General features: G+C 46.8%; 4 protein-coding genes and 1 long non-coding RNA gene across 6 annotated transcripts; 3 read left to right on the forward strand and 2 right to left on the reverse strand.

The window, feature by feature from the left end:
- Positions 1-1,362: 1,362 nt before the first annotated feature.
- Positions 1,363-197,011, forward strand: LOC126952843 (uncharacterized). Its single transcript, XR_007725042.1, has 2 exons — positions 1,363-1,429; positions 196,775-197,011. It is a non-coding gene; the product is annotated as an uncharacterized LOC126952843 (long non-coding RNA).
- LOC126952830 (60S ribosomal protein L12-like) lies at positions 50,507-51,019 on the forward strand. Its single transcript, XM_050787904.1, has one exon. It carries the CDS (start codon positions 50,522-50,524, stop codon positions 51,017-51,019), a length of 498 nt encoding a protein of 165 aa, XP_050643861.1. The 5' UTR covers positions 50,507-50,521.
- Positions 131,530-136,788, forward strand: PIM1 (Pim-1 proto-oncogene, serine/threonine kinase). Its single transcript, XM_050787803.1, has 6 exons — positions 131,530-132,026; positions 132,145-132,251; positions 132,354-132,404; positions 132,498-132,864; positions 134,356-134,532; positions 135,294-136,788. Exons 1-6 carry the CDS (start codon positions 131,945-131,947, stop codon positions 135,449-135,451), a joined length of 942 nt encoding a protein of 313 aa, XP_050643760.1. The 5' UTR covers positions 131,530-131,944; the 3' UTR covers positions 135,452-136,788.
- Positions 185,739-186,520, reverse strand: TMEM217B (transmembrane protein 217B). Its single transcript, XM_050787849.1, has one exon. It carries the CDS (start codon positions 186,518-186,520, stop codon positions 186,008-186,010), a length of 513 nt encoding a protein of 170 aa, XP_050643806.1. The 3' UTR covers positions 185,739-186,007.
- On the reverse strand, positions 185,739-215,124 carry TMEM217 (transmembrane protein 217). Of its 2 annotated transcripts, none has more exons than XM_050787832.1 (3): positions 215,047-215,124; positions 192,222-192,601; positions 185,739-186,547 (listed from the first exon to the last, which is right to left on the reverse strand). In XM_050787832.1, exons 1-3 carry the CDS (start codon positions 215,048-215,050, stop codon positions 186,533-186,535), a joined length of 399 nt encoding a protein of 132 aa, XP_050643789.1. In that variant the 5' UTR covers positions 215,051-215,124; the 3' UTR covers positions 185,739-186,532. The 2 variants fall into 2 exon arrangements, with proteins under 2 accessions (XP_050643789.1, XP_050643788.1); XM_050787831.1 differs by having other exon boundaries at positions 191,986-192,601.
- Positions 215,125-217,402: the final 2,278 nt, after the last annotated feature.

A 217,402-nucleotide genomic window follows, 5' to 3' on the forward strand; every position in this document is an offset into this window, starting at 1 on the left:
ATCGCCTGAGGTCAGGAGTTTGTGACCAGCTAGTCAACATGGTGAAACCCTGTCTCTACTAAAAATACAAAAATTAGCCAGGTGTGGCGGCGGGCGCCTGTAATCCCAGCTACTGGGGAGGCTGAGGCAGGAGAATCACTTGAACCCAGGAAGTGGAGGTTGTAGTGAGCTGAGATCGCGCCACTGCACTCCAGCCTGGGCAACAAGAGTGAAACTCCATGTTAAAAAAAAAAAAAGAAGAAAAGAAAAGGAAGAGACATCAGGGATGTGTGTGCAGAGGAAAGGCGGCAGTGAGAAGGCAGCCGTCTGCAAGTCAAGGAAAGAGGCCTCAGGAGAAAACAACCTGTGACACTTTGATCTTAGACTTGCAGCCTCCAGAATTATGAGACAATAAATTTCTGTTGTTTAAACGACCCAGTTTGTGGTATTTTCTTATGGCAGAAACTAATATAGCAACTAAACTAGCAAACTAATATAGATACTGCTACTCAAATTTAGCTCTTATGCTTTCTTAGAAGGAATTTTCTTAAAACAATGACATACCATTTCTTGCATATCAAATTGGCAGAGATTTTTAATTAAAAGATAAACTTAGTGCTAGTAAGGACATGGAGAAATTGACTTTCTCAATCACAAGGGGTTGGAATCTAAATTAGTACAACTTTCTAAAGGAGATTTGGCAATACGTATAGAAAGTCTTTAAAATCTACTTACTAACATATGGTAATAGCAAAATATTGGAAATAACCTACGGCAGATTGTATTTTCTAAAGATGGAAGCACTGGTATATCCCATTTCCCATGCTCTTCATATAATGTGATGTTAGCTTCCTCCTTTGAGAGGTAGGGTCAATTCCCTCTGCTTGAACCTGGGCAAACCTTTGTAGTTGCCATAACCAATAGAATGTGGTGGAAGCAAAGGTGTGTGGCTTCCAAGGATAGGTTATAAAAGGCATCACAGCTTCCGCCTCAGCTTCCTGGACTGCTTCCAGAGGACACTCCAGCAGCTCTGTGGCGAGATCCACGTAGAGAGGAACTGAGTCCCTCTACCTATAGCCAGCACCAGCTTTCCAGCTGTATGAGTAACTCTAGACATAGATTTTCTTGAGTCGGGTATGGTGGCTCATGCCTGTAATTCCAGCACTTTGAGAGACTGAGGTAGGGGACTGCTTGAGCCCGGGAGTTTGAGACCAGCCTGAGAAAAACGGTGAGACTCCCATTGCTACAAAAAAATGAAAAATTAGCCAGGCCTGGTGGCACACACCTGTGGTCCCAGATACTAAGGAGGCTGAGGTGGGAGAATTGCTTGAGCCCAGCCTGAGCAACATACTGAGACCTCATCTCCAAAAACAGTAATAATAAGGCCGGGCGCAGTGGCTCAAGCCTGTAATCCCAGCACTTTGGGAGGCCGAGGCGGGCGGATCACGAGGTCAGGAGATCGAGACCATCCTGGCTGACACGGTGAAACCCCGTCTCTACTAAAAAATACAAAAAACTAGCCGGGCGAGGTGGCGGGCGCCTGTAGTCCCAGCTACTGGGGAGGCTGAGGCAGGAGAATGGCGTGAACCCGGGAGGCGGAGCTTGCAGTGAGCTGAGATCCGGCCACTGCACTCCAGCCTGGGCGGCAGAGCAAAAACAGTAATAATAAATATTTTTTTAGAAAGAAAGAAATAGATCTTCTAGTCCCGGTGGAGCCTTCAGATACCTTCAGCCTCAATCAGCATCTTACTACAGCCACATTAAAGACCCCAAGTGAGCACTGCCCAGATGTATCCTTCTCAAATTTCTGATCAGCAAAAACTGTATGAGAAAATAATTTTATTGTATTTCTTTTTTTTTTTTTTTTTTTTTTTTTTTTTTGAGATGGAGTCTTGCTCTGTCGCCCAGGCTGGAGCGCAGTGGCATGATCTCTGCTCACTGCAAGCTCCGCCTCCCAGGTTCACACAATTCTCCTGCCTCAGCCTCCGAGTAGCTGGGACTACAGGCGCCCGCCATCGTGCCTGGCTAATTTTTTGTAATTTTAGTAGAGACGGGGTTTCACTGTGTTAGCCAGGATGGTCTTGATCTCCTGACCTCGTGATCCACCCGACTTGGCCTCCCAAAGTGCTGGGATTACAGGTGTGAGCCACCGCGCCCAGCCCATTTTATTGTATTTCTAAGCCACTGAGCTTCTGGATAATATGTTATACAGTCATATATAACTAATACATAACCATCAATAAGGGACTGTGTCTAGCCAATAGGGGACTACTTAAATATATTATGATAGATGCATATAATAAAATATTATGCAGTACTGACTTGGAAAGCTCTACAAGATAATTTCTTAAGTGAAAAATGCAAAGTGCAAAATAGTATAAAGGATACTGCTGTCTTAGTTCATTTTGTGTTGCTATAACAGAATACCACAGGCTGGGTAATTTATAAAGAAAATACATGTATTTGGCTCATAATTCTGGAGGCTGGGAAATCCAAGAGCATGATGGTGGCATCTGGTGACGGCCTTTGTGCTGCATCATCCCATGGCAGAAGGTGGAAGGGCAAGAGAGGGCAAGAGCAAGAGAGCAGAAGGGGGCCAGACTCACTTTTTTTTTTTTTTTTTTTTCAGACGGAGTCTTGCTCTGTCACCCAGGCTGGAGGGCAGTGGTGCGATCTCAGCTCACTGCAACCTCCACCTCCCAGGTTCAAGCAATTCTCCTGCCTCAGCCTCCAGAGTAGCTGGGATTACAGGCACATGCCAGCACGCCTGGCTGATTTTTTTGTATTTTTTAGTAGAGGTGGTTTCACTGTGTTAGCCAGGATGGTCTCACTCTCTTGACCTCGTGATCTGCCCACCTGAGCCTCCCAAAGTGCTCAGATTACAGGCATGAGCCACTGTGCCTGGCCCCAGACTCACTTTTATAATAAGCCCATTCTTAAAATAACTAACCCACTCCCACAATAATTGCATTATCGTGGCTCTGCCCTCATAACCTAATCACCTCTTATTAGACCTCACTTCCCAACACTGTCGCATTGGAGATTAAGTTTCCAACGCATAAACTTTGGGGGACACATTCAAACCACAGCAACTACCATTTGTGGAAAAAAAAATAGTGGGGTACAGTGGCTTACGCCTCTAATCCCAGCATTTGGGGAGGCTGAAGCGGGAGGATCACCTGAGGCCAAGAGTTTGAAACCAGCCTGAGAAACATAGCAAGACCTTGTCTCTATAAAAAATACAAAAATTAACTGGATATTGTGGCATGTGTGCCTGTAGTCACAGCTGCTGGGGAGGCTGAGGCAGGAGGATCACTGGAGCCCAGGAGTTCAAGGTTGCAGCGAGCTATGATCACATCACTGCACTCCAGCCTGGGCAACATAGAGAGACCTCATTTCTACTAAAAATTAAAACAAAACAAAGCAAAGCAGCCTGTCATAGTGGCATATGCCTATAGTCCCAGCTATTTGGGAGGCTGAGGCGGGGGATCACTGAAGCCCAGGAGTTCGAATTGCAGTGAGCTACAATTGCACCACTGAACTCCAGTCTGGGCGACAGAACAAGATCCTGCCTCTGAAGATACATATATATATATTCTGTGTGTAGTATATGTATATTCTACATATATATATACACACACTATATATATACACACACACACATAGAGAGAGGTATATATGTACATATGCATAGAGATAATACACATATATTTTGTAATGTATATATATACACTATATATTATCTATTCAAAAGTAAATAAAGTTGAACATTTTAAAATAATGCTTTGTCTTTAACTCAGAAGTTTCACTTCTACAAATTTATCCTTAGTAAATGATCATGGCAAAGATTTAGCTTAAAGGATGTTATCACAGTTTCATTTGATACTGTGAAAAAGGTAAAACAACCCCGTTATTCAACAATAGGAAATTTGTTAAATAACTTCTGCCATTCTCGTACTCGGCCACCGTCTTAAATGGCCTCTTAGAAAATGATTCCATGCCCTGTGAAGGGATCATGATACACTAATTGATAAGAAGTTATGACATGCCACCATGTAATCTTATCTTTCAAGTCAATTTAATTATATAAGTGTAGATTGAGATGTAGATTAAGACACAGAGAGAGATGAAGATACATACAGAAATCAAAATGTTAACACTGATCTCTGGGAGGTCCAATTACTGCTGATTTTGTTTTCTTCTTTCTCACCTGTGTTTTTCAACAATAAATGTGCTACTTAGTAAAAACACAAATGCCACAAATTTATCTCCTTTTTTTTGTTAAGGGCTCATAGATGATTCTATAAATAGCAGCTCCAGATAGAGAATTTGAAACTTTGTTTTTAAAGAGAACAGAGTTTTCAAAGTCAAAGATGACCAGACATACTTCGTTGGTTAGAGAGAGCTGCCGGGCCTGTTCTAAAAAGTCCTACCATGTCGGTGACAACACTGACCCCCTCCCAGTCCAGCTGACCAGTGGTGGCCATGTCCAGAGGGGACATCCTGAGTGCAGACTGTGTCCCTAAACTACCTCTAATCAAAACTAGTAGGCATGGGAGGCGCCAGAATTTCCATAAGATGGTGTTGGGACCAGTATCCAATCTGCACTTCCAAAGCCAGCCCACTGTTCGTACTTACATCATAACTTAAAAAGTGGGCTGGGGCCAGCTGGGTGCAGTGGCTCACACCTGTAATCTCAGCACTTTGGAAGGCTGAGGTAGGAGGATCACTTAAGGGCAGGAGGATCACTTGAGGTCAGGAATTCGAGATCAGCCTGGGCAACAGAGTGAGACCCCATCTCTAAAACATTGTTTTTAAGCCAGCCAGGTGTGGTGGCTTGCGCCTGTACTCTCAACTACCCCGGAGGCTGAGGTGGGAGGATGGCTTGAGCCCAGGAGTTTGAGGCTGCAATGAGCTATGATGGTGCCACTGCACTCCAGCCTGGGAGCAAGACCCTGTCTCAAAAAAAATAAAAAATAAAAAAATAAGTGTTACAAGTTGAATTGTATGCCCCCAAAACTCCTATGTTGAAGTCCTAACCCCAAGTACCTCAGAATGTGATTGTATTTAAAGACAGGCTCTTTACAGAGGTAATTAAGGTAAAATAAGGTCATGAGGATGGGCCCTGATCCAATCAGAAGAGGAAATGAGGAGAGACATGTGCAGAGGAAAGACCACGTGAAGAGAAAGAGAGAAGACGGCTCCCGGCCAGAAAGACAGGCTTCAGAAGCCAGCCCTGATGACACTGTGCTCTTGGACTTCCAGCTTTCGGAACTGTGAGAAAATAAACTTCTGTGTTTAAGCCGCCCAGTCTATGATACTTTGTTATGGCAGCCTCAGTAAATGAAGACATCATGTTTCCTAAAGACACTTTCTTTTTTTTTTTTTTTTGAGATGGAGTCTCACTCTGTTGCCCGGGCTGGAGTGCAGTGGCGCGATCTCGGCTCACTGCAACCTCCATCTCCCAGGTTCAAGCAATTCTCCTGCCTCAGCCTCCAGAGTAGCTGGGACTACAGGGCGCACGCTTCCACACCCAGCTAATTTTTTGTATTTTAGTAGAGTCAAGGTTTCACCGTGTTTCCCAGGCTGGTCTTAAACTCCTGAGCTCGGGCAATCTGCCCGCCTTGGCCTCCCAAAGTGCTAGGATTACAGGGGTGAGCCACCATGCCTGGCCCTGAAGACACTTTTTAATGTATACTTTATAGAAGACTGAGAAAATGTCCATTGTCCAAAACAAAGGGTATTATCTTCTGGTGGTGCCTCTGAGATATAGAGCTGATGGCCATTATGGGGACTTTGGGCACCTCCAGCCCCCAGGCACCTCCACTGCAGGCTGCAGGTTTGCACCCCGGCCTTCCCAGCAGGCAGAGGTCTAGAAGCAATCCTACCACACCACGAGCCTGGAGATCCCGGGTCTCAGCTCCCGGTGGGGCCCAGGTCCCTGTGCAGAACTGCAGCCTGGCCCTGAGGCCCTGTCTGGTCTCACCAGTAACCTCTGCAGGGACCTTCTGGGACGTGCTTTCGTCTGTCTGACATTCCTATCAGATGGGTCTTCCTGCCTCCCAGACCAGACCCCATCTCTATCCCCAGAGGTTCTAGCTCATTCCCTCACCACCACCCTGCTGCTATTAGACCCAGGGTTGTGGTTTCTGGGCTGGAGGAAATTCACTGTCTCCATATCCCCAGCCTGTCTTCCAAGGGCCCTAGAGGCCCAGGCATTCTTATTCTCGAGGCCACATGCTTCTGTGTGTCAAATATATTCAAATGCACCCACATGCATTACATATAATTTACATAAACCATAGGTGTTAAGTTGCAATTGTCTAGTTAACATTTTGTAGTCATTTAATAATTTCACCATTAATAGTTTACTTCTCTACTTTTGAAGTTAATGATGGTCCCCTCCCTGCTGTGGCTCAGGTGTTGCCATGGGCCTTTGCCACTGCTCATGGCTGGGGCACCTCAGTTATGGACCCAGCTGTGGGCCATGCTCAGGGTCCCTTCTAAGGAACTCCAGGCATGCACTGGTATGCCTGACCCAGGGGAGCCCTCCAAACCACCCAGTATCCAGGTACAATGGCCCAGTCTCCGTGCAGTGCTGTAGGGCAAGAGGGGCGGCCCATTTCCAAGCTGAGATGGCCTCCTCCTCCTCTCTACACTTGCTCCTTGGCTAGCTCACTCACACCTTCGCTTGCTTCCAGCAGATTTTCCACTACGCAAGAAAAGTTAAGGGCTAAGAGGGTCACTCGCCATCACAGAATCCAAAAGTTCTTCCCATTACAGAGATAAGAAAACTGAGGCCCAATCGGGCACGGTGGTTCACGCCTGTGATCCCAGCAGTTTGGGAGGCCGAGGCAGGCGGATCACGAGGTCAGGAGATGGAGACCATCTGGCTAACACGGTGAAACCCCGTCTCTACTAAAAATACAAAAAAATATTAGCCGGGTGTGGTGCGGGTGCCTATAGTTCCAGCTACTCAGGAGGCTGGAGCTTGCAGCGAGCCGAGATCACGCTACTGCACTCCAGCCTGGGCGACAGAGCGAGACTCCGTCTCAAAAAAAAAAAAAAAAGAAAAAAGAAAACTGAGGCCCTGAGAATGAAGGGTGACCTTCAGGTGCATCCTGGCATTTTGTGGAATTTGAACGTGGAACTCAGCCCTGGGCTGAGGATGAGATTTTGCGATTGTTCGGGGGCACCTGGGAAGCAAAGTGTCTCCACCTTCCTCAGACCGCTGAGACCCTCAGATCCGTCTTCACCCCAGGCCAGTGGACTTCTCCCAGCTTTGGTTGTTGTGTTGCCTTCTCTCAGCAGCACCCTGCTGAAGCCGGCGGGGGCGGGTGGGGGGGTGGGGGGGGGAAGGCTGGAGCTTTGTCCCAGGTGCTGAGTATCTAGGGTTATCGGATTACAATTGAATTTCAGATAAATAACAAATAAGTTGTTTAGCACGAAGGTGTCCCAAATGTTGCTGTTTATCTGAAATTCAAATGTAACTGGGCATCCTGCATTTATATTTACTAAACCTGGCCACCTTGTAAGTATCCCTAACCCTCCCCCCTGCAGCTGTGAGTTTTTCTGCCACCAAACAGCATGAGTCACACAGCTGTGGACCTCCAGGCAAATGTTTTTGAACAGAATAGCATCACGGTTTAGGGGAATCCCCTCACTGTCCCCATAATAACATGCTTCAGCAAAGCAAAAACCTTAAAACAACATCTCTGGGAGGAAAATAAAGAAGGCACCAAGAGTTCCTAATGACTTGGGGAAGGCCCCAGCCACGGCCACATTAGTGCAGCCAAGATGGCCACGACTGGATGGCTGGATCTTCACCTCTGGGAGAGGCACAGCTGGCTTTGACAATCGTGGGAAATTGGAGACCAGACCTTCCCAGCCAACTCCTGTCAAGGTCTGATACTCGTCCTTCCCCACCTTTCTGAGAAGAGGCCTACGAGGAAGAATGGGCTCATGGGCTGTGTGAGCCGAGCAGGTTGCTTGATTGTGGGATCATGATTGTATCTTTATCATGGCACTACTGTGGGGATTATAGGAGGAAATTAATATAAAATGCTTGGCCCAGTACCTGGTTCACAATAAGCACTTAGAATCAATGGTGACTATTGTTATAAGAATGTCAGGACATGCACTTGGCCATCAAGCCAGTGAGTCTTCTGAAGAGGGTGTGCTTGGAATTATCTGGGCGCCTGTGGTTTGCTGCCCCTCAGAAAGCTGTGAGCCTCCAATATAGGCATATCCCCTGGACTGGAATCTGCATTAAGCCAGTGTCATCTGTCAGCTCTTTGTTTGGGTTAGTTGTTTTTTTGTTTTGTTTTGAGACAGAGTCTCGCTCTGTTGCCCAGGCTGCAGTGCAGTGGTGCGATCACAGCTCACTGCAGCGTCGACTTGCCGGGCTCTAGCTATTCTCCCACCACACCCTAGTATCTGGGACTACAGGCGCACACCACCACGCCCAGCTAATTTTTTAATTTTTTAATTTTTTTTTTTTAAGAGACAAGGTCTCACTATGTTGTCCAAGCTGGTCTTGAACTCCCGGGCTCAAGCGATCCTCCCGCCTTGGCTTCTCAAAGAGCTGGGATTATAGATGTGAGCCGCCGTGGCCAGCCCTGGGTTAGATTTTTAGTCACTCATCAGGGTCTTGAGGAATCTGGACTCAGAAGAGTTCAGCTTTGAAGGTGTAAGAAGTAAGTTTTCCACCTGGGATGCCCCCAAGGGTAGCAGGCCATACTTCCTAAGTGTGTGTGTTGGTGGGGGGGGCGGGCATCAAGGAGTGTGTCCCTGGAGGAGGGAGAAAGGAGGGGGCTTGGGAAGGGGCCTGTGGAATGCACGTGTCTCATTTCCTCTTTCGGCATGTCCACTATGAGCCCCAAAAAAGGAGCTTCGGTTAGAACTGGGGTGAGGAAAGCCCCCAAAGGTCAATCTCTCTTCCTTTAACACTTGGCTCTACTGAGGGCCCGGGGGTTGGAACACCCACCTTCTTAGAAAGAAACTGAAAGGCCTTAGGAGAAACTCCGCCACTTCCCCTTCCTTGATAAGAGGAACTTGGCGTTGCCCTGACAGGAAAGTCTTGGTGGGGCTTCTCGGAAGCCGCCACCGCTGCACTGCTGAGCAAAACCACAGGCCAGGGGCCAGGCCAGGGGCCAGGTAGTGAGGACTGGCCATTGATAAAAGTCGCAGGCTCCATCTAAGCCCACGGGCAGAACTGGGGAGCTGCCAACATTTCCTCTTCCAGCACCACCTGCCAGCTCCTGTTTGGGAGCCACCAACCCCTCAGCTCTGCCAATGGGTCCCTCCCCACTCTCACCAGCCCTCCAACCAGGGTCGTCCTGTGTCTGCGTTCTGACCCGCAGCTATGCCCACCATCCAGCAAAGCTCATCCATCCAGCCCCCAGCCCCCAGAGAGGCACTGAGTCTCCCGTGGGGTCCTGGGGGACCTCACAGGCACGCGGAGCTGTGTTTTGGAATAGGTCACACCATGTGAGCTGCTTTGGATGGCTAGTAGGTTAAGAAAAAAGGTCTTCTGCTGGGCATGCAGGAATACTTGACTTAACGGTGACTGCCGTCTGCTGCGTCCATTGAGATCAGAAACAGGTTTTTCTCTGGACTGGGGATGCCTCTCCCCATCCCTGATACATCCCAGGGCAGCTGCTGTGGCAAGGGGGACAGTGCACAGGGACAAATCACATCCCAGGCCAGCCCCAAAGGGGCCGAGAGACCCTTGGGTCCTAAAGGGTCCCTAAGCTTATTTCTACTAAGCTTTAGTATAAACATGTCAGGATGGTGTGGCACCGTAGTCCGGCCACCACTGTGAGGACAGGGTCCAGCCTGCATGGCCTTGAACAAGACCTGTGCCAGGGACCCCTGTGCTCCATTCCAGCTCCTCTTCCAGACTTTGCTGTGATGAGCCTCTGCCCCCTTTTCCCAGCCCTCTCCTGCTCACCCTGTGAGACGGAGCCCCAGTCCAGATGGGTAGGGGCTGCCTGCATGACCTCACTGAGTATATCCCCCAGGGACCCTTGTCCGCATCACTTGGTGGTTGCTCTGACCATCACCAGGCCTGTAGGCTCCTGGGTAACAGCAACAGTGGGTTTGGCAGCTCTGGATGAACATTTGATGAGGTAATAAGTAAATGGGTGAATTTAGTGCTATCTACCAGGCCTTGTGGCTGAGAGCCCCACGTGCCCACATGCTCAGACATCCACGTGTGGGCAAGTGCACCCGCGTGCGGCAGGAGAAGACACGTGCACGCCTGCCATGGTGTCCCTGAGACGTGTGTCTGTGGATCTCTGCGTTTGTCCCCAGCATCACCCATGACGCCAGCCAGCAGGTGGCGCTGCGCCCCTCCTCTGCGGGTTCGTTGGTCCAAACCGCCGGCGGCTGTCAAGACTGAAGGGGCCTCAGCAGGCACAGGGAGCCCAGCTCCCTCCTCCCACCGGGGGTCAGGGCTGCCTGGGTCTTGTGGGGAATCAGCCTGGTCTTCTGACCCAGCAGCCAAAACCCTAGTCCAACCCATGTGTAGGGCCATCTGTGTGCCCAGCGCGGAACTGGACCCCGACCCCGCAGGAGGTACTGGCGTCCATGCAGCTGCAGAGCTGCAGAGCGTGGAAGTAAAGGCATGGGCTCGCACTCGCAGCCCTGCCTCTGCTGGCTGTGTGACCTCGGGCAAGTTCCTTAACCTCTCTGAGCTCGTTTCCTTGTCTGTTAAGTAGGAATCATGGCAATCTGTAAAATGAAATAATCAGTGTAAAACATTGGCCACAGTGGGGCCCTACCAAAAGGCAGCAGTTCTCACACTTTAGGTCTGGAGGGCTTTTGAAAACACAGAGGCCCCGCCTCCAGAGGAGTGGCAGATTCAGTAGGTCTGGGGAGAGGCCTGTGACTCTGCATTTCTAAAGAGTTTCCAGGTGGTGCTGATGCTTCGGGCCTGGGGACTACACCGTGAGGACCAGTGCATACAGGATGCTTGGTGGCAGTCAGGAGAGACCCACAGGGTTATACACAAGGCAGGAAGCATCAGCCTCGAAGACATAGAGGGGCAAACTCCAAGGGCTGCAGGGGGCCCAAGGGGGGACATACTCCCATGATGGGGGTGGCTGGAGGGGGAGAAGGAGGGGCCTCTGGACCTGGCTCTCCCCACCACAGCTATCAACGTAATCCCCATCCTGACTGCACCTGCCGGCCCTGCCTGGAGGAGGTGGACCCTGGAGCTCTGGAAAGGATGGGTTAGTTGGCTCTCAGTTCCTGGCTTGGCAAACACTGTGCTCCAGCTTCTAGGAACTCACATTTTCTCTCTTTTTTTTTTTTTTTTTTTTTTTTGAAACAGGATCTCACTTTGTTACCCAGGCTGGAGGGCAGTGGCTCCATCATAACTCATTGCAGGCCCAACCTCCCTGGCTCAAGCAATTCTCCCGCCTCAGCCTCCCGAGTGGCTGGAACCACAGGTGTGCACCAATGCAACCAGCTAATTCTTTAATTTTTTGCAGAGACAGGGGTGTCACTCTGTTGCCCAGGCTGGTCTCGAAGTCCTGGACTCAATCGATCCTCCCACCTTGGCCTCCCAAAGTACTGGGATTACAGGTGTGAGCCACCATGCCTGGCCCCTTTTTTACATACTAGTTTCAAGTCAGAAAGGTAATGCATGTCCATCTTAGAACATTAGTACAATGTAGAAAACTGTAAAGAAGAAAATGAAAATAGTAATCCAAATTTCAGTCAGTCAGAGCTAATCAGCATGTCCATCTTAGAACTTTAGTACAATGTAGAAAACTGTAAAGAAGAAAAATGAAAATAGTAATCCAAACTTGAGTCAATCAGAGCTAATCAGTATGAGTCTATTTCTTTTTCTTGTCTATGTGTCTACCTCATGCATACCATGGTATCCACTTGACATCGTAGCATAAGTGTTGTCCTTTGATGTTAAAACTCTCAGAAATGTGAATTTAAGCACAGCACAACAATCCAGTACAAGGTGCCAGACTATATCTGCTTGACTTAAACACTCCCTACTGTTGGACATGCAGGCTGTGTATTTATTTATTTGGTGATGATAAACAACTCCCTGTGAAGGGCTTGATGCGTCAGCACTGCCTGCATTTCAGATGGCTTCCCCAGAGGAACTTCCTTGCAAGGGATTCACTGGGTCAAAGGGCATCAAAGTTTAAAACTCCTGATACATATGGACAAAATGCTTTCCAAAAATGTGCCGGCTGACGGTTCCACCCAGGGTGGGAGGGAGATGACAGCCTGCTCAGCCCAACTCACATGAAACCCTGTTTAGCCCAATTCATGACATCTGAGATTAAACGAGGAGGCCCAAGCACCCAGGCAGGGAAGAAGGGCCCAACACTGTCCAAACTCCACATTGGTCAACCTGCAGAGTGCCATGTCCCATGCCACACTCCAGTTAGATGTGGCACCTCAGGCCAAGCATGACCTGGGCAGAGCTGCCCTCCTGCTCTTGGAGCCAGGATTATTCTTCAGCCCTCACTTTCTTTCATACCTCATGTCCAGGATGTCTGCCAGTACCGTTGGGGCTACCTTCAAAACATCCCCAGTTGGGGATGGTGGTGCACACCTGTGGTCCCAGCTACTCAGGAGGCTGAGGGAGGATCGCTTGAACCCAGGAGTTCAATGCTGCAGTGAGCTATGGTCGTGCCACTGCACTCCAGCCTGGGCAACAGAGTGAGACTTCACCTGTAACAAATTAATTAATTTTAAAAACTCCACATCCTGAATGTCACCACAGCTCCCCACTCCACTACTACCCTGGCCCACCTCTCACCTGGTTATCTCAGTAGCCACCTCTTGGATTCTCTGCCTCTCCGTCACTTGCCCCCTTAGAGTCTGTTCTCCATAGAGTGTGTTCTCCATAGCAGCCAGAGAGATCCTTTCAAAACCTAGGGTACATCAGGTCAGTCCTGAGCTCACAACCGTCCAGTGGCTCTTTCATGCGGGGTAAAAGCAAAGCCCTTACTATGACCCACCAAGCCTTTAGGACCTGTGCCTCCCATACTCCCATCACCTCCCTTACCTAATGTCCTGCCACTCCCCTGCACCCACTCAGCTCCCTGGTGCTCCTCAGAACACCTCCAAGTGCATTCCTGCCTCAGGGCCTTTGCACTTGACATTACTCCTGCCTGGCATATTTCCTCAGGTATCCACAGGGCTCCTCTGCTCGACTGTCATCTCAAAACAACTACAAGCAAATAGGACCTGCTCTGGGAAGGCCCTCACTGATCAGCCCGTCTGAAGGAGCGCCCGGGCCCCTCTCTCTTCCATCATCCTGCATCGTGCTTCCTCACTCTGCGATTATTCTCTGCCCTCTCCAGTAGAAGAAAGCCTCCACAGGGCCGCACTCTGTCTGTCTCGTTCACTGCTGCATCCCCGGCACCTGCCGTGCCGCCTGGCTCCCAGTCGGTGCTCCACCATACATCTGCTGAATGTTGACTTGAATGGGAGATTGCACTGTCTGGGTATGTGCATGTGGCTTCCCCTGCCTGGGTGATACCTTACTGTCTCTAAGGTCCCCAGCTTGCAGATACTGCCTGGCACTTAGTAAGTAGCCAGGTTGGATTCGCTGTACAAATGGACACATGAAGAGGGAAAGGAACTCACAGCAGAGCAGGAGAGACCACGGCATGGGGGTCAGGAAACTGGAATTCCAGATAAACCCCTGCCACTCACCATCAGTGAGGCCTTGGGCAAGTCACTTCACCTCTTCGAACCTTGGTTTTTCACCCATAACATGGGCATGGTGACCCCTGTGCTGTTGGCCTCACAGGGCTGTTGTGAGGATTACATGACAAAGGCAGGTCAGCCAGGCACAGGGACAGCCCTGCTCAAGCTGCAGCTCTCCCACGAGGCTCCACCTGACACCTCACCTTGCCAGGCCAACCACTCCTTTCTCTGAGCCCCCGGGGAGCCCGTCATAGATTGTGTGTGTGTGTGTGTGTGTGTGTATGTGTGTGTGCGCGCGCGCCCTGCTGGTGTTTTTATGAAAGCTATATTTGTGTGACTACCCTCCCCAAACTGTGTCCCCCTTGAGATGGGGCCTGCCCCACCGCCTTTGCGTCGTTGGTCCCACCCCGTGCCCGGCAGCCAGGAGTGCTCCTGGGACGCCTGATGACTGACCACATACATTTGTTGAACGCTATCGACGTATGAGTATGATGTGAGTAACTACAGGTGGCGGCTTTAGGCCTGCACAGATGGCTGGGGTGAGGCAATTCAGCAAGGGGCTATTTGGGTTCTGGGGCAGGAGGGCCTGGTGGGGCCTCAAGTGCCCCCCCCCCCGGAGGAAGGGAGGGAGGTGGTGCTGGACTGGCCAAGTTCACTGTGGGCTAAGGGCTGGACAGCTTCCTCCCCAGACCCGGGCCACATCGGCCACATCTTCTGAGCTGTGGGGTGGAGGCCTGGCTGCCCACCTGCATTCCTCACTGTGTGTACCCATGATCTCATCCCAGCCCTCAGCCACCCACAGGGCAGGAGGCTTTGCCCATTGTGCCGATGAGACAGCCATGCCCTGCCCTGGGATGGTCATTTGGCCTGGGCTCAGGGCACTCTAGTGGGTCCCAGGCTCCGGCGGGGTGAGTGGAATGTGGTCACGGCGGCCACCCCACGCTGTCCTATTGGGTTTAATGAGCCCCATTGGTCTGTCCATACCCTGAATAAGTTCTGGTCTACCGACCCTCCTATGGGCTGCTGGGGCCGGGGAGGTCCCAGGGTTTTCCAGATTCAGCTGTCCTCCCTGTGTAGTCTCAGGGACCCAGACAGGGCTGGCTGACAAACAGGTCCTGCCCGGGAGGGGCGTGGGGCTGAGCGAGCGAAACTCCTTTTAGGAAGGAAATCTCGGGCCAGGTTGAGAAACCAGCGTCTTGCCAAGGCCTGGGGGGTGGGGGAGCCCAGGTGAGCCGACTCAGTCCTCAGGAATGGGTGGGGTCTCCAGGAGAGGCGGGCACTTCCTCCACCCCAGCCCAGGGTCCTGTTCAATCCTTATTGAGGAGTTTCCTGGCGACAGGCAGTGACCTGTCGGCTGCCTGTGTGGGAAGCCGCTTGGCGTGGCCCTCCCCATCTCATTAGTGGTGATTCACCCGGACTCACCTGGCTGTCAGGGACCTGTCCCACTGCCCGCTGGAACCAGCTCAGCCAGCACCCTCGGAGGGGGAGAGACCTCATTCCCTCAGCTCCCCGTCCTCCATGGTGTCCAGGGCAGAGCGTGCCAGGCACACAGTCAGAGCTCAGAATTCATTCATTTGACTAACAAATATTTACTGAGCACCTACTGTATGCCAGGCACTGGGTGAGGTGCTGGGGCTACAGAGTGAACCAGGCAGACCCAAATCCCTGCCCTCTTGGAACTCACATTCTTGTGGGAAAAGTCAGACAGTAAACAAATAAATAAGTGAATCACATAAGCTGTAGAAGCTGGTGAGTGCTGTGGAGAAAAATAAAGCCAGGAAGAGTGTGAGATGGGGGCCATGCCTTTAAATAGGGTGTTCAGGGCGGGCCTTTCTGAGAATGTGGTATTTGAGCAAAATCTGATGAAGGTGGAGGTAAAGAAGGGAGCTGTGCAGATGAGGGAGAAATAAGCTGTACCAGCAATCAGCGAGGACAAAGGCCCTGAGGTGGGAGTGGAAGTCGGGGTGGTTTCAGGAACAGCCAGGAGACGCGTAGCTGAAGCAAGCTGGCAACAAGGCAGGTGGCAGAAGATGGGGTCAGAGAGGTGGAGGCGGTGCAGACTTGTGGGGTCTTACAGGCCTTTGTAAGAACTTTGGCTTTTTCTCAGTTGGTTTCTGTCAAAATGCTCCCAAATCCCCCAGTTGAACCTGAGAGCAGCCCCTCAGTCTTCTTCTGCCCAGCGTGGAGCTCGGAGCCATAACTCAAGGGTCAGGGGGTTTTCTCTGGGAGGCTACCTTCTAGCAGGGTCTGGGTGCATGAGTTTGCTGGGCACGGGTGAGGTGCCTGTGGAGCACATGTGAAGAGGAGGAAGACTGTTCAGGACACAAGTACCTGCTGCAGGGGGATTTGGTGGGAAGAGAAGCAGAAAGGAGCTGAGGCTGAAAGAGAAAGGTGAGGCCCATACCGTAAGAGCCAGCCTCACTCAACCCACCTCAGCCTGTCCTCTTCCAGGCTCAGCCGGGATGGTGCCCCAGCTGACACTCCATGCTCCGACCTCTCTCTTTACTCTGGACCTTTGCACTGCTCTTCCTTCTGCCTGGAAATCCTCACTGTCCTTTGCCTGGTAAATTCCCATGCATCCTGGCAGTCTTGGCTTAGACATTATGAAGCGGTCCCTGAGGTCCCAGAGCAGGGGCTCCTCCCATGGGCCCAGCATGCCCCCCGCTGAAGCGTGTTTCACATTGTATCATAACTGCCCACTGTGGGGTCTTGCTTCTCTGTGAGACCATGGCCTCCACAAGGGCTTTTGGACCATGTTGGGGTTTGCCTAGAACAGAGGCTGCCACGGGTGCAAGCAAATGTGCAGTAGGATTTGGATCCCTCAGACGCTTCCAAGCAGAATAACAAGATCAGACTCACATTTTAGGAAGATGACTGTCACTCCAGCGTCTATGTTGGGGGAGTGGGCGGGGCTGGAGGTGGGCAGCAGCTTAGAGGCTACTGCAATAGTCCAAGCAGATGCAAGGAAGGATAGAACCAGCGAGTCAGCTGCTGGGAGCAAGAGGAGGAGCACGATCTGGGAGAAGCTTTTGGAAGAGACATCAACAGGACCTGGTGACCACTGGCCCTGGAGATAGTGAGAAGGGAGTGGAGGGTGGGTCCAGCTTTCCCTCTGTTATTTTGTGTCCTTCCTCCTGTCTTGCCGGTGATATGACTTCCTTAGGCACAATGTAGTACAGTGGTTATGAGCACAGGCTTTGGAGCCCAACTCTGGGTTCAGCTGTCATCTCCACTACATACTTGCTGGGTAACATTGGGACAGATTTACTCAACCTCTCTGTCCCTCAGTTTACCATCCGTAAGGCAAGGATGGTAACTGAGATTTAATTACTGCATTTCATGGATTCTAAGATGATTAAAATTGATCTCCATTTTAACATTTCTGAAATCAGCGTGAGTCTGAAAATCAATGGCATGTCAAGGATTAATCGGCTGCATCGTTTAGAGGTACACAAATAACACTACGTCTAATGATTGATGGAACTGTAGATTTGATGAAACACTTTTCTGGAGAATCGTTTGTCATACAAGGTAACAAATGCCCAATAAGAATAAGAGACAAATATAATTAGGAGCTAAAAGAGAAAAGAAAGCCGGGTGCGGTGGCTCATGCCTATAATCCCAGCACTTTGGGAAGCCAAGGTGGGTTGATCACTTGAGGCCAGGAGTTCGAGACCAGCCTGGGCAACATGGTGAAACCGTGTCTCCACCAAAAATAAAAAAATTAGCCAGTCTCATGACCTGGTCTCAAAATAAATAAACAAATAAATAAATAAAAATAAATAGATTAAAAATTTTAAAAAGAGAGAGAAAAGAAGCTAATTCATAAATAGATACAAAGCCTTAAATTTTTTAGTAATTTCCCCCCCAAAAATTCTCAAAGCTTAATGCTTCCCCTGAAAGGTTCTGTAGAATTCTGCCAAAGTTCCAGAGAAAACTTTAGAAATTCCTCCTTCACAAAGGGGACCAGAACTTCTGGCTCCCTGACCGGCAGGGGGAACCAGGGCATGTCCCTGGATGACTTTGGGGGTGTTCCCTGTGTCCTTGTGAATTTCCCTGAGTCACCATTACTCACTGCCCACAATCAGGGCTCTGCTACCTTCCAACCAGGAGAGCAACACCCGGGGATCAAGGGCCATCCTCAGACAAAAGTGTGATTATAAAGCGTTCCGCACAGGCTATAAACCGTCCCCAGCTACGGACAGCAGGGTGACCCTCACCAGCGTCTTATTTCTGGCCTCCTGGGTTGTGTTCCTGCCTACTGACTTGGCAAATCCCAGGCGACTCGCCTTGTTTTCTCTCCTCACTTAAATACATGTCTGGAAAAAGCCTCCACCCCCACAGACCCTGCTGTGTGTGGAGAGGGTGGCAGGCCCGGAGGAGGAGGAGAGACAGGGCGGCTGGCTTGCAGAGCCTCCTGCTCCCTGTGGAGAAGACTTAGCCCAGGCAGGTGCCCCTAGGCCCTGCTACTGGGGGAAGCAACACTTCCCGAGTCCTGTGCTCCTTCGGGCTCAGCCAGGACCATTTGCATAGCTCATTCTCTCCTGCTGTTGTCTGCATTGACAGGGGACCGTCTTGGTGCGTCCGGCTCACACACCAGGGCCTGGTGACAGGGGCAGCCTCCACCTCCCAGGCTCAAGTGACCCTCCCACCTTGGCCTCTCGAGTAGCTGGGACCAGAGGCGCACATGGCCACACCCGGTAAATTTTTGTATTTTTTTGTAGAGACAGGATTTCACCACGTGGGCCAGGCTGATCTCAAACTTCTGGGCTCAAACAATCCTCTTGCCTCGGCCTCCCCAGATACTGGGATTATAGGCAGGCATCGCCATTTCCTTTTCACAGCTGAAACTAGGCCCAGTGATAGAAACTGATTTACAAGAGTCTGAGTGCTCCCTCTCATTGACAGAAAGGAAATGGGCTTTCAACATGAGTGCTCCATTTCCTCCAATTGAGCATAAGTTCCTTGGCAACAAGCCATACTCATCTTGTATTTCTTGACTTGCTGGAAGAATTAAGCACAATGCTGGGCACATGCAGTTAGTGGGTATCAAACACTTTAAATCAAACTAGTTGATTTAAAGTAAATACATAGGCCCACAAGGCGGCTCAAGCCTGTAATCCCAGCACTTTGGGAGGCCAAGGCAGGCGGACCTCCTGAGGTCAGGAGTTCAAGACCAGCCTGGCCAACATGGTGAAATCCTGTCTCTACTAAAAATACAAAAAATTAGCCGGGAGAGGTGACGGGTGCCTGTAATCCCAGCTACTTGGGTGAATTGCTTGAACCTGGGAGGCGGAGGTTGCGGTGAGCCGAGATCACGCCATTGCACTCCAGCCTGGGCAACAAGAGCAAAACTCTGATCCCAGCTACTCAGGAGGCTGAGGCAGGAGAATCGCTTGAACCCAGGAAGTGGAGTCTGCAGCAAGCCGATTGTACTCCAGCCTGGGCAACAAGAACGAAACTCCGTCTCAGAAAAAAAAAGATCATCATCATCTCTATCGGAGGGATGTGTTTAAGATCATGCAACTGGGATTACAATTCCCGGAGGCAGGACTTAACAGGTGTCTCAGGACACCAAAGTCTGTGTTGCCTTTGCAGGTGGCCTGGTAAACTGGGGCTGGGCACCCTATCTCGCTCATGGTTCTCTGTTGGTCTTGTGCTGTGTTCACCTGCTGCTGAGAGGGCAAGCCTCGATCATCGCAGCCAAATAAACTCCAGACAGTCCTGAAGGCTGCAGGCGCCTTTCTTGAGATTGCAGTTGCTGCGATGAATACTCAACCAAACACCATGTGCCAGTGAGTGTCACGTGGGGGTATTTCTAGCCTCTGGAAAGGGCTGGTCAGGAGGGTCAGGCCAGAGTCCAGCTAAGCAGAACGACCTGGCAGCTGGCACCATGCAGGGAGGCACAGACAGGGTCAGGCTGGGGGACACAGGGCCATGCCGTCTACAGGAGCCGAGCAGGTCTGCTGTCCAGGGGGTTAGAGATGCATTAGGCCAGAGGGGCTGGAGTGGGCCAGGCAGGGGACCAAGGCTGCTTGCTCTCTGCCCTGTTACTCACTCTTGCCCAAGTGGGCCTGAGGATTCTGGCCTAGAGTGAAGGCGGTCAGTGGCCTGCAGACAGAGCAGCAGGATGGCCCAACCACATCTGTTTGGCCCTTTCATTATGACATTTTTACCCCTGATTACAAAAGTATCTTGTATTCATAACAGACAAACTGAGGACTACCAAAAAACCCCACATATGCATGAAATAAAAATCACCCAATCTTTGCCGGGGCGGTAGCTCAAGGCTGTAATCCCAGCACTCTGGGAGGCCGAGACGGGCGGATCACGAGGTCAGGAGATCGAGACCATCCTGGCTAACACGGTGAAACCCCGTCTCTACTAAAAAATACAAAAAACTAGCCAGGCAAGGTGGTGGGTGCCTGTAGTCCCAGCTACTCGGGAGGCTGAGGCAGGAAAATGGCGTGAACCCGGGAGGCAGAGCTTGCAGTGAGCTGAGATCCGGCCACTGCACTCCAGCCTGGGAGACAGAGCGAGACTCCGTCTCAAAAAAATAAATAAAAATAAAAATAAAAAAATAAAAAATAAAAAAATAAAAATCACCCATAGTGCTGTCTTTTTTTATTTCCTCCCCCCCACCCCTGAAATGATGTATCGCACTGTCGCCTGGGCTGGAGTGCAATAGCGTGATCTTGGCTCACTGCAACCTCTGCCTCCTGGGTTCAAGCAATTCTCCTGCCTCAGCCTCCTGAGTAGCTGAGATTACAGATGCACACCACCACGCCTCACTAATTTTTCTGTTTTTAGTAGAGATGGGGGTTTCACCATGTTGGCCAGGCTGGTCTCAAACTCCTGACCTCGTGATCCTCCCGCCTTGGCCTCCCAAAGTGCTGGGATTACAGGCGTGAGCCACCGCACCTGACCTAGTGCTGTCTCTTTTTAACTGTATAAAGTACAAAAGTTGATAAGCAAATGCTCCTGTCTTCTCCTTGTCATCTCTTCCCTCCCCATCCAAGGTCATAACAGTAGCAGTTACTAAGATGCCTTCTCTCTTCTTCTCCTTCCTTTAGAAGGAGTGGTGCAGGGTTTTCCCAAGAGGGGAAACAAAAACTCCGTCACTGTTTTGATTGAAAACATAAATGTCCATTTCACTCTCATTCTTTTTAAGTATGAAATATGTTGGTGACAAGGCACTCTGGGGAGTTTCCCGGCTCCACCCACTCGGGACACTTTTACTGGCTCCACCTCTGGTCACCCTTACAATCTCGCTCCAGCCAGACCAGAGAAGGCGGCCTCTGGGGTTTGATTTCAAAGCAACCAGGAGGCTTTGCCACCCTTCAGACACCTTTTCATCAGATCACTGATACCCAAAATTCCACCATTCGACATCATTCCTTCAACAGAAAATTTCATTTTCCCTGAAAATACATGGAAATTGTGAATCCTTTAAGATTATAGGAAGTCAGGTGCAGTGGCTCATGCCTGTAATCCCAGCACTTTGGGAGGCTGAGGTGGGCAGAACACCTGAGGTCAGGAGTTGGAGACCAGCCTGGCCAACATGGCGAAACCCCATCTCTGCTAAAAATACAAAAATTAGTTGAGCCTGGTGGCGTGCACCTATAATCCCAGCTACTCAAGAGGCTGAGGCAGTAGAATCCCTTGAAGCTAGGAGGCAGAGGTTGCAGTGAGCCAAGATCATGCCATTGTACTCCAGCCTGGGCGACAAGAACGAAACCCCGTCTCAAAAAAAAAAGGAAAAAAGTATGGGATAGTAAAAAAAATAAGTTAGCCGGGCGCGGTGGCTCACGCCTGTAATCCCAGCACTTTGGGAGGCCGAGGCGGGCGGATCACAAGGTCAGGAGATCGAGACCACGGTGAAACCCCATCTCTACTAAAAATACAAAAAATTAGCCGGGCGCGGTTGTGGGCGCCTGTAGTCCCAGCTACTCGGGAGGCTGAGGCAGGAGAATGGCGTGAACCCGGGAGGCGGAGCTTGCAGTGAGCCGAGATGGCGCCACTGCACTCCAGCCTGGGCGACAGAGCGAGACTCCGTCTCAAAAAGGAAAAAAAAAAAAAAAAAAAAAAAAAAAAAAAAAAAAAGTTGTAATTTTCTTTTGTGAGGACGTGGTTTGGCTTTTTTAAAAGTTGATAATATTTATGGGTATGGTTTTCCTGATTATAAAAGTAACACATTTCTTGTAGAAAATGTGGAAAAAAGAGAAAAGCATAAATAAAAAAACAAAAATAATACTTACTTATAAAGTATCACCCAGAAGACAGGTATGGTGGTACACACCTATAGTCCCAACTACTCAGGACGCTGAAGCAGGAGGATCACTTGAGCCCAAGAGTTCGAGGCCAGCCTGGGCAATATAGCAAGACATTATCTCTACAAAAAAAAAAAAAGTGTTAAAAATATACTCATTAGTTTTCAGTAGAGACGAGGTCTCACTATGTTGCCCAGGCTGGTCTCAAACTCCTAGCCTCAAACAATCCTCCCACCTCAGCCTCCCAAAGTGCTGGTATTATAGGGGTGTGCCACCACACCTAGCCAAAAGAATGTTTTGTTTTATTTTATTTTATTTATTTATTTATTTATTTATTTTGAGACGAAGTTTTGCTCTTGTTGCCCAGGCTGGAGTGCAATGGTGCGATCTCGGGTCACCTCAACCTCTGACTCCCAGGTTCAAGTGATTCTCCTGCCTCAGCCTCCCGAATAGCTGGGATTACAGGTCCATGCCACCATGCCCGGCTAATTTAGTATTTTTAGTAGAGATGGGGTTTCTCCATGTTGGTCAGGCTGGTTTCGAACTCCCAACCTCAGGTGATCCACCCACCTCAGCCTCCCAAAAAGCTGGGATCATCGGCCCCCCAAAATTTTTTAATTAAAAAAAATCATCCAGAGATAACCACAACTATCATATTGATATAAAATTTTCCAGTCTTTTTCTATGTAAATTATGTACAGTGTATAAATGTATATACACAGGCACCTTCTTATATACACATATTAATGATGCCAAAATGAGAACTTTCCTTTATTATTGTACCATGTCATTAAATGTTCTTGTGCATATAGTTTTAATGTATATAAAAGGTCTTCAAAAAGTTCATAAAGGCCGGGCGCGGTGGCTCAAGCCTGTAATCCCAGTACTTTGGGAGGCCGAGGCGGGTGGATCACGAAGTCAGGAGATCGAGACCATCCTGGCTAACATGGTGAAACCCCGTCTCTACTAAAAATACAAAAAACTAGCCAGGCGTGGTGGCGGGCGCCTGTAGTCCCAGCTACTCCGGAGGCTGAGGCAGGAGAATGGCGTAAACCCGGGAGGCGGAGCTTGCAGTGAGCCGAGATGGTGCCACTGCATTCCAGCCTGGGCGACAGAGTGAGACTCTGCCTCAAAAAAAAAAAAAAAAAAAAAAAAAAAAAAATGTGTATTATGAAAATACCTGCATGAATTTCAATTTTTCTTTTGCATCAAAATAGGGTCATACTAAAGTTATAACATGGCCAAAGAAGATCTAGTTTTAGGCAGCGGGGCACAGTGGCTCACGCCCATAATCCCAACACTTTGGGAGGCCAAGGAGGATAAGTCACTTAAGCCCAGGAGGTCGAGACCAGTCTGGGCAATATAAGGAGATCCCCTTTCTACATAAAATTTAAAAATTAGTCAAGCATGGTGGTGTTTACCTGGGGTCCCAGACACTTGGAAGGCTGAGGTGGGAGGATCACTTGAGCCCAGGAGGTCGAGGCTGCAGTGAGCCATGATCGTGCCACTGCACTACAGCCTGGGTGACAGAGTGAGACCCTGTCTCAAAAACAAAAACAGAAGTAAAAACAAAAAACTAGTTTTAGGCACTAAGAAAGATAAGATCTCAGTTTGAAAAGAGCTCCTTTCAGAGAAACATGAATTCCGCTAAAACTGAAGCAAGAACACATGTCACATTTATGGTAAAACTTGGGTGGAAGAATGGTGAAATCACTGATGCTTTACAAGAAGTGTATGGGGAAAATGCCCCCCCAAAATCAGCAGTTTATTATACAAGTGGATAATTTCTTTTTCTTTTTCTCTCTTTTTTTTTTTTTTTCGAGATGGAGTCTCGCTCTGTCACCCAGGCTGGAGTGCAGTGGCGCGATCTCGGCTCACTGCAACCTCCACCTTCCAGGTTCAAGTGATTCTCCTGCCTCAGCCTCCCATGTAGCTGGGATTACAGGCACCCACCACCACGCCCAGTTAATTTTTGTATTTTTAATAGAGACGGGATTTCTTTTCTTCTTCTTCTTCTTCTTTTTTATTTTTTTTTTTGAGACAGAGTCTCGCTCTGTCTCCCAGGCTAGAGTGCAATGGTGCGATCTCGGCTCACTGCAACCTCCACCTCTCGGATTCAAGCGATTCTCCTGCCTCAGCCTCCCAAGTAGCTGGGGCTACAGGAATGCGCCACCACGTCTGGCTAATTTTTGTATTTTTAGTAGAGACGGGGTTTCACTCAGCCTCCTAAGTAGCTGGGGCTACAGGAACCCGCCACCGCGCCTGGCTAATTTTCATATTTTTACTAGAGATGGGGTTTCACCATGTTGACCAGGCTGGTCTTGAATTTTTGACCTCAAGATCCACCCACCTCAACCTCCCAAAGTGCTGGGATTACAAGTGTAAGCCACAGCCACCTCACCCAGCCTAGAGATGGGGTTTCACCAGGTTGGCCAAGCTGGTCTCAAACTCCTGACCTCAGGTGATCCACCTGTCTCGGCCTCCCAAAGTGCTGGGATTACAGGCATGAGCCACCGCGCCCGGCCGACTCATTTTAAGAAGGGACAAAACAAGGTTGATGGAACCTGCAGCAGCAGCCCATCCACAGCAATTTGTGAAGAATTAATCTTGTACACACCCTAATTGAAAAGAACCAATGATTTGCAGCAGCAACAACAACCAACACCACTGACATCTCAACTGGTTCACCTTAAATAGTTCTGACTGAAACACCTTAAATAGTTCTGACTGAAAAATTAGAGGTGAGCAAACTTTCTACTCCAAAGTTTGTGCCCAGAAGCCACTGTGCCCAGATCAGCTGCAGACAACAGCAGGGCTTTCAATGGAAATTTCAAACAAGTGGGATCAAGACGCTGAAGCAGCCGGGCCGATGGCTCATGCCTGTAATCTCAGCACTTTGGGAGGCAGAGGCGGGCGGATCACTTCAGGTCAGGAGTTTGAGACCAATCTGGCCAACATGGTGAAACCCCGTCTTTACTAAAGGTACAAAAATTAGCCGGGCGTGGTGGTGCATGCCTGTAATCCCAGCTACCTGGGAAGCTGAGGCAAGAGAATCACTTGAACCCAGGAGGCGGAGGTTGCAGTGAGCCGAGATCATGCTACTGCATTCCAACCTGGGTGATACAGTGAGACTCCATCTCAAAAAAAAAAAAAAAAGATCCTGAAGCATTTCTTCAAATAACTGTAACAGGAACGAGAGATGAAACAGGGCTTTTACCAGTGCGATCCTGAAGACAAAGCACAATTAAAGCAATGGCTACCAAGAGGTGAAAAAGCAAACGTGGACCATCAAGAGTGAAGATCAGCTGGGGGCGGTGGCTCAGGCCTGTAATCCCACACTCCGGGAGGCCAAGGTGGGTGGATGGCTTGAGCTCAGGGGTTCGAGACCAGCCTGGGTAACATGGCGAAACTCCATCTCTACAAAGAATACAAAAATTAGCCAGGCATGCTGGCATGTGCCTGTAGTCCCAGCTACTTGGGAGGCTGAGGTGGGAGGATCACTTGAGCCTGGGAAGTCAAGGCTGCAGTGAACCATGTTCATGCCACTGTACTCCAGCCTGGGTGACAAAGTGAGACACTGTCTCAAAAAATAAAAATAAAAGAGCGGCCACGCGCGGTGGCTCATGCCTGTACTCCCAAAGACCTGTAATCCCAGCATTTTGGGAGGCCGAGGCAGGTGGATCACCTGAGGTCAGGAGTTCGAGACTACCCTGGCCAACATATTGAAACCCCCATCTCTACTAAAAATACAAAAATTAGCCGGGCGTGGTGGCAGGTGCCTGTAATCCCAGCTACTCAGGAGGTGGAAGCTGGAGAATCACTTGAACCTGGGAGATGGAGGTTGCAGTGAGCCGAGATCGCACCATTGCACTCCAGCCTGGGTGAAAAGAACAAGACTTTGTCTCAAAAAACAAATAAATAAAAAAATAAAAGCGCAAAGATCATGACAACTGTTTTCTGAGATGCTCCAGCCATTTTGCCTGTTGACTTTCTGGAAGGCCAAATCACAATAACATCTGTTAATTATGAGAGTGTTTTGAAAAAGTTCACCAAAGCTTTTGCAGACAAACACCTGGGAAAGCTTCACCAGGGAGTCCTTCTCCACCACAACAATGCTCCTGCTCCTTCCTCTCATCACACAAGGGCAAGTTTTCAAGAGTTTCCATGGGAAATCATCAGACATCCCAGTGTGGCTCCTTATAACTTCTTTTTGTTTCTTTTTTTGGAGACAGTTTCGCCCTGTCTCCCAGGTTGGAGTATAACGGCACAATCTCAGCTCACTGCAACCTCCGCCTCCCAGGTTCAAACGATTCTCCTGCCTCAGTCTCCTGAGTAGCTGGGATTACAGGTGCCCTCCACTACGCCCAGCTAATTTTTTGTATTTTTAGTAGAGACTGGGTTTCATGTTGGCCAGGCTGGTCTCGAACTCCTGGCCTCAGGTGATCTGCCGGCCTCGGCCTCCCAAAGTGCTCACGCCTGTAATCCCAGCACTTTGGGATTTTGAGTTTGAGACCAGCCTGACCAACATGATGAAACTCCATCTCCACTAAAAATACAAAAATTAGCTGGGCATGGTGGCAGGTTCCTGTAATCCCAGCTACTCGGGAGGCTGAGGCACGAGAATTGCTTGACCCTGGGAGGTGGAGGTTGCAGTGAGCCGAGATTACTCCACTTAACTCTAGCCTGGGCAATAGAGTGAGAATCTGTCTCAAATAAATAAATAAAATAAATTTTAAAATATGTAAAAGGGAACCATTTTTCTTCAGTTAATAGTATTCAAAAGACTGCATTGACACACTGAAAGTCCCAGGACGCTCAGTTCTTTAGGGATGGACTACATGGCTGGCATTATCACTTACAGAAGTATTTTGTACTTGATGGAGCTTATGTTAAGAAATAAGTTTATATTTTTTATTTGTATCTTTTAATCCCATTTTCTCACAAACTTTATGAAGTCCCCTCATACAGGCACAGTCATAGAAAGATACATAATCATAGGTAACCACTCCCCTCACTCTGGACATGTAAGCTGGTCCTAATCTTTCTCTACTGCGTCCAATGCTGCAGTGAACAACCTCTATAGAAATGCTGAGGGCAGGTTTTAGTCACGGGATTGGGGAGCACACACAGGAATGTCAGTGCCTGGGGGCAGATGGGCAGTGAGAAGAGAGTGTCATCCACCAGGGAAACCCGAATAATGTGGAGACTGAGGGCACCACAACCTTCCAGGATCGTACAACGTGGCCTGCAGTTGGCCCTCACTGAGTGGCATGTGAGACGTGACGGGCAGGTGCTGTTTGCTGGACAAATTAACTGTGTTAGTGCCATCTTCCCTCTATGAAAACCGCTCACATTCTGCGACGGATCGACAGCCCGCCCTGCTGTCTCTGAGCGTGAGCTATGCCCACAGCCCCCACAGGCACTCCCGTGCACTGCTGGGGCATAGGAGCCCACACCCTGGCCACAACTGCCCAGGCAAAGGTTTGGCCTGACACAAAGGCGGCCATTTATAGACTGGATATGTGGGAGGGGCAGCCCAGCAAAAAGACTGCCCAGTGGAGACCTTCTACACTGGACAGTGACTTATCAAGCCCATCAGACTATCTCTCACGGGACTGCCTGAAAACCAGAGGGCCACAAAGTGGGCTGTAGGTGAGGGCTTCGCAGGAGAACGTAGTAGGCAGGGACCAGAAGGTGGAAGCCAAGAGGTAGCAGAAGGCATCAGGCAGAAAGGATCCATAGTTGGCCGTGGCCTGAGCCTCCAAGGACTCCAGAAAGAGGTTCTTCTCTTCCAGGAGGGCTGCTCTTTGTCTGCCGAGGCCCTCCCCGGCTTCCCACCCTGCTGCTTAGCTTTACAATAAAGCCTCATCACTGGAGGTAACCAGAGTGGGTCTGTGCTCCCTGCAGCCTGCAGGACCCTCACTGCACATGTGCAGACAGCACTTTACAGTTTACATGGTGCTTTCCCAGGCATTCTCTCATCACAACCAACACGAGACGGAGAACACCTTATCCCCACGTCATAGATGAAGAAACTGATGTTCAGAGAGGATATGAGTCCATTGGCAGGTAGATTAGGGAGGAGAAACTCAGAACCAGGTTTGCTGACCTCATGTCCAGGCTGTTTTCATCACACCGAGTGGTCTTCCTTCCCTCCCAGAAGACGCCTTCAGCGTGCTGTGCTACCACTGCCGCTAGCCTTCTCTGTTTGAAGGTGAACTGGCCTTAGTTGCTTCCTGTGTTTCAAATTGTCTACTGCAACTCAAATGTTGTAATGCACGAGGGCTGCGTAGTAACATAATGCATGACGACTGCATAGGTTTTCTGTCCATAGTGTCCAGCACTTGTGAGCATACAGTAGGTGCTCAATAAGTGCTGGTGGTTCCAAATGCAGTTTTGCAAAATGTAGAGGTCCAAATCCCACCCTCCAAGTATGGATTAGGATTCTCTGCAGATTTGAAAAGCTCTCCTAGGAGTCTGATCACATTCCGGTTCGAAAATTACAGATAGAGGCCGGGCGCGGTGGCTCAAGCCTGTAATCCCAGCACTTTGGGAGGCCGAGACGGGTGGATCACGAGGTCAGGAGATCGAGACCATCCTGGTGAACATGGTGAAACCCCGTCTCTACTAAAAAATACAAAAAACTAGCCGGGCGAGGTGGCGGTGCCTGTAGTCCCAGCTACTCGGGAGGCTGAGGCAGGAGAATGGCGTGAACCCGGGAGGCGGAGCTTGCAGTGAGCTGAGATCCGGCCACTGCAACTCCAGCCCGGGAGACAGAGCGAGACTCCGTCTCAAAAAAAAAAAAAAAAAAAAAAAAAAAAAAAAGAAAATTACAGATAGAAAGGATGCTCATCCAGCCTCCTCAACTCTCAAAAACATAGCCATGAACCAGGAAATTAGCAAATATATGTAAATAAGCAACCAAACTGAATCTCATAAATTCCATGCAAAACAGCTGAAGCATGCTCATCTTCAAAAAACTGCTGTTCCCTCTCTCAGTACCTATAAACCTTTTCTTTATATGTAATTCTAAGGAGCTTGGTCAGTTGCTTTCTCAGTCCACAGTTCACTGGAAGCATGCTTAGGAACAGCTATGAGAAACTGCGAGCTGAGGCCGGGCACGGTGGCTCACACCTGTAATCCCAGCACTTTGGGAGGCCGAGGTGGGTGGATTACCTGAGTTTAGGAGTTCAAGACCAGCCTGGCCAACATGGTAAAACCCTGTCTCTACTAAAAATACAAAAATTAGCAGAGCGTAGTGGCGCACGCCTATGGTCCCAGCTACTTGGGAGGCCAAGGCACAAGAATCACTTGAACCTGGGAGGCAGAGGTTGCAGTGAGCTGAGATGGCACCACTGCACTCCAACCTGGGCAACAGAGCAAGGCTCCATGTCAAAAAGAAAAAAGAAAAAAAAGAAAATTAACTGTGTTGCAAAAAGGAGCCCAGCCTTCCCCTCAGTGCTCTGGCATTGCCAGCTGTGCTTGCAGTGATTGCTTCATTACACTTCATAGACAGGGTCCAGCCCTCCAACTTGTGTGCTGCATAGTAGTTAACAGCACAGATTTTGGAGCCAGGCTTGCTGGGTTCAAATCCTGCCTCTGCCACCGCTGAGTTGTGTTTATTATTCAATTCTGTATGCTATCAGGGGGTGGTGGCTCACATCTGTAATCCCAGCACTTTGGGAGGCTGAGGTGGGAGGATTGTTGGAGGCCAGCAATGTGAGACTACCCTAGGCAGCATAATGAGACCCCATCTCTACAAAAAAAATAAAAATTAGCTAGCCATGATGACGCGTGCCTGTAGTCCCAGCTTCTCAGGAGGCTGAGGTGGGAGGATCACTTGAGCCTGGGAGGTCAAGGCTGCAGTGAGCCATAACTGCACCACTGCCCTCCAGCCTGGGCAACAGAGTGAGACCCTGACTCAAAACAAAAACAAGGCCAGGCACAGTGGCTCATGCCTGTAATCCCAGCACTTTGGGAGGCCGAGGCGGGCGGATCACGAGGTCAGAAGTTTGAGACCAACCTGACCAACATGGTGAAACCCTGTCTCTACTAAAAATGCAAAAATTATACAGGCGTGGAGGTGCGCGCCAGTAATCCCAGCTACTCAGGAGGCTGAGGCAGGAGAATCGCTTGAACCCGGAAGGCGGAGGTTGCAGTGAGTGGAGATCGTGCTACTGCACAACAGCCTGGGCGACAGGGAGAGACTCCGTCTCAAAAAACAAAAACAAAAACAGAAACAAACTCTGTATGCTTACCTGTTCCCTTGCCCCTTATTCCCCAAAGTGGGGTCCAACAGGACCTGGAAGCTTGTTAGGGAGGCAGAATGTCAGACCCAGAGCTGGTGAATTAGGATCAGTATTGTAAGATGTTTATGTGCACATGGAGTGTGAGAAGCCCGTAATAAATAATGTTAAATGAATGAAATTGGGCATTTTAATATGAAAGTCCCAGGAGCATCAACAGGATGGAGAAGGGGGCGGGGGAGCAGAGGGCTGGCCCCTGAGGGAAGGAGAGGAGCTTGATATAAAGAAAAGAGAAAGTGGGGGAGGCTGGGCACTCAGAAGGGCTTGGCTCAGCTACTTTCCCAGCTGGATTCCTTGGGATTCAGTGTCCTCATTGGTGCAATGGAGTGACTGATGCCCACCTAACAGAGCTGTGAATAGCAGGGGAGATAAGTCCAGAAGGCGCAGCACAGAAAGGGCCCTCAGGCTGTCACTGTGGCAGGCTCACGCCCTCACTCGAAGCCCTGGGGCCAGAGCTTTGCGGTTTCAGAAAGGTCACTCGGATGCATGTGCTGACACTACATAATACTCCAGCAGGGTCTGGGCAGTGCCCTTAATTACACCCAGCAAATTTTTGCAGGACAATGTCTGAGCAGTGAGAGACAACGTAAAGATTTTTAAATAACCTCACACCAGGTCAGGTCAGGTTTGTGGCCAAATGAGTTTATACCAAACTTGTGGGGGGTGGGGGGAAGAGTGCTTTTTTGGAGTTTTTGGTTTTTAGAATTGCAGATCAGGGAGTGTGAAGCTGGATAACAAAGGAGGAGGGGCAGCCTTCGATGGGGATGGTGAGGAGACCCCACCAAGCTTGGCATGGGATGTAGGAAGGGCTGAATGGTTTGCCCTTAGGGGCGAGTTCACATTCGGAAGGAGGGGGCAGAAAGCATGCCATCAGCAGGCCAGGCGCGGTGGCTCATGCCTGTAATCCCAGCACTTTGGGAGGCCAAGGCGGGCAGATCACCTGAGGTCGGGAGTTCGAGACCAGCCTGACCAACATGGAGAAACCCCGTCTCTACTAAAAATACAAAATTAGCCAGGCGTGGTGACACATGCCTGTAATCCCACCTACTTGGGAGGCTGAGGCAGGAGAATCGCTTGAACCCGGGAGGCAGAGGTTGCAGTGACCAGGATCACGCCATTGTACTCCAGCCTGGGCAACAAGAGTGACACTTGGTCTGAAAAAAAAGGAAAGAAAAGAAAGAAAGAGAGAGAGAGGAAGGAAGGAAGGAAGGAAGAAAGGAAGGAAGGAAGGCAGGCAGGCACACAAACAGTAGGAAGTCGCCAAGGCTAGGGTCCGAACAGGAGTATGATCTAATCAAAGACAGAGAGCAACAGATTTGTCAGGTTTGCAAACAAACAGGAAGAGGGCATCCTAGAGTTACCCCATCCTCCTGGCCCTACTTGAATTTCCTGGGAGGAAGAGTGGATGCACCTTATATACACACAGCCCTCACCAAAAACACACATGAAAAAGGCTCTCATATTCTATCAGACTGTCAGGGGCAACCTGTAGGGCCTTATCTACTACATAGGCACATGTAAAATTACAATACATTATAGCAAAAAATTAACATAATTCAAATTTTGTGTGCCAGATGCCATGAACATGTTCTTTTTTTTTTTTCTGGTTCTAATTCTTACAGCAGCCCTGTGAGGTATGAATCTTTGTTCTATTTTACAGAGGAGGACATGAAGGCTCAGGTTGCCTAAGAAAGTCCAGGGTCGGCCGGGCGCGGTGGCTCAAGCCTGTAATCCCAGCACTTTGGGAGGCTGAGATGGGCGGATCATGAGGTCAGGAGATCGAGATCATCCTGGCTAACACGGTGAAACCCCGTCTCTACTAAAAAATAAAAAAAAACTAGCCTGGCGTGGTGGCGGCACCTGTAGTCCCAGCTACTTCGGAGGCTGAGGCAGGAGAATGGCTGAACCCGGGAGGTGGAGCTTGCAGTGAGCCGAGATCGCGCCCCTGCGCTCCAGCCTGGGCCATAGAGTGAGACTCCGTCTCCAAAAAAAAAAAAAAAGAAGAAAGTCCAGGGTCACGTGGTTGATTCACCGAATGCCAGTGCCTGAGTGCCCTCCATTGAACCACACTGCGAGGCCAGAAGTCACTGAGGATGACTGAGGCCAAGCCAGGAAAGGGACAAGTCAGAGGGCTGAGATCTGGAACAGAGAGTGTGTCCTGCAGCCTGAAAAGCCCCTGGTTCACACTTCGGCTCTCCCCTCAACCTTCCTGTACCCTTATGCTTTTGGTGTATCTCCTGTAAACCCCAGAGATGGGATTTGTTCTTTATCCATTCTGACAATCTTTATCTTTTTTTTTCTTTTTGAGATGGAGTCTCACTCTGTCGCCCAGACTGGAGTGCAGTGGCATGATCTCGGCTCACTGCAACCTCTGCCCCTCCAGGTTTAAGCAATTCTCTGCCTCTGCCTCCCGAGCAGCTGGGATTACAGGTATGCACCACCACACCCAGCTCATTTTTTGCATTTTTAGTAGAGACAGGGTTTCACCATCTTGGTCAGGCTGGTCTTGAACTCCTGACCTCATGATCCACACACCTTGACCTTCCAAACTGCTGGGATTACAGGCATGAGCCACTGCGCCCGGGCTGACAATCTTTATCTTTTAATAGGAGCATTTAGTCCATTTAGATTTAATGTAATTACAGATATATAGACATATGGGATTAAATCTACTCTGTGCTTGCTATTGGTTTCATCTGTTCTACATTCCTTTTTCTCTCCTTTTTCCCCCTTCTTTTGGTATTGGGTTTTTTTTGTTGTTGTTGTTTTTTAGGTTTTTCTTTTTGCTGTTGAATTTTTCCATTAGTTGGGAGGTTATATGTCCTTTTCTGTTTGACTTTGCCCTCAACTCAATTTTTTGATAATTAAGTGAGTGTGTGTGTGTAAAGTGTTTTGTACCACTAGTCCTATAGCTTGGGATGGTGTTAGGCAGGCCTGGGTTAGAACCCTGGCTCTGGCACGTTCTAGCTGTGTATTCCTTTTAGCTGCTTTCCCCTAAGCCTCAGTTTCCGTATCTGTTAAACATGGATGATAGAACCCACTACACAGCTTATTGTGACACTTTAGTGAGTTTACAGGATGCCAAGTGTTCTGCCTAAGAGCACAGAAAAGGAGCTCAACAAATGCTTGTCCCCTTCCCCTCTCTAGACTTTGCCTTTCTATGTCCGGGAAGAATTGGCCCTGGATGGAAGCTGCCCAAGAGCCTAGCTGCGTAGCTTGGCTTGACCGTAGGAAACCTTCCCAGAAGAAATCTCTCTGGAATGAGATGTTCCCAGGGTACAAATGGTCTGTAGCATCATCAGTGGACAGCACAGCCTCAGTCTGGGAAGTGGGAGGTTGCTGGGAAATTCTGCTGAAATGGAGGAGGGATGGGGTGTAATGATTGGTGTCCCAGGGGAGACTAAAGAAGTGGAGAGGATTGCCCAATAGTGTGTGTGTCTCCAGCCCTGCCCGGGAAGAGGGGCCTGACTGGAGAGTGACGGCCTCCTCTTCTCGGAGGCAGGTGTGTCCTCTTGGAGAGCAGAGCAGTGACTCACCAGACTGCCACAGCTTGTTATAAATATCCCCTGAGACACCTAACTCCCTCGGCCCTGATTCTATATTAGCACAAGCTGCGCTCCATTATTCCATAATTAATTAGGTTTCCTAGGCACCTCAAGACTGGAAGAGGGTGTCCCAGCCTGCTGTGGACACAAATATTGCAAACTACATGGCAGCCCCCACCCCCAACTGTGAACTGAAAAACCAGTGCATGTGCGCTGTCTCTCTCTCTCACTCTCACTTTCTCTCTCTCTCTCGCTCTCATCTATTTACCTATTTACAACTCAGCATTGGGCGAATTTTGCAAGGTGAGGGCCAGCCAAATGTCCCCTATTTAAATAATCCTAAAATTTCAGGGACCGTTCCAGTAATCCAAACCAACCTCACTCTCATTTACTTAACCCCTTTGGGGAAACTGAGGCCCCAAGAGGGGATGAGGATCCATACCTCAGAACGAGACCAGGAGTGGTTGGGTAGGAACTGAAGGCTCCCTGCCTTCCCGCTGCTTCAACTCTCAGAGCCCGGGTTTTCTATCTGCGCACGGGGGTAAGTAACAGTGCCTGCCCCGAAGAAAGACCGTCAGGAGCATTGAATGGAGGAGAGTGAAGGTGCTCCTGAGTGGGAGCCCAGCCCATGAAAGGGCTACAGAAGTACCAGGTGTCTTCATCTCATCCCTCCTCCATTTTTTCTCTTCCCTGACCAAGATCTTTCTCTGTATCCTTCCATTATACCTGGCAGTGGATACGCATGAAAGGTTATGTTAGAATTTGGATTTCGTCAGAAGCAACTCTAGGCTTCAGGAACAACAATAGATACCATCTATTGAACACCTACCATGTGCTAGTCACTGTTCCCATACATCATCTCATTTAATCCTCTACACCTGGGCTGCCTAATATGGCAGCCACTAGCCATATGTGACTATCAAGCACTAGTACGACTGAGGAAATGCATTTTTTTTTTTTTTGAGACAGTTTCGCTCTTGTTGCCCAGGCTGGAGAACAATCGCATGATCTCGGCTCACCGCAACCTCTGCCTCCCGGGTTCAAATGATTCTCCTGCCTCAGCCTCCCGAGTAGCTGGGATTACAGGCATGTGCCACCACGCCCGGCCAATTTTTGTATTTTTAGTAGAGACGGGGTTTCTCCATGTTGGTCAGGCTGGTCTTGAACTCCCGACCTCAGGTGATCTGCCCGCCTTGGCCTCCCACAGTGCTGGGATTACAGGCATGAGCCACCACGCCCAGCCAGAAATGCATTTTTTAAATTTTATTTTAAATTTAAAAACTGATAATTCCATTATCAGAAAACTTTTAAGTACGTTTAACAACTTGGGTATGCGAATCTACTGTTTCCACTCTACATTTTGTGAATACCTAACTGCAGATCAAGTATGTCCAGGGGAAATTTAGCGTCCAAACTGGGAGGTGCTGTAAGCTTAAAATCCACACTGGTTTAGAAGACTTGCCATTAAAAAAGAGAATGTGGGCTGGGCATGGTGGCTCATGCCTGTAATGCCAGCACTTTGGGAGGCTGAGACGGGTGTATCACCTGAGGTCAGGCATTTGAGACCAGCCTGGCCAACATGGTGAAACCCCATCTCTACTAAAAATACAAAAATTAGCTGGGCGTGGTGGAAGGCACCTGTAATCCCAGCTACTTGGGAGGCTAAGGCAGGAGAATCACTTGAATCCAGGAGGTGGAGGTCGCAGTGAGCCGAGACCGCACCATTGCACTCCAGCCTGGGCAACAGATTGAGACACCATCTCAAAAAAGCAACAAAAAAAAAGAGAGCGAATGTGAAATATCTCATTCATTATGTTTTTCATATTGATTAATGCTGATTGACAATTGTTTGGATATTTTTGGTTAAATAAAATATATTATTAAAATTAATATTATTTGTTTCTCTTTACTTTTTTAAATGTGCCTAATAGAAAAATTTAAATCACATATGTGTTGGAAAATCTGGTGAAGTCTGAAAAAAGTCTGTAGTTTAATTAATAGTATTGTGCCAATGTTAATTTCTCAGTTTTGGCAAATGTGCCTTGGTTATGCAAGATGTCAACCTTAGGAGAAGCGGGTGAAGGGTTTACTGGAACCCACTGTACTATCTTTGTAGCTTTTCTCTAAATCTAAAATCATTCCAGAATGAAAAGTGTAAAATACCTCCTCCAAATTACAAATATAATTACATTACATTTCTATTGGAGAAACATGTAACTCTATTATATTTCTTTTTCTTTTTTTTTTTTTTTTTTTTTTTTTGAGATGGAGTCTCACTCTGTCACCCAGGCTGGCATGATCTCAGCACACTGCAACCTCTGCCTCCAGAGTTCAAGCGATTCTCCTGCCTCAGCCTCCTGAGTAGCTGTGATTACAGGCGCCCACAACCCCGCTTGACTAATTTTTGTGTTTTTAGTAGAGCTGGGGTTTCGCCATGTTGGCCAGGCTGGTCTCAAACTCCTGACCTTAGGTGATCTGCCCACCTCGGCGTCCCAAAGTGCTGGGATTACAGGTGTGAGCTACTATGCCCAGCCGAACTCTATTATATTTCTATTACAGAACCTAACATAGTTACTTCTGTAAGAGGTATTATCCTCATCTTATTGATGAGGAAACTGGTGCTCAAAGAGGTTAAGTAGCTGGGTTTTGGACCCGTCTGTTTACTGTGAAGCCCTTTTACTTTCTGCAGCAGTCCCTTCGCTTCTACCTTAGCGGCTGGCACCCACTAGATCTGAGAATTTTCTTGCTGTGGCCTCTTCAGAGGGCACTAGTGTGGGTACGTGGACCCCCTTGCTGTAGTGGGCAGGAGCTAAAGATGGAGAGCAGAGGCAGGAGAATCTGGAGGGTACCATTAATGCGGGACCAATTTGAGGTCTAAGGTTGTAGGATAAAGGGGAAGGACTGGTAGATTCTTACATTCGATTGACTGGTTGGTTTCTTTGATCTCTGCCTGACTTTGGAAAGGATCTTAGGAGCAGCTGCTGCTGTCGCAAAGAAAGAATTGGCAGGGCTGACAAAGCTTTAGATTCACAGGCACCAAAGGGAAAAATAATGGCGCCACAGGGGTAGAGCCAGGGACCTGTGCATGTCCCCGTGTAGGGAAAAGGCAGCAGGCAGCAGGCAGGCTCTGTTTCCAAGGTGCCTCATTTGACTTCCTCCTCTCTAACTTCAGACAAGGGAATTCTCCTTCCTGATGTAGAAAACCTGCCTTCCGACCTGCAGCCACAAAGCTCGGCCACCACAAAGCTAGGCAACCCCATTCCTGTCTAATCCTTCTTTTCAACATGTCCTGAGACTGCCCCCAGCCCCAGCCCTCCCCACGAGCAAGAGCACTGTGCTTGGAGTCCTGAGTACCTGTCTCTCTGCCAGACCTGCCCCTTTCAGCCTAAAAGGCCTCTGCCAGCCAGGGCACGACTCTGCTGCACCCAGAGGGGCCAGAGCCAGGCCCGCCAGCAAGCAGCGCACCGTCTGCGGCCAGCCGCCCACCACCTTCCCACTTCCAAATGTCTCAGAGGAGCCCTGGCTGCCTTGAAGCCCGCATGGGCAGCCCTGTCCTGACATGCCCCTGCCCCTTTGCTGCCCTGCCGTGCACTCTGTCTCGCGGCGGCCAGATGTGCCGGCTTTGGTGCTGGCGGCTCTTAATGAGGTCCAGATGTGCAGCCTGGCCTGGGCCAGCAGCGGCTGCTACCAAAGGAGAGGGAGGCCCTGTGAGGGAGCAGCCAGGCTGCAGCTGGTCGCGGCGGTGCTGGAGGAGGAATGCTCTGGGAAGGATTCCCACTGGAATGTGAGCTCTTGGGACGTCTCTGACTAAATAAGGACCTGGCTTCTTCTTGGAGCTGGAGGCCCCAGCTCCTCTAGGTGCAGAGCACTATGAAAGTGTCTTCAGCTGTCCTTGGCTCCTTTTCTTGACAACTGTTTTTTTTTTTTTTTTCTTTTTTTTTTTTACTACTTATAAAAGTGACATAGATCCGGGCATGGTGGCACGTGCCTGTAATCCTAGCTACTTGGGAGGCTAGGGCAGGAAGGTTGCTTGAGTCCAGGAGTTCCAGGCTGTAATGATGCTATGATTGTTCCTGTGAATAGCCACTGAACTCCAGCATGGGCAACAGAGTGAGACCCCATCTCTTAAAAAAATAAAATAAAATGTTATATACAGTGATGAAAGGCAATTTAGAAAACCCAAATAACCTAAAAGTTGAAAACAAAGAAGAAAATAAAAATCACCTATGATCCCGTGGCCTCAACTACTATTAAAGTTCTGGCGTACATCCTGCTAGACGTTTTTCAAATACAAATATACATAAGTTTGTTTGTTTAAATCATGCTGCAAAGACTCTCAAAATCTGCATTTTTCACTCAACTCTTTCCACTTGCGTCTGCTACACAGGTATTTCCCAAATTGGCTCCATAGAACACTAGGGCCATTTTGCTATTAATTGGGAGTCTTCCACCAACTATTTGAGATGCATAGGCTTGCGCCAACTTAAATGGGCTGATTTGCTGAAGGACTTCTTGGAGTCTCTAATTTACTAATGTGTGTTCTGAATCATCAAGCAGAGACTGGCACTTCTTAAACACATTTCACCATGAAATCTCTTGAGGGATCCTCTTGGGACTTGAGTCTGTGGAACATCATGTAGGAAATGCATTATTCATCAGGCTGCAGAGAAGCCAATTGCATGTGTATGCCACGGTTTATTCCAGCATCCCTCAATGGATGAACATTATTATGGTTGTTTTCAATGTACTGCTATTATAAATAACCCTGTTATTTGTATGTATGTGTGTGTATATATATATAAAACCCTGTTATATGATGGGCATTCTCATACTTCCATCTTTTTTTTTTTTTGAGACGGAGCTCGCTCTGTCACCAGGTTGGAGTGCAGTGACGCACTCTCGGCTCACTGCAATCTCCGCCTCCAGGGTTCAAGCAATTCTCCTGCCTCAGCCTCCCAAGTAGCTGGGACTACAGGTGTATGCCACCATGCCCAGCTAATTTTTTGTATTTTTAGTAGGGACGAGGTTTCACCATGTTGGCCAGGAGGGTCTCAATCTCTTGACCTTGTGATCTGCCCGCCTTGGCCTCCCAAAGTGCTGGGATTACAGGCGTGAGACATCGTGCCCGGCCACATACTTCCATCTTTGTTGTACAGAAACATTCCAAGAAATAGGACTGTTGCTCATGTTGAAGACCATTTTAAACTCTCAGGTTCTAGGCTACACATGGCTCTTGCCCCAGCTCCTTATTTAATCCTTACATGCTAGGGAAGGGGTCTACCTCATTACCACAAAAGGAGACATTGAGGAGGATGGAAAGTGGGGTCTGTGAGTCTTTATCCATTTCTTGAGCACTTGTACTACAGTGGGCTTGGGGATTATAGTGAAAAATAACTTTTCTTGGCCTATCAGAAACAACACTGTAATGAACATCCATGAACAACTATTATTTCCCAAAGAACCATTGCAACCGGAGAGTGAAACCACATTTGGGGTGCAGAGAATCTGTTCCTGAGTCACCTATGAGGCCATACAGCCCTATAGCACCCCTGGGTGCCTAGCAGGGGCTGGAAGCTGTACAATCCCTGAGGCGTTAAAGTGCAGAATGAAATCTCCCTGTTTGATGGGAATACAGTAAGCACATCACAAGCACAGCTCAGACCTCAGCAAGACTTACCACTTATGTCTTCCTCCATATTCTCCCCTTTGATCTTCACAACACCCTTGTGAGGCAGGGAGTATAGACTTAAGTTCATTCTACAGATGAGGAAACTAAGGCTCAAGGCAGGAGACTTGCCCAAGGTCACACAACTAAGTAGTAGGGAGGAACTAGACTCCAGTGACACCACTCCATGCCTCTAATCAACCTATCACCTGATGAACTGCACATTGCTGTCAGCAAAGAATGCATTCCTTCCTTTACACAGGGCTTTCTCAACACGGGACGTAGGACCCAGGCTTTTTAATTTTTTTTTTTTTAAAGAGACAGGGTCGGCTGGGCACAGTGGCTCACGCCTGTAATCCCAGCACTTTGGGAGGCCGAGGTGAGCGAATCACCTGAGATCGGGAGTTTGAGGCCTGCCTGGTCAACATGGTGAAACCCTGTCTCTACTAAAAACACAAAACTTAGCTGGGTGTGGTGTCCCGTGCCTGTAATCCTAGCTACTCAGGAGGCTGAGGCAGGAGAATTGCTTGAACCCTGGAGGCAGAGGTTGTGGTGGGCCAAGGTTGCACCTCTGCATTCCAGCCTGGGCGACAGAGCAAAAATCTGTCTGAAACAAACAAACAAACAAACAAACAGGGTCTTGCTCTACCCATGCTGGAATGCAGTGGCATAATCACAGCTCACTGCAGTCTCAACCTCTTGGGCTCAAGCCATCCTCCTGCCTCAGCCTCCTGAGTAGGAGTAAGCGTGTTACCTCCACACCCAGCTAACTTTTAAATTTTGTGCTGTGTGAGGTGGCTCACACCTGTAATTCCAGCACTTTGGGAGGCCAAGGCAGGCGGATCACTGGAGGTCGGGAGTTGGAGACCAGCCTGACCAACATGGAGAAACCCCATCTCTACTAAAAATACAAAATTAGCCAGGCGCGATGGTGCATGCCTGTAATCCCAGCTGCTCGGGAGGCTGAGGCAGGAGAATCACTTGAACCTGGGAGGCGGAGGTTGCGGTGAGCCGAGATCACGCCATTGTTCTCCAGCCTGGGCAACAAGAGCGAAACTCTGTCTCCAAAAAAAAAAAAAAAGAAAAAGAAAAAAAGAAACAATTTTTTGTAGAGACAGGGTCTCGCAATGTTGCCCAGGCTGGTCTCAAACTCCTGGCCTCCGTGATCCCCTTGGACCCAGGCACTTTGATTGGGAGCGGAGGAAAGAGTCCAAAAGGTCTGGAGCCTGTGGCCTGAACCTCAAGGCCACTCCTGGCTGCGTGTGTGTTTTCTTTGGTGGGGAGGTGGGGTGGAGGAGGGGGGAGAAAATGAAAAGAGAGCTCTTCAGAGAGGAGCAATACAGCCATAAATAGGTACCACTGTCAGGGAGCAGCTCTTATTCATCTTTGCATCCCGAGCGCCTTGCACCTAGTAGACGCTCCGTGCAGGCTCCTAAACTGAAGACATAACCCCCAACCCCCAACCCCCAACCCCTGGGATGATCTCTCCCGTGCTCAGTCCTGCATGGAGACCTGTGTGTATTCTCTTCTTGGCTCCCCTCACACTCATCCCAACTTCTCTTGCCCCATCTTTCTCCACACTCTCAATCTCCAGTGTCTGCCCCTTCTCTCTCCCCTCCCCTGCCAATCACTGAAACGTCATTCATTTGAGACTCACGTCCCTCAGAAACAAACTCAGGTCTATAACTGAGGGCTCTAGCTAAGCAATTCTTTGATCTCAAGGATGCTTTCTAGCTGGGGCTCTTGACCATATTTAAGCATTAGGTTTCTTTTGAAAATCTAAGCAAAGGTAGAGATCCCAGGAAAATACCCGCACAGCAAAGATGTGCCTTCGGTGTCAGGAGTTCACGTCTGGACCTTCTGAGAGCCGTGGTTGGGAGAGGCTGTCCTGGTGGACAGTGCAGTCCATATTCCTATGAGGCAGCCGGTTTCTGCAACCTTCCCTCTGCCTGGGAGACTACTCGGGATTTGTCTACCACACAGCCAAAGGCTAGTCCAGAACTAACAGGTCCACCATCCCTTATTCTCAATTTCAAAATCCCTGAACTTCTGAAAACCATATGATAAAACAAGTCTTATCATAACACATTTGACTGCAGAACTTAACCTGACGTGAACTTATTTGGCAACAAAATGGCCCCCAACTGACGCAAGGCTATTTACAGCCTTTATTTACACCATTTAGTGTGTGAATATTCATGGACTTTGCTTAAAAATATTTATGTGTTTACCAGGTGCTGCCCCAGATCCTGCGGTGGGTATTTCATAATATACAGTGTGCGCACCGTGGCTTTTTCCTAAACTGTGAAAAAATCTGAATTCAGAAACCTATCTGGCCCCAGGGGTTTCAGGTAAAGGACTATGAATCTGTAGCTATAAACATTTATCCTAAAAAAGTTCACAGGCTGGCTGGGCGTGGTGGGAGGCCGAGGCAGAAGGATCACTTGAGCCCAGGATTTCAAGATTGGCCTGGGTAACATAGTAAGACCCTGCCTCTACAAAAAAAAAAAAAAAAAATTAGCTGGGTGTGGTGGTGCGCACCTATAGTCCCAGTTGCTCGGGAGGTTGAGGTGAGATCGCTTGAGCCTGGGAGGCTGAGGCTGCAGTGAGCCGTGATCATGCCACTGCACTCCAACCTGGGTGAAAAAGTGAGACCCTGTCAAAAAAAACAAGAAAAGAAAGAAAGAGAACAAAAGAAGGAAGGAAGGAAGGAAGGAAGGAAGGAAGGAAGGAAGGAAGGAAGGAAGGAAGGAAGGAAGGAAGGAAGAAAGAAAGAAAGAAAGAAAGAAAGAAAGAAAGAAAGAAAGAAAGAAAGAAAGAAAGAAAGAAAGAAAGAAAGAAAGAAAGAAAGAGAAAGAAAGAAAATCATTCACAGGCTTATGAGCAAAAGAAGTCAGGGAACAAATGGGCACCCACCATACGATTCCATTTATATGAAGTTCAAGAACAGGCAAAGCTGATTGTTGGTGGTAGATCAGAACAGCAGTTACCTCTGGGGGGTGAGACTGATGGACGGGAGGGAGGTGAGGGAACCTTTTAGGGTAATGGAAATGTTCCGTATTCTGATCTGGGTGGAGATTGCATGGGTACATACATATGTAAAAATTTATCAAGCTGTACAGTAAAGATGAGTGTGCTTTGCTGTGAGTCTGTTATACCTCAAAATAAAAGTAAAAATAAAACTTACGGGAATACATTATCTCAAATTAAGCAATAAGAAGCTGCTCCCTTGGCACTCCAACCCACCCTGCGATATCTTCGAACTTCCCAACAAAGCTTAAATTAAAATGATCTTAATATAAGTTTGGCTTTTCTTTAATCCCCAGAAATGAGTTTAACACGAAGTCACTTTTAATGAATATTTTTTAAACTCTGATTTGCCCTCAAGAAGAATCCATCCCTGGAGCAGATCTTTGCTCTGAAAGTGCTGCAGGATACCACCCAGGCCTGGCTCCCTTCACCCTCTCCACTCTCAGCACCGCCACCAGGAAGGATGTCTCCTGGCCCCACCGCCTCCAGGACGGCTGCTGAAAACATACCAGCCAGGCGGTGTGCAGGGACCCAGGCCTGGCATCCTACCCGAGGTGCTGCAAGTCAGAACTTGCACCCAACAATATCCTGTAATTGCATCTGATTAGCTGGAATTTGGAATCTGTACTTGAGAACAGCAGGGCACAGGAGACTCCTTGATTAAACAGGTCAGAGAACCATACGCTGCTAAGAGGAATGGGGGAGCCTCTTCCCGCAGCAGACTCATTGCTCAACATTTGATTGCACACGGCCTTGTCCTTTGACACTCACTCCCACAACAACCCCACCCCCACCTTCCTCCCATTTCCTATCTGGGTCCTGGAGCTCAGCCAACTGGGACCTTGCTTCTCTCTGTGGCTCCACTCCTGACTGGGTTCAGCCCACACGCCAACCTTCCCCCACTCCAGCCACAGGGCTCTGGTCTGATGGCCTCAGGCTGTCCTCAGCTGCCTCAGATCCTTTGAGGAACAAATCAGGGTATAAACAAACCGACCTACTTGGCTTTTTCCTCATCTTTCTAGCACAGTGCTGTCCAACAGAACCTTCCATGCTGATGGAAAGATTCCGTATCTGCCTTGTCCAATATGGTGGCCACTATTAACATGCTGCTATTGCCAGGCGCGGTGGCTCACACCTGTAATCCCAGCACTTTGGGAGGCCGAGGCGGGCGGATCGCAAGGTCAGGAGATTGAGACCGTCCTGGCTAACACAGTGAAACCCCGTCTCTACTAAAAATACAAAAAATTAGCCTGGCATGGCGGTGGGCGCCTGTAGTCCCAGCTACTCGGGAGGCCAAGGCAGGAGAATGGCGTGAACCTGGGAGGCAGAGGTTGCAGTGAGCCGAGATCGCCTCACTGCACTCCAGCTTGGGTGACAGAGCGAGACTCCGTCTGAAAACACACACACACACACACACACCCCCCAAAACAAAACAAAAAACCAAAAAAACAGGTGGCTATTGGGCACTTGATGTACGGCTAAGTGTGAATGAGAACCATCGTTTTTATTTTTATTTTCCATTTTTAATTAAAAAGCAAATACTGGCTGGGCATGGTGGCTCACACCTATAATCCTAGCACTTTACGAGGCCGAGGAGGGGAGATGACCTGAGGTCAGGAGTTCGAGACCAGCCTGACCAACATGGCAAAATCCCATCTCTACTAAGAAATACAAAAATTAGCCAGGCGTGGTGGTGCGCACCTATAATCCCAGCTACTCAAGCGGCTGAGGCATAGGAATTGCTTGAATTCAGGAGGCAGAGGTCACAGTGAGCTGAGATCGTGCCACTGCATTCCAGCCTGGGTTGTCTCAAAAAAATAAAATAAAATAAAATAATAAAATGCAAATATTTGTGGCTATTGGCTACCATACTGAACAGTGCAGCTCTAGAGAGAGGAAAGGCATGGGGACCTAACACTCCTTTAAAAACACTCCTTTAACCTAACCTAGTGGCCTGATATCTCAGGAAGGTGTTCTGTCTGCTCTTTGAAGATACCCAGCCCTCATCTCTCCAGCTCCCAGATCTGTTTTCTTGTAGAATAACTGAGCATTTTGTTAAGCTCCTAAAATGTGTCAGACACTCTGCAAATGGAACCCAGATGTACTGAACCACCTGGAGGCCCGTCCCAGCATTCAAAAACAGCTGAGATTCCAACACTGCTTAGAAAGCACCATAGTAGGTCTCTTCTAAGAGTCTCTTGGGGAAGCACAGAGAGGAAACTATTTCACAAAACACAAGGGGCTTCTATCCCTGCCCAAGTCCCAGTCCTCAGCACAGCAGCTCAGCTTCTCTCCTCCCACACCCCGGACCTAGTTCTGCTGCTCTCTTCTTGCTCTGTCACCCAGGCTGGAGCGCAGTGGTGCGATCTTGGCTCACCACAACCTCCGCCTCCTGGGTTCAAGCAATTTCTCCTGCCTCAGCCTCCCAAATAGCTGGGACTGCCAGTGTGCACCACCATGCCTGGCTCATTTTTGTATTTTTAGTAGAGATGAGATTTCACCATGTTGGCCAGGCTGGTCGTGAACTCCTGACCTCAATTGATCCGCCCGCCTCCGCCTCCCAAACTGCTGGGATTACAGGTGTGAGCCACCACGCCCTGCCTTCATCTTTTCTTGTTCAAAGAAATTTGATCTACTCTGGATTTTGCTCTGCCTCACCTCTCTTGAAACAGCATCTGAACAGGCCAGCTGCCATCCTTCCTCCTTGGCAGGAGAAAGAAGACAGAAGTGGCAAATACTTAGCATATAACTCTTTTTCCTTTTAACCCTGTTACGCAAAGTCACTATTATCCCCGGTTTACAGATGAGGAAACGGTGGCACTCACTAGTTTAGGGCACACTGCCAGGGAATGGAGAAATCACAACACAAGCCCAGAGCTATCAGACCCTTGGACAATGTCCTATGCCACCTGCCCCCACTCTCTGATGATAAACCCCCTACCGACGGCTGATGACTAAACCAATCTGCATTAATTTAACCTGCTACCTTTAGAGCTCCTGGATTACTCCACCCCAAGGAAATTGTTTTTTAACCAGGAGACAAAGACTTGACCCAAGAAGTGACTCAGATCTCAAACCCAAATTTCTCAATCTGGACTTCAAGGCTCAGCAGAGCATGCTCAGCCTCCTCTCCTGTCACCTCCCAGTTCTGACAAGGTGAGCCTGTTCTCCAACTCATCCCAACTCAGCTGTCCACCCAGCCCATAGCCAGGTCCTCCCTACTGCTAAGCAGGCTGCTTCTCCCCTCCCCCTTTTAAAATCATGATAAGCCAGGTGTGGTGGCTCACTCCTGTAATCCTTTGCACTTTGGGAGATCGAGGAGGGGTGGATAACCTGAGGTCAGGAGTTCGAGACCAGCCTAGTCAACGTAGTGAAACTCCATCTCTAGTAAAAATACAAAAAAAATTAGCTGGGTGTGGTGGTGGGTGCCTGTAATCCCAGCTACTCAGGAGGCTGAGGCAGAAGAATCACTTGAACTCCAGAGGCAGAGGTTGCAGTGAGCTGGGATCGCGCCATTGCACTCCAGCCTGGGCAACAAGAGCAAAACTGCATCTCAAAAAAAAAAAAAAAAAAAAAAAAAAAGAAAGAAAAAAATCGTGATAAAATATACATAATATAAAATATACTGTTGATATCACTTTTTGGTGTACAGTTCAGCAGCATCTACATTGTTATGCAACCAGTGCCACCATTCATCTCCAGAACATTTAAGTTTCCCAAACTGAAAATTCTACACCCATTAAACTGTAACTCCCTATTCCCTGTTTCCTCCGGCCCAGCCCCTGGCAACCACCATTCTACTTTCTGCTTCTATAGGTAGGCACCTCATATAAGTGGAAACATACAGTATGTTTTTGTCCTTTTGTGTCTGACTTATTTCACTTAACGTAATGTCTTCAAAGCTCAAACGTTCTGTTTCTGTTTTGCTGGATGTGGTGGCTCACGCCTGTAATCCTAACACTTTGGGAGGCCAACACAGGCAGATCACTTGAGGTCAGGAGTTTGAGACCAGCCTGGCCAACATGGTGAAATCCTGTCTTCACTAAAAATACAAAAATTAGCTGCGCGTGGTGGTGGGCGTCCCACCTAGTAGTCCCAGCTACTCGGGAGGCTGAGGCATGAGAATCGCTTGAACCCAGGAGGTGGAAGGTGCAGTGAACATCACACCACTGCACTCCGGCCTGGGCAACAGAGCAAGACTCCATCTCAAAACAAACAGACAAAAAACATACCAAGATTCTATTTTAAGCTGAATAATATTCCATTATGCAAATTCCTACTTTAAGCTAAATAATATTCCATTATGTGTATATGCCATATTTTGTTGATCCATTCATCTGTTGATGGACACTTGAGTTACTTCTACTGTTTGATTATTTTGAATGATGCTGCTATTAACATGAGCATATGAATATCTGTTTGTGTCCCTGCTTTCAATTCTTTGAGGTATACAACCAGAAACTGAATTGTTGGATCATATGGTGATTCTGTTTAATTTTTTGAGGAACCACCATGCTGTTTACTACAGCTGCTGCTCCCCTTTCAAGCTCATCCCACACTACACTCCTCTGACATCTTCTACATTAGCTGGCATATTAGCTGTCGCACTTTAAAATGTGACACTGAACTCATTTCTCCTAACCCAAGGAGCTGGAGGAGACTCAATGGTGACGTGCCATGGGGCAGGTTTTGACCTGGTCCATTTCAGCATTTGTGCTAGAAATTCTAATAAAAGCATGTAGGTCTGCTCATCAAATATAAAGATGTTACAAGATGAAAGGTCTGCCATATGCAGAATGAAGATTTTAAAATACTATGACAGGCCAGAGTGACGAAGCTATAAAAGTAGCTTTTTTTCATTGAGTGTCATGATGGACCAGTTGCAATGTTAAGTTTATTTCCTTTATATACCATTCATTGAAAGGTCATAACTCTGTAAGATCAGATTTTTTTTTTCTTTTTTTTTGACAGGAACTCATTCTGTTGTCCAGGCTGGAATACAGTGGTGTAATCACAGCTCACTGCAGCTGCAATTCATGGGCTCCAGTGATCCTCCCACTTCAGCCTCCTGAGTAGCTGGGACTACAGGTGCACACCATGACGCCTGGCTTTTTTTTTTTTTAAAGAAATTTTTTTTTTTTTTTTAAGTCTTGGTTGGGCATGGTGGCTCATACCTGAAATCCCAGCACACCAGGAGGCCGAGGCGGGTAGATCACCTGAGGTCAGAAGTTCGAGACCAGCCTGGCCAACATGGCAAAACCCCATCTCTAGTAAAAATACAAAAAGTAGGCCGGGCGCGGTGGCTCAAGCCTGTAATCCCAGCACTTTGGGAGGCCGAGACGGGCGGATCATGAGGTCAGGAGATCGAGACCATCCTGGCAAACACGGTGAAACCCCGTCTCTACTAAAAGATACAAAAAACTAGCTGGGCGTGGTGGCAGGCGCCTGTAGTCCCAGCTACTCGGGAGGCTGAGGCAGGAGAATGGTGTAAACCCGGAAGGCGGAGCTTGCAGTGAGCTGAGATCCGGCCACTACACTCCAGCCTGGGCGACAGAGCGAGACTCCGTCTCAAAAAAAAAAAAAAATACAAAAAGTAGCTGGGCGTGGTGGTGCATGCCTGTAATCCCAGCTACTCAGCAGGCTGAAGCACGAGAATCACTTAAACCTGGGAGGTGGAGTTGCAGTGAGCCAAGGTCACACCACTGCACTCCAGCCTGGGCAACACAGAGTGAGACTCTATCTCAAAAAAAAAAAAAAAAAAAAAAAAACAAGAGCGAGAGAGAGAGACAAGGTCTCACTATGTTGCCCAGGCTGCTGGTGTTGAACTCCTGGGCTCAAGCAGTCCTCCCACATCGACCTCCCAAGGTGCTGGGATTACAGACGTGAGGCCTAGTTTACATTTTTTATAATTTCATATAAATGAAATCATAGAGTATGGACTCGTTAATTTTCATCTGGCTTCTTTACTCAGCATAATTATTTTGAGATTCATCAATGTTGTTCACTATCATTGTATCAATACCTGTTCAAGCAGGTTTTGTTTTGCTCAGTCAAATTGTATGGCATGGATATATTCACTGCCAATGGACATTGGCTATTTCAAATAAAGCTGCTAGGAGCATATGCCTTAGAATGGACATATGCTTTCATTTATCTTGAGTAAACATTTTGGAGTGGAATGGCTAGGTCACATGAAAGCTGTATCTTTAACTACTTTTTAGGAAACTGCCAACTGTTTTCCAAAGTGCCTGTTCCATTTCATACTCCCACCAGCAGTGCTGGAGAGTTTTAATGCTCCACATCCTGGTGAACACTTGGTATGGTCAGTTTTTTTTTTAATTTCAGCTATTTTTTTTTTTTGAGACAGAGTCTTACTCCATCACCCAGGCTAGAGTGCAGTGGAATGATCTCCGCTCAGTGCAACCTCCGTCTCTTGGGTTAAAGTGATTCTCATGCCTCAGCCTCCCAAGTAGCTGAAATGACAGCATGTACCACCACATCTGGCTAATTTTTGTATTTTTAGTAGACAGGGTTTCACCATGTTGGCCAGGCTGGTCTCAAACTCCTGACTTCAAGTGATCTGCCCACCTCAGCTTCCCAAAGTGCTGGGATTACACGCATGAGCCACCATGCCCGGACAGAGATCACTTTTAAATGAATCATATTACAAATCAAAAAGTGTCTGCAGGAAAATGCTAGAAGGCCTAGGATCTGCAACCAGAGTCCAAAGGAAATGGGGGAGGGGAGGTTAGGGGGATGGGTATCTGGCTTAGAGAAATGAGGTTATCTTAAATATCTGGAAGAGGGATTACATTTGTGTTTAGAAGATGCACTAGAACCCAGAGGGAAAAGCCAACGGGAAACAGACTTTGCTCCATCAAAGGACTGTCTGATACCGCCTTTCACAGGCAGAATGAGCTTTTCAGGAAGTGAGATCCCTGTTACTGGAAGTGTCCAGGCAGCAGAATTTGGAGGCGTCCCCTCTCAAGGACTGTCAATTCACATTGGTTCTGTACCTACTGTGCTCTGCAATAGGGTCAGAGCTGAGAAGATACAAAAGCAAAGTTATCACGCTTTTGCCTAAATCATATCATGTGATTAGGGCTCTGGCTAAGGTATGCGCAAAGGCGATGAGAGGGAGAGGAAGGTGGAGCTTCCCAGAAGAGGTGACATTGCAGCTGGGTCTCAGGCATGCAGTCAGATACCATGAAAGAACTCCTTGGCAGGGCTGGGCGCGTCCCAGCACTTTGGGAAGGAGGCTGAGGCGGGGGGATAGCTTGAAGCCAGGAGTTCAAGATCAGCCTGGGCAACAAAGCAAGACCTCATTTCTACCAAAAAAAAAAAAACAAAAAACCTAGGCAGGGTGGTAGGAGTTGGGGTTAAATGACCTTCCATTTTCTAAGATTCTAAAATTCGGCTACATTTATTAAACAACCTAAAAGTCCATCAGTAGGGTCCTGGCTATATAAATTGAGGTCTATCTTTAGAGTAGAATAATATTCATCTGAAATATGTATCTAGGATGTTCTTTACATACTGATATAGAATGATCTACAAGACATACTAAGTGAGAAAAGTAAGGTTCATACATGTGCCATGGGCCAACCTTTGAATTTTTTTTTTTTTTTTTTTTTGAGACAGAGTCTCACTCTGTCGCCCAGGCTGGAGGGCAGTGGCGTGATCTTGGCTCACTGCAACCTCTGCCTCCCGGGTTCAAGCAATTCTCCTGCCTCAGTCTCTTGAGTAGCTGGATACAGGCATGTGCCACCACGCCCTGCTAATTTTTTTTGTATATTTAGTAGACATGGGGTTTCACCATATTGGCCAGGCTGGTCTCGAACTCCGGACCTTGTGATCCGCCTGCCTCTGCCTCCCAAAGTGCTGGGATAACAGGCATGAGCCACCCCACCCAGCCAACCTTTGAATTTTTTAAGAGGGGTCTAGTGGGCTTTTCGGCTCTCAGCTCAGAGGAGGCCAAGGTGCAACTTTCTTTGGCCGTCCAGAATCTGGGTTCATCCGACAACAGCCGCCTCCACCATGCGGCCAAAGTGTGACCCCAACGAGATCAAAGTCGTATACCTGAGGTGCACTATGGGTGAAGTTGGCGCCACGTCTGCACTGGCCCCCAAGATCGGCCCCCTGGGCCTGTCTCCAAAAAAGGCTGGTGATGACATTGCCAAGGCAACGGGTGACTGGAATGGCCTGAGGATTACGGTGAAACTGACCATTCAGAACAGACAGGCCCAGATTGAGGTGGTGCCTTCTGCCTCCACCCTGATCATCAAAGCCCTCAAGGAACCACCAAGAGACAGAAAGAAACAGGAAAACATTCAACATAGTGGGCATGTCACTTTTGATGAGATCATCAACATTCCTCGACAGATGCGGCACCGACCTTTAGCCAGAGAACTCACTGGAACCATTAAAGAAATCCTGGGGACTGCCCAGTCTGTGGGCTGTAATGTTGATGGCTGCCACCCTCATGACATCATAGATGACATCAACAGTGGTGCTGTGGAATGCCCAGTTAGTTAAGAAGCACAAAGGAAAATATTTCAATAAAGGATCATTTGACAAACAAAAAAAAGAGGTCTAGTGAGTATGAATACACACACACACGCACACACACACACATGCATGTTTTTACTGGCATAATCTAATGTCCCTGGGCCACATGGGTTGCCTTTGAGAGGGGAAGCAGCTAGGAAACAAGTCTGCAAAAGAAATTGTATCTTACATACCCTCCTGTGCCCTTAGAATTTTAACTGTGTGAGTGGATTGCCTATTCAAAATAAAATGAAAATAAAACTAAAAGAAACTGTTTTGAAAGAAATTAAGGCTGGGGGTGGTAGCTCACCCCTGTAATCCCAGCACTTTGGGAGGTTGAGATGGGTGGATCACCTGAGGTCAGGAGTTTGAGACCAGCCTGGGCAACATGGTGAAACCCCGTCTCTACTAAAAATACAAAAGTAGCCGGGCGTGGTGGCGGGCGCCTGTAATCCCAGGTAGTTGGGAGGCTGAGGCAGGAGAATTGCTTGAACCCAGGAGGCGGAGGTTGCAATGAGCTGAGATCGCGTCATTGCACTCCAGTCTGGGCAACAAGAGGGAAACTCCATCTCAAAAAAAAAAAGAAAGAAAGAAAACAAAGAAAGGAAAGGAAAAGAAAAGAAAAGACACCTCCCTAGTTCAGCACGTGGCCCCGTCATGCATTTCTTTCCCAGTACCCACCTCTCTCCATTGAATCAGGCCTGTGATGAGTCTCCACCTCAGAGGGGCCTCCCCAGAGAGCTTCTATGGCATTCCCACCTCCCTAAGGCCTGCAGCATAACCGGCTCCCAGGTGAGGCGGATGAGGCTGGTCATGGACCACCCTTTGCATAGGGAGGGTCTAGAGCTCTGAATGCTCTGTGATGAGGCTCATGGGTTAAGCATCATCAGGTCTGGAGAAGCTGCCCTGGTCCAGGAAGGAGGAGGAGTTGCAACAGTGGAGGTTCTGCCAGAAAGCGAAGCACGTCTCTCCCTGATCTGACCTGGGCCCCTCAGCCCCAGGTGTCCATCCCCACCCACCACTGTCCTGGGGGCAGCACAGACTGGCTTCCCCAGCCGCCTCCACTGAAGAAAGGCCCAGACAGTAGTGGGACAAAACGGCGCCCCATGAGGGCCCAGTGGGTTAGTGGGGATTGCGGGCTGGGATGCGGTGGCCTGCACTGCACAAGAGCAGCCGGCCTAGACTTCACAGCTAAAGAAACTCCTTTCCTCTTTCTCACAGGCTAACGGTGGCTCGTGGCTGCGGGCCATCAGCCCTCCCTGAAAATTCAGAAGCCAAACCAAACCTCCTTCAGCCAACAAAACCAGACAGCGTCTGACACAGCCTCTTTCTCTCTGTAAAAAGCAGACGTCTTGGATCCAGGTATGGCAGGACCACCTGCTCTGGAGGAAGGCCAGTGGCCCTCCAGTGGGGGTCTCCTCACCCACCCAGGACGAGAACTGATCTGAGAACCTGGAAATCAGGTTGCTAACACCTCCACCGCACCCCTCGGCCCAGGGGACAAGGTAGTTTTCCAGGCCACACACGTAGGTTTCCCTGATGAGGCATTTTTCTGTATGACAAAACTCTGCTCTTGGCCACTGCCAGAGAGAAATGAATGCGGAGTGTGGTGTGAGAGAAGCCAGCAGCTTTGCTCCCCTCAGGGCTGCCACCACCCCTGGCTGGAGCAGGTGGGGGCCTACAGTGACCACTGGAGGGGTGCCAGGAAAGGGACCCCTCCCCCTACATCGTCGCCACATACCTGTGACCATACCTGAAATTGCACCACGCACACTCATTCTTGGAGGATGAGAAATTGCATCTCTTAAAATGTTTCCACCCACAGGAGAGGTAATACATTAAGCTGTTATCAGTCATCTACACCTTAATGTGAATTAGTTGATCAGTCTTGGAATGCTACACCTGGAATGAGGCCTAGTCCAGCCCCCTTTTTACAAGTCAGGAAGCCCAGAGTGGGAGGTGACTGACTTAAGGTAAGGCAGCAAGGTGGTGACCAGGCCAAGGGCAGGAAGAGCCCAGAGGGATGTATGGTAAACAGGTGACTGGGGGATGAGGGAAACCTCAATGTGATTGAGACGAGTGGGGGCACCGTCCAGCATTCATTCCACAGACTAACACACAGCCGTACCAAGGTATCCCCCAAGAGAAGGGCCGCTCCACGCCCTGCCCCACCCTTGAGCATAAAATGCCTTTGAAGTCTCCTGTTTTATCTTAAAGTTCATTCACATGCAACATTCTACTCCCTAATATATAGTAATTTGTTTTCACATCAACGTGATTGTGAGATTGATTGAGTGAGATACCACTTTCCGTTTACCAGAAAGGCTGAGATCAAAGTTTGTGGTTCTGGGGCCGGGACTGGGATGGCTGCGACGGGAACGTAGAGACCTCTCACTGCATGCCCTTCCCTATCTCTTTAAATTTTCTGCCACCTGCAAACATTACCTAGTCAAAAAATTAATAAAATACTTAAAAATATGAGTTGGTTAGGGCATGGGAAAATAGGCATTCTTGTTCTGACGGGAGGTGGTGCAGACAGAAACTTCGTATGTCCGACAATAGTGATATTTATCCAAATATTAAACAGGCACACCTTTTACCCAATGATATCTGGTCTGGTCTAGGATCTTCGCCCACAGCTGGGGGAAATGACACTCAAGCCTGAATTTCACCGCTGCATGATCTGTGCTGATCCTGAGAGGCTGCCTGAGCATCTAACCGTCTTTGAAGACCTTACTGACGCTGAACAAAGACCAGAAGCTAGACTTCCTGTCTGACGATTTTCTCCGACCACCTTTTTTTTTTTTTTTTGAGACAGAGTCTTGCTCTGTCTCCCAGGCTGGAGTACAGTGACACAATTTTGGCTCACTGCAACCTCCGCCTCCAAGGTTCAAGCAATTCTCGTGCCTCAGCCTCCCGAGTAGGTGGGACTACAGGCACGTGCCACCACACCCAACTAATTTTTATGTTTTTAGTATAAACAGGGTTTTGCCATGTTGGCCAGGCTTGTCTTGAACTCCTGACCTCAGGTGATCCGCCCACCTCGGCCTTTCAAAGTGCTGGGATTACAGGCCTGAGCCACCACGCCCAGTCACTGACCAGCTTTTGAAGAATCGTTTGGCATATAATAGCTAAATAACAACTGTGTGTGGCTCCCCTGTAATCCCAGCACTTTGGGAGACTGAGATGGGAGGATTGCTTGAGGCCAGGAGTTCCAGACCAGCCTCGGCAACATAGCAAGACCCCGTCTCTACAAAAAAAAATTTAAAACTTAGCTGGGCGTGGTGGCATGCACCTGTAGTCCCAGCTATTCAGGAAGCTGAGGTGAGAGGATCACTTGAGCCCAGGAGGTCGAGGCTGCAGTGAGCCATGATTGCGCCACTGCACTCACCCTAGGCGACAGATTGAGATCTTGTAGCAAAAAAAGACAAAAACAACCGATGCCTACAGAGTGCTCGATTCGTGCCCGGCTCTGTTACATAGACTAAACCCTTTCAGTTTTCACAACTTCATGAATTAACTACTATTATCATCAGCCATGTGTGATAGATGAGAATATTAGGGCCTATTAGTGCTAACCTTGCCCAAGGTCACATGTGCTAACCCAGCAAGTGGCAGAGAGTGGATTAATACCAGGGCCCGTGCTCTAAACCGCTGCACTACACTGCTTCTCTGCACAGTGGATGGCACAGGCATGCATATTAACTACCATTTATTAAATACCTCTTATTTGCTAAGCCACTGTGCAAGTTATTTTGCAGTGTTTCATACAAGGCCATCTCTATAGCCAGTCCCGTGTTGATTGCAGAATGGGGGTGGGGAGTGCCACTGAGGAAACTGAAGAAAACAGAAGACACCATTCCCACCTTTAAGAAGCTGACAATAGGCCGGGCGCGGTGGCTCAAGCCTGTAATCCCAGCACTTTGGGAGGCCGAGACGGGTGGATCACAAGGTCAGGAGATCGAGACCATCCTGGCTAACACGGTGAAACCCCATCTCTACTAAAAAATGCAAAAAAACTAGCCGGGCGGGTTGGCGGGCGCCTGTAGTCCCAGCTACTCGGGAGGCTGAGGTAGGAGAATGGCGTAAACCTGGGAGGCGGAGCTTGCAGTGAGCTGAGATCCGGCCACTGCACCCCAGCCTGGGCGACAGAGCAAGACTCCGTCTCAAAAAAAAAAAAAAAAAAAAAAAAGAGGCTGACAATATGTGGCCAAACGCGGTGGCTCACGCCTCTAATCCCAGCACTTTGGGAGACCGAGGCGGGCTGATCACCTGAGATCAGGAGTTCAAGACAAGCCTGGCCAACATGGTGAAACCCCATCTCTACTAAAAATCCAAGAATTAGCCGGGCATGGTGGTGCTACTTGGAAGGCTGAAGCAGGAGAATCATTTGAACCTGGGAGGCAGAGGTTGCAGTGAGCCGAGATCGCGCCACTGCAGTCCAGCCTGGGTAACGGAGCAAGACTCCATCCAGAAGAAAAAAAAAAAAGTTGACAATATGTGTAAGACAACAACAAGCTTTCCATTTGTGCAACACTTCACAGTTTTCAAAGTCCTTTCATTATCTCATTTAATCTTCTTCACAATCCTGCCAAATAATTTTCATGATCTCTGCTCCAGAATGAGGAAACCAAAGCCTTCCAAGTCACAAGGGTCTGCCTCCAAGATCATCTAACCAGCCAGGGAAGAGCTGGAACTTGACCTCAGGTCTCATGATTCCCCCGCACCAAGGACGTATGGCACACTGCCAAGACAGCCCAGCTCAGTGGTTTGCAACCTGCCCCAGCCTAAAGACCCCTTGTTCCCTTTGGAAGTGACCGCAGCCTTGCAAATGAGAGAAGCTGTTATTTTGGGCTTTGGTCAACGGGGAAAATTCATTGTGACAAAAAACAATCAGGCCTTCAGCACAGCTGAAAAGGAGTAGCACAGTTACGCATCAGACATTACTTACACAGTTGGCAGATAGTATTTGGCGTTCAAATAGACATAGAGTTTCTTGGAATAATTCTGCAGCCCACAGGCAGGTAACAACTGGCTGGGCCTGTACTACCAGAGTAATTCAGAGAAGGCGCCATGTCTAAAATCTGTTTTCTTGACCAGGGCATGGGAGTAGAGGGGTATGGGGGGAATTTAAATTCAATGAGGTTGGCAAAAATCAGGACTGAAGAAATAGTGGGAGCAAAGGAGCTTGGATGAGGGAGACAATTGTGTGGGGGAGACCCAAAGGGTATATGGGTGTATGTGTATTCCTTTTGCAGAGAAGGATTGATTCTAGATGCCCAATGGCCATTTGAACAGTTAGAGTAAGAGGGGGACTGGGAGTGGAGAGAGTGGTCTAAAGATGAGATAATGCTAGTTAAAATCCCTTATTTGATGCCTTTGGGTCAGATGTGTTTTGTAATATAAGTCTTTTGGATTTTAGAAAAGCAACACAGTGCCACACCACATATTTTGCAATGCCCATAGCAGAATCTGGGATGGCACTTTTTTTTTTTTTTGAGACGGAGTCTATTTTGCAATGCCATTCTCCAGCAGCCTCCGGAGTAGCTGGGACTCTGGGATGGTATTTCAATAAGCCAGGATACTTTAAACCACCGCGCCCGGCAAAATACTTTAAACAAATACTTTAATATTCCTTCAAAAAAGTACATGGAAAATTTTGGGTGCTGTGGCTCAAGCCTGTAATCCCAGCACTTTGGGAGGCCGAGGCAGGCAGATCACCTGAGGTCAGAGGTTCAAGACCAGCCTAGCCAACATGGTGAAACCCCATCTCTACAAAAATACAAAAATTAGCCAGGCATGATGGCGAGTGCCTATAATCCCAGCTACTCAGGAGGCTGAGGCAGGAGAATCACTTAAACCCAGGAGGCGAAGGTTGCAGTGAGCCGAGATTATGCCATTGCACTCCAGCCTGGGTGACAGAGTAAGACTCTGTCTCAAAACAAACAAACAAACAAAACTCAGGTTTTGTTGCCAAATGTGTTTTGTTTTGTTTTCAGAGCTTTTAGGTGTTTGGAGTTGTAGATAAGATATTGTGAACTTAAAACTTAAATAAATGTTACTTTTGGCTTGTTTGCATTCTAAGCTGATCGACATGCATTATCTCATTTAATCCTATGTCAACACTATGAGATTATTATTCTCAATTACCAGTGGAGAGAACTGAGGATAAGAGATGTTGAGTGACTTGCCCAAAGTCACTCAGCTGGTCAAGGGAAGAGTGGGGACTAGATCCCAAGTCCCTGAGATTCCAAAGTAAATTATATCTGCTTAGGGAGAAGCCCATTCTGCCAACCTTACAATTTTGTCTAGGTCAACCACTCTTACGGAGTAAAATTATCCATCAAGGAACAAAGAGAGCAACTGAAGTCCAAGCTTGTGGTAGTGAGTTCTCACCTATCACTTTTAAGTATTTTGGATGGCCGCCCTCTGCACCATACCGTTTTCCAGTGCACCATGTCCCAGCTGAACAAAACAGGCAGCCACTCCATGCCCTGAGCCTGTAAAGATGCCTGGTGGTCGCTAAGCTTTCACTTCCCAGAATCTGCTCAAGGCAGTGTAGTGCAGCAGTTAAGCACATGGATGTTAAAGTATAAAGGACACATCCCAGCTCTGCAACTCACCAGCTGTGCAACCGTGCGAGACATTACACGTCTCAGGGCTTTGGTTCCCTTACCTCTAAAATAGGGTATTGGCTGGGCATGGTGACTCATGCCTGTACCCCCAGCACTTTGGGAGGCTGAGGCAGGTGGATCACGAGGTCAAGAGTTTGAGACCAGCCTGGTCAAGATGGTGAGACTCTGTCTCTACTAAAAAGACAAAAATTAGCCAGGCATGGTGGTGGGTGCCTATAATCCCAGCTACTCAGGAAGCTGAGAAAGAGAATCACTTGAACCCGGGAGGCAGAGGTTGCCGTGAGCTGAGACAGCGCCGCTGCACTCCAGCCTGGGCAACAGAGTGAGACTTTGTCTCAAAAAAAAATAGGGTATTAATAACACCTGCTTTATTGCTGTTGTGAAGATTAAGTGAATGAATATACATTAAGTCCTGAGAAAAAAGCTGTCCTAGAATAAGCACTTGATGTTGTTCCTATGAAAAAGTCTTTTCTGCGCCCAACAAACCACTCCCTTCTCTACTCTGCACATTGGCCTTCAGAGCTCTTGTACCACCTTTCCCCCACTTACATGTCTGCTTCGACACCCAGGATAGAGTGCAGTGGCGTGATCATGCTCACTGCAGTCTCAACCTCTTGGGCTAAAGTGATCCTCTCACCTTAGCCTCCTGAGTAGCTGAGACTACAGGTGCACACCACTCCACCTGGCTAATTTTTTTTTATTTTTTGCAGAGACAAGGTCTCCCTGTATTGTCCAGGCTGCTCTCTAACTCCTGGGCTCAAGCAATCCTCAGGCCTCAGCCTCCCAAAGTGTTGGGATTACAGGCCTAAACCATGACACCCAGCCTGTTACCTGTTTCTTGCTAATAAACTAACATCTTGTGAGGAGGAGTTGTGCTGTACTCAGTTCTGTCCCAGCACTCAACACAATGCCCGGCACATCATAGGCACTCATTAAATGCTGAATGAATGAATGAATGAATGGGTTATGCCTGCAAATGTTATAATTTTATTATGGAGAAAGTCATCAATTTGAAAATAAACAATATGATTCTCATTTTCCACAAGCATATCATAAAATCCTATTTCTTGTAAAGCTGTAGGAAAGGGGGTTGGCAAAAATCACATAAGTTGCAATCCCAAGACACCGTGGAGTTGACGGTATGCTGGGTGATGGGTTGTGCCCATGTGAAAAATAGCTGCAGTGCACATGCCAGCCACGGGACAGTCAGTGCCTCTGGGAGTCTGGAGATGGGAGAGGGCAGAACAATATGAAATGAGTCACAAATGTGCATGTCATCCTTGCTCAAGGTAAAATAGGACTCTTGGGTAATAATAGGAACCATATCACAAGGCAACACGAGCCAACTGCATGCCTTTGAGTAATGGGCACAGCCATGGGTGTGGGGTTCAGAGGATGGAAAGCCCCCTTCCCCAGGATGCTTTCTTCCTCAATTGCTTTCTTCCAAATCAAAATCTCATGTGAAGCCAGTGGTTCACACCTGTAAACCCAGCATTTTGGGAGGCCAATTTGGGCACAATCGCTTGAGCTCAGGAGTTCGAGACCAGCCTGGGCAACATGGTGAAACTCCATCTCTACGAAAAATACAAAAAATTAGCTGGGAGTGGTGGTGCGTGCCTGTGGTCCCAGCTACTCAGGAAGCTGAGGTGGATCGCTTGAGCCTGGGAGGCGGAGGTTGCGGTGAGCCAAAATTGTGCCACTTCACGCCAGCCTGGGTGACAGAGTGAGACCCCATCTCAAAAAACAAAAAACAACTCATGTGGTTGGTGGTACACAACTGTAGAACTGTAGTCCTAACTACTTGGGAGGCTCAGGAGGGAGAACTGCTTGAGACCAGTTCAAGCAAAACCTTGTCTAAAAAAGGAAAAACAGGCTGGGTGTGGTGGCTCACACCTGTAATCCCAGCACTCTGGGAGGCTGAGGTGGGCAGATCACCTGAGTCAGGAGTTCGAGACCAGCCTGGCCAACATGGTGAAACTCTGTCTCTACTAAAAATACAAAAATAGCCAGGGATGGTGCACAACTGTTATCCCAGCTACTTGGGAGGCTGAGGCAGGAGAATTGCTTGAACCCAGGAGGCGGAGACTGTGGTAAGCCGAGATTGCGCCATTGTACTCTAGTCTGGGTGACAGAGCAAGACTCTGTCTCAAAATAAAAAAAAGAAAGAAAAGAAAGACTGGGCACAGTGGCTCATGCCTTGTAATCCCAACACTTTGGGAGGCCGAGGCAGGCAGATCACGATGTCAGGAGATCAAGACCATCCCGGTCAACATGGGGAAACCCTATCTTTACTAAAAATACAAAAACTAGCTGGGCTTGGTAGCATGTGCCTGTAGTCCCAGCTATTCGGGGGATTGAGGCAGGAGAATTGCTTGAACCCAGGAGGCAGAGGCAGAGGCTGCAGTGAGTCGAGATCAGGCCACTGCACTCCAGCCTGGGCGACGCAGCAAGACTCGGCCTCAAAAAGAAAAAGAAAAAGAAAAAAAAAAAATCTCATGTGGGTGCATCTGATCAGTGGAACTTAGGTCACCTGCTTACATGTTAGTTGCAAGGACATCTGGGAAGGTCAATTTCTGGCCTTTATTTTGGGGAAGTGGGATTTATGATGTGGGAAAAACCCAAAATAGGAAAGTTGATCAAAAAATGCTGGTGACTATAGGCACGGCAAATGCCCCCTACATATGGTTTAGGATTTTTTCTCATAAATACAGAATGATACTAATTTAATCATTCTCTGAACCTCCAGAGCCTAGCTCAGTGCCTGGCAAACAGCAGGAACTCAAAGGAAAGGAAGAGGGAGGAGAGAGAGATTGCACATTTACATGCTGCGTTACCAAGGCAGGTTGAATGAAGACTTGCTGTTTGGGTACCTAAGACTTCCAAGGCCCCTTAGGAATTTAAAGGAAGGGGACTCCCTTGCACACACATGCTTAAGTCACACCTGTAAGCGCTGGTGTGCAGCGTCCGGACCACATGAAGCATTCGGTGTGTCCTGAGTAGTCGTCCACTTTCTCTGTAGCCCACCTGTTGGCTTACTGTCACTCAGGCTGTCACTGAATCTCCTCCCCTCCCCAGTCCCAGAAGAGGTTTTACTAGTCTCTGAAGGCCAATCTAAAACAGTTGTTGCAAAGGCAATGCCAGAGGCCTCCCAGGGTGATGACTATGTTGACAAAGATCACTGGCACCTAAATTCAAGCAGGTCTGTGAAACTCTGTCTTGTTTTTTTTTTTTTTTTTTTTTTTTTTGAGGCAGTGCCTTGCTCTGTTGCCCAGGCTATAGTGCAGTGGTGCAATCTCGGCTCACTGCAAGCTCCGCCTCCCAGGTTCACGCCATTCTCCTGCCTCAGCCTCCCGAATAACTGGGACTACAGGCACCCACCACCATGCCTGGCTAATTTTTTTGTATTTTTAGTAGAGACAGGGTTTCACTGTGTTAGCCAAGATGTTCTCAATCTCCCGACCTCGTGATCCACCCACCTCGGCCTCCCAAAGTACTGGGATTACAGGCGTGAGCCACTGGACCCGGCCTGATTCGTTCTTCATGGTCAAGGTGGGCCATGACAATGATTACATGGGTCCTGCTTCTTTAAAGTTTATATTGTAGTTTAATTGGTGAGCACACACACGCTTAAATGATGAGGCAGCTCTCTGGGTGCCAAATGAAGTAGGAAAAAGTAAATGCTCCCAAGGTTTAGGGAAGACCAGGCTGGCAAAGGTGAGCTGATGAGAAAAGGTGCTGGAAAGACGGGGGCTGTTAAGGGAAGAAGTAACTAGAGTATTGACATGGGGGCTGTGGCAAACCTGCATTCTTCCCTAACCCTTCCAAACCAGGTCAGATCCCAGTAGCATCACTACGGTACCCTTCATATCAAGGCTGAATTTCATTTTGGTGGTTATCTGATCCGGTATCTGCCTCCTCCATTTTACAAAGATCTTGCCATTGTGCCCCAGGACAGCCATAGGTGGGCAGAGGCCGGTGAGGACCAGGTCAGGGCGAGGCTGCAGGGAGGGAGAGGCTGAGCCGATCACAAAGACAGTCTGCCGCTTTCTTTCTCCCCCTCCCCCAGGGAGGAGCAGCTGATGCGTTTCAGGAGTGTTCCAATCCAATTAGTGCCCTCCCTCCCCTCCACGGTGGGCCAAGCCACCACTCCCTTCCCCGAGGTGGAGACTGGGTGGGGAGGGGGTGCTGAGGAGGTCTGAACATCCTGACCCAGCTCCTCGTGGCAGCACAGCTGGCTCGCTGCTACTGAGCTCAAGGCTGCTATGACAGCGCTCGTTTCCAGGCGACTGTTCTGGGGAATGCTCTGTTTTGGCAACCAGAGGGCCCCCGGGTAAGGGGGGCCCGCAGGACGCCGCGTCATTTGCATGGCAACCTCCTCCCTCCCCGAGCTGCGCGCTGCTCTGCGGCAGGCGGGCAGCCTGGCCCGGCCGCCCCTGCCCCTCGCCCTCCGCCCAGGCCAGCCCTGCGGCTCCTGCGCGGCGCTGTCACCGCCTTCTCCACACCGGGAGGCGGAGGCTGCACGCAGAGCTAGGGCATTTCCGGAAAGGCTGGTGCCCTAGGGAAGTGGGGAAATGATGCTTGGGGACAAAACACTGAAATGGGGGGAGGGGAAATGAAATAAAATCTTTTCCAAGCCAGAGTCAAAGTCACATGGCTTGGTAGCATCAAAATGCATTCTGGATAGCAGGGTTGGCTAAGAAATGTTTATTTAGGTGAACCCACAGCTAAGCCCTAGGAGATACTCAGAAAATTTCTTTTGGATCATTACATTGCATGTGTGTGTGAATTTGGGAATGGGAAAAAATATTTCTTACCTAGGGAAATAAGGCAGTGATATTCTTAGGAAATATTTTCAAATACTTGCAAGGGGGACTTGGTGACATTGTATTTTCTGAATTTGTTGGAAGAAACCGAAAGAGAAAATAGACTCCTGGGAGCCTCCCTTCTCTCCTGCATATATCCACCCCACCCAAACCACACACACCAGCACAAGTCCGTAATGCCAACTGGGATACCAGGGCTGTGACATGTGGACCGACATTAACTGCCCAAGGACACATGCCCTGGGCTGGAACCTGAGAGGGGGTTGGGCTGGGGCAGGTCACCCCAGCTGAGCGATCACATTTCCCTGGCAGCTGTCCAAGGGGCAGCTCCCAGCTGCACCTGTTTGTGGGGTGATTTGCTTTTATCAGGATTGACACAGCAGCAGGGCCAAGGAATAGCAAAGTAATAAATAAATGAGAGAGAGAGGGGAAAAACAATTTAAAAAGGCCGGAGCCACCGAGGCGAGGCAAAAATGCTGAGGTCTTTTTTTGCTTGTATGTCAGCGCATTCAATCCAGTTTCCCCACCCCTGAAATCTCTGAGGATCACAGAGCAGGCTTGGCATGGGAACTCTGGGTCTTAAAGAGATAGAATTGCAGAATCAGAAGCACCTTAAGATCCTTTTGTGCCAGGCGTCCCTAACCAGCAGATCTCAAGGTTACTTGCTACCCTCACCTGCCCCTACTGTTTGTCAGGAACCTCAGCAGGAAGGGAGTTTCTTCCTCTCTCTGCCAACTTTAGCATCAGGGAAATAGAATGATTAAAGTGGAGGGTCTGGAGTTTGTCAAACCTAGGATCAAATCCTGGCTCTGTCTAGCTGTGTGATTTGGGGTATATTAACTAACTACTCTGAGCCTCAATTCCTCTCCAGAAAAATGGAGAAAATATTTTTCCTTTTTTGTTTTGTTTTGTTTTTGAGACAGTCTCATTCTGTCGGCCAGGCTGGCATGCAGTGGTGTGATCTCAGCTCACCGCAACCTCTGCCTCCCAAGTTCAAGCAATCCTTGTGCCTCAGCCTCCAGAATAGCTGGGATTACAGGCGTTCACCACCACACCTGGCTAATTTTTTTGTATTTCTAGCTGAGACAGGGTTTCACTAAGTGGCGTAATCTCGGCTCAGTGCAACCTCTGCCTCCCGAGTTCAAGAAATTCTCCTGCCTCAGCCTCCTGAGTTGCTGGGATTATAGGTGCCTGCCACCACACCCAGCTAATTGTTGTATTTTTAGTAGAGGCGGTGTTTTACCACGTTGGCCAGTCTGGTCTCAAACTCCTGACCTCAAGTAATCCGCCCACCTCAGCTTCCCAAAGTGCTAGGCTCCAAGGCATGAGCCACCTCACCCAGCCTCCTTTGGCTTTCTTTCCAAGATTTGAAAAAAATGTAATACAAAACAAAAAACAAAACAAAACAAATCTGTGGAATCTTATCTATTCCAGAAATGAGAGAGGGGAAGCAAGAGCCTGACGCTGTCTTTGTTCCGCAAACAGGGCCAAAGGTTGCCTCTTGGTTTTTCCAGCCTTGTTGTCACTCTTCAGGGGGCCGCAAGCTGACTCACCTCTGCTCTAACACAATATGATACAGTAAGTCGGATGTAAACAAACCTGTTCACCAGAAGCCACCTGACCAAGCCCAGAGATAAAATGCACTTGTAAAAATTACTAGCAATAAAGTCACTGCCATGTTTCAAACATGGAGGCAGGTCTCCAGGGGCAGGCTAGTGTATCAGCTATAAATATGGTTTCTGCTCAGACCACTCAGTTCTAACCCCAGCCATGACACCTACCAGTCATAAGCCTGCATCAGGTTATTTTACCTTCAGGAGCTTTGCTTTTCTTATCAGTAAGATGGGGGCAAGAATACCCCATCAGCTTGTTGTGAGGACCAAATGCATGAAAAGCATGTAGTAAGAGCCTCACAGGGAGAAAATGCTTGATCATGTTAGCACATGGGATCATTACTGTTAGATGAATGAGGCTAGGGACTGTCATATTCATCTCTATATCCCCAGATCCTCAAAGCCTGGGATTTGGTAGAGTACAGTAATGTTTGATGAATGAATGAATGAATGAATGCCAAGGCCCCTGCCCAAAAGAAGTTAAAAATCTACTAGGGAAATGTAAGACGTCGACTGTGCATGCCACTCACATGTGGGAGACAGCAGAGGGTTAAAAGCCATTCTGCCAGTCCCCAGGCCCCAGAGGAGGCAGTCCCTTTGATCCTTCAGTTTCATCTATCCAGGATGCTTTCAAGAGAGGAAAACAGGAAGTATCCCTGATAGCCCCGGCTTGCTCTTTTTTTTTTTTTTTTTTTTTTTTTTTAAATGATGGAGAGTAGGAGGAGGATGGTCCTTTGGGTCACATTTTGTCAGGAAATCAGCCTCCTTCCTTTCAAATGCTGGTGCTTCCAAGAGGGCAGATAAATAGCTTCTTGCTCAATGCAAAGAGAAAGATGTGGTCCAGGGTAACGGGTTAGGGTTCCTTAGTTGACCACATTACTGTAACCAGATTGCAGATGGTTCCAGAGTATGTCATCCTTTGCTTTCATTCATTCACTCACTCACTGTTGACTAAGTGCCTGGCCCCGGGCTGGACCCTGGGGTTATGGCTCAGTGTCTAATGTCCAGCATATAAACAGACCAAAAGATAAAGGACAGTGAGATCAGAGAAGGTGGAGTGAACACAGAAAAGTAAGAACTCTAAAGGAGAAAACAGCAACAGGTATGAGAAAGAGGTTATAGAAGACCGAAACAAAAAAAGAAAACAAGAAAAAACCCGGAGAAGGATAAATGTATAGGAAAGAAAAAAAGCAAGTTTATAAGAATTTGTAGCCAAGGCAATAAAAGCCTCATAATAGAGGTCCATGCAGGAGAAAGCCATAAGCTCCAGGGACACACAAGGATGACAGCGTGGATAGAGGCAGGAAGGAAAATAATGACTTAAGACTGCAGATCTGATGCTAACCTAGCCAGTCCCAAAAAGAGAGCATTTGCTAATCCCTAGTGTGCTAAAGTCATATTTAAATGTTTAATTTGTTAATAAATTCAGTTATAGTGATACATTTGCCAATGATGGACATTGGTTACATGGGTGGATCCTTTTGTCAACATTACACAGTTAAGATTTCTGCATTTCAAGGTACGTAAATTTCACTAGAAGGGGAAAAAAAAGACTATAAGAAATAACCAGGTTGTCCAGGCATGATGGCTTATGCCTGTAATTCCAGCACTTTGGGAGGCCAAGACAGGAGGATCACTTGAGGCCAAGAGTTTGAGACCAGCCGGGCCAACATGGCGAAACCCCATGTCTATTAAAAATACAAAAATTAGCTGAGTGCGGTGGCACGCGCTTGCAGTCCCAACTACTCAGAAGGCTGAGGCACAAGAATCACTGGAACCTGGGAGTTGGAGGAGGCAGTGAGCCGAGATCGCGCCACTGCATTCCAACCTGGGTGACAGAGTGAGATTCTGTCTCAAAAATAATAATAATAATAAAATAACCAGGCTGGGTGTGGTGGCAGGTGCCTATAATTCCAACACTTTGAGAAGCCAAGGTGGGAGGATCACTGGAGGCCAAGAGGTTGAGACCAGCCTGGTCAACAAAGCAAGCCCTTCCCACCGCATATAGAAGAAAAGAAATAACCATTGAGTGGGTGAGGTGGTGGAGGTAGAGATGAAACAAGAAAGAATGTTGATGATGGCTGAATTTGAGGGATCTATACATGGGGGTTCATTATATTGTTCTGTTGACTTTGAATTTATTTGAAATTTTCCGTAATAAAAGTTTCTCAAGTGCGTAATGTGTCACTGTTATCCTCAAGCAAATCTCTTTCATGTTATGAGGAAGTCAGCTGAGACATTATCTAATCCAGTGTTCCTGTTAGAGATGAGGAAGCTGAGGTGCACCTTGCCTTGTTCAAGGTGTTCTCAGATATCAAGTAGCAGAGCTGACGCTGGACTCTGAGGAAGAGCACCACCCTTTGACCTTTCCACCCTCCCCTGCTCATGGGAAGCCAGCTCAGAGCTGGTCTTTGACCGCAGATGGAATTTACCCCTTACCTTGGATTACCTTTCCAATCCCCAGGCCTAGGTCTTGATGTGCGGGGAAATTGAGTGGGATCGGGGAGTCTCATGGAGGCAAATCACTTTTCTCCTCACCATTTGGGTTCTCAAAGATAATCCTGAGTCTGAAGAAAGTCCATGAGGGGGTCCCCTAGCTCCCAATTCCAAAGGTAGGAAAGGAAACCCATACAATTCCACAAATATTTCCAGCAAGGAATCAAAACCGAAAGAAGAGTCCCAGCTCCTCAGCTAACAGAGGTGTTGCCTTAGCACAGTCAATTCACCTCTCTCACCTTGGTTTTCTCACTTGTAGTAAGGGAACGAAGATTTTGGTTCTATTTATCTTACAGGGTTGACGGGAGGATCCCAAGAGGTGCTGAGTGGGGAAGCACTTTGAAAAGTAAAAAGAGGGCTGGGCATGGTGGCTCACACCTGTAATCCCAGCACTTTGGGAGGCCAAGGCGGGTGGATCACCTGAGGTCAGGAGTTCAAGACCAGCCTGACCAACATGGAGAAACCCCGTCTCTACTAAAAATACAAAACTATCCAGGTGTGGAGGCACATGCCTGTAATCCCAGCCACTCAGGAGGCTGAGGCAGGAGAATTGCTTGAATCCAGGAGGCGGAGATTGCAGTGAGCCGAGATTGCACCATTGCACTCCAGCCTGGGCAACAAGAGCAAAACTCTGTCTAAAAAAAAAAAAAGAAAAGAAAAGTAAAAAGAGGCTGGGCGCAGTGGCTCACGCCTGTAATCTCAGCACTTTGGAAGGCTGAGGCGGGAGGATCACCTGAGGTCAGGAGTTCCAGATCAGCCCCTGGCCAACATGGTGAAACCCCGTCTCTACTAAAAAAAATACAAAAATTAACTGGATGTGGTGGCAGACACCTGTAATCCCAGCTACTCAGGAGGCTTAGGCAGGAGAGTCGCTTGAACCTGGGAGGTGGAGGTTGCAGTGAGCAGTGATCACACCACTGCACTCCAGCCTGGGCAACAAGAGTGAAACTCCATCTCAAAAAAAAAAAAGGAAGGAAAGAAAAATAAAGTAAAAAGGGATGTACAAATTATTACTATTATTATTATTATTTTGTTTTTCACCCAGGCTGGAATGCAGTGGCGTGATCTCGACTCACTGCAACCTCTGCCTCCTGGGTTTAAGCAATTTTCATGCCTCAGCCTCTAAAGTAGCTGGAATTACAGGCGTGCACCACTATGCCCATCTAATTTTTGTATTTTTAGTAGAGATGGGGTTTTGCTATGTTGGCCAGGCTGGTCTCAAACTCCTGACTTCAAGTGATCTGCCCGCCTCAGCCTCCCAAAGTGCTGGGATTACAGGTATGAGCCACTGTGCCCATCAGCCACTGTGCCTGGCCCATACAAATTTCAGGTAGCATTATCACAAAGTGAGAGGGGGGAAAGGCAAGAAATGATGAGGAAGGAAATCAGGGAGCCTTCTGCAAGACTTTTTTTTTTTTTTTTTTTTTTTGAGGCAGGGTCTCACTGTGGCAGCCAGGCTACAGTGCAGTGGCACAGTCGGCTCACCGTAGCCTCGAACTCCAGGGTCAGGGTGTATGCTATCACACCCGGCTAAGTTCTGTGTTTTGTTTTTTGTTTTTTGTTTGAGATGGAGTTTCACTCTTGTTGCCCAGGCTGGAGTGCAGTGGCATAATCTCAGCTCACTGCAACCTCTGCCTCCCGGGTTCAAGTGATTCTCCTGCCTCAGCCTCCCAAGTATCTGGGATTACAGGCATGCATCACCATGCCCGGCTAATTTTGTATTTTTAGTAGAGATGGGGTTTCTCCATGTTGGTCAGGCTGGTCTCAAACTCCCGATCTAGGTGATCTGCCCACCTCAGCCTCCCAAAGTGCTGGAATTACAGGTGTGAGCCACCGCGCCCTGACCATTTTGTAGTTTTTGTAGAGATGAGGTTTTGCCTTGTTGCCCAGGCTGGTCTCAAACTCCTGAACTCAGGCAATCCTCCTGCCTCAGTCTCCCAAAGTGCTAGTGCTGGGATTACAGGCATGAGCCACGGTGCCTGGCCTGCAAGATTCTTGAGTACTCTCTTCTGGGTTGCATCTTCGAGGAAAACAGACTTTGGTGAGGGAGTAATATAGCATTTATTGATGCCTCGAACTATGCCAGACATTGTGTTTTGTTCTGTCTCTAATATCTCATTTACTCCTCCAAATCACCTGATGGGGAGGTACTATTATTTTGCTCATTTTGCAGACAAGGAAACAGAGGCACAGAGATGGTTTGGCAACTTGCCCGAGGTCAGACAGCTAGTTAGGGCAGAGGTGGGACTCAAACCCAGGTCATCCTGGGAGTGAAGCCCACGCTCTCACCCCAGGCCTCTCATCTGAGAGCCAAGGGGGCTGAGGAGGCAGCTGAGCCGCCGAGGAATGGCTGGCTGACACCTGGGCATTCGACTCACAGTCAGGAGACCTGGACTCGAGCTCCAGCTCAACTGCTTATTAGCCATGTGACCTGGGCCAAGTCATGCCACCTCTTGGGGCCTCAGTCTCTTCAGCTGCAAAACAGTGATAATAAAACCTGCTCCACCTACTTCGTGGGGCGATGTGAGGATTCCATGAAATCAGTGATACTGCAAATGCTTTGAAAACAACTGCAAAGGGCTGCAGAAATGAAGAGATCGTGGTAATTTCTTCAGAGAAGCGTTTCCTGGATTATCTCTTGATGACATTCCAGCTCATCTCCTCCACCTATCCTCAACAGCCTGAGTGTTGGAAGTCAGAACCCTGACCTTGTGGGTCTCTTCCAATACTGCTTTGGTGCAGAGGTAGAAGACAGCTGTAACAGACTGTACCCACTTAAGAATTCTCCAGGCCAGGCACGGTGGCTCAAGCCTGTAATCCCAGCACTTTGGGAGGCCGAGACGGGTGGATCACGAGGTCAGGAGATTAAGACCATCCTGGCTAACATGGTGAAACCCCGTCTCTACTAAAAAAAAAAAATTTTAAACTAGCCGGGCGAGGTGGCGGGCGCCTGTAGTCTCAGCTACTCGGGAGGCTGAGGCAGGAGAATGGCGTGAACCCAGGAGGCAGAGCTTGCAGTGAGCCGAGACTGTGCCACTGCACTCCAGCCTGGGCGACAGAGCGAGACTCCATCTCAAAAAAAAAAAAAGAATTCTCCAAACATATTAGAGCATTGAGCCGGGCGCGGTGGCTCAAGCCTGTAATCCCAGCACTTTGGGAGGCCGAGACGGGTGGATCACGAGGTCAGGAGATCGAGACCATCCTGGCTAACACGTGAAACCCCGCTCTAGCTAGCCGGGCGAAGTGGCGGGTGCCCGTAGTCGCAGCTACTCGGGAGGCTGAGGCAGGAGAATGGCGTGAAACCGAGAGGAGGAGCTTGCAGTGAGCTGAGATCCAGCCACTGCACTCCAGCCTGGGTGACAGAGCAAGACTCCATTTCAAAAAATATATATATATATTAGAGCATTGGCTTAAGGTTCAATCTTACACCCGAATTTCAACAGGGCCTCTGTCTCCTGTTTGTCGTAAAACAAACAGGCTTTCAGCTACTTGGGCAGGATTTAACTAGCGATCAGCCCTAGAGATAAGTGGATCACGCTCAACAAGCTCACATGGGAATAATTTGTACCCAATAGCAGTTTATAATTTATATCTTTGAATCCACAGTCAGGGGGTTATCTTTGCAGTGACTAGAGACACAGACTCCCCCCATGTTACACGCCCTCTCCTGTCCAGCACAGAGCTGAGAAGCAGAATGAGTAATCAGGAGATTGAGTAGTGGGCATGAAATCACAGTCCAATGTGTGAATCACTCATTCTTACTAGAAGGCTATAAAAATTGGAAGGTGGGACCTCCTTCAGTTTATCTGTTCTGTACACCACCCTCCACCACTCCCTTACCAGCCATACCTATAGCACTAAGCACAGTGCCTCGCACAACAGCTCAGAGAATGTTTTGAAATGAGTGGAATTAGGGGAAAGAGAATGCAGTGGTTTCACAAGTTTCCTGGAGGTCAAGGTGAAATCTGGTGTTTGGCTCCTTCATGGGACCAGCTTGTTTGTGCCTCTTTTGTTGCGGCCTCTCCCTTCTGGAAACTCATCATCCAGTACTGAATGGAGTTGCAGCATTCAACTCCATCTAAGCTTAAAGGGACTATGTTTCCAAACCCCACATCAGGAAACAAAGCTTGATAGAACATTTGAAACCAGGAATCTATATTCCGGAAGGATCCATGCCCTTCTGTTTGCACTTGGATTTACACTATCCTCTTTCTGCATTTTGACAGATTTTCCTGAGTCCAGTTTGCCAGTTTATAGCTTTCCTTACAATGATTCGGTTACTCCTAAATACATCTAGGGAGATCCCTTAGACTCATCAGTAGACTTTCAAATCACCTAACCCCATGGCTTATTGATCTTATTCTGAAGTTTGTTCAGTTCTCCACTTTCTTCTTCCAGTGTCTTCTTGGAGGCCCCCACACTATGCATCTACTACCCAGAGCACAGGTGGGGCAGGTAGAACATCCGACCACAGAGAACCCGAATGTGCTGGGTGGTGCAAGAAAGGTCTTGGGTTCTGATTCCAGCTCTGCCTCTAATAATCACTGGTGCAGACTAGGTGCAGTGGCTCATGCCTGTAATCCCAGCACTTTGGGATGAAACCCCATCTCTACTAAAAATACAAAAAATTAGCCAGGCATGGCTGGGCGCGGTGGCTCATGCCTGTAATCCCAGCACTTTGGGAGGCCAAGGCAGGCGAATCATGAGGTCAGGAGTTTGAGACCAGTCTGGCCAACATGGTGAAACCCCGTCTATACTAAAAAATACAAAAAGTCAGCCAGGCGTGGTGGCAGGCGCCTGTAATCCCAGCTCAGGAGAATCGCTTGAACCCGGGAAGCTGAGGTTGCAGTGAGCTGAGGTCGTACCACTGCACTCCAGCCTGGGTGACAGTGCAAGACTCCATCTCAAAAAAAAAGAAAGGAAAAAAAAATTAGCCAGGCATGCTGGTGGGTGCCTGTAATCCCAGCTACTTGGGAGGCTGAGGCAGGAGAATCACTTGAACCCAGGAGGCGGAGGTTGCAGTGAGCCGAGGTCGCATCATTGCACTCCAGCAGGGACAACAAGAGCGAAACTCTGTCTCAAAAACAAACAAAACAAATAATCATTGGTGCACACATAATAATCACTGGTGTGTCCTTTGGTAAGTCCAGTTCCCTCTATGTCTCATCTGCAAAATGGAGAGGAAGGATAGGCAGCACAGACTCAAAGTCTTAATGATCTCTTGCAAGTCAAGCACTCAGTAAGTCACGAGATGGGAGAATTTGCCCACATGCTCGGCTTTCCTTTCTGTAGTTTAGGGATAAATGGTCTATGCCCCTATCTAAGGCATACACCTTCACTGAGCACGAGTTCCCATCCCCTCACTCCAGTCATTCTCCATCCTCTCTCGTGTCATGTTTTCTCCTTTGATGAATCATTTTCATCAGCACATAAATATGCTGTAATTTCACTCATCTTTTTTTAAAAAGTTGCTCTTGACCCTATGTGTTAGTCTGCTTTGTGCTGCTATGACAGAATACCAGAGACTGGGTAATTTATAAAGAAAAAACATTCATTTGGTTCACAGTTCTAGATGCTGGGAAGTCCAAGGTCAAGGGGCTGGCATCTGGTGAGGGCCTTTTTGCCACATCATAACATGGCAAAAGGCATCCCAGGGGCAAGAGAGAGGGGAATGCAATGGGAGAAGGAAGGGGGCCAAGCTCAAGCTCATCTTTTAATGAGAAAACCACCCCCGAAACAATGGCATTAATCTATCTGTGAGGACACAGCCTTCGCGGCCTAGTCACCTCTTTTTTTTTTTTTTTTTTTGGGATGAAGTCTTTCTCTGTCGCCCAGGCTGGAGTGCAGTGGCGCGATTTTGGTTCACTGCAAGCTGGGCCTCCCAGGTTCATGCCATTCTCCCACCTCAGCCTCCCCAGTAGCTGGGATTATAGGCATGCACCACCACACCCGGCTAATTTTTTGTATTTTTAGTAGATAGAGGCAGGGTTTCACCGTGTTAGCCAGGATGGTCTCAATCTCCTGACCTCGTGCTGGTCTGCCCGTCTTGGCCTCCCAAAGTGCTGGGATTACAGGCGTGAGCCACGGTGCCTGGCCGGCCTAGTGACCTCTTAAAGGTTCCACCACACAACACTGTTGTATTGGGGATTACGTTTCTAACACATTAACTCTGGGGGACACATTCAAACCATAGCATCCTCTCCAGCTTGCATCCCCTTTCTCCACTCACCTTCATAGGAAAGCTCCATAAAATAATTTTTTTTTTTTTTTTTTTTTTTTGAGACGGAGTCTCGCGCTGTCACCCAGGCTGGAGTGCAGTGGCCGGATCTCAGCTCACTGCAAGCTCCGCCTCCCGGGTTCACGCCATTCTCCTGCCTCCGCCTCCCGAGTAGCTGGGACTACAGGCGTCCGCCACCTCACCCGGCTAGTTTTTTGTATTTTTTAGTAGAGACGGGGTTTCACCGTGTTAACCAGGATGGTCTCGATCTCCTGACCTATCCATGGGCCTCCCAAAGTGCTGGGATTACAGGCTTGAGCCATGGGCCCATAAAATAATTATTTATGTAGTCGGCCCTCCATATCCATGGGTTCTGCATCCATGGCTTCCACCAACCAAAGGTCAAAACTATTTGAAAAAGGTCGGGCACGGTGGCTCACACCTGTAATCCCAACACTTTGGTAGGCTGAAGCAGGTGGATCACCTGAGATCAGGAGTTCAAGACCAGCCTGGCCAACACAGTGAAACCTCATCTCTACTAATAATACAAAAATTAGCCAGGCATGGTGGTGTGTGCCTGTAGTCCTAGCTACTGGGAGGCTGAGGCAGGAGACTCGCTGGAACTGGGAGGTAGAGGCTGCAGTGAGCTGAGATTGCGCCACTGCACTCCAGCCTGGGTGACAGAGCAAGATTCCATCTCAAAACAAACAAATTAAAAAATTTAAAAAAAAGAAAAAAAAAAAAGAAGCCAACAATTTAAAAAAAAAAAGTACAAATAGGGCCGGGTGTGGTGGCTCACACCTGTAATCCCAACACTTTGGGAGTCGGAAGCTGTCAAATCATCTGAGATCAGGAGTTTGAGACCAGACTAGCCAACATGGTGAAACCCCGTCTCTACTAAAAATACAAAACTTAGCCGGGTGTGGTGGCACATGCCTGTAATCCCAGTTACTCGGGAGGCTGAGGCAGGAGAATCACTTGAACCCGGGGGGCGGAGGCTGCAGTGAGCTGAGATCATGCCACTGAACTCCAGCCTGGGTGACAGAGTGAGACTCCATCACAAACAAAACAAAAAAACCAACAGAAAGCATTGTGCAGGAGGAGTTGGCAAATTGAAGCCCACAGATCAAATCCTGCTACTTTAAATAATAAATGATAATAATAATACAAATAGGCTGGGCATGGTGGCTCAAGCCTGTAATCCCAGTACTTCAGGAGGCCAGCGTGGGCAGACAGCTTGCACCCAGGAGCTCAAGACCAGCCCGGGCAACGTGGTGGAATCCCACCTCTACAAAAAGACAAAAATTAGCCAGGCATGGTGGCATATGCCTGTGGTCTCAGCTACTTGGAAGGCTGAGGCAGGAGGATCACCTGAGCCCAGGGAGGTCAAGGCTGCAGTGAGCCGTGATTGTGCCATTGCACTCCCATCTCGGTGACAAAGAGAGGCCCTGTCTCAAAAAATAATAATAATACAAATAAAAACATACAGTATAACACTATTTACACTATTTACAGAGCATTTACATTCTGTTAGGTATTAAATTAATCTAGAGAATATTTAAAGTATATGGGGGGATGTGTAGGTTATATGCAAAGATTACACCATTTTATTTTATTTATTTATTTTTGAGATGGCATCTCACTCTGTCACCTAGGCTGGAGTTCAGTGGCACAATCTTGGCTCACTGCAACCTCCATCTCCTAGGTTCAAGAGATTCTCCTGCCTCAGCCTCCTGAGTAGCTGGGACTACATGTGCCCACCACCACACCCAGCTAATTTTTGTATTTTTTTAGTAGAGATGGGTTTCATCAAGTTGGTCAGGCTGGTCTGGAACTCCTGACCTCAAGTGATCCATCTGCTTCGGCCTCCCAAAGTGCTGGGATTACAGGTGTGAGCCACTGCACCCAGCTATTACACCCTTTTATATAAGAGACTTGCACACCCAAGGATTTAGGGGCCAGGAACCTTGGCTCACTCCTGTAAATGTAGTGATTTGAGAGGTGGGAGGATTTTTGAGGTGGGAGGATTGCTTGAGCCCAGGAGTTTAAGAACAGCCTGGGCAACATAGTGAGACCCCATCTCTAAAAAAAAATGGATTTTAGAATCTTCAGGGGCCTCCTGAAACCAATCCCCAGCAGCTACTGAAGGATAGATAAGGGACAATAGTACTTTCTCCCCTTCCATTCTCTGTTGAACCCATTTGTATCACTCTGTAATTCCACCCAAGCTGCTCTTCGTTAAGATTGCCAGTCCCCTCTAGTGTGCTTAAACCTAAAGGTTATCACTTAATCTTCACCTTCCTTGACTGTTCAGCAAGGATCAGCTGAGCATTCCTCCTTCCTTGGGACATTTTTTGTTTTTCCTCTTGGCTTCCAAGACACTATATTCTCTTGATTATTTCATCAAGGTCTCCTTTGCTAGGTTCTCCTCATCTCCTTCATCTCTAAATGTTAGAGAGAGCCAGACATGGTGGCACGTGCCCATAGTCCCAGCTATTCAGAAGGCTGAAACAGGGAGGAGCCCAGGAGGTCGAGGCTGCAGTGAGCTATGATCACACCATTGCACTCCAGCCTGGGCAACAGCACAAGACCCTATCTCTAAAAACAACAAACGTTGGAGGGTCGTAGGATTCAGTCCTGGGATCTGTTCCCTATCTTAATCTGTTGCTGATCTCATTTAGTCTCATAGCATTGAATGTCACATAGCATAGCCCACATTCCCCTAGGAGGGCAACCTTAATAAACAGATGGCATGTAGGTAGCTTATATGGGAATGAAATTCCAAAGAGCAGAAAAGAGGGACAGGAGAAGTTAAACAGCAAAAAAAAAAAAAAAAAAAGGAACACAATTCAAGAGAGCATTATTGAGCTGCCCACCACTATGGGAGACAGATGCCTGACCCCAAAGGACCAGCTAAGGAGATTCCAAACTGTTTGTCAAGGGATGAAAAGGGGAAGACGTTTGTCTCTCAGCTTTCATTCACTGCTGGAGGAGGAAGTGAATATTTTGGCCGGGTGTGGTGGCTCACGCCTGGAATCCCAACACTTTGGGAGGCCGAGGTGGGTGGATCATAAGGTCAGGGGTTCGAGTCCAGCCTGGCCAATATGATGAAACCCCATCTCTACTAAAAATACAAAAATTTGCTGGGCGTGGTGGCACATGCCTATAGTTCCAGCTACTCGGGAGGCAGAGGTGGCAGTGAACTAAGATTGTGCCACTGTACCCCAACAACCTGGATGACAGAGTGAGACTCCATCGAGAAAGAGAGAGAGAAAGAAAGAAAGAAAGAAAGAGAAAGAAAGAAGAGAGAGAGAGAGAGAGAGAGAGAGAAAGAAAGAAAAGAATCCCAGCACTTTGGGAGGCCGAGACGGGCGGATCACAAGGTCAAATCGAGACCATCCTGGCTAACACGAAGGAGGCTGAGGCAGGAGAATGGCGTGAACCCGTTGCAGTGAGCAGAGATCTGGCCACTGCACTCCAGCCTGGGCGACAGAGTGAGTCAAAAAAAAAAAAAAAAAACAAAAGAAAGAAAGAAAGAAGAAAGAAAAGAAGGAGTAGTTCAGGAGTGGGAGCAGCAACAATGAAGGGAGAAAGAAAGAAAGAAAGAAAGAAAGAAAGAAAGAAAGAAAGAAAGAAAGAAAGAAAGAAAGAAAGAGAGAGAGAAAGAAAGAGAAAGAAAGAAAGAAAGAAAGAAGAAAGAAAGAAGAAAGAAAAGAAGGAGTAGTTCAGGTGTGGGAGCAGCAACAATGAAGGCAGAAAGAAAGAAAGAAAGAAGGAAGGAAAGGAAAGGAAGGAAGGAAGGAAGGAAGGAAGGAAGGAAGGAAAGGAAGGAAGGAAGGAAGGAAGGAAAGAAAGAAAAAAGAAAGAAAGAAAGAGAAAGAAAGGAAGGAAGAAAGGAAGGAAGGAAGGAAGGAAAGAAAGAAAAAAGAAAGAAAGAAAGAAAGAAAAAGAAAGGAAGGAAGGAAGGAAGGAAGGAAGGAAGGAAGGAAGGAAGGAAGTAGTTCCGGTGTGGGAGCAGCAAGAATGAAGGGAGAAAATCACCAACCCCTAACCTCTGCTCTTTCCTTCCTATCATTACAGTGGAAGGGGAATAGTAGGATGACTTTGGGCTTGACCGGGGGGCCGAGTTCTACTCAGCCTTACTCCAGCTGTACGATTTAGGCAAATTATTTGAACTTTCTGAACCTTGGTGTCTTCATCTACAAAATGAGGAAGATGACCCCTACCATAATGAGTTGTGAAGATTACATAAAATAACACAACAAAGTCCTTAGCAGAGGGCCATAGACAGGCAATGAGTAGTACTGTGGTTACTACTGTGATTCTTTGACTATATGATAGGAAGCTGTGTGAAAAATACCTGCACCAATTGGGAGGCAGTTGCAAATGGCACAGAAGGTCGTCCTGGGGAACAGTGAGATGCAGGGGCCAGATAGTGGAGAACACTGAATCCCAAGCTGAAGTCTTGGCGCTGTAACATCACCAAAGGATCTTGACCAGTGGACACACAGAACATTGAGTGCGTGTCACAGGAGAGAACCTGAAGGCCTGAAGACCAACGGGAAGAACAGCCTGCCGTCATCTGGCCCTCTTCAGGCCCCTGCACATCTCCCCATCAATGCCCTTTCCGTGTCCTGTTATAGCGACCTGTTTCAGACCTCTATATGGCCATTTCCCTGGAAAGCCCTTGAGGGCAGGGCCAAAGATATAGTCAGCCCGATCCTCAAGCTTGGCACAGGCCTGACACGTAGTAAGGCTCCATGAGTGTTTGCTGAAGTCTTAATAACCTGAGTGACTGCCATGCAATAATTCACGTGTGAGGATGAACACCTGAGTGAGGATGATGGCAGCGAGAATGCGCATGGTCAAAATCGCAGAACATCTGGAGGAAGAGGCACAAAACTGTTACAGTGATAATTTTTACATGGAAAGTCAAGAAGATATGCAACCCTTGGCTAGGTGTGGTGGCTCACACCTGTAATCCCAACACTTTGGGAGGCCAAGGCAGGCAGATCATTTGAGGTCAGGAGTTTGAGACCAGCCTGACAAACATGATGAAACTTCATCTCTACCCAGCACTTTGGGACAATCACGAAAAGACTATCCTGGCTTAGCCGGGCGATGGTGGCACCTGTGCCTACTCGGGAGGCTGAGGCAGGAGAATGGCGTGAACCCGGGAGGCGGAGCTACAGTTGGCTGAGATCTGACTGATTCCAGCCTGGGCGACAGAGCGAGACTCACTTGAGACCAAAAATGGGGTGGTGGCAGTGCCTTGCAGTGAGCCGAGACTGGGGTGGAGGTTGCAGTGCCACTGCACTCCAGCCTGGGCGACAGAGTGAGACCCTGTTTTAAAAAAAAGAAGACATGAGACCCAGTCTAAGAGGGAAAATACAGGTCGCAGTACCAAGTCTGCTCCCAACTCTGGGTCCTTGGGTAAGTTTTAATAACATGTGGGCAAATGTGGTGTGCATGTCAGGGACAGCGACAGATAGCACATGAGGCAAAAGATGTGGAGGCAAAAAGCTTTGATGTGGACTCATCCCAGCATTTGGGAGGCCGAGGCGGGCATTTCTACTAAAGCTTTACTCGGGAGGCTGAGGCAGGAGAATGGCGTGAACCCGGGAGGCGGAGCTTGCAGTGAGCCGAGATGCGCCATTGCACTCCAGGTGCGCTCATGTCCAAAAAAAAAAAAAAAAAAAAAAAAAAAAAAGCTTTGAGATGGGCACGGTGGCTCATGCCTGTAATCCCAGCACTTTGGGAGGCCGAGGCAGGGCGGATTACCTGAGGTCAGGAGTTCAAGACCAGACTGACCAACATGGTGAAATCCTGTCTCTACTAAAAATACAAAAATTAGCCAGGTGTGGTGGCGGGCGCCTGTAATCCCAGCTACTCGGGAGGCTGAAGCAGGAGAATTGCTTGAACCCAGGAGGCGGAGGTTGTGGTGAGCCAAGATCTCACCATTGCACTCCAGCCTGAGCGAGAAAGCAAGACTCCGTCTTTAAAATAAATAAATAAATAAATAAATAAAAGCTTTGAGCCAGGCCAGGCACAGTGGCTCACACCTGTAATCCCAGCACTTTGGGAGGCTGAGGCAGGTGGATCACCTGAGGCCAGGAGTTCGAGACCAGCCTGACCAACATAGTGAAACCCTGTCTCCACTAAAAATAGGAAAATTAGCCAGGTGTGGTGACGCACGCACCCATAGTCCCAGCTACTTGGAAGGCAAGGCAGGACAATCGCTTGAACCCAGGAGGCGGAGGTTGCAGTAAGCCAAGATCAAGTCACTGCACTCCAGCCTGGGTGACAGAGAAAGATTCTGTCTGAAAATAAGTAAGTAAATAAGTAAATAAATAAATAAATAAATAAAATCTTTGAACCGGTCAGGCGTGGTGGCTCACGCCTGTAATCCCAACACTTTAGGAGGCTGAGGTGGGCAGAGGTCCACCTGGTCAGAAGTTCAAGACCATCCTGGTCAACATGGTAAAACTCTGTCTCTATTAAAAATACAAAAATTGGGCAGAGTGCAGTGATTCACACCTGTAATCCCAGGACTTTGAGAGGCTGAGGTGGGCGGATCACCTGAGGTGAGGAGTTCGAGACCAGCCTGGCCAACATAATGAAACCTCATCTTTACTAAAAATACAAAAATTAGCTGGGCATGGTGGTGCATGCCTGTAGTCCCAGCTACTGGGGAGGCTGAGGTGGGAGAATAACATGAACCTGGTAGGTGGAGGTTGCAGTGAGCTGAGATCACACCACTGCACTCCAGCCTGGGCAACAGAGTGAGACTCCGTCTCAGAAAAATATATATATATATTATTTTGGGGGGGCATGGTGGTGCACACCTGTAATCCCAGCTACTGGGGAGGCTGAGGTGGGAGAATAACATGAACCTGGTAGGTGGAGGTTGCAGTGAGCTGAGATCACACCACTGCACTCCAGCCTGGGCAACAGAGTGAGACTCCGTCTCAGAAAAAAATATATATATATATTATTTTGGGGGGGCATGGTGGTGCACACCTGTAATCCCAGCTACTCGGGAGGCTGAGGCAGGAGAATTGCTTGAGCCCGGGAGGCAAAGGTTGCATTGAGCTGAGATCACACCACTGCACTCCAGCCTGGCGACAGAGTCTCAAAAAAAAGAAAAAATAAAAACCACTTTGAACCAAACTTTACCGCTCAGTAGCTAGTTGAACCTGGATATGTCATTTGCCCTCTCTCTGAGGCTCAGTTTTATGTAGCGAATGGAGATCATAAGGGGATCATAACGACTGCTCTGCCTTCTGGGGTTGTTGAAAAGATCTAAAAGATTGTAGATATTCAGATGCTCTGAAAACTGTCAAGCATTCTTAAAATGTAAGGCAACTATAGTAATATGGTGGTGAATAATTCTCCATCTATAGTCTACTCAATTATTCATTTAAAGTTAAATAACCCCAGCACTTTGAGAGGCTGAGACCGGCGGATCACCTGAGGTGAGGAGATTCGAGACGATCCTGGCCAACACGGTGAAACCTCATCTTTACTAAAAAATACAAAAAAAATAGCTGGGCATGGTGGTGCATGCCTGTAGTCCCAGCTACTGGGAGGCTGAGGTGGAGAATAACATGAAACCTGGGAGGTGGAGGTTGCAGTGAGCTGAGATCCGGCACCACTGCACTCCAGCCTGGGCAACAGAGAGACTCCGTCTCAGAAAAAAAAAAAAAAAAAAAAGAAAAAACTGTAAGTATTCTTAAAATGTAAGGGCAACTATAGTAATATGGTGGTGAATAATTCCTCCATCTATAGTCCACTCAATTATTCATTTAAAGTTATGAAGGGGCTGGCTTTGAAGGCTCAAGCTAAATCATTTTACAAACACTTATATGGGTTTTGTTTTTCTTCCTCTGTAGAAAGAGGAAACAGGCCGGGCGCGGTGGCTCAAACCTGTAATCCCAGCACTTTGGGAGGCCGAGGCGGGCAGATCACAAGGTCAGGAGATCGAGACCGTCCTGGCTAACATGGTGAAACCCCGTCTCTACTAAAAATTAAAAAAAAAAAAAAAAAAAAATTAGCCGGGTGTGGTGGCGGGCGCCTGTAGTCCCAACTACTCTGGAGACTGAGGCAGGAGAATGGCGTGAACCTGGGAGGCGGAGCTTGCAGTGAGCTGAGATTGTGCCACTGCACTCCAGCCTGGGCGACAGAGCGAGACTTCATCTCAAAACAAACAAACAAGAGAGGAAACAAAGATTTCAGGTGGGCTGAGTTTTCCAGTTTTAGGTAAAAGTGCAGGGTGAGGCAGGGTGCGGTGGCTCACACCTGTAATCCCAACACTTTGGGAGGCCGAGGCGGGCGCATCACCTGAGGTCAGGAGATTGAGACCAGCCTGGCTAACATGGTGAAACCCCGTCTCTACTAAAAATACAAAAATTAGCTGGGTGTGGTGGTGCGTGCCTGTAACCCCAACTACTCGGGTCGCTGAGTCAGGAGAATTGCTTGAACCTGGGAGGCAGAGGTTGCAGTGAGCTAAGATCACCCCACTACATTTCAGCCTGGGCAACAGAGCGAGACTCTGTCTCAAAAAAAAAAAAAAATAGTGCAGGGTGAGTGGTTGGTCTGTAGTTCCTGGGCATGGGGAGATAGCATCAAAGTGGGACCCTCAGGCCTTCAGCTCCAGGTGAAGCGCCCACCTCCTCAGGGATCTCTTCCTGCTGCATCAGGGAACTACCGCAAAGGTCCCCTCTCACCCAGGTGACTCCTCAACCAGCAACTAAAACAGAAAATTTCCCACCTGAGTATTATTGCATTGGTGCAAAAGTAAAGGGGGTAGAAAAACCACCATTACTTTTGCACCACCCTAATAAATTGTAAAGCAACCACCTCATGGAGATTAGAACAGAGATAAACATGGTTTTAAAGAGACTCAGCAGTTCTAGAAGACTCCATTGCATATTGCTTGAACACATTTTGGCATCTGCTGAGGCATATTTAGAATGCAGGCTCCTGCTGGGTGCAGTGGCTCACACCTGTAATCCCAGCACTTTGGGAGGCCAAGGTAGGCAGATCACCTGAGATTGAGAGTTTGAGACCAGCCTGACCAAGATGGAGAGACCCCGTCTCTACTGAAAATAAAAATTAGCCAGGTGTGGTGGCACATGCCTGTAATCCCAGCTACTTGGGAGGCTGAGGCAGGGGAATCGCTTGAATCCGGGAGGCAGAGGTTGCAGTGGGCCGAGATCATGGCATTGCACTTTAGCCTGGGCAACAAGAGCGAAACTCTGTCTCAAAAAGAAAAAAAAAGAAAGAAAGAAAGAAAAAAGCCAGGTATGGTGGCATGCACCTGTAGTCCTAGTTACTCGAGAGGCTGAGGCAAGAGGATCACTTAAGCAAGCACAGGCTTAAGTTCAAGGCTGCAGTAAGCTGATTGTGCTACTGCACTCCAGCATGGGTAAAAGAGTGAGACCCTGTCTCTAAAAATAAAAATAAAATAGGATCTCAGGCCCTCCTCAGATCCATAGTATCAGAATCTGCATTTAGCAAGATCCCCAGGTGATTCCCATGCAGATAAAAGTTGCAAGGCATCCTTTAAATGCAGGGTCAAAGGCTGGGAAAAGGTGGAGTCACTCCAGGTGACAGTGCTTATAGAGCACTATCCAGAGCGTAGAGAAGGGAGTTTTGGCCAACAGGCTTGGAATATTTATTAGCGTCCCATATGATGGGCAAGGCAGTCCCTACTGTGGGAATGGCTGAGTCTGCCTGTAGAGCTTGATGTCGTTAAAGCTTTCAAGTCATCTGCCCATTCCTTGCAATGTACCTGAGCTTCCCCAAACAATGTTCCTATTATCACTTGGCTTCTACTTGATACAAAGATTCAGTCCACATGACATTAGAATAGACATTTTTTTTTTTCTACTCGTAAATTAAACAATTGGCATTCTTATTTTATATACTAATCAAACAAAACCAGACAAAAATCAGACAAAATCAGGTGAGGGTCCAATTCCTGGACTCTGGTAAATAAATTAGCCACAGTGATAAATGCCACTTTAGACGGCCCTGTCCTGAGACAGTGCAGACAGCCAGCAAGGCTCTTTCCAACAATCATTTCTCATCTATCTTATCTTTGAATTAATTTCTTTCTTTTTCTCTCTCGTTCTTTTTTTTTTTTTTTCTTTTCTTTTTGAGGCGGAGTCTCGCTCTGTCGCCCAGACTGGAGTACAGTGGCGCAATCTTGGCTCACTGCAGCCTCCACCCACCAGGTTCAAGCGATTCTTCTGCCTCAGCCTCCCGAGTAGCTGGGACTACAGGTGGGCGTCACCATGCCCGGCTAATTTTTTTGCAGTTTTAGTAGAGACAAGGTTTCACCATGTTGACCAGGATGGTCTTGATCTCTTAGTCTCGCGATCCACCCATCTCAGCCTCCTAAAGTGCTGGGATTACAGGCATGAGTCACAGTGCCCTACCTCTTTCTTTTTGACGGAGTCTTGCTCTGTTGTCCAGGTTGGAGTACAGTGGCGCAATCACAGCTCACTGCAACCTCCACCTACCAGGTTCAAGCAATTCTCCTGCCTCAGCCTCCCAAGCAGCTGGGACTACAGGTGTGTGCCACCATGCCCTGCTAATTTTCATATTTTTAATGGAGACGGGGTTTCACCATGTTGGCCAGGCTGGTCTTGAACTCCTGACCTCAAGTGATCTGCCTGCCTCAGCCTCCCAAAGTGCTGGGATTACAGGCGTGAGCCACCGTGTCTGGCCTATCTTTGAATTTCTAATCATCTCACGTAGTTGTATTCCATTGTTGCTCTAACAATGTTTCTCGATTTTGTCCTGTCAACTGGTAAGTTTCGTGAGGGCAGCAAAGGACCACAGCTGAAAACATACCTGTAGAAAGGACCAATCATCTGCTGTGAGCCTAAACCCAGACAGGAAAGAAAGTTCGGGCAAGGAGCCAGGCGCGGTGGCTCACGCCTGTAATCCCAGCACTTTAGGAGGCCAAGGCGGGCAGATCACGAGGTCGGGAGATCAAGACCATCCTGGCTAACACGGTGAAACCGTCTCCACTAAAAAATACAAAAAAAAAAAAAAAAAATTAGCCGGGGTGGTGGTGGGCGCCTGTAGTTCCAGCTACTCGGGAGGCTGAGGCAGGAGAATGGCGTGAACCTGGGAGGCAGAACTTGCAGTGAGCTGAGTTCGCGCCACTGCACTCCAGCCTGGGGGACACAGCGGGACTCCGTTTCAAAAAAAAAAAAAGTTCAGGCAAGGAGTATTTCACTGAGGTTTTGAAACAGAAAAAATGAGGCCAATTGAATGTGAACCCATAAGGGAATGGTTAACTGAATTATGGTATATATGCTCAACACAATGCTATGCAGCTATGGTCCACACAGATTACACGTGGTAATGTGGAAAATACCAATGATATATATCCCGTGACAGTCAGAGTCCCTGCAGGAAACAGATGGCACGCTCAAAATTGGGAAAATTGAAAAGGGTCTAATAAAGTGACTATTTACAAAGGTGTGGGTGGCTCTGGAAAAGTGACGGAACAGAGGGGCGCTGTTTCCATGGCTAGGCCAGGTGTCAAGGGGGAAGGGGGGCCCTGCTGGAACATGAGGGGAGAGCTACCTGGAGAGGGTCCAAGGGCCCCCAGACAGGAGTCGCAGGCTTTGATGGAGGGACTTTGTTAGTCTTCGGTGATCTGGAAGGGAGGAAGAAGGGGAAGGAATATCCCTTAAACCCAACCAGAAGCCAGAGGAGGGCAGGGGAGCAGCACACAGCAGCCTCCTGGAGCACCCAGCAGGGTGCAGGCAGATGGAGGGCAATCTGGAGGGGCAGACAGGAGATGTTGCTGGTGCTCAGAAACAACACCCCAAAGTATGGCACTTTGGCATGAACTAAAGGAGGCTGGAAGGCCTCCAAAGCAGCCTCAGAAGTCAGTTCTCTCTGACCTCCTGCCCTCCTGTTTTTCACCCTTCTTTCTTCCACCTGAAGTCCTAGAAAACAAAATTCCTCTTCCCCAAGGCGGGTTATAGAAACTAGAATCCTGGTGGGGCACGGTGGCTCACGCCTGTAATCCTAGCACTTTGGGAGGCCGAGGTGGGCGGATCACGAGGTCAGGAGTTTGAGACCAGCCTGACCAACATGGTGAAACACCGTCTCTACTAAAAATACAAAAATTGCCGGGCGCGGTGGCTCAAGCCTGTAATCCCAGCACTTTGGGAGGCCGAGGCGGGTGGATCACGAGGTCAGGAGATCGAGACTATCCTGGCTAACATGGTGAAACCCCGTCTCTACTAAAAATACAAAAAACTAGCCGGGCGTGGTGGCGGGCGCCTGTAGTCTCAGCTACTTGGGAGGCTGAGGCGGGAGAATGGCGTGAACCCAGGAGGCGGAGCTTGTAGTGAGCCGAGATCACGCCACTGCACTCCAGCCTGGGAGACACAGCGAGACTCCGTCTCAAAAAAAAAAAAAAAAAAAAAACAAAAATTAACCGGGCGTACGGCCAGGCACAGTGGCTCACACCTGTAATCCCGGCACTTTGGGAGGCCGAGGAGGGCGTATCACGAGGTCAGGAGATCGAGACCATCCTGGCTAACACGGTGAAACACCGTCTCTACTGAAAATACAAAAAAATTACCCGGGCGTGGTGGTGGGCCCCTGTAGTCCCAGCTACTCGGAAGGCTGAGGCAGGAGAATGGAGTGAACCCAGAAGGCGGAGCTTGCAGTAAGCCAAGATCGCACCACTGCACTCCAGCCTGGGCAACACAGTGAGACTCCATCTCAATTAAAAAAAAAAAAATTAACTGGGCGTGGTGGCGCGTGCCAGTAATCCCAGCTACTTGGGAGCCTGAGGCAGGAGAACTGCTTGAACCTAGGAGGTGGATGTAGAAGTGAGCCGAAATTACGCCACTGCACTCCAGCCTGGGCAATAGAGAGAGACTCCATCTCAAAAAAAAAAAGGAACTAGAATCCCAAGGCCGGGCACAGTGGCTCAGGCCTGTAATCCCAGCATTTCTGGAAGGCCGAGCCGGGTGGATCATTTGAGGCCAGGAGCTTGAGACCAGCCTGGCCAACAGGGCAACATAGTGAAACCCCGTCTCTACTAAAAATACAAAAATTAGCCGAGCGTGGTGGCAGGTGTCTGTAATCCCAGCTACTTGGGAGCCCAAGGCAGGAGAATTGCTTGAACCCAGCAGGCGGAGGTTGCAGTGAGCTGAAATTGTGCCACTGCACTGCAGGCTGGGTGACAGAGTAAGATTCGACCTATTATATAAGAAAAAAAGAAAAAGAAAGAAAGAGAGAGAGAGAAAGAGAAAGAAAGAAAGAAAGAAAGAAAGAAAGAAAGAAAGAAAGAAAGAAAGAAAGAAAGAAAGAAAAAGAGAAAGAAGGAAGGAAGGAAGGAAGGAAGGAAGGAAGGAAGGAAGGAAGGAAGGAAGGAAGGAAAGAAAGAAAGAAAGAAAGAAAAAGAAAAAGAAAGAAAGAAAGAAAGAAAGAAAGAAAGAAAGAAAGAAAGAAAGAAAGAAGAAAGAAAGAAAGAAAGAAAAGGAGGGGAGGAGGGGAGGGGAAAGAAAGGAAACTAGAATCCCTCTCCCCCATAGCAAGCCCTAAAACCCCAAAAGGTCACTCTCTCTCCCTTCTTTTATTTTTCTTGAGACGGAGTCTCGTTCTGTCACCCAGGCTGGAGTGCAGCATCGCGATCTCGGCTCACTTCAACCTGTGCTTCCTGGGTTCAAGTGATTCTCCTGCCTCAACCTCCAAGTCGCTGGGATTACGGGTGCACACCATCAAACCCGACTAATTTTTATATTTTTAGTAGAGACAGGGTTTTACCATGTTGGCTAGGCTAGTCTCAAACTCCTGACCTCAAGTGATCCACCCGCCTCAGCCTCCCAAAGTTCTAGGATTACCGGTAAGAGCCACCGCGCCCAGCCTCCATTCTCCCTTGAAGACCCTCATTCCAGAAGGTCCTGCCCCAGGCCCTGGAGGAAGGAATGCTACACAGGGAGACCAAGACGAGTCTGCACGAAGGCCTTGCTGAGCCTTCCTCTAGGTCTGTTACCACTAGATCATCCCATTTTGTCCAATCACATTTCTACACAGCTGTCCATTCTTCACCCAACCTAAGCAAAAAAACCAGACCATTTTCCCTGGGTTTTTGGGTCTTCATTTCTGAAGGCTCCTACATCAAGAAAAACTTGGATTAAATGAATTTGTTGGGCTGGGTGCAGTGACTCACGCCTGTAATCCAAGCACTTTGGGAGGCCAAGGCGGGAGGATTGCTTGAGCCCAGACATTCGAGACCAGCCGGGGCAAAAGAGCGAGACCCTGTCTCCACAAAAAAATTTAAAAATTAGTCGGCCATGGTGGCATGTGCGTGCCTGTAGTCCCAGCTACTACGCAGGCTGAGGCAGGAGGATTCCTTCAGCCCAGGAAATCGAGGCAGCAGTGAGCTATGATGGTGCCACTGCACTCCAGCCTGGGGCAGAGCAAGACCCCAGTATCTAGAAAAAATAAATAAATAAGTTTGTTGCCAGGTCCAGCTCTCCAGGAGGCTGAGGCAGGAAGATCAATTGAGCCCAAGAGTTCGAGGCTGTAGAAAGCTGTCATTGAGCCTGTGAATTTCCATTGTACTCCAGCCTGCGCAACATAGCAAGACCCCCATCTCTATAAATAAATAAACAAACAAAAAAATGTGTTAGGCTTTTTGCTTGTCAACCTGTCTTTTGTTATAAGAGTGTGGGCTATGACCCTTAGGATGTGTGAGAAAAGGGATCCAGCACTGTACATTTATTGGAAAGAACAATTTATTGGAAAAAGCAAAAGCGCGACACAAAATTGCATGTGTACAACAGAGATGTCAATATATAGAGAGACATTTGAGAAAAAGACAGAAAGGAATCCGCCCATCCTGAAGGCTATCATTATTGTATGAAGGTACTGGGGAAGGATTTTGGTGAGATGGCGAGTTCTTGACTTTCAGTGATTGATAATGTGGCTGTGTTTTGTTTTTGTTTTTGTTTTTGTTTGAGACAGTCTCGCTCTGTCACTCAGGCTGGAGTGCAGTGGCCCGATCTCGGCTCACTGCAAGTTCTGCCTTTTGGGGTCATGCTGTTCTCCTGCCTCAGCCTCCCTAGTAGCTGGGACTACAGGCGCCCACCACCACACCTGGCTAATTTTTTGTATTTTTAGTAGAGACGGGGTTTCACCGTGTTAGCCAGGATGGTCTCGATCTCCTGACCTCGTGATTGCCGCCTTGGCCTCCCAAAGTGCTGGGAATACAGGCGTGAGCCACCGCGCCTGGCCGACAGCTGTGTTGCTTTTCTAATAAAACAGTCAATGAGGCAAGTTAGGGGAAAGTGTATGGGGGAGGAGGTGGAGCAGCACAAGCCTTCCCTCCCCTTACTCTAAGGCAGCCCCTTGAGGCACCTTCTGGTATCCTTCCAATCCCTTCATTTTACAAAAGGGAGAAATGACACGCTCAAAGTGTAAAGCAGGTTAGCGGCAAGACGGGAGGAAATCCGGATCTCCCCCTCCCCCACAGATTTCCAAATTGTCCTTGCCTGCCGTCCATCTCCACACCACCCCGGCCTCCCTTCCCCCGCCACTTTCCCCCTTCCCTTTCTCTCTATGGCGGCAAATGCAAGAGCTACCCTGATTTGAAGCAGCTAAACAGTCTCACACCCTTAATCTCACTGTCTGAATGATAAATCCTGCAGGGCAGCTCGTTCCATTCAAGCCCTTCACACCCTCCTCTGAGTAGCTGGGTGGTCTCTTCCGCCCAAGTGGGGGCTGCTGGCCCTTCCTTCCACTTAGCATTCCCGCAGGAGTCGAGGACTTCCCGGGAGCCCGGCATTCGCCTCCAAAACAATATCCAGATAAGACACGGCCCTCCCAGCCCCCTTTCAGGGCCAGACCATAAAATAAAGCCGCGTGGGCTTTGCACCCCTGGACAGAATCCTTTGTCTGGGTTGGAAACAGCCTGAAAAGATGAAAGGGGCTCCCACTCTGACCTCTTCACCTCTTGTTATCTTGGGCCCACTCCCCTTAGACTCTCTGAAGCAGACAGCGGCGTTTTCCCATGGTCACTGGGGTTAACGACGTCTTAGCAGCTAACAGGGAGAGGAATGTGAGGAATGTACCTGCCTAAGGGGCGATTATTTTCATCAAGGACAGGCTGAAATGGATAATGAGGTCAAAAACAAACGCCATCTCTTTCTCAAAGGACTCTCTAAAGAGAGGCTATTAGATATAGTTCATTAGTTGGGGGTGGGGGCTAGGGGAGCTACTTTTTAGACCGTTGCCTGAAGAGAGATGGAGGCATTTTGCCAAGTTTAGATTCTTCTCCAAGTCAGTAGGGGGCTAAGTTTAGGCTCCAATTCAAGCTTTCAGATATCTGAATTTCATTCAGGTACAGGCAACAAGTGGCATTCTGGGCTCAAAATATTTGCAAGAGAATGTATTATGACTGTTCAAGTGGGGTCCATAGTAAAAAAAAAAACAAAACAACTAATATCCAAAAATCAAATGTGGAAAACTGATGAACCAGAATTTATGTTTAAAAAGATATTTTGTCGGTTCAGTTCACTACAACTACATTGATTTTATGAAAATCACATATACTTTATATAGTTAAAGCCTTTATACATTTTCTCTCCAAAAACCTTAAGAATAATTTCACTGTAAAAAGACATTTATCACATATTCGCATATTTATATAAAATGTCCCAGGGCCAGGGCTGGCCATGGTGGCTCATGCCTGTGATCCCAGTGCTTTGGGAGGCTGAGGTGGGAGGACTGCTTGAGGCCAGGAGTTTGAGACTAGCCTGGGCAACATACTGAAATCTTGTCTCTAAAAGACAAAACAAAACAAAAATAGACAAAATTAAATATTCTCTTTTTATCCCATTGTCATCACTGTAATTTAGGCTCTAACTCTCTACTCTTCACCAGTGGATTTTGACGTAATTTACAAACTGGAACCCCACTTGTAAACTCCTTCACTTCCATTCATCCTGCATCCCATACAGTTCATCATCTTCAAATGTATCTGTGCTGTGTTCAAAACCTTCATTGCTCACCAAGGCTGAATGTGATAAGGTGTGTGCTAGTTCAGTGCTCAGGCAGAACAGACATTCCTTTCCCCTCCATCTTTCTTTATACCATTACAAAATGAAGTTCAAACTCTCCAGCCTGGCATTTATAGCCCTCCAAATCTAAACCTGATTAATTTTCAATCCTAACATCCCCACTGCATGTCCTCCCCATATTTAAAAGACCACCCTCTGGCCAGGCACGGTGGCTCACGCCTGTAATCCCAGCACTTTGGGAGGCTGAGGCAGGTGAAGCATTTGAGGTCAGGAGTTCAAGACCAGCCTGGCCAACATGGCAAAACGCTGTCTCCACTAAAAATACAAAACTTAACTTGGTGTGGTGGGTCACCTCTAATCCCAGCTACTCGGGAGGCTGAGGCAGGAGAATCGCTTGACCCAGGAGGTGGAGGTTGCAGTGAGTTGAGATCGCACTCCATTGCACTCCAGCCCAGGTGATAGTGTGAGACTCCATCTCAAAAAATAAATAAATAAATAAATAAATAATAAAAATAAAAGGAGATGTGAGTAAAGTACTTTGCAGAGTGTCTGGCACAGAATCAGGTCTATAAATGTAAGCTTTGACGATAATGATGATATAGACTGATACCCGCAAAAGTTCTTTGCATAAAAAGACAAGCCGGCTCTCTGTAGAACATGCTGGACTCCAAGTTCCCTGATCAGGCTGTGGTCATGCAGGCCTTTGTACCTTTGCTCTAGCTCGTGTCTGGGTTTGGAATGTACTCTCCCCTCCTTCTCTTATCTCCATATTCAGCTCAAAGGACACCTTCCCAGGGAGGCCTTCCCAGACCAGCACTTCACCCCTGGCCCAGCAAAACTAATTGCTCCCTCCACCAAGGGCTCATAGCTCTAAGACAGCATGTCTCACATTGTATAATAATAGTTTGCTTATATGTTGGTCTCCAGAGGTGACATATAAACATAGTTTCAGAATTTTCAGGGTCCAATACAGTCTTGGGTCTAACCTGCCTATATGGGTGCTCAGTAAGAGTATGTGGAAGGAATGAACAAAGCAATGGCTTGTCCCTGAGGGTACCTGCATGTCCTCACACCAAGTCCCACCCACCTGGCCTCTTAACCCTCAAACGTTTGATGGCACCTCTTCGAGAATTGTCTTTCCTGGCAGATCCCTGGAATCTACAAAAACAGGGTATGATTGCATTTTCAGCGACTATCTCCACGCCACTTCGTGTGACTTGCTGACCAGCTGGAGGTGCCACAAGAGCATGACTCAGGGTAGCCGAAAGATACTTTAGCGCCAAAACTACAGAGTTCAGTTACAGGATAGTATTCAAACTGCTACGCTAGGAAGTGTCTGCAAACAGATCTGTATAATGTAGTATGTCAATGTTAACAACTTGGTGGGTTTGTGTCCTCTTTAGCTACTAGGAAACTCAGCATAACAAAATGATACCTGATCATTTCAAATTTTTGTCCAGTAGTCATGAAAGACACAAACGATCCTCCTTCTTTTCTCTGTGCCGAGCCCCAATCCTGAGTATTCATTATGAGATGAGGGTCAAATTCAAGGGTGCAGTCTCTGGCCTCGAGTTAGGACAAATATACTGGGCCCTCACAGTCTCATTAGCACCTACTACATCCAACCCAACTAATAGACCGCAGCCAGAGCTTCAGGGCTGCCAGAGAGGTAATCCAGGGCAGTGGTTAAGAACTAGAGCTAGGCTGGGCGCAGGAGCTCACACCTGTAATCCCAGCAGTTTGGGAGGCCAAGGTGGGTGGATCCCCTGAGGTCAGAAGTTCAAGACCAGCCTGGCCAACATGGTGAAACCCCTCTCTACTAAAAATACAAAAAAAAAAAAAGTGGGGCGTGGTGGCAGATGCGCCTGTAGTCCCAGCTATTCAGGAAGCTGAGGCAGGGAAAATCACTTGAACCCGGGAGGCAGAGGTTGCAGTGAGCCGAGATCATGCCATTGCACTCCAGCCTAGGGAACAGAGCAGGACTCCGTCTCAAAAAAAAAAAAAGAACTAAGTGTATGGTGGCTCACACCTGTAATCCCAGCATTTTGGGAGACTGAGGCAGGATGATCTCTTGAGCTCAGGAGTTCAAGTCTGGGCAATATGGCAAGTCCTCATTTCTACAAAAAATCAAAAAATTAGCCTGGGGTGGTGGTGCGTTCCTGTAGTCCCAGCTACTCTGGAGGCTAAGGCAGGAAGATTGCTTGAGCCCAGGAGGTTGAGACTGCGGTGAGCTGAGATCACTCCCCTGCGCTCCAGCCTGGGCAACAGAGTGAGACTGTCTCACACACACACAAAAAGGAACTAGAGCTCAGTGCCAGGAGTGATGGCATCACGAGGAGGCTGAGGAGGGAGGATCGCTTGAGTTCAGGAGTTCGAGCCTGGGCAAAATAGCAAGACTCCATCTTAAAATAAGGATGAATAAATAAATAAACTAGTCCTTAGTCTCCAGCCAAATATGGGTCACTTTAGGGATTCCCCACTTATTAACTATAGGAATATGCAAAGATGTAAGTCTCTGAGCCTGAGTTTCTTTTCTTTCTTTCTTTTTTACAGAGACAAGTTTTCACTATGTTGCTCAGGCTGACCTCGAACTCCTAGGTTCAAGCGATCCTCTGGCTTTGGCCTCCTACAGTGTTGGGATTACTGGTGTAAGCCACAGCACTCAACGTAGCCTGGGTTTCTTTATCTACATACTGAGGATAATATAGCCTAACTCAGAGGGTGGAGGTAGGAGGATTAAATGTGATAATATAAAGTACTTAGTACCTGACACCCTGAGTGATTCCTAGATGAGTGTTACCGGAAAGCTATAAATATATAAGCTAGAGTAATAGTGGCCCAGCAAATAATCATAAATTAGGGAATACGTACATCTGTGGGTTGGGAAGAAAGGAAAAGAGGGAAGATGGCTGTTCTGGGAGGAATGCTTTTCTGCAAGGGCAAGGGCAGGGGAGAGACTGAGGTGAAGAGGCAGCTAGCCGAGGTAATGAATCATCTGTCCCAAGATCCTGGAGTTACTTGTTCATCAAACAGTCCCCACCTTCTTTACCATATATCCTGCCTTCTCCAGGGCTCTGCTCCCCTGGATCCTCTAGGATCCCCCAGGGAGCCTGAGAGGGTCACTCAATTATGGTTCTATATTTTGAGATCTGGAGATAAATCTTGTGCATCATCAAACTCCACCATGTTACTTTATCAATGGAGGAACGAAGCTCAGAGAGAAAAGCTAAGCTGCCCAAGGTAATCAGTTCTGGTCCTTCCTCTGCCACTAACTTGTGGTGAGACCTTGGGCAAGTCACTTCCCTTCTCTGAGCTGGAAGTTTCCTCCTGTGTAAAATGAGGAGCTTGGAGTATTTAGAGATCTAATTTCCCTTTCAACTCTGCCTTTTGCTGTAATAAAATAATGGTTCCTTCTGCCACCGTCAAGTTTAGGGAAAAGTGTGTGTGTGTGTGTGTGTGTGCGCGCGCGCGCGCGTGTGTGTGTGATGGAGTCTTGCTCTGTCACCCGGGCTGGAGTCCAGTGACACAATCTTGACTCACTGCAGCCTCTCTTCCCTCCACCTGCCCCACATACAAAAGTCAAGACAAACATGTTTGGATAACTTTTGAGCTCACTTAATTTTAAACTGAGTGCTGGTTTTCACCAGGGGTAAAGACAAGAAGGGAGAGAGGGGCCAGGCAGAGGAAACTGCTGGAGGAAGCTGGTGACTCCCAGGCGCCAGCTGATGGGACCTGCCCCACCCCCCCATGATCCCTTCCCTGCAGGGCTTCTAAGAGCTGGCAGCGCCACAGGGATAAATAAGGCCAACAACCACACCTTACATGGCCATCCCAGCGGCCGCCCGGAATCCCGGGGATTACGCAGACTTCTGGAGGACTTGGAGCAAGTGCACATCACCTGCTGCCACCACAAGTGCTGCCCGGGCTGCTGCAGCCTCGGTCTTGTGACTGAGGAATTTTTAAATGGAAGCTCTGAGCTCACAAAGAAGAAAATGTCTCCCTGATGTCATGCAGTTGCTGCCAATTCATCAGCTCCAGCTAAAGGTCAGCGAGGGGGAAGCCACTGCCCGAGGGTCTGGCTGCCCCTCCCTGAGATGGGGCTTCCCTCCTGCAGGCTTGCTGCCAGCCATCCAGGCCAGCCACAGAAGCTGAGGGCTGCTTGCATTTCCAGGGCACGCACAGAGCAGTCCGAACACGGCTTAGCTGCTTCTGCCCTCCTCTGTGCAGATATTAACCAATTCAGAATCCCAGCCCTATCCTCCCCAGCTCTCCCTTCTGTAGACAGTCAGGGCAAACCCTGGAGTCTCGATCTCACATGTCCTGAGGGTCCTTCCCTGGGATCATCTCAGGAGTAACACTAAATTATAGAGAGGCTGTCTTGGGTTTTTAACGACTAAATGCAGTGGTCAAAAGCTGGGAATCCCACTGCCTGGGGTCACAACCTGTTTCTGCCACTTTCTAGTAGTGTGATATTTGCAAGTTAGGCCTCTCTGAGCCTGCTTCTTGACCTGAAAAATGAGGATAATAAGAATAGTTATCTCACATAGTGTGGTCCTAAGGACCCATTGTGAAGCACTGGTACAGAACCTGGCAGGTAGTAAGTGCTCAATAAATGTCAGCTTGGAATCAGGCAAGACAAAAAAATAAAATAAAATAAAATAAAAGGAATCAACATGCAGCTACTGCTGGGCAAGTCACTTAATCCCTGAGTCTTAATTTCCTCATCTGTCCAACGGGGATAGGCATATGTAACAGTTACTGAGAGGACTCAATGAGAATGAATACAAGGCCATCAACACAGCACCTACCAGTGGAAAAATACATGGTGGCTGCTGGGACTATTATCTCCCATCGATCAAAACTTGATTTGGGCTGGGCGCTGTGGCCCATGCCTGTAATCCCAACACTTTGGGAGGCCGAGGTGGGCAGACCATGAGGTCAGGAGTTAGAGACCAGCCTGGCCAACATGGTGAAACCCTGACTCTACTAAAAATACAAAAATTAGCCAGGCGTGGTGGTGGGCGCCTGTATCCCAGCTACTCAGGAGGCTGAGGCAGGATAATTGCTTGAACCTGGGAGGTGGAGGTTGCAGTGAACTGAGATCGCACCACTGCACTCCAGCCTGAGCCTGGGTGACAGAGCAAGACTCTGTCTTGGGGCAGTGTGGGGGCAGGGAACTTAATCTGTAGGGAAGGCCCAACATATCGATTATAAATCACCTTAAAGCAGTCAGGTGCGGTAGCTCACGCCTGTAATCCCAGCACTTTGGGAGGCCAAGGCGGGTGGATCACCTGAGGTCAGGACTTCAAGACCAGCCTAGCCAACATGGCGAAATCCTGTCTCTACAAAAATAGAAAAAAAATTAGCTGGGCATGATGGCGGGTGCCAGTAATCCCAGTTACTTGGGAGGTTGAGGTGGGAGAATCGCTTGAACCTGGGAGGCGGAGGTTGCAGTGAGCTGAGATAGAGCCATTGCACTCCAGCTTGGGCAACAAGAGCGAAACTCCGTCTCAAAAAAAAAAAAAAAAAAAAAAAAATTAGCCAGGTGTGGTGGCAATACTTGTAATCCCAGCTACTTGGGAGGCTGAGGCAGGAGAATCACTTGAACCCAGGAGGTGGAGGTTGCCGTGAGCCAAGATCACGTCATTGCACTCAAGCCAGGGCAACAGAGCAAGACTCTGTATCAAAAAAACCAAAACAAAACAAAACAAAAAAAACCAAATATATGCATGGTCAAACATGAACACAAAAACATTTTTTTTTTCAATTACTTTTAGAGTTTTGCTTTCTCTGGGAGACAAATCTTTCCTATTCTTGCCTAAACTGCTGGGGAGATAAGACAGGTGAAAAGAAAAAGGTACACGTCGGCCAGGCGAGGTGGCTCACGCCTGTAGTCCCAGCACTTTGGGAGGCTGAGATGAGTGGATCATGAGGTCAGGAGTTTGAGACCAGCCTGACCAACATGGTGAAACCCCGCCTCTACTAAAAATACAAAAAGTAGCCAGGCGTGGTGGCGGGAGCCTGTAATCCCAGCTACTCGGGAGGCTGAAGCAGGAGAATCACCTGAACCCCGGAGGTGGAGGTTGCAGTGAGCCAAGATCACGCCACTGCACTATAGCCTGGGCGACAGAGCAAGACTCCATCTGAAAAAAAACACAACTCTGTATCAAAAAATATATATAGGCATGGTCAAACATGAACACAAAAACATTTTTTTCAATTACTTTTAAGAGTTTTTCTCTCTTTGGGGGACAGTTCCCTGTTCTGACCTAAATTGCTAAGGAGATAAGAGAGGTGAAAAGAAAAAGGTAGATGGAGGCCAGGCACGGTGGCTCATGCCTGTAATCCCAGCACTTTGGGAGGCTGAGGCGGGCCTCCCAAACCTCATTCTTGGATTTCCCCCGGGTTTTCTTTCTCTTAAGACGAAGGTGTACAAGGCTCACTGTGGTTCTTGTTTTTTTCCTTCCATGGGACATTAATATTTTATTTTATTTTATTTTATTTATTTTTGTGGGGCTGGGCGTGGTGGCTCATGCCTGTAATCCCAGCACTTTGGGAGGTCAAGGCAGGCAGATGGCTTGAGTTCAGGAGTTCGAGACCTGCCTGGCCAACATGGTAAAACCCTGTCTCTACAAAAATAGAAAAATTAGCCAGGCATGGTGTGGCGCACCTATAGTCCCAGCTACTGAATCTGAGGAGAGAACATGGCTTGACCCTAGGAAGTTGAGGCTACAGTGAGCTGAGATTGTGCTACTGTACTCCTGCCTGGATGGCAGAGCCATATCCTGTCTCAAAAAACACCAAAACCCAAAAAACTCATGTTATTTGTTTTTATTTTTTTGAGACAGGCCTCACTCTGTCACCCAGGCTGGAGTGCAGTGGCAGGATCCTGGCTCACTGCAGCCTCAACCTTGCCCAGCTCAAGCAATCGTCCTGTCTCGGCCTCCCAAAGTGTTGGGATTACAGGCGTGAGCCATAGTGCCCAGCCAGGCATTAACATTTTAATGACAAGATCTAGAGGTTTGATATAAATATACCTCCTTCTGTAAACACTTGTTGAGCCTATTCCTGATTGCCAGGCACAAGGCCAGGCTCTTCCACTGCCTCACAAGCACCCTGGTCCTGTCCTTGAGACATCAGTTTCCCAGATGCTTCATATATGGGAACCTTGGAGAATCACGGTGTGCGACTCTCCTCACCCCATTCCTCTCAAATTCAGGCAATGACTAGGTGTTGTGAGACTCATCTTCTGTCTCCCATTCATGCTTTGCTTCCGTTTCCACAGGGCAGCCCCCTCAGCCCTTCCTTGGGTCACTTGTGTCACTGCAATAGCTCATCGATGGAGGCCCCTGCCTCCAGCCTCACCTCCCTCTAATCTATCCCCCTTCATCACGTTATCACCCAACTCCAAATGCTTCAAGAGTTTCCCAAGTTTCCTTCAAGATCCTCCATAATCCTGCCCAAACTCTCTGTGGTAGGATGTATTTTATAGAGCCCTGTCCGATCCTTGACAGCGGTTTCAGTGAGGGAAGGAGGCGAGGGTCCCAGGGTGCCAGCCTGAGCGGAGGGGTGTGGACACAGGAGGGCCTGGTGCAATGTGGCTGGGGCAAACATCTGAATCCTAGTCAGTGAGGGCAGCCAAATTCCTATCTGGGAAATCAGGGCAATCTGAAGGGTGAGGCCAAGCTGTAAACAGAATGAGTAATGAGGTCAGAAGCTGGTGGGGACTAGAATCATGTCTAGATGCAGTTCAAGGAAACGGAAATGGTACAAGGCCGAGGCTGTGAATTGAATTATAAGAAGGTATTGAAGTAACCCAAACATGCTGTTCTACACAGGGATGGGGGTGGGAGGAACAGCCCAAGAAATCTCCCGTTCCTCCGGCTCTCTGTAAGTGTACCAAGTACATGCTCTTTGCCTTTTCATGTGTGGGTAAAGGCCCTGTCTCCCCTGCCGCCTACTGTTTCATACCCCTCATATGCCTCCTAGCAATGCCAAGTGATCTGTTCAAAGTTACATGCGGGTAGATGTGGAAATAGGGCTATATCCCTCCAGCCAATGGGGGATATGCTAGGGCAGTGAGCTGAAACTCAGGTTCATAGGCTGGCAAATTCCTTTACATCTCAGATTCTTCTTCTGTAAAATGAGGATAATAACAACATACTTCATAATAGTATTGTATTACAACACCACCACTATGAGTATTCGCCAAGCAAATATTTCTAAAATGCTTACAACAGTGCTTGGTACCTAGTATATGTTGTATAAGTGTTCGTTATATAAAAATAAGGTGCCCAGCTGGTAGGTAAGGCCAGTCCTGAAAGTCAGTTCTAATTTTAACATTTGAGTCCTTAGCTCTTCCAATACTAAGGTCAACAGCAGGCTACGGTGGACTAGGCTGACTACAGGACTTTCAAAAATTAATTTTCCCAGCCAGGCGCGGTGGCTCACGCCTATAATCCTAGCACTTTGGGAGACTGAGGCGGGCGGATCATGAGGTCAGGCGATCGAGACCATCCTGGCCAACATGGTGAAACTCCGTCTCTACTAAAAATACAAAAATTAGCTGGGCATGATGGTAAATGCGAATAATCCCAGCTACTCGGGAGGCTGAGGCAGGAGAATCACTTGAACCAGGGAGCTGGAGGTTGCAGTGAGTCGAGATCGTGCCACTGTACTCCAGACTGGCGACAAAGTGAGACTCCGTCTCAAAAAAAAATAATAATAATTTTCCACTGCGTGCAATGGCTCACACCTGTAATCCCAGCACCTTGGGAGGCCAAGGCAAGTGGATCACTTGAATCTAGGACTTCGAGACCAGCCTGGGTAACATGGCAAAACCTTGTCTCTACAAAAAATACCCCCCACCCCCGCAAAAAAAATGGCGTGGTGGTGCACACCTGTAGTACCAGCCACTCAGGAGGCTGAGGTGGGAGGATCGCTTGAGCCTGGAAGGTCAAGGTGACCCGTAATCTCACCACTGCACTCTAGCCTGAGTGACAGAGCAAAACTCTATCTCAAAATTTTAAAAAAATATATTAATTTTCATTTCAACTTAGAAAAACATGCTGTTGACTTATTTCACTTGGGCACACAGGAAATACCACTTAAGTTACTACCCTTACCTGTTCTTAGGAAACCGCTGAGAAATCCAGAAGGACCAGTTCAAAGATAGTACCTATCCCAAATTTAACAGGTCTGGCAAAAAAAAAAAAGAAAAGAAAAAAAAGCCAGTCTTAGAAAATGACTATGGGTGTCAAAACCAGCAAGGATTAGGCAATGGAGCTGAGTCCAGCAAGGTTCAAGGCTACAGCTCGTGTTGGAAAGGGAGCTGTGAGGAGTTAATGCAAAGAGGAGGAAATATTCTATTTATTTTTCTCAAAACTGTTGGAGGTGGTAGTGTTTGGAAAGGGAGGGAGGAGGGGAAAATGTGAGTGTATGGTTTGTAAAGTGATAAAATATGGACTCAATGTATTGTAATAACTCAGTAGCAATTCAGAGAAGATAGTGCAAAAGTCTGTTTGCTCTAGCCATCTATCAACCAGAAATCTTTATTAACTGAACCTCTCACGCGACTACAATATGGCACTAATAGATGTTTGAAAATGATGACCCTGATATGTTGCAAAATCCTAAACAGCTTTCTGAAACAGGAGAAAAAAGATGAAATGAAGCTTGGTATGGTTTGTGACAAGTGTATTTTATTGTATTCTAATTTTTTCAAAACAAGCAATATTTTTGTCATGTGATGATTTATATGCCGTCTAATAACTTTCTATTCGTCGTAATATTAGAACAATACATTGCCCGATTGTGGTTGGTAATCAGGGTTTAATAAACATTCTTCTGCAGACACACCACCGCTAGCCCAGTTGCTGGTTCCATTTTCCCTCCCGCTGTTCTTTATTTCATTCTAGGTCCAAACTTGACCCCAGTGGTCTTCCACTGTTTTTGTTCTTCCCTAAGGAGGGTGTACCTGGCCTCAGGAACCACTTACCCAGCCTCGCAGAAGTTTCACACTTCTGTTTCACACCCAGGGTGGAGCTTTCTTTCTCATAACAGAAAATAAGGAGGGACAGCCGCCTGGGTACTCTTAAAAAATAAACTCATCTCTGGGGAGGTAAGGTCCTCGGAGAGCCAGGCAGTGACAATTGAGTGGTGTGGAGCACGTGGATTAAGTAGAACAGAAACAGATCCTGCCAGGACTGCCCCAGGGACGCCAGAGACACAAAGCAGAAACTCTGATTGTGCCCGGAGGGCCCTGGATCCCTTACCCACGCTGGAGGTTCTCCCGCCTTTTCTAATTACCTTCCCATTTCTTTTGCTCCCCTTCTCAGCCCGGGTGTTCAGGACTCTGCATACCACAGAGGTCAGACACAAATAAAATCCATACATGGACTCCATTCTCGGGTCACAGAATTTGGTGAACAACTCAAACTGAAGATGGCTCCCTCTCCCACCTCCCAACCCCACCACGAAAGTTTTGCTTGTAAACACCAGTCACTTAGTAACACCCTCCATCGGTCGCCTTTGGGCTATTATTCATCACCGACTAACCTTAAACCAACTTCATCTTCACAGGGCTCCCCCTAGAAGAGAGGAAATTCCACAGCTCTGATGTGATGTGAAACGTGATCTGACCGCCCCAGCACTCTTTCTCACTCTCCCCAGCTAGTTCTCAAACTGGGTTTCCCTGGCCCCTCTTGGGGAGGCCTTCTCCCGCCTCCCTCTCCACCCCCTACTTCTTTCCCTCTCCATTTTCCACGCTGTAACCTGATAGGCTGGAAATGCAGCTTCTTTCATCTTATATTTCCCACATCCTGAAAGTTTGGAGAGAAGGAGCCCACCCAGATGAAAGAATTCCAAGTATGTGCAGCCCCCTCCTCCTTTAACTCCATTCACAAAGCAGATTACTAATGGCCCGAGGCTCCAGGGAGGCCCCATCCCTTCCCCACCCCCCACCTCCCAGGGAGTTTGCTCATTCCTCATCCTTACTCCTCACCAGTACAGAAACCTAAGTCCACATGCCGAGAACCAAAAGTTAACTTTTCCCTGGACTCTGAGCCTAAGAAAACCTTTCAAACCTCATTCTGATTGGGACTGCAGTGGCCAGGAGATTCTGCTTACCAATCATTTGTCCCCTCTTTAGCATTTTTAGATGAAAGGGCTCAGGGAAAATGAGTCATTGGATCAAGGGGAAAAGATATAAACGTAAATGCGATGCATGTCAAGGAGACATGCTCAGGTCTTTAGGAAAGATCACAGGGTGTTCTAACTCAGAGTCATTTCAACAGAAATTGTTTCAAGACCAGAGTAAGAGATGCTTCAAGATAGGCAGACAATGTGTGGGGGAGTATGGGTGAGGGGTGGAGGTTCTGGTAATGTTTTTTGTTAAGAAATGTCTTGAGCCTTCACTACCTGGAAATTGGTGATCATGAAACATGCCCCCCGGTCAATTCTTTGGTCCTCCTGTCTTGAGTTCTGTCACTGATGAGGAAACAGGACAGGGACAGCTTCTTTGAGTCAACCTCAACCTCTTCCTCAAAGGTTAGGAAGTACCCCCCAAGCGTCCTTTTTCCTTAAGGATGCTTAACTATCTTATCTATCCTTCAAGGAGGGTGAGAAAGCAGTTTTGAATCTGTACCCACCTGGGATAATCAGTTTCCTGAGCTTACTAGCTTTGTGTGACATGGAATTTCCTGTATCAAGGAGTTCAGTCCTATCCCAATATTAGGAAGTACATTTAATAGATTACTACCCATATTGTCTTTGCAACTCAGCATACAGTTGCAAAACTTGCTCAATGCAACAGCATTTAACAACAACAACAAGAATATATATATATATGATAAATATATATATATATGATAAATCTGGGCACATGTTAGTGCATAGGGTTATGCATTCAATAGGTCTAATGATTGCCCAAGAACTCTCATAGAATTCAAGAGACCAGACCTGGAAGATGCAGTAACAGTGATAAGAAATAACAGACTGTGGCAGAACAGCCACATTGCAACTCCTTGGACCATTCCCAAGGTGCTTAGAAGAAATCTGTACTGCAGCTCAGCTCCAAGACTGCCCCGCGTTTGCAATCTTTATGTTAAGTGCCGCCTGCTCATGACATCCAACTGGTAATAGGCTCCCACCAAGGCTCAGCATCCTTAGGAGATAGCACAAAATGATAGAATCAATGCCTGCAACAACAGAGCAAGTATTTGTCTCTCTAGGCCTCAGTTTCTTATCTGTAAAATACTGAGGTTACCCCAACCCTTGCTAATCAAAGTGCAATCCCTAGACCAGCAGCAGTGCAACAGCGGCTAGCTAGGGAGATAACTAGAAATGCAGGCTGTCAGTCCTCACTCTAACCTGCTGCATTTTCACAAGCTCCCCAGGTGATTCCAGTGCACATTACAATTTAAAATGACTTGGCCTAGACTCAGGCTCTCCAAAGGTCCTCTACGTAGTACTGAAATTGTCTGATCTCATTAAGTGATTTCCAAGGGAGTTTTTCTTCTCTGATAAATAGTTTTCCGGCCGGCCACAGTGGCTCACGCCTATAATCCCAGCACTTTGGGAGGCCGAGGTGGGCAGATCACAGGGTCAGGAGTTGAAGACCAGCCTGGCCAACATAGCGAAACCCCGTCTCTACTAAAAAATACAAAAAATAGGCCGGGCGCGGTGGCTCAAGCCTGTAATCCCAGCACTTTGGGAGGCCGAGATGGGCGGATCACGAGGTCAGGAGATCGAGACCATCCTGGCTAACACGGTGAAACCCCGTCTCTACTAAAAAATACAAAAAACTAGCCGGGCGAGGTGGCGGGTGCCTGTAGTCCCAGCTACTCGGGAGGCTGAGGCAGGAGAATGGCGTGAACCCGGGAGGCGGAGCTTGCAGTGAGCTGAGATCCGGCCACTGCACTCCAGCCTGGGCGACAGAGCGAGACTCCGTCTCAAAACAAACAAACAAACAAACAAACAAACAAAAATAAATAATAAGCCAGGCATGGTGGCGGGCACCTGTAATCCCAGCTACCCGGGAGGCTGAGGCAGGAGAATCGCCTGAACCCATGAGGCGGAGCTTGCAGTGAGCCGAGATTATGCTATTGCACTCCAGCCCCGGCAATAGTGTGAGACTCTGTCCCCAAAAAAAAATAGTTTTCCTTCTTTCTTCTGTCTCCAGTCTTGGAATGTACTGTCTCCTCTGCCAAGGAACTCAAATTTTAGTAGGCATAGGACTCATATGAAGACCTTATTTACAATGCAGATTCCTGAACCCCATCAAGAAACTGACTAGGACTGTGGTGGGGCCAGAGAATCTGTGTTTCAATCAGTCTCTTCCACGCAGTTCTACAGATTATGGCGCCAGATTACATGGTTTTTGTTCTTAACTTTTCTGTTATGCAAAATTTCAAACATGGAAAAAATAGACAAAATGATAATATTAAACAATCATGTTTCAATCCCCAGCTTCAACAATTATCAGTCACCTCAAGGCCAATTTTGTTTCCCTCAGATCACATTTTTGAAAAACTCATATCTAGACCCTCCAGACCTTCCAGGTTCCCTTCACCTACCTTTACTGCTCAGTGTGTTCTCACTAGGGCAAGAATTATATCCTATTATCTTAAAATCCCCAGTATCTAACACTGTGCCTGGCACGTGGTACTCAATAAATTTGTAATAAAAATAACAAAAATAATTTTAGGCCAGTCATGGTGGCTTATGCCTGTAATCCCAGAATTTTGGGAAGGCGAGGCAGGAAGATCACTTGAGGCCAGGAGTTCAAGACCAGCCTGGTCAACATGGAGAAACCCCGTCTCTACTAAAAATACGAAAAATTAGCTGGGCATGGTGGCAGGCGCCTGTAATCCTACTTGGGAGGCTGGGGCAGAATTGCTTGAACCCGGAAGGTGGAGGTTGCAGTGAGCCGAGATTGCGCCAGTGCACTCCAGCCTGGGCAACAAGAGCAAAACTCCATCTCAAAAAAAAAAAAAAAGGAAGGAAAACAAACTTTAAAGTAAAACATAAATTATCATCTACCTGGATGGTTTAAACTGCAGGTAGATGGGATTAGTTGTGTTCTGATTTTTCAATTATCTGGCTGTGATTCTTTTTACAGTTAGGGAAACGAAGGCATTCAAATGCATTGTAGCAAGTGAAAGAATTAGAAAAAAGATTCCAAAAGCCCCAGTTTACACCCCCTTCCTTCCTGGTTTCAGCATTTTGTAAAAGATCTTGTGCCTGTGTGTGTGGTAAGAGAGAAGGTAGGAAAATACCTCTGGGGAATGAGGATATCATCTCAGGGCCTTTGTTTTACTCTTTAACCTAGTAATAAATCTCTTAAAGCTCCTGTGGTATTCAGAATATCCTGTCTATGGCAAGGTCTTCCCACAGTTGTGAAAGGAATTCAAGTTTACTAAGTGGACAGAGCCCTGATATTCCAAAGGCACAGTCCAGCCCTTTTCACCTATTTGCTAATTAGAATGGCTAAATCTCAGTCCTGGGTATGCTAAATAATAGGAGGGAGGGTAAGAGAAGGCAGAACCGAAGCTGAGAAAAGAACTCTGCAGTTCCAAAACTCAGCACAACAATCAAGGGATAAAGTGGTAATTAGGCCTGATTATCATGCAAGGCAGCCCCGGTTAAATTGGAATGTAGCCGGAGAGACGAAAGGCTGGATGGAGGGTTTGCTATGCTGGAGACATGCTTTGATGTCTGCAGGGAAGGTTGTGTTTCATTCAGCCATCCAACTAACCAAAAAAAAAAAAAAAAAAAAAAAATGTTGCAGGAGCAATATGAAACCTTCTAAAATGCAGCATACGGGAAGCAGAAGTAGAGAGCAAGTGGCTGGGTCTGAGCTCTCCTTCTGAGTGTGTGTGTGTACTTAGATGCTGCTTTTCTCAGCTTTACTACTCCAGCCTCTTGGATCTGTCAGAAGACAAGAGAGAAGAAAGAGTGCGCGCACCCACTGTTAACTCACTGTCCTTGGTTGAGCAGATTCTTATGACAGGGGAGAATGTGTCTAAGCTCGGGGCAGAGTTTTTACCTGCTGTGGGGAGGAAGCAAAAGAAATAAGACGTAAATTACATTGTGTGTCCCTGAGAGGCCCAAAACTGAGATAACAGACGCTGATGGAGTCATCTGAGGCTGCCAGCTACCACAGCTTTTATACCAGCTGATGTAGGAAGAAGAAAATGAGCCAAGAAAGTAGGTTAATCTCCCAGAGAAACACAAAATAGGTAGCAAGTAGCATTTTTACACCTTTCACTCTTTAATTGCTTTAGACCCAGAGCTGTGAGGCACAAGGAATTCCTTTTGTGTCCTTACTTTACCTTTCTCACCCTTTTAGTGGTATTCTCTGTTCTAACATCATTGTTTTGTATGGGAGCTAACTACTCAGCTAGGGCCATGCCCCAAACCAACCCACAACTCTCAACTTCCACGCAAGAGACTTTTCATGTGACTTGATATTGGGAGACAATCAACTTTCTACTAAATCACTGACAGAAAAACAATACCCAGGTTTGTGGTGAGATGTTATTATTTTACTTATTCACAGGGTGCTCACCATAGGAAGTAGCATGTACAATCCTGGCTTAGCATTAAGAAAGTTCATGAAGGCCAGGTGCGGTGGCTCATGCCTGTAATCCCAGCACTTTGGGAGGGCGAGGTGGGTGGATCACGAGGTCAGGAGTTCGAGACCAGCCTGACCAGGATGGTGAAACCCTGCCTCTACTAAAAATACAAATATTAGCCGGGCGTGGTGGCACGTGCATGTAATCCCAGCTACTCGGGAGGCTGAGACAGGAGAATTGTTTGAACCTAGGAGGTGGAGATTGCAGTGAGCCGAGATAGCACCACTGTACTCCAGCCTGGGAGACAGAGCGAGACTCCCTCTCAAAAGAAAAAAAAAAAAAAAATACTAAGTTCATGAAAATACAAAACTCCTACATGGGAGACTACATGGAATTTCTATTCCTTAAGGATCACCAAAATAAGACCCACTCATCACTACGTTCTATCATCCAGGCACATAGTTTAATATTTATTTAAAAAAGGAATAAAGTAAGTCGTTGATCAGATTATCCTGAAGGAATTAGAAGAGCGTTCAATATGTGTAAAACACTTGGCTTCTTGGGTTTATCAAAACTTTTTCCTCTCTATATTTGCAATGAATGGACCATCCACAGAATCTGCTGGTTTTTGCTGTGATTTCTTCTGTTAACCCAGTTTACTTTTAAGACTGGTGTAAAATAATGACGACGTATATTTGCCATAAAGAGCCTGTGGAATAACTACCAATACAAACCTTTTCTAACACCTATCTGTCACTACCGATATTGCAACTATACTTCAGAAATTACATGAATGAAGATGCATTCATATAATAGACTGTTTCATTCCCCCCAAAACAGTGCCACTTGATTTAGGAGAAACTCTAGTTAATCTTTTCTATAAAATTCCCTGAAATTACTCTTGTAACCTGCAGCATGAATTTAGGATAAATTGCACAAGATTGAAAATACCCTTTCAGATATCTTATTTTGTACACTCTGAAAATAAATTGTGGGGTTTTGTTTTTGCTCATCTTTTAAAAAGAAAAAGAGAGAGACGGCCGAGCGCAGCGGCACACCCTGTAATCCCAGCACTTTGGGAGGCTGAGGGGGGCAGATCATGAGGTTAGGAGTTTGAGACCATCCTGGTTAACAAGGTGAAACCCTGTCTCTACTAAAAATACAAAAAATAGGCCGGGCGCGGTGGCTCACGCCTGTAATCCCAGCACTTTGGAAGGCCGACGCGGGTGGATCACGAGTTCAGGAGATGGAGACCACCCTGGCTAACACGGTGAAACCCCGTCTCTGCTAAAAATATAAAAAATTATCCGGGCGTGGTGGTGGGTGCCTGTAGTCCCAGCTACCTCGGGAGGCTAAGGCAGGAGAATGGCGTGAACGTGGGAGGCGGAGGTTGCAGTGAGCCGAGATGGCGCCACCGCACTCCAGCCTGGGCGACAGAGCGAGACTCGTTCTCAAAAAAAAAAAAAGAAAAGAAAAGAAAAAAAAAGTTAGCTGGGCGTGATTGCGGGCGCCTGTAGTCCCAGCTACTCAGGAAGCTGAGGCAGCAGAATCGCTTGAACCTGGGAGGCGGAGGTTGCAGTGAGCCGAGATCGCGCCACTGCACTCCGGCCTGGCGACAAAGCGAGACGCCTTCTCAAAAAAAAAAAAAAAGAAAAGAAAAGAAAAAAAGGAGGACGGGGCGCGGTGTCTCACGCCTGTAATCCCAGTAATTTGGGAGGCCGAGCGGGGCGGATCACAAGGTCAGGAGTTCGAGACCATCCTGGCTAAAAAGGTGAAACCCTGTCTCTACTAAAAATACAAAAAATTAGCTGGGCTTGGTGGCGGGCGCCTGTAGTCCCAGCTACTCAGGAGGCTGAGGCAGGAGAACTGCTTGAACCTGGGAGGCGGAGGTTGCAGTGAGCTGAGATCTCGCCACTGCACTCCAGCCGGAGCTACAGAGCATGACTCCGTCTCAAAAAAAAAAAAAAAAAAAGAGAGAGAGAGGAGAGGAAAGGAAAATGAGCCTTAGCAGCTGTGTATTTTTTAAATAATAAGAAAATAGCATTCCCCAGAATTTCCAGTAAAACCCATAAGATTTAGGCAGTTCATCCCTAAAGTATGTGTGGGATGCTGGGAGCTCCCTGGCTTTTCCAGGCAACCCCACCCCCAAAAAACTCCCCACAAAAAAAACAAAAGCAGATGGGCTGCATCTGAACGAATCAAACTCCCCAGGGGCCAGAGCTCTCTGCTCTAAATGCTAATAGAGTGAGTAATCAGAAACCTACATTTGGTAAATTATTTATCTTATCTCTGGAACTCAGCAAAGCATCGAAGACAGCAACTTCTGTAGAAAGATGTTGTTGGTCAAGAGCTCCAGCTGGAATTTGTACTTTTACTAGAAAAGGGAAAAGTTCAGAGACCAGTGTGTCTCATGAAGCAATAATTTTTTTTTTTTTTTTTAATGACCAAAAGCAAAGCCAAGGAAAACTGACTTCACAGTTCCATGGAACAGGTCTGGTTCATGTTTTGTCTAATGGGCCTTACGTTCCATCCGTATTAGGGTAATGGCAAAACAAACCAATAGACAATATAGATCCCCAAAGAGATGGGAATAGGTTCCGTAGTCCCCATCTCCACTCTACTCTTCCTTGCAGAGGGCCTTAAGAGATAAGAGTAACCGGGGGCTGGGCTCGGTGGCTCATGCCTTTAATCCCAGCACTTTGGGAGGCCGAGGCGGGTGGATCACAAGGTCAAGAGTTTGAGACCAGCCTGACTAACATGGTGAAACCCCATCTCTATTAAAAATACAAAAATTAGCTGGGCATGGTGGCTCCTGTCTGTAATCCCAGCTACTCGGGAGGCTGAGGCAGGAGAATCGCTTGAACCCAGGAGACGGTGGTTGCAGTGAGCTGAGATCGCGCCACTGCACTCCAGACTCCAGCCTGGGCAACAGAGTAACCTGGAACTTTGTTTTGTTTTGTTTTGTTTTGTGTTTGTTTTGGGTCAGAGTCTTACTCTGTCGCCCAGGCTGTAGTGGAGTGGCATGATCTCGGCTCACTGCAACCTCCACTTTCTGGGTTCAAGCGATTCTCCTGCCTCAGCCTCCTGAGTGGCTGGGATTACAGGCACAAGCCAGCATGCCTGGTTAATTTTTGTATTTTTATTTTTATTTTTATTTTTTATTTTTTTTTATTTTTTTTTTTTTTTTGAGACGGAGTCTCACTCAGTCGCCCAGGCTGGAATGCAGTGGCCGGATCTCAGCTCACTGCAAGCTCCGCCTCCTGGGTTTACACCATTCTCCTGCCTCAGCCTCCCGAGTAGCTGGGACTACAGGCGCCCGCCACATCGCCCGGCTCGTTTTTTGTATTTTTTAGTAGAGACGGGGTTTCACCGTGTTAGCCAGGATGGTCTCGATCTCCTGACCTCGTGATCCGCCCGTCTCGGCCTCCCAAAGTGCTGAGATTACAGGCTTGAGCCACCGCGCCCGGCCAATTTTTGTATTTTTATAGAGACGGGATTTCACCATGTTGTTCAGGCTGGTCTAGAACCCACCTTAGCCTCCCAAAGTGCTGGGATTACAGGCATGAGCCACCGCATCCGGCATGGGAACAATGCTTAAACTTGAGCATCCAGCATCAGAGGGCTTTTTAACATTCAGGATGCTGCGCTCCAACTCCTGACTTTCTGATTCTATTGGCTTGCTGGGGTAGGGCCTGTGAATTTTCATTTCCATCTTTGCTGGTGCAAGGGCCACATTTTGAGAAGCACTGGTCTAGATAATGGGGTCTTTTCACAATCTGGTTTGGTTTCTGTAGAATCTAGGCACCCACCCTTAGAGAATGTAGGGAGATTTGTAGGTTTAAGGGCTTTGACTAGGATTTTGACAGAGGAATTAGCTCTACTAATGAATCTTATCACTTTCCCCTATTTTACAAAACACTTTAACTTGGTAACTTAATCTATCCATGATTAACCTTATTTTATTTTATTATTATTATTTTTTGAGACTGAGTCTTGCTGTGTTGCCCAAGCTGGAGTGCAGTGGTGCATTCTCGGCTCACTGCAATCTCTGCTTCCTGGGTTCAAGCAATTCTCCTACCTCAGCCTCTCTAGTAGCTAGGATTACAAGCGCCCGCCACCACGCCCAGCTAATTTTTTTGTATTTTTAGTAGAGACGGGGTTTCACCATGTTGCCCAGGCTGGTTTTGAACTCCTAATCTCAAGTGAGCCACCTGCCTTGGCCTATCAAAGTGCTAGGATTACAGGCGTGAGCCACCATGCCCAGCCAATTAATATTATATTTATAAATTTTAGCATTCCCACTGGCTTTGTGTCCCCCATAGTCCTAGGTACTTTTGAGTTCAATAGAATTAAGCAGATAGGAAAGTAAAGGTTTCATTTGAATAAATATGGTTGTATAAGTCACATTCACATTTATAAACCCATTAAGAATTTTGTTTTGTCACCAGGTTCGGTGGCTCACACATGTAATCCCAGCACTTTGGGAGGCCAAGGCGGGCAGATCTCAAGGTCAGGAGATTGAGACCATCCGGGCCAACATGGTGAAACCCCATCTCTACCAAAAATACAAAAATTAGCCGGGCGTGGTGGTGCATGCCTGTAATCCCAGCTACTCAGGAGGCTAAGGCAGGAGAATCGCTTGAACTAGGGAGTTGGAGGTTGCAGTGAGCAGAGATCGCGCCACTGCACTCCAGCCTGGTGACAGAGCCAGAATCCGTCCCCTCCAAAAAAGAATTTTGTTTTGGGCGTGGTGGTTCATGCTTATAATCCCAGCACTTTGGGAGGCAGAAGCAGGCGGATCGCTTGAGCTCAGGAGTTCAAGACCAGCCTGGCCAACATGGTGAAACCCCATCTCTACTAAAAATACAAAAAAAAAAAAAAAAAAAAGAATTTTGTTTTGCCTCTATAAAACTTTATCAGTTCATCCACCTGCTGAACTCAACTCTGACTGACTGAACTATGAAATAAGAGGAATTCAAATGATTCCTTTCCCTTTGCTTCTTTCCTTCAAACAACAAATATATTTTGAGTGCATATTTGTTTGTTTTAGAGACAGAGTCTCATCTGTCTCCCAGGCATTGTTGCAGTGGCAACATCATAGCTCACTGCAGCCTGGAACTCCTGGGCTCAAGCGATCATCCTCCTACTTTAGCCTCCCGAGTAAATAAGATGACAGGGGTGCACCACTATGTCTGGTTAATTTTTTATTTTTACTTTTTTATTTTATTTATTTATTTATTTTTTCAAGACGGAGTCTCGCCCTATCGCCCAGGCTGGAGCGCAGTGACGCGATTGCGGCTCACTGCAACCTCCGCCTCCCAGGTTCAAGCGATACTTCTGCCTCAGCCTCCCGAGTAGCTGGGACACAGGCGCGTGCCACCACGCCCAGCTAATTTTTATGGTTTTTAGTAGAGATGGGGTTTCACCATGTTGGCCAGGCTGGTCTTGAACTCCTGACCTCATGATCCACCCACCTCAGCCTCCCAAAGTGCTGGGATTACAGGCGTGAGCTACTGTGCCCGGCCTGTCTGGTTAATTTTTTAAATTTTTTTGGTGGAGGAGAGGTCTTTTTTTTTTTTTTTGAGTTGGAGTCTCACTCTGTTGCCCAGGCTGGAATGCAGTGGCACGATCTTGGCTCACTGCAAGCTCCACCTCCCGGGTTCATGCCATTCTCCTGCCCCAGCCTCCCGAGTAGCTGGGACTACAGATGCCTGCCACCATGCCCAGCTAATTTTTTATATTTTTAGTAGAGACAGGGTTTCACCGTGTTAGCCAGGATGGTCTCAATCTCCTGACCTCGTGATCCTCCTGCCTCAGCTTCCACAAGTGCTGGGATTACAGGCGTGAGCCACCGCGCCCAACCGAGAAAAGGTCTTTCTATGTTGGCCAGGCTGGTCTTCAACTCCTGGCCTCAAATGATTTTCCTGCCTCAGTCTCCCAGAGTGCTGGGATTATAGACATGAACCACTGTGCCCAGCCTAAGAGCGCATATTGTATATATGGATAATAACAATTAAAAATATAAGTCAGAGTATTGAATCTAAGGGGATATGAGTGCAAATAACCACACACATGGTGGTGGCTCAGGAAAGCTTTTACAGCAGGTGGGCCTGCTGAAAATCATTCCACAACCTTCTACCACTGTTTTTTGTTGTTGTTGTTGTTGTTTTTTTGAGACGGAGTCTTGCTCGGTCACCCAGGCTGGAGTGCAGTGGCACGAACTCGGCTCACTGCAAGCTCTGCCTCATGGATTCAAGCCATTCTCCTGCCTCAGCCTCCCAAGTAGCTGGGACTACAGGCGCCTGCCACCACGCCCAGCTAATTTTTTTTGTATTTTTAGTAGAGACAGGGTTTCACCGTGTTAGCCAGGATGGTCTTGATCACCTGACCTCGTGATCCGCCCACCTCGGCCTCCCAAAGTACTGGGATTACAGGCGTGAGCCACCGCTCCCGACCTCTACCACTCTTCAGGTAAAATTCATACTCCTCAGAAAGGCACACACAGACTGGGCAAGGTGGATCCCAGCACTTTGGAAGGCTGAGGTGGGCAGATTGCCTGAGATCAGAAGTTCGAGGCCAGCCTGGCCAAAATGGTGAAACCCCGTCTCTACTAAAAATACAAAAATTAGCCGGACCTGGTGGCACATGCCTGTAGTCCCAGCTATTTGGGAGGCTGAGGCAGGAGAATCACTTGAACCTGGGAGGTGGAGGTTGCAATGAGCCAAGATTGCACCACTGCACTCCACACTCCAGCCTAGGTGACAGAGTGAGAGTCCGTCTCAAAAAAAAAAAAAAAAGAAAGAAAGAAAGAAAGGCATACACAGCTCTTCATGATCACCTGTGGCTACTTGTTCAGTTGAATTTGTCTCCACTCCCTTTTTCTCCAGGGACCATACTCAGCAGCAAGGTAAAAGTCTGCGATAATGGGAATTTCAGATATAACTGCAGCTGATAATTAGTTCTCTACTAAGCCCCCACTCCCCTTCTCAAATGGGAGTAAAGTGTTGGAGGTGGGACAGCTGGGAAGTGACTGCCTCATGATCATTTGGACTTTCTCACTTCAGTGAGCCTCTGTTGTGTACATAATGAATTTCACTATCTTTACTTTATGTGCTTTTTCTGATAGCACAGACCCTACTGAAAAAATAACCATTTTTCTTTAACTTCACAATGATAATGCAACCTTTTCCTCTGTTTTGTGCTTATAAAATTTTTGGATTAGCCGGGCGTGGTGGCACATGCCTCTAATCCCAGTTACTCAGGAGGCTGAGGCAGGAGAATTGCTTGAACCTGGGAGGCGGAGGTTGTGGTGAGCCGAGATTGTGCCATTGCACTCCAGCCTGGGCAACAAGAGTGAAATTCCGTCTCAAAAATAAATACATAAATAAAAATGTTTGCACCCTACTTACTACAGCATGACTTTTTTTTTTTTTCTGTCCATGCAAATTCATGCCTCTGGATGTTTGCACATGTTTTTTCTTATTGCTGAAATTTGAGTTTTCCCAACCTGTCCTTCCACTGGCTGATTCTTCTATTTCTTTTCCTGTTTCAAGACCCACATCTGGGCTGCCTCCTCTCTGAAGCCTTCCCTGATCCTGGAGATCAGATTTAAAGGGTTTCATTGCTTGCTTGCTTGCTTTTTTTTTGGGACGGAGTTTCGCTCTTGTTGCCCAGGCTGGAGTGCAATGGCGCGATCTCTGCTCATTGCAATCTCGGCCTCCCAGGTTCAAGCACTTCTCCTGCCTCAGCCTCCCGAGTAGCTGGGATTATAGGTATGCGTCACCACGCCCAACTAATTTTGTATTTTTAGTAGAGACGGGGTTTCTCCATGTTGGTCAGGCTGGTCTCGAACTTCCAACCTCAGGTGATCTGCCCACCTCAGCCTCCCAAAGTGCTGGGATTAAGGTGTGAGCCACCACTCCCGGCCAAAAGGCGGCTATTTTTATGATCGGGTTCAATATTCCTTCATGTGCGTATCCGTATAAATTCATATTGATGTCTAGGATTTTCTCACTTGTGAAGCTTATTGTTATTATTATTTTTGAGAGAAAGTCTCAAAAAAAGTATTGTTTCAGAGTTTATTTTGCAGCAAATCATAGGGGCATTAATAGTTTCTGATTTGAATTGTTCCTTGTTCTTACAATTCTAGGTAGAGAAGGGTCTTCTGTAAGCCTAGGAAATGTGTGCTTTCTGGGTGGGTTCCAGAGTAAATGCCTTTTTCCTTTAAGTGATATAAATAGTCCAGTCACTACTTCCAAGCCCTATTAAAAAGAGGAACAGAACTGTTTCCTCTAGTGTCCCCTGAGAGCTGATAACTGGATGCCAAGAAGTTAGCCAGATCATGCAGGATAGACAGCTGTCTACATGGTGTAATTTGAGGGGTTTGAGGAAATCCCCCTTCTTAAAATATCTTTCCCAATGGCCCTGACACATGCCTGAAATGTATGACTTATGCCCAGAGTAAGGTGCTGCTGAAATGCAATTGTTATCCATGAGTAGACTCATATTCAGCCATTATCACTCATTAGCATCCCAGTTTAAATTAACTTATCAGATTAGTTGACTGAGTAGAGTCCCAAAGACAGGCAGGCACAAAACAAATAAGTTTTAATGAGAATGCTGATCCCAAAAGGTCTGACGTATGGGGTACTGGGCCAGTCAGGTGAAGGGTGGCAAGGATGGTCAGAACAGTTTGAGGGCAGCTAGGAAGGTCTGGTCAAAACTCCGGAGGGGAGATGTAGAATGTGGGTTGAGGAGGCTCTAAAGACAATCCCAGGATTTCTCTATTTTGAGTATCACCACAATAAAGACTCTTTAAAAACAAATGAGCAAACAAAAAAAACCACAACACTCTTTTTCCTTTGGGGTTATTTTATTAGGTTATTTCCCCAAAGTGGAATTTCCAGGTTAAAATTAAAGTTTTGATTGCACAACGTCAAAATGCTACAGAGCCACTGATTCTGTGTAAGTATAGTTGGGTTGAAATGTCTCTGTATAATTAGAATAATCATCTTTGTAGAAGGCCATTCATTCTTTCATTCAACCAAAAGCTGTCGAACTTATAGTAAATGCCAGGTGCCATATTAGGATCTGGGGACACAAAGATAAAATCAATACTCTCTACTTTTTTGTATTTGTTTTTTTGAGACTGGGTCTCCTCTGTCACCCAGAGGAGTGCAGTGACATGATCACAGCTCACTGCAGCCTCAGCTTCCCCAGCTCAGGTCATTTTCCAGCCTCAACCTCCCAAGTAACTGGGACCACAAGCGTGCACTTCCATGCCCAGCTAATTTTTATATTTTTTGTAGAGATGAAGTTTCACCTGGGTTCAAGCAATCCACATGCCTCGGCCTCTGAAAGTGCTGGGATTACAGGCATGAGCCATGGCACCCGGCCAGTAATTCCTACTTATAGTTTAATTACTCACCAGTTTGAGATAATTCAATTATTCTTGGTCTTTCTTTTCTTTTCTTCTCTTTCTTTCTTTCTTTCTTTCTTTCTTTCTTTCTTTCTTTCTTTCTTTCTTTCTTTCTTTCTTTCTTTCCTTTCTTTCTCTTTCTCTCTCTCTCTCTTTCTTTCTTTCTTCTTTCTTTCTTTTCTCTTTTTTTCTTTTTTTTGAAACGAAGTCTCGCTCTTGTCCCCCAGGCTGGAGTGCAGGGGTGCAATCTCAGCTCACTCCTGCCTCCCAGGTTCAAGAGGTTCTCCCTACCTCAGCCTCCCAAGTAGCTGGGATTACAGGCTCACGCCACCACGCCCGGTTAATTTTTTTTTTTTTTTTTTTTTTTTTTTTTTAAGAAGAAACAGGTTTTTGCCATACTAGTCAGGCTGGTCTCAAACTCCTGACTTCAAGTGATCCGCCCACCTAAGACTCCCAAAGTGCTGGGATTAGAAGCGTGAGCCACTGCTTCTGGCCAGTGTTATATCTTTCTATTACATTTCTGACATTCTTTTTTTGTTTTGAGATAGGGTCTTGCTCTGTCACCCAGGCTGGAGTGCCGTTGTGCAATCTTGGCTCGCTGCAGCCTCAACCTCCAAGGCTTAAGCCATACTCCCACCTCAGCCTCCTGAGTAGCCAGGACTATAGGTGTGTGCCACCGTGCCCGGCTAATTGTTGTATTTTTTGTAGAGACAGGGTTTCACCATGTTGGCCAGGCTGGTCTCGAACTCCTGGCCTCAAGTGATCTACCTGTCTTGGCCTCCCAGAGTTTTGGGATTATAGGCATGAGCCACTGTGCTTGGCCCCTGACATTCTTTTTTTTTTTTTTTTTGAGATGAGTTTTGCTCTTGTTGCCTAGGCTGGAGTGCAGTGGTGCAATCTTGGCTCACTGCAACCTCAGCCTCCCAGGTTCAAGCGATCCTCCTGCCTCAGTCTCCTGAGTAGCTGGGATTACAGGCACACGCCACCACGCGACAGCTAATTTTTTGTATTTTTAGTAGAGACGGGGTTTCACTGTGTTGGCCAGGCTGGTCTTGAACTCCTGACCTCAGGTTATTCACCCGCCTCAGCCTCCCAAAGTGCAGGAATTACAGGCGTGAGCCACTGCACCTGGCCGGCCTCTGACATTCTTATTCTGATTTATATTCTCCTTGAGTCTTCAATTGTTTTTGTCCTGAAAAATATCATTGCCATTTTGTATGGTCTTTTGAACTGATTCAAACATTACAGTAAAATTTCACAGTAATCCCATCTCCCAGAGAGGACCAATATAAATAATTTAGTTAACTATCATTTTTAAGTCACCCCGTACTAAGTACCTATGATATAATTGCCAATTATTGAGCTATATCTAGGAGAGAGCTATTATTAGCTTCAAATTACAGATGAGGAAACTGAGTCTTTAGAATTTAAAATTACACAACTCCTAAGTGGCCAAGTCAGAATTGAAACCCACCTCTGTCTGACTCCAAAACCTATACTCATGTTGAGCATGAAAGAGTAATTTCTCGCCCGGTGCGGTGGCTCACACCTGTAATCCCACCACTTGGGGAGGCCGAGGCGGGTGGATTGCCTGAGGTCAAAAGTTTAAGACTAGCCTGGTCAATATGATGAAACTCTGTATCTACCAAAAATACAAAAAATGAGCTGGGCATCATGACAGGCACCTGTAATCCCAGATACTTGGGAGGTTGAGGCAGGAGAATCGCTTGAACCCGGGAGGTAGAGGTTGCAATGAGCTGAAATTGTGCCATTGTACTCCAGCCTGGGCAACAAGAGCAAAACTCTGTCTCAAAAAAACAAAAAAGAGTAATTTCTTGAACACTTTAATGGCTAACATCTAAAGACTTTTAAGACTCACCCCAAAATAACATTGTCTTTTCATAGGCTGGGCTTGGATGGGAGTTCTTGGATTTCAGAGTCAGTATTTTTGTAAAATCTTTCTTTTTTCTTGAGATGGAGTTTTGTTCTTGTTGCCCAGGCTGGAGTGCAATGGCGTGATCTCAGCTCACTGCAATCTCTGCCTCCTAGGTTCAAGCAATTCTCCTGCTTCAGCCTCCCAAGTAGCTGGGATTACAGGTGCCCGCCACCACATCCAGCTAATTTTTTTGATTTTTAGTAGAGACAAGATTTCACCATGTTGGCCAGGCTGGTCTCGAACCCCTGTCCTCACATGATCTGCCTGCCTCGGCCTCCCAAAGTGTTGGGATTACAGGCATGAACCACCACACCCAGCCTCATCTTCTCTTCTTATAAGGATACCAGTCATATTGCATTAGGGTCTACACATATGACCTCATTTTACCCTAATTACCTCTTAAAGGCCCTATCCCCAAATACAGTTATATTCTGAGGTACTAGGAAGTTAGGACTTCTATATGAATTTTGGGGGACACAATTCAATCCATTACATAAAGTAAACCTAAAAGTATTAATCATCATATGAAAAGAGTTGGATAATGGGATGTTGGTTATCTGCCGAGCCATATTCACTCCTGTGGTTTAGTTTTAGAAATATTTATTAATATCCACTGTGTTCAAGGCTTGATGCTAGGGAAACAAAAACTGCCAGGACACAGTCTCTGCCTTCAAGGAGTTCACAAACTCTCTGGAGAGCCATTAGACAGACCATGGGTTCTGAAACCCCAAGGTACACTGGAGTTGCCTGGAGTGCTTATTAAAACACAGATTGCTGGGCTCCACCCCCGGAGTTTCTGATTCAGTGGGTAGGCAGTGGGCCTGAGAATTTGCATTTCTGACAAGTTTCCAGGTGCTGCTGGTCCGAAGACCACACGCTTTCAGAACTACTGAGCCAGACATATCAAGATCACATGTGATGTGTATGATTGAGGTGGCACAGGTGCATGGAGACAAGACCATTTTCTGTTTTCATGCTAAAGCAGTTGAGGAGACAACTGGGAAAGTCCCTTTACACCTGAAAATTCCCCAGGAAAAGTTCTAGTTAGCATTTAGACCTTAAACTTGTAAACATATTACAGCAAAAAATATGCATTGCCTATGCCATTAATTTGCCACTTGGCAAATACCACCTTTCATTACTAATTATATCTCTATAAGATCCTAGGGTAGCAATAAAGTCTGAGTTCACTATCCTTGTTCTGCAAATGCTATGAGAACTTCAGCAAATTACTTCCTGTCTCTGAGATATGGTTTTGGTCATCTGTAAAATAGAGATTAGGACAGTCAAGGTGGTCTGCACCTGTAGTTCTAGCACTTTAGGAGGCCAAGGTGGGAGGATTGCTTGAGGCCAGAATTTTGAGACTAGCCTGGGCAACAGAGCAAGACCCCCATCTCAAATGATACTTAAAAAGTTTTTTGAGACAGGTTCTCATTCTGTTGCCCAGGCTGGAGTGCAGTGGTGTGATCATAGCTCGCTGCAACCTCAAGCAATCCTCCCACCTCAGCCTCCTGAGTGGCTGGGACCACAGGCGCATGCCACTGCACCCTGCTAATTTTTTAAAAAATTTGGGGGCTGGATGTGTTGGCTGAGGCCTGTAATCACAGTACTTTGGGAAGCTGAAGCTGGTGGATCACTTGAGCTCAGGAGTTTGAGACCAGCCTGGGCCAAATGGCAAAACACCGTCTCTACAAAAAATACAAAAATTAGCTGGTCATTGTGGCATGTGCCTGTAGTCCCAGCTACTTGGAAGGCTGAGGTGAGAGGATCACTCGTGCCCGAGAGGTTGACACTGCAATGAACCGAGGTTGTGCCACTGCACTCCAACCTGGGCGACAGAGTGAGACTGTCTCAAAAACACAACACACATACCCACACACCAACCCCACACACAAATTTTAGGTAGATACTCTCACTCTTGTCCAGGCTGGTCTCAAACTCCTGAGTTCAGCAATCCTCCTGCCTCAGCCTCCCAAAGTGCTGGGATTACAAGTATGAGCCATCACGCCTGGCCTCTATGATTCCTTAAGCAGGAATTAGGACCATATCTTTTGCCTCTCTATATATCTCCATGTATTTAGCACAGTACTTTAAACATAGTAGCTGTTCAGTAAATGTTTATTCATTAATTGACCAAATCAGTCAGTATCACTGCAAGATACAAAAGATTCTTATTGGCCGGGCGAAGTGGCTCACGCCTGTAATCCTAACACTTTGGGAGGTCAAGGAGGGCGGATCACGAGGTCAGGAGTTCGAGACCAGCCTGACCAACATGGTGAAACCCCATCTCTACCAAAAATACAAAAATTAGCTGGGCGTGGTGGCAGGCGCCTGTAATCCCAGCTACTCAGGAGGCTGAGGCAGGAGAATCACTTGAACCCGGGAGGCGGAGGTTGCAGTGAGCCAAGATTGCGCCACTGCACTCCAGCCTGGGCGACAGAGCGAAACTCCATCTCAAAAAAAAAAAAAGATTCTTATCTTACTGCTATAAAGATTGTAGTTTCCCTTTAAGCTAAGGCTAACCCTTACTCCATATTGCCTCTCCACTAAAAGCTCTCATTTTTAGCAGCCATTCTTCTTTGACACTACTCACCTACATGTTCGACTTTTAACATTGTTTCAATCCCCATTCATTTCTTTTGGACACATATTGAAGGAAATTATCCATGGACTCTATTATCTTTCCATTCATTACCTTATATCCTGATTGTATTTTGTTTTCTTTTGTTTTTTTGAGACGAAGTCTCACTCTTGTGTCCCAGGCTGGAGAGCAATGGTACGATCTTGGCTCACTGCAACCTCCACCTCACGAGTTCAAGCTATTCTCCTGCCTCAGCCTCCTGAGTAGCTGGGATTACAGGCCACTGCCACCAGGCCCGGCTAATTTTTGTATTTTTAGTAGAGATGGGGTTTCACCATGTTGGCCAGACTGGTCTCAAACTCATGACCTCAGGTGATCTGCCTGCCTTGTCTTCCCCAAGTGCTGGGATTACAGGCGTGAGCCACCGGGCCCGGCTATTTTTTATTTTATATATACTTTTTGAGATAGGCTCTTGCTCCATCACCTAGGCTGGAATGCAGTGGCATGATCATAGTTTACTGCAGCTTCGACTTTCTGGGCTCAAGTAATCCTCCCCTCAATCTCCTGAGTAGCTGGGACTAAACACAAGTGCCACCATGCCTAGCAACTTTTTTTTTTTTTTTTTTTTTTTTTTTTTTTTTTTTTTTGAGACAAGAGTTTCACTCTTGTTGCCCCGGCTGGAGTGCAATGGCGTGATCTCGGCTCACTGCAACCTCTGCCTCCCGGGTTCAAGCAATTCTCCTGCCTTAGCCTCCCAAGTAGCTGGGATTAGAGGCATGCACCACCACGCCCGGCCAATTATATATTTTTTAGTACAGATGGGGTTTCTCCATGTTGGTCAGGCTGGTCTTGAACTCCCGACTTCAAGTGATCCGCCCACCTCAGCCTCCCAAAGTGCTGGGATTACAGGCGTGAGCCACCGCGCCCGGCTGCCTAATTTTTAAATTTTTTTGTAGAGATGGGGTCTTACTTTGCTGCCCAGGCTGCTCTTGAACTCCTGGTCTCAACCAGTCCTCCCACCTTGGCCTCTCAAAGTGCTGGGATTGCAGGCATGAGCCACCATACCTGGTGAAGTCTATTTACTTATTTATTTATTATTATTTCTGAGATGGAGTTTTGCTCTTATTGCCCAGGCTAGAGTGCAGTGGCACAATCTCGGCTCACTGCAACTTCTGCCTTCCGTTTTCACGCAATTCTCCTGCCTCAGCCTCCCAAGTCGCTGGCATTACAGGTGCCCGCCACCACGCCCAGATAATTTTTTTGTATTTTTGGTAGAGACAGGGTTTCACCATGTTGGCCAGGCTGGTCTTGAACTGCTGATCTTGTGATCCACCTGCCTCAGACTCCCAAAGTGCTAGGATTACAGGCATGAGCCACCACGCCTAGCTATGAAGTCTATATTTTTAAAAGAGCAAACAGCTATCCATCTTTTCATTATAATATACAATAAAAGTGAGCCGGGCACGGTGGCTCACACCTATAATCCCAGCTATTTGGGAGGCCAAGGTGGGCGGATCACCTGAGGTCAGGAGTTCAAGACCACCCTGGCCAAAGTGGTGAAACCCCATCTCTACTAAAAAATACAAAAATTATCCAGGCATAGTGGCGGGTGCCTGTAATTCCAGCTACTCAGGAGGCTGAGGCAGGAGAATTGCTTGAACCCAGAGGCAGAGGTTGCAGTGAGCCCAGATCGTGCCACCGCACTTCATCCTGGGAGACAGAGTAAGACTGTCTCAAAAAACAAAAAATAAATAAAAAAATAAAAGGGGCAGGGGCAAGATTGAGGCAGGGGAAATTCAGTGTCTTAGATGTGTTCTCTTTGGGGTTTAATTCAATTATGTTTTAAAAGGCATCTGTTTAGCACCTCTCAAAGGGAACTATGTGGTGTTTAAAAATGTGCAATGCAAGCTGGACACCATGGCATCCATCTGTAGTCCAAGCTACTTGGGAGGCTGAGGCAGGAGGATCACTCAGCCCAGGAGTTCAAGGCCAGCCTAGACAATATAGTGAGACCCTTCTCTCTCTTTTTTTTTTTTTTTTTTTTTTTTTGAGATGGAGTCTCGCTGTGTTGCCAGGCTGGAGTGCAGTGGCATGATCTCGGCCCACTGCAACCTCCACCTCCTGGGTTCAAGCAATTCTCCTGCCTCAGCCTCCTGAGTAGCTAGGACTACAGGCGCACGCCACCATGCCCACCTAATTTTTGTATTTTTTTAGTAGAGATGGGATTTCACCATGTTGGCCAGGATGGTCCCGATCTCTTGACCTCGTGATCCACCGACCTCAGCCTCCCAAGTGATGGGATTACAGGCGTGAGCCACCGCGCCTGGCCAAAAAATTTTTTTTACAATATGATCTCTGCACTTGAGGGGCTGATGGTCTCATTGGGGAAACATGGGTCCTTTCAAAGTGGGTATTAAATTAATGCTTGCTGCTCCTTAAAATGATGCTACAGCCGGGTGCGGTGGCTCATGCCTGTAATCCCAGCACTTTGGGAAGCCGAGGCGGGCGGATCACGAGGTCAGGAGATGGAGACCATCCTGGCTAACACGGTGAAACCACGTCTCTACAAAAAATACAAAAAAAATTAGCCGGGCGTGGTGGTGCGCACCTGTAGTCCCAGCTACTCGGAGGCTGAGGCAGGAGAATGGCGTGAACCCAGGAGGCAGAGCTTGCATGAGCCGAGATCGCGCCACTGCACTCCAGCCTGGGCGACAAAGCGAGACTCCATCTCAAAAAAAAAAAAAAAGATGCTACAATGACAGTAAATACTTAGATAACAAAATAATATGATCGTATCAGATTAGTATTACAAGTAACTGCTGTGAGTTTAAAAACTATTGACTGGAGTGGTCAGGGAAAGCTGTAAGAAGTCCATATGGCCTTGAGTTGGTCTCAAAGGACAGATAGAATTTGGGGATGTGTATGCAATTTGGGTTAAAGAATGTAACCTGTATTGTCTTTACAGCCCTGCATCAGAGGACCAGCTATTTGCCAACATAACTCCCATTTACAAGAGTAACTTCAGATAAAACCCTGATGACTGCCAAGTCTGACTTTCTCATCTAGTGAGTGGGTGTCTCTCTAATAAAGTAGCATCACTGAACACAGAAGCAAACTTAACCTATCCAGAGAAAAGTGACACCATTTCTATAAAGGGAACAGCACAGCTCCCTAGTTCTCCAGAGTGAGCAAGATTGTATTTAGACATGCAAAGAATCTCTGACAAAGTAATACATCGAAGGCCATAAAAAACAGCTCTGTATCTGTAGTATAGTTGTTCTAGTTCTGGCTGTGGTGAGCTGTCATGTTTGTTTTAGCAGCATGCCACCTAAAAAGAGAAGTAAAACAGAGTTGGAAAAGAGGAAGTATATGTTGAAAATGTAAGTTTCTCCAAATTATTGAGTAGATTTCATCCAATAATGTTACTACATGTCTTTTTTATCATTTGGAACTTGGAACACTCTGTGTATTAACCACGATATAAGCAAATATTCCTAAACTATAAGCCTCAAAGGATTATTTGAATAGAGAATCTTTCTAGTTTCTTCTTCAGTAGACTGAAATAGCCGGGCACAGTGGCTGATGCCTGTAATCCCAGCACTTTTGGAGACTGAGGTGGGCAGATCATGAGGTCAGGAGTTTGACACCAGCCTGGCCAACATAGTGAAACCCTGTCTCTACTAAAAATACAAAGCGTAGCTGGGCATGGTGGTGCATGCCTGTAGTCCCAGCTACTGGGGAGGCCGAGGCAGGAGAATCGCTTGAACCTGTGAGGTGGAGGTTGTGGTGAGCTGTGATCGTACCACTGCACTCCAGCCTGGGCAACAGAGTGAGACTCTGTCTCAAAAAAAAAAAAAAAAAAAAAAAGACTGAAATAAAATCTCTATCATGTTTTTCTTTCACCTTTTGCAATATGACATCAGGAGCTCCTACTGGTTCTGTCTCTGGCTTCTTGATTTTGATTTTAAAAACTTTTGAGGCTGGGAGCGGTGGCTCATGCCTGTAATCCCAGCATTTTGGGAGGCTGAGGCGGATGGATCACAAAGTGAGGAGTTCAAGACCAGCCTGGCCAAGATGGTAAAACCCTGTCTCTATCAAAAATACAAAAAGTAGCCGGGTGTGGTGGTGCACGCCTGCAATCCCAGCTACACAGGAGGCTGAGGCAGAAGAATCGCCTGAACCCATGAGGCAGAGGTTGCAGTGAGCCAAGATCTCACCACTGCACTCCAGCCTGGGTGACAGAGCGAGACTCCGTCTCAAAAAGAAAAAAAAAGAAAAAAAACTTTTATTCATTCATTTCACGTGCGTTGGGGAATACAAAAAACATAACACAAAGCATCTTTTGCTTCACTTCCTGACTTTACTCACCCTGTTCTTTCTCTCCTTCCTACCTATTTATATTTTACTCATTAAGACCTAAGATCGGCCGGGCGCGGCGGCTCAAGCCTGTAATCCCAGCACTTTGGGAGGCCGAGATGGGCGGATCACAAGGTCAGGAGATCGAGACCATCCTGGCTAACATGGTGAAACCCCGTCTCTACTAAAAATACAAAAAACTAGCCGGGCGAGGTGGCGGGCGCCTGTAGTCTCAGCTACTCGGGAGGCTGAGGCAGGAGAATGGCGTAAACCCGGGAAGCGGAGCTTGCAGTGAGCTGAGATCCAGCCACTGCACTCCAGCCTGGGCGACAGAGCGAGACTCCGTCTCAAAAAAAAAAAAAAAAAAAAAAAAAAAAAAAAAAAAAAAAAAAAGACCTAAGATCTACATCCTCCATGGAGCCTCCCCAGACCTCTTCAGCCTCCTCTGAACCTTGACTTTGTGGATGATACTATCAGAACTTAATCACAGAAGACCTTGTTAAATCTCTTTTTTTGTTTGTGTGATAGAGACAGGGTCTGACTCTATAGCCCAGGTGGGAGTGTAGTGGCATGATCAAGGCTCACAGCAACCTCTGCTACTTGGGCTCAAGCAGATCCTCCCAGCTCAGCCTCCCAAACAGCTGGGACTACAGGCATATGCCATCACACCCAGGTAATTTTTGTATTTTTTGTAGAGACGGGGTTTCACCATATCGGCCTACCTGGTCTTGAACTCCTGGGATCAAGTGATCCCACCCTCAGCCTACCAAAGTGCTGGGATTACAGTCATGAGCCACTGTGCCTTGCTGTTAAATCTCTTAAACTCATTTTGTGTTCCTTGGAAAAGCAGAATGGCATGGTGAGTAGGAGATTGCTCTGCCACTTAACAGTGTAGCCTTGGGCAAATTACTTATCTCTGTTCCTGTTTATTTATCTGTAAACCAATGAAGATAGTAAAAATGCCCCCGTCATAGGATTGATATGAGGATATAAATAGAACAATGCCTAGCACATCATTGATGCTCAATATTGGCTTTTAGTACCTATCTCTTTTGCCCCTCCCGCCGATGATTTTCTTTTTTTTTTTTTTTTTTTTTTTTTTTTTTTTTGAGACGGAGTCTCGCTCTGCCGCCCAGGCTGGAGTGCAATGGCCGGATCTCAGCTCACTGCAAGCTCCGCCTCCCGGGTTCACGCCATTCTCCTGCCTCAGCCTCCCGAGTAGTTGGGACTACAGGCGCCCGCCACCTCACCCGGCTAATTTTTTGTATTTTTAGTAGAGACGGGGTTTCACCGTGTTAGCCAGGATGGTCTCAATCTCCTGACCTCGTGATCCGCCCGTCTCGGCCTCCCAAAGTGCTGGGATTACAGGCTTGAGCCACCGCGCCCGGCCGATTTTCATTACTTAGCCTTTATGTTCAATTAAAGGATGATGGTTTCTTCTTTCAATATGTTTATAATCTAGTTGTAGAGATGAGACAAATACAGAAAAATAAGACTATATACTATTAGATGACAAATTAGATACACAGTAAAGAAATGTTTTCATCACTTTCTTTGTAGTGCTTACAAGGATGTTCCATGAAATATTTTTTGCACTTTTTTTTATTTCACCTAGATGAACTTTGTGGCTTTTCCAAAGTCTTACATCAGCAATTTTATTTTACTTTTAAAAGATGGTAGACAATCCCCTCACCAGCTCCTAGATAGAAGACATTCTCTCTCTCTCACACACACACACGCACACACACACACACGCACAGACACGATGGCCCTTTTCTTTGTTAGTTAGACATGCAGCGTTTTTGTTCATGTGTCTGCCTGGTCCTTCTGATCTGAGGCATACATTTTCCTAGTCTTCTAATAAGGTATTTTATAATAGTCTCCAGGCTTCCTGTAGCCTTTATATGTTCTAAGCTACTCCTTTTTATATTCATCTATCCAGCAATACTCAGGAACTATAAAATCTTTGTGCATAATGCCTTCAGTAAATATTTTTACTCAAACTGTCAGTATTTAATGTGCAAAATTCCAAAAATAAATCTAGGTTACTTTTATTTCCTCTAAAAAACAAAAAACAAATGAATTGGTAATTAATTTAAATATACTTTATTGTAAAATAACCCTTTCTTTTCCCAACCTTGCTGGCTAAAATAGATTTATAAAACTGAAATAGGCCAGGCACAGAGGTTCGTGCCTGTGATCCCAGCACTTTAGGAGGCCGAGGCGAGCGGATCACAAGGTCAAGAGATTGAGACCATCCTGGTCAACATGGTGAAACCCCATCTCTACTAAAAATACAAAAACTAGCTGGGCGTGGTGGCCCGTGCCTGTAGTCCCAGCTACTCTGGAGGCTGAGGCAGGAAAATCCCTTGAACCCAGGGGCCAGAGGTTGCAGTGAGCGGAGATCACACCACTGCACTCTAGCCTGGCGACAGAGCGAGACTGGGTCTTTAAAAAAAAAAAAAAAAAAAAAAGGAAATAACTATCATATCCTTATCAAGGACAAGAACTACCCAGGCGTGGTGCCTCACTGGGAGGCCGAGGTGGATGGATCACGAGGTCAGGAGATCGAGACCATCCTGTCTAACACGATGAAACCCCGTCTCTACTAAAATACAAAAAATTAGCCCAGTATGGTGGCGGGCGCCTGTAGTCCCAGCTACTCGGGAGGCTGAGGCAGGAGAATTGCTTGAACCCCGGAGGTGGAGGTTGCAGTGAGCCGAGATCGCACCCCCACACTCCAGCTTGGGCTATAGAGCTAGACTCCATCTCAAAAAAAAAAAAAAGACAAGAACTAGTTCTAGTTCTAATGACTACATAGATTACATAGATTCCCTGATCATTCTGAAATTGGGACATGGTGGATATCCTAAGTGTCTCCCACTACCACAATGATTTCAATTTAAAAAGGTTTTCGGCTGGGTTTAGTGGTTTATGCCTGTAATACCAGCACTTTGGGCCGGGCGCGGCGGTTCACGCCTGTAATCTCTGTAATCTCAGCACTTTGGGAGGCCTAGGCGGGTGGATCACCTGAGGTCAGGAGTTTGAGGGCAGCCCCACCAACATGGTGAAAATCCGTCTCTACTAAAAATACAAAAATTAGCCGGGTGTGGTGGCAGGCGCCAGTAATCCCAGCTACACCGGAGGCTGAAGCAGGGAGAATCGCTTGCACCCGGGAGGCAGAGGTTGCAGTGAGCCGAGATTGTGCCACTGCACTTCTGCCTGGTAGGTAGAGCAAGACTCCATCTCAAACAACAACAAACACAGCATTTTGGGAGGCCAAGACTGATGGATCACCTGAACCCAGGAGTTTGAGAACAGCCTTGGCAACATGGTAAACCTCATCTCTACAAAAAATGTGAAAATTAGCCCGGCATGGTGGCTCACCCCTGTAATTCCAGCTAGGTGGGAGGCTCAGGCAGCAGGATGGCATGAGCGCAGGAGGTCTAGGCTGCAGTGCACCGTGATACATCGTGCCACTGCACTCCAAGCCTGGGCGACCAGAGTCAGACTTTGTCTCAAAAATAAATAAATGAAAATTAAAACAAAAAAAGAGTCAGTTTTTGTTTTGTTTTGTAAAGACAGGGTTTCCCTATGCTGCCCAGGCTGCTCTCCTGAGCTCAAGCAATCCTCCTGCCTTGGCCTCACAAAGTGCTGGGATTACAGTCGTGAGCCACCATGCCTGGTGGGCTTAGTTTAGTCTTTTTAAATTTAGAATGTTTCCTGTCTGGCTGGGCACAGTGGCTCATGCCTGTAATCCCAGCACTTTCGGAGGCTGAGGCGGGCGGATCACTTGAGGTCAGGAGTTTGAGACCAGCCTGGCCAACCTGATGAAACCCCGTCTCTACTAAAGATACAAAAATTAGTTGGGGGTGGTGGCGGGCACCTGTAATCCCAGCTACTCGGGAGGCTGAGGCAGGAGAATGGCGTGAACCCGGGAGTGGTAGGCTGCAGTGACCTGAGATCACACCACTGCACTCCAGCCTGGGTGACAGAGTGGGACTCTGTCTCAAAAACAAATAAACTAAATAAAATGAATAAAAAACTAAGTACATTTTTTTTTAGGAGATAAATGAGTGATATAGACTCAATATGTCTCTACCTGATTAATTATAAATAGCATATAGAGTCTTAGTTATACAATCCTAGTTATATAAATGCATTGACTAGACTTACAGACACTTTAAAAAACTGTGTACAGATATCCCTTTCAAACTTTCTTCTAAACTTGTTTTTTAAAAAAATTCCGTGACTAGAGAAATTGCTGAAGTCATTGCTTTTTTTTTTTTTTTTTTTTGCATAAACATAGAGTCCCTGGATGAAGTCATTCCTTTGACAATGACTTGATTAAACGCGTATCAGGCAGAAGATGAAAACCACCTAAGGATTAATTTGGATATTGTTCAAATTAATATTAATAAATGCTCCTCTTCCCAGAGAAATGTTAGCATGATTATGGCCTTTTATCTTTCCAAAAGCACTTGTCATTTAATTATTAGGGTGATTTTTCTGATTCTTTGTTAGATTCTTTGAGATAGCACAAATAGTGCTAAATTTTATTAAGACTATATTTCGATCAATCAAAACATCAAGTTCCCTGCTCTCGAGGAGTAACTTTTGACCCACAACACATCTGAATGTTTATTAATTATCTTTTAAAGCAATTTTAAGTAAATCAAAGCTGTATGCCAAGCAAAGTCCATGTTTTGTAACTTCCAGCTGTGAAGCCCCCACCATATAAAGTACATAGATTAAATGTTAATCACTTTAGCTCTAACTAATTAAATATTTAGTCCTTCAAAGACCTAGAAAAAGTGAAAAAGGTTGAACTTTTTTTTTTTTAAAAGGCCTAAAAGACCTACTAGAAACAACTATTTGAAATCACATCTCTCCCCAAATGGTTAAAAATCCAACTATTAATCCAGTATTTTACCTTTGATACCTCCAAGGCATAAGACCATTTGGAAAAACATCATCGTCATAACCACGACCAACATTATTGCCATTATCATTGCTAATATTTATTAGAAGTTTACTCTGTACTGGGTTATACGCTTTACAAACAAGAGTTTTATTTGCTCCTTACAACAACCCTATGAGGTAGGTGCTGTTATTATCTCCATTCTGTCTAAAGCTTAATAAGGTTAACTTGACCAATGCCACATAACAAGTAGCTGCCAGGTTCCAGAATTGAAACCAGGCTAACTCAGTTTAAAGCCCTTGCCCTCAACCTTTATGTTCCCTAAGCCCACTTAATTCATTTAAATTTAGTATAAATTGACTTTAATTATGGTCTTTTTGTTGGGATCCATTATAGTCTCTTTTATCAACAAATGTTGGATAAAGTATGCATTTGAGGAGGCTGGGCACGGTGGCTCACACTTGTAATCCCAGCACTTTGGGAGGCCGAGGCAGGCGGATCATGACGTCAGGAGTTCGAGACCAGCCTGGCCAACATGGTAAAATCCCGTCTCTACTAAAAATACAAGAATTATCTGGGCATGGTGGCAGGCACCTGTAATCCCAGCTACTTGGGAGGCTGAGACAGGATAATCAATCGTTTGAACCCGGGAGGTGGAGGTTGCAGTGAGCCGAGATCACACCATTGCGCTCCAGCCTGGGCAACAGGGCAAGACTCCCTCTCAAAAAAAAAAAAAAAAAAAGAGTATGCATTCAAGGAATAGGAAGACAAAGTATAATGGAAAAGTAAATTAACAAAAAGGATTTAAAAAAAAAATCCCGATTGTCAGATTAGTAGGCAGTGAACCAATGCTCTGAGTTTGTTCATCAATCTGTGGTAGAACTACAATTGTTTCCTAAAGGGTGGAAAGGCTTTGAATAAAAGTGGAGAGGTAGAGAGGGCACTCCCAGGACAGGTTTATTGCTTCTGCAAAGGCAAAGGGTCTGTCAAGTGCTAGGTGAGTGGGAACAAGTGGGAATAGTTCTGTCTGACTACATCTGAGGGTTTGAGAAAGGAAAGGGAGGGTAGTAGGGATGGAAGTGGGAATCACATACATTTAGTGATGTCTTGTTCAGTGCCAAGGACAGTTTTAGACCCTGAAAAGCAGAAAGCTTTGAATACTCAGGAGTTGAATTTGGGTCATTTCATCTCCTCTCTTAGCTGCTGTATGACCCTGTGCCATCCTACTTATGTTTCATTTTCCTATCTGCAAAAAGGGAGTAATTCTGGTTCCCTTGGGTTTTCTCCTAGTCATAAAAAATGAATGAGTTCGGTCACAGTACACAAACAAAAGGAAAATATGTAATATTTCGTAGGATAAATTCATAAAAGTTGTGGAGGATCTGGGCACTTTTATAAAGCAAGCACTGTAGAAAACTCTTAAAGGAAACATTTAAATTTACTAACGACGAGCTATAGGGATCCTAATTTTTCCTTTAAATGGCAGGCAGGCACTTGAAAAAATTAAAATATAATGTAGTTAGCTTTCAATTACTTAGGCCACTGACAATTCAATTTATGGATTATATAGTATTTTAATTTACTCATTTCACACGTCGTTATCAACTCTACATGAAGTTTAAAAGGACAAAGGATGCAAGTGGAGTTGGTCAGTGTTCCGGGTTATTTCCAAGGGAGGCAGAGGGTGGGGGGTTTCCTTTGAGACAAGACTTCGGGTTGGCCAATAATTGCTGGTATTGCCTTCCCGGTAATAACAGGCTGATGAAAAGGTGACTACAACGTGAAAACTGGTGAAGTCAAGCGCACTCTCCCACCCTCGTTTTAGATGAGAAATTTTCCGCCCTCACAGAAGGGGCTGAGGCAGCATCTGGCATCACAACACCAACATTTGCTTCGTGATTTCCTCTTTACCCGGCCCTTTGACACACATCCCTTCCCAGGAATCAGGATTCGCTGGTGCCTTTTTGCATTTCTAAAATGGGAATCCTGCGGCTGAGCTTTTAGCCGGCCGGAGCGACCGAGGGCTGCATCCCTTTCCCGCAGGAGCGGGGCTCCCGCCTCCAGTTCTGTTCCAGGCCTGACTCCTCCACTCCCTCCGTGACTCATGTCCTGCGGATCCTTCGCCCCCGACGCGCCCCCCAACACACAAACCCCCAGAATCCGCCCCCAGCCTACAGCGCGACGTCAGCCCGCCCCAGCCGACTTGGAGGTCTCGGGTCTGAGTCACACAGAAAGACCACCCTCGTCGGCATCCCCACACACAGTCCCACACCCGGCGCGCCAGCCTCCCCGCCTGACACACCAACGCCCGTCGTCTCCGCGCAACTTGTTATGCTTCGGCTCGAGCCCTTGACCCAAAAACCTCCGCGAAACAGAGAGCCGCAGAGCCGGCCTCGGGCGGCCTTTGATGGCTTTGTTATTGTTTGGGTTTGAATCGATACGCCCCTCCCCATCCTTCCTCCCTCGCGGCCCTACACCCAGCTCCCGCCTCCCCTCACGCCCCGCGCCCCTCCCCCTCCATTTTGGCGCCTTTTCCTTCCCGCCACGTCGTGGCGGCGTAGAGACCATTCTGACCGCGAGAGCGGGGCGGGGCGGGGGCGGGGCGCGCCGAGTTATGCAGATCAGTCGGCCTCTGGTTGGTGGAGACGCGCCGGCGGGGGCGGGGCCGGGGCGCGGCCACGGAGCGCGCGGGGCGGGGGCCGAGGGGAGTCGCCCCGTCCCGCCGCTTCCCCACCCCCTCTCCTCCCTCTGCCGGCCCGGCAGCCCTGCTCCCCGCCTTGGCCTCCCGGAGAGGCCCCGCCCCGTCCCCGCCCGCCGCGCCCTCCCCGCGCGCCCTCCCCGCCGGCGCGCTCCTCCCCTTTACTCCTGGCTGCGGGGCGAGCCGGGCGTCTGCTGCAGCGGCCGCGGTGGCGGAGGAGGCCCGAGAGGAGTCTGTGGCAGCGGCGGCGGCGGCGGCGGCGGGACCCGCAGCAGCAGCAGCAGCAGCAGCAGCCACGAGCTTCCTGCCCCGCGGCGCTGCCGCACGAGCCCCACGAGCCACTCACCCCGCCGCTCTCAGCGCTGCCCGACCCCGCTGGCGCGCCCTCCCGCCGCCAGTCCCGGCAGCGCCCTCAGTTGTCCTCCGACTCGCCCTCGGCCTTCCGCGCCAGCCGCAGCCACAGCCGCAACGCCACCCGCAGCCACAGCCCCAGGCATAGCCATCGGCACAGCCCCGGCTCCGGCTCCTGCTGCAGCTCCTCGGGGCACCGTCCCTGCGCCGACATCCTGGAGGTTGGGATGCTCTTGTCCAAAATCAACTCGCTTGCCCACCTGCGCGCCGCGCCCTGCAACGACCTGCACGCCACCAAGCTGGCGCCCGGTGAGAGCACCCTCCCGCCTCCGGCCCGGGGATGCGGGGCGGCGGCGGGATCTGCTGGGTGGGGAGCTGGCGGCTCGCGGGCCGGCACTGAGTCCCCGTGCCTCTCCCCCTTTCCTAGGCAAGGAGAAGGAGCCCCTGGAGTCGCAGTACCAGGTGGGCCCGCTATTGGGCAGCGGCGGCTTCGGCTCGGTCTACTCAGGCATCCGCGTCTCCGACAACTTGCCGGTGAGTGGGCGCCCCGCGGTGGGGAGGGCGCGCCGGGCGGGGGGCGCACGGGCGTGCATTAGCCCAGGCGAGGGGACCTGACGGAGACTCTGGGGCTTCCAGGTGGCCATCAAACACGTGGAGAAGGACCGGATTTCCGACTGGGGAGAGCTGGTGAGTGCCCTGCAGGAGCGACCCCCAGAATGAGTGGGTGGGGTGAGGGGCGACCCCGACTCCCGCCGTAACGCGGCCCCCTCGCCCCTGCAGCCCAATGGCACCCGAGTGCCCATGGAAGTGGTCCTGCTGAAGAAGGTGAGCTCGGGCTTCTCCGGCGTCATTAGGCTCCTGGACTGGTTCGAGAGGCCCGACAGTTTCGTCCTGATCCTGGAGAGACCCGAGCCGGTGCAAGATCTCTTCGACTTCATCACGGAAAGGGGGGCCCTGCAAGAGGAGCTGGCCCGCAGCTTCTTCTGGCAGGTGCTGGAGGCCGTGCGACACTGCCACAACTGCGGGGTGCTCCACCGCGACATCAAGGACGAAAACATCCTCATCGACCTCAATCGCGGCGAGCTCAAGCTCATCGACTTCGGGTCGGGGGCGCTGCTCAAGGACACCGTCTACACGGATTTCGATGGTGAGCCAGGCCCGGGAGGGAGCTGCCCAGGTGACTCGGCCCGGCCCAGCCCCGAGGCCTCGGCCAGTCTCCCGCGCCAGCCTTTTGTAAAGGTCATTGGGCCGCCTGGCTCGATGCTAGCCGGGGAGGGACGCAGGAGAGCCTCCCAGCGTAGTAAAGCCGGGGATTTTCAGCCAGCTGAACCTGTAATGTTTCTGGCATGATTTTATTCTTCAAGTGGAATTCAGTGAGTTCCAAGCTTTCCCGATGAATAAGAGGTTGTGGGCAACCGGCGGTAGCCCAGATTTTTCTAAAGTCTGACCCAGTTTCCCCGCCAGTAAAAGGATGGGGGCGGGGGAAGAGGTGGAAATTGCGGGTTTTGTAATTTTTGTTTTGTTTTATAAGGGAGTTAGTTTTCTGTATGGTAGTTTTAGAGCTGCAGTTCTTTCCTCCTTTCTGATCTAGGGAAGGTTAAGGAATAGGAACTGTTATTACTGGTGGCCTTTTTTTTTTTTTTTTTTTTTTTTTTTTTTTAGTGTTATGGGGTGAGAGTCAGGAATGAATGTTGTGAAATAAGATCTGTCGTTGGTTTGAAAATTAGTTGGGTGTCTCCGCAGAGAGGATGAAAACCTATCCTAGGGAGGGGCTTGGAGCGGGTTCTTTCTGAAAAGAAGGAATGGAGAGCCTGAGATCAAAGCTGCGGAGGGTGGGTCATCATTTGAGCGGCTTAACCTAACAAACGACAGCCTTTCAAAACTTGTGACTCGGGCTTGTGGTTTATGTTTATTTGCCCTTGGAGGACGCTGGGTTGGGCTGCATTTTTTGTATTTAACAGTTAATGGCTGGCCGGGTCCTCCCATGTTTTTTCCTTCAAGTCTTTGCTGCCCCCTGGTGAGCACCAGCGGCATGGCCCCTCCTATTTCTTTTACTATCCAAAGTTTGTAAACAGGAATCACGTGGTCTGAAACCAACCCTGCAGCTCTGTCTACCTTTCCAGTCTAGGGAGGAAAGGGTGTGGGTGTCTGCTCCTGCGCGCATCGGGTGGGGAGGAAGGCCTCCCAAAGGGCATCTTTGACTTAGGATGTTGTGCAAGCATCCTTGCTTGGATCCTGTGGGCCATGAGAATCTCACCTGGGCTGTGGTGAATGCAGTGTAAGGATGGATAGTCTATGGGATACCTTTCTTGGTTGTGCAGACATGCATCCCTTCATCCTTTCGCAGGCGGCCCTGCCTCACAGAGCCTCAGGTTTTGGGTCTGCGGCCAGCTGTGTTTGTTTCTTGGAGCAGTTTGTAAAGAATTTGTTTATGGTTTGGGCTAGCAGAGAGGTAGTTAATGCTTTGGGTTGGAGAGATGCCATAAGCTGCGCCTCCACTCTCCTTAGCCCAGGGAGAAAAATGGACTTCACCCAGCTCCTGAGAGAAGGGTTATTTTTAAAAAGAGTCATATATATTATCTGGTTGCTTTGTGCTTGTTTTTGCTAAAAGTGTGTTTTCTATTCCCTTGGCTCACAGGGACCCGAGTGTATAGCCCTCCAGAGTGGATCCGCTACCATCGCTACCATGGCAGGTCGGCGGCAGTTTGGTCCCTGGGGATCCTGTTGTATGATATGGTGTGTGGAGATATTCCTTTCGAGCATGACGAAGAGATCATCAGGGGCCAAGTTTTCTTCAGGCAGAGGGTCTCTTCAGGTAACTGATGGAAGCCCCTGGCCATGGGGTTATTGGTCTCCATGGGGCTATTAGTCTTCATGTGACAGTCTGAAATTCTGGAGAACTTCACTCTCCAGTAGATGCCCTGACCCTTGGCTTAGAATTGTAGGTGAGTGATTTGCATTTGAGAGCTGGCCTCATAAATCACGTGGTTTGCACTTGAGCTTTCCTTAAGAGGTCAGAGGAAGAGCATGTGTGAGCCTATTAAGAAGAAAAGACAATCTGGCTTCCCCAGAAAGTTTGTTAAAGGTACCAGCAGAAACCTGATAACTCCTGGCTGTTTTGCCAAGGAGTAAAAAGTTAAAAGCTCTTTTAGCATCTCCTTTAAGTCAGCACCTCCAAATATTTCGGTACCAGTGACCTCAATGTGGGTGGTGTTCATGTTTGTAAGTTGGTAGGTGAGTTGAATCATCTCATCATGCTCAGTGGTGTCTCATCAAAATCTATTGTCATCATCCTTCCTATTTCTGGTGAGTGGGTGTTGTGGGAAAGGCCCCCACTATTGAAGTTTGAAAACCACAGGTTTAAGAGAGTCTGTCTTTAGCTGAAAGCAGACTGAAGGACCCAGATATTAGTCAATACCTTCCCATTGAAGGGTACCCAGCACAGTGTTCTAGAAAGTGCTTGGCCTCCCTGGGACCCCAGACTTGTGGGCCTCTGAGAAGCAAATGGGGAAGACCTTTGCAGCATAAAAACAAGTTGAGTCATTCATAACCTCTGTCTATCCTCCTTTCTTGCAGAGTGTCAGCATCTCATTAGATGGTGCTTGGCCCTGAGACCATCAGATAGGCCAACCTTCGAAGAAATCCAGAACCATCCATGGATGCAAGATGTTCTCCTGCCCCAAGAAACTGCTGAGATCCACCTCCACAGCCTGTCACCAGGGCCCAGCAAATAGCAGCCTTTCTGGCAGGTCCTCCCCTCTCTGTCAGATGCCCGAGGGAGGGGAAGCTTCTGTCTCCAGCTTCCCGAGTACCAGTGACACTTCTCGCCAAGCAGGACAGTGCTTGATACAGGAACAACATTTACAACTCATTCCAGACCCCAGGCCCCTGGAGGCTGCCTCTCAACAGTGGGGAAGAGAGACTCTCCAGGGGTCCTAGGCCTCAACTCCTCCCATAGATACTCTCTCCTTCTCATAGGTGTCCAGCATTGCTGGACTCTGAAATATCCCGGGGGTGGGGGGTGGGGGTGGGTCAGAACCCTACCATGGAGCTGTTTCCTTATCACGAGTTCTGCTGAATGCCGCGATGGGTCAGGTAGGGGGGAAACAGGTTGGGTTGGGATAGGACTAGCACCATTTTAAGTCCCTGTCACCTCTTCCGACTCTTCTGAGTGCCTTCTGTGGGGACTCCGGCTGTGCTGGGAGAAATACTTGAACTTGCCTCTTTTACCTGCTGCTTCTCCAAAAATCTGCCTGGGTTTGGTTCCCTATTTTTCTCTCCCGTCCTCCCTCACCCCCTCCTTCATATGAAAGGTGCCATGGAAGAGGCTACAGGGCCAAACGCTGAGCCACCTGCCCTTTTTTCTGCCTCCTTTAGTAAAACTCCGAGTGAACTGGTCTTCCTTTTTGGTTTTTACTTAACTGTTTCAAAGCCAAGACCTCACACACACACAAAATGCACAAACAATGCAAATCAACAGAAAAGCTGTAAATGTGTGTACAGTTGGCATGGTAGTATACAAAAAGATTGTAGTTGATCTAATTTTTAAGAAATTTTGCCTTTAAGTTATTTTACCTGTTTTTGTTTCTTGTTTTGAAAGATGCGCATTCTAACCTGGAGGTCAATGTTATGTATTTATTTATTTATTTATTTGGTTCCCTTCCTGTTCCAAGCTTCCATAGCTGCTGCCCTAGTTTTCTTTCCTCCTTTCCTCCTCTGACTTGGGGACCTTTTGGGGGAGGGCTGCGACGCTTGCTCTGTTTGTGGGGTGACGGGACTCAGGCGGGACAGTGCTGCAGCTCCCTGACTTCTGTGGGGCCCCTCACCTGCTTACCCAGGTGGGTCCCGGCTCCGTGGGTGGTGGGGAGGGGCATTGCTGACTGTGTATATAGCATAATTATGAAAAGCAGTTCTGGATGGTGTGCCTTCCAGATCCTCTCTGGGGCTGTGTTTTGAGCAGCAGGTAGCCTGCTGGTTTTATCTGAGTGAAATACTGTACAGGGGAATAAAAGAGATCTTATTTTTTTTTTTTTATACTTGGCGTTTTTTGAATAAAAACCTTTTGTCTTAACTCATGGCTTCCAATCGTCGTCTATGCAGAGGCATTGCTAACCTGCATTTATTGAGCATTTGGTAAGTGCCAAAGAATTGGAGGAGGAGAAAGGAATTTTCAGCCTAAATCTGCCTTCCTTCACCATTAGGATTTCTGGGATAGTCACCTTCCCGAAACGAAGGTATGGTCAAGGGGTAGGACCAGTATTGTCAAGATTTGGGCAATATCTGGCATGGGGGACCTAATAAAATAACCTTTTCCAAATTAAAATTTTAAAGCTATGCAAATAGGATACATGGTGACAATTTTCAAGTGTTCAATAGCCATTTGTGGCTAGTGGCCACCTCACATAAGATATCATTGCAGAAGGTTCTATTGGACAGGGTTGATCTAGAGATAACAAATACATACCTATTACCAAACTAACCACCGAAGCTTTTGTCAGTTTTCTCCCACTGATAGTAAAACATTTTGAGCATGTCCCCTTGGAACATGTTAAGTTTATTGAAAAACTATTGCCTATATTACTCTCGGTTCCTGATTCAAGTTTCCTTCACCTTTAGTGTGAAGTTGAGTTTTTGTTTTTTTTTTGAGACTGAGTCTCTGTCACTCAGGCTGGACCAGCTGGCATACCACTGCCAGTGGCACCATCTCAGTTCACTGCAACTTTCACTTCAAGCAATTCTGCCTCAGCCTCCCAAGTAGCTGGGATTACAGGCACCTGCTGCCACAGTTGGCTAATTTTTGTATTTTAGTAGAGACGGTTTCACCATGTTGGCCAGGCTGGTCTCAAATCCTTGACCTTGTGAACCACCTCCCTGAGCCACCCAAAGTGCTAGGATTACAGGCGTGAGTCACCGCGCGCTCGGCAGCCTTTATTTTTCTTTCTTTTTTTTTGAGACGGAGTCTTGCTCTGTCGCCTAGGCTGGGGTGCAGTGGCACAATCTAGGCTCATTGTAAACTCTGCCTGCCAGGTTTTAAGTGATTCTCCTGTCTCAGTCTCCTGAGAAGGGATTACAGGCATGCGCCCCATGCCGGCTAATTTTTTATTAGTAGATACGAGGTTTCGCCATGCTGGCCAGGCTGGTCTGGAACTCCTGACCTCAAATGATCCGCCTGCCTTGGCCTCCCGAAGTGCTGGGATTACAGGCATGAGCCACCACGCCCGGCCTAGTCTTTAACAATAGTATAATTTATTATGCAGCATAGAAAAAATATAGATCGGTGTGTTGATATTAAAGTCGTGGCCAGATAAGACCCAGTCTACAAAAAATAAGTAAAAATTCGCTGAGCATTGGGACACACATCTTGTAGTCCTAGCTATGCAGGAGGCTGAGGCAAGAGGATAGCTTGAACCCAGGAGCTCCAAGGTTGCAGTGAGTTATGATCACGCTATTGCACTCCAGCCTGGGCAACAGGTAACCCCACTTAAAACACACACACACAACAGTGGATGGGTAGAAATATGTGTTTGACTTAAGGTTTCCCCCTCTGATGTGTCTGACAAAGGGCTAATATTGGGAGTAGGTGAAATGTTAGCTCTGCCATTTTCTTACTGCTTATTCTTGGATAATTAGTATGTTTAGTCCATGGTTTCTTTGCAGGGATCTGTTTAATAGGCCCTTTGTCCATTTTGTATGAGTTTAGTTTAAACTGGATGGCAAGGCCCATGAATCCACTTTGTACATGTGGCCTGGATACATCCTGATATTTTGAAAGCACACTGGAGTGCCATTGTCAATTCATATATTAAGTATTGGTAAATGTTGGTTTCTTGTTTCTTTATAAATATCCACAGTTATAATACTCCCTCCCTGGGGGTCATCCTGCTCCTAACCCTCGGTGCATCCACACACCCTTTGGACACTGGCCCACATGCACCCTCTAGGTTGCTGGAGGGCGCAGACCACAATACCCCTCACCCCTCATTGGGTTCTGGTGTGTGTCTACCCTTAAGCTTAGACTAGATCCCATATCTCAGCTTAGCCCCCATGTGGCTATAAAGAGGAAGGAAGGATGTCTTGGTTCTGGGGGGCTGATTTTCTGAGGTTCCCCTTTTCTCTAATATCTCCCATCCCCCACACAACATACACACACCATCACCATCTTGGAGCCTGAGGGTTGCATGCTTCATCCTTTCCAGTAAAGCTGACACTTGGATAATTAAAAGTTGCTGCAAGCTATTAACGAAATCAGGCAAGGTCCCACCCTTCTCTTCCTCGAAGTGAGTTTCTGGCAGTTTCCCCATCTAATGAGACTGCTTAGGGGGAATGGAAGGAAGTATCTCTGAATAAAGACAGATCACGCTCCTGTTGGGTGCAAGATATTAAGAGTTTTAGGGGGAGGGTGAAAGGTCATATTTAGTCTCTTCTCAGGGGCAGTTTGACATGTAGCATGGAAAGGGAATCAGATAACTAATAAGTCCGTGGGGCATCAATGTCACAGCCAGAGGAATATAGAGAACAATGGTTAAAAGCATTGACTTGGGAATCAGCCTTGAGCTTACTTATCTAGAAACCTTGGTCAAGTTATTACACCCTCTAAAACTAATCTCTAAACAGAGATACTCCTAGATTGGATTATTAGGAGACTGGGTTAAATAACAGATATACTTACATATGGAAAAAATACTATCTCCCGATTATGGATGCATACACATGTAGTAAAAGTACAAAGAAGTACAGGATGGAGTAGGGTGTGGTAGTTCACACCCATAATCCCAGCACTTTGGGAAGCCAGGGAGGGAGCATCACTTGAGCCCAGGAGTTTGAGACTAGCCTGGCCAACATGACAAAACCCCATCTCTACAAAATTAGAAGCATTAGCTGGACGTGGTGGTGCATGCCTGTAGTCCCAGCTACTTGGGAGGCTGAGGTGGGAGGATCGATTGAGTCCAGGAGATGGAGGCTACAGTGAACCAAGATGGTACCACAACATTCAGCTTGGGTGAAAGAGTGAGACCCTGTCTCAAAAAAAAAAAAAAAAAAAAAAAAAAAAAAAAATAGTGCAAGGTGATAATACATTCCCAGAGGTAGGGAACTGGTTATTACCTTTGGGGAGAAGGGAGGGAGCTTGTGATTTGGGGAAAGAGACCTTCAACTGTTTTGGCAATGCTTTATTCCATAAACTAGATGGTAGGAGTAAGATGTTTGTATTATTCTTTTTAACTTTTGGGTTGTTTTAAATGTTTTATGATAAACTTTATTTAAAAATTTTTTTTCTGGCTGGGTGCGGTGGCTCATACCTGTAATCCCAGCACTTAGGGAGGCCGAGGCGGGTGGATCACAAGGTCAGGAGATCAACACCATCCTAGCTAACACAGTGAGACCCCATCTCTATTAAAAATACAAAAACTTGGCCGGGCGCGGTGGCTCAAGCCTGTAATCCCAGCACTTTGGGAGGCCGAGACGGGCGGATCACGAGGTCAGGAGATCGAGACCATCCTGGCTAACGCGGTGAAACCCCGTCTCTACTAAAAATACAAAAAACTAGCCGGGCGAGGTGGCGGGCGCCTGTAGTCCCAGCTACTCAGGAGGCTGAGACAGGAGAATGGCGTAAACCCAGGAAGCGGAGCTTGCAGTGAGCTGAGATCCGGCCACTGCACTCCAGCCCGGGTGACACAGCGAGACTCCATCTCAAAAAGAAAAAAAAAAAAAAAAATACAAAAACTTAGCTAGGCGTGGTGGCACGTGCCCGTAGTACCAGCTACCCAGGAGGCAGAGGCAAGAGAATTGCTTGAACCCAGGAGGCGGAGGTTGCAGTAAGCCGAGATCACGCCACTGCACTCCAGCCTGGGCAACAGAGAGAGACGCCGTCTCAAAAAAAAAAAAAAAAATTTTTTTTTCTTTGTTGTTTCTTTGGGAGGCTGAGGTGGGTGGATCATCTGAGGTCAGGAGTTCAAGACCAGCCTGACCAACATGGTGAAACCCAGTCTCTACCAAAAATACAAAATTACCTGGGCATGGTGGCACATGCCTGTAGTCCCAGCTACTCAGGAGGCTGAAGCAGGAGAATCGCTTGAACCTAGGAGGCAGAGGCTGCAGGGAACCAAGATCACACCATTGCACTACAACCTGAGCGACAGAGCGAAACTCCGTCTCAAAAAACAAAACAAAACAAAACTCTCTCTCTCTCTCTCTCTCTCTCTCTATATATATATATATATAAAATTTGTTTATTTTGAGACAAGATCTCACTCTATCACCCAGACTGGAGTGCAGTGGTATAATCTTGGTTCACTGCAACCTCCACTTCCCAGATTCAAGTGATTCTCGTGCCTCAGCCTCCCAAGTAGCTGAGACTACAAGTGTGTGCTACCACACCTGTTTAATTTTTGTATTGTTAGTAGAGATGGCGTTTCACCATGCTTGCCAGGCTAGTCTTGAACTCCTGATCTCTAGTGATCCACCTGTCTTGGCTTCCCAAAGTGCTGGGATTACAGGTGTGAGCCACTGCGCCCGGTCCTTTTTTTTTTTTTTTTTGAGGGACAGATTTTTGCTCTGTATCCCGGACTGGAGTGCAGAGGCGTGAACTTGGCTCACAGCAACCTCCGCCTCCCAGGTTCAAGCGATTCCCCCGCCTCAGCCTCCCAAGTGGCTGGGATTACAGGGACCCGCCACCATGCTCGGCTAATTTTTGTATTTTTAGTAGAGACAGGATTTCATCTTCTTGGCCAGGCTGGTGTCAAACTCCTGACCTCAGGTGATCCGTCCACCTCGGCCTCCCAAAGTGCTGGGATTACAGGCACGACCCACTGTGCTCAGCCTTTAACTTTATCTTTTAATTAAGACAGGGTCTCACTATGTTGCTCAGGCTAATCTTTAACTCCTGGCCTCAAGTGATCTTCCCTCCTTGGCCTCCCAAAGTGCTGGGATTACAGGTGTGGAATATCATACCCAGCCTATGATAAGCTTTTAAAAGTGATGAATATATTTGTGCTTATCATGTAGGAGGCAGCAGATGGAGTTATTACTGCCCTTGGCTGAGGTGATCTGGGAAGGCTTAAAAGAGGAGGTGGCATTTCACCTGGATTTTGAAGGATGGAGCCTCAGCCTGTTTCCCTATAAAATGGGCATCAAACATGCAGATAAAGCAGAGAAATCTGCGTGTGCTAAATGTTTTTCCTGCACTAGACCAGGCATCAGCAAACTATGGCCTGCTGCCTGAACTGGTCCCCGTACTGTTTTTGTACAGCTTGCAAGCTAAGGCTAGATTTTACATTTTTAAATAGTTGAAAATCAATCAAATGAAGAATAATATGTTGTGATATGTAAAAATTATATAATACTTGGCTGGGTATAGTGGCTCATGCCTATAATCCCAGCACTTTGGGAGGCCAAGGTGGGAGGATTGCTTGAGGCCAGGAGTTCTGGACCAGCTTGGGCAACCTAGCAAGACTCCCATCTCTACAAAAAATAAATAAAAATTAGTCAGGCATGGTGGCCTAGCTACTTGGGAGGCTGAGACAGTAGGATCACATGAGCCCAGGAGTTTGAGGTTACAGTGAGCTATGATTGCACCACTGCACTCCAGCACTCCAGCCTGGGTGACAGAGCAAGACTCTATCTCTTAAAAAAAAAACAAAAAAAAGAAAGAGACCAGCTGTGGTGGCTCACGCCTGTAATCCCAGCACTTTGGGAGGCTTAGGTGAGCAGATCACCTGAGGTCAAGAGCTTAAGACCAGCCTAGCCAACATGGTGAGACCCTATGTCTACAAAAAATACAAAAATTAGCCCAGTGTGGTGGTGCACAACTGTAGTCCCAGCTACCAGGGAGGCTGAGGCAGGAGGATTGCTTAAACCCAGGAGGTGGAGGTTGCAGTGAGCCGAGATTTCTCCACTGCACTCCAGCCCAGGCAACAGAGCAAGACTGCGTCTTAAAACAAACAAACAAACAAACAAAAAACACATGTATACACATATACAAGTCAATTGTCTGTGTTCATAAAAAAATCTTGTCCATTTATATATCGTCTATGGCTGCGTTTGTGATATGATGGCAGAGTTGAGTAGTTAAGACACTCAGTATGGCTGGTGAAGCTGAAAACATTTACTATCTTGTCCTTTACAGAGAACATTTACTAATCTCTACACTAGATTATGGTCCCATTGACTGATTTTTTGTTGTTGTTTTTTTGGAGTTTTGTTTGTTTGTTTGTTTGTTTGTTTGTTTGAGACAGAGTCTTGCTCTGTCGTCCAGGCTGAAGTGCAGTGGCTCGATCAGGGCTCACTGCAGACTTGACTTTCCAGGCTCAAGCAATCCTCCCACCTCAGCCTCCTGAGGAGCTGTGACTACAGGTAGGCGCCACTGTGCCCAGCTAATTCGTTTGTTTGTTTGTTTGTTTTTGAGACGGAGTCTCGCTCTGTCGCCCAGGCTGGAGTGCAGTGGCGCCATCTCGGCTCACTGCAAGCTCCGCCTCCTGGGTTCACGCCATTCTCCTGCCTCAGCCTCCCGAGTAGCTGGGACTACAGGTACCTGCCACTATGCCCGGCTAATTTTTTGTATCTTTTAGTAGAGACGGGGTTTCACCGTGTTAGCCAGGATGGTCTCGATCTCCTGACCTCATGATCCACCCGCCTCAACCTCCCAAAGTGCTGGGATTACAGGCTGTTTGCTTGTTTTGAGGGTCTTGCAATGTTGCCCAGGCTGGAGTGCAGTGGTGTGATCATGACACACTGCAACCTCAACCTCCTGAGCTCGAGTGATCCTCCTGCCACTGCCTCCCAAAGTGCTGGGATTACAGGCATGAGCCATTGGGCCTGTTCTCAACTACATCTTTGATAACTCCTTTTTTTTTTGAGACGGTGTCTGGCTGTGTTGCCAGGTTGGAGTGCAGTGGCGTGATCTCAGCTCACTGTAACCTCTGCCTCCTGATTCAAACATTCTCCTGCCTCAGCCTCCCGAGTAGCTGGGATTACAGGTGCCCACCACCACGCCTGGCTAATTTTTGTATTTTTATTAGAGATGGAGTTTCACCATGTTGGCCAGAATGGTCTCGATCTCTTGATCTTGTGATCTGCCTGCCTTGGCCTCCCAAAGTGCTGGGATTACAGGCATGAGCCACCGTGGCGCCCAGCCTGATAACTCTTAACCCAGTGCCAGGCATGTAGTAGTTCCTTAGTGATAAGTGCTAACATTCAGTACCTACTATGTGCCCAGCACTATTCTGCATGCTTTGCATGCATTTAACTTATTTATCCTTACAACAACTCTCTATGATGCTATTGGAGAGTAGAGGGGGAGACACTGTTATTTGTTTTATTTTATTTTTATTTTATTTATGTATTTATGTATTTATTTATTTATTTTGAGATAGTGTCTCGCTGTATTGCCTAGGCTGGAGTGCAATGGCGCGATCTTGGCTCACTGCAATCTCTGCCTCCAGGATTCAAGGGTTTCTCCTGCCTCAGCCTTCTAAGTGGCTGGGATTACAGGTATGTGCCATCATGCCCAGCTAATTTTTGTATTTTTTTTAGTAGAGACTGGATTTCGCCATGTTTGCCAGGCTTGTCTCAAACTCCTGACCTTGGGTGATCCACCCGTGTTGGCCTCCCAAAGTGCTAGGATTACAGACCTGAGCCACTGCACTCAGCCTATTTTATTTTTTAAAGACGAGGATCTTGCTATGTTGCCCAGGCTGGCCTCAAACTCTTGGGATCAAGCAATACTCCTGCCTGAGCCTCCTGTGTAGCTGGCTGTACAGGTACATGCCACCTACCCTGGCTTGATGCAGTTATGTATCCCCATTTCACAGATACGGATAACGGACGTGCAGAGTAGTAAAGTATCATGTCAAAGGCCACATATTAGGTAGCAGTCAGGTCAGAATTTGGACCCAGTCCATCTGTGTTCTATGGTCATCCGGACTCCGTGATCTTGGCTCACTGCAAACATTTGTGTGGATTAGCCACCTGAAGGCCCCTTCAGGGCCCAGGATCTGGAGGTGAGAGCAGTTCTTCCCCAGACTCCAGAGTTGGGTAAGCCATTCTGTTCTGTGGAAATAGTCATTATGAACTCCTGTAAACTATCTTTCACTTGGGCCTGGCTGGGGAGGAAGAGTTGGAGGCTGAAAAGGGAGAAGAAAGGGGACTCAAGGGGGGTTGGGGTGGGGCAGGGGTACATTTCTTGTAAATGTTGCTCAGCTCCTTCAACTGCTGTGCTGGTTCTTGGAAACCTTCACCACAAAAGACCTATCGAGAACAGTGTTAGAAAAGATATGGCCTCATCCCCCAGTTCATTTCCTGCCCAGCCTTGCGCTACTAACCCCGATTGCCAAGAGCAAGGTTGCAGTGTCCCCTCAGCAGTGCTGTGGGAGGAAGTGCAAAAATAAAAATAAGCAGAACTAGGGGCAAGCCCAGAGGACTGTCTTTATTTTTATTTATTGTAACAGGACATCCGATGTACAGAAGTGGATTCATCATAATCCTTGGCTCATCATATATTCTCATCCTTGGTCCAAGAATGGTATTTTGTTTCATATATATATATATGAAATCATATATATATATATACACACAATCATATATATATATATATATATATGATTTCTTTTTTTTTTTTTTTTTTTTTTTTTTTAGGCAGAGTCTTGTCATCCAGGCTGGTATGCAACGACACGATCTCAGCTCACTGTAACCTCCGCCTCCCAGGTTCAAGTAATTCTCCTGGCTCAGCCTCCCAAGTAACCGGGATTACAGGCACCTGCCACCACGCCCGGCTAACTTTTCATACTTTTAGTAGAGATAGGGTTTCACCATGTTGGCCAGGCTGATCTCGAACTCCTGACCTCAGGCGATCCACCCCCCTTAGCCTCCCAAAGTGCTGGGATTACAGGCATGAGCCACCGCATCCGGCCCGTTGTTATTACATTTTGTCCTATTGGGTAGTGAACCTACCACCCAGCTCAAGAAACAGAATATTAACAATGACATTCATCTATCTATATGATGCTCTCTTAGTCCATTTCTTACCTCCCTCAGATACAATCCACTGTTTTAAATTTTGTGTTTGGCATTCTCTTACTTTATATTTTATTTATTTATTTTGAGATAGAGTCGCACTCTGTTGCCCAGGCTAGAGTGCAGTGGCATGCTCTTGGCTCACTGCACCCTCTGCTTCCTGGGTTCAAGCAATTTTCCTGCCTCGGTTTCCGAAGTAGCTGGGATTACAGGCATGTGACACCATGATTTTTGTATTTTTAGTAGAGACAGGGTTTCACTATGTTGGCCAGGCTGGTCTCGAACTCCTGTCCTCAGGTGATCTGCCTGCCTCGGCCTCCCAAAGTGCTAGGATTACAGGTATAAGCCACCACTCCTGGCTTATTTATGTATTTATTTTGAGTGTGTCACCCAGGCTGAGGTACCGTGGTACAATCGAGGCTCACTGCAACCTCAAATTCCTGGGCTCAAGTGATCCTCCTGCCTCAGCCTCCCAAGAAGCTGAGACACAGACATGTTGCCACCACACCTTGCTAATTTTTAAATTTTTTGTAGAGATGGGTATCTCACTATGTTGAATAAGTTGGTCTTGAATTCCTGGCCTCAAGCAATCCTCCAACCTCAGCCTCCCAAAGTGCTGGGATTACAGGCGTGACCACTGTGCCTGGCTAACTTTAAAAATTTTTTATAGAAACAGGATTTCACCATGTTGCCTGGGCTGGTCTCAAATTTCTCAGCTCAAGTGATTCACCCGCCTTGGCCTCCCAAAGTGTTGGGAATGCAGATGTGAGCCACCGCACCCGGCTAACAGCATAGCAGCATTCTCTTACTTTAAAATAAAATTTTATTTTATAGGTATGTATCCCTAGATGATGTAGTATTTAGTATTTTTTATTTTATCTTATTTTATTTCATTTCATTTTTAGATGGAGTCTTGTTCTGTCGGCCAGGCTGGAGTGGAGTGGCGCAATCTCAGCTCACTGCAACCTCTGCCTCCCAGGTTCAAGCGATTCTCCTGCCTCAGCCTCCCGAGTAGCTGGGATTATAGGCATGCACCACAACGCCCTGCTAATTTTTGCATTTTTAGTAGAGATGTGGTTTCACCATGTTAGCCAGGCTGGTCTCAAACTCCTGATCTCAAGTGATCCACCAGCCTTGGCCTCCCAAAATGCTGGGATTATAGGTGTGAACCATTTGTGCCCGGCCAATTGTTTTTTAATTTGTAATTTTGGGGGTACATACTAGGTGTATATATTTATGGGGTACAGGAGATGTTTTGACACAGGCATGCAATGTGTGATAATCACATCATGAAGATGGGATATCCACCTCCTCAAGCATTTATCCTTTGTGTTACAAACAATCCAATTATGCTCTTGTAGTTATTTTAAAACATACTCTTAAATTATTACTGACTATAGTCACATTCATTGTTTCTATTATTTTTTGTAGCCGTCAACCATCCCCTCTTCCCTACCAGGGTCCCACTACATTTCCCAGCCTCTGGTTACCATTCTTCTACTCTCTGTCCATGAGGTCAATTGTTTTGAATTTTAGATTTCCCAAATAAATGAGAACGTGCAATGTTTGTCTTTCTGTGCCTGGTTTATTTCACTTAACATAATGACCTCCAATCCTATCCATGTTGTTGCAAATGACAGGATCTCATTCTTTTTTATGGCTGCATAGTACTCCATTGTGTGTATGTACCACATTTTCTTCATCCATTCATCTGTTGATGGACACTTAGGTTGCTTCCAAATCTTGGCTATTGTGCACAGTGCTGCAACAAACATGAAAGTGCGGATATCTCTTCAACACACTGATTTCCTTTCTTTGGGGTATATACCCAGCAGTCAGATTGCTGGATCATATGATAGTTCTATTTTTGGTTTTTTGAGGAACTTCCAAACTGTTCTCCATAGTGGCTGTACTAATTTACATTTCTACCAACAGTGTAGGAGGGTTCCTTCCCTTTTCTCCACATCCTCACCAGCATTCATTATTGCCTGTCTTTTGGATAAAAGCCACTTTAACTGGGGTGCGAAGATACCGCATTATAGTTTTGATTTGCATTTTTCTGATGATCAGTGATATTGAGCACCTTTTCATATGCCCATTTGCCCTTTGTATGTCTTCTCTTGAGAAATGTCTATTCAAATCTTTTGCCCATTTTTATTTTTTTATTTGTTATTTTTTTTGAGACGGAGTCTTGTTCTGTCGTCCAGGCCGGACTGCAGTGGCGCAATCTCGGCTCACTGCGAGCTCCGCCTGCCAGGTTCCCGCCATTCTCCTGCCTCAGCCTCCCGAGTAGCTGGGACTACAGGCGCCCGCCACCACGCCCGGCTAATTTTTTTGTATTTTTAGTAGAGACTGGGTTTCACCATGTTAGCCAGGATGGTCTCGATCTCCTGACCTCGTGATCCGCCTGCCTCGGCCTCCTGAAGTGCTGGGATTATAGGTGTGAGCCACCGCGCCTGGCCCTTTTGCCCTTTTGCAGTGGCGCAATCTCGGCTCACTGCAAGCTCCGCCTCCCGGATTCCCGCCATTCTCCTGCCTCAGCCTCCCGAGTAGCTGGGACTACAGGCGCCCGCCACCGCGCCTGGCTAATGTTTTGTATTTTTATTAGAGAAGGGGTTTTACCGTGTTAGCCAGGATGGTCTCGATCTCCTGACCTCGTGATCCTCCCGCCTCGGCCTCCCAAAGTGTTGGGATTACAGGCGTGAGCCCCCGCGCCCAGCCCTTTTGCTCTTTTTTTTTTTTTTTTTGCTCATTTTTAATCAGATTATTGGATTTTTTCCCTATAGTGTTGTTTGGCTTCTTATATATTCTGGTTTTTAATCCTTTGTTAGGTGGGTAGTCGGTAAATATTTTCTCCTGTTCTCTGGGTTGTCTCTTCCCTTTGTTACTTTGTTGATTGTTTCCTTTGCTGTACAGAAGCTTTTTTTTTTTTTTTTTTTAAATTGAGTCGGAGTCTTACTCTGTCACCCAGGCTGGAGTACAATGGCTTGATTTAGGCTCACTGCAACCTCCACCTCCCAGGGTCAAATGATTCTCCTGTCTCAGCCTCCCTAGTAGCTGGTATTACAGGTGCCCGCCACCATGCCTGGCTAATTTTTGTATTTTTAGTAGAGATAGTGTTTCACTATGTTGGTCGGACTGGTCTCGAACTCCTGACATCAAATGATCCTCTCACCGTGGCCTCCTGAAGTGCTGGAGTTACAGGTGTGAGCCACCAACCCCTGCTACACAAGCTTTTTTTTTTTTTTTTTTTTTTTTTTTGAGATGGAGTTTAGCTCTTATTGCCCAGATTGGAGTGCAATGGCGTGATCTCGGCTCACTGCAACCTCCGTCTCCTGGGTTCGAGTTCAAGCGATTCTCCTGCTTCAGCCTCCCAAATAGCTGGGATTCCAGGCATGCGCCACCAGGCCCGGCTAATTTTATATTTTTAGTAGAGAGGGGGTTTCTCCATGTTGGTCAGGCTGGTCTCGAACTCCTGACCTCAGATGATCTGCCTTCCTCGGCCTTCCAAAGTGCTGGGATTACAGGCGTGAGGCCACTGTGCCCAATCATGTGCAGAAGCTTTTTAACATGATGTGATCCCATTTGTCCCTTTTTGTTATGGTTGCCTGTGCCTTTGGGGTATTCTCAATAAATCTTTACCCAGACCAATGTCCTGGAGAGTTTCTCCAAAGTTTTCCTGTAGTAGTTTCATAGTTTGAAGTCTTAGATTTAAGTCTTTTATCCATTTTGATTTTTGTATATGGTGAGAGATAGGGGTCTAGTTTCATTCTTTTGTGTATGGATATCCAGTTTTCCCAGCACCATTTATTGAAGAGACTGTCTTTTCCTCAGCGTATGTTCTTGGCACCTTTGTTGCAAATGAGTTCACTGTAGGTGTCTGGATTTGTTTCTGAGTTCTGTGGGTTCTCTATTCTGTTCCACTGGTCTATGTGTCTAGTTTTTTTAAATGTTGTTTGTTGTTGTTTTTGAGACAGAGTCTCACTCTGTCTCCCAGGCTAGAGAGCAGTGATGCAATCTCAGCTCACTGCAACCTCCACCTCCTGGATTAAAGCAATTCTCGTGCCTCATCCTGCCGGGTAGCTGGGATTATAGGCATACACCATCATGTCTGACTAATTTTGGTATTTTTAGTAGAGATGGGGTTTCACCATGTTGGCCAGGCTGGTATGTGTCTATTTTTATGCCAGTATTATGCTGTTTTGGTTACTATAACTCTGTAGTAGAATTTTTTTTTTTTTTTTGAGATGGAGTCTCTCTGTCACCCAGGCTGGAGTGCAGTGGCACAGTTTTGGCTCACTGCAACCTCCACCTCCCAGGTTCAAGTGATTCTCCTGCCTCAGCCTCCCGAGTAGCTGGGATTATAGGCGCCCACCACCACGCCTGGCTAACTTTTGTATTTTTAGTAGAGACTAGGTTTCGCCATATTGGCTAGGCTAGTCTCGAACTCCTGATCTCAGGTGATCCTCCTACCTCAGCCTCCCAAAGTGGTAGGATTACAGGTGTGAGCCCTGCCAATTTTTTTTTTTTTTTTTTTTTGAGATGAAGTCTCACTCTGTTGTCCAGGCTGGAGTGCAATGGCGCAATCTCCGCTCACTGTGACCTCCACCTCCTGGGTTCAAGCAGTTCTGCTGCCTCAGCTTCCCGAGTAGGTGGGATTACAGGCACCCGCCACCATGCCCGGCTAATTTTTGTATTTTTAGTAGAGATGGGGTTTCACCATGTTGGTCAGGCTGGTCTTGAACTCCTGACCCCAGGTGATCCGCCCGCCTTGCCTTCCCAAAGTCCTGGGATTACAGGCTTGAGCTACTGCGCCTGGCCATGTAATATATATATTTTTAAATTTCCAACTTTTATTTATTTTTATTTATTTTTTGAGACAGAGTCTCGTTCTGTTGCCCAGGCTGGAGTGCAGTGGCGCAATCTCCGCTCACTGCAAGCTCTGCCTCCCGGGTTCACGCCATTCTTCTGCTTCAGCCTCCCGAGTAGCTGGGACTACAGGCGCCCGCCACCATGCCTGGTTAATTTTTTGTATTTTTAGTAGAAATGGGGTTTCACCGTGTTAGCCAGGATGGTCTTGATCTCCTGACCTCGTGATCTGCCTGCCTCGACCTCCGAAAGTGCTGGGATTACAGGCGTGAGCCACCACACCCGGCCTCAACTTTTATTTTAAGTTCGGGATACGTGTGCAGGATACGCAGGTTTGTCTCTGTAGTATAATTTGAAGTTAGCTAATGGGATTTCTCCAGTTTTGTTCTTTCTGCTTAGGATAGCTCTGGCTATTTCGGGTCTTTTGTGGTTCCATATAAATTTTAGGATTATTTTTTCTGTTTCTGTGAAGAATGTCATTGGTATTCTGATAAGGATTTCAGTGAATCTGTAGACTGCTTTGGGTAGTATGGACATTTTAACAATATTAATTCTTCTAATGCATGAACATAAAGTATCTTTCCATTTTTTGGTGTCCTCTTCAATTTCTTTCATCAGTATTTTATAATAAAGATTTTTCATTTCTTTGGTTAATTCCTAGGTATTTAATTTTATTTGTGACTATTATAAATGAGATTACTTTTAAATTTCTTTTTCAGATTGGACACAGTTGGCATATAAAATGCTACTTTTTTTGTTTGTTTTGAGACGGAGTTTCGCTCTTGTTGCCCAGGTTGGAGTGCAATGGTGCAATCTTGGCTCACCGCAACCTCCGCCTCCCAGGTTCAAGTGATTCTCCTGCCTCAGTCTCCTGAGTAGCTGGGATTACAGGCATGTGCCACCACACCCGGCTAATTTTGTATTTTTAGTAGAGACTGGTTTACTCCATGTTGGTCAGGCTAGTCTCGAACTCCCGACCTCAGGTGATCTGCCCGCCTCGGCCTTCCAAAGTGCAGAGATTACAGGCATTAACCACCACACCTGGCTTTTTTTTTTTTTTTTTTTTTTTAGATGGAGTTTTGCTCTGTTGCCCAGGCTGGAGTGCAGTGGTGCAATCTCGGCTCACTGCAACCTCCATCTCCTGGGTTCAAGCAATTCTCCTGCCTCCCAAGTAGTTGAGACTACAAGTGTGTGCTACCACACCTGGCTAATTTTTGTATGTTTAGTAGAGATGGGGTTTCGCCATGTTGGCCAGGCTGGTCTTGAACTCCTGACCTCAGATGATCTGCCTGTCTTGGCCTCCCGAAGTGCTGGGATTATAGGCATGAGCCACCATGCCCAGCCTACGCTACTGATTTTCATATGTTGATTTTGTATCCTGCAAGTGTGCTGATTTTGTTTATCAGTTCTAATAGTTTTGTGTGTGTGTGTGTGTGTGTGTGTGTGTGTGTGTGTGTGTGTGTGTGTGTGTGTGGAGTCTTTAGGTTTTTCCAAATATAAGATCCATATCATCTGCAAACATTCTTTCCAATTTGGATGCCCTTTATTTCTTTCTCTTATGTGATTGCTCTAGCTGTATTTAGTTTGTTATTGTTACTGGTGGTTTTTGACACAGTATCTCACACTGTCCTTGAGGCTGGAGTTCCATGGCACAATCTCGACTCACTTCAACCTCCCGCTCCTGAGCTCAGGCGATCCTCCCACTTCAGCCTCCCAGGTAGCTGAGACTACAGGTCTGTACCACCACATCCAGCTAATTTTTGTATTTTTCGTAGAGACAGGGCTTCGTCATCTTGCCCAGGCTTCTCTCAAACTCATGGGTTTAAATAATCCACCTACCTTGGCCTCCCACCGTGCTGGGCTTATAGGCGAGCTACCACACCTGGCCCTTTTGGGGCTTTTTTGAGACAAGGTCTTGCTCTGTCACCCAGACTGGAGTTGCAGTGGCAAATCAAGGCTAACTGCAGTCTCGACCTCTCCGGGCTCAAGTGATCCTTCCACCTCAGCATCCCGAGTAGCTGGGAGCACAGGTGTGCACCACCATGCTCAACTAACTTTTTAAAAAATGTTTTTTAGAGATGGGGGTCTCACTACATTGCCCAGGCTGGTCTTGAACTCCTCAGCTCAAGCGAGCCTCCTGCCTTGGCCTCCCAAATCGTTGAGATTACAAGCATGAGCCACCACACCCAGCCTATTTAGTTTCAATTATTCTTGAAAGTTATAAAAATAGTATCATGCATGTAGGTAGTGATCTGGAACTTGTTCTTTCCACTCTGCATTATGTTATAAGGACTCATGCATGTTATAACGTAGCTATCGTTCATTTTCACTCTAGAATATTCCATTGCATGAACAGGCATTTGGGTTATGGCCAGCAGAAGCCAGTCTTTTTTTTTTTTTTTTTTTTTTGACGGAGTTTTTTTTTTTTGAGACGGAGTTTCGCTCTTGTTGCCCAGGCTGGCGTGCAATGGCGTGATCTCGGCTCACTGCAACCTCTGCCTCCCAGGTTCAAGCGATTCTCCTGCCTCAGCCTCCCTAATAGCTGGGATTACAGGCATGTGGCACCACACCAAGCTAATTTTGTATTTTTAGTAGAGACGGAGTTTCTCCATGTTGGTCAAGCTGGTCTCGAACTCCTGACCTCAGGTGATCCACCCGCCTCGGCCTTATAAAGTGCTGGGATTACAGGCATGAGTCACCGCACCCAGCTAGAAGCCAGTCTTTTTTTTTTTTTTTTTTTTTTTTGAGACGGAGTCTTGCTCTGTCACCCAGGCTGGAGTGCAGTGGCCGGATCTCAGCTCACTGCAAGCTCCGCCTCCCGGGTTTACGCCGTTCTCCTGCCTCAGCCTCCCGAGTAGCTGGGACTACAGGCGCCTGCCACTTCGCCCGGCTAGTTTTTTTGTATTTTTTAGTAGAGACGGGGTTTCACCGTGTTAGCCGGGATCGTCTCTCGATCTCCTGGCCTCGTGATCCGCCCGTCTCGGCCTCCCAAAGTGCTGGGATTACAGGCTTGAGCCACCTCGCCCGGCCTGAAGCCAGTCTTTAGATGTCCTCTGGGTTAAATCACTTAGGAGATCAATACACACAGAAAGGTTTTGCCCTTGTAAAATAACCAGGAGCCAGAAGCAGGGACCATGTTGCCCTTCCATTCATGGAGCACCCACACTGAACCAGGCACCATGCTGTAAGCACCTGTGAACTCCTTTTCCTGTGTGAGTAGACAGAACCAAGGTCTGCCCATTGTCTCTTCAGGGTTCCCAGTGATGCCAGGAAATAGACAAGCATTGCAGCAAAGCAAAGATCTGGTGTCAGTGTCCTCCCAGTGAGATCGATAGATCTGGCAGTGAGTGTTGTGTACGTGGTGCGGACTCTGGTGTGGTGTAGGCGTGTATGGTGTATGTACGTGTGCAAATGTGTCTCTTTGGTGTGTGTGATGTGAGAGGTGAAAGAAGGTGGTGTCTATGTGTGTGTGGTGGCGGGGCTGTGTGTGTACATATAGTGGGTGTGGGTGTTGTGTACGTGTGTGCCCCTGTACATACATACTCATTCCTGGAGTTACCATCTGTCTTACCTCAGCTAGCTAACACCACATGCTTCCCTCTGGGGCCTGGCTCCCTCCTTGTCTCCTTGTCTGCCTCTGTCCCAATCCTTTCCACTCCCCATTTTCTTCTTTCACCTCTCTTTATCTCATGGCTCACTGTAACCTTGAACTCCTGGGTTCAAATGATCATTTCGACTCAGCCTCCTGAGCAACTGGGACCTCAAGCACATGCTACTATGCCCAGCTAATTTTTTAAATTTTTTTGTAGAGATGGGGTCTTGCTATGTTGCCCAGGCTGGTCTCAAACTCCTTACCTTAGGCAGTCCTCTTGCCTTGGCCTCCTAAAATGTTGGGATTACAGGTGTCAGCTGCTGCACCCAGCCAAATTTTTATTTTTATATATTTATTTATTTACTTTAGAACCACTTATTTTTAGCAAGTCGTGAGTCCTTCCTTAAGAATAAACAGGAAATTCCTCAGATTCTCTTGCAACCAACTTTGGACACGTGACAAAGTTAAGGTCAATGAAATGAAAGTGAAAATGTTCTGGTGCAGATTCCAGAAAAGTCCTTCCAAGACAGAGGGAAACAGGAGCTATTATGAGAAGGCAGTAGTGGGAGGCGGGGAGAAAACTTGCTGAGTAGAAAAGAGGTGGCTCCCAGCCAGGCACGGTGGCTCACACCCGTAATCCCAGCACTTTGGGAGGCCTAGGCAGGCGGATCATCCGAGGTCAGGAGTTCAAGGCCAGCCTGACTAACATGGTGAAATCCCATCTCTACTAAAAATACAAAAATTAGCTGGACGTGGTGGCAGGTGCCTGTAATCCCAGCCAGTCAGGAGGCTGCGGCTGAGACAGGAGAATTGCTTGAGTCTGGGAGGCGGAGGTTGCAGTGAGCCAAGTTCGTGCCATTGCACTGTAGCCTAGGCGACGAGAGTGAAACTCCACCTCAAAAAAAAAAAAAAAGAAAAAGAAAAAAAAAGAAAAAAAAAAGTGGCTCCCTCAGGCCACAACATTAATCTGAGCTGTCACCACAATCACCTTGTTTTGTGACAACCTGTTTTTTTTTTTTTTTTTTTTTTTTTTTTTTTTGACACAAGGCCTCACTCTGTCACCCAGGCTAGAGTACAGTGGCGCAATCATGTCTTATTCCAGCCTCAACATCCTGGTCTCAAGCAATCCTCCTGCCTCAGCTTCCCCATAGATGGGACTACAGTCACGCACACCACGCCTGACTAATTTTTATAATTTTTTTTGTAGAGGTGGGGTCTTGCTGTATTGCCCAGGCTGGTCTTGAACTCCTGGACTTAAGTGATCCTCTTGCCTCAGTCTCCCAAAGTGCTGAGATTACAGGTATGGGCCACTACGTCTGGGCCTGTGACAAGCTTTTAGTATTTCACAAGAAAAATACTTGTCCCCTCTAAGTTAGTGATTTTTCAAAAAATGTGTGGTATCTTTATACTTTCACTTTCTCATGGCCCCAGTGTCTGCTCCTTCCAACTCCTCTTGACACATCTGTCCAATTTTATACTGCAAGTCAGTTAGAAAGTGAGATTGGAGGCTGAGTGCAGTGGCTCACGCCTGTAGTCCCAGCACTCTGGGATGCCAAGGCAGGCAGACAGCTTTAGGCCAGGAGTTCAAGAACCCCCTGGGCAACGTAGTGAGAACCCATCTCTATTAAAAAATAAAAATAAAAATAAACTGGGCATGGTGGCATGAACCTGCAATCCTAGCTACTTGGGAGGCTTCAGCAGGAGGATCACTCGAGCCCAGGAGTTCGAGGCGATACTGAGCTACGATAGTGCAACTGCATTGCACCCTGGGTGACAGAGTAAGACCCTGTCTCTAAAAAACAAAAAATAAAAAATAAAAAGAAAGTGAGCTTGGCTATCAAGTTGATTCTCATTTATTTACATCAATCCATGGGGAAAGTATATGATAGTATGAATAATCTAAAATGAAAGATAACTTAAAATGTATATTTGGTACTAGAATGTGTTCCTAAATCCAACATATTTTATTTTATTTTATTGTTTTTGTTTTTGAGACAGAGTCTTGCTCTGTTGCCCAGGCTAGAGTTCTGTAGCATTATCTTGGCTCACTGCAGCCTCCTCCCAGGTTCCAAGCAATTCTGTCTCAGCCTCCCAAGTAGCTATGGTTACAGACACGCACGCACCACCACGCCCGGCTAATTTTTATATTTTTTGTAGAAACAGGGTTTCGTCATGTTGGCCAGGCTAGTCTCAATCTCCTGACCTCAGGTAATCCACCCACCTCAGCCTCCCAAAGTGCTGGGATTACAGGCGTGAGCTACTCTGCCCAGCCAAATCCAACATATTTTAATTGATGGAGAAAAAAGGGAATACGGCCAGGTGCGGTTGCTCACACCTGTAACCCCAGCACTTTGGGAGGCCGAAGCGGGTGGATCATTTGAGGTCAGGAGTTTGAGACCAGCTTGACCTACACAGTGAAACCTCGTCTCTACTAAAATACAAAAATTAGCTGGACGTGGTGGCGGGTACCTGTAATGCCAACTACTTGGAAGGCTGAGGCAGGAAAATCGCTTGAACCCAGGAGGTGGAGGTTGCAGTGAGCCAAGGTTGTGCTTCTGCACTCCAGCCTGGGTGACAGAGCAAGACTCCCTCTCAAGAAACAAAAAAAAAAGATAATACATATTTTTTTAAAAAAACTTTATTGAGGGGTAATTTACATACACTAAATAGCACTCATTTTAAGCACACAGTTTGATGTGTTTTGACAAACGTACAGGCCCCTGTAACCATGACCACAATCAGGATATAGAACGTTTCCACCTCCCGCAAAAGTTCCCTGGGCCCTTTGCAGTCAATCTCCCCATCCCACCCTCACTGGCCCCAGGCAACCACAGATCTGCTTTCTGTCACTGTAGATTAGGTTTGCCTATTGTAGGATTTTATTTAAGTGGTGTCATACATCATGTGCTTATTTATGGGAATGATGATTTATTGGGTGCCTAGCATGTGACAGACACTTTATAAGTGTACAGTCATTTCCCTTTTAGAGACTAGTAAATCAAGACTCCAAAATGGAATAATTTACCAAGGTCACATGGCTAGTAAATGGTAGAGTAGAATTCTAAGTTTACGTGTCGCCACCTTTAGAGTCTTTCCTTACACGCTGCATTGCTGGACAGGCGCAGTGGTTCACACCTGTAATCCCGGCACTTTGGGAGGCTGAGGCAGGAGTATCACCTGAGGTTAGAAGTTCAAGATCAGCCTGGCCAACATGGTGAAACCCGTCTCTACTAAAAATCAGCAGGGCGTGGTGGCACACACCTGTAACCCCAGGTACTCAGGAGGCTGAGGCAGGAGAATCACTTGAACCCAGGAGGTGGAGGCTGCAGTTAGCAGAGATCACGTCACTGCATTCCAGCCTGGGTGACAGAGCAAGGCCTCGTCTCAAAAAAACAAAAAAACAAAAAACAAAAAAACCCACACTGTGTTGCTGCTGCCCTTGGCTTTTTGGAGGCTCTAACAGATGAATATGTTATAGGTTGATGTAAGGTCAAAGCATACAGTTTTATGGGAAGGCAGGTGTAGGGTACACGGAACAACTAGAGAGCAGATGAGAGGATACATAATAACATGATAAAGTAAATGGTAACCCAGCACCAAAACATGTTGTCTGCTTTATAGAGATACAAATCACTACTGGGGGCCTCAGAAGAGAATGTTGGCTGCAGGTGTCACAGCAGGTTTCTTGGGAAGCGGGGAGGGGGCAGGATTATCTATCAACCTAGGCATTTACTTCAGACAAACTAATAAAGCTAGGTTGTAAAAATCTTCTTTTTTTTTTTCCTTGAGACGGAGTCTCCCTCTGTCACCCAGGTTGGAGTGCAATGGTGCGATCTCGGTCCACTGCAACCTCTGCCTCCCAGGTTCAAGTGATTCTCCTGCCTTAGCGCCCCAAGTAGCTGGAACTACAGAATGTGCACCACCATGCTAGGCTAATTTGGTTTTGTTTGTTTTTTTTTTTGAGACGGAGTCTACCTCTATTGCCCAGGCTGGAGTGTAGTGGCACAATCTTGGCTCACTGCAACCTCTGCCTCCTGGGTTCAAGTGATTCTCCTGCCTCAGCCTCCTGAGTAGCTGGAACTACCAGCATGTGCCACCATGCCTGGCTAGTTTTTTTGTATTTTTAGTAGAGACGGGGTTTCACCATATTGCCCAGGCTGGTCTCGAACTCCTGACCTCATGATCTACCCGCCTCGGCCTCCCAAAGTGTTGGGATTACAGGTGTGAGCCACCGTGCCTGGCCTCCCGGCTAATTTTCGTATTTTTAGTAGAGACAGGGTTTCATCACGTTGGCCACGCTGGTCTCGAACTCCTGACCTCGAGTGATCCGCCCGCCTCGGCCTAGGTTGGAAAAATCTGACTCAGAAGGCGTCAGGTCTTGGGTTTCCTTCTTTCCTGTCTGGTCAAACTTATCCTGGAATTTGAAGTTTAGAAAATGATAATTTAGTAAGACAAACATAGACTTAATCCCCAAACCCAGGAACAGTAGCGTGAGGACAGCTGGATGTGTTAAGGAGTTTAAGAACCAGTGAAAAGAAGAGCAGGCAGTTCTGTGCTCCTGAAGGGTCATGTTTCAAAAATTTGTTTGTGTATCATTTGCTTGAAATCCAACACATCTTCCTATAGAAACCGCATTACAAATGGAGGTTGAGCTCTCAGCTCTGCCCTCAAATGCTGAGTTAACACATGAGGTGGCTGAAATACTATACAACTGCTATGAAAACAATACTTTGGGAATTCTAGAGCTCAGACAAAACAGTGGATTGTGGACTCAGACATTTGAGTTTGCTCTTTCCAGTCAATCTCCCCATCCCCTCCCGCCTTACATCTTGGTCCATCTTGTTGTCTAGAGCTCCCTCCTCAGTGCAGGAATCAGCACCACCATACAGATAGGCATTCTCCCTTAGCTGAGTGCATTCCCCTCCCAAGACAGTTAGAAAAGTCTTCCTTGTTTCAAGTTGTTATTTGTCTTCTGCTACCTTCTTTCTCTCTCTCTTTTTTTTTTTTTTTTTTTTTTTTTTTTTGAGTAGGAGTCTCACTCTGTCGCCCAGGCTGGAGTGCAGTGGCGCAATCTCAGTTCACTGCAACCTCCGCCTCCCGGGTTCAAGCGATTCTCCTGCCTCAGCCTCCCGAGTGGCTGGGATTACAGGCGCCTGCCACCACGGCCAGCTAATTTTTGAATTTTTAGTCTAGATAGGGTTTCACCACGTTGGCCAGGCTAGTCGCAAACTCCTGATCTACCAGCCTTGGCCTCCCAAAGTGCTGGGATTACAGGCATGAGCCATTGCGCCCGACCCTCTCTCTTTTTTTTTGAGTGGGAGCCTGGTTCTGTCCCCCAGGCTGGAGTGCAGTGGTGCGATATCGGCTCACTGCAATCTTCACCTCTCGGGTTCAAGTGATTCTCCTGGCTCAGCCTCCCGAGTAGCTGAGACTACAGGCATGTGCCACCACTCGGGGCTGATTATTGCATTTTAGTAGAGACAGGGTTTCACCATGTTGGCCAGGCCGATCTTGAACTCCTGGCCTCAAGAGATCTGCCTGCCTCAGCCTCCCAAAGTGCTGGGATTACAGATGTGAGCCACTGCGCCGGGCCTACCTTGTATTTTGGTCCTAGCTCCACTGTCTGACTACATGAATCTGATAACTCTCCCCTATGACAGGTCTTCAAATAGTTAAGGACTCCTGACTTGTTCCCCTGAAATCTCTTCATTCCCAATCAAGGGGTGTCGGTCCTCTGACTATTTGATAGATGACCTGGTTTCTAGACCCTCTTGCCCTGTGTTGTGCTGGAGCTGGCTTGTGACAGCTTGGGAAAACTGACTGTGAAAAATGTTCAGGAGTTTCATGAGCCAATGGACATCACATTGGTAGCCATGGCAGGAGTATTTGTACCATGGAAATCAGAAGAAGTTTCCCTCCTTCTCCTGGATTTGATTTCTACACAATGTATACATGTACAAAAACATTACATTGTACCCCATAAATATATACAATGATTATGTGTCAATTAAAAATAAAAATAATTCTAAAATAATAATCAAATAATAAGAAGTAGCTTCTGTTGTATCTTGAAGACTGATGCTTTTGTAGCACAGCAAGTTTAATTGGTGGAGAATGGGTGTGACAGAGGTAGATGCTAAAAGGGGCTTAAAGTACTTTAAAATTATCAGATAGAACCTCCAGATGCTTATTATACCTATTTTATCCTGAAAGCTTGGCTGTATGGATTCTCTCTTCCTTAATAAATGTATGCTACTAGTAATCCTCTTGGACAAGTCATAATTAGGGTGTCTTTGGGTTTACAAAAGGAATAAAAAAGAAGAGAAAATTTGTGTTTGGGATTTCCCGAAATGGAATTAACTGAATGAGGATCATAAAAATGAGACAAAGAAGAATCCTGGGGAAGCCCCTGTGTGTTCTCCTGAGCAAGGGGAAGCTGTACTCGGGACACTCCTGGGGCGGCACGGTGGCCGGGGCATTGCTCTCTGGAGGGGCAGGAGCCCCTGTGTGAGGGGAGGAGGAAGCAGGGTGTGGACGGTTGCTCTTGGAGGCCTTAGATAAATCAAAGGGATCCTCTGGCTTGTTGTCCAATAAATCCATTGACTGGCCATACACCCTGATATATATTTTTTTGAGCTGGAGTTTCTCTCTGTTGCCCAGGCTGAACCACAATGGTGCGATGTTGGCTCACTGCAACCTCCGCCTCCTGGGATCAAGCAATTCTCCTGCCTCAGCCTCCCGAGTAGCTGGGATTACAGGCATGCTCCACCACGCCCTTCTAATTTTTTTTGTATTTTGTAGAGACAGGGTTTCACCATATTGGTCAGGCTGGTCTCGAACCCCTAACCTCAGGTGATCCACCCGTCTCCACCTCCCAAAGTGTTGGAATTACAGGCATGAACCACCGCGCCCAGCCTTTTGGTTTGAATATATGGCTACTATACAGTTGGGAATATTCAATGTCATGTTTCTGTCATTCTTGGCACAACTGGGGAAATTTGAATGTTCACTGGATATTAGAAGATATTAGAAAATTATTGCTCTTGGCCGGGCGCGGTGGCTCAAGCCTGTAATCCCAGCACTTTGAGAGGCCGAGACGGGCGGATCACGAGATCAGGAGATCGAGACCATCCTGGCTAACACGGTGAAACCCCGTCTCTGCTAAAAAATACAAAAAACTAGCCGGGCGAGGTGGCGGGCGCCTGTAGTCTCAGCTACTCCGGAGGCTGAGGCAGGAGAATGGCGTGAACCCAGTAGGCGGAGCTTGCAGTGAGCTGAGATCCGGCCACTGCACTCCAGCCTGGGCGACAGAGCGAGACTCCGTCTCAAAAAAAAAAAAAAAGAAAAAAGAAAATTATTGCTCTTTTCTTTGGTGTGTTAAGGATATTGTCATTGTGTAAGAGCATGTCCTTATTTTTAGGAGATGCATGACATATTTTGACGTGAAGTATCTTGATTTCATTTTTTTAAATCAAAACTTAATTTCAAATGTAAGAAGTAAGCAAAAGAAAAAGAAAAGTGTGTGTGGAGAGAGAGAGCATGGCAAACTGACAAAATGATAGCAATCATGGCATCTAAGTATCTAACTGGAGTGGAGGGTATATGAGTGCTCATCTTACTATTTTTTCAACTTTTCTTCTTTTTAACTTTTAATTTAATTTTCTTTTTTTTTTTACTTTTCTTGAGACAGGGTCTTACTCTGTCACCCAGGCTGGAGTGCAGTGGCACAATCATGGCTCACCACAGCCTCGACCTTCCGGGGTTAGGTGATCCTCGAACCTCAGCTTCCTGAGTTGCTAGGACTACAGGCACCCACCACCACACCCAGCTAATTTCTGTATTTCTTGTAGAGATGGGATCTTGCCATGTTGGTCAGGCTGGTCTCAAACTCCTGGCCTCAAGTGATCATCCCACCTTGGTCTCCCAAAGTGCTGGGATTATAGGCATGAGCCACCACCATCTGGCCTTCACTTTTCTGTGTGTTTTTTTTTAAGAGGTGGGGTCTTGCTCTGACACCGAGGCTGGAGTGCAGTGGCACAATCTTAGTTCACTGTAACCTCAACCTCCTGGGCTCAAGCGATCCTCTCACCTCAGCCTCCCAAGTAGCTAGGACAACAGGTGCACACCAACCATGTCTGGCCAATTAAAAAATCTTGTTTGCAGAGACAGGATCTCGCTACATTGCCCAGGATGGTCTCAAACTCCTGGCCTCAAGCGATTCTCTCACCTCAGCCCCACAAAGTGCTGGGATTACAGGTGTGACCCACACCTGACTGGCAGGAAATTTTTGAAAAAAAATCAAGTGTCTGTCACCGGGGTAAGTATTTTCTCTCTGAAGTTGGCAAAAACTGAATATAGAAATCAGGAAAAACTATCAACCTACTTGAGAAAAATTAGGACCCCAAAGTGCCCAGCTAATCAGATATCTGTCAGGGGTTAGAAAGTGGCAGACAAACCAGCAAACTTCAATGCTTAGATGACTGGTAGGAGCCTTAGATAAATACATTTTCCTACTATGCTGTAAGGAATACTTGAGACTAGGTTAAAACAAGTACAGGTGGACCAGGGACATGGAACGTTTTACAAAATGCAGTCGACTCTTATTACTTGAAGTAGTTATATTCTATAAAGTTGCCATGAACACTGAATTAGTGATTACTGAACCATTACTCCTGGGGGAAATACAGGGTTAGGTTCTGCAAGCCTCTGGTCACAACATTTTCATCAACTAATCTATACATAAGCTTATGTTATAATATGAGTGTTTCTGTTTAAAGACATTTATGTAATATAAATTGTTGGCTGGGTGTGGTGGCTCACACCTGTAATCCCAGCACTTTTGGAGGCCAAGGTCGGAGGATTGCTTGAACTCAGGAGTTCAAGATCAGCCTGGGCAACATAGTGAGACCCCCATATCAACAAAAAGACTAAAAAAAAAATTAGCTGGGTGTAGTGGTGCACACCTGTAGTCCCAGGTACTTGGGAGGCCGAGGTGGGAGGATAGCCTGAGGCAGGAAGATTGAGGCTGTAATGAGCCGTGATTGCACCACTGCACTCCAGACAGAGTGACACAGTGAAACCCTGTCTCCAATGTATGTGTATGTATATATATACACATATATATGTATATGTGTGTATATATGTGTATATATATGTGTGTGTGTATATATATAAAAAAAAGTGCTATAACTCATGCTTTAATAAAGTTTATCTGACACATATATTTCTCTGTAAGGCACATTATAGCTTCTTGTGCATAGAAAGATAAGACAGCACCTCAGCACTGCCCTTGAGGGCTATTTTATTATTATTATTATTTTTAAATTTATTTTTAATTGTTAAATGGGTTACTGGTTTTTATTCTACATTGGTTAAGAGACATGTAATATTTAAAATAAATCTCTGAAGATGACATAAAGTGAGAAGCAATATATAAAAGATATGTACAGACGCATGTCTTTAAAGAGGTGGAACACTCCTATTCTTAGTAATATGGTGCTTTTAAGAACAGGGTAAAAAGATTTGTTGAATCCGGAAATTCTGCATGGGATAATTAATACAGCAATGAAAGTTTCTGCTACTGTTCACGGATGAATTCCCTGCAAAGCTTTTGTTGTTTTGGAACAGCAGTAATCATACTTTCAAATGAGCAGCATAGTTCTGGAGGCTTGGAAGTCCAAGATGGATCAGCTCACATATGGTGATGGCCTTCTTGAGTAGGCTGAGAAGTTCATGATTAAGGCACCAGCAGGATTGATGATTTGGCGAGGGATGTTCTCTGCTTCCTTCCAATATGGCACCTTGTTGCTGTATCATCCAGAGAGGAGACACTGTGTCTTCACATAGCAGAAAGAGGAAGGGCAAGAGCAAGGCCTGTTTTAAACAGTAAAACCACCAACAAAGAGCACAAAAATGCAAAAACTGTGGCACTAAATATACCACCAAAAGGACAATTGTTGACAGTCTGAGAGCGCAAACAAGGAGGCAGAGCATTGCTTTGTTCCACCTCAGGGGGGATCATTGAGCAACTCATGCACGTTGGGTGACTCGAATTTTTGTATTTTCTGTGTGTGTGTGTGTAGAGATGGGGTCTTGCCGTGTTGCCCAGGCTGATCTTGAACTCCTGGGTGCAAGTGATCCTCTTGCTTCAGCCTCCCAAATTGTTGGGATTACAGGCATGAGCCACTGTTCCCGGCTGGATGACTCAAATTTTTCACCACTTTGCACATATTTGCAATGACTATGAAAGCACTATGAGTTTTGATTTTGGGGTCACAAATACATTTTGGCATGTAGGCAAATTCATAAATACACAATCCACAAATAAGGAATATCAACTATGTTATGACATAGGTGATTGGAGTACTTGATGATTAAGGAGATTTTTCTCCCTTTACTTTTTTTCTTTTTTTCCTTTCTTTTTTTTTTTCTGAGACAGGGTTTGGCTCTGTCTCCCAGGCTGGAGTGCAGTGGCACAATCTCAGCTCACTGCAACCTCTGTCTCTGAGGTTCAAGCGATCCTTCTGCCTCAGCCTCCTGAATAGCTGGGACTACAGGCACACACCACCACTCCCGGCTAATTTTTGTATTTTTTGTAGAGACAGGGTTTTGCCACACTGCTTAGGCTGGTCTCAAACTCCTGAGCTCAAGTGATCTGCCTACCTTGGCCTCCCAAAGTGCTGGGATTAGAGGTGTGAGCCACCTCACCCAGCCACTTCCTTTTATATATTTATTTCTTTGGAGAATCATGGGGTAAGCAAGATAGATGATCTTATTCCCATTTTATAGATGGTGAGGATGACAAGACTGTTGAGTGGCAGAGATAAGCCACTTGTGGCGGACAAAACCACTTGTCTACTACAAGCGGGTTTTTTTTTTCTTTTTCTTTTGAGACAGAGTTTTGCTCTTGTTGCCCAGGCTGGAGTGCAATGGCATGATCTCAGCTCACTGCAACCTCTGCCTCCTGGGTTCAAACGATTCTCCTGCCTCAGCCTCCCTAGTAGCTGGGATTACAGGTATGCACCACCACACCCAGCTAATTTTTGTATTTTTAGTAGAGACGGCGTGTCTCCATGTGTTTGTCAGGCTCGTTTCGAACTCCCGACCTCAGGTGATCTGCCAGCTTTGGCCTCCCAAAGTGCTGGGATTATAGGCGTGACCCACCACGCCTGGCCTACAAGTGGTTTTAATTCCAGATACTACAAAGTATAATTACTCAAGCCTACCCACAGCTATGAGTATTGAAATTCTCACATTTCCAGTCATCTAGATAAGTAAAGAAGGTCATTTTGTTTATTCAGTTATTCATATCAGTATGGACTCATGGATATGTATTTTATTCTATGGGTTATAGAATCCATTACTTTTTTTTTTTTTTTTTTTTTTTTTGAGACGGAGTCTCGCTGTGTCGCCCAGGCTGGAGTGCAGTGGCCGGATCTCAGCTCACTGCAAGCTCTGCCTCCCGGGTTTTTACGCCATTCTCCTGCCTCAGCCTCCCGAGTAGCCGGGACTACAGGCGCCCGCCACCTCGCCCGGCAAGTTTTTTGTATTTTTTAGTAGAGACGGGGTTTCACCGTGTTAGCCAGGATGGTCTCGAACTCCTGACCTCGTGATCCGCCCGTCTCGGCCTCCCAAAGTGCTGGGATTACAGGCTTGAGCCACCGCGCCCGGCCGGAATCCATTACTATTGTTAATTATTTGGTTGCTCAAACTGCTTCAGCTTTAGCCATTGGGAGCTCTTTCAGATTGGTTCCTGAGTCCTTTCAATGAGCTCCCATCCTTTTTTGAGCACTTTCTCTCTGCCACCATAAACTACTCCGGGTTCCTCATGTGTTTTCCCTTCCCAGCACTGAAATTAACTACTTCTCCAAGAAACTTTGGTTCCTTTGATTGAAGAATGCTATTTAAAAGCCAAATCCGTGGTGGAGTGGATAAGAAAAAATAATCCAATCATATATACAAGAAATCCATCTAACTGGTAAAGACACTAATAGACTGAAGGTAGTAAAGGGGTGGAAAGAGATATTCTATGCAAATGGAAACCAAAAGTGAGCAGGAGTAGCTATACTTAGACAAAGCAGGCTTTAAATCAACAACAGTAAAAAAAAAAAAAAAAAAAAAAAAAAAAAAAAAAAAAAAAAAAGAAAGAAAGAAAGAAAGATAGGCCAGGCACGGTGGCTCACTCCTGTAATCTCAGCACTTTGGGAGGCTGAGGCGGGTGGATCACCTGAGGTCAGGAGTTCAAGACCAGCCTGGCCAACATGGTGAAACCCTGTCTCTACTAAAAATACAAAAATTAGCTGGGCGTGGTGGTGCATGCCTGTAGTCCCAGCTGCTCAGGAAGCTGAGGAGGGAGAATCACTTTAACCTGGGAGGCGGAGGTTGCAGTGAGCCGAGATTGCACCACTGTACTCCAGCCTGGGCAACAGAGTGAGACTCTATCTCAAAAAAAAAAAAAAAAAAAAAGATAAAGAAGGTCATTATATAATGATAAAAGGATCAATTCAACAAGATGATACAACAATCCTAAATACATACAAACCCAACATTGGAGCACCAAGATTCATCAAACAAATACTACTTGACCTAAGAAAAGAGATAGACAGGAATGTAACAGTGGGGGACTTCGCATCCCCACTGACACACTAGATAGATCATCGAGAAAGAAAATCTACAAAGAAGCACTGGATTTAAATTGGACTTTAGACCAAACGGACCTAAGAGACATTTACAGAACATTCTACCCAACAACAATAGAATATACATTCTTCTCATCAGCACACGGAACATTCTCCAAGGTAGACCTTACGTTGGGCCACAAAACAGGTCTCAATAAATTCATTTTTATTTTTAAATTATTTATTTATTTATTTATTTTTATTTATTTATTTTTTAGATGGAGTCTCGCTCTCTCACCCAGGCTGGAGTGCAGTGGTATGATCTCAGCTCACTGCAACCTCTACCTCCCGGGTTCAAGCAATTCTCCTATCTCAGCCTCCCAAGTAGCTGGGATTACAGGTGCCCATCACCACGCCCAGCTAATTTTTTTAAATTTTTAGTAGAGATGGGGTTTCACCATCTTGGTTAGGCTGGTCTTGAACTCCTGACCTCGAGATCCACCCGCCTCGGCCTCCCAAAGTGCTGGGATTGCGGGTATGAGCCACTGCACCCAGGCTATTTTTTTTTTTTTTTTTTTAAGAGATAGGGTCTTGCTTGTTGTCCTGGCTAGACTGCAGTGGCACATTCTTGGCTCACTGCAGCCTCAACCTCCTGGGCTTAAGCCCAAATAGCCAAAGTAATCCTAAGCAAAAAGAACAAAGCTGGAAGTATCATATTATTTGACTTCAAATTATACTACAAGGCTATAGTAACCAAAACAGCATGGTGCTGGTATAGAAATAGGCACATAGATCAATGGAACAGAATAAATAATCCAGAAAAAAAGCCACATACTTACAGTCAACTGGTCTTTGCAAAGCTGACAAAAATTTATCCTGGGGAAAGGACACCCTACTCAATACATGGTGCTGGGAAAATTGGATAGCCATATGCCGAAGAATGAAACTGGACCCATACCTCTTACCATATACAAAATTAACTCAAGATGGATTAAAAACTTAAATGTAAGACCTGAAACTGCAAAAACTCTAGAAGAAAATCTAGGAAAATTCTAGACATTGGCCTAAGCAAATAATTCATGAGTAAGAACTCAAAAGAAAATGCAAAAATAGACAAATGAGACTTTATTAAATGAAAAAGCTTCTGCATAGCAAAAGATATAATCAACAGAGTGAACATACAACCTACAGAATGTAAGAAAATATTTGCAAGCCAAGTGTAGTGGCTTATGCCTATAATCTCAGAACTTTGGGAGGCTGAGGTGGGATGATTGCTTGAGCCCAGGAGTTCAAGGCTGGCCTGGCCAACATGGTGAGACCCCATTTCTATAAAACAGTAAAATGAAAAACTTAGCCAGGCATGGTAGCATACACTGGTGGTCCCAGTTACTCTGGAAGCTGAGGTGGGAGGATAATTTGAGTCTTGGAGTTTGAGGCTACAGTGAGCTATGATCATGCCACTACACTCCGTATGCATTCCAGCCTGGGTGACAGAGTGAGATCCTGGAAAAAAAAAAAAAAAAGGAAGGAAGGAAGGAAGGAAATGTTCGCAAAGTATGCATCCAACAAAGGACTAATATGAAGAATCTACAAGGAACTCAAACAATACAACAAGAAAAAAACAAATAACCCCATTTAAATGTGGGCAAATGACATGAACAGACACTTTTCAAAGAAGACATACAAATGACCAACAAGCATATGAAAAATGCTCAGCATCACTAATCATCAGAGAGATGCAAATTAAAACCATAATGAGGTATCACCTTATACTAGTCAAAATGGCTATTATGCATATTATATTTATAATATATATAAATAAAATATACATACTATGGAATACTACTCAGCTATTAAAAAATGAAATTATGTCTTTTGCAGCAACATGGATGGAACTGGAGGCCATTATCTGAAGTGGAGTACTCAGAAACAAAAAGTCCTGCTGGGCATGGTGATTAGCACTTTGGGAGGCCAAAGCAGGCAGATCACTTGAGGTCAGGAGTTCGAGACCAGCCTGACTGACATGACAAAACCCCATCTCTACTAAAAATACAAAAATTAGAGGGGTGTGGTGACAGGCTACTTGGGAGGGCAGGAGAATGACTTGAACCCGGGAGGTGGAGGCTGCAGTGAGCCGAGATTGCGCCACTGCACTCCAGCCTGGGCAACAGAGTGAGACTCTGTCTCAAAAAAAAAGAAACAGAATGTCAAATAGGCCGGGCGCGGTGGCTCAAGCCTGTAATCCCAGCACTTTGGGAGGCCGAGACAGGTGGATCACAAGGTCAGGAGATCGAGACCATCCTGGCTAACGCGGTGAAACCCCGTCTCTACTAAAAAAATACAAAAAACTAGCCGGGCGAGGTGGCGGGCGCCTGTAGTCCCAGCTACTCGGGAGGCTGAGGCAGGAGAATGGCGTGAACCCGGGAGGCGGAGCTTGCAGTGAGCTGAGATCCGGCCACTGCACTCCAGCCTGGGTGACAGAGCGAGACCCCGTCTCAAAAAAAAAAAAAAAAGAATGTCAAATACCACATGTTCTCATTTATAAGTGGGATCTAAATAATGTGTACACATGGACACAGAGGGTGGAATAATAGACGCTGGAGACTTGGAAAGGTAGGAGGATGGGAAGAGGGTGAGGGATGAGAAGTTACTTAATGGGTACAGTGCATACTATTTGGGCAATGGTCATGCTTAAAGCCCAGCTGTTCAATATATCCCTGTAACAAATATGAGCTTGTACCCCCTAAATCTATTTTTTTTAAAAATCTGAGCTCTAGATGTGCTCAGTTGCTACAAGGATATCATTGCTTCTCTGCCCTCTCAGTGGTCAGAACTAGGAAAGATACATACATGTATGAATCCATGCATAAACCCAATAAATATTTACTTCTGTATCTATTTTTGATACCAGCTAAGGAGAATTTTATGAAGGTTGTTCCTCTGTCTTTATAACCTAGTATATAATAGGGTTATACATAAATATTTGTTGAATTGAATTAAATTAATTAGAAAATTAGAGGAATAAAGTGATGTTGAAATGTATTTGAGGATTGAAAGAGAGAGCAAGATAAATGAATCTTTGTCAGCTGGTGACACTGAAGACATCTGGTCTTGGATTCAGAAATCAGGGTTCGCAAACTAGCTCTTGCCACTGAGCCTCAGCACCTTGAATAATTTGCTTAACCTCAGTGGGCTCAGATTTTCCATCTATAAGAAGGAATAACTGGGCTAAGTGATCCTTAAGATTCCTTTCAGCTTGGGAACATGAATCTGATTGCATTGCTCACTTGCTTAAAACACTTTTTTTTTTTTTTTTTAAGACTGAGTCTTACTGTGTCACGCAGGCTAGAGCGCAATGGCAGGATCTTGGCTCACGCAACCTCTGATACCCGGGTTCAAAGCCCAGCCTTCCGAGTAGCTGGGATTACAGGCATCCGCCACCATGCCTGGCTAATTTTTTTTGCAGTTTTAGTAGAGATGGGGTTTCACCATGTTGGCCAGGCTGGTCTTGAACTCCTGTCCTCAAGTGATCCGCGTGCCTTGGCCTCCTAAAATGCTGGGATTACAAGCATGAGCTGCTGTGCCCGGCCAAAATATCTTTTAAAGGCAGGTAGTTTCTCTTTATTTTTCCCCCACAAAGCCATAGTAATAAATATAATTTACAGTATAGTTTGTCGTATGTGTGTGTAAACACATACATATATACATATACGAACACATACACACGTGCATATATGTGCGTATGTGTATTAGGGATTGTTTTGAGATAATGTAACAGATATGTAACAGTGCCTTAAATAAGGTGGAAATTCACTTCTCTTTCACATAAGTTGACTTCTCTTTTACAGCCTAGGGCTGGGCTTTTCAGGGCTCAGGGTGTTAACCCTCAATACACAGCTTCCAACTCCAGGCCCGAGGTGGCTGCTCCAGTTCCTACTAGCATATCTGCATCCCAGCCCCCGGAAGGACAGAAAGACACAAAGACACAAAGAAGTGCATACCTATTTGTTTTAGGAAGGTGACCTAGAAGTGACACACACCACTTCTGCTCACATCCTATTGGTCAGGACTTAGTCACATTTCTACACCTGACTGCAGAGGAAGCTGGAGAATGTAGTCTCTAGCTGGGAAGCCAAAGTGCCAAGACTCAGGGATTTGATTATTTGTTTAATTATTATTATTATTTTTAGATTGTCTCGCTCTCTCGCCCAGGTTGGAGTGCAGTGCAGTGGCGCTATCTCAGCTCACTGCAACCTCTGCCTCCCGGGTTCAAGTGATTCTCCTGCCTCAGTCTCCCAAGTAGCTGGGATTACAGGTGTCCACCACCATGCCCGGCTAATTTTTGTAATTTTAGTAGAGACGGGGTTTCACCATGTTGGTCAGGCTGGTCTTGAACTCCTGACCTCAGGTGATCTGCCGCCTCAGCCTCCCAAAGTGCTGGGATTACAGGTGTGAGCCACCGCGCCCAGCCAGGGATTTGATTATTAAGATACAGAGAGGAGAATGGATTCATGGAAAACTTGCAGCCTCTATCACAATATATAAAATGGAAGCATTTTTCAGAATGGAATTTACTCTTAATACGAGAATATTGCATCTTTATTTTATTCCAGTCTAGTCTGTTCCATTCTATTCCTTTTTGACCTGCTTAACTGATTTCACAATACTCTAATGGATGAATTACAACCCTTACCACTGCCCCAGAGAAAAATGTAAACTCAGCACAGCAGTGGGGGCTGGGGGTGATGAGAGGTGGCGGGCGGCAGACGGGAGTCCCCTTCAAGACATGGCAGCTGCTCACTCTCCAGCCTCCCCTCCAGCTGCTACCCACTAGCACTGCTGCAACCCTACTGAGCTCCCGCTTCCTGCAACACACCATCCTGTTCCACACCACCTTGTCTTTGCACTTGCCATGCCCTCCATCTGGAATGCCTTCTGCCCTAACCCTGACCCTTGACCTACCTTCCACCCCACAACCACTGGCCTTGCAGACTGTCTTCACTTTTCATTTTTCAAAACCCAGCTTGTGTGTCACCTCTCCAAAGAAGGCTTTCTTACCAGTAAGTCACCTACAAAGAGTTAACCTACCCCTTGGTACCCCCAAACCCTTTATTATTCTGTATCACAACTGATGTACTTAGCTGTCAGCTTTCCCTCCTACCTTGTGAGCACCGCGAGGGCAGGAACACAGGGCCTCAGTTTCCTTATATGTAAAATAGGAAAAACAATATGATTTATTTCACTGTCTTGAAAAATAAATTGGTTCATTCGTGTAAAGCATTTGGAGCAGTACCTGGTAAACACTCAATCAGTGTTAGTTCTGATGGCTTATTTGCGTATTTCTCTCCGCTAAACGGTAAGCACCTGGAGGGAAAATCTCCCTCAGGGCTTTTTGTCCAGGTCTGGCTCACAGTAGCACTCCATAAGTGTTGACTTTCATTGGTAAGTCACCTGGAAATGCAGACCAGTATCGCCGCCATACCTGGCTAGTCTATAACATTGTAATGATGAGCAGGTCACTGAACATCTAGCCAAGTGTAACCTACTCCGAAATAGATGGCCCAGGGAAATCAAGCCTGCCACCTCTACTTGAGGCCAGGCACAGTAGCTCACACCTGTGATCCCAGCACTTTGGGTGGCTGAGTGGGGAGGATCCCTTAAGGCCAAGAGTTCAAGGCCAGCCTGGGCAACAAAGTGAGACCTCTTCCGCAGGGACACCTTATTTTTTGTATTTTTATACAAAAAATAACAATTAGCCAGGCAAGGTGGTATGTGCCTGTAGTTCCAGCAACTTGGGAGGCTGAGGCAGGAGGACTACTTGAGCCCAGGAGTGTGAGGCTGCAGTGAGCTGTGACCACACCACTGCACTCCAGCCTGGATAACAGAGAGAGACTCTGTCTCTTAAAAAAAGTATGTAAAATAAAATAAAAATTATTTGAGCAATTCAACAAACGTGGCAAAGAGAAACTTGTGGATTTATGTTTATTAAGACTGCCCACAATTCTTTGACCAAATTTGAACTACCCTGCAGTTAGAAGAAATGTTTCATTATGAAAAAGGACTTGACTGTTGTGGGAAACAGAGAGTAGGATTAGTGGGTTCTTCTCTGCTTAATGGTGGGGTCTCCTGGAGGATGAGAGCTGGGTCCCCCAAACCTCTGCATCCCCCAGGCCCAGTTGCAGAGAACCAGAGACCACTCCAGGTATTTGCAGCAGAAAGGGATTTAATACAGGGACTTGCTTCCTTCAACATCCTTGGAAGGAGGGGTATAGGAGGCTTCATGCTTGGCCTTTGGGAGTAACTCCTGAAGGAACACCACTGAACTGGCCCCCCGGAGAGCCACTGCCACTACTCCCGACAGGAAGACAGGTATCAGGAAGCTACAGCTGCTCACTAAGCTAGCGATCAAACACTGGAACGTTGCTGCGGAGATCCAGGGAGTCTCCATGACCTTATTTGCCAGGAGCAAAGTCAAAGGCAGCAGGAAGATGGGCTCTGCCTCACTTCCACCTTCCCAAGTTCACTCTCCAGGTGCAGCCTCCAAGACTGTATCTGCCAAGGCATCCGGAATGTTGGTTTTAGCTTTCTGCTCTGAGGCCCAGGAAGGTACATTAGAGGGATTGGAAGGCATACTGGTCCACCTTGTCTTCCATGCCCTCCTCACCGTGCTCCAGTTGCTGGCTTTCTTTTTTTTTTTTTTGAGACGGAGTTTCACTCTTGTCACCCAAGCTGGAGTGCAATGGCGCGATCTTGGCTCCCTGCAACTTCCATGCCCCGGATTCAAAGATTCTCCTGCCTCAGCCTCCTGAGTAGCTGGGATTATAGGCGCCTGCCACCATGCCTGGCTAATTTTTGTATTTTTAGTAGAGATGGGGTTTCACCATGTTGGCCAAGGCTGGTTTTGAACTCCTGACCTCAGATGATCTGCCTGCCTCGGCCTCCCAGAGTGCTGGGATTATGGGTGTGAAACACCGCGCCCAGCCCAGTCACTGGCTTCCTGACTGTTCTTGGAACACCCTAGACTTGCTCCCCCTGCTTGGAACTTTGCACTTGCTCTTTGCTTCAAATGTCCTTCCCACAGAGCTTCTCAGTCGTGTTAAGCATCACCTCCCCCAGAGAGACATCCTGTGTCCAAAAGCCTCCTGGCTGCCCATCTCCAGTGAGTCAAGAGCGTATTCCTGAGCCAGTCAATCATGAGAGGACAGAACTACTAGGACTGGCAACGTCTTGTTATTTGGGACCAAACTCTCAATTATACTACCTTGTCTCATTCTCTTCCCAGCACCTATCATAGCTGAAATGATTATATAGATGTGCATGTTTCGTTGCTTACCATCTGTCTTCCCCCTCAGAATGTAAGTTTCGTGAGAGCCGGAATTTACCTGTTTTCTTCACCTTTGTCACTCCAATATCTAGAACTGGGCCTGATATATTTAGTATGAACTCAATAAAGATTCGTTGAATGAATCACTGACAAATAGAGATAACATAGCACTTTGGACTTCCTCTCTTACCTGATTTATCACATAGTACTGTAATGACTTCCTGACATGCTCTCTACTTGATTCAGGGCCAAGACTGCATTTTGCTTTTTATTTTTGCCTCACTTAGCACAAGGCATATAGTTGACAAGCCATACGTTTTGATGAATGAATAAACTTTGACGAATGAAAGAAGGTGTGAATGCATATGTTTGGGAAACATAGGTGTGCTCCAGGATGTCAGAAGGTGGAGAAGGTGGATGGTTATTGTACACAGGTGATCAAATGCTAAATAAAATAATCCCAATCAGGCCAAAAAATGCAAGAGTTCCTCAGATCAAAGGGTGGGGCAGGTGGGGCCAGGCCGAGGTCCAGGTAGCAGGGAGGAGGCTGGAGAGGAAGATGCTGGGAGCTGGGAAATGCTTGAAAAGGAGCTGCAAAATGTTTATTTGCTGAATTGACAGGATTCCTAATTGCTTGGGCACTTTTTATTTTTCTTTTCTTGTTTTTTTATTTTTTTAATTTATTTTTTATTTTTTAGAGACAGGGTCTCACTACGTTGCCCTATAGTGACCAGCTCAGGCTGGTCTTGAGCTCCTGGGCTCAAGCGATCCTCCTGCCTCAGCCCCCCAAAATGTTGGGATTACAGACATGAGCCACTGTGCCCAGCCACTGGGACACTTTTACAAGTACTTTCTCCCAATGCCTCTGAAAGGAATCCTTTATTTCCCCCAAAACTCCGTTTGAGAAGCAGGCTGACTTCAAATCCATTCTCCATCACATCATTCACAAAAGACCTCTCGTCAGTGCCACACTGTCGGGGGAGAGAAACCAAACATACATTTTAAATAAGATGCCCCTCACAGGATACATTTCTGTATCCTTGGTAGGAGGCAGAAGGAGATTTTAAAAACATGTAAAGTCTGAAAAAAATTTTGAGTTTTATGTATCTTTAATATGAAAGTTATTTCTAATAATCACCAGGTAATTATTTCTTTTTAATCCCTTCCAGTACAGAAGCTACCAAGTAATTATTTAACTCAGTCTTTTACATATACACAAGCACACACACACATATACAAGCATAGACATACAAACACACATACACACAGACACAACATACACAAATACACACTCATATTCACATACACAAACACAGATGCACAAACATACACACGTAGATACAACAGACACAAATACAAACATGCACATGCACAAACCCAGATTACGAACATACACACACACAAATGCATACATTCACATACACAACACAGATGCACAGACACGCACATCATACACCAAACACACATGCATAAAACCCTTGTTTCCTAAGCAAACTAACACAGGAACAGAAAAAAAAATACTGCATGTTCTCCCTTACATGTGGGAGCTGAACACTGAGTACGTATGGAAACAAAGAAGGGAACGACAGACATCGGAGCCTACTAGAGGGTGGAAGTTTGGAGAAGGGTGAGGATCACAAAACTGTGGAATCCAGCCAAGTGCAGTGACTCACACCTGTAATCCCAGCAGTTTGAGAGGCTGAGGCTAGCAGATCACTGAGGTCAGGAGTCCGAGACCAGCCTGGCCAACGTGGTGAAACCCCAACTCTACTAAAAATACAAAAATTAGCCGGGCATGTTGGTGGGCGCCTGTAATTCCAGTTACTCGGGACACTGAGGCAGGAGAACTGCTTGAGCCCACGGGGCAGAGGTTGCAGTGAGCCGAGATCACGCCATTGCACTTCAGCCTGGGTGACAGAGGCAGACTCTGTCTCAAAACAACAAAACAACAACAACAAAACTGTGGAATCCCAGCACTTTGGGAGGCTGAGGCGGGCAGATCACAAGGTCAAGAGATTGAGACCAGCCTGGCCAACACGGTGAAACTCCTTCTCTACTAAAAATACAAAAATTAGCCAGGCGTGGTGGTGAGTGCCTGTAATCCCAGCTACTCGGGAGGCTGAGGCAGGAGAATCGCTTGAACCCGGGAGACGGAGGTTGCAGTGAGTCGAGATCATGCCACTGCAATCCAACCTGGGCTACAGAGTGAGGCTCCATCTCAAAAAGAAAAAAAAGAAAGAAAAGAAATCTGCACACGTGCTTGTGAACCTAAAATAAAATTTAAAAAAATAATAATAACAAAATAGGTGTAAAACAAAACAAAAAAATCCTTTGTTAATGAAACGAAATATGATCAGAGGCATTTGTAAAAATTATTTCCCAGGGAATAAAATCATAATTTATTTGTGGGAAAAAAGTAAGCATTTAAAGGAGTCCCTGTTTTCCTAATAGCTGGTGAGAGGATGACATGGGAGGGAGGCTGAGAGCGCTTCCCTGCGCATCTTCCCTGTGTGTCTGGGAGTCAGGGGCTCAGTCCTTGTCTCCAGGCAGCCTCCTCCAGGGCCCTTCATAAAACACTAGCTGGGTGGAGACAGTGATGCAGTGGGGGTGGGGGGCAGGCAAAGCTTTAGTCCATGTGTACAGACCAACAGTCAGAAGTCACTGAGGTCAGGCACAGTGGTGCACTCCTGTAATCCCAACACTTCGGAAGGCAGAGCCCGGAGGATCACATGAGCCCAGAAGTTCAAGACAAGCCCAGGCAACATAGCGAAACCCTGTCTCTACAAAAAAATACAAAAATTAGCCAGGTGTGGTGGCATGTGCCTGTAGTCCCAGCTACTCAGGTGGCTGAAGCGGGATCACTTGAGCCTGGCGCCACTGCACTGCAGCCTGGGTGACACAGCAAAAACATTAAAAAAAAAAAAAAGAGAGACTGAAGAAAGGTAGCAAGTCCTGTGGGGAGGACTAGGGGAAAGGAGGCTAGGGAAATGGAGAGTGAAGGCTACGAGGTGAAAAGAAGTAAACCTCATGGAAACACTGACGTATCTTGAACCAGTGGGGAGAAACTGACAGAGAACGAAGTTTGTCCTCCGTGGGACACTATTGCTAGAAATGACTTGGAGCTAAAGGCAGCCACAGTCAGGTGGGAAAGTTGCTGAAGAAATACTTGGTGGTTAGACACCTAAGAGCAGAGGCCGTGGGAAAGCGGAGACCCTCTTCTGTCTGGGGAAGTTCCATGCCTGCGTGCTTCCTCTTGACACTATCATCCGCTGCACACAGCCCCTCCGGTAACCCTAGGTGGAAATGACTGAAAAGAGCTTACAGATCTGCTATCCCAGGGGTACCTGCGCCTTCTCAGGCTCCCACTTTTCCTTTTCCTCCTTCCCTTCTTTTTTCTTTTTCTTTTCTTTCTTTTTTGTTTTTTTTGAGACAGGGTCTCATTGTCATCCAGGCTGGTGGGAGTGGTGTAATCTTGGCTCAATGCAACCTCTGCCTCCCAGGTTCAAGAGATCCGCCCACTTCAGACTTCCAAGTAGTTGGGATACAGGCACACACCACCATGTTTGGCTAATTTTAATTTTTTTAATTTTTTTTGAGACGAAGTCTTGCCCTGTCACCCAGGCTGGAGTGCAGTGGAGCGATCTCGGCTCACTGCAACCTCCACCTCCCGGCTTCCAACGATTTTCCTGCCTCAGGCTCCCGAGTAGCCAGGGCTACAGGCACCCGGCACCATGCCCAGCTAATTTTTATATTTTTTGGTATAGATGGGGTTTTGCCATGTTGGCCATGTTGGTCTCAAACTCCTGAACTCAAATGATCTGCCCCAACTCAAAGTGCTGGGATTACAGGCATGGCATGAGACACTGTGCCCAGCCTAATTTTTAAATTTTTTTTGTAGAGATGAAGTCTTACTATATTGCCCAGGCTGGTCTTGAACCCCTGGCTCAAGCCATCCTCCCGCCTCAGCTTCCCAAAGTGCTAGGATTACAGGCGGGAGCCACTGCACCCAGCCTTCTTCCCCTCCTTCCTAAGGGCTAAATCATACTATCTTCCAGGACTCGGCTTACAGGTTTTCTCCTCCAGGAAGACTTCCCTGACTTTCCACCTCCAAGGCCTCCTCCTGCAGCCCCCAGTGCTTCCTCTAGCACCCATCGTCCTGGGTCCAAATAGCCCAAGTGGCTTGGCCCTTCACTAGGCTGGGAGCCCCTTGGAATGTGGGCTGTGTCTTGCTTCCCCGGGTATTCCTCAATTCCTAATTCAGGGTCTGCCACACAGTAATAAACTGTATGAAGAAAAGTAGGATGGAAGGCTGGGGGATCTTCACGGACTGAAAGTGTCAGGGATGGGTGACAGCTCTTAGAGTGCTGCTCTTCCCGGGGACACCTGCACTGTTAGAAAGACTTGTTTTCCACTGGTGAGATGGAGATGAGGTGGTGCTTCTAGTGGTAGCAGTTGGTACAAGGGAACAGGACTGGGAAAGGAGGAAAGGAATAAGGGGCTGAAATCGTGTCGTTTGTGGGCATTTTCCTACCTGTGTTTAGATTCTTCACCAGAATCTGCAGAATTGAATGAGAGAAGAAAGGAGCAGGAACAGGAGACTGAAAGAGCAGTAATAATTTGCCCCTCATAGGCCGGGCATGGTGACTTATGCCTGTAATCTCAGCACTTTGGGAGGCGGAGGTTGCACTGAGCCGCAATGGTGCCACTGCACTCCAGCCTGGGTGACAGAGACTCTGTCTCCAAAACAAAAACAAAAACAAAACTGAGAGTCTATGTCCATTCATTCCATGAATCTTTATCAAGCACCTGCTACATGCTGGGTATTGAACTAGGTGCTGGGTAAACATCAGTGAAGTAAATATGGTGCTCACATTTTTGGGGGGTGGTGGTGGGAGAGGCAACTGTATAGAGTAAGTCAGGTGATAGTACATGTTATGAAAAAATGTAGCAGAATAAGTGGGAAAGAGACACATGGGCGGGGTAAGGAGGGGCTGTTTCACACTGGTTGGTAGAGAAGGCCTTTCTGATGCCTTTTGAGCAAGAGAGGAAGCTGGTGAATAGCTGGAGTAAGAATATTCCAGGCGGAAGGCACAGCGAGTGCAAAGGCCCCGAGGCTGGAGTGTGCTGGCTGTGTTAGGGGGACCGAAAGGAAGACAGCATGGCTGCAGCAGAGGGAGGCGGGGCAAACAACGTGGTTAGAAAGGACATCAGACGGTGACAGGAGACTGGGTTATTTAGCAGCTGGCATGCCATGGTAAGGACTTGGGATTTCTACCCTGAGTGTGGTGGGGAGCCCTGGCAGGCTACAGGAGCGGAGTAGAGACATGATCTGACTCAGGTTTCAATAGGAGCCCTCTGGTGGCTGGGCGGAGAAGAAGAATCTCTGTATGACCGTAAAGGGAACACAGCGGCGGCGTGGGGAGGCCAGTCAGGAGCTGCTACTGCAATAGCCTGGGCAAGAGATGGTGATGGCCTGGGCCAGGAAGGTAGCAGGGGAGGTGATATGAAGTGGTTGGATATGGATCTGTATTGAAGGGTGGGCTGATGGGGAGTGTTGAGGGGTTAGATACAGGCTCAGAGAAAGAGAGGACTCAAGGATGCCTCCTGGGTCTTTAACTTGAGCAATGGAAGGGTAGAGGTGCCAAAGACTGGAGGTTAGGGCAGGTATATGGGAGAAAATCAGGAGTGTGGATTGGGATACACTCCCCAATTTTTATTTATTTATTTATTTGTTTGTTTGTTTATTTATTTATTTATTTTGAGATGGAGTTTCGCTCTTGTTGCCCAGGCTGGAGTGCAGTGGCGCTATCTCGGCTCCCTGTAACCTCCACCTCCTGGGTTCAAGCGATTCTCCTGCCTCAGCCTCCTGAGTAACTGGGATTACAGGCACCCGCTACCATGCCCGGCTAAGTTTTGTATTTTTAGTAGAGAGGATTTCACCATGTTGGCCAGGCTGGTCTTGAACTCCCGACCTCAGGTGATCCACCCGCCTCAGCCTCCCAAAGTGCTGAGATTACAGACATGAACATTCCGGGCTACACTCCCACATTTTAAGAAAGTTTTTAAAAAAAATTTTTTTTTTTTTTTTTTTTTTTTTTTTTTTTGAGACGGAATCTCGCTCTGTCGCCCAGGCTGGAGTGAGTGGCGCCATCTCGGCTCACTGCAAGCTCCGCCTCCCAGGTTCCCGCCATTCTCCTGCCTCAGCCTCCCGAGGAGCTGGGACTACAGGCGCTGCCACCATGCCTGGCTAATTTTTTTTTGTATTTTTAGTAGAGATGGGGTTTCACCATGTTAGCCAGGATGGTCTCGATCTCCTGACCTCGTGATCCACCCACCTCAGCCTCCCAAAGTGCTGGGATTACAGGCGGGAGCCACCGCGCCCGACCAAAAACAATTGTTTTTACATTAGTTGGATGTGGTGGCACACCTGTATTCCCAGCTACTCAGGAGGCTGAGGTGGGAGGATCACTTGAGCCCAGAAGTTCAAGGCTGCAGTGAGCTATGATTGCACCACTGCACTCCAGCCTGGGTGACAGAGTGCAACCCTATCTCTAAAAAGCAAATAAAAGTAGAGACAGCCTGAGTGAGACCCTGAAAGAATCTGAGTCAGAGAACCAGGCAAGCTGTGTCTGGACTCCTGTCCGCAGAAACTAAGACAGAATAAATGTGCTGTCTTAAGCAGCTAATTTTGGGGTAATTTGATAACTAGTACATGTCACATCTCTACAAAAATGTCTCTACGACAGTAGCCACCCCAAAACGTATCCTGACTGGGTATGCTGGCTCATGTCTATAATCTCAGCACTCTGGAAAGCCAAGGTGGGAGGATTGCCTGAGGCCAGGAGTTCAAGACCAGCCTGGGCAATATAGGGAGACCCCATATTGTATTTAAAAAAAAAAAAAAAAGAGTTGTGTAGGGGAGGATCTGCTTCCAAGCTCCCTCATGGGGCTGTTGGTAGGATTCTGTTCCTCATAGGCTCTTGGCTGGCGACCTCTGCTCCTGGCAGTGTGAGCCTTTCCATAAAGATACTCTCAACATGACAGCCAGCTTCCCTCAGGGAGCGGGCAGCACTGATGTCATCATCTTTCTGTAACCTAACCTTGGAAAGGACACCCCATCGCTTTTGCTATGTTCTCTTTGCTAGAAGAGGATCACTGGGTCCCGCCCACATCTAAGAAGAGGTGATGAATGTGAATATCAGTTGGCAGGGATCTCTGGGAACCATGTTAGAGCTGGCTGCCACATCCAGAAAGCCACTACATAAACAAAGCCAGGGTATAGGGGAGAGGTCCAGGCTGAAGATGTATATGGGGCTTATCAGTGATGGGTCTGGACCAGGTGAGCTGGGAGCGAGTGAGACAGAGAACGAGACCAAGGACTGAGCCGGGGGCACTCCAGTGTTTGGAGGTCGGGAAGATGAGGAGAGGCCAGCAAAGGAGACTGAGGAGAAGGAGCCAGTGCGGCAGGGCAGGGCAGGGATGGAGATGGAGGCAGAGGAGCCGCCAGAGAAACCTGTTGGCAGGAGAGAGGGATCAGCAGTCAAAAGCCACTGCAGGACAGGTCAGCAAAGGTGGAGAACTGACCACTGGCTTGAGCAGTGTGGATATCGCCTTGAAAAGAGCAGTCCCAGTGGGGCGGTGGGGGAGAAACCTAACTGGATAGGTTCTAGAAAGCACAGGAGACCAGGAAGTGAAGGCAGAGGCAACCATGCTTTTGAGGAGTCTTGGTATAGAGGATAGCACAACCTTGCGTTTGAGTGTCTTAAACTTTCTTTTTTTTTTTTTTTTTTTTTTTTTTTTTTTTTGAGACGGAGTCTCGCTCTGTCACCCAGGCTGGAGTGCAGTGGCCGGATCTCAGCTCACTGCAAGCTCCGCCTCCCGGGTTCCCGCCATTCTCCTGCCTCAGCCTCCCGAGTAGCTGGGACTACAGGCGCCGCCACCTCGCCCGGCTAAGTTTTTGTATTTTTAGTAGAGACGGGGGTTTCACTGTGTTACCCAGGATGGTCTCGATCTCCTGACCTCGTGATCCGCCCGTCTCGGCCTCCCAAAGTGCTGGGATTACAGGCTTGAGCCACCGCGCCCGGCAAACTTTCTTAACTAAAGTAACTCTCAGTTGAGCTGATTCCTGGAACTCTGCTTCTCCCTACGCTTCTTCAACACACAGGTCTCCAGTTCCCCAATGTTGCCCAGGTTCACCTCCCACCCTAGCGACCTCAACCGGGATGGGGAATCAGAATCCAGAAGTTGGCCCATGTTTTATATTTTGTGTTTCCGGTACTAGCAAGTCACAATCAGACAAGGCATGCCTTGTGAGACTGGGGCAGAGGCACACACATTAGCTCCCAGTCATCAGCTGGAAGCTCCGTAAATCCTGAACAGCCACCCTTAGAGGATTTGGTTTAGGGGCCAACAGCTCTAAGCAAAAGCTTATTACAGACTGCCATCTTGTGGTCATTTGGGGAACTGGCCCAGGTTCAAACTGATGTTGGGAAGAGTTGAGTGAATTATAGGTTATAGGATGGTACCTGGCTCTGAGTGTTCAGTAAAAGCCAGCTACTGTCACTCTTATGCTCATGATTTGGAATAGTATGGCCAAAACAAACATGTCTCTTGACTTTACTCCCAACATTTTTCAAGGGAAAAGGAACTACCCTAAAAGGAGGTGCTTCCTTTTTATCTTGGTAAAAGTAAGAATGAATCAGGGAGCCAACTTTCCTGTATGAAGTCAGATGATGAGATGCAAGTCCTGCTTTTGCTACCATATGACCTTGATCTCATCACTGAAGCCCAGTGAGCTTCAGTTTCGTCAAACCATAAAACAGGAGCTTTAGGATGAAGACTACACAACTGGTGAATGTGAAGAGCTCTCAGGAAAAGCAGCGCTCCTAGTTCAAGGTGGGGGCCGGCCAGCTCTCAACACGGGGGGCCTGTTGCTTTACAATAGTGTCTCTCAACTAGGGGTAACTTTGACCCCCCTCACCCCAGGGGATGTTTGACAATGCCTGGAGATGTTTTTGGGGGTTCTTTTTGTTTTTCAAAGGGTTGGTCCTGTGTTTTTGTTTTGTTTGTTTGTTTTTGACAAGGAGTCTCGCTCTGTTGCCCAGGCTGGAGTGCAGTGGTGTGATCTTCACTCACTGCAAGCTCCGCCTCCCAGGTTCACGCCATTCTCCTGCCCCAACCTCCCAACAAGCTGGGACTACAGGCGCCTGCCACCACGCCCAGCTAATTTTTTTGTATTTTTAGTAGAAACGGGGTTTCATCGTGTTAGCCAGGATGATCTCGATCTCCTGACCTCGTGATCCGCCCACCTTGGCCTCTCAAAGTGCTGGGATTACAGGCATGAGCTGCCGCGCCCAGCCCTGTTTTTGTTTGTTTGTTTGTTTTTTGAGATGGAGTCTCACTCTGATGCCCAGGCTGGAGTGCAGTGGCACCATCTCAGCTCACTGCAGCCTCCACCTCCTGGGTTCAAACAATTCTCCTGCCTCAGTCTCCCAAGTAGCTGGGGCTACAGGTGCCCGCCACCACGCCTGGCTAATTTTTTTTTTGTATTTTTTTTTTTTTTAAGAGGCGGAGTCTTCACTCTGTCCCCCAGGCTGGAGTGCAGTGGCACCATCTCGGCTCACTGCAAGCTCCGCCTCCCGGGTTCGCGCCATTCTCCTGCCTCAGCCTCCCGAGTAGCTGGGACTACAGGCGCCCGCCACCGCGCCCGGCTAATTTTTTGTATTTTAGTAGAGACGGGGTTTCACCGTGTTAGCCAGGATGGTCTTGATCTCCTGACCTCGTGATCTGCCCGCCTCGGCCTCCCAAAGTGCAGGGACTACAGGCGTGAGCCACCGCGCCCGGCCTTTTTTTGTATTTTTAATAGAGATGGGATTTCACCATGTTAGCCAGGATAGTCTTGATCTCCTGACTTCGTGATCTGCCCTCCTTGGCCTCCCAAAGTGCTGGGATTACAGGCGTGAGCCACCGCGCCCGACCCTGTTTTTGTTTTTTGTTTTTTGAGATAGAGTCTCACTCTGTCGCCCAGGCTGGAGTACAGTGGCGCCATCTCAGCTCACAGCAACCTCGACCTCCTGGGTTCAAGCCATTCTCCTGCCTCAGCCTCCCGAGTAGCTGGGATTATAAGCACTACCAAATCCAGCTAATTTTTGTATTTTTAGTAGAGACGGGGTTTCACCATGTTGTCCAGGCTAGTCTTGAACTCCTGACCTCAAATGATCCACCCACCTCGGCCTCCAAAGTGCTGGGATTATAGGCATGAGCCACCTTGCCCAACTGATCCTGTTTTATTATCTGACTTGAAAACTACATAATCCACCAGCCCAGGAGGGGATGGGTGGGCTTAATCCCTTGGAGATATTTTTGGTCATGACAGCATGAGGAACAGGTGGATGCTACTGGAAAATAGTGGGTAGAGGCCAAGGATGCTGCTAAACATTCTACAGTGCAAAGGACAGCCCCTGCAGGACAGAATTATCCAGTCCAGAATGTCAGTAGTGCTTCAGTTGAAAAATCCTGGCACTATCTTAAATGGGGATCCTTCTTGCCATGTTATTATGAACCAACATGAGAAATTGCTTTCTGAAAAGTATGAGGGAAGCAGGGTAAGACATGATTCTAGAAAGGGGTCTTTTCTATGGTTACTGCAGGAGTAAAGTGAATCTCCAGAGGCTGTGCTGTCCAATAGGGTAGCCTTTTTTTTTTTTTTGAGACGGAGTCTCGCTCTGTCACCCAGGCTGGAGTGCTGTGGCCGGATCTCAGCTCACTGCAAGCTCCGCCTCCCGGGTTCACGCCATTCTCCTGCCTCAGCCTCCTGAGTAGCTGGGACTACAGGCGCCCGCCACCTCACCCGGCTAGTTTTTTGTATTTTTTAGTAGAGACAGGGTTTCACCGTGTTAGCCAGGATGGTCTCGATCTCCTGACCTCGTGATCCGCCCGTCTCGGCCTCCCAGAGTGCTGGGATTACAGGCTTGAGCCACCGCGCCCGGCCTTTTTTTTTTTTTTTTTTTTTTTTTTTTTTTTTTTTGAGACGGAGTTTCGTTCTTCTTACCCAGGCTGGACTGCAATGGCGTGGCCTCAGCTCACTGCAACCTCTGCCTCCTGTGTTCAAGTGATTCTCCTGCCTCAGCCTCCTGAGTAGCTGGGATTTCCAGCACCCACCACCACGCCTGGCTAATTTTTATATTTTTGGTAGAGATGGGGTTTCACCGTGCTGGCCAGTCTGGTCTTGAACTCCTGACCTCAAGTGATCCACCTGCCTTGGCCTCCCAAAGTGCTGGGATTACAGGCGTGAGCCACCATGCTGGGAGGATAGGCTAGTCTTGAGCCATCCATACATAGTTATTGAAATGGAAATTAGCTAAAAAAGAATAAGATTTAAAATTTGGTTACTGGGTTGTAATAGCCACATTCCAAGTGCTCAGTTGCCACACATGGCTAGTGGCCAGCACAGATAGAGAACATTCCCATCAGCACAGGAAGCTCTATTGGACAACACTGCTCCAAAGGACTCAGCAGAACCGGCATCTGTGGGCCAATCCATAAAGGAAGAACTAGAAACTAAGGATATGCAGAGCAGAGGAGACTGTGAGAGGCAAAAACAGACACCAGTGAGATGGTTAAGTAAGCACAAGGCCACATATCATTAACTGCTAAAACAAGTCACACAACACATCTGTAAAATAATTGATCCGCACAACCTGCCCTCTCCCGAGAATCATTCTTCAGTGCATAAAACTCAAAAGCCCTGACAAACCAAGCAGCATCAACAGAAGCCAGGCAGGGTGGGGAGATTCCATTGTTGAGGAGCACCATTCCCTCCCACCTTTCCTGGCATGGTTCAGTTTAATTTCCGGTACAACATTCCCAGACAGACAGGTGGTCATGAGTTCACTGCAGTGGTGGAGGAGAGCATGTGGCGGCGTTTCCTGCTCACAGTCTGGGATTCCTTGTAAAGGTTGTATGCATGCTTGACGATGACGGGCAGACAGAAAAAGTGCAGGAGCATGTGCGAGATCTGGAAGACCAAGTGGAAGTAACTCAGCTCCTTGAAGGAATCTTCAATGATCCTGTTGAGGACCAGGACTATGGAGAATTTGATGCACTCGTAAGTGATGATCCACATGGCATAGATCAGCAGCCCCATGTAGATATTCTTGTGGATACTATAAAGGAGGAAGCAGCTGATGATGATGGTGGTGAAGGAGAGGCCAGTGCTGATGTTAGCCCTGTTGGACAGGATCCAAGTGACTAGCTCTGACTTTGAGTCCATGTAGATGTGGAACTTGGCCTCATAGCCAATGTGTGTCATGTGGTTCACGTCAAAGATGAAGAACTGGATGCTATTGAGGACAGAGAAGATGCCCACCATGAGGGACAACATCCTGACGTTCATTTTATACTTGTTTTACCAGAGCACCTCCTGCAGGAAGAAAATCATGAAGACACATGACAAGATGGCAGAGGTAGCCTTAGACAGATCCCCCAAGCCACTATATATAAATAGGAGAGTTAAGAGCAATGATGGTGTGTGGACAGGCAATAGGCTGGAAGTTAAGAGACATGGGGTCTAGTCCCTGCTCTGACCTAACTAGCTAGACATGACCACCTCATTGGGAAATGAATGTATCACTGGCCTGGAACTCTCCTCAGTAGCTTCCAATTCTGCTATTCCAGTTTCAGCTTTGTTTTAAAGTGGCAAAAAGAGTGCTCCTGTTGATGTAAGTTTGTGGGAATTCAGAGGCTCTTGTACGTATTGGGAATAATGATGGTGTGAATGAAGCTCCCATCTGGGGAGTCTGCTTCTCTGAAGTCAGAAAACTCTCATGGCTCCTCAAGGGCTTGGAATCAACCCTGACATCCCCTACCCCCCGACTCTTTCCTTCCAAGCCCTTAGAAATTTCCCTGATTTGCTCCCTGGGTATGGCCCAGCCTTGTCCCAAGTCATAGGGTTTGGCCAGCAGGCATGGAATGGGTAGAGGTTTATGGAGCCAGGCAAGACTTACTGTGTTCTCTGCCCAAGGCCAAAATGCCTTAATAATAAGCGACCATTGTGCAGGTGAAGGCCCAGTGGGCAGACCTCCAGCTGCAACCTAGGTTACACCTGAGCTCTAGAGGTCAACTCATGGCAGGCAGCAGGAAGCTGGTGCCCAAGCTGATCCCTTGAGGGCATGTTGATAATGGAGGACCCAAGGCTGGGGTAGGCTGGGCCCCAGTGCATATGTTCCTCCACAGCCTGTATCTCCTTCTTACTGGCGCCCAATTCAGAGGACTCCTGAGCAAACCTCTCTCCTGTTCATTCACTACACTGGCTAGCTACCTCTGTTGCGGGGCAAAGGAAGGGGCACAGTCACACATGAGGAGAACACAGGGCTGTCCTCTGGCCGATGAATGTCCAATGGGGGATAACTTGTTGGAAGCCTGACCTGGCCTCTCTCTGAGGTGACCAGAACGGGTCCTGTCCAGCCAGGCAGAGCACAGACAGACTGCCACTGGCCTCTCTCCTGTCCTCTCCTCTTCACTCACTGGATCAACTCCAAATACAGTAAAACATACAGAATGTGAAATTCACCACTTTAGCCCTTTTTGAAGGTGCAATTCAGTGACATTAAGTACATTCACTACGTTGTCGTGCAAGCATATCGCTATTCATCTCCAGAACTTCCTTTCTCTCTCTCTCTCTCTCCCTCTCTTGACAGAGTCTTGCTCTGTCACCCAGGCTGGAGTGCAGTGGCACGATCTTGGATCATTGCAACCCCTGCCTCCCAGGATCAAGCGATTCTCCTGCCTTAGCCTCCCAAGTAGCTGGGATTACAAGCATGCACCAGCATGCCCAGCTAATTTTTGTATTTTTAGTAGAGACTGGGTTTCACCATGTTGGCCAGGCTGGTCTTGAACCCCTGACCACAAGTGATCCTCCCGCCTCAGCCTCCCAAAGTGCTGGGATTGCAGGCATGAGCCACCACGCCCGGCCATCTCCAGCACTTTTTCATCATCCCCACCAAAAACTATGTACCCATTATAAACATCAACTCCCCGTTCCCCTCTTCCCCCAGTCCCTACTAACCATTTTTCTTGCTGTCTCTATAAATATGCCTGCTCTAGGTGTCTCATATAAACGGAATCATACAGCATTTGTCCTTTGGTATCTGGCTTACTTCACTTAGCATCAGGTTTTCCAGATTCATCCCAAATATCCTTATATTTTATTCCCCACCATCCTCCCAACCCTGTGTGACTCCTGATACACAAAACTCTCAGTGCACTCTAGAACCTGGCTGGAGGGCCCAGGAGGGAGGCAATGTGTTGTCTGGTGGATGGCTGCACTCATACTTCCCTGTCTGCACCAATGAAACCTCACCTCTGCTCAGTTCACAGGGCAGCCTTCAGAGCAGCCACTACCCATGGGGTACTCACCTGAATCATCTAAAAATACGGCCCTGAACCACACAGTTTTACTCGTTTGCTTTATGTCTATGTTGCAAGTTTCAAGGAAATGTCTATATAAACCCCACTGGTTCCACAGCTCTGCTGTCCCAGCCTTGGTCTCCACCCTTGGCACCTCTCTCCTGAGTCACTATAATAATGGCCTAACTTCTCTTTCTGCCACTGGCCAAGGTCTTCTGGTACCTTCTATTCATTCAACACTCACTCAGCAAACATCTATTGTGTATCTACTAGGTGCTGGGGGATGAGCTTGGCACTGGAGATAAGCAGGTAAATATGCTAGTGTGGAAGTTAGACAAATAAAAAAACAAATGACTAAAAATTGCTTTTAATTAATAAAAAAGAAAACATGAGGCAGGCGGATCACGAGGTCAGGAGTTCAAGACCAGCCTAGCCAACATGGTGAAACCTCATGTGTACTAAAAATACCAAAATTAGCTGGGCGTGGTGGCACGCGCCAACTACTTGGGAGGCTGAGGCAGAATAATTGCTTAACCAGGACCCGGGAGGCAGAAGTTGCAGGGAGCTGATATCACACCACTGCACTCCAGCCTGAGCTACAGAGCGAGACTCCATCTAAAAAAAGAAAAAAGAAAACTTATAGTGCAATGTGATAAATGTGATAGAGGAAGAGATGGCTCAGTGTTGTCAAGATGTAACAATGAGAGAGATGAAAATCATTGGATGAAAATCGGGGAGGCTTTCTGGAGTAGGCAATAGCTGAGCTTGGGTCTTAAAAGACACGGGCATTAACTAGGCAGAAAAAGGAGGGACTTCACCCCAAGCAAAGGGGACAACACAAAGGTGTAGGCACAGGGACAGGCAAAAGCCATTTTGGAAACAGCAAGTTTGGCTTAGCTTGAGCAGAGGGGAAGGCTGTGTAGGTTGGCAGAGGCCAGATGAGGAATGATCCTTACCTGCTACCAGCCATGTGGATGTTTCTCTGAAAGGTAAAGGAGAGGTTCTTCAGGGTGTGTAGGTGTGTGTGTGTGTGTGTGTGTGTGAGAGAGAGAGAGAGAGAGACAGACAGACATAATCAGATTTGCATTTTATTTTATTTATTTATTTATTTTTGAAACAAAGTCTCACTCTGTTGCCCAGGTTGGAGTGTAGTGGCGCAATTATGGCTCACTGCAACCTCCATCTCCCAAGTTCAAGCGATTCTCCTGCCTCAGCCTCCTGAGTAGCTGGGATTACAGGTGCCCGTCACCATACCCGCCTAATTTTGGTAGTTTTAGTAGAGAAGGAGTCTCATCATGTTGGCCAGCTTCGTCTTGAACTCCTGACCTCAAGAGATCCACCCACTTTGGCCTCCAAAAGTATTGGGATTACAGACGTGAGCCCCTGCGCCTGGCCCTATTTGCATTTCAGAAAAATCTTTCTTGGTGCTATGAGGGCCATGGGTCAGAAAGGGATCAAAGGTGGAGGTAGACAGAGTAGTTGAGAGGCCATGGAAGGAAATAAGGTGAAGTAAGGCAGCAGATGGATGTTGGGGCACAGATTTGGGGCCTGGGGCTGTGGGAAAAGGAGTCTGGGATGAGCACCTGGATGGAGGACAGCCCATCCTCTGAGGTGAGGAGCACAGGGGCAGGAGAGCACTTAGGATGGGAGCGGGGAAGACAATGATGAGTACAGCTTGGCAAATGGTGAGTACTATGGTTTGAGTGTTTGTGCCTTCCAAAATTCATGTTGAAACTTATTCCCTAATGCAACAGCATTAAAAGATGGGGCCTTTAGGAGATGATTAAATCATAAGAGCAGAGCTCTCATGAATGGAATAAGTGACCTTATAAAGGGGCAGGAGGGGACTAGCTAGTTTATTTTGCCTCTCCATCCCTTCTGCCATGTAAGGACAGTGTTTGTGCCCTCTGGAGGACACAGAAACAAGGCACCATTTGGAAGCAGAGAGAGCAGGCCCTTACCAGACACCAAACCTATTGGCACCTTGGTATTGAACTTCTAGCCTCCAAAAGTGTGAGAAAATAAATCTCAGCTCTTTATAAATTACTCAGTTACTATAGCAGCAGTGGGTGACTCACGCCTGTACTCCCAGCACTTTGGGAGGCTGAGGCAGGTGGATCATCTAAGGTCAGGAGTTCAAGACCAGCCTGACCAACATGGTGAAACCCCGCCTCTACTAAAAATACAAAAATTAGCTGGGCGTGGTGGCCTGTGCCAGTAATCCCAGCTACTCAGGAGGCTGAAGCTGGAGAACCGCTTAAACCCAGGAGGCAGGGGTTGCACTGAGCCGAGGTCGCACCATTGCACTCCAGCCTGGGCTACAGAGCGAGACTCGGTCTCAAAAATAAAAAACGTGCTTTGGACAGTCTCTGAACCTGAATGCAAAGTGATATCTGTTTATTTGTGATAGTATGTAATCATATACTGTCTTATATGATTGGCTAATTGATTCATAAACAATAATTTACTTTCTTCCACTAAACTACAAAATTCTCATAGTCATTCATATCTTATACATTTTTGTATATGGTGTATACACAATGTTCAGTACAGTGTTCACACTACAGAGTACAGCACAGCGACAGATACAGAAATATGTTTAACATATATCTTTTGATTAAGGAAGTGCCTTTCACACTCCTTGACAAATTTGGGAAGGGTGGGGAAATTCAAGACAGACGAATTTTCTCTATTTTTATTATTTTTCTTATCTGGAAAAAAACAGAAGAATAGTGGGGAAATCATAGCACAAACCCACCCCAGGACCAACAACATCCTTTGTGCTACAAAAATCTGAGGTATAAATACAGATTTGCTTATCCCAGGGTTAAAGAGCTGTGGGTTGAAGGCTAATGAAGATGCCAAGAAAAAAGGATTGCCATACTGCAATTCAGCTTCATCTTATTCCGTTCATTTTGACCCATCAGGTGGTAGAAAGGTGGAGTTCACAGAAGAAGGTTTGATAAATCACAATATCCTTTAACTAAATACCCTCAATGAGCAGGATGTTCAAGTTGTGATTATAATCACATTTTCTCTCCATGTTCTCCTGAAAGAGTGGCAGTAGAGTTTCTACTTGCGGAACTGCTAAGCAAAAGTAGGGGGAAGAAAAGGAAATAGAACTACGCCAGGAACCTGAGATACCTACCTCTCAGGGGAAAGAAAAGGGCCAACATGATTGCTTATAGTGGTGAATAAAGCTGCTAATTTTTTTTTTTTTTTAGACAGAGTCTTGCTCTGTCACCCAGGCTGAAGTGCAGTGGTGGGATCTCGGCTCACTGCAACCTCCACCTCCCAGGTCAAGTGATTCTCCAGTCTCAGCCTCCCAAGTAGCTGGGATTACAGGCGTGTGCTGCCACACCTGGATAATTTTCTACTTTTTAAAGTAGAGACGGGGTTTTGCCATATTGGCCAGGCTGGTCTTGAACTCCTGACCTCAGGCGATCCACCTACCTCTGCCTTCCAAAGCGCTGGGATTCCAGGTATGAGCCACTGAGCCCACCCAAAACTGATAATCTTTTATTTCTGCTGTGGAGAGCCTCCGCTGTAGAAATTCGTCTCTTGTAGGAAATTATATTGCCCTGGCTCTGGTTTTTGTAGGTTATGTGGGCATAGGTGATGACAAAGAACATCCAGAAACAGTGCATGATGGTACGAGACACCAAGCCAAACCAGCGCATGATTCTGACCTCTGTAACGCTGAAGTCGTCATTGGTGAGGATTTGTATTACGACGTTTACGGTTTCATAGAAAAAAATCCAGGCAACGTAGATGACCAGGCCCCTGAAGATCTGGGCATACACTGAGTACAGGAGGAAGCAGCTGATGAGGATGGTGATGAAAGAGAGGAAGAGGACGATTTTAAAACTCCAGCAGATGATGAAGTCATTTATGATGCCACTTGCACTCTCGTACTTTAGTGCGATCTCACTGCAATTGCCATGCCCTAGGTGACTATGTTCAAAGATGAGATACATGTGTACGGCCATGATGGTGAAGACCCCTGCCAACACGGTGCCCATTTTGGCAGTCATCCCACACCACTGCTGCTGTTTCACGCCGAGACCTCCTGTGAAGACAGACAACATGAGGGGGAATTCTAGTTCCTGCCAACATGGTAAATTACCAGGGTTCTGCCTCCTTTCCCAGTCCACCTTGGAGAAACATAGACAGCAATATGAAAACCAAGAAACTATAGTCTTGGGAAGACAGAGGCTGTTTAAAATGGATTGGGGGTGGGGAAGAGAGAGGATTCAGTCAAGTCGGTGGCAATGACCAAATAAAATTACAGCAGTGGGGCCGGGCGCGGTGGCTCACGCCTGTAATCCCAGCACTTTGGGAGGCCGAGACGGGCGGGTCACGAGGTCAGGAGATCGAGACCATCCTGGCTAACACGGTGAAACCCCGTCTCTACTAAAAATACAAAAAATTAGCTGGGCGCGGTGGCGGGCGCCTGTAGTTCCAGCTACTCAGGAGGCTGAGGCAAGAGAATGGCGTGAACCCGGGAGGCGGACTTGCAGTGAGCCGAGATCGCGCCACTGCACTCCAGCTTGGGCGACAGAGCAAGACTCCGTCTCAAAAAAAAAAAAAAAAAAAAAAAAAAAAAAAATTACAGCAGTGGTTCTCAACCGTGGATTCACCTTAGAATCACCAAAAGTACTCAAGTCCAGGCCCCACCCCAGACCAATCACAACATTCTCTGGTTGGGACCCAGGCAGCAGTATTTTTCAAAACTTCCTACTAATTTTCATAGGTAGCCAGTGTTGGAAAAAGCTGAGTTAGAAAAAGATGGCTTAAATTATGCTCTTAGCTAGGCACGGTGGCTCATGCCTGTAATCCCAGCACTTTGGGAGGCTGAGGTGTGAAGACTGCTTGAGTCCAGCAGTTCAAGACCAGCCTGGGAAACATGGTAAAACCCCATCTCTACAAAAATTAGTCAGGTGTGATGGTGCATGCCTATAGTTTTAGCTACTTGGGAGGCTGAGGTAGGAGGATCACTTGAGCCCAGGAAGTCAAGGCTGCAGTGAGCTGAGATCGTGCCACTGCACTCCAGCCTGGGTGACAGAGCAAGACCCTGTATCAAAAAAAGAAGCCGGGTGTGGTGGCTTACGCCTGTAATCCCAGCACTTTGGGAGGCCGAGGCGGGCAGATCACGAGGTCAGGAGATTGAGACCATCCTGGCTAACACGGTGAAACCCCGTCTCTACTAAAAATGCAAAAAATTAGCTGGGCGTGGTGGTGCGCGCCTGTAGTCCCAGCTACTCGGAGGCTGAGGCAGGAGAATGGCATGAACCCAGGAGGCGGAGCTTGCAGTGAGCTGAGATCGCGCCACTGCACTTCAGCCTGGGCCACAGAGCGAGACTCCGTCTCAAAAAAAATAAAAAAAAGAAAAAAGAAAAAAAATTATGCTGTTAATTCTCCTAGCATTGCCTTGGGCTACCATTGCTGCCCAGATGGTGAAAATTGCCTGTACTCGTTCAGACCTGAGTGCAGATGTTTCAGAATATAACCAGGGCAGCACAAGAACCCTGTTGGGTGGAGATGATAAAAACAGGTGGACGCCAACTGGCTTCGGGCAATCGCTTCTCTACTACATATCAAAATACGGATTACAATGAAAGATGTATACTGTAAGGGAAATTTAGAGCCTTAAGGTGGACTAGCCTTATAATAGAAAAGAAAATGCAATAATGAGCTAAGTATTCAACTCAAGAAGTTAGAGGGAAAATAACAACAATACAAAAGTAGGAGGAAGAAAATAAATAGAAAAGCATAAGTCAATGAAACAGGAAATAAAGTAGAGGGACTTCTGACTAGTTGGTTATTTGGGCTGACATGTTGCTAAAAAGCAACTTAAAATGCTGGATAAAATAGTTTAAAAATATAAAGTATAGAAGTGCTGCCCAAGTGGAAGGAAGTAAATTTTGCTCTGAGGTTATTTGCCAATCTAGGCAAACTTGGATTTCATTATGACAGCAATGCAGGGTAAAGAAGAATGAAATCAAAGCTCAGGGTCCACCAAGGTGAGGAGTCTTTCCTGTATTAGTTGTGAGCATCCCCAGAGGCCTACGATTTGGGGAAAGGTGAATCAGAAGTAAACCTCCCCTACATCTTTCTGCCAGGAAACTCCAAGAAAAGTTGGCTTGTTAACTACACTGAGCAGGTAGGGAGAAAACTCTCCTTGAGACATTGTAATCATAACTGACCTTTTTTTTTTTTTTTTTTTTTTTTTGGTAGATTTATAGTCCATATTACATGAAGAATTTTTTTGTAACTTTAAGTTATAAATCTAGTTTAAAGTAGTCCTAAACTGAAAGTGTGTCTAAGTGTCTGGCAGAAGCAAATTCAAACCCTCTCTGGAGGATTGTACTTTTATGCTGGTCTTCATTCTCCATGAATTTTCATCAGCAGTTTTTCAGGGACAAGGACAAGTATATAGTGAAAAATAACCAAGCACGTAAGGAACAAGGCATTGTGAGAACCAGCTGAAACAACAGATAGCAAAACGGAACTGCAGTAGTATCTGATCATAAAACAACTATGGTTACTATATTTTTGCATTATTTAAAATTTTTGTTTTACTTTTATTGTAGTGTAATTCATGCACATATAATACACAGATATATAATATACACGAGATAAAATTTTATGTCTTAACCATTTTTAAGTAGACAGTTTAGTAGTGTTAAGTATATTCATTTTGTTTTACAAACAATCTCTAGAACTCTTCCATCTTGCAAAACTGAAACTGTACACCCATTAAGCAACAAATTCCCATTTCCCCCTGCCCCAGCTCCTGGAAACTTATCATTCTACTTTCTGTTTCTATTAATTTGACTACTCTGGTTATGTCATGTAAGTGGAATTTTTTTTTTTTTTTTTTGAGAAGTCCCTCAAAAAGGCTAGAAACCTCTGTGGCCAGAGGCACCTTTGCCTGAGTTCTTGTTCTGTGTCCAAGATGAGGTACACAGACAAGAGAAGGGTAAACAAGATGAAGATGAGCTTTAAGTGCTCATCAGCTCAAAGGAGACTCGCAGTGGGTAGCTCCTCTCTGTAGGCAAGTCATGCCAATATCTGCTGCTCTCAGCAGGGAGAAGGCCCTGGAGAGGGTTGCTCCTCTATGCAGCTGATAGTCCTGACGTCTCTGCAGGTCTCTGATGCTCTCAGAAGAGAGGGTAGTTCCTCTCTGTAGCTGGTCCTCCCATTGTCTCCTGCTATCAGCAGAGAGGATAGCTCCTCTTTGCAGCTGGTCGTCCTATCATCTCTCTGCCCTCTTCATCCTCTAGCCATCCTCTGCCCTGCTCTGGCTAAGCCCAGGTCTTTCATGGACCTCAGAGGGGAGGAAGTGCATGCAGATTGGTCCATGGGCGGCCATGGGCAGGCTGGAAGAGGCACCACGAGTTCCCACTCAGGTCTGCAGGACTGGCGGCCTGGCCCCAGCCTTCAGGCTCTCCCTGGCCTGCAGTGGGGCCTTACTGAGGACCCGCCCTCTTCCACCCAGGAATCAGTATGCCTCCCGCTGCCATTCGTGGCCCCTCAAGGGTCTGCCCCAATCTGGCTCAGAGATTTGAATAGGTGCCGCGATTGGAGAGAGACCAGGCAGCGGGAGCAGACATTCCGGAGCCTGCAGGGATGGGAGGAGGCCGGGGAGCGGGTCCTTCTGGGGCCCCCGAGGGTGCAGGCTGCAGAGACGCCCGGGTCTTGCACCTGGGAGGGCAGCCGCAGCTGCACCTGGGAGCTCCTATTAGTCCTCGGTTCCTGCCTGCTCAGTGAAGTGGGAGACCCAGGTCTGCAGCCGTGGGTCCTGGCAGCTGCAGCTGCACCTGGGAGGGCAGATCCTGCCTATTCCCGGCCCTCCTCCAAGAGCACAGGGAGGCTTGGATGCACAGCCACAGTTTGTTCAGCTGCCGCCCGCCGAAGAGGGCGGGGCTCTTGCCTGCTGCGTACAGCCGGAGGCGGGGTCTACGGCTGTGGTGTGTGCGGCTGCAGTAGCACCCGGGGAGCTCCCGCCTTAACTCAGAAGGGGCCGGGCTTCCACCGGCTCCATGGAGTGTGCAGCCCCAGCCGCGCCACTTTGCTGCAGTTGGAGTGACAGCCGGAGTGATGGCAGCAGCCTCTGCCATCACTAGCTGATTTGAAAAACAACCAAATAGAATTTCTAAAGATGAAAAACTCGGCCGGGCGCGGTGGCTCACGCCTGTAATCCCAGCACTTTGGGAGGCCGAGGCGTGCGGATCACGAGATCAGGAGATCGAGACCATCCCTGGCTAACATGGTGAAACCCCGTCTCTACTAAAAATACAAAAAACTAGCCGGGCGTGGTGGCGAGAGCCTGTAGTCCCGGCTACTCGGAGGCTGAGGCAGGAGAATGGCGTGAACCCAGGAGGCGGAGCTTGCAGTGAGCCGAGATCAGGCCACTGCACCCCAGCCTGGGCGACACAGCGAGACTCCATCTCAAAAAACAAAAAAAAAAGAAAAACTCAGTATCTGAAATTAAAAATTCAGTGGACATAAATGGTAGCAGGTTGGACACAGATTAAGGAATAATTAGTTAACCAGGAAACAGAAGATAAATCACGAGAAATTATCCAGAATGTAGCACAGGGAGACAAAAAGATGTAAAATATGAATGAGAAGTTAAGAAACATGAAAGATATAATAAGATGTTCTGATAGAGAAAGAGACATGAGACAAAATGGGGGTAGCTATTTACAGAGAAAATAGCTGAGGATTTGCACAACTGAAAAAAAAAACACCAATGCACAGATTCAAGAAACCTGATTGCTAGAAGGATAAATGAAATAAAATCTACACAAAACATATGGTACTCAAACTATCGAACACCACACACAAAAACAAAATCTCAAAAGCAACCAATGGACTTTTTATTTAAAAGACCAACAGTTATAGACTTCTACAGGAAACAAAAATCCCATGGAATAATATTTTAATTGTGCTAAACAAAGCAAAACAAACAAACAAAAAACCCTGCCAACCTAGGATTCTATACTCAACTAAAATATTTTTCTTTTTTTTTGAGACAGAATTTTGCCCAGGTTGCAGTACAGTGGCGTGATCTTGGCTCACCACAACCTCTGCCTCCCGGGTTCAAGCAATTATCCTGCCTCAGCCTCTCAAGTAGCTGGGATTACAGGCGTGTGCTACCATGCCCAGCTAATTTTTGCATTTTTAGTAGAGACGGGGTTTCACCATGTTGGTCAGGCTGGTCTCAAACTCCTGACCTCAGGTGATCTGCCGCCTCAGCCTCCCAAAGTGCTGGGATTACAGGTGTGAGCCACTGCGCCTAGCCTATTTTTCATATATATATATATTTATTTATAGAAATGGAGTCTTGCTGTGTTGCCCAGGCCAGAGTGGAGTAATGCAATCATAGCTCACTGCAGCCTCAAACTCCTGAGCTCAGCAGAGCCTCCTGCTTCAGCCTTTTAACTAGCTGGGACCACAGGTGCACACTACCACATGCAGCTCATTAAAAAAAATTTTTTTTTTGGCTAGGTGCGGTGGTTCATGCCTGTAATTCATGCCTGTAATTCCAGCACTTTGGGAGGCCAAGGCGGGTGGATCACGAGGTCAGGAGATTGAGACCACCCTGGCTAACGCAGTGAAACCCTGTCTCTACTAAAAATATAAAAAATTAGCCAGATGTGGTGGCAGGTGCCTGTGGTCCCAGCTACTCTGGAGGCTGAGGCAGGAGAATGGCGTGAACCCGGGAGGCAGAGCTTGCAGTGAGCCGAGATCACGCCACTGCACTCCAGCCTGGGTGACAGCATCTCGCCATGTTGCCCAGGCTGGTCTCAAATTCCTGGCCTCAAGTCATCCTCCCACCTCAGCCTTCTGAGCAGTTGGGATTACAAGCATGAACCACTGTAAATATTTTTCTAAAATATTTTTCAAGATTGAGAGCACATAGTATGATGATAACATTTTCATAAAAATCAAAACTAAGTAAAATTTAAGAATATATTTTTTGGCCATACATATATATGTGAATAAAACTTTATTATAAAAGTAATGGAAGACTAGGCATGGTGGCTCACGCCTGTAATCCCAGCACTTTGGGAGGCTGAGGCAGGTGAATCGCTTGAGTACAGGAGTTCAAGACCAACCTGCCCAACATGGCCCATCTCTACAAAACAAAAACAAAAACAAAAACAAAAACAAAATCCAAAAATTACCTAGGTGTGGTGGTGGCACATCCCTGTAATTCCAGCTACTCGGGAGGCTGAGGCATGAGAATCACTTGAGCCTGAGAGGTGGAGGTTGCAGTGAGCCAAGACTGTGCCACTGCACTCCAGCCTCAGTGACAGAGCAAGACTCTGACTAAAAAAAAGAAAAAAAAGATTACCAAAAGTAAGGGAATAATAGATACAAAATTTGGGATTGTGGTTATTTCTGAAGTGCAAAGGGCAGGGACAGGGGCAGGGGCACATAGATCATTGTGAGGTATTATTCTGTTTCCTGGATTGAATGAGAAATTCACAAGTGTTCATCATAGTTTAAAAAACAAATTAGTAAATAAAAGAACAAAAGTGCATGTACTAATGATGACTGTTTTCTATGACCTAGGATTATGAATAATTCAATTCTGTATACCTGAGTTCCCTAAGGAAAAAATAAAAAGAGCAGAAAAAGACATGTAATCTAATCTCATACCTGTGGCATACTGTGTGGTAATTGGCCTTCCTGTGTTGTTCATTGCCTCCCATCCAACTAACACATATAGCAAACGTCCTCTTTGTACTTCTTAAAAATCTCATTAAAATTTTGGGTTCCCATTGGTCTATCTCTAGCAAAGACTGATAATTGTCTCCCAACATTCATTTCTCCCTTTTCACTTTTACCTTTAGCTAGACACATGGCCACCCAGCTAATGACTACATTTCCCAGCTTCGCTTGCTGATGTATGTGGCCCCGTGACCAACGGGATGCTAATGGAAGTGATGTGTGCCACTTTACAGTCTTGCTCATAAAAGAATTAGGAGTGCTCTCACCCTCTCCCTTTCCCCCTTCCTGTTTTTTAGCCATGACTGGAACTGATCTATGACCTACCCTATCAGCCGTGGGTCATTGCTACTTGAGAGAGAAATAAACTCCCATCATAAATAAGCCATTGTCTTTTGGGGTTTCTTTGTTGCAGTGGCGTAGCTTGTACCATGTTATACTTCCTAAACTTCTTTATTGAAGAAGTGTAACGAGAACTAGTGATCCACTGGGATCTAGCACCTCCCGTGACTTTGCTCTTTTGAAGAATCCAGCAGATTCCTCCTGTCTACATGCTTATTTCACTGAGTCTATGCTTCTTCACCATCTCCTCATAAAGAGATATCTCCCCTTTATCTCAAGATCACCATTCTCTTTTTTTTTTTTTTTTTTTTTTAGACAGAGTCTTGCTCTGTCGCCCAGGCTGGAGTGCAGTGGCACGATCTCGCCTCCCGGGTTCAATCGATTCTCCTGCCTCAGCCTTCTGAGTAGCTGGGATTACAGGAGCAGGTAACCACACCCAGCTAATTTTTTTGTATTTTTAGTAGAGATGGGTTTCACCATGTTGGTCAGGCTGCTCGAACTCCTGACCTCGTGATCCACCCACCTCGGCCTCCCAAAGTGCTGGGATTATAGGCATGAGCCACGGCACCGGCCCAAGATCACCATTTCCTTACAATTAACTTGGTAATAACTCATGTATTGTCTTATGATATATTTTATTATATATTGTCTTAAAGTGTTATTTAAATATTTTATACTTATAATAATCATTTTCATGGCTACCAGTAAGGATATTGAGCGTTACAGAAGCTAATTAATTTTGTCCAGGTCTGTATATCTGCTCAGCAGCAAAATTAGGATTTGAATTCACAACTTTCTGCCTCCAAACCAAATCACTTGCCTTCATACTCAACCTACTTGTGCTTTGTGTGTTTCAGGTATTTTTTTAATTCACTGAGCCCAGAGACTCCATCCATCCCCTAGCTCCTAAGGAGGGCCTTGGCTAGAGTAAGGCCTTGATTAGAGTAGGCCTTTGGTCAATGTTGGCAATTCTTCTTCCGTTGTCTCTCATCTGAGTCATCTTCCTCACTAACTCTCAGGGCCATTATGTTCCTTTCTCCTTTCTTCTTTCTCTCTCTTTTTTTTTTTTTTTTTTTTTTTTTTTTTTTTGAGACGGAGTCTTGCTCTATCACCCGGGCTGGAGTGCAGTGGCTGGATCTCAGCTCACTGCAAGCTCCGCCTCCCAGGTTCACGCCATTCTCCTGCCTCAGCCTCCTGTGCAGCTGGGACTACAGGCGCCCGCCACCTCGCCCAGCTAGTTTTTTGTATTTTTTAGTAGAGACGGGGTTTCACCGTGTTAGCCAGGATGGTCTCGATCTCCTGACCTCATGATCCGCCCGTCTCGGCCTCCCAAAGTGCTGGGATTACAGGCTTGAGCCACCGCGCCCGGCCTTCTTCTTTCTCTCTGTCTTAGTTCTTCTCCTTCCTTCCCTTCCCTCCCATTCTTTTTCCCATCTATGCTGCAGAACTTCTAAGTGTGTACTCTTGATTGCTCTAAGCTAAGACAATTTTTTTTTTTTTAGACAGAGTCTCGCTCTGTCACCAAGGCTGGAGTGTAGTGGCACGATCTCAGTTCACTGCAACCTCTGCCTCCCAGGTTCAAGCAATTCTCCTGCCTCAGCCTCCCAAGTAGCTGGGACTACAGGCGCATACCACCATGCCCGGCTAATTTTGTATTTTTAGTAGAGATGGGGTTTCACCATGCTGGCCAGGCTGGTCTCAAACTCCTGACTTCGTGATCCACCTGGCTCGACCTCCCAAAATGCTGCTGGGATTACAGGCGTGAGCCATTGAGCTCAGCCTAAATGTTTATTATTATCATTATCTTTATCATTATTACACAATCTCATTTGACTGATATGCTTATATGAAGTAAATATTTTAATTTGCAAAATTAAAACATAATTTAATATTGACTTTGTATGTATCTTGAGATATATATATAGGAAAAAAGTTTGTAGGGAAAAAACTGATCCAATACTGAGATTTAAAAAGTCACAAATAGGAACACAGAAAAAAAAGTTAATGTTTCCATGTTATGGAAAATTTCACATTTGCTCTATCAAGTGAGATAAAGAGACTTCTAAAGCAAGAGTCTCAAACTCTAAGGCCTTCCAGAGCTAGGCAAGTCAAATAAATGGGTGAGGTTGAGGGGTGTGAAGATACTAGGGCTGAGTGTGGTGGCTTGCACCTATAGTCCCAGCTACTTGAAAGGCTAAGGCAGGAGCATCACTTGAACCCAGGAGTTTGAGGCCAGCCTGGGCAACATAGCAAGACTCCATTTCAAAAAAGAAAAAACAAAGAAAGAAAAAGTTACTAGGGAGTGGTAGAGATTGTAGCAATTAGGACAGTGTCCACCTGCCTGAAAGTATTTGAATTCAAATTTCCTTAATAGATTGTGCTGTTCAGACAAAACATATTTGAGGGCCATGTTGCAATTTTCACAAGAGTGAAACTCCATCTCAAAAAATAATAATAAGGCCAGTGGCTCACGCTTGTAATCTCAGCACTTTGGGAGACCAAGGTGGGTGGATCCCTAGCAACTTTCAGTTTTACTAGTAACTTCATTAGATTAATTTTATTATTTGGCTCATTCTAAGTTACAGTCATCTATAGATTTAATTTCTAGTACTTCTTAATGTGCTGACTCTGCAGCAGTTGGTTGTTGATTTGCTTTCTATTGCTGCCATAACAAATTACCACAAACTGAGTGGCTTAAAACAACACAAAGTTATAATAGTATCTCAGTTCTGCGGGTCACTAGTCCCAGTTGCCTCAATACTCAACTGGTGGTTTCTCTGCTGCAGATTTTACAAGGTAGAAATGGAGGTATCGGCCGGGCGCGGTGGCTCAAGCCTGTAATCCCAGCACTTTGGGAGGCCGAGACGGGCGGATCATGAGGTCAGGAGATCGAGACCATCCTGGATAACCCAGTGAAACCCCGTCTCTACTAAAAAACACAAAAAATTAGCCGGGCGAGGTGGCGGGCGCCCGTAGTCCCAGCTACGCGGGAGGCTGAGGCAGGAGAATGGCGTGAACCCGGGAGGCGGAGCTTGCAGTGAGCTGAGATCCGGCCACTGCACTCCAGCCTGGGCGACAGAGCCAGACTCCGTCTCAAAAAAAAAAAAAAAAAGAAATGGAGGTATCCTGGGCTAGCGGGATGCTTCTTGGGAAATTCTAGGGAAGAATCCCCTTCCAGCCTCCTTCAGTTTATCGGCTGAATTCAGTTCCTTGCATTTGTAGAATGAAGATCCCTATTTCCTTACTGGCTGTTAGCTGAGGGCCACCCCTGACTTTTAGAGGCCTCCTTCCAGGCCTTGCTCCTGGACTCTCGGAGCCAGCAGTGGTACAGCAAGTCCTTCTCACGCTTGGAATCTCTCTGACTTCTTCTGTCACAAAAGAAACTCTAATTGGAGAAATTCTCTCCATTTACCGGTTTGTGTGGTTAGACTGGACCCACTTGTATAATCCAAGATAATCTCTTTACCTTCAGGTCCTTAACCTTAATTGCATCTGCAAAGTCCATTTTGCATACTCACAGGTGTGATACGAGGGGGCAAAGGCCATAAGGGCTGTTATGGGCTGAATTGTGCCCCTCCTCGCCAGGGATTTCAATTCTATGTTGAAATCCTAACCCCCAGCACTGCAGAATGTGACTGAATTTAGAAGTAGGGTCTTTAAAGAGGTAATTAAGTTAAAATTATATCATTAGTGTCAGACCTAATCTGCCATTTCTTACAAGAAGAGAAGATTAGGACACAGACACACAGAGAGGGATGACCATGTGAAAACATGGCGCGGGGGTGGTAAGGGTGGCTATCTACAAACTAAGGAGAAAAGCCTCAAAAAAACCCAACCCTACTGACACCTTGATCACAGAATTCAAGAACTGTGAGAAAATTAATTTATGTTGTTTAAGCCACTCTATGATATGTAGTTATAGCAGCCCTAGCAAACCAATAAAGGGGCCAAAATTCTGCTTAACACAGTTAAGCAGAACAGCCTTTGAATTTTTCTTTGGACCTGGGTAAATTGCCTCTCTACAGCTGGGCAGTTGTCTTGTAAAAATTAAGTTAATTTTTTTGAAAAGGGTTTTAATGATGAATTTTCTTTTCAGTGAAACTAAATAACAACACAAAGGTTTTTTTTTTTTTTTTTTTTTTGTCGTTGTTGTTTAAGTTAGGCTGTGGGATTAAACCAAATCAATTCAAGAACCTAGTTAAATCACTGTCACTAAATTCCATTTAATTTAGCTTAACTTAATTTTTATTTATTTTCTTTTTGAGATGGAGTCTCACTCCATCTCATCACCCAGGCTGAAGTGTGCAGTGGCATGATCTCTGCTCACTGCAACCTCCACCTCCTGGGTTCAAGTGATTCTCCTGCCTCAGCCTTGCAAGTAGCTGGGATGACAGGTGCAAGCAACCATGCCCAGCTCATTTTTTTTTTTTTTTTTTTTTTGTAGAGATGGGCTTTCACCATGTTGGCCAGTCTGGTCTTGAACTCCTGACCTCAAGTGATCCACCTGCCTCAGCCTCCCAAAGTGCTGGGATTACAGGCGTGAGCGATCACACCTGGCCTCCATTTAATTTTTGAGAAATCAGGCTGGGCACGGTGGCTCACACCTCTAATCCTAGCACTTTGGCAGGCCGAGGCAGGCGGATAATGAGGTCAGGAGATCGAGACTATCCTGGCCAACATGGTGAAAACTCATCTTTACTAAAAATACAAAAATTAGCCAGGCGTGGTAACATGTGCCTATAGTCCCAGCTACTCAGGAGGCTGAGGCAAGAGAATGGCATGAACCTGGGAGGTGGGGTTGCGGTGAGCCGAGATGATGCCACTGCACTCCGGCCTGGGTGACGAGATGGAGTGAGACTCCATCTCAAAAAGAAAATAAATAAAAATTAAGTTAAACTAAATTAAATGGAATTTAGTGACAGTGATTTAACTAGGTTCTTGAATTGATTTGGTTTAATCCCACAGCCTAACTTAAACAACAGAGCGAGACTCTGTCTCAAAAAAAAAAAAAAAAAAAAAAAAAAAATCACCAGAAAGCTCATGCTGCCTGGGTGTTTTATCTTTTATCTTTTATATATAATATATATACATATTTACATTTTCAATGCGGAGAGAAATTTACAATTTTTTTTTTCTTTCAGGAAATGGGGCTACTCTGCTTCTGGATTTTCTCCCCACTTTCAGACCATTATTCTTCCTCAGACCCCTGCTTCCTAGGTCTTCCTTACCGTGTGGCTAAAAAAAATTACAGAATCTCAGTCCCTAGCCCACACTTACTGAAATCAGAATCTCTGGAGGTGGGACCCAGGCAAAAACCTCAAGCTTGCATGAACCGAATTATCTGCTTTCTCCTTCCCTGAAACTGGGCAGCTGAAGGATAAGTCACCTTATGAGGTATTTTCTTTTTTGCTTGTGTAAGTCTTTCGTTGGGGGGGGAGAGAGGGGTGAAATGGAATTTATTCTTAAATCTGGGCTAATAGATTTGATTAATGGGCACAAAAGGACGCCTCGTTCCAAAAAATAGAATTTTCCCAAGTTGATGCAAAGAGAATTAGAGATCACAAACAGAGTAACATGCTGAAATAGCAAAAGTCAGGAGAACTTTCTACCACAAGGCTCCTGCCCATAATGGATTTTCTATATACTTTTTCCAAACTTTCAAGGATAATCTAGACTAAGGGTCCTATGTAACAGTTTTGTTTTGTTTTGTTTTGTTTTTTGAGATGGAGTCTCGCTCTGTCGTCCACGCTGGAGTGCAGTGGTGCAATCTCAGCTCACTGCAACCTCTGCCTCCTGGGTTCACGCCATTCTCCTGTCTCAGCCTCCTGACAATAGTTTTATACCCTATTAATGGTCACCAGTTTAACTGGCTCTAAACACTGCTGGGAAATCCTACTACCCTTCTCTGTTTAACTTCCTCTCCTGTTCTCTGCAACAGCTAGTCCAAACCTTTGGTCTCAGAATCCACAAACCCCATTTCCACATACACACTCCCTTCCTTTGTTACAAAGAGGAAGTCTCTTTCCTCCTCTACCATGTTGTTATCTCTGTTCCAGAGCCCATGCTCTTGCCCTCCCCGGAACCTTCCATTTATCATTTCAGTTGACCACTCCTTATCTCTTCAAACATCTTCTCTTGACTTCTGACACCAAACTCACCTTGTTTTTCTCTCACCTGTCTGGCAACTCTTTCTCAGCCTCCTTTATTAGCTTCCTTCTGTTTATTCCTAAAGGCTAGTCTCCCTCAGTGCACAAACCAAGACACTGTTCTCACTTTATGCTCTCTTCTTTGGTAACCTCACTGTGGTTCAGCTGCCATGTACACCGAGAACAAATGCGATGTCCACTGCACTGGTGACTCCCAATCCAATCTGGTCTTCAGTTTGGAGCTTCAGTTGACATATTCAACTAGAATGCCTCTATTTGGGAACTCTTTTGGGGCTGCTCAAACTTAGCATGTGCCAAACTCCCGCCCCCACCTGCTGTTTCTCTGGTCTTTCTTTATTTAAGTAAATGGTATTAACCCTCTTCTACCCATTTCCCCATGTACCTTCCTCTTGCTCATCCTCAACATCCAAAAGAACTCACCAAGTTCCATCAACTCTCCTTCCCACCAATCTCTTGAATCATTATTTTTCTGATCCATCTTAGTCCATTCATGCAATATGACACAATACCACAGACTGGGTAATTTATAAACAACGGAAATTTATTTCTCAGTTTTGGAGGCTGAGAAGTCCAAGATTAAGGCACCAGCAGGGCTGGCTTTCCCTGCTTTCAGGTGGCATCTTGCTGCTGCATGCTCACATGGGAGAAGGTGGAAGGGCAAGAGGCAGCTCTATGAATCCTCTTTTACGAGGGCATTAATCTCATTCGCAAAGGTGATGCCCTGATGACTTAATCATTTTCCCAAAGGCTCCACCTCTTACTACTATCACACTGGGATTTGAGTTCCAACATATGACTTTTGGAGGGCCATATACATTCAAACCGTAGCACCATCTCCACTGCTCTCATCATAGTCCAAAAACCATCACATTTCCTTTGGACAATAAACAATACAGATGGTCCCTGACTTACAATGGTTTGACTTAAAATTTTTCCACTTTACAATGGTGCAAAAGTGATATGCATTCAGTAAAAACAATACTTGGAGTACCCATACCGCCATTCTGATTTTCACTTTCAGTATAGTAATTCAACAAATTACATGAGATATTCAACACTTTATTATAAAATAGTCTTTGTATTAGATGATTTTGCCCAAGAGTAGGCTAATGTAAGTGTTCTTAGTACATTTAAGGTAGGCGAGGCTAAGTGATGATGTTTGATAGGTTAGGTGTATTAAATGCATTTTTTTTTCTTTTCTTTCTTTCTTTCTTTCTTTCTTTTTTTTTTTTTTTTTTTGTGAGATAGTCTCACTCTGTCACCCAGGACGGAGTGCAGTGGCGTGATCTTGGCTCACTGCAACCTCTGCCTCCCAGATTTGAGCAATTCTCCTGCCTCAGCTTCCCCAGTAGCTGGGATTACAGGCATGCACCACTATACCTAGCTAATTTTTGTATTTTTAATAGAGGTGGGGTTTCTCCATGTTGGCCAGGCTGGTCTCAAACTCCTGACCTCAGATGGTCCACCTACTTTGGCCTCCCAAAGTGCTGAAATTACAGGCGTGAGCCACCGTGCCTGGCCACTGAAATGCATTTTTGACTTAACAATATTTTCAACTTATGATGGGTTTCTTGGGACATAACCTCATCGTAAGTTGAGGAGTACCTGTGCTTATGAAGTTGTAATCTTGAGATAGCCACTAGTGATGATACAGTTAAGAGTTTGGGAGGAAAGGCAGTGAGTGTGTGTGTAGAGGATAAGAAGTCCACATCTGGCTGGATGTAGTGGCTTGTGCCTGTAGTCCCAGCTACTCAGGAGTCTGAGGCAGGAGAATTACTTGAACCCAGGAGGGAGAGGTTGCAGTGAGCTGAGATGGTGCCACTGCACTCCAGCCTAGGCGACAGAGTGAGACTCCATCTCAAAAAAAAGAAAAGAAATATCGGTATACACATACAATTTTGAGATAAAGAGGTAAATAGGAGGGGAAATAGAAGAATTGAAAGTGGTTACCTATGAAAAGTATGAATAAGGATAGGGTAGAAATAAAAAAGAAATGCTGGTTTTATTATAAGGTTTACATATTAATATTATGCACACATGCATAATTTTAATAAAAATGAATTTATGAAAATATAATTATTTCATGAATTCCTAATAAACCCAGATCATTAAATAAATCCCACTGTCTACCCTTATGCTGGTATGGGCTTTTTAAAAAAATACAGTATCTTCTTAACTGCAAAAATGGTTAAAGCTGGCAATGTGGAAGGACAGCTGGATAACTCTATCATAGTCTAAACCAAGAGCTAAAAATATTATCATGAGAAGTAGCTGGGGATAGAACAAAGCTTTTTTTGTTTGTGAAAATTTCTGGAAATGGTATATTACTTCAAATACTACACAATTGGAAGTGATTCCAATTCCATCTTGGAATGCTGGCAACATTTTAAATTATTTTAAATTAAAGATATCTGTCTTAGACCATTTATGCTGCTGTAACAGAAGACCACAGACTGGGTAATATATAAAGAACGCAAATGTATTTCTCATGGTTCTGGAGGCTGGGAAGTCCAAGATCAAGGCACTGGCATTCGTGTCTAGTCAGGACTGCTCTCTGCTTTCAAGATGATGCCTTGTTTCTGTGTCCTCACAGGGAGGAAAGTAGAAGGGCAAGGGGACCTAAACTAGCTCCCTCTAGTCCTTTTATAAAGCACTAACCCATTTTTGAAGGAACCCTCATGACTTCATCCCTGCCCCAAAGTCCCTATCTCTTAATACCACCACTATGGGGATTAAGTTTCAACACATGAATTTTGGAGGGATCAAACACATTCAAACCATAGCAATATCTTTGTGTAGAGTTTAAAAAAATATTCATACTAGAGAAATAAAGCTAGGTAGATAAAAAATTTTTAACATAACAAAACATTGTAAAAGAAAACTGATTTTTATCCTTTCATCTCACTTTAACATCATGTTTGAACTCAAAAAAGTATGTAATGTTTATTTTATTTTTAATTTAAAAACAATTTTAAAAAACCAGAGACAGGGTCTCACTGTGTTGCCCAGGCTGGTCTTGAACTCCCGGGCTCAAGTGATTCTTCCACCTCTGCCTCCCAAAGTGCTAGGATTACAGGCATGAGCCACTGTGCCCGGCCATTTATTTTTAAATACTCTTTGTTTTTTAGGCCCAGAACTAAGCATTTATCATTGGCCAATCTGCAGCTCAGTTTAACCCTTTCTGAGTGGGTTATTTTTAGAGTATGAGCATGTGTATTTTTTTGGTGGTAGCATTGCCCTCCTAGGTTCAATCCTGGGGTGGGAGAGTAAGCTAATTAGTCGTGTTCTGAGTAACCAAGGATATCCTGAAAATGAAAGGGAATAATAGACCATTATAGGAAGGGTGTCAAGGTTGAGATCAGCAAATTTTCAAGTCAAATGGCCAGGCTTCAATCTTGGCTTCACAGTAAATGTACTCTGAATTTATTCTCTCCAAGATTCAGCTTGTTCATCTTTAAATTGGATGTGCCAGTTACTTTTTTTTTTTTTAATAATTTTATTAGTTTGTATAACAAATTACCCCAAAACTTAGTAGCATAAGATAACCATTGATTTGATGGGTGAGGACTTTAGACAAAGCACAATTAGCTTAATTCTGTACATTGTGGGGAATTTAGACAGGGCATGTCCAGGATGACTTGCTACTGCTCCTCAAACTTTGTAGCCTCTCCTAGAAGACCCATTCACATGCCTGGCGATTGCTGCTGGCTGTCAGTTGGAGGCCTCAGTTCCCATCCACGTGGGCTTCTCCATGACCTCTCTGTGTGGGCTCCTTTGGGCACCTTCACAGTCTGATGACTGGCTTCTCCAGAATGAGTGTCCCAAAAAGAGCAAGCCAGATGGAAGCTGTATCACCTTTTCTTATTCTAGCCTCAGAAGTCCCATAGCAACACTTTTCCTGGACGCTATTCTTTAGAAGTGAGTCACCAAGGCCATATTCAAGGGGAGAGGAATCAGATTCTACCTTTTGTGGGAGAAGTGTTAAAGAATTTGCCACGATGTAGGGACTTCTGCGTATCTGAGTGTTCATAATCAAAGTTCTCCCACATTTGCCAGGTTGCCCAGGGAAACAAGTCATCGTGACAAGAAAATATTCATAAGTGAATTGACATTGCCTGCCTCTCTCAGCCCCCCAATGTTCCCCTTGCTGAAACGGAGGGCTCTCTGTGTGCACTAAGCCCCATCAAGTCAAAATCTTTATTGGTCAGCCTCTCCCTAGTAGCCCGACGTAAATATCTGACAACACACAACACAAGGCAAGTCATTTGCAAGAAATTATTGCAAGTCTTGCAGAAGATTCAGGACCTCATGCAGCCATGAAAAAGGATGTTGGAAAACTGTTAGAATCAAATGGCAAAGCTTGAATGTAACAGAATTAGACCAGTTAATAACCAGAAAAGAGAAAATCAATAAGAATGTTATAGGCACTTCAATAAAGAATGGTTTCAGGATGAATAAACTGCTACATATTTGCACAATGGGAGTGTTAAACAGGTGTCAAAAGGAACAACTGTAGCAACATACAACAATATGGTACACTCTTAACAATGTAATATAAAGTGAAAAAAGTACTAAAGACATACAGTTAAAAACAATCCTCTCTCTCTATATATATATATACACACACTACACACACATATTTTTAGGACTTTATATAGACACAAGAAAACCATAAAACTGTATGAAAAGCCAAGTGAAGGAAAATGAGCTCAGAATTCTGGATGATGATCACTTTGTCCAGGGGAGGAAGTAAAATACGTTGGGGGTACCACACAGCCAGATGCAAATTGCTGACCAGACCCTAATTTTATTTTGGATAGGGGATTTGAAGGTACCTATATATTATTTAAAATAACTAATATTTAAAAAGTAAACAAAAGAGAGCCAAGCATGGATCAATGAGGGTATGTCATGAACCAGGGATTATGATCAATCTAATTGTATGCATATAAAGTAGAATTAAAAATACTAAAAAAAAACACCCAAAAACCAAGGATAGTAACATTTACCTCACAAAATTGCTGTGAAGATTAAATGAGTTAACATATTTAAAACATTCAGAACAGTTCCTGGCACATAGTAAGCACTTACACAATATAATTATGTAAGTATTTTTGTTATCATTATTCTTACTTTATGCCAAGGAGTAGCTACTATTTATTATGCACATAAAACTACTACTTATTAAGCTGTGTTGTAGCAGACAACATTAGCTTCCTTCCCAATACCTATTTCCACCTTCTTTGCTACCAGAAGTCTGCTTTTTCTCAGGATGGCAATGAGCCCAGACCCAGGCAAAATATGTGCTTTTCCAGGTTTTTGCTTGTATCCAGGGTGTTCATGGCACACAGTTCTAGCAACTGACACATAAGCAGAAACCTGCTGGGAGATCTAGGAAGACTTTTGCCTTTCCTGATAAGAGAAGATGATGTGGCTGGCACCATTCTCACTTCTTCCTTTTTCTTGCCTTGAACGTGGTGTGATGCCTGGAGCCTCAGCAGCTATTTTGTTACTGAAGCAACAAGCATGAAGACAAAAACAAGTAGGCTAAGGATGCCAACATGAAAGGGAGAGACTTAATTTTTACATTTTATTGATTACTCTTGAGGTTGAGTATTCTTCTAAGTATTGATACATGATTTAAAAAAATCTAGGTCTAGGCTGGGCATGGTGGCTCATGCCTGTAATCCCAGCAGTTTAGGAGGCCAAGGCAGGCAGATCACCTGAGATCAGGAGTTCAAGACCAGTCGGCCAACAGGGTGAAACCCTGTCTCAACTAAAAATACAAAAATTAGCCAGGCATGATGGTGCACGCCTGTAATCCCAGCTACTAGAGAGGCTGAGGCATGAGAATCACTTGAACCCAAGAGGTGGAGGTTGCAGTGAGCCGAGATCATACCACTGCACTCCAGCCTGGTTGACAGAGACTCTGTCTCCAAAACAAAAACAAAAGCCCTATGTCTAAATAAGTATTAAAAATTATTTTGATAAGCATACAATAAAAATTCAGTCATGGGCTGGGCATAGTGGCTCATGCCTGTAATTCCAGCATTTTGGGAGGCCAAGGTGGGCATATCACTTGAGCCCAGGAGTTTGAGACTAGCCTGGGCAACATGGCAAAAACCCATCTCTACAAAACATACAAAAATTAGCTGGGCTTTGTGGCCATGCCTGTAGTCCCAGCTACTTGGGAGGACTGCTTGAGCCCAGGAGGCTGAGGCTGCAGTGAGTCATGATCTTGCCACTGAACTCCAGTCTGGGTGACAGAGCAAGACTCTGTCTCAAAAATAAATAAATAAATAAATAAATAAATAAAATAAAATTCTAAGATATGCGAAAGCATTGAAGCATAGTGTAATTAATGATACTTGTATTTCAGTGGTACCTAAGATAATGATGCATTTTGCAGTTGCTGGCAAGAACTTTACATTTTAAATTGCTCTCACAAGTTGACTTGTGATCTCAGTAGAATATGTTGCTGCCAGCTCATTTCAGATGGATCTCTTGCAACACTGGGTTAGGGAGGAAAATAACAATGACGACGAACACATTATAATGCTTTAGAGCCTGATTCATTTACATTGGTTGAGAATGCATTTGGGGCTGGGCACTGTGGGATCACACCTGTAACCTCAACACTATGAGAAGCCAAGGTGGGAGGATCACTTAAGCCCAGGGGTTTGAGACCAGCCAGGGCAACATGGTGAGACCCTAGCTCATAAAAAAAAAAAAAAAAAAAGCGTTTGGCTGCAAGGAACAGAGATTCAAACAATAGTAGTTTAAACAACTAGGGATTTATTTTCTTCTCCTAACAGGAAATCTGGCAGTGGCAGCCTAGCACTTGGGCAGTAGCCTCTGGGGAGTGTGTCTGGGTGGCTAAGAAGAGGTGAGACAGAAAACTGCTGGGACTTTTTAAAGCCTTTAAGTATGTGTGACTATTTTGCCCTCTGAACTCTTGTATTAGTCATTATTGCTCTGTAACAAATTACCTCAAACCTTAGACACTTATGATATAAAACATTTACTATCTCATAGTTTCCATGACTCAGGAATCCACGAGTAGCAGAGGTAGGTGGTTCTGGCTCAAGGTCCCTCACAGGGCTGCTGTCAAGCTGTTGGCTGGGGCGGAGGGCCATCTAAAGGCTCTACTTGCGGGAGGGAAGCTTCATTCAAGCTCTCTCTCTCTCTGACTGTTGGCAAGAAGCCTCGGTTCTTTCTTGGCTGTTGGCCGGAGAACTCAGTTCCTCACCTCCTGGGCCTTTCTATAGGCCACTTGAATTTCCTCATGACATGGCCACTGGCTTCCCCCAGAGTAAGTGATGAGAAAGAGAGAGAGAGAGAGAGAGAGAGAGAGCGCAAAATGGAAGCTGCACTATCTTAGTAATCTCAGAAGTGATATCCATCACTTCAGCTGTATTTAATGGGTCACACTCACTGACTTTGCAGGGGACTATGGGGAGAGGACAACATAGGGGTGTAAATTCCAGGAGGCAGGGATTATTGAGGCAAGCTTGAGGCCGGCTATCACACCTCTATGTATGTATACATGTATGTGTGTGTATTTGAGAAACATGATTAATGTAAAACAGAAAAATAAATTTTAAAAAAGACATTAAAACAAAACACCACATGGTTGTTACTAATTCACTCTTCCATCAAAAATATATGTGCATATCTGTTTTAGCATGTATTTGCTATCATTTGGTATTACTATTTTAAGATTCTATTTTGATTTATTCTCTTTATTTAACCTAGTAGTAGGTGAAAAGTAATATTTTAATTTTTGTATCTTATTGATTATTCCTAAGGTTGAACATTTATGACGAGTTAACCAGTTTTATTGACCTTTTCGCAAGTTATGTCTTTACTTAATATATTAATGTATTAGGATATTAGCATTTTTTCAATGTTCATGAGTTCTATATATAATAAAAGTATTACTTTTTTTTTTTTTTTTTTTTTGAGGCAGGGTCTTGCTCTATCTCCCAGGCTGAAGTGTAGTGGCACAATCTTGGCTCACTGCACCTTTGACCTCCTGGGCCCCACTGATCCTCCTGCCTCAGTCTCCCAAGTAGTTGGAACTACAGCTGCATGCCACCATGCCTGGTTAATTTTTTTTTTTTTTTAGAAACGGGGTCTCACTATGTTGCCCAGGCTAAAGGTATTACTCTTTGTCAAAGAAAAAAAAGGTGGCTGTCTACGTGGTGGGGAATATGGAGACCCTTCACTCCTTAGCTTCAGAGCTCCAAGGAGGGAGCAGGACCTCAAAAGGGACACCTCAGCATTTTACCTGGAGAGGGGAATGGATCCTGAGTACTAGGGATTCCAACTTCCATCCTCCAACCTCAGTAAGGATTCCTACAACTCATGTGGCGCTAGAAGCAGGTACTGGCGGGCTCCAAGGTCCCCATCCTTGGGCTGGCATGAGGCAGCTGTCAGCACCCCCAATGATGCTACAGGTTTTCTGTTCCAGGTTCTACATCTGGATTCTGGGGCATCCCTGGGAGCAAGAGGGATCCCCGGTGATAAGAGAGATTGAATTTTTTTTCTAGTCTGGCAATATCCAGGCCAATTAAATTATATTTTTAAAAAAACAAACGGACACTTTGTGTATATATAAGCTTGAATTCTTACAGGCATACATTCTATATTTTCTTACTTAAAACTTCATCAACTTTTTAAAAAAGTCATTGAGATAATTTATGACCTCTTCTCACTGATTTCCCTTGGCTTTGTATGTAACAGTGTACATTTGCACTGTAACTGAACGCTAACACAAAAGATGGCTTTATCATGTTGTCTTTATTTTCAAAAAGTAATATGAAGTCTGTTTTGGCCTGCTTCCTCAAGGAGTTAGGGAAAAATTTGATCTCAATTTTTCTTTTTTTTTTGCCTGCTCTTTCCCTGCCCCTTGATGGAGTCACACAGAACCCCCTGAGTTCACCCAATCTTGGAATCTGAGGGAAGAGTTCTAGACTTCAAGACAGTGTGGTCACTGTGAAGGGCTTGATGTCCACACTTCAGTGGTCCCACTGCTCATAGCCCTGGAGACAATGGCTTAGGGCTCGGTCCCCAGGCAAGTGTTCACTCAGCTAACCCATCAGACACTATGGGGTCTGGGAGGGAGTCAAACACAGGCCCCCACGGTGGGCAGAACCTGTACCTCTCTATACCCCCCATGGGAAGGAAATTCCACTTGCTGTAGGAAGTTGGGAACCATTCTACTCACCCTCAACTTTTCAAATCAGCACTCCCTACTCACCCATATCATCTAGATCTTTGCCTTCAAGAGCCTAGATTTTCCAAAACAAAAGTTCTTCAATTCTCTGAGCGGGGAGAGATGGGCAGTCCTCTTAAACCTACAAAGAGAAAAGCCTGTCATGCTTTGGTGGTGAATCAGCGGACAAACAGGGAAACCAGTCCCAGCTTGGAAAGAGGTAATTCTGACAATAAATCACACTACTTCATACAAAGCCCTCAAGATCTGACTGGGACCCAACTTTCCAGGGGTATTGCTAAGCATTCCTTCTCATGCATCAAATACTCCTACTTTCTCAAATATTCTTTCTCTCCTTCTCCACCTGCTCATCTCTCAAGGTATTCAGATCCTCAAAAAGGTGTCAGGGCTCTAGGTTGGCATCTGTAATTCTTTTGGCCTTACTTTTGTGGTCATAAGCTGACTGCCCCAGTGACTCACACCAGTATCCTAGGCAGGAGTGTGCCAGTAAGCTCTCCTCCATGTTTGTCTCTTTCATAGGAAGTAAAACATTTTCCAGAAAGCCCCTAGCAGTCTTCTTTTTATGGCTCATTGGTCAGAACTGGGTCACATGGCACATGTAGCTGCAGGAGAGTCTGGGAAAGCAAGTTCCTGGCAAAGTTGAATGGGATTGCCATAACTCGTTTGGCAAATTATGATTTATACCCACACTGTGAACACAGTCGCCCTGCCTCCTACACAAAAAAGAGCCCCCTTAACAAAGAATAGGGAAGGAAATAACTAATAAAGTCTACCGTAGAGCTGTTGTCCCATTAATTATTCCATCTTCTTTACTTTGGCAAGGGCTACTACTCTCTGTTTGCCCCTTCTTCCACTCTGAAACAGAGCGTTTAGTTATAAATTCGGTTGGCCAGAATAAGGTTTACATTTTCCAGCCTTCTGTGCAGCTGAGTGTAGTCATGTGACCAAGTTCTGAGAATGGGTTGAAAGGGGGAAAAATGGAGGAAACCACAAGGTATTGAAGAGAAAGGTCATGTTCTCCCTGTCCTTCATCCCAGTGTAATTGCCCGGTGGCAATTTCTTTTCTTTTCTTTTCTTTTTTTTTTTTTATGAGATGGAGTTTTTCCTGCCTGCTACACAGACAAAACCAATTCACTGAGACCATGGCGTTGCAGTAAAGAAAGAGTTTAATTGACAGGAGGCTGGCTATATCACACGGGATATGGAGTTATTACTCAAATCAATCTCCCCAAAGGCTCAGAGGGTAGGGTTGGTTTTTATTTTTGTTTTGTTTTGTTTTTTTTAAGACAGAGTTTCGCTCTTGTTGCCCAGGCTGGAGTGCAATGGTGTGATCTTGGCTCACCGCAACCTCCGCCTCCTGGTTTCAAGCGATTCTTCTGCCTCAGCCTCCCAAGTAGCTGGGATTACAGGCATGCGCCACCACGCCTGGCTAGGGTTTTTCAAGGATAGTTTGGTGGGCAGAGGACTAGGGAATGGGTGGTGCTGACTGGTGGGGGATGCCATCATAGGGATGCGGAAAACCGTCCTTGTGTGCTGAGTCTGCCTCTGGGTGGGGGGTGCACAGGACCGGTTCAGTCAGGAGTCAGGAGCCCAGATGGAGTCAGCCAGTCCTCAGAAATGCAAGTCTGAAAAGGCATCTCAAAAGGCCAATTTTAGGTTCTACAGTAGTGATGTTATCTACAGGGGAACTGTGGAAGTTACAAATTTTGTGACCTCTGGAACAATGGCTGGTTATCATTTAACTCCACCTACTCAGGCCCTCTCATAATCCTAAACTTGTGGCCTTTTATTAGTTTTACAAAGGTGGTTTAGTTTTGGAAAGGGCTATTTTCATCCTTGCTTTAAGGTTAAACTGTAAACTAAATTCTTTCCAAAGTCTGGCTTATGCACAGGAATGAACAAGGAGAACTTGGAGGTTAGAAGTAAGAAGGAGTCAACTGTGTCAGATTTCTCTTACTGTCATAATTTTGCAAAGGTGGTTTCACCAGAGGCTGAAACCCCTTTGGGGAAAAACTGTAAACTTCTTTCACATGAGGGAGAAAAACTGTAAACTTCTATCGTGTCTAAAGCACTATTATTTTCCAGCTACACTTATAGCCTAACAAATACAACTGCCTCCAATCTTTGGCCCATAAACATGCTGAAGTCTCGCCTACTTCAGCTTTTCCCTTGACCCCATGTTTCTCTCTAATTTACTTTCAGTCTTTCTCTGTGTAAGTCAGAGCAAGCAACAAGTGCCATCTCTTGGCTGATTTAAGCAGAAAAACCACAGCTCATAGACTTGTGGAGAAATCTGGAGAATCATATGTGTGTTGGCTGTATATTGTCAAAATAACATCACATAAACAACCATAAAACCACAGTGGCATGTAACAATGGA

Source organism: Macaca thibetana, chromosome 4 (genome assembly GCF_024542745.1).
Source record: "Macaca thibetana thibetana isolate TM-01 chromosome 4, ASM2454274v1, whole genome shotgun sequence".
In the NCBI taxonomy this organism is placed as follows: Eukaryota; Metazoa; Chordata; class Mammalia; order Primates; family Cercopithecidae; genus Macaca; species Macaca thibetana.

What these genes read in the sequence shown, in the direction of transcription:
- LOC126952830 (XM_050787904.1), top strand. Translation starts at nt 50,522, where the DNA reads ATGCGGCCAAAGTGTGACCCCAACGAGATCAAAGTCGTATACCTGAGG.
- TMEM217B (XM_050787849.1), bottom strand. Translation starts at nt 186,520, where the DNA reads ATGAACGTCAGGATGTTGTCCCTCATGGTGGGCATCTTCTCTGTCCTC.
- TMEM217 (XM_050787831.1), bottom strand. An exon ending in CAGCGCTTTGGAAGGCAGAG is followed by an intron (nt 186,548 to 191,985) that starts GTAGGTGGATCG and finishes TTCTTCCTGCAG; the next exon opens with GAGGTGCTCTGGTAAAACAA.
- PIM1 (XM_050787803.1), top strand. Translation starts at nt 131,945, where the DNA reads ATGCTCTTGTCCAAAATCAACTCGCTTGCCCACCTGCGCGCCGCGCCC. An exon ending in CGTCTACACGGATTTCGATG is followed by an intron (nt 132,865 to 134,355) that starts GTGAGCCAGGCC and finishes CTTGGCTCACAG; the next exon opens with GGACCCGAGTGTATAGCCCT. An exon ending in CAGGCAGAGGGTCTCTTCAG is followed by an intron (nt 134,533 to 135,293) that starts GTAACTGATGGA and finishes CCTTTCTTGCAG; the next exon opens with AGTGTCAGCATCTCATTAGA.